At 46.0% G+C, this 288358-nt stretch overlaps 6 protein-coding genes and 1 long non-coding RNA gene across 28 annotated transcripts; 3 read left to right on the top strand and 4 right to left on the bottom strand.

The window, feature by feature from the left end:
- Positions 1 to 14866: 14866 nt before the first annotated feature.
- Positions 14867 to 55200, bottom strand: TMEM65 (transmembrane protein 65). Of its 3 annotated transcripts, none has more exons than XM_053661067.1 (8): positions 54394 to 55200; positions 39628 to 39708; positions 31455 to 31499; positions 28437 to 28504; positions 24138 to 24192; positions 22742 to 22784; positions 20901 to 21006; positions 14867 to 17932 (listed from the first exon to the last, which is right to left on the bottom strand). In XM_053661067.1, the coding sequence occupies exons 1-8, from the start codon at positions 54695 to 54697 to the stop codon at positions 17831 to 17833; spliced, it is 804 nt and encodes a 267-aa protein (XP_053517042.1). In that variant the 5' UTR covers positions 54698 to 55200; the 3' UTR covers positions 14867 to 17830. The 3 variants fall into 3 exon arrangements, with proteins under 3 accessions (XP_053517042.1, XP_053517043.1, XP_037022579.1); XM_053661068.1 differs by having other exon boundaries at positions 39628 to 39705; XM_037166684.2 differs by lacking the exon at positions 39628 to 39708 and having other exon boundaries at positions 54394 to 55197.
- Positions 55201 to 72932: 17732 nt separating this feature from the next.
- On the top strand, positions 72933 to 74738 carry TRMT12 (tRNA methyltransferase 12 homolog). The gene has a single exon (XM_037166743.2). The coding sequence runs from the start codon at positions 73043 to 73045 to the stop codon at positions 74360 to 74362; it is 1320 nt and encodes a 439-aa protein (XP_037022638.2). The 5' UTR covers positions 72933 to 73042; the 3' UTR covers positions 74363 to 74738.
- A 6774-nt stretch (positions 74739 to 81512) lies between these two features.
- On the top strand, positions 81513 to 93759 carry RNF139 (ring finger protein 139). The gene is made up of 2 exons (XM_037166424.2): positions 81513 to 82042; positions 91604 to 93759. Exons 1-2 carry the CDS (start codon positions 81862 to 81864, stop codon positions 93412 to 93414), a joined length of 1992 nt encoding a protein of 663 aa, XP_037022319.2. The 5' UTR covers positions 81513 to 81861; the 3' UTR covers positions 93415 to 93759.
- Positions 93760 to 93848: 89 nt separating this feature from the next.
- On the bottom strand, positions 93849 to 119407 carry TATDN1 (TatD DNase domain containing 1). Of its 8 annotated transcripts, none has more exons than XM_037166428.2 (13): positions 119352 to 119407; positions 113561 to 113626; positions 111674 to 111723; positions 108284 to 108347; positions 106674 to 106817; positions 106520 to 106562; positions 105183 to 105268; positions 105063 to 105103; positions 103072 to 103148; positions 98673 to 98743; positions 97555 to 97681; positions 95997 to 96077; positions 94296 to 94398 (listed from the first exon to the last, which is right to left on the bottom strand). In XM_037166428.2, the coding sequence occupies exons 1-12, from the start codon at positions 119371 to 119373 to the stop codon at positions 96044 to 96046; spliced, it is 825 nt and encodes a 274-aa protein (XP_037022323.2). In that variant the 5' UTR covers positions 119374 to 119407; the 3' UTR covers positions 94296 to 94398; positions 95997 to 96043. The 8 variants fall into 8 exon arrangements, 7 of the variants coding, with proteins under 7 accessions (XP_037022320.2, XP_037022323.2, XP_053517019.1 ...); XM_053661044.1 differs by lacking the exon at positions 95997 to 96077 and adding an exon at positions 95446 to 95524; XM_037166425.2 differs by lacking the exon at positions 95997 to 96077 and having other exon boundaries at positions 93849 to 94398.
- Positions 119408 to 119434: 27 nt separating this feature from the next.
- On the top strand, positions 119435 to 123843 carry NDUFB9 (NADH:ubiquinone oxidoreductase subunit B9). Its single transcript, XM_037166434.2, has 4 exons — positions 119435 to 119593; positions 120455 to 120647; positions 121404 to 121517; positions 123612 to 123843. The coding sequence occupies exons 1-4, from the start codon at positions 119493 to 119495 to the stop codon at positions 123741 to 123743; spliced, it is 540 nt and encodes a 179-aa protein (XP_037022329.2). The 5' UTR covers positions 119435 to 119492; the 3' UTR covers positions 123744 to 123843.
- Positions 123844 to 124641: 798 nt separating this feature from the next.
- Positions 124642 to 262441, bottom strand: MTSS1 (MTSS I-BAR domain containing 1). Of its 13 annotated transcripts, none has more exons than XM_037166422.2 (16): positions 261384 to 262441; positions 239444 to 239505; positions 235683 to 235756; positions 153092 to 153176; positions 151319 to 151410; positions 149983 to 150057; positions 146913 to 146924; positions 139517 to 139674; positions 138677 to 138784; positions 137416 to 137513; positions 134961 to 135171; positions 131852 to 131971; positions 130685 to 130879; positions 129398 to 129571; positions 128844 to 129006; positions 124642 to 127522 (listed from the first exon to the last, which is right to left on the bottom strand). In XM_037166422.2, the coding sequence occupies exons 1-16, from the start codon at positions 261453 to 261455 to the stop codon at positions 126822 to 126824; spliced, it is 2400 nt and encodes a 799-aa protein (XP_037022317.2). In that variant the 5' UTR covers positions 261456 to 262441; the 3' UTR covers positions 124642 to 126821. The 13 variants fall into 13 exon arrangements, with proteins under 13 accessions (XP_037022317.2, XP_037022311.2, XP_037022309.2 ...); XM_037166416.2 differs by lacking the exon at positions 131852 to 131971 and having other exon boundaries at positions 124642 to 127060; positions 127169 to 127522; positions 261384 to 262440; XM_037166414.2 differs by lacking the exon at positions 131852 to 131971 and having other exon boundaries at positions 129398 to 129520; positions 261384 to 262440.
- Positions 262442 to 268599: 6158 nt separating this feature from the next.
- LOC119064817 (uncharacterized) lies at positions 268600 to 273012 on the bottom strand. Its single transcript, XR_005085486.2, has 3 exons — positions 271471 to 273012; positions 269188 to 270224; positions 268600 to 268944 (listed from the first exon to the last, which is right to left on the bottom strand). It is a non-coding gene; the product is annotated as an uncharacterized LOC119064817 (long non-coding RNA).
- Positions 273013 to 288358: the final 15346 nt, after the last annotated feature.

Below are 288358 nucleotides of genomic sequence, written 5' to 3'. Positions count from 1 at the left end.
CACGTCCGCACTTCTCGACTGCCTTCCCCTATAAACCAAGTTCCTGGACAGTCCCACACTTGTCTGAGGAGTGGGGTGCACGGTAGGTTGGTACATGAAAGGGCACACCCCCGCCCCCCGGGGTGGGAATGGTGATGCCCATGGGGAAGTGGAGCCTCTCTACTGGACAGTGTTTGCAAGGCTCTGCCTGCTCCTGGCTCTTTGAGGGTTTTCTTTCTTCTGTTCTTCGGCCTCTCACCTTGGTTCCCATGGTCTTTCCCAAACCTTCAGGTGAACAAGTGCCTGCCAAGTGTCTGAACAAGTGGATTCCAAAGACTCCTGCCTGGTCCCTTAGGATCAGGTCTCGTCATTAGTTTCCTATCATCCCGGACTCCTTGGTTTCTCATCAAGAGGTAAGGGCTCACCCCCAACCTCCATAGGTGGGTCTTCCTGACCTAACTCCCGAACAGAAACCTGTCACCTGAGTTCTCAGGGGAACCTCGAGCTCGCTGCCCCCTTTCAGTCTCTTTCTGGCTCTTACAAGGCACTCCTCTTAGAGGACCTTTCACCCACACAGCCCCAACCCCGACCTCAGGACTACAAGTCACTCACCATAGACAGCGGGGCAGCTGAAGAGACTGGCTGATGCCCACATTTCTGCAAACACCCTCCACAGCCAAGAAACTTGGACAGTGGCCCTCACAGAGAAAGGGACGACCCTCACATTTAGGAATGAGGATGGAAAGCTGGAGTCCAAGGGTCTTTCCAATGACTATCTCAGCAAAAACAGTTGTTTGTGGAGCGCCTGTTCTGTACTGGCCATTCGGCATGGCGCTCTGAACGTTTATCTCTCCCATCTCCAGAACAGCAGGAGGTAGGCGTTATCATCCCCATTTCCAGAGGGAGCACGGAGGCTCTGCAGGGGTGAGCGGTGGACGGGCTCATGGTCAACAGCTGGTAGGGAAGTGGCTACACCAGGACTTGCAACCAGATCCATGGAGCCACACTGCCAGCACCTGCGTGAAATGTCACGGCAGCATGAATTCCAAGATTTCCACGACTCTGTAACCTCCCTGTGCTTGTTCTTTTGGTCTCTCTGCTGTGTCCCCATGTGATTAATTGAGGATGAAAAACCTTCAAACAAGAGGAGCCCAACGGCTAGTCCTTAGAGGCAACAAGAAGAGAAATCTTCCATGATCAATGAGACGGGAGTATGGGAAGGTAACATAAAAGGACGTGACTCTACAGCCTGTGGAAGGAGAGAAAGGGAGGGTCTGGGAGTCGGGCCAGGAGTAATTGCAACCAGGAGCTCAGTGGCAGAAAGACTCAGGCCAGCTCGCACCACGTTCCCAAAGACGTAAATAAATCTTTACGTAAAGAGGATCAAAGGCACACTGATCATTGAGGGTTCTGGCCGTTCTCGGACTTTGGCATGACACAGACGCAGAATTGTCCTTTTTCAGAAAAAGTGATACTCTTTGGATTTTGACAACAGCCTTTTTTTGTTTTTTTAACTCCCTGTGATTGTTTTTATCCTGGAAACACGTGGTTGGAGGCTGGGCCAAGGGAAACTGCACGCGGGTGACCCCAGGTGCTTTGGGTGCACATGTCCCCTCCCCATCCAGTCCACTTTTACTCAAAAGACCCCAGAGGATTTGGGGAGGCAGGTTTGACTCCTAATATTTCTGTCACTTGGGATGTTAAGCCATAACCCACCTCGCCCCCAGGTTAACTTTCGGTGCTACTGGTGCATGGAGGACCTGATGCTATCGAGTCGGCTTTGGTGGAATGTGTTCCCACCAGGGAAGAGCCTGTCTCCATGCTACCCCCGGCTGGGCCCCTTGGTCAGAGACAGCCAGTGCCTGGGCTCCAGGAAGGCACAGCTTCAAGCCACAGGCCTTTCCTGCACGTTCAGGGAGCCTTCTTTACCTGCCACTGTCCACGATGGCCTGACGACGGCCTCACTTCTCCCTTCACCACCCTCTCTCTCTCTCAGCATCTAATGCAATCGTCTGATTGTTTCAGAGGTCTATGTTCGACTCCTCTTGTAAATTCCTGGAGAAGAGCAGGGGGCTGTCTTATGGACAACTGAGCCCCCCACAGGCCAGGCCCAGGATCCGGCCCACAGTCGCCCTATCTTGGCCGGCTGTCTGGAATTTTTCTGCGTCCTCCAGTCCTGGCTGCAGTGTGACCTGCTCCTGGAATTCCTTTCTGTGACTTCTGTTTTCACTTAAAGTGTATGGACTCAAAAAACCAAAAAAGAAGAGAGAGACATACAAAGCCAAAGGAACAGTAGCCAAGCTCGGGAACCTAACCCTGGAATTAAGTCCTTGGGCGTCCCCTGTCCTGCACACAGTGATCTCATCGTGATTAAGGCAGCCAGTTAGTGGGTAGGTGCAGTTTGAAAGCAGTATCGTGTCTGCGGACACCGCGTTGGGAACAGCCACATAGCTATCAAGTCTCTTTAAAATGATTCCAACTTTCGCTTCCATCTGAGCCTCCCCTGTTCTTCTGTCTCACTCTGCATCTGGACCCAAAACTGAAGTCCACGGGAGAAGCAATTTGCCGGGTGGAATGAGGATGCGCTTTGGGGTCTGACAGGAATGGGTCTGAATCCCACCTCCATGTCTCAGAAGCTATGAGCTTTCTTGCAGGACTTCTGCCCCGACTGAGAGAGAGAATACATGTACACGTGTAGAGCACAGAGTAAGTGCTCTCTACATGGAAATGGCTTGATTCATATCATTGGGACCCTGGACACACCTCCCTGTCACAGCTGGTTCTGCCCTGAATGAACAGCCATCTCCGGTGTTGACATCCTATCCATCTTTTCAGTCCTAGATTAACTGACACCTCTTCCAGGAAGCAGTCCATGATTTCCAAGTCAAATAACACATGACACATGGAAATGTGACCACGTCCTTCCCCTACTCAAAGCCACTGGATGATTCTTCTTGTCTAGAGAACAAAACCTACTCTCTTTAGGGAGAACAACAGGCCCTTCATGATTTAACCTTTGGCCCCAATCCTTCTCCAAACTCTGCCTTCATTTTGCATTCCAGCCACACGCATCCACTGTGGTTTCCTGAATACAGCTAGTTCCCTCGTATTTACCTACTGCTGGCAGCTGTGCCATCAAAATCAGGCGGTTAAATCAACTTGCACTTGAATTTCTGGGACTCGAGGTATGCAAAACCTGGGGCCCAGTTGTAAAAGGGCTCTTTGCGTCTGCATCTTGCATATAGAGCACTCCCTGAGTTCATCTGAAGCCACCCACCCTTAGGACAACCATGGAAGGTGTGCTTGTGTCCCCATTCCCCAAGCCAACCTGTCCTGCCTGCCTGCCTGCCTGTCAGCAGCCTGGGCTCAGGACTCTGCCACTGCTCTGTCCGGGGTACTAGGTGAGAGCAGCCCCAGGCAGAAACACTCCTGTCCCAACCCTGAGAAATCACTTACCAGCTATGGGACCTTGGGCAGGTTTCTGAATCCCCATTTGTTTACCTGGGGGAGGGAAGTGGTAATAGCACCCCAAAATGTTATGGGGAGGAGTGCCTGGCATATAGCAGGTGCGCGATGTTTACTATTATTAGAATTTCTGGAAGCAACATGAAGTAGTTCCTCTGAATTACCACTGGGCCACAACAAGCGTTTGGGCTGGGTTGCATGCACTGTCTGAAGAGAATGACCCAACCACCCTGAATTTATCTATAGCTCAACACTAAAGGATTAAGGTCATATCCTCATTCTCATCCTTCCCTTCCAGAGGCCTTCCTGTGGAAATTAGTTTATAGAGTCTGGTAAGTCCCGTCTCCGGAGGAAGCCTCCTGTGTTCCGTGCTCCAGGGAACGTGTTCAATAATTCAGCCTCTGCAACTCTGACTCTTCAGGACTTACTGTATAATGTGTGGGTTACAATGTGAAGAGACCCAAGAACCTGGAGGCAGAGGACCTGGTTCTAGCCCTGGCCCAGCTGGTTACCAGCTGAGCTGTGTGATTTTGGCTAAGTCACTTAGCCTCTCTGAACCTCAGGTTGCTCTTCTGTTAATACATGGTGGCTAACTCACAGATGCAATGAGACAATAGATATTTTGTAAACTACAAAGTACGGCTCGGATCTAAGAATCTTGGGTTTGCTTCTTTTTCTCTGGGCCTATTGTACTACAGGTTAAAAATCTCTTATCCACAAGTCCAAAATGCAAACACTTCTGAAAACTGATGTTTTTGTAGCTCATTTGGCTACAATAATTGATCTGAACTGGTGTGAGTCTATTTAAAGACTATCCCACTTATGGTGGATATTCAGGTTTTACTGCAGAAATAATAATGTTTAATTGAGAGTGCTGCTCCAGTCACCTCTGGGGGTGAAAAGTAATGCACTAGATACTCTGAATTCCAGAACACATCTAGCCCCGAGCATTTCCACTGAGTAGTTACAAATTCATATTTTAGGTGTAGATCCTACGTTGTGGTCATGTATATACATACCGCTTTCCTGATTTGTGTGATATCCTTATCGTTTGCTTTATATATATTTTAACTGGCTCTGTTTTCTTACTTTTTCCAAGTCCACCTTTTTAAAAATACGTGGTAAAATAAGTCCTAATTATATCTGAAAAGTGTTAGTGACACCCCAAACCAGCCCACACATCACAGCGAACGGATGCACCTCGCACTCTCGGCAACAGTGATCTGGAGCCAGCGTGGCACGCTCGCTCTTAAACGGCCGAAAGACAGAGGAAAAGGGTGAGCACCATGAGGTTGTGGCTCATCTTTGAGCTTCTCAGTCGGTATAAATACTCAGCAGGTCAGTTCCATCAGGTGCTACCACACTCCTGCCATGAGCCCTGGTCCTGATCGCATCAGCCCTGAGGTTCTGTCGACAAAATACAAAACAGCCGGCGGAGATGGCAGGTGAATCTTAGCCTCCTAACAGCTTTCAAGTTGTAACTTCTTCACTGACCTGCCACCTGGTCCTCACCTCCACCCGTAGCACAGACAGTATCAGTAGAACTGAAAACCAGAATCCTGGGCCCGCCCAGGCCGACAGCTTTGCCCAAGATCTCACAGGTCACAGGCAGAGCAGAGAGCACAGTCGGGTGTCTGCTGCAGACACAATGGTTCCTGGTCTCGCTCTTGCTCACACCAAGGCACTGCTGGTGCTGTGTTTATTTCTACCTCCAGTTTATATGATGATATTCACAAAACTGCTGGGTTTTCATGTAACCAGCCCGCTCTCAGCCTGAAACAGCCCCTCAGGGCGCAGCTATTATTCTTGGCCAGTTTGTGAAAAGGCCCCACAGTGGCTGAACGGGTCTAATGTGATTTCAAGCATCTTCAGGATGGACCATCAATTATGGGCCTGTCTTGGCATCTGCTACAAAGTTAGGGGAACAGCAGTTTATGGAAATGGGCAGAGCCCAGAAGTCTGTTTCAAAGCCACATGACACCACAATTCAGTTTTTTGGTAAGTATCTTTTAAAAACCATGATTTCTGGAGGAATCCAGAATTTCCCAAATTATCTAAACAAGGAAAGAAAAATCTGAGTTCTTGCTCTTTCTTTTCACCAGAATCACTGATGTTCCCAGCTTTCCTCTTTTTTCCCCATGTGCAAGGTCATGAAAAAGAGGCTACGCTGGGGACCAGGAGGCCTGCGTCCAAGACACCAGCGAGACACCGACCTGCCACCTGCAGGCCACAGAGGGGCGCTCCAAGGCGCCGGCCTGCAGCGCAGGTGGGAACCAGACAGACGTGTTTTCACCCCGGCTCTCACCCTCGGACCCCCTATTTAAATTTCTCTGAGCCCCTCTTTTGTCATCCATAAAACCGATCTCAAAGACATTAATGAGAATTCAAGAACAAAATGGATCACCCGATCTCTGCCTGAGTGACTTTTTGTTTCCCCAGATGAAAAAAGTCCTCAAAGGGGACTGTTTTGCCGATGTAGACAAGGTGAAACAAAAAACAGCAGGAGCACTAAAAGGCATCAAAATCAACCTGTTCAAACACTGTTTTGAGCAGTGGGAAAAAACCATCTTGATGGGAGTATTGCGTCTAATGGAGAGTACTTTGCAGGTGACTGAAGTTTAAACATGTGAGAACGCATACACAATTTTTAATGAATAAACTCTGGGTTCTTTGGGTCACCCCTCCTGGGTGTGTATACACACCCTCTGCCTGGATGGGGGAGCACCAGGCCAGCTACACTGCCACTTTGGATTTGTACCCTAAGTTACTCTGACTTAAACTCTCAGCTGCAGCTGGTTTCCATGCGGTGTCTCAGAGGCCAGCCTGTGAGGAGTCAGTCTTGATCGGTTAGCCCTTTCTTTCCAGGGGAGTGATAAATAGAGAAGACTCTTTTTTTTTTTTTTTTCCCATTCGAGCTCTGAACTTTTTCAGAAACAGACAAATCGGCAGTTGAAGAAAACAGAGCAGCCATTCTGCTGAGAAAGCCGGGTGGACACCTGGTGAGGCGCAGCAACCCCGGCCTTCCTAACTCTGTCTCCAGAACGAGGCAGGGCAGCTCTCAAGCCACAGGCACCTTTTGTAAACCATGGGCCGTTCCTGGAGGCAGCAAAATGTTTTCTAATAAAAGTATCATGTGGCCAATTTCTCTGCACAGGCAGACCCTAAAGGGGACCCAGTAAATCACAAGTTCCCTTCAATCCAACCATCATGAGCAAAATATGTTAGTAGGTAGATACAATCCAGGGAAGGAGAGGAGCCAGATTGAGAAGCTAAAACTGCTAAAATAGATGCCCCATGAAGAAATAAGTGCTGTGATTTTTAAACATCTCCTCTCAACTGATTCTGAAGAATGCAGCCACCTGTAGTTAGTCCTTTCCCTTGAGAAAAGGTGTGTGTAGTTTTCCATTAAACTGAAGTCCACCTTCCACCTCCCCAGATGTTTAGTATTATTGTAACTCAGGATAACAGCTACCCCCACGGCAAAGCCGTCCCCCACGCAAGGTCTCATTCGACCCCAACACGAACCCGAGGGATGTTCCTCATAGTGTCTAGTACACATTTGGCAGATGAGCTAAGCGACTTGCCGAGGATCAAACAAACAGCTAGGAAACCGAAGATCTGAGACTTCCACTTAAATAATATTTCAATAAAACTACAAGGAGTTTCATAGGACCGTATCCAATTTTTACACAGAAAAATGCTGGGAAGCTCCACACTATTGCACTTCAGGGCAGGCGTTTGAGGGGCAGCATGGAACAAATAACTTCAAAATCATGTGTTTGATCCCAATTACCTTTTGGTGGCTTACCCTGCATCAAAGATGTGTCTGATGAACAGAAATTTCAATACTTAAAACACAAAATAAAATCACAGTATAAATGCCCAAAGAGAAAATGGAATGTTTTCACTTTCCAATGATTCCTCACTGGTGTTTTTCGCCCTCTTTTTCTCCCTCCTTCCCTTCTCTCTAAAAATAAGTAAATAAAATCTTTTGAAAAAAAATTCAACAGTTTATATTTTCTTTCAAATATTTAACCACCAAATGGAAGACAAGAGAGAGTCCTAAAAAGTACTACCTTCACTACAACCATTTACTGAGCACCACATTCCCAGCACCTTCTATATTCACCAGGCATTATAAATACATAATCTCAATTCTTAAAGCTCTGTAAGAGATGTCATTGTCTTAATCTTTCAAGTGGGGACAGTCTCAGAGAGATTGGGCCTCATGCATAAATGCCCACAGCTAGGACGGGACTGACTTAGAACTGCTGGATTCCAAAGGACAAACAGCATGAACACGGCTTCAGAAAAGCAAAGGACTTCGGCTGTGAAAGTAGGTCTTCCTGTGTGACCTCCTGCCGGTCTATTAGCAGCAACCGCCACCCTCAGGGGCTCAGAGGCTGAAGGTTAAAAGGAGCACTGACAACGAGTGAGTTTAAATCTGTGTACATTTAACAAGTTTACAGTTCTCCCAGCAAGCCTCCCGAAGTTCAAAATACTTATGCTAAAAACACACAGAGGGATAACCTGTAACATAAATTGTGATGAACACCAAGGACACGAAGGAGACATCACAGGAGACATCCGTGATGCAGAGACATCACAGAGGAGATGTGCCACCACGTGCTGATGGACCCACAGGGAGTCGTGGGAACGTGGAGAATGAAACTCATGAATTTAAACTGAGCTGATGTTCTGCTATATTTCATTTATGTTTTTCCTGAATTGAGGAAATTTACTGTTGTTATTTCAAACGTTACTTACATCTTCCTGCAAAGATTAACTAATATGAATATGTCAAAATGACTTTATCGCTTTATATGTTTAATTATGTAAGGAAAACTATAATTTTTGTATTACGAGACCTCAGCGGCATCATGGACCACGTGGGTCACTCGGAATCACATAGTTCCGAAGCCTGCAGAGCGCCCAAAGGTCGCCCACCTCTCTGGTACCCTCCAGAGAGGACACCCAATCTCACGATTCTGTTGACCAGCGTCCCTCACAACCTGGTTCATTACTGGACACCAAACACAACGGTAGGGGCGACAGCAGAAAACAGTTTTTCTTCTGAGCTGCGTTTTGAATTTCCAAATTTTGCAGAAAAAAACAAAAAAGATGCATTTTAAATTAGTTAAACTATTTATTAGTTGTCTGAGTGGGAAGAATATTGCAGGAAGATATAATTATAAAACCCGAATATAGCTGGCACGCAGCCTAGCGTTTTCAGCCTGTTTATAAAACATGCCAAATATCAGATGGCACGCAAGCAGTAATCTGTTAATAGCAGAGACCAAAACACAGGCTGCACTTTCCAGGAAAGACTACAGAGTCTGACTAGGCTTTGGCAGAGCTGTTCTACAACATGCTATTTCTCTTGAAATCTAACTGCTTAGAAATAGAAATTACTTGAAATAAGCGAGGACAGTTTATTTTAAGTACCTGAAGCATTGTTCTTCTGAGAACTTTCGCTTTCTACACCAGGGGATATAAATATGGAAAGCATAGTACCAACAACCAGAATATTCAGACTATGAAGATAACACCAAGAAAAAGGAGCTTCCCGTCAAGATGGCGACAGAGGCAGCCGTGGCCCGCCCGTCCACACAACCACATCAAAATTACAACTAAAATATAGAACCGCCACTATTCAGAACCATCAGAAATCGAGTTAAATGGAAGTCTGACAACTACGAGTTAAAGAAACCACATCCATCGAGAGTGGTAGGAGGGGCACACACATGGAAGGGGCAGGTCTCTCACATACGTGTGGCAAACACAAATTCGGGAAGAATATCTCAGAAGTGAGCAGGACCAGCCCCACGTCAGGCTCCCCAGCCCAGGCTTCCAGTGCCAGGGAGATATGCCCCCACAACTTCTGGCTGCCAAAACCAGCAGAGATTGAACTGGTGGAAGAAATTGCTGGAGCCCCAAGCAGTGGCTTTTAAAGAACCCACTCACAGACTCACCTACTCAGACTCCCTTGAGCTCCAGCGCCGGGGTAGCAGCTTGAAGGGCACCAATGGCATACTAGGACAGGCTGAAGTATCTGGCGTCAGGGAGAGCAGAGGACATGGCTTTTTTGCTGAGCCCTGCCCTGCAGAGCCATGGAACTGTCAGGTTGGGGTGATACTGAAGACTCCATCAACCTGGCTAACAGTCTGACCCACACTGGAGATCCTCAGAAACTCTGCCTCACCCAACTTACGGGCCCAGCCAAGTTGTGAACAGTGACCTTTCCACACGAACGGCTGCTTCACAACTTCTTAAATCCTATCAAGCAACAGCTGGCCTCAATGAATTCCAGGTGGGGCACTAGCAGCAGGCAGCTTAGATTCACAGATTGGCTTCACCTGGGACTCTCCCAGACCAGCACAAGTAGCGGCCAACTCAGACTGCTTTATAGCTCCGGAAGGCAAAACACAAGAGGGGTTGACCCTGGCCTGCACCACCCAGGAAACCCCAGGGCCAACGTACCCAGTGGACAGCTACAAACAACTTCAGAGCACCACCACCCTGCCCCTGCACAGTGATCCTCCACAGAGGGTGGAGGTTGGTGGTAAGTGGCCACAGCCAATCCCTGCAGCTGACTGGCCTGGGTAAATTCCTCCCACTAAACTGCCAACAGCAACCAAGGCTCAACTATAAGAGAAGAGTGTACTCGGCCCACATGAAGGGTGCACCTCAAATATCCAGCTTGGGTGACAGGGGAAGCTGTGCCACTGGACCCTGTAGGACACCTACTCCATTAGGCCACACTACCAAGACACAGAGTCAAAGCAGCTCTACCTAACATAGAAACAAACACAGGGAGGCTGCCAAAACGGGGAGACAAAGGAACATGGACCAAACGAAAAAACAAAACAAAACATAAAAACTCCATAAAAAGAACTAAACTAAATGGAGATAAGCAATATATCAGATGCAGAGTTCAAAACACTGATTATAAGTATGCTCAAGGAACTTAGTGAGGACCTCTGTAGCATAAAAAACATCTAGTCAGAAATGAAGGATTCACTAATGAAATAAACAATTTACAGAGAAACAGGAGTAGAGTAGATGAAGCCGAGAGTCAAATCAATGATTTGGAACATAAGGAAGCAAAAAACAACCCATCAGGACAAAAAGAAGAAAAAAGAATCCAAAAAAACAAGGGTAGTAAAACAGCCTCTGGGATGACCTCATTTGCATCACAGGGGTGCCAGAAGGAGAAGAGAAAGAACAAGAAATTGAAAATCTATTTGAAAAAATAATGAAAGGAAACTCCCCTACTTTGGGGAAGGAAATAGACATGCAAGTTCAGGAAGAACAGAGTCCCAATCAAGTTGGACCCAAAAAGGCCCACTCTAAGACATCATAATTAAAATGCCAAGGGTTAAAGATAAAGGAAGAATCTTACAAGCAGCAAGAGACAAGCAGAGAATTACCTACAAAGGAGTTCCCATAAGACTATCAGTTGATTTCTCAAAATAAACTTAACAGGCAAGAAGGGGCTGGAAAGAAGTATTCGAAGTCATGAAAAGCAAGGACCTACATCTAAGATTGCTCTATCCAGCAAAGCTATCATTTAGAATGAAAGGGCAGATAAAGTGCTTCCCAGATGATGTAAAACTAAAGGAATTCATCATCACCAAGCCATTATTTCTTGAAATATTAAAGGGACTTATTTAACAAAAAGATCCAAACTATGAACATTAAAATGACAACAAACTCACAACTATCAACAACTGAATCTAAAAATAAAAACAAAAACTTAACAAACAATAAGAACTGGAACAAAGTCATAAGTATGGGGATCATTTGGAGGGTTATCAGCAGGAAAGTGAAAGGGGGAGAAAGGGGGAAAAGGCGCAATGATCAAGAAGCATAATTGGGAGGAAGAAAATAGACTGGGGGATGTTAAGACTAGTATAGAAAAGGGAGAATCCAAAGAACTTATATGCATGACCCATGGACATGAACTAAGGGGGGGATTGCTGAAAGGAAGGGGTATACTGGGTGGAGGGGGCAAAGGCAAAAAACTGGGACAACTGTATCAGCATAATCAATAACATACACTTAAAAAAAATTTTTTTTAAATGCCCAAACCCTCCCCCAAGTTATCTACCCCCTCTCCGTAATGTAACCCTATAATATTTGAAGGAAGAAAAAGGGGCCTAAATTCAGAATCAGAAGAGTTGTATTTAATTAAAGGTCTGGTTACTTACACAGCATTGCAACTCTTCTCCTTTATAAAACTGGGAAATGTGTTGCCCTTACCTATTTTGCTATACCAATGCTATAATTATTAAGATATTCCAATGGCTCATCAATAGTTGTTATTTGCTTTTGTCTGCTTTGCTGTCACTGATTTTAGCAATGGTTTTATGGATCTGACTTCAAAGGCCAGGGCAACAGCAAAAATAAACAAACAGGCCTGCATCAAACTAAAAAGCTTCCTCACAGCAGAGGAAGCCATCAACAAAACAAAAAGGCAACCTACTGAATGGGGGGAAATAGCAAATCACATATCTGATAAGGGGTTAATATTCAAAGTATATAAATAACTCATGCAACTCAATAACAAAAAAAATCTAATTAAAAAGTGGGCAGAGGATCTAAATAGACATTTTCCCAAAGAACACGTACAGATGGCCAACAAGTACATGGAGAGACACTCTATATTACTAATAATCACGTAAATGCAAATGAAAACCACAATGAGACATCGCCTCACACCTGTCAGAATGCCTGTTATTACAAAGACAACAAATAACCAGTCTGCATGAGGATATGGAGAAAAGGGAACACGCATGTATGGTTGGTAGGAATAGAAATTGGTGCAGCCACTGTGGAAAACAGTACGGAGATTCCTCACATTTTAGAAATAGGACGGCCATATGATCCAACAGTTCCACTTCTGGGCATTATCCAAAGAAAATGAAAACACTCACTTGAAAGGTATACGCAACTGTATGTTCATTGCAGCATTGTTTATAGTAGTCAAGCTATGGAAACCATGTAAGTATCCATCTATGGATAAATGGATAAAGATTTGGTGTGTGTGTATGTATGCATATATTTGTACACACACACATATGTATATACAGTGGAATAGTACTCAGCCATAAAAAAGAATAGAAATCTAGCCATTCATGACAACACAGATGGAACTTCAGGGTATTATTAAGTTAAATAAGTCAGAGAAAAACTATATTGTTTGATTTCACTTATATGTGGAATCTAAAAAAACAACAAAGAACAAACAAAACAAAACCAATGTCATAGATACAGAAAACAGACTGAGGGTTGCCAGAGGGAAGTGGGTTTGGTACTGGGCAAAGTGGGTGAAGGGGATCAAGATGTATAAACTTCCAGTCACCAAATAAGTCATCGGGATGCAATGCACAGCTTGGTGACTATGGTCAATAATATTATATTGCAAAATTTAAAGATGCTAAGCAAACTCTAAAGTTCTCATCACAAGAGAAAACACTCTGTGACTCTGTAGGGTGACAGTCAGTAAACAGGCTTAGTGTGGTCACTTTGCATACAGACGTTGAGTCATCATGTTACACACCCGAAACTAGTATGTTCTATGTCAAGTATACCTCGGTAAAAAAGGAAAAAGTCTTAATTCTCATTAAAGTGCATAAGTTTTCTTTGACTCACTTACCCCTTAAATTCCATTTATGTCTAGCATCTGTGTATTTTATAAATTATAAAGCACAATATAAATGTGTAGCTTTCATATTTATAGCAAAAGCCAAGTCTCCATGGATTTCACTGTTCTCATAAAAATTCCTTTATCCTACAGTTCTAGAGAGTTCTCGTCTCCCTGCAAAAGTAGTTCCTTTGAGTTTACCTCTTCAGTCATCATCTCACACTTTATTCATTTAAACAAAATAAATCTGTCTTGTAGTTGTAGGGACATTATAAAATCCCTCAGATGCCTACTCTTTAATCTTTCTATGATTTAAAAAAATTGCTCAAATGATACCATGTGCTTCATATGGCACGCACGGTATCGTATGCGTGAGATCAGTAGACTCTCAGAGTCCTGAAACTTCAAAATCAAAAGTGAAATTAAGTTGTCCCTGTTTTAATTACTATTCCATTTCAAAAATCTTACAGGAGAAAAAAACTAATTTCAGTGTTACAACTCATATGCCAATAGCATTTATCATTTTGATGAAACGCGATCTGTTAATAAGGTTTCATTATGAGCACACAACAAACCCCCAATGATTTGCTGATGGTCAGTAGGTAATCGCCTACTGACTTTATGAATTCCAGGGTACCCCCCCATGCTTCTGGGTCATTTCCCTATACTGATGTCCATAAATATGCAGGGGAATTAGTCTTAATATTTAAATATTAACCTTTCAGCTTAATCCACAAAACATTAATAATACGAAAAACCCAAAAACATGGTCAATGCATTCCAAAGTGAAATATACTTCACATGTTGGATATTTTCTTACCATCACTTTCTAGAACCTAGCACGATGCCATCTATTTGCAGCATTGTTGATGCTCTCATAGCTTTCAGGGTTTCCCTGACCACTCTACATAAAAATAGCCCCCCGCCCCTACATATGACCACTGGTACTTTCTGTCTTCCTTGGGCATTTATAGCTATAGAACTTATCACCATCTGGCATAAAATACATTTAGTATATATTTGCTTTTCTGTATTCTCCTCCCCCACAGTATAAGCTTTATGAAGCAAGGGATGTTCTGGCTGTTCACTCGGTGCCTTGAACAGTTCCTAGCACACAGCATGCAACCAAAACACAGGATTTGTTAAAGGGACCTTGAGAGAGTAAGTACAATCCCCCCCTAGGTTACAGACGAGAAAGTGACTCCACAGACGGGCCGGTAAAAAGGAACCTACCAGAGAAGGGACACTACAAAGCCCATGCAACTCATGTCCCCATTGCACAGGCGTCAAGCACTTAGGCCTTGTACTTGGGCAGAGCTCGATTCCAGCCCACTCATTAGTGGTGGCCTGGTGGACAAATCAACCTCTTCATGTCTCAACTGACCCGGCAGGAAACAGGCATAATAACAGCACCAACTCATCGTTGTTATTAAAGTGATGAAATGTGCTAATGGGTGGAAAACATCACAGTACGTAGCAACTAACAGTGCTTAACAGAAGGGATCTAACACTGTATTTATCATCACCATCGCCATGTCACTCAGTCTCCATAGTCGATTTATTAATCTCTCCCAAGTAATATGTGGTCAAACTCGCTATCTAGTTTCTAAGACCATCCAGTAGCCTGGAAGCAGCAAATTAGAGAAACAAAGCAGTTTCCAGAAGTGAGAGCAGCAAAAAAAAATGGGAAAAATGAGAAATAAAATCCAGATTCCCAAGATACTGCATTAACACACAATACCCAGGTCCAAGAAAATGATGCTTAGCCACTAAGAAAAAGGTTACATTATATTTAATACACTCTTAAGACAGCAAGAAAATATAATTCTAAAATTAGAAAGATTTACTTTGAAATGGTTTGGGCAAACTTTTGTCGTAAAGATAAGTTTCCATTACCTTCAGAGCTCACCTTCTAGAGAAAAGGAGCAAAGTAAGTGAGGCATTATTATGTAGAAGGCTTGACTAGGACTGCTATAAATGCCCATGAGTGTAATTTACGCCAATCTTTCTACAGCTTTTTTTGCCACCCTCTTAAAGATAAATTATCTCCATATAGGATCATTCTTTTCTCATAACTGTAATGTTGTACCGCAAGTGTGGATTTCAGTGAGGTGACAATCGTCCCATTCCACTCCCTCAGGAATCTGCATCTACTAATCCTATGTCTTTCGGTGACACAATAACCAGAACTCTCAGAGATTAGGAAGAAAATCAAACCTCAAAATCAAAACCACATTCCAAATTTCTTAAAAGACTTTTTTGTTCAACTCTTTTGTAAAAACATTGGTCACCATTTAACATACAGTGGCAACAAAATGCACCCAATTTACATGCACCCAGAAGTCAATAAATCATAACACATGACGACATGGATTTTAAGTGAACAGTACTAAAAAGTAGCTCATGTTGCATTTAACCCCAGTTACAGTTCTCCCAGTAAGTAGATAGCTGATGTGAGAACAAGGATTCCAGTTTCAATCTGAAATAAGGTTCTCTGAGACAGATAAACTAATGACTCCATAAATTAATCATCTTAAAGGGACCCATTTTTCAGAAATCACTCTGTGCAAAGCACCATACTAATATAGAGCAAGATCCTGAAAAAAATGTTCATCTTAGGTTAAAGACAAAAGGGTCCCATTTTTTGAAAAGTAATTACCTAAATGATGCAAATTTTTATTGTGTCGTAAATTAAAATAGCTTTCAATAAGAAGATTTTATGTTACATGTTTGGGTACCTTAAGTAACTCTATAGATGTTCACTAAACTGAAAGATTTTGTAGAGCTGGGTTATTTTCAACTGAAAAATGAAAAAAAAAACCAAAACTCAAAGCCCTTTCTCAACTCGCAGGCAAGGTTTCTGGATATGGATTTAATTAATAAGAAAAAAATGTAAGCACCACAATAAAATGCTTTTTCAGGAAACAGAAAGGTCAAGTTAGGGACAAAAGCACAGAAATATAAATAAAAATTTTTAATAAGCATTCTAGTCCTCTCATCTGAAATAATAAAAACAAAATTTGGTGTGTGTATGGCATCCTGTTTAATAAGATACCAAGTTCTATAATTCTAATTTGATCAAATGAGACTGTCATGTATCTGTATATAAGAATAGTATATATTTATTGTCACATCACAGGATTCATTTTTTTCCTTCAAAAACCCATGCTTAAGGATAATACTAAATTATTTTGAAGGGCACCAAAGAGAATTGGTGACAAATTGCCTAGTGGGGAAAATCAGCTCCTCTGAAAAGGGCTCAAAGTCAACACATGCAAATAAAATTTTAAAGTAAGGTGGATGTAAATACCACCACCCTAAAAATTGCCTTTATTTTGCATCTATTTATCAACATAAATAATTTCAGCGGCCCAAGTAATAATTTTAATTTGTTTTTCTCCTCCATGATGTGTTTAGTTACTCTTACAAGTAAGAGTAATTTTGTAGCATGTGTAACAACTTTAAGTGTTCATAAAATCAAATTTTATGATTCCCACATGGTTATATTTAAGTCAGATATACAAGACTGAAATAAGTAGCTTCAGCCTAGAATGTGATTTAAATACCACAAAAGAAAAAAGACCAAAAAAAAAGAATTTCAACTCATCTAACTTTTGACAATTACACTATATATACCAAAAAGATATATATATGTATATATACACACATATGTATATATAATATTTAGTTTCACCTCAAAAGAAGTTATCCAGAAATAAAACTCTCTAAATAAGACACAACAACACCAGAATTATGAGTAGGAAGGACTCAGATTCACTCAATTCAGATAACAACACACTTTGGAGTGGGGGGAGGAATCCTTCCCAAACTATATAAATTATATCTCATTAACCTTACAAACATCCTTTCAACTTTACCTTTTATATTATAAACCTTTTTGACAGTTCCCATTTTCTATTTCTCTAAAAAAAATTTTTTTAGTCTCAATTTCCAAGTGTCATGCCAAACCCCTTAGCTCCCTATAATTCCACAATCATCATTAAAAAGACCCTAAAATAATATTTTTCTTCCTCTCAGGAGTTAAAAACCATAATACACTTAACATGCATGGTATTATGTAAGTAGGGAGACCACATAATTAATTGCTCACTCTGACTGACCTCTGGCACTTGAGACAGTAAGGTTAGAAAATTAAAATAAGTAATGAAAACTTAAAATATTTAAAGTCTACATCCATCTGGAATAGATGTGGGAATAAAAAATGATGACAAACTATATAACTGTGAATGTTTACTGTGAAACAGTACAAAATTGATGTTGCCAGAAAGAGAGTAAAAAATCTTCAACTGATATTAAACACCTTAAGTAATTTGGAGAAATCTTAAGGCTGAACTGTAGCTACACAGCACACAACGGAAAGTGCTTTCATGCGTGTACACGTTAAGTAACAAACAGGCACACCCCAATTCAGTACAGTACACCAACAACTGATACTTAGATGATATTTGGATAGACAAAGAAAGAGAAGAAAAAATAAAACACTGACTGCCATTGATGAAAAAGCATTTTGACAATTTACACAAAATGATACTGTTTTTTTTTAAAAAGATGTCCTAAGAAAACCAAACCACAATAAGTTAGTGTTTTCCACGATACATGCTAAAATTATTTGATCCCGTATCTATACACTGTTACTGTCTTAATTCCTAAATGTCGCGACAGCAGATTTAATAATTGAGGTACATTAGTTTACATCTTTTTATAGATACTGTAAGAGGGCTAGTTTTTCTTTTCCAGTTTTTCATCTTCTTCACCTACTCCGAAGAAAATCAAGGGGAACATTCCTAGAATGCAGCCAATAGTCACCCCAACGGCTTTGCCCTAAGGAAACAAAAGAAAACATTTTTTTAAAGTTATTTTAGCCCTGTAAGAGGAATCCTTGCTTAAGTATTTACTATAAACAATTACTATGTACTATAAAATTTAACTGCGACTGCATGTCATTTGATCATAGTAACTTAAATATAAAAAAAGTCCTGGCTGCTGTGACTCAGTGGACTGAGTGCCAGACTCTGCACTGAAAGGTCACTGGTTCTACTCCCAGTCAGGAGACATTCCTGGGTTGGGGGCCAGGTCCCCAGTTGGGGGCATGCGAGAGGCAAGCGATCGATGTCTCTCTCCTACATCAGTGTCTCTCTCCCTCTCCTTTTCTCTCCGTTCCCCTCTCTCTAAAAATAAAAATAAATAAATAAAGTCTTTTACAAAAAAGAATCTACGAAACAATTTTAGAACAAATGCTATTTAAAGTTCAACACAACCAGGAAATTTTTTTATCAAATGGCCATAAAAATAACATCAAAGAAATATTTAATTAGAAAACACTTATTAAAAATTGTACATATATTTTAATGTCAGAAGACAAGAAAAAAACCTCACCTTGATTCTTATTTTGACTTTAGATGATGTTGTTACTTATGTACACTTATAGAGATCACATTCTAGTTTAGATTCCTGACTTCCCCATATATATATGGGTCATTATATATATGTAAAATGACCACTGCTAATAGACTCCACTTCTTCCCACCCTGTTAGAACGTCTGCTACTATCGTCCATGAAAACCAAGGCTTTCTTCCCCCGCACTGGAGAAATGCCAGTCAATGAGCACCAACCCAGTTATCTCAACTGGCATAAAGAAATGGGACTTCCTTTTCTGCCTCCCTGATTCAGGACCTAACACACATTTTTCTACTGTTAAGAACAGTTACTCACATGTATGATTTTCAGATCTTACGATACCAGACCCTGTAGTTAACTGTAGTATACTGGAGTTAACTAAGGACGTAAGTACATCTGAGATACTGTTTTGCAAAAATAGTATTTCCAGAGTTTCAAACAACCAAATTACAAACGAGGTTTTGAAATGCAACATATGTCCATTAGAAGCTGCATGTGTGTTGTTGGCATATATTCCGTTATGTAGAACTTCAGAGTTAGTTCATGTCATAACTAGATGGCCGGTCACTAACCTCAACCACTACAACTTCAGCCTGTTCACCACCAAATGTCATGGTACCGAACAGAAGGTTTGATCCTAACATAAAACGAGCAGAGTCAACAACTAAGGAATATGCTTATGGAGTTTTATCAAAACACACACACACACACACACACACACACACACACACACACACACACAAATACATATATAAAAATAATAGCTTAATAACTGAAGTGCTTTTGTTATAGAAGAGGGGAAAGGGACCTACTTATAATATAGAAAGAAAACAGAATTATTGTTTATGTGAGAAGACCCCAGGAAAACAATCTCTTGGTCCCAACGGTGGCAGTAAAATGTTAAGCCCAATTACAAGAATGTTAGAACATCCTTACCCCTCAACACCTCTGCTGATGTTAGCTAGCTAGTTTATCGCTTCAGTGCATCTACAAATTGCAGGTATGGACACACACACACACTCCCATGTAATTTTTATACAGCAATAGATAGGTCTAAGGCAGAGCCTAAGAATTCGCACGTCTACTAAGCTCCCAGGTAATGCGGATCCCGCTGGTCGTGGCATCGCACGCAGAGAACCACTGCCCTCCACAATCACCTTCTCACACGGTTCTAACCATCACCGGCCTTTTCACTGAGGCCCGCAGAGACCCTCCTGTGTACCGCTGCAGTCTGTGTCTGTCCTAGCACCCTTCTACTCGGTTCGGCTTTCTTTTTTCTCTGATTCCCATAACACTGTGAACTTCTAATATACTAAATATCTTATCTGTCGGGGCTTTAAAATAGCTTCTCTCCCCTCAGGCTGCTAGAAAGTAAGAGGCACCAGAAAAAAAAACATTTTGTTTTATTAGCCAGTATATTCAAAACGCCTAGATCTGCACCCTGCATACAATAAGTAAACAACAAATATTTGTTGAATGAATGAATGAATGATAACATCATTCTCTCTATTTCAGACCTCTGTAACTCTCGACCTTTAATCCAAATGCCTACTAGGTGTCACCATTTGAGTGTCCTACTAGTATCTCAAATGCAACATGCCCAAAACAGAACTCATTCTCCTCGCCTACAAACATGTTCCCCCTCCTCTTCTTGACTTAATTGGTGGCACTGGGATCCACCTACTTCCCTTCCTTCCTATTTAGAACAGCACTCCATCACCTCGGTGTGAGGTTCAAGTTCCTTAGCATGATTTACACATCGACAGGAAAATGTCTCTCTTGTCTGATCCATTCTTGCTGCTCCCGTGCTGTGTTCTACTGCCGCTTCTACCCACAACCACTGCATGTTATACCCCAGCAACACCCAATTTCTTGTACCTCTCTGAACACACCCTGCTTTTATCATGATTTCTGCCTGCTGGTCAATACACTTGGAATCTCTTGTTCACCTAGTACATGTCTCACCAATAATAAAAAAAAAATTAGCTTAGATCTAATAATCACCAAGAAATCTCCTCACCAAAAGAAAATTCTCCCCACAAAGTGTTTATTATTTACTTGTGCTATTATTATATCTCGTGTAAAATTCTACTACTGTACCTGTCCCACTAAATTATAATTTGTTTAAATGTCTGGTTCTCTACCCAAACCATCCTCAAAGAGAACTATCGTTCATTATTCACTTTATGGCTAAGATATAACTAATACCTCAAGATTAAATGAAGTATACGAAGAAAATTTAAAAAATCAAGTACACCTACAAAAAACAAGTCAATAAAAATTACTTTTTCACTGAAAACTGCCAAGGCCTGGACAATTGAATAAATTTTTGTCTCAGAAGGGACTGAACTTGACCCGGCCACCCGAATGCACCACCACGTGGAGACTTACCAGGTGCGAACTAACTCGTGTTTGCCACATGTCGACTTGCTTTGGTGTGAGGTCAGGGATCGACAGGCCCAGCCTGGAAGCCAAAGCTTCGACGTAGCCTGCGAGTCTTCAAAATACACGAGGACAGAACACAGGTTGTTAAAGAGACACAAAAATATCCTCGGGCAGTAAAAAGCTAATTATTACAAAGAGAAACAAAATAATTTTATACCTGTAATTAACTGGCACCCTAGAAATGCTATAAACATTTTCATAAACTTTCATTTTTTTATTGTGCATAAATATATCCAGTTTAAAACTATTTTCATATTACTATATTTAGTACATAGGTAAATTAATTGACTTAGAGAAATTATTCTCTACTATTAATTTAAAAAGGCCAATCCAAGGTATAGAAAATTTTTTACAATGACAATTTATGCATTTAATCTAAATTCAAAGTAAAGCCTTTTAATTTATGGTATGAATTAATACTTATTATCAGAAAGCAAAAACTTCCAAAATTGATCAGATAGATGACAAAAATGGCCTAGAATTTTCAGGACAATCTCAAGCATTTATCAATTCCAAGTTACCATCACTTATTAGATACAATCTTACTTTATCTACTATAAAAAAGAAAAAATGCCAATGTCAGATACATTAAGTCTAAAAAAAACTGTGTATCTAAGAACCGATAAACTGTGATACGTGTTAATGATTTTTTTAAGGTAGAGAAGAAATAGGTCTCAAATATAAAGTCTTCCAACAAAATCTTTATCTATAAACAAAAAACAATTGTTTTATGAAGCAATCTAAAGCTAAATGGCCTTAAAATCTATTAAATTGATTCATTCTATTAAATGTAGAAAAAGCTATTGCAGCAGCTCCAGTAACATTATTAACTTCAAGTTGGAAACTGGGAAATGGAATGTTTGAGGAGTGATATCATTACAGATTTATCCCAGAAATTCTAGGAATATGAACGTTCCGCCTTGGCCCCGAAGCAAAGAAACTTGAGTTTTAACCTCAGCTTTGGCCCCAACCCCAGCTCACTTTCAAAGCTGCATTTGCCTGCATCTCAGGGCCGAGTAGACTTCTGTTGGCCCCAAGTCTAAATTTCAAAACTTCCCGCTCCAGTGAGCCAGGGAAGGAAAGAACAGAACCAAAGACTGAGTAAAAGAGAGTGTATTTATCACTATAATTAATGCCAATTTAGTCCAATTTATACTTCCCAGACTTCCCCAGGCTCAAGAAGCAGCCCAGGCCTTTTGACGCTTGGAAATGAGTATAAAAGTAGAAAGAAAGAACTGGGCTTTTCTAAGTAGAGTCCTCGGTTTGTTTCATCATTCTTGCCACATGAAGTAAAAAGACAAAAACTGGCCAGACACAGACATGTGTGCTTTGGCCATTGCTCCCTGGAAAAGTTTCTCTCTCTAGAAAACATTCCCAGCATCCTCACCTCTGGGCTGAAATAACGATAGGAGTTCCTACTATTAATCCTATCTCAGCCTTGGAAATGTATATAAAATACATACATATAAATACTTAACTCTGCTTGCATTGTGATCGTTTTAGAAAATATTTTGCTAATATCAGAATTGCTTGAGAAGATTATTAAACCCAAATGTCACGGCCCCATCCCCAGAAATACTAATTCCGTATGACTGGGCTGAGACCCAGGCATCTATATTTGGTGCCCGGCAAAGATTTAGTACTACTGATATAGAAATTTTAAAATTCAGTTCTAAAACACACACACAAATAAATGTTCCTTTTTTAGCCTCCTTAATTATAGGAGAATGAAGAAGAGAAAGACAGCAAGTACACACATGCACAAATGAAGAAATGAATGCACCTACCCAAGTCCAGCTAAATCTGACACAAGATTCCCCAAAGCAGCAGCTAAAAAAAGTGGAAAATGACAAGTGAATTGCTACATGGAAGTCATTAAAATCATTATAATACATTACTTTGTAACCAATAAATCACTTGTCTGGAAGCATCTCTCAAACTGAAACAACTGTCTGCTTTCAAAGTAACTCACTGGACAGCTCTCATCTCAAGAACTCAAAATAGAACACACTTCTGAGAGTACAGTGTTCTGCCTCCATCAAAGGAGTCGGGTTTTTTCCTGTCGTGGCAGCCGGTTTTCATTTTGGTTTCAATGTTAAAACAGGTACAATATTTTGTAGTTATGACTTTCAGACAATATTTGTTAAAGGGAATTCAGATATCTGGAAAACAGTAAAGCTATATGCACAGCTCTGAAATTCAAGAAAGCCAAGAAAAAAATGTCTCTTTCATTAACTCATTGGGTTCATATGCCCCACGCAATATGTACGACACAGAACCATCCCCAAATTCCACCATCGTGAACAGAGTGTTAACTGGGGGAAAAGATGAAGATAGAGCCAAAATAGATTTTCCATCATGTATTTAATTCCTTCTTTGATTTTCCTACCCAACTTGAAAATAATTAATAGAGGGGAAAAAAGGGTGGAAAGGTTTCAGGGTAACCAGTAATTAAAAGCAAAACTTTTTTTAAACGTAGTTATTACAGTAGATTATTGCTACCCATTAACTAACAAAGTTCCTAAAATTTCTCAGTGTTACATACACAAAATTAAGAATTAAATGAATAGGATTTAGGTGATAAACTAATAGACATTTTTTTATTTTATTTTATTTTTTTTTAAGATTTTATTTATTTATCTTTAGAGGGGAAGGGAAGGAGAGAGGGAGAGAAACATCAATGTATGGTTGCCTTTCGTGCGTCCCCTGCTGGGAACTGGCCTGCAGGGAACCTGCCTGCAACCCTGGCATGTGCCCTGACTGGGAATCGAACCGCGATTGTCTGGTTTGCAGGCCCGCGCTCAATCCACTGAGCTACACCAGCCAGGGCTTTAGACATTTTTTTAAAGATTTTATTTATTTTTAGAGAGAGGGGACAGGAAGGAGAAAGAGAGGGAGAGAAACACTGATGTGTGAGAGAAACACCTAGCCATTGGCTCTCCTCACACACGCCCCAGCTGGGGACCAGTTCACAAACCCAGGCATGTGCCCTGACCAGATTCTGACTGGCGAACTTTTGCTTTGCACAACAACACCCAACCGACTGAGCCACGCTGGCCAGGGCAAACTAGTTGACACTTTTATGAGTAAATTCATTCCAATAAATTATCCTCTTCTAAACCTAACCTACTAAAATGGCTTTTCAACACACAGTACAATAATAATATTACTATTATTAAATACCTGCCATAGTTGAAATTCCCAAAATAATTCCAATAGACATCTCAATATGGGTTCCCTGAGAAATGATCACAAAGAAATTAATCTCAAAATATTAAAGTTCTGATGATAAAGGAATAGTAAAGCATTAATAGAAATAGGTAAAATAGTCAAATGCATTACTGCAGCAAAATTATATAGAAAAATATGCAGAAACATGCACATATAACACAGTGGTTCATTTCATTATTAAGTATATGCATTCATGCAGAAATAACATAAATATTTTCTTTATTAAAATTAGCTTTCCAGAAAAATAAAAAATAGCAACACATACACAAAGCAATTTGTTGAGAATCTAGGGTTTATGTTTTCCTATCCCAGAGATGGCTGCTTTAAAGAACTTTCAGCACAAAGACGACACTCACCTAAATTTTAAATTCTGAATGCTACATCAATACTATTGTTACTTATGCTATAAATAATTAAAAAGACAGGCTAAACCAGTTTGTAGGAACCCAGAACATCATTAACTTCAAAAATTACCCTTAGAACAGTTCTTTAGTCTGTAAGTCAAGAGACAATCTGACTCATTAAGGAGTAACAAGACCATTACATACAATGAGCCACAGCACAAATGAGGCTCCGCTGTAGTTCCACTGCATTCACTTACTAAGAGAGTTTAAGACTTTCCACTTCGATCTCATTCCTCTACACACGGCAAAATACAGGTATTCCAGTGGGTAATTACACAGACTAAAGAAGAAATCCTAGGATCCACAGTGCCAGTTCAATTCTAATCCTTGGGCAATGCTTCCATAAATGGACTTAATTTTTTAAAGTTCTCCTGAATACTAATGCTTGAAGTGCTTTTAAAATCTGAATGATATTTGTGGAAGACAAAAAAAGAATGCCCTATCTGGTATGTAGAAATACTGCATTAATCAATTATTTGTCAAACTGAAGAGAAGCTGAGTTAAGCTTTCCTCAATTTTCTTTCCCCTAAGCCTTTTGGTTCCACCCCTTTAAGACCAATTCCTATAGACCTGATGCACCAAAGTCTCCAGGGTACTTAAAATTACAAGGTGGTAAAGGTACCTAAAGAAAGAGATTTCTGAATAAAAACAAAGATCGGGCACAAAGAATGAGGACGTGTATCTTCATAGAGGGACATAAAAATGAAACAACACTGGAGCTTTAATCCTGAAGAGAAGCACCTGACAGTTACAGTGCATGAAAAATAAATACAGCATCTTTTAACAGCCATGAGTCATTAGGAATGACCCAAGAAGAATCTGTGTGCAATATATGTGTTTACGAAAGTATTTAAGCGCTTAATCATTTAATTAAATTTAAAGAAGCTGAAGGTTCTTCTAAAAGCATAAAAAGCCTCATATAAAGTCAAAGTCAGTTTGAAGGCAACGGACAATCCCCTCCTTGACTTTTTTGCATAGTTCAATTAGATTTCATGTAACAGGTGAGTTAGAAGTTATAAACAAATCAAACACTATTTGTCTTAAAGTTATACCTGGTTTGTCACCTTAATACAATTAATCTACTCTAGAATTCTAACAAATTCTATCCTAATCAAATTGCAAGAAAAATAATCCCAAACCCCACTAAATTACAAAAAAAATCCCCATAGTATAAAAACATAATTAAAAAAAACTATAGAACCAAAAGCTTAGTATGAATAGCAGTTAACAATAAAGGTCAACTCTATCCCCAGCAGTTATATACAAATTTGTCTTTATTACTACAACTAGGGTAGCAGCAGCCCAGAGAGCACAGCTCAGAAAGAGGAAAATACCAAACGTCCACGTCATGATAGGGAAGCTGAGCCCAGTATACCTAACTCACTGTCTTACAACAGACACAGCTGTCCCCAGTGTGAGGGGCAATCAGTTTGGGTATTTGTTTTGAGTAAAAAAATTCCTGTAATAGTACTGATCACTTATTGCCCTTTTCATAGATGCTATAGTTACATTATTTGTGTATTTTAGTCTCAGCAGTGTAGTATAAAGCCTCTTTGGAAAATTTCTCTGTCCCTCGACTAGTTTGCAATTATTACAGGATAATATTTTTGCCATACCTATCACTCTCAATCAGGTATTGAAGCCAGCGATTTAAATATTTTAGTATTATATAAATGATAACCTGGTGATAAATCCCTGAAACTGGATTTCAGTGCAAACCAGAAAAACAAATATCACTAAATTGGAGTTGGCCAGCTGGGCCTGCAAAAATAGTCCACTCTCACACTAATAATGAGACTCACAGAGTAGCAAACAATAATGCAATAATTTGACTCTAGAATGTGGGTGTTTTGTTTTGTTGGAAGCTCTATTTAAACGCGAGCATCTGTTACTTTAGATATTTATTTTCGAGCAAATGATAGCACCATACTGTGAAGGTCTTATTTGGGATTTAAAAAGCTACCGTTTCCCTAATTCTGATCTCCCTTTAGAGTCTCCCTGAGCCCCTCTTTATGCAAAATGTATCATCGAAGCACTTCCCTGTAGCGAGGTCAGTCTTTCGGCATTTGAATATCTAAGCTCTGCCCTGCTGAGGTAAAAAAAAATAAATAAATAAAGATTTTTAAGATGGCAGCACGGAAGCTAGCAGCTGTTAGTAAAGAGAATCTACATTATTGAGTGAGTCAAATAAAATTAAAAGACATATTTGTCACAGACTCTAATTCAGACAATGTATTGAAGAAACACAAGTCTTGACTACAGCTTATAAATTCATCATAACAAAGTTTTCATTACAATTAGATCTGACTTACATGAACTATTTAAATCACCTAACCAATTCAGATTTTAGTAATTTCAGAGAAGACCATGTAATTCTAACTGGCTAAGTTTTCCACATTCACAGATACATAAATGGGCCAATTTGATTCTTACATACATATTAGGAAAACGTTGAAATCAGTCAAAACACTAGCCTTCTGAAATATTTTAGAGGCTTTTGCCAGACCACGCTGTGAAGGAATGATCCAAGGGGAGCTGAACGCCTTCAGCTTGGATGCATGTCACAGTGTTTTCCGTGACTGTGGGGGGGTGGGGTACCTTCCTGATGCGGGAACCCTGTCGGATTCCTGAGCCAGGTGAAGGCTGGACTTTCTGGACACCTGATTCCCATCAATCTGGACACAAATGAGACTATATACCAAAGAAAACCATTCTTCAATGAGCCAGTTTTAGATATTCTTTAAGCAAATATTATAATCTACACAATGTAAGTTATCCTTTTATCCCAATTTTGAAACCAAATACTCCATTTACCTCCACTTGTAGTAATACATGTGACCTCCAAAACCCAAAAAACGAACCAACCCCAAAACTCTACATCTCTCCTATGTATTTCCCCCATATTCAAGAATCCCAAAATCATTACTTTTTTTTTAAGGCTGAGCTCAGGTGAGCTTCACTAGCCCCCCCCCCCCGCCCCCCAGGATGGATTGGGGGCAGGAGGAGGTCCGGAAGTGGGGGAGAAAGGCGGGCCCAGCGACAGGAGGAGGGGCTAAGGCGAGCTTTGCTCCAGGACCGGGACTGAGGATCCGGGTCACACATAATGGCTAGAGTTCATAGACTTTCGTTAAAGTTAGGGTCAGTTAAAAGAACTGATAGAGCACTGGCTGGTTTCAACATAGGTGCATTTTAATCGTGGGCTTATTTCCGACTTTAGAATCTGAACCCAGTACTGGGGTCCACTAACAAAAGGTGTCATGTAACAGTAAAAAAGAGAAACCAGCCATCCCTGAGACTAAACACCACTTTTAAAGAACACCCTTACACTGAGCACAGAAAAGGAAAACTCGTTCCAACATTACAGCGAAGACACAAGAGGTGTATATTCACAGTGCTCTGAATTGAAATTTAGAACATCTTCTGGTTAAATGGATAGATAGACTATATAAAAATACCCTTTAGAACATTTTTGCATGGGAAAATTGAGCAAGGAACTAATCAAATAACATATGTGATATAAACTGCTGATACAATTAAAGAACATCAGAAAATTTTACATACTTTTTTTACTTAATAAGAATGCTGAAACTAGAACAGGATAATATAGACCATTGCAATATATGTATGTGTTTATTATTGTCCATGCTTTACCACAAAGTCTTAATGGATAATATATATGATGCTTTAAAATTAAGCTATAGTCTAATTAAGATAAAATATAGTAAAAAATGGCTTCATTATGATACTAACGAAAACTTCAGCTACAATATGCAAATTATTAGAAAAACTTAGAGCACATAAGTTTCTTTATTTACTCAAAATAGAAGGGGTGAGAGAAAGAACTTACTGCAACAATCATAATTGCATTATCCAAAAAGCCAAACCCTATGAAAGGTATCGCATTGTGGATGAATACTGAAAAACATCAAAAACAGAAAAACATATTTTAGGATTTCTACAATTTTAAAATGACAAAACAGACCGTATGATTAAAGCCTCCTGAACAGATCTGATAAGCTCTGGAATTTGCTCCCCACTCCCCACAGCCATAAGATCCTGCTCCTGCTGCAGTTTCGCTACTTGGGAGAAGCTATACTGAGGGAAAAAATAAATAAAAACACGTAACATGTAAAAACAATTGTGTTAGGCTTTTCTGTTTTTTATTGGCAACACACACAAATCACATATAGTTAATGGCAGAATAAGTAAATAAATATTATGAATACCATGTTAATTGATATTGACATCAATCTGTTTCTCTCTTATACTTAGACCCATATCATAAAATTCATCTCCACATTAGAAATAACAAAAAATTCCCTGAATCAAATTTCAGGGAAGCTATTTGGTCACTTTTGCTCACTAAAAATTTTTTTTAAACAAACATTAGAAAAATGTGATTATCTCATCTATATTTTAGGTGCCTATGTGCAAAGTCTTGTTTCCCCTCATGATGCACCAGTATCCCTGAATACTTTCACAAACTATAAACAAACAATATTGTATTGAAATCAAAACGTAACTTGGCCTCTTCCTACCAAAGGCACACCTTACCTCATCTGTCTTGTACATAACCTGAATAACCTGAGACAATAGAAGTGTAGCTAGGATGAATACCTATATAATTTTTATACACTTAAGTCTCATTCTATTCATGTTTGCATCTTCAGCATATTGCAGAATGCCTAGTGCATAGTAGATGCTCAATAAACATTAACTAAGTAGGTTGAGTACCACTAACCTGGAAAGGAAGGGAATTCCAGATTGAGAGAATTGAAGGCTGACTGTGAACAGATTAAAAGCTAGGGATAGTTAAAAGACTTTATTCTAATTAATCTATAAAACTGCCAAGGTATAGTGAGTAACAGTTCAACTAAGGAGGGTTTTTTTTTTTAAGTTAAACATCAAAGCTCTTAGTTTTATACTATATCCAAAATACAAAGTCCCATAAACCAACTGGTTATGTGTTCAGTTTCAGTGACTTTAGAGTTCTTTTTTTTTTATGCAGTAACACCCACAGATAGTATAATTAAAATATAATCCAGAAATTATGAAGGTTTGGTATTACTATAATGAGACAATCAGAAAAGGCTAATAAATAGTCTAGAATACCTACACAAAAAAAAACCCCTCTACCCACAATGACTATCAAAGACTAAGATCAAGGGAAATTAGTATATATCCTAGGTCATTTCAGATTTTTTCTTGTTATCAAGCAAGAATGTCTAAGATAAAAAGCACATCTTTTCATTATAAAAATTATTTTAAAACCTGTTAAAGATGATAAAAATCAAATTGCACATAATGAGTGGGATTTTTCTATTAAAGAGTCTAGTCTTATTTCTTTGAGTTTTTGTTTAAGTCTAGTTGCTTAACTACTAAACATTCAAAATTTTATAAGGAGCCAAAACATATACACAATCTCAATTTCCAAAAAATATGATACAAATTTGATAGGTCAAAAGAGGACAATGAAATTTTTTAAATTTACTGAATGAAACAACTTAGGGTGAAGAAAAAACTACTTAAATATATCTCTGGAGAGAAGCCTCCCAAATCATCTTCTCAACTGTCTTTTCAATATAAATACGACAAAGCAACCACAAATCTTTGGGATTACTTAACATGTTGGCATCTCTAAAACTGGCCAGTTACAAATATCTTAAAGTTATGTATTAAGGCTATTAAACTAAGATTAGATTAATTGCTATTAGTAAACACTTGGTCAATAACACCTAGGAAGGTTGCTATTCTAACTCTGAATTATAAAATATATCAAATTTTTATGTTCAGACCTAGATAAATGTGACCTATAAAAATTTATTTTCAACCCAAAGGAAAAATATACTTTTCAAAAGGTTAAATAAATGTACTGAATACTCCACTAGGCATCTGAGATACAAAGACGAATGAGACTTGTTTACCAGACCTCAGGACATTTATGATAACACATTCACATAAGCAGTTCATCTCAATATGACCAAAAATGATACTAGTAGTATACAGTGCTATGGATACAGAATATATGACTATAGGCTACTAGAATCAGGAAAGGTTACCTCAAGTCTTAATTCTTAAATTACTTTGGTATTTGGGGACAGTTACTTATTTCTAACATAAATTATATTCTATCTCTGAGAGAAAAAAAGCACTTTAAATATGTTTTTAAAAAACTGTACGTTTGCTCTCCAGTATGTAATGATCTTTCGATCTGTAATTTCTTCAATTTCCTTTGGGAAATACTATTCTATAACTCAGCAGTCACCAGCAAATCACATCTCATATTTAGCTTTAACTTCAAAACCTACTAAAGTTCACTGCACTAATAAATAATTCTCTTCCTCCGATGTCCCTATAACAAGCTCCCGAACTGTTTCACACTGCTCGGTGTCGGCCTTGGAACAAGTGTTCCTGTCACACAGGGCAAGGACGGCAGGCCAGCAGCATCTAAGGCCCTTCCGCCTGGTGGGTTCAGTGACCTCGACTTTCTCCACCAGAGAACAGTCCTACCAGCCTTGAGCCTAGGAATCCTAGCTGGGCAGTCACCCAACTTAAATCCAAGCTAAAGTAAGTATATCCTTTTTCCTGGAAATTAGGAAAATCTCTATGATACGTGTAATTGTATTTCGGGATGGTAAAATATTTAAACGATACTATATATGGGTAACAATATTAGAAATGCTGTATATTGTGGTAAGTCTTAAACCAAGTTTATAAAGTTTTTGCTCTGGCATAATAAATAAGATAACCCCTTCTATCTGGAAAGAATTAATTTATTGACTCTTTTGTACTATCATTGAGTGATAATAGTTATTCCAAGTCCAAAAGATAGATGCACAATACTTAACAATGACAGAACCATTACCATATCTCAGTTGTCCTGGGGTGGGTGGTGGAGCTTCCAATTTTTCTAAAGGGGAAAAAAAAGGGTGTAGGGAAAGAATTAGTTACTGTAGCATGATTTCTTTTTTCTATTACAATGAGGAAAACACCAGTAAATTACAAAGTTGGGAAATATCAGTTCATTCACAAATTATCGGTCAGTTAATGGGCCAACATTATTCATACAGAAAACATCTGGTACGGACTAAATACAAGGCTAGAGAAGAAAACTGAGTTCAGGCACAAGCCTGCCATTGAGTCTACAACCCTGAATAAATCATTTGCTTTTCAGAGTTTGTTTTTTTTAACTCCTTGCATCTGTATAATAAGCCTGTTTACATTAATTACAGTTTTAAAAACTTCAAAAATACAGCTACTATTCTTTAAGATGGCAACCCTAGATGACTTAAGAAATTTATATTTAAATGAACACTGATAGCAAAGGAAAAAAAGAATATTGAAACAGACAAATAATATTTTTGAAGCAATGTGATGCTTCAAATTGTGACGCACCATAATGATTGTGTTCTGTTCCTTAATGAATTTTTCTTGATAATATACTAAATATTTTGAGTTTTGAAACCTGTACTACTGGATCATACAGAACATTCTACACAATAAAATGAGCTAAAAACATAGGGTGTTATTCAACAAGTAACAATATACTATTTGTAATATGTCATATAAACACACAAAGTTTTCCCAACTACATATCAAATAAATATCTTCAAGTGCTATCATTAAATCTAAAAATTAATAATAATTACAAAAAAGCAACCCACCTAACCTCACAATAACAACCACGTCCCCACCTGTGTAAGTACAAGAGTGAGCTACGGTAAAACGGTAGAGAATCCTATGGTGCCCTCTTCCTCCATCTATAACCCCACAGCGCGATCGCTCTCCTCTAAAGATTTAATACAACCGGGTTTTCCAAGGAAGCATAATACAAACCAAGGATATGTTTTCTAAAATATTTATATATAAACTACGACAACATAAAAACTGAAGAATTTAGTTTTTTCAAAAAGCAAAAAGCAAATAAACTACCATTCATAAGCTATTTAAAAAACAGAGTTTGAATCATATTTGGGAAAGTTATTAAAAAAGCATGTAGTACCACAATGGCTTTACAATAAGGAACACACTAAAACCTAGAGTTAAACGATTATTGTATTACTCACAAAGTTCTAAGAGTACAAGTTTAAGTTTTGTTTTTCCTCTTTTATTAAAAAATAAAGATGAGCTAATCTTTGTAGAATTTTACATCTCATTAAAATACACCCTCCATTCTTTGACTGTCACTATTACCTCAAAATTTGCTTTGAGGGTATGCAAATAGTTTTCCAAGTTTTTAACAAGGATACAGTGTAGCACTGTGGTGCAGAGTTTTCAGGGGAGGTAAACACGCAGAAGTGGCTACAGACCAGAACCATCTGTCAACCGCATTACTCTCACCATCACTGCAGTTCTGACACCACCAGAAGTCCCTGTTAATTCACTGGAACATCCTGAAACATCTAAAAATTCAACAAGCAGTACCTTCCCAACAGAATGAGGATACAGTGTGCTTGCTTTCACTTCTTCAAACTCGTTACATATTAACCAAAATATTTCAGATACTTAATAACTCCTGAGGTTTAGGGCTGGGCAAATGTATAATGTGTTGCAGTAAAGAGAAACAAAGCAAATAACATATATAAGTTCCTAATCTTTCTTTCCAACCACCCAAAAAGGATTAAAGAATTAAAGGTAATGAAAAAGTAATTTTTTTTAAGAGAAAGAAACATAAAGGAGATAGAGCAGAAAGGAAAACCGATGGCACAGAGTTAAATGTAAAATCAAAGTACAGATTCTGTCTCCTGCTTCACAAAGAACAGAAGGAGTAAGAAGAGGAAATATGAAAGGAATATTTGCTAGAAAGTGGACATTTTATGTAAAATATAAGTTTTATGGAAAATATCTATCAAAATAATTTAAATGATAAAGTGATCATTTTGAATGTGAATGATCCTTTGAAGATATTTGAATTGATATTCAAATATACGGCTGATCTATGAATCATATACATGTGCAGGAACCCCCCCCCAAAATCCTAGCTAAGTATAAAATAACCAAAGATTTGAACTTCTGCCCAAGAGACAGTTTGCAGTCTGAACCTAACCATGAATTGCCTGCTAAAACAAATTTTAAAAATTCATACTTTAAAAAATAAAACAGAAGACAGAGTCTCTGTAACATAAAATTACTTCACAAAGAAACAGGAAAACATGACCCATTTTCAGGAAAAATAAAGGTAGACAATGACCAACCCAAAGTGATTCAGATGTTAGAAAGGATGAAGACTCAAAAGTAGCAATTAAACTTATACTCAAGATGTAAATGAAAATATGCTCAAATAGAAACTATAAAAAGGAATCAAATTAATTTTGAGAACTGAAAAATATATGATCTGAAACTTAAAATGAACTGATAAGGATTAAAATCAAAATGGCAGTGATAGAAGAAAAAGTTAGTGAACGTGATGATATGCCAGTAAAAATTTCCCCATCTGAAAAATACAAAGATTAGAAAATGAGGAACCAGAGTTTCAGGGACCTTTGGCTAAATGTCAAAAGATCAACACACGTATAACTGGAGTTCCAGAAGACAAGGAGAAAGGACCAAACTTTTTGAGTAATGGCTAAAAATTTCCCAAATTTGGTGGAAGACAGAACTTTCAAGAACTACAAGAAGTTCAGTGAACTAGTAAATATGAAGAAAACCAGTAATGTAAAAAAAAAAATCATTAAAGTCAGAAAAAAATGACACTTTAAATACAGGAAAACAATTATATGAAAATGCTGAAAGGAAAAAAACTGTCAGTCTAGTATTATATATTCAGAAACATTATTCTTCAAGAATGAAGGCAAAATACATCACAAATAAACTAAAACTATGAGGATGAGTTGCCAGGCAACCTGCAAAACAGGAAATGCAAAAGAAAGTTCTTCAAACTGAGGGGCGATAAGCAGGTAGAAAGTAGGAACTTCAGAGAAGAATGAAGAGCTTCAGAAGCGGTAAATATTGGTAAATGTAAAAAACATACTTTTTCCTAGTAATTTAAAAGATTTTATTTTATTGATTTTAGAGAGGGGGAAAAGAAGGAGAGAGAGAGGGAGAGAAACATGGATTGGTTGCCTCCTGTATGCACTCAACCAGGACCAAACCTGTAACCTAGGCATGTGTCCTGACTGGGAATTGAACCCATGACCTCTCAGTGCACAGGGCCATGTCCCAACCAAACGAGTCACACTGGCCAGGGCTTTCACCTAGTAATTCAAGTAAACCTGCCTGTTTATAGCAAAAACTTACAACTCGGCCTTGTGGCATTTATAACATATGCAGATGTAATACATGTGACATCAAAGAGGAAAGGGTAAAGAGGGTTACAAACGGACCAAGTGGTAATTTGGTTGCAATATTTCTACAACAATATCTGAAGTGGTACAACTGTAGCTCTTACTAGTTCAGAATGCAAATTTGTAATCCCAAGAATCACCACACAGACAAAATGCAATGAAAACATAGCTGAAAAGCTAAATAAATAACTTAAAGAGAATTCCAAAATGCATTGTCAAAAGAAACAGGAAATGAGAAAAGAAACAAAAAACAGGGACAAACAGAAACCAAATAGTAAAACAGTAAAACTGTATCTAATCATATCAATAATTACATCCAATGTTAATGAACCAAACACTCTAATTAAAAGGCAGAGATTGTCAAAATGTACAAAAAAGCAAGACCCAAATATATATCTGCAAGAATTACAGTTTAATAGGTTGAAAGTAAATGGGTGGTAAAGATATACTATATAAACAGGAAGCTTACAGAGGCTGGAATGGCTGTATTAGTATCAGATAAAGTGGACTTAAAGACAAAGAGTACTGTATTACCTGAACCAGGTTTAAATGATAAAAAAGTCAACTCATGAAAAAGCAAAAAAAACAAACCAACAATTTGTTTATACCTAACAACAAAATGCAAAATAAACATTTCCACAATCACACTTGGAAATATAAAAACTTCTCAGCAACTGACATAGAAGAAATATAAATGGAACACCTACAGTTTCTACAATTTAATTTCCATTATAAAACAAAATGTGTGTACAGTGATGATGCTAGAAGGCACAAATAAGGCCCTTGGAACATAGAGCAAGTTCTAGTATATTGTGTAATAGAAGCTACAGTTTGTCATTTTCATTGTTAAACATTCCACTAAATGTAGCCATACTTTACAAGTTTTCAAGTTATGAATACAAACTTGAAACAAACAAAAATCTGAAAAACAAAGTGTCTTGTTTTCTATTACACATTCATGACAATAATTCTAAACATTCCAACTTATTTTTTGTCTGTTACCATGGACGTAATCATCAATATAAGATCATAAACCAAGGGGAAAATTCAAAATCACTTATAATAGACTTAGTAAATTATAGCAACCTCACCCTGAATGACCGAACAGTTTATTGCATACACTATACCTTTAGTTATAAAAAACTAAATTACTTTTTAAGTGACCAATTATCTACTTTCTATTCTGTTGACCACCTAATAATATTTGCTGCAGGCCCTACCATAGCAGCTTCCCAAGAAAGTATATAGGTGTAGACCTGGGAACACAAATTACTATTTGGTCTAATAAGAGAGTTATAAAAAGGACAAAGATCAAACTACTGCATTTAAGCAATAATTTGGAGGCTATATTTCTGAACATTATAAATAACTATTTAGACTTTAAATAGAACCAAAGTTCTGATGGATGAGGTAAAATTTACAATAAATATATGAGGTCTGTCCAGAGAAAGTCCAGCCATTGTTAATATAACAAGAACAAGATAAAACCTGGCAGCCAAGGAGAGTGGACTGGAATGCGCATGTGTGAACAATGAGGACTTCACTGTACTAGTCAGTGGGGGCAGTAGACACTGTTGAATGAGCATGTGTACTGTGTGGCCGTCACATTCAAAATGACTGAGCGAGTAGAGCAACAAATCTGCATCAAATTTTGTGTGAAGCTTGAGCATTCCTCCATGGAAACTATTTGGATGACTCAGAAGGCAGCAGCTGTGGGCAGCTGGTGATTGGCAGCTTTATCACAGCAACATGCCTGCTCATGCATCACATGTCATGCAGTTTTTTTTGGCAAAACATCAAATCATCCAGGTGACTCAGACCCACTACAGCCCAGATATGGTGCCCTGTGATTTGTGGCTTTTCCCAAAAATAAAATCACCTTTAAAAGAAAAGAGATTTCAGACTGTCCATGAGATTCAGGAAAATACGACGGGGCAGCTTATGGTGATTGGGAGAATTGTGTGAATTGTGTGAGGTCCCAAGGTGCAGACTTTGAAGGGGACTGAGGCATTATCGTCCTATGTACAATGTTTCTTGTATCTTGTATCTTCTTCAAGAAACGTCTCTATTTTTCATATTACTTGGCTGAATGCTTTCTGGACAGACCTCATGTAACATTAAAAAATACAAACTTAAAGCGCAAACCATGCTGTATGAAAAATAATTTAAGCAAATCATATTAAATGCCAAAAAATCAAACATGCACCAAAATCAGTTTGTGAAGCTACAGAGCAATATTTTTTTTAAATAAATGAGTTAATATCTCTAAGAAATACAAAAACTAATACTCAACATTGAAAATGAAAATGCCCTATAAAAATAGCAAAGAACTTAACTTTTTAAAAATATATTCTATTTATTTATCTTTAGAGGGTAAGGGAAGGAGAAAGGGAGAGAAATATCAATGTATGGTTGCCTCTCATGAGTCCCTGCTGGGAACTGGCCTGCAACCCAGGCACGTGCCCTAAGTGGGAATCGAACCGCGATCATGTGGTTGGCAGGCCAGTACTCAATCCACTGAGCTACACCAGCCAGGGCAGAACTTAACTTTTTAACTTAGTAAATTTCAAACAACAGGTTTTGTCTTTTAAAATAAAGACTATAATTATAAAACAACTTTGAAATTTATTTTAAAACATGCTTTAAGACCCCAAAAAAGAAATTGAGTGTAATTTTGTAATTTTATTTAGCATTCAAGTTTCCTGCACATTATGTGGTAAAGGAATCTATAGAGATCACATAATACTGTCACCTCATTAACCTTCTGGGACACATGTCACACAACCTGGGGCTTCTCTGCAACCTAGACAGCTGTCCAGCTCACCTAAGGGCAACTACGCCATCCCCAGGCTGAGACGGGCCAGTGGCTTAACAGCTGAGAACAGAAGTTGCCCAGCAGTGATGATGAGGAAGGTGACAGTGCTCAATGAATCACCTTTATTAACCTCATTAGTACACTAACCTGTTAATTGTTTACCTCTGACTTAAGAAGAAGTGAACACTAGAGGCAAAATAATTTACTCATATTTCTCTTATAGCTATCATTTCATGGAGGGTTGGTTTTTTTTTTTTGATAATCAAACATACTATTGAATAGTGGTTGCTATTCTATGGCTAACTTGTGTACTTGGGACAATTATATATACTTCTTAATACAGAGGCAATATTCCTTCCTTTCCTTCACAACAAAGGAAGAGAAAAAAGTAATTACTATATACAACGTTATTCCTTTTTAAAAAAGACTAAGATTAAAATAACAGCACAACTTTTAAAAAACAGATCTTGTTACTCTAACTTATTAGGTATAGAGACAGTACTACAATGTATAAACCCTCAAGATCTCATTTGCATGGTACATAAAATGAATTTAGGTCCCTTCTAGCTCTACAATTCTGAGTCTACTGCCTAACTAGCAGGGTGTAAAAGTCAGGTGCGCCACCTAAACACACGTGAAGACACACTGCAGTGAGTAGAGCTGCAACTGAATCCCAAGTCTCAGAAGGCGATCACTGACAGGAAAGTCCTACTGGCAGTTTAGCCATTGCTCAGCAGCACCTTACCACCTAGTGAAAAAAAAAAATCTCTTTTTCCCTACACTATCCTAACAATGAGGGCTAGCTAAACAATCTTCAGAATAATTCAAAATTTAAACTTTATTCTTCAAAAGGCCTTTGCATTAAACTTTTAACTTCTACATGCACACTGTGGTTAAAATTTTTAATTTTAGAATTACATTAGAATTGGCAAAGTATACAGGGGTTTTTTGCAGACATGTACTCATATGTGAATATATACATACATGTATGTGTGTAGACACACACTATGCCTCTAGTTCTCTGAAGTTCTTACAGTTTGGTTTTTGCTCAACACTATACACAGGGGTTGGCAATAGTAGGTTTATAGTTATGAGTACACAAAACACAGCCTTTATTCTTGTATTATTATTTATTTAACTTGCATGTCTTCTTCGAACAAACCGTAAATCTTTTTCCCTCCCCATATAAAGCCTAAGAAAACTAAGTTGTATTTACCCTTTATCTTTTTAAAATTTCAATTGGTCCATAAAATAGTTCTGATTTCTTTTCATATACTGTGTCATGCTTCTTAGGCAATGTACCTATATTAAATAGTAATAAAAAATAAAATAGAAACAGAAAAATAGTTATTTTTATAACTAACCACCTACCTCCCTTCCTCCCTCTCTTCTCTCACTCAAGCTGTATGGAGAGTGAATCTAAAAAAAAATTTTTTTCATGAATGGCCTTAAAATGAAATTATATAAGACTTTCAAACTATTCAAGAATATATTCCTAAAATATATATTTTCCTGAAGTTCAGTTACTTAAAAACAGTTTCTCTTTACAATATATATTCTGAAGGTTTTCCTGTGTATTTTTTCCTACTCATTCATCCTACAGAAATTAATAATCTTTGTTGTTCTTATAAATACCTTGCCAGGGTCATTAAACACACTATTTAAATATAATGAAATAGAAATGATTTTGTCTTTTGTTAATGTCATACATTTAACCCTTCAATTAATTAAACATGCAATTATTATCCAGAGTCTAGGGTTAGACAGTAAAAAATATTCTGTAGACAATCTAAAACAATGATGCAGAAAAAAAACTATCATTATAACTAAAGCATGCTATTTCAAACCAGCAAGAAGTCCAAAGGTCTGTCGTATAGGTGCTGTGCTAGTTGCAACACACGTCTAACGAGCACTCGGCACTGTTGAGATTGCACTATTACCAAAACTACCCGGGACCTCTGCTGATGACGCCTTCTTCGCGGGCTTCACAATGGCAATCTCGGGTTTGGGATATCTGCCTGCTAAGAATATTTTAAAATCAAAATGTATTCAAGCGATGAAGTAAACGAAATTTGCATAGATAAGAAGTGTGTGAGAGACTTTGGAGTGAATCCTGCTAGAGTATAGGCAGTCCTCACTTCGCACAATAGCATGGGGTCCTTAACATGCCAATGCAAGCTGAAACCCCGCAAAATGGAGACGATCGCGATTGTTCTGTGACCTTTAAAATATTTTTTCCAAATATTAAAACTTCTTACAAGAAAAAAAAGTCCGGAACTATGTACGCTGACAGGTGTTAACCAGACTCACCACGGTGATCATTTTGCAATACATACAAATATCAAATTATTATCCTGTACATCTGAAACTCATATATGTCAGTTACAGTGCATTGAAAAATATTTAAAAACTCCTCGACCAACAGTTAGAAATATAAAGAAATTCTGAAATAGTAAAACTAATGTTTCTTTAGTATGCCATAATTTAAAATATTAGAAACACTGATGATTAAAGTTTTATTATTTCTTCATAAAAATTTATCAAAGGCAGCAGCTTCAGCAGTGCAGTGATCTCGGCACAGGACGTGAGTGAGACGGAGCAGGACTCTTTCCCGGGCCCGGTGAACTGCCACACTCCTTTCTGCGTCTGGATTGGCTTACACATTTTATCCTGTTTATCTTCAATGTCTTAAAGTATCTCCGAGAGTCCTTTAGTGTGAGGTTTGTGGCAGAGTCAACGCCTCTGGAACATCTTCATCCTTTTCATCCCCTTCCCAGGCTCCTCCGGCTGCCTAGCTGGTCTCTCAAACGGCAGCAGTTGGACATTGCCACGTATTGGAAAGTCTGCCTCAGCTGAAGGATGCTGCCCCGCCCAAAGCTCCGCCCCTGCCCCGGGCAATCCGCCTCTGTGAAATCGAGTCCGATAGCTCATTTCCACAGAGGTAGAGGCCCAGACCTCCAACCCAACTCAGGACAACACTGAAAGGTCATTCTGCCTCTAGAAACAGGGTCAGCTGAGGCTTCCACTGAGATTACATAACTTTACTCCCACCTCTGCCCAAACCTGCTTCCCTCCTTTCTGCCTAAGGTTAGGATTCCAACCTCACTTCCTCAACAAATGTCTTGCATGCTAATCGCTGTCCCAGAGACTGCTTCCCAAGGAACTTAACCCGTGACAGATATAACAGGGCATCGTGTTAGCACCATATTCTCAAAAGTCTGGAGGCCGGGGGTGGGCGTGGGGTAGTTCTTATTGTACTACACTTAAAACTTTTCTGTAAATTTTTGATTGTTTCAAAATTTAAAAAGTAATGTAAAGTTAAGTGGAAAAAGTACAGTTACACTAAAAAGTTCTCATTGTATAGCTATAAAATCAATGTTATCAATTAACAGTTTTTCTAATGTCTTTAAGAAGGCTCTTTGGGGAAAAAAAAATTGGGTAATGTTTTTTAAACCAGATCTTTCTCACACATAAACATGACATTCTGCCACGTCACCAAAAGACCACATCTTACATTATCATTCTCCTATCTGTTTGCCTGGCTCCTTTCACAATTCAAACATGCCTGAGCTTGTCGATGAGGTCTGTCCGGGAAAAGTCCAGCCACTGTTAATGTAACGAGAATTGTTTTTGTGACATTAGTGTAAGCTGGCAGCCAAGGAGAGTGGACTGGAATGTGCACGTGTGAACAATGACTTCACCGTACTAGTCAGTGGGCACGGTAGGTGCCATTGAGTGAGCATGTGTACTGTGTGGCCAACACATTCAAAATGACTGAGTGAGTAGAGCAATGAAGCTGCATCGAATTTTGCATTAAGCTTGAATATTCCTTTGCAGAAACTACTCGAATGATTCAGAAGGCTTTCAGAGACAATGCAATGAGTGCAGCACAAATAAACGTGTGGCACAAACACTTTAAAGATGGTCAAGAATCTGCTGAAAGCAGTCCGTGTTCTGGAAGCCTGCAACAAGCAGAACACCTGAGAATGGTGAATGTGTACGGCTGCAATCAACAAGGATCACCGACTGATGTGGGAGGAGCAGAAGCTGACCGGAGGATTCCAAAACTACTGTGTCCCTGATTTTGACACAGGAGCTTGGCATGAAACATGTTATAGCAAAACCCATTTTGTGGCTTCTGCTACCAGGGAAGAAGGAACATTGTGCTGCAGTTGCTAACAATCCAGAAACAAAGGCCCAGTCATCTCAGTAGAAGTCACCTGTTCTCCACACCTGAAGAAGACACGGCAAAGTCACAGCAAGACCAAGACCATGTTAACTGTGTTTTTCGGTTGGGAAGGTGTTGTACATCAAGGGTACACCCCTCCCAGCCAAACAATTAACAAGGAGTGCTACCTCAATATTCCTCGTCAGTTGAGGGGGTAATACGGCACAGACAGCTGCAGCTATGGGCAGCTTCATCACCCACCCATGAATTGCATCTCATGCACAATTTGTTGGGGGGGGACATCAAATCACCCAGGTGACTCAGCTCCCCTACCGCCCAGATTTGGCACCCTGTTACTTCTGGCTTTTTCCAAAACTAAAATCACTTTTGAAAGGAAAGAGATTTCAGACCATCAATGAGATTCAGGGAAATACAACAGGGCAGCTGACAGCAATTCTGACAAAGGATTTTGCAGAGTATTTTGAACAGTGGAAGGGACACTGGAAGAACCGTGTGAGGTCCCAAGGTGCAGACTTTGAAGGGGACCAAGGCGTCATTGACTATGGACAATGTGTCTTATATCTTGTGTCTTCTTCAGTAAGTGTCTCTATTTTTCATATTACACGGGTGGATATAGACCTTATATGTGACCTTACCTCTCTCCCACCTTAAGACCAAAAGAAAACCACCTTCTATAACCTTGCTACTCAGAAGAACACAGTCCCTGGATCTGAGGCATTCGAAACCACTAGAAACATCAGAAATGCGGTCTCTGGCCCTGTCTGACACCTACTGAAAGAGACCCTGCATTCCAGTAAGATAGATTCCCACATGGTTTTATATGTACTTTCAACTTTGGGAAGCGGAGTTTCCGCCGTGGGATGTGGAGAGCCACAAAGAGCACTGCTACCACCCTTACATGAAACCAAGTCAAACTAAATTCAAATTCAGGACCTATTTCTAACCCAACCCATAAGAGAACTGCAGTCACAGAGCAAACAGCTTGGCCTAAATCAAAAGAGAGGCAAGCACCTGAAGGACAGAGGGGACGTTAGCACTTGCTTTACTTGGGGTCAGTGCAACCAGACACCCTAAGAGGGTACAGCTAGGACAGCACGGGAACAGGTGAAGGCAGGGTGCAGGCTGGCGGGCCAGTGGGAAGGCACTAGTGTACACAGAAACTAGGGGAGTCTGCACTTTCTTGCAGATTCTTTCACCAGAGACCCCACCAGGCACAGAAGGTGGTAAAAGAGGAAATCTTAAGAAAACGTCCATTTGGTGCAGACCTTCAGGAGCAGGAAAGCGGTCGTGCAGAGGGCACGTGAAATTCTACCTGGATCCTTTTTTCAATCTCTCCTAAGAGTCAAAGGCTTTAATCTGTGAGAAGGTCAAAAACACTGTCAGGTAGGGTGACCAACTGTCCAGGTTGCCAGGGTCTATCTCAGTTTTAGCAATGAAAGTCCTATACCCTGGAAAAAAGTGTGACCCCGCAGCTCTTAGATACTGTAATTTGAAAAATGGAGTTTCAAATCATCTTCTTGATTCTGTAAGCTACTTACCAAAGAAAATAAAAAGGTCTTACCTGCTAAAGGGCCTGCATATTTCCTACACAATGCTGCTAAAAGGAGTGTGATATGCTTACCTGTGATATTTTATTTTTCTCCATGAACTAGAATTCTACACAGGACTGTCTGTAAAAAAAATGAATATACTAGTAACAAGTATTTTAAAGAAGTTCAGACTTCTAACCTGTGAGTAGAGAGATCATCTCAGTAGTACCCACAGTTCCCTTGAAGGGCTGAATCCTTCTTTATCGACACTCCCTCCTCAGCTGACACAGTTCTTATAAGACTGCTTCTGACAAAGACATCAGTCTCTTTTGTGTTATTAAATCCTATTCGCCTTCTTTTTCCCCACAGTCTTCCCCTTACTTGACTTATCTAAAGTATCAGATCATTTCTCCGTCTTCTTCACTTAGCTTCCGGAATACACCGTTCTTGTTATCCTTCCCGTGGAAAGGAAGTTTGTGGAGAGTCCTCCTCGGTCTCCTTCAAATTCTGGTTCTTCCTCTTCCCTTCCAATAAACGTTAGTGTTTCTGAGTTCTCTCCTGGACCTTCTTCTCCATCTACAGACAATTGTGGACACCCATATTTAACATCTTCAGCCTGAACTTCCCCTATGAGTTTCAGATTTATGTTATAAATACACACATGCACACGCCCCTAATTACTTGATATGTCCATTCACAAAGGTATCTTAAACTTGACATGTCCAAAATTAACTGTTTTAATTTCTGTCCGCAAAATTATTTTTCCCCAGACTTCTCCCTCAGTTAATAGGACCATCTTTTATTCAATCACTAGTCGGAAACCTAAGTCCTCACTTTCTACTTTCTTCCCCTTAATTACCTGCCTATTTCTAACCCACCAGCTAGTCCCATGAATTCACTCTCGAATAAACATCTGAATCCATCTCCTTTTCTCAGACTCCGCAGTGCCCTCGCCTCATCCACCACCACCCCCAGCCTAGACCACTGTGACAGCTTCCTAACTGGTCTCCCAGCTTACGCATTTGCACCCTTCATTAGGCCATTAGCAGCCAAAGTGCTCTTCACATTATTACATCTTGTGTTTAAACCCTAGAGTGGTTTTCCTAAAGTTTACTCAGAAAGACCCTGACTAACCTGGCGTCTGTCTACCCGCTCATATCATTCCGCGCTCCACTTTGCTCACTAAATGCCACCCACACTTGCTTTCTGTCCATTCCCACACCCTGCCAAGGCCCTCCTATCTCAGGGCCCCGGTATTTGCTTTTCCTTCTCAGAACGCTCTTCCTCCAGCATCCGAATGAATGGTTTCTCAGTCTTTCATTTCCAACTCAAATGTTACCTACACAAAGGCCTTCCCAGATCCTCTTATCTCAAGTAAGTGTCATTCTGCTCATTTTAACTGCAAAGACTACCTTTGATTATTTTATCTTTCCTTTGTCAAAAAAGGAAGCTTCATGAGAGTATAATGCCAAGTTAATTCTCTGATGTATGCCCAACAGGGTCCATTATGGTATAGAAAGAGTAATAAATATTTGTTAGGGAAACACATTTTCAAAGTTTGGAAAGCTTTTCTATGAAGAGTATGTTAGCTACCTTTTATGAAACTCATTAAAAAATCAGAAGAAAAATTAGAGTACAGGTTAGAAATTTACGATAGTTAAGAGTCCCAAATACTAGTTTTCTGACTTTTGCAAATTCCTCATACAACTTATAAACTTTTCTGCAACACAGATTTTACTTTGATGTCCCTTATTTTAAAGTAACAGTGCCATATTTGCTTTTGTATTGACTGTTTTATATTGAACAAACATACAAAAGATAGAATAAGATATGTGACTTTTATTGACTATTCGAGGTGTAACCTTTTTTTCCAGCATGTGCTAAAAAAAACCCTGGTAAAAATGTCCAGAAAGGTGTAATAATAAAAACATGGGTTTTAGAGTCAAACAAAGCTAAGCTAAAAAACTCTACTCTGCTGCCCTGGCTGGCTTGTGTGGCTCAGTGGTTGAGTGCTGGCCTGCAAACCAAAGTGTCCCTGGTTCGATTCCCAGTCAGGGCACATGCCTGGGTTGCGCACCGGGTCCCAGTGGGGGTGTGTGAGAGGAAACCTCACACTGATGTTTCTCCCCCTCTCTTTCTCTCTTCTCTAAATAAATAAACAAATAAATAAATAAAATCTTAAATAAAATCTTAAAAAAAACTTTACTCTGACACATGGGTTACAGGACCTTGGGCAAATTCCTCTTAGGCTCAGTTTCTTAATCTATGGAACAGAGGTCATTCCTCTTCTCTCCCAGTAAACAAAATAGTTACATAAAAACTCATTTAGTTCAATATGTTTGACACATACATAACAAATACTTAGTAACTGCTAAGTAATTGTAGTGAAGATGGTGTTAGCAGCAATAGTGGTAGCTGCAGAATGCCTTCTATAAGATATAAGAAAGAATCAGCCCTGGCAGGTGTGGCTCAGTGGACTGAGCACTGGCCTGCAAAGCAAAGGGTCACTGGTTCAATTCCCAGTCAGGGCATGTGCCTGGGTTGTGGGCCAGGTCCCCAGTAGGGGGCGTGCAAGAGACAACCACACACTGATGTTTCTCCCTCTCTCTTTCTCCTTCTGTTCCCCTCACTCTAAAAATAAAATTAAGTCTTTAAAAAATTAAAAATGGATAAATTTTAAAAATAGATAAATAAATAAAATATAAGAACCATCTTATAATAGAAATTCAAAAGTTGTGTTATAAAAATACCAGGCTGTTTTTTAAAGTACAAATGCTTTTAATAATACAGTGTACTAAGTAAGTACCCTAAAGCTCAGAAAGAAAATGGAAAATCTAAACTAAACCAGCTAAGAAAACCATTCTAATATAAAATTCCCAGAACTTTAAGATCCAAACACAGTAATACCTCAGTCAAATGACCCTTTGAACAGCCAAAATCCAGATATTAGCAAAAGTACTCACAGGATCTTCAATGTGGGTTCTGAAGAGTCACAGATCAATAACAATGTGATTAGCTAGCTGGAACGACAAAGGAGGGTGGTGGTCTATGACCTCGAAATGTGTATCAGGATTAAATCCCACTGAGAAGCATAGGGGATCAAAAACAAAAGGAGAATAAAATAAAAAGAACACCACTATGGAAGAGTGACAAAGAGCACACCGTAGAAATAACAACAGAGATGCGAAGAAGCAGACGTCCTTACACAGCAGAAAAGAGTTTACCACAACCACAAGAGATGAATGAGAACAGAGCAGAACAGTCTGAAGGCCCTGGGGGGAGGGGGAGGGGTACTCCAAGCCCAGCATATTTTACTATGACAGAGTCTAAAAAGCCTGCCAACTGAAACGGCACCGTGTTCCAGAGGCACGTGGCATGATGACTAGTATGTCTACAAACAGAAGGAGCCCCAAAGAAAATCACTGTATTAAAATACAGTATATAAGGACTCCGACATCTAGTAGAAACCAAATCATGCCCATTACACTTTTACAAAGGGAGAGAGAAACGCAGTACCTTCAAACACACTTCCACCAGAAGCTATCCAAGTAAAGGTTTCCAAGCTTAAGAGGATAACATCTTGTCACCTGTGAAGTCCTTTGTCTGGACAATCTCTCATTTACTGGATGGTTTTAGGTAATTACGTTACCATATTTTAACATCTAACATTTTGGTTCTCTTTCTTAAGACTATTTATTTGTAGAGAGAAGGGAAGAGAGGGAGAGAGACAGTGATCAGTTGCCTCTTGCAGGCCCCCATCTGGGAACCTGGCCCATAACACAGGCATGTGCCCTGACCTGGAATAAAACCAAGGATCTTTTACTTTGTGGGACAACGCCCAACTGAGCCACACAGGTCAGGGCTCTACCTTCTTGTTTTTAATGTGGTTGTTTTTACTAACTTAAAGCAGACCTAAATCTATGAGTCAAAGCAAAAGGAGAGTCCTATAAATCTACATAACAATTCATCTGACTTGAGAAAAATGCTAATAAAATCTTTACTCAAGGATTTAGTTTCTATTTGTTCCAATTACATTTACATTGACTTGCCAAAAAAAAGAAAAAGAAAAGAAAAGAAAACCAACCCACAACAAACAAAGAGACAAAAGTGTGGTTACACAAATTCATCACTATTTCCAGAAAAACTAAAACTGTTAATGGTTCCACATCAGGTCGTTCCCAATATTCAAGATCATCCATTAGCTTTAGATCTGGATGACCCTATTAAGTAGTTGCAAACTTTGTATTATTTCAATTTTCTTATCCATAAATTTGTTTATAAAAATCTGCTTGTCATGATGGCTGTAAAAAAGTTAGCAGTGACTACCAAAATGAACAACACTGAATTAGTGGTGAATTAAACACTACAGAATTGTTTAAATTATTTGAATCCATATTTTCTAAGTGTCTAACATTTAGAATTTAGTCAAGAACTCAGAAGTGAAGAGATATCAAAATCAAGGACAACGGTTTTCACACGGCTCATCTACTTGATAGAGCGGTGAGGAGTTTGACAGGGGGGTAAGGGGTTACTCCTCTGCCCTTATGCAGAGACAAGTAAATGGAAAATAAAGCAATGGGGAGAAGCAAAAGGAATATGCTGACAGGGAGGAGACGAGGCAAAAAATCGAAGAAGCAGCAGCCGACAGCCTTTCATAGAAAGGAATGGCTCTCAGCCAGGACAACTTTGCGACCCTCCTCCTCTTCCCCTTAGCCCGTATCTTCTTCATCGAACATCTGGCAATGTCTGGAAATAATTTTGTTTCCAGAACTGGGGGTAAGGTGGGTTGAAGGGTGCCGCTGTCACCTAGCAGGCAGAGGACAGGCATGCTGCTACATGTCCCCTGTGGGGGACAGTCCCCACAACAGAGTTACCTGGCCCCAAACGTCAAAAGTGCCGATGCTGAGAAATACTGATATGGAGGAAGGAACCTTCCTTTTAGATCTCAGTATATAAAAGGAATCACCATTCTAGCACTCAGCACCAGAACTAATGTTCAAATTTCTTAAAACAAACCAAAACCTAATAATGTTAGTGGTACATACGTTAATGGAGAAAGATGTAATACAAGATTTCTAACAGGTATGATTCATTTTTTTCAAATGTACTGATAGAAAGAACAAATTATAACTATGAGGTGTGGTCATCTACCTGAAAGACCTCCTCCTAACTTTCCTTCCCTTAAATCCAGACTGGCCTCAGTGACTTGCCCAACCAATAGCATGCAGCAGAAACGACATTCTGAGACTCCCAAAGCCAGGTCATAACAAGTCAGCTGGTACATTGAATAACGGTCCCCAAGTATGTCCACGTCCCAATCCTCCAACCTGTGAATACGTTACCTTATACAGCAAGGGAGATTTTTCAGGTATGATTAAATTATGGATTTTGAGAGCATAAGATTATTCAGGTAGGATATTATATATTATCCTAAATATTATCATGGGGGTCTTCATAAGTGGGGTTGGGGGGAAGGTCAATGAAGGAGATGGTGTGACAATCAAAAGCAGAGATTAGAGTGATGTGTCCAGGAACCACTAAGTGACAAAAGCTGAAAAAGACAAGGAACAGATTCTCCCATGGAGCCTCCAGTGGGACAGAACCTTACTGATGCTTTTCTTTTAGCTGCTTAAATCTCATTTTGGACTCCAAACCTCCAGAACACTGAGAGAATAAATTTGTGTTGTTTTAAACCACTAAATCTGTGGTAAATGGTTGTGACAGCAATACAAAACTAATAAAGCCATAAAGCTTCTATCTAGCCCCTTTGGAACATTTTCTCTGGGACTCTTGGTCTACCCTGGCTACCACAGCACCAAGGATTGTTATGCTGGTGAGGTCACACGTGCCTACTCTGGTCAACCACTCCAGCGGAGCCCAGCCTTCCAGCCATCTCTACCAAAGTGCCAGACGTGAGTGAAGCCATCTTGGACCCCGTGACCAGCCCATCTTCCAGCTGAAGTTTACAGAGTCACCTCCATAGAGACCACACAAAACTGATAAATCATCTAGCTGAGCCCTGACTATATTCCTGATCCACAAAATCAAGAGATACAATAGAATGGTTGTTTTAAATCACACATAGCTCCAGATAGTAAGTTATATGTAAGTGATTATTAAAGATTGTTAAACAGCATATACCCATTTTAAAATGCAAAAAAATCTTAATTCGTGATACCTGTTCTCTATTGGCAGTAATCCCTAGTAACAGGGGCCACTCCAATATGCCCAGTAATAAAGTATCCAGAATTAAGCTTGTTGAAATATACTGATATAATTAGTTTATTTCTACTCTGTTAAAATAACTGGTCATGGCAAAGCTTCATGGAACACATCTAGGCCCAAGATACAGCCGCTCTCAGCTTATCAGATATCTCTCGCTACTCCTGACTCGACTCGCCCTTCCCGACCTCATCCTGCCGCGTCTAGCTGGGGATACACTTCCCGTATTCCTTTGTTACTATTTCAACCAAGGCACTGAAGTATCTTTACTTACATATCTTAGTTTGCAGTAGGAAATGTTTTCCCTGCCCTCTTTCTTATCCTATTTGCGCAAAAGCCAAAATTATCTCCAATTCATCCCACAGGTTAACAGTTCATAGCTTAATGCAGTTGCTACTTTCTCACATAATCCTGAACGATCATAGGATGAGAAAAATGAAGATACTCTCCTGAAGAGTCCGATATGCCTAGGGGGTCAGAATTCCATGAAAAACCTTGTTTTTAAGCATTCTAGGTATCTACTTTTACGTCAGCTTCTTCTCTCCCAGCCTTTCACTTTGACAAAGGTCCCCTACGCTATATAGGAGTTTCAAAACAAAGCTCCCCATCCTACCTTGAATAATCACAAAAGGGGACAACTACGAGGTTATAGTTTAAAGTTATATGATGTGTCTATTAGGATGTCAGGTAAATGGTAAAAAGCAAACCTAAATGTATACAATGACCACTTATACAATGAAAAAGAAAAAAATGCAAACTGATTAAGATCCAACATTGACTTAAAAAACTGCTCCGTCTACATCAGTACATCTTATTTGTTATATGTAAAAATAATCCCACTTTTAAAATACATTAAGTACACATTTAACGTAAATATTACCTAGGAAGCTCCTATTTTTCAAATCAAATCTTTTATTGTGTCTCCTCAAAGGCCAACTCTTATTTCTCTATGTAACTCTCCAATAAACATTAATTACAACACCTTAAATAAGTATGGAAGTCAGCCCTTAAGATGCCCCCCCAATGACTTCCGCCTCCTGGTTTTACACCCTGTAGAGTAAGTAATGTACCAGGGCAAGAGAGACGGACTATCTCCTTTAAGATTGGGTAATTAAACAGTGTGCCTTCCAGCTTCGACTATGTCATCACTTGTTCTGGAAAGCCAAGTGCCAAATCTTGAGAACATTTAGGCGCAGCCCTGGGGAGAGGCCTGCATTGCAAGAAGATTGAGGCTTTCAGCCAAGAGCCATGTGAATGAGCCTGTCTTGGGAACGTATACCCAGCCCCAGTCAAGACTTCAAATGATGCGGCCCCAGCTAAAAGGTTCATTCCAACTTTGTGAGAGACCCTGAATCAGGAACATCTCACTAAGCTGTTCCAGGATTCCTGTTCCTCAGAAAGTATAAAACAATACATATTTGTTTTAAGCTGTTATGGCAATTTGTAATGCAGCAATGTATAACTAATACAATGAGCAATGCCACAGCACATCCTTCAAAAATCAAATTGCTATACATTTGGCCCTTCGTATCTGTGGGTTCTGCATCTGGGGATTCAACCAACCACACAGCAAAAATATCTAGGGAAAAAAAGTTACTTGTTGCTGACAATATAGTTAGGCCTGTGGTGTTTGCGCTTGTACTGAAGATGTGTAGACTTTTCGTTCTTGTCATTATTCCCTAAACAATACAGTATAAAAACTATTTACAAAGCATTTATATTAGATTAGATATTATAATTAATCTACAGAGAATTTAAAGTATCTAGGGATGGTGTGCATAGCTCATATGCAAATAGTATGCCATTTATATAAGGGACTTGAATGTCCACAGACTTTGGTATCCAGGGGTCCTGGAACCAGTTTTTAAAAACAGTTAGAAAATATAATTGCAAAAAGTGGGGGATTTTTTAACAGTTTGTTTAAAAACTCTTGGCTAAAATTAAAGACAACTGTAATGATGACTGCTTGCCAGCCCTACTTGTAAAAACAATGAACTAAAAATGTCCCATCAGGAGAATATGAACTGTTTCCGAAAAAAGATCAGGTTGAACAGGTAAGTTGGGAACACATCATTGACTTTTTAAAATTGGAGAGGAAATCATTTGTAAATTAAAAATCACATGATGAAACATCCCACAATGTAGGTAGGCCTTATCTATTATAAATGGATTCTAATGTTTTATCTTGTCACAGACCATATCACATGCCTACTGATGAACACATAAGAGAGATAAGGGCAAAAGTGCCCAATTTCAGCAGTAGACTCCACTGACATACCAAAGCATGAATGATTTTTTTCCTGTAATGTTTCCAATGAAAACATTCCATAAATTCCACCAAATCCAAAAGACTTCATTAGATCAATAAGCAACCTTCCCAAAAACACATAAGATTTCCTAAAATAAGAAAAAGACCTTTTATCAGAAGTTATTTCATTAGAAAATGCACTAAGTACACACATATAATATGAGTCAGGTATTTAAAATATTCAAAAAGCAACAATTAAAAAAAACAGGAACTTTTCATTCTTCTTGGAAAAGAAATGTTGATTTCAGCAATGGAATGAGTTGTATTCATTTGCAACATAATAAAACCCTCTTTACCTTAGTTAATGAATAAGGTAATTTATTAGTAAGAATTCTTGTTATCACCATAGTAACAACATGTGCTGATATTGAAAACAATAAGGAACACTAAGACTGTCCTAAAAATTAAAGCAGTAGCATCATTTAAATGTCATTTGAGTCAAAGGGCAATACTTTAGTCACCAACATTGGCAAAAATAGTTGATTTAAACTTTGAAGATCTTTAGTTTATAAACAGGAGATAAACACCTGACCACCACATTGCTTCCTATACCTTTGCCTGTTTATTTTGAACTAAGACAAATTACTAACTTCTCTCTCATATAACTACATACTTATTAAGTATAATTGATGCTAACTGATCTCCACTGACTAGTTTATAGGTCCTTTCTAGAGTACTTAAAACCATGTTAAATTCAAAAACAGTACCTTCATTGGAAAGTGTAGGTAGCATCTCTATTGTAATGTGTAATAGGTATGACATAAAATTTAACCATGAGTGCTTCTTCAAGAATTTTCATAAAGTTATATTAATAGGGCCCTCCAGTCTTGCAACAATGATAATGCAGCATTTCTGAGAAATTACTTAGAAAAAGTCAAATGTGTTTTCAAATAGTGTTGCCCACAGAGAAAGATTCCTAAAATTAATGCTTCAGCATTTGAGTGTCTATATTGTTTTTCAAGGAGCTCATTTTCAGAACTGAATATTTTAAAAACCACATTCTGAGTACACATAGCTTAGCACTCAAAACATGCTAGCACTCGATTAGAACTTCATATAACATGATTACACATTTAATAAATGAACTCATTGCAATGTCACAGTTTTCCTGTAAAAACACTGTGGGTAGATGATGTCTCGAATTATCAAATACTATAAATTGCTCCACAGTTCCCTGAACTGAGGGGAAAAAAAGTGGTTAAAAGGCACAACTAATAAGTTCCTGCAGTAGCAACAGTATAGGTAAGTCATGCTAATATGTGGTGGGTAATTCCTCCATCCTGCGCATAGGCCAAAGAAAAACTTTTAAGACCCTGTGGCAAATCAAATGCCATGTTCCAAATCGATGTGCTCTAAACTTGAGGAATCTATAGCATGGTACCTACAAACTTTAGGGGAGAAGTAGACTTTTAATTTTCCAAACACATCAGAATGTAATATAAAATGGTAACAATGTATTTTTTGTATTACCATATTTAAAAGGCAAAAATATTTTAAGACTGAATGATTTTATCCTTTGCTCCTTTCATCCTTTTGATTTCATGGATTTTTAGCTTTTTCAGCTGGACTCAAATTCTGACCTACCAGCATTCTGCACTGGTTTTAAAAATATCCCATTTTAACATGTTGGCTTAAAAATAGCTTTGCTTTCACCGCTCTAGATTACTTTTGAGCAGAAGTTTGCTTTTTCTTGTAGAGCCACAGTTTCCCAGAAAATAACCTTGTTTACTTCATTCTTTCAACTTCTGAGGAAACAACAAAAACTGGAGTTTAACTAGCCAAGCACCGAGCTTATATGGGGCTTACAAGTATGTATCTGCAGTTGCTGGTCTGATCCAGTCTTTCCATTTCCCAGGAAAATGTTTCCTTCAGCTGCTCAAATTAATACAACCAGATGTGTGCGCAAACAATCGGCGGAGAGCATCTCCGCCTAGGAAGCAACATTCCTTCTTAGGGGTGTCCATACGTCTTCGTTTCATAACCATTCAAGAAAGTTTCTTCCTGCCTCTCGGGTCTGCAGCACTTTCGGAGGACGCAGGCAGGCCACCTGCACAGCTGCACGTTCACGAGAAAGCATCGAGGACTTAGGGACAAGAGGGCTGGGGAGGGGAGGCACACAGCAAATCAAAACAGTATCAGTTGGCAACGAGGGCTGAGAGGCTCGGGCTTCTGAGGCTGGGGAAGAACCAGCAGCCAGCCTAGCGTTGGCCCTGGGTGCCTGGCTCGATCGGCGCCAGTCCTACCCGCCCCCCGAGACACTCAGGAGGCGTAAAGTTACCCCCTCGGACGTCCCAGGCACGGGGCCTGGCGGTCGAGGGGAGCTGGCGGGTGGGGCAGCCACCAGGGTCCTAGGCAGTGGGGCCCCGGGCGTTCCAGGGCTGCAAGGCGCCCCAGGGCAAGCGGGGCAGTGGAGGGCGCCAGGTCCCCAGGCTCACCGCTCGCACCCCCACCCCCTTACCTTGGGCGATGGCAATGGACTCGAAGCGGTGCAGCTCCTTGAGCAGGCAGCTCCTCTCGGTGGAGTGCAGGCTGTAGATGAAGTCGCGCGCGCCCTGCGCCGTGTTCAGCGCCTCTATGGGTTCCTTCTTGGGATGGGTGCCCAGCCCCCGGGAGCCGACGGGGGAGCGTCCGGGGACCGCGAATGCCAGCAGCCCCCGCCCGCAGCAGCACCAGGACGGCAGGCGAGGCGCGGCGGCGGCCGCCGGGCCCGGCCTCAGGCTGCCCCTGGTCCGGCTTCTCAGCAGCGGCAGCAGCCGGGACATGGCGGGTTGGGGCGCGGGGACCCCCGCTGCAGTCCGGGAGGGCGATCGCTGGCGAGGCTAAGGCTAGAGGGAGCCGGGCTCAGTCGACCCCGCCCCGATGTCCTCCAGATGAGCAGCCGAAGCGCCGGGAACCATGCACTGCCGGGCCCGCACCACGCTTGCCTCCTCTTCCGATCCCCGTTCCCTTCCAGAAGACTCGCTGCGCCTCGGGTCCCTCGGAAAAGAAAAACTTTGTCTAAGGCGGTCGGGCCGGGAGAGCTCCGAGAGGGCGGGCGGGCGCCTCCCAGCAGAGAGAAGCGGGGCGGGCGGGTTCGGCGCGGGCTTGGGGCTGTCAGTCTGCCTTTCCAGGGGGATGAGTCAGCCACGCGCCGCCCTCCTCCGGCGCCGCCCTTCTCGCCCGCCAGCTCTCCCACCCTCTCGCCAGCCCTAGTTCCCACTCCGAACAGCTTCTGCGCCCTCGAAGCGGCCAAGTTCTCAGGCCACAGCCACCGCCGCTACCCCTAGCGGCGGTGTAAGGGGGTGATGGGGCGGGGCAAAGGGAAGGGGCGGGGCAAGGGAGGGGTGGGGCCGCGCAGGCGCAGTCTGCTGGTACGCCCGCGGCGATCTCCATAGGCAGAGAGCGAGCGTGCCCACCCGCTCGGGTGCTAGAAGTGGAGGCAGAGAGGGCGCCACCGGGTTGTGCTGGCATCCGTCACCCTGAAGTCCAGCAGAGTAAATAGCGAGGAAGAGCTTTGAGCCCCTCGCCAACCTGGGTAGTGCAGCTGTCACCCGGCCTGCCTTAGCACCAGGCCTAAATCAGGGGCTCCTTCGGAACAATGCCCCAGTGTGCTCCACCCCTCTCCCGGCACGGGCCAGGTGGACACCGGCCAGGCGGCTCCGAACAGCTGCGCTACCGCTCCGAACCTCACGAGGTCACAGCACCCTATTCAGCTTTTGGAGACTGAAGCGCCCATGCTGTGCTCTTTGCAAAGTCAGCGCCCACCGTGGGCTAGGGCAGACACTTCTGTCTCTAAGGCACCCGCTCTGGAAGCTCTAGTAAGAGGGCGAGGCCAGTTCTGCCCCTTCGCGAGAAGGGTTTGAGACTGAGAGCTTGACCCGGAGACCATTCTTCCTTGTTCTGATGCCAACAGCTTGCAGATTGTTAATGCTGGAGCGTTGGAGGCAAGAATGTCACAAACCTTTTCTGAGTGCTTTGTCAAGGTTTGTGTTCTCTATGCCAAAACAAAGAATTTCGCTATCCCCCACTATTTCCAAATGTCCAGTTCCTAGGCATCTTCCAGGACCCCACCTCAAAGTCTTCTACTCCAAGCTTTCCTTTCTCTTCAACTGAAACTGTCTTAGAGAATACATCCACTTAGGGACTAAATCTGCTCAAGTGTGATCAAGGTCCAGATCCTTTCCTTATCGTATCTGCAGCTGCAGCCAACCCAAGCCCTTGCATGTAGTAGACATGCTATAAACATGTAAGTGCAATATATTAATGTGAGTAGAGGGAGGAATGTTGTCACTAAATCCCCCTGCTCTCAGTAGTTCTCAAAGTATGGTCCCCACACAGCAGAGCTTGTTAGAGCTGCAAAATCACATGCTCCACCCAGACCTCCTGAAGCAGAAACTGCGAGTTAGGCCCGGGCATGTGTGCTTCCGCAGGCCCTCCAGGCAATGGAGGGCGTGTGTGCACTTTTGATGCACACAAAAGTTAGGACAGACACGGAAAGCAGTTTTCTTGTTTAAATCTCAAGACCTCTGGTGTAGCGGGTGACAAAGATGCATTCTATGGAAACCAAGTTCTTGGAGTGTAGAGACAGTGTCTTGTCTTTCTTGTTTTTGAAACCCTCTTATAGCCCCCTATACCTTACCCCCCCAAAATTCTGACTCATTGGGTTAGGAGTGGGTCCTGGGAAGAAAGGTTTGGAAAACTCCTCACTAAAAATCGATCTCCAACAGTCTCTAGGACACCAGCTTTGTGTGTGGGCTCCAAAAAACAGATTGCTGAGAGTTTGGTAACTGGATCAGCCACTTCCTAGCTAGGTTTTAGTGGCAGATTATAACAGTGGTGGTCCCAGTGGATCATGCCTTATGGTATTCATTCCCTTATGTAGACCTGTCCCTCATTGACTGTGGCTTTGGCTATGTGACTTGCTTAAGCCAATTAGTGATATCACAAACCTGATAACTAGTTGTTTGTTGGGGCTTAGTGTAATGTGTTTGCTGTATGATTTATGAATATTCCACTCTGCTACAAAAAATAGGAGAAACTGAAATGTACACACAATTTGCTTATGAGATGTTACACATAAAATAAACATAGATTAAAAACAGTGGAAAATGAGAGTGCTACTTTAGATAGAAAGATAGGAACTGCAGAACACTTTTAGTATAAAAATTACCTGAGAAATCTTAAATCAGTCCTGAGTTAGGATCTTTTGGATCCTTTGCATCCCTGTACTTCAGCCATTCAATACTACTTTTTATCATTAGCTCTGTGGCACTTGATTTCTAATGAGTTAATCTACATGTTGGAAAGTGCCCATCTCTGGGAAAGATATAGTATCTCATGGAAGCAAGATAAAAAATGTAAGGGAGGAGCTTTCAACTTGAACTCAAAATTCCTGTCCTCAATTTCTTGCTCTGTGAAGCTCATATTTATCTGTCCACAAACACACTTGTAGACAACAAGACTGTGACTGTCCCACATCCAACATAAAAAGTGCACACGCACATAATACCCACATACGTACGTGAATGAATATAAACCTATATGACTCTTTCAGGGCAATATTTCATAACTGTTTTCCGCTTGCAGGCTTCCTATCATGTTTGAAGTTGGGGAGGGAGATTGACCAAGATAAATATAAACAATAGGGCTATGGAATGCCTTCTTTTCAAACTTGAAACTCAAATTTTTAGTGAGGCTTCCAAATATCTAGATGCGGTATATGTTTGTTTTTCCTAATTTGGATATAAGGAAACAGGGTCCTCTTTTCCTCTGTCTGGTTTCAGAGCTTTGTGTAAGTTTGGAACCGTGTAGATTTGGGGCGCAACAACATTAAGGAAATGGTTAAATCCATGCAAGCGTATGAGGTTGTTTATAGAAAATGTGTAAATGAAAACAGAAGAGGACAGAAACCTGGGAAACAGCATCATTTAAGGGAAAAGCAGTGGAAGAAGAAAGAACCCAGGAAAGGAGTTGAGATGATATGGCAAAAGGAAAAAAAAAAAAGCTATGGTCCCAGACACCAAAGGATGATTAAGTTTCTACAGTGAGTGGGCTAGAGTTTCAAATGGGGCGGCAAAGTGAAGCAAATTGAGAACAAGAATGCACTCATTAGAAGTGGTGGGTTGAACCCACGTAATTAAGACCACTTTGTAATAACAGTGCACTAAAAGGAAAGTCAGTGGATCTAAAAGGAACATAGCCTTGCTGGCAGAGTTAGTGGGGGACTGGATGACAGGAACACAGTAACACTCAATGGAAAGCAGGCGGAGGAGTAGTAGTAACCAGCTCTGTTAGAAAAAGGTGAAAACTAAGCTGGACCAAGCTGCAATGGGACAACCTAGAAGACAGAAAATTTATATAAGTGCCTCAAAAACGTATGGGAATTGGAGGTGCCAGGTACTTCTGAAGGTAGAAGTATAATTGAACTAAAAAAAAAAAAAAAAGACCTAGGTGAAAAATTTCAAGGGAGCAATTCTAAAGATCCTCTCCTACATCCAGTGTAGGGGGGAGATCACCACTTCCTTGCCCTGGCAGAAGGCTAGTTTACTAGTGGAGAGGCGCTAAGCTTGGGGGCACCAAGGGAAGCAAAAACAAAAGGACTGAGTCAATGCCATTTCTGACTCATGAATCGTAGGACTCGTCTCTAGGAGAGAAAAAGAACCCTCTCTGGTGTCTCTTCTTATAAGAGACCAATCCCATCATAAGGTCATGACTTCATCTAAACCTAATTACCTTCCCCAAACCCTGTCTCCAAAAACAGCACAATTGGGGTGGGAGGGACAAACATTCAGTCCACAGCAAGAGGGTGTGTGTGTGTGTGTGTGTGTGTGTGTGTGTGTGTAGCAAGGAAGTGGGAGTAAGAAAGCTGAATCATTATCTTTCAGAGTAAGCATGCCGAGTAGGGGTACAACAGGACAGAGCAGAACACTGTAAATGGGATAATCCGAGGAAGGTTTATTCCCAGGTGGACAATTTATAAAGGTGCAGGAGTAGGGGCACTACAAGAGGTGACCCAACACTTACTAGCAGTTGCAGTCACCGACCTTCGGCCCAAAGGGGTAAAAATGGAGTGCATGGGGACCACAATTTAGAATGAGGGTCAGGTAGAGTAGCCCTCCTCCAGAGAAGCAGTGACCTCCAGTGGAAAACACAGCCAGGTAGGGTCGATCAGCGAGGAGGGAACCACAGGGGGGTTCAAATACTGTGATGATCACTCTCTCCCTCCCCTTCCCTCCCCCTCTCCCATGTCCTCTTCAGGTTGTCCCCAAAACAAACTCAACTGAAAGCCAAAGGGACCATTCATAAACCCACTGATGTGTTCACACAGGTGAGTTTCTCTGAACAGAGGGCAAGGAAGGGGTTAGAGAGTAGATTCAAGGGACAAATGGAAAATGTCCAACACAATGAGAACACACACAAAAATGAAGAAACAATAGGCATAATCCTATTATGGACCCAGAAGAAGCTTCTAAAAGAGCTGACTATAATTGCCTTTCCGAAATAAAAATTGGAAATAGGGAGACGCGGGGTTGGAAACTGTTTTACATTATATACTTTGTGGAACTATTTGACTTTCATAACAAAATACAACTTTGATAAAAAATACTTTTCAAGTGCTCTTTGCATTTGCAATAAGAAAATCATTTGTAACCTTTGCCATGTGATTTCGGTTAAGTGCTGGGGAGCGGAGGGCAGATTACAGTGGGTTGGGAAGAGGAGCTAAAATGAGTGGGAGATGAAATCTAAAAGACAGCCAAATGTTACTCAAATGTTTAAAGCCACTTGGTTTAGATAAATCAGAAGTGTGCTTCATGTGAATTATGTAGTAATGAGCTCTGTATAGGACTGCTCTGGGCCCATGTGCATGCACAGTTTTGAGTTTTGGAACATCTTTTTGTGCTTTTAATTACTAAAATGGTTTCTAGCTATTATTTCTTAACCTGTCCCCAAAATATCACCTTGCTGCTGACACTCGTTCCTCTTGCTGAATTTCCTTTGTGTACCCCCCAAACTCAAACTCAAAGTTGGAACCCTCTTGGACCTCCTCTTTTACTTCCAACATGGGTTATGGCTTCTCAATTTCAACAGGACTTTTCAGTCCCTGCCCCCCACATCTTTTCCTTAACAATCGTCTGTTTGTTGTTGTTTTTATCTTGCTGGTACCTAGGACAGGGATGGCTGGTCTTATTATGATGACAGCTCCCTAAGGTTACTGCTATTTTTTGTCTTTTAAATAACAGTATTTCATAAAATCGAATATTGATTGGAAGAACTGTGGTTACCGGGGGTGGGCAGAGAGGAACAGGGAGTTGTTCGATGGTGTGAAGTTGCAGTTATACCTGTGAGTGAGTTCCAGAGGTCTGTTGTACAACATAGCACCTATAGCTAACCACCGGGTCTTATGTGCTTAAGGTTTGTTAAGGTAGATCTCATGTTAAGTGTTTTCACCAAAACAAAAACAAAAGGACACAAGAGAACTTTTGGAAGTGATGCATATTCATTACCCTGATTTTGGTGATGGTATCACAATTGTATATACATATGTCCAAACTTACCAAGTGATGTACATTATGTACAGTTTTTTTGTATGCCAAGTATATTTGTATATTTTGTATATAATTCAATAAAAAAGAACAAAATACTGACTGGCTACTTAATTTAATTTTATTTTTTTAATATATTTTAATTCATTATGCCATTACAGTTGTTCTATTTCCCCCTTCATTCCCCTCCACCCTGCACACCCCCTCCTCCACCATTCCCCCCCTTTAGTTTATGACCATGTGTCTCAAGTTCTTTAGATTCTATATTTCCCCTCCTATTCTTGCCCTTCCCCTATCTATTTTCTACCTACCATCTATGCTACTTATTTTCTGTACCTTCTCCCCCCTTCTCCTTCTCCCACTCCCCTGTTGCTAATCCTCCATGTGGTCTTCATTTCTATGGTTCTGCTCCTGATCTAGCTGTCCTCTTAGTTTGCTTTTGTTTTAGATGTGGTTCTTAATAACTGTGAGTCTGCTGTTCTTTCACTGTTCATCTTTTTTATCTTCTTTTTCTTAGGTAAGTCCCTTTAACATTTCATATAATAAGGGCTTGGTGATGATGAACTCCTTGAACTTGACCTTATCTGAGAAGCACTTTATCTGTCCTTCCATTCTAAATGAAAGCTTTGCTGGATAGAGCAATCTTGGTTGTAGGTCTTTGGATTTCATGACTTGGAATACTTCTTTCCAGCCCCTTCTTGCCTGTAAGGTCTCTTTTGAGAAATCCTCTGACAGTCTAAATGGGAACTCCTTTGTAGGTGACTGTCCCCTTATCTCTTGCTGCTTCTAGGATCCTCTCCTTCATTTTAATCTTGGCTAATGTAATTACGATGTGCCTTGGTGTGTTCCTTTCTTGGGTCCAACTTCTTTGGGACTCTCTGAGCTTCCTGGATTTCCTGGAAGTCTATTTCCTTTGCCAGATTGAGGAAGTTCTCCTTTATTATTTGTTCAAATAAGTTTTCCACTCGTGGCTGTTCCTCTTCCTCTTCTGGTGACCCTATAATTCAAGTGTTGGAACGTTTAAAGAGGTCCTGAAGGTTCCTAAGCCTCTCATTTTTTTGAATTCTTGTTTCTTCATCCTTTTCTGTTTGGTCATTTTTTCCCTCCTTCTGGTCCACTCCTTTGATTTGAGTCCCAGTTTCCTTTCCATTACTGTTTGTTTCCTGTGTATTTCCTTTCATTTCAATTAGTTTAGCCTTCATATGTTCCTCTAATTTGTGACTAAAATCAAGCAGTTCTGTGAGCATCCTGATCACAGTGTTTTGAACTGTGCATCTGAAAGTTTGGCTATTTTTTCATCGCTTAGATTTATCGGCTCTGGGGCTCTGAGTTGTTCTTGAGCCATGTTTTGATCTGTTTGTGCCTGTTACATATGAGGAGCAGAGCCTTAAGTGTTCACAAGGGTGGGGCTACCCAGGTCGCAGGTCTGTGACACTTATGTGGGGGCAGGGTCAGAGAGGGACAATGGTGGTTTCCTCTGCTGCTTCCTGCCACTGGGGCCTTCACAGTCTGTCTCACTACTAGCTCCTTCACCGGTTTATCTTCACTCGAATGTGTGACCATGATCAGCCCTCAGTGGGTCCACTCACTTCTCCACACCTGGGATCCGCCTACAGCTGCTGACACACCTGGGTCACGCGCCTGGGTAGGTCCAGCGGATCTTTCCTGCCTGACCCTGCTCTGCTGCTGGCTCTGCCCCTCCTACCAGTTTGGCTGAAGGGTTTGTTGTTGTCAGACTTCTGTGTAGTTCAATTTTCTGTGGTTTGGCTGCATTTTTGTTGCTAAAACTTTGTTGTTTTTAAACTTCGTTGTGCGAGAAGGTGCAGTGCTTCCACCTACAGCTCCATCTTGGCCAAAGTCTGGCTACTTAATTTTAAATTCAACAAATGGCCCTGGCTAGTGTGGCTCAGTGGCTGAGTGCTGGCCTGTGAACCAAGGGGTTTCGGGTTCAATACCCAGTCAGGGCACATTCCTGGGTTGCAGGATGGGTCCCTGGTGGGGGGCGTGCAAGAGGCAACCACACATTGATGGTTCTCTCCCTCTCTTCCTCCCTCCCTTCCCCTCTAAAAATAAATAAATAGAGTCTTTTGAAAAATTCAACAATGTATTGAGTGTGCATATGTACAGGATACTATGCTAGCTGCTAAGGGAAAACAAAGACAAATTAGGCAGGGAAGACTCCTTCAAGTTGCTTTTAAGTGAGACACCCTAAGAGCTAGAACACAAGGAGACAGTCCAGAAAAAAAAACTTGTATCTTCGTGGAAAGTGTCTCTAAGACCCACCTCAGGAACGAGAAGGCATTTGAGCTGGGGCCTAAAAAATGGAACAGATGAGACATGAGAGAAAATGAGGAGGTACCACCTCATGCCTGTTAAGATGGCAAGTACCAGAAAGACAAGACTAACGAGTGTTGGCTGGGTGTGGGGCACAGGGAACCCTTGTATGGTGCTGGAGGGAATGCAAAGGGGTGCAGCCATTATGGAAAGTAGTGTGAAGCTTCCTCAAAAAAATTAAAAATAAAACTACTGTATGATCAGTATCTCCAAGAAATGTCTGTATTCTCGTGTTTCTTACAGCATTATTCACAATAGCAAGATACGGAAATAGCCTAAGTGTTTGTCAACAGATAGTTGGATAAAGAAAATGTGGTACATTGTTAGAAAAATGTCATGGTGGACAAACCCATTTAAGCCATGTAAACAAAATTTAATCTAGCTTATTTCATGAATGTGAGCAAAACATTTCTCTCTCCATCACTTCCCAGGTGCTGTGAAGTTAAATGACTCAGTCTGCCCATCAATTTCATAGTAACAGCTAATCGTTTGGTATTCAGCACAGGGAGACTCTGTGCTGCGTACTTTCCACACTTGATCTCCTTTAATCTTCTTAGGCTTCCAAAGTAGCTTTGTTATCTCCAGCTTATAGATAAGAATAATAATGAGGATGATTATAGCCCAACATTTTCCTGGTACTGACCAACACCTTTAATATAGATTACGTCTCTTACTTTCATTGATAACCCTATCTTGTAGGAATGTTTTTAATCCTCACTTTTTAGCTGAAAAACTAGTGATTCAGTACAGACAGGGTAAGTGAGTTGTCCAAGCAATGATGAACAGGATTCACCCTCTGGTCCCCTGTGACTCTCGAGTTCAAGCTTTTCTTCTCTTTAAGGCCCAGCCAAGTTCAAGCACAGACCTGTTGACCTTAGAGCTGAGAGACAGTGAATTACTGTGACCTTGTCTCCGTGTGAGTTTCAAGGTTTCTCTTCATCCCCACAGCCATTGTGTTAGGCCTGGCCCATTGTCTCTGCTCTACACCACCATAGCCCACAATTTAGGGCCATCCAACCTGTGGCCCTCACGGCTATGAATGCAGCCCAACACAAAATCGTAAATTTACTTAAAACCTTTTTCTTTGCTTATCAGTTTTTGTTAGTATTTGTGTATTATTAACGTGTGGCCCCAAACAATTCTGCTTCTTCCACTGTGGCCCAGAGATGCCAAAAATTTGGACACCCCTGGTTAGCAGTTTCCCAGCTTCTCCTCCATCCTCATTCAAATCCATAATCCTTAAAGCAGAGAAAATGGTTATCTTAGAACATAAATCATATCATTTCATTGTCTTGCTTCACCCCTTACTCTCTCTGTTCTTATGGCTTATAACAGAATCCTAACTCCTCACTGAGTCCTACTAGCATTTATTCAACCTATCTAACCTCCATTCACATCTGAGGTTAGATGTGAATGGAGGACTTCCCACTGTGCTCCATTCTCATTTCCTTACATGCTACCCTTTGCTCTACGCTTCAGCCACAAACCTCCCTTATGATCCAGGGACATTCCCATTTTGTCACTGCTTCTGGGCGTTTGCCCCTGCCGTTCCTTCTGTAGCGCTCTGCTTCTTGACTCCCCCACGCCTCAGTCTCTCTCTCTCTCCCTCCCTCTCTCTCAAACACAGACACACACACACCCCTCATCACTCCTTTCATTACATGATTAATATCTAACATGTAATTAAATCACTAATTGCATGATATTCCCAGCAATGCCTAGTTCTCCTGAGGGCAAGAACTGTGTTTTTTTCAGCTTTGGGTCTCTGGTGCCTGCCAGTACTTAACAGGTGCACGGTAAATTCTTGTCAAGTGAATAAATAGTAAGAGGAAGTCTAAACAAATTGTAAAAGGACAATAAAAATAGCAAAGTTTACTTTTTTGTAACAGCTTATAGTTAGAACATTTGGAATCTAGCTGTGAGCTCATAGCAACCATCATGCTGGCTACAACTAAGGCATATTTGGGTTCCTGACAATTGGATGTTAATTCAAATGGCTGTGAAGGCTTCTCACACTTATGTTTCCCTTTATCCCATGGGTTTCTTTAACTGATAAATGTGATGGAAAAGAACGCAGGCCTCATGAAGATAGGAACATTCTCTATCTCTTTTACCACCGTATTCCTTGCACATATTACATGCTCATTCAATTTTTAAAAATGAATCAGTCAAGTTTAATAACAGTTCAAAGTAATCGTATCACTATCAACAAAGATCTTGAAAATCTCAAACTCAAATTTGCAATGTAAATATATATATGTGGTGTTTTATAAAAAGAAAAACACCACTGTAAGGGTCCTCAGAGAGGAACACAGGTAAGTCAACTTCCTTGTTGTTAAAAAGATTAGACTAAATGAACCCAAAGGTCTCATATAAGATTCTGATTCCAGGACTATGTGCGAGGCATTTGGCATAGCAGGTGTATGTGTTCGCTGACAAGTAATTGGGTTCATGTGATGCCGGTGCAACCGACACCCCAATTTAGTATTGACTTTTCCCAGAGCCTTAGCAAGGACTTTTCACTCATTGGTTTCCAAGCTTGACAACTGCACATTCCTGTTTCTAGACTGGTTTGTAGCTTAGGAGCAGTTTTTCAAAGAGTTTCAAAAGAAGCCTGTAAATTCTGGCTCCTCAAGTCCCGGCTTACAACGGCAAGGCCGATACCGGGTAGAAAGAACGCTGGTTCTGGAGCCAGAATTGTGACCAGTCCCCAGCTCCGCCTGCACTAACTGCACGGCCTTAGCTCTACATCACCTACCGCGTGCGAGATTTGTTTTTCGTATGTAAGTAAAACTATACCGTTCAAGTTCCAAAGATTCACGACTCTAAGAAAGTATAAAAGCTTACAAACACGCACGTGTTATTCTTGTGTTTTAAAATCCCCAGTGCTTCCCACTGTGCTCAACAGAAAACCCAGACCCCGTCGCTTCGTCTAAACCTCTTGTGCGGTCTGACTCCTGACTACTCCCCCGCCTGCTCTCAGCCCCTGCCACGCCTGGCTCACTGGCTGTCCAGCCAGGTCACTGCACTAGGATGGAGCACATACTATTCCTATCAGCTGGCCTGTTCTGCCCCCAGCCTCCCTAACAGTCATGGGTGGTGAGGGGACCCTCTCTGTCCCAGAGGAGTAGTGACAGGTCCTCAGGGCAGGTCTTCGTTTCTTTTGCTCAGCCCTAGTCTGCTTGCCTCACTATGCTCACAGAGCCTAAAAGTGTAGTTAGTGTCCACCTTGCAACCCCAAGAATGAAAGGGTCATTCTGAGGCTGAAAAGGGGCCTGGTTTACTGAGGATTTCTCTAAACAGCTACACCAGCCCTGGAGTTTTATATTAAATATATATCTATATCTATGTCTATATCTATATCTATATCTATATCTATCTATCTATCTATCTATCTATCTATCTATCTATATATATATATATATCTCCCACCCATTGTTGAGCTGCTGTTCATTGGGGTTTTCATTTCTTGCTGCCAAACACACTCGCGCCTCTGAATTAGTTATGTCAGTAAGGGCTGTCTAACAGAGATGAATGAAGAAAGACTGGTGGGGAATTCCAGGACCCTTGACAAGCCCTGGGCATTCAAACCCAAGAAATTTCCTCCAAAGCTTCCATTACCTTGGTGCTGGTTCTGCTGCCATCTAGTGGCAATGTTTTAGAACTAAAACGCTTTCTGGCCAGGAATTGTTTTTCCTGCAGCCCTTTCTTCTTCCATCTCTCGATTGATTCATTCACTTGTGTGTGTTCATTGTACTGTGTGTGGCAGTTCCTCATAAGTGCAATAAGGGAACACAATAATTATAAATGGGGGGAGTCCAGCTCCTTGCGCCCTGAAACTTGCACACTTGGCGGGGAGAGAGCCATTAACCAAATAAAAAAATGAAAAAACTATGACGGGAAAGAGCTACAAAAGAAGAATATGGTGCTACAAGAATCAGTGATATTTGACTCATTGGGGAAGTGAGTAGGAGGTTAGAGAAGCTTTTCCTGAAGACGCTGTGACTGGCCTGAGATCTCAGGGGTGAGCCGTTAGGGAGTTTTCTGGGCAATGAGGAAAGAAAGTCATGAAAGTGAGCTGCAGTGAGGGGAGGGATGTGTTCCGGGCAAGGGAGTAAGAGAATGCTACATGTTCGGATTAATACTTGATACTAGACATTCCAGTTTCTGAATTGAGTCTATGGTTGTGAATTATTGTGCCTGCAGAATTATTTTACCCTGAGAAGGGGCTGCAAAGATATCAGCTGACAGATATCTATAGAATACTCAACCTAACAATAGCAGAATATACACATCATAATTGAATAATCCAGTGTTGTCCACTGTCTTTGAATAATTCATATTATGATAGCTAGAACTCAAAATGTTGTAATACTTAAATTTATAAAAACTTCAAAATAGCAAGTTTTAATACAATAGCCTATATGAAAAGTTCTCACTTTATTAGTAGATACTATTACTGAATCTTTTTTATGTTTTCCAGTAAAATTACAATATAACTTATTTTATATGGTAATGATTGTGTTTTTACTTATTGATTTGTAGTGTTTGAAGTGTAAACAGTCAAATGAGTACTTGAAACTCATGGGTTGTAACCAGAAAGCATGTCCAGGTGAGCCCCACTGCCACTGGGCCATCCTTCCCTGCTTGGGCATAAGACAGACCATCTACCGGCTTCTCTGCTTTGACCCATTAATTATGCAGGGATAAGCTGTTTAATTTCTCATCCTTGGAATTCCCAGAGTTTCCTTGTAATTGATTCCTAATTTCCTTCCTCTGTGGTCAGAGAATATACTTTGTTTCAATCCTTTTAAATTTACCAAGGTTTGTTTTATGGCTAAGCATAAAGTCTGTCATGGATTTCTGAATGAATTTCAAGATAATAACCAGTGTATGACATTTTCTAGAACTGGCCAGTTTGTGAAATCTTAATTGTAGCTACTGCTAAAAATACCTAACACCAGTTGCTTAATGTGACTTTGACCTTGAAATATTTAAATACTGACAGTGTGTTTGGAAACCTCACTCCAATATTGACTAGTATGTTCTGAACAGCTTTGGGTAAAGAATTTATTGTTCCTGTTTATAACATTGCTCCCTTCCTTTTGAGTAAACTTTGGTATATAAATTCAAATAAAATTTATAACTGAGAAGGTGATTAAGACTAGAGTAAAGTGATAAGGTATTTTTTTCAGAAAGTATGCACATAAAATATTATTATCTGAATGGTTAGGTTGTACTTAATGACCCCCATATTTTGCCAGCGTCTGCACTAATCTTTTATTGTTAATTAGGTACCTTTGAAACCATTACCCTTTGGGTGTCTATAGGATATCAGGAAGGTGTGAATTGGGTGGGTAGGTTATTAAGGCCTCAAAGGTCAATGCATCATAAATCAGTAAGTACTTATCAAATGCCTACTTTTCTATCAATTCCTTGAAGGCAGGGGTCATGTATTTTTTCATTCCTACCATTTATGGATCACAGATTACCTGGAACATATAAAGTTCAGTGGCATGTCTTCAAAAATGTAAAAGCCAGATAAGCAAATCCCAAATTACAAACAGATTCATTTACAATGGTTTCACTTTTCATAACACAGTTTTCTATAGAAATATGTGTCTCCTTAGAAATATCTAACTAAATAAAAATGATAATAAAAGCATATTAATACTTATAAGCGAAGGTGGGACATCCACTTGGGAAGCTGTAAGAAAAGTTGGAGACAAGGGCACTGTCACTGGGGCAGAGAGAAGGGATGCTCTGGAGAACGATGCACCAGGTAAAATACATTAAAAATGGAGATGGCTTTGTTGTGAGCACTGGGGACAAGTGAGAGGCCTAAGCAAAAGAAAAGTCCCTGTTTGTGACATGAGCATCTAGGAGAGTGGCAGGGGCATTTCACAAGCTAAAGAGGAACAGGGAGAACACAAGCTTAGCACATCAATTAGTCTTCCAGGTGTCTGAATGACACTGGTACAGAAGGGAACCTAGAGGAAAAATAAAACATTGTAACAGAAGACTTCTCCCATCTCCCACTACAGATAAGCCTAAAGGGAGTTTCCGTTTGTTTGGGCCCTGGAAAATAACTTCCTCACGGCGCCATACATTTTCTAAAGATTTTTCTAACATATAAATAACATTTCTTCACCACATACAATTTATCACTAGAGAAAAAAAAGTACCAAAGAACATGGAATCACCTGTAATTATATCACCTACAGGAATTTACTGTGAATCAACGTTCCCATTTTTGAGCTGGTCCTAATAAACTTGATTAAATACATAAACAAAAATTTGCCACCACCTAGGGCACATACGTATATTTTGTAATTCAGTACTGCATAGGGAGTAACCTCCCATGTGATAACAATTTCTTATAATTATGATAACTGTATAATATTTCCATCTAAAGCATGTATCATAATTTATTTAACATTTCATATATAGCTTTAAATAAAAAAGCAAGAGTATTTTAGTCTATCAGTCTTAGTCTGAATTTCTGATCATCTCCGCGTTCATGGATTAGAGTACTCTTTGAATGGGTATGAACCTGCTCAAGTCTTTTGCTTCCTCAAAGTAGTCAGTCTCTTAATAGATAAATATTTGCCAAACAGTGACTTATGACTGGGAACTATACAAGATGCTGGGGATATGGCAGTAAATAGGGAAAGAACATCCCCTGTTTATGACAAGAGTATTTGCTACTGGAGAGACAGCTATTTAAGAGTAAAAAAGTAGCAAAAAGAAAACAGGAGGCAGGCCAAGATGGCGGCATAGGTGGAGACGCCGTGCTTCCTCGCACAACCAAGTTTAGAGACAACTAAATAATAGCAACAGAAAACACAGCCACAACACAGAAAATTGAACTTTTCGGAAGTCTGATAACAACAAATTCTTCAGCCTGACCGGTAAGAGGGGCGAAACCAGCAGCTGGCAGAGCAGGGTAGCACAGGAAAACTCGGTCAGACGGACTAAAGCGCGCGGAATCCAGGCGCAGGGTTGGACCTGGTGGGCAACTCAGCGACCGTGGGGAAACAGCGAGGGAGCAGGGCTGCGGGTTGACTGTGGTCACGCATTCGTTTGTGGATAGACAAGCGAGGGAGTGGGCGATTGGATGGGAGCCAGCAGCCCCAGTGGCAAGGGGCAGCGGAGGGCACCGCCATTTCCCTGCTCTGACCCCACCTCCACATACAGCGTCATAATCCAGCGACCTAAGTGGCCCTGCCCTGGTGAACAACCTAAGGCTCTGCTTGTCACCCAGCCGTGAGTAACAGCAGAGGGGGCCGCCATTTCTCCGCTCTGACCACGCCCCCACGTACAGAGTCACAACCCAGCGACCCGGGAGCCCAAGGCTCCGCTCCTCAGACTTAACGGGAGCAAACAGACCAAAAATGGCTCAAGATCTCAAAGCCCCAGAGCCTATAAATCTAAGTGATGAAGAAATAGCAAAACTCTCCGATGCACAGTTTAAAACATTGGTGATCAGGATCCTCACAGAACTGGTTGATTATAGCCACAAATTAGACAAACATATGAAGGCGAAACTAATTGAAATGAATGGAATTGCACAGGAAACCAATAGCGATGAAAAGGAAACTGGGACTCAAATCAATGGAGTGGACCAGAAGAAAGCAAATAATGGCCAAACAGAAAAGAGTCAAGAAGCAAGAATTCAAAAAAATGAGGAGAGTCTTAGGAACCTCCAGGACATCTTTAAACGCTCCAACATCCAAATTATAGGGTACCAGAAGGGGGAAAGGAACAGCCACCAGCGGAAAACTTATTTGAACAAATAATAAAGGAGAACTTCCCCAATCTGGCAAAGGAAATAGACTTCCAGGAAATCCAGGAAGCTCAGAGAGTCCCAAAGAAGTTGGACCCAAGAAGGAACACACCAAGGCACATCGTAATTACATTAACCAAGATGAAAATGAAGGAGAGAATCCTAGAAGCAGCAAGAGCTAAGGGAACAGTCACCTACAAAGGAGTTCCCATCAGACTGTCAGAGGATTTCTCAAAAGAGACCTTACAGGCAAGAAGGGGCTGGAAAGAGGTATTCCAAGTCATGAAATCCAAAGACCTACAACCAAGATTGCTCTATCCAGCAAAGCTTTCATTTAGAATGGAAGGACAGATAAAGTGCTTCTCAGATAAGATCAAATTCAAGGAGTTCATCATCATCAAGCCCTTATTATATGAAATGTTAAAGGGACTTATCTAAGAAAAAGAAGTTAAAAAAACATGAACAGTGAAAGGACAACAAACTCACAGTTATTAACAACCACACCTAAAACAAAAGCAAACTAAAAGGACAGCTAGATCAGGAGTGGAAACATAGAAATGAAGATCTCAAGGAGGGTTAGCAACAGGGGAGTGGGAGGAGGAGAAGGGGGGAGAAGGTACAGAAAATAAGTAGCGTAGACAGTAGATACAAAATAGATGGGAGGGCAAGAATTGTATGGGAAATATAGAATCTAAAGAACTTGAGACACATGGTCATAAACTAAAGGGGGGGTAATGGTGGGGACGGGGGGTAGGGTGGAGGGGAATGAAGGGGGGGAATAGAACAACTGTAACAGCATAATCAATAAAAAATAAATTTAAAAAAAGAGTAAAAAAGTAAATAGCAAGCGAGGGCTAAAGAAGAAACTAACAAAGCTTTAAAGAGACAGAACAGTGGAAGAAAGTGACACTTTCAGAGACAGTATGAAATAAAGGCCCCACAAAAAGATGACCGCAAGGCAAATCCCCAGCCGTTGACCATCTAGAGGAGGGCATTTCAGACAAAGGAACAGCGAGCACAAAGGTAAAAGCACTAGAAAGACTGGAAGCTGGAGTCCCAAGAGAATGTTTAGCCTGGGGAACATTTCCTCCTCAGGATGAGATTTAGGTCTCAGATCATGCACAGTCTGGTGGGCCAGGACAAGGAGCTTACTTGCTGAACAAAGGGCAGGCAGGAATTGTTTTTCAGTGGGAATTTATTTACCAATCCACATCCCTCACTGGTTGACAGATGATGGCGCGGGGGGGGGGGGGCATTAATTCCCCAGCATCTCTAGTCTACCCTGGACTTGGAATAAAATAATTCTGGTTAGCAGAGAAAGCCACAGGCCAAGGCTCCTAAATGCTTGCAGTTAGAAGCCACTGAGTGGCACATAGAGAGTGGTGGGCATCAAAGGTACATGGGGCACCCAGAGGGTTTTTAGCTCTGTCCTGGTCGATGTTTTCTCCATTTCTGAGCCTTTAACAAGAGAAAAACTGAAAACAAGAACAACTCTGATGGATAATGAATAGGAAAGAAGAGACAAGAAAGTGTTAGCCATAGCTCGTGCCTCCCATCCAGACATCTGCATTGGGGACTTCAATATTTAAGCGCCCTGGGTCCCAATGACCTAACCTGTAGAATGGTGCGAGGAAAGCCAAAAAGGCAGGGCTTCTTTACAATTCTTTTCAATTATTTTAAGTTATAGGCAGGGGAATTCCCCTTTGTCTTCCCTCATTAGAGATATCAAAGCATTTCAAGTGGTAAATATCTGCTGTCTGCCACTTTAACTCGTCGTTACATTGTATCTCTTGAGTATCTACTTTTCACTAGCCAGGGGTCAAAGTATTTTACATATCTCTAACCACTATAGCATTGATTTGAGAAGTGAACATGATTCCCATTTATAGATGAAGATTCTGGTTCTGAGAGGTGATATGATTTCTCTGAACTCAGACCCTTCTGACTTAAACCCTCGTTTCCTTTACTGCTGGACAGTGAGATAGTGACGACTATCTTTGCAATGAAAAGGAATAAAGAAGCAAGCTACATCATACTCTTCACTCAGCAAATAAGGCGGCTGCTGACGCTGACCTGAGAGAGCAGCATGTGGGACTCCGTCCCCCAAAGTCGGCCCATTATTCCAGCTTCACTTCCCCCTTTGGATTCGTGAGCAGCACTGAAGAGAGTGCACGAGGGTTCTGGAGGATACCCACTAATTTAAAGTGTTTAAGTGGGTAAAGCAACTAATGGGTCGTCACAATAAAGATGGCAGTACCGACTTCACCAAGGCAACGATGACGCAAATCGTCTACTGGAGCCTCAACAACACCTGGTTCCGGCCCGCAAGTTTGACGTCACTTCCGTTCCGGTTCATTGTCGTGCACGCCTCTTTTCCTGCTGTGGCTGTGAATGGACCCCGGGAGGTGAGTGGACTCTGAGCAGAGTGTTGCGGAGGGAATCCGGAGAAATGTGAGGCCACGAATATGGAAAGGGGAGGCGGGAAGCCCGTGGCTGTTGTCGCAGTTGTGACCGAGCCTCGGTTTACCCAGCGATACAGGGACTATCTGGAGAAGGAGAAACTCTTGGACACACAGCACCGCGTGGAAAAGATGCCGGATGGCACCGTGGCGCTACCCGTGCGGGGAGAGGCGCTCCCTGAGCAGCACCTGCAGGAGCTGAGGAATCGTGTGGCTCCAGGCAGCACCTGCACGCTAACGCAGCTCTTGGATCCTGCTCCTTCAAAGAAGGCCCAGGGTTGTTCACCCGCCCAAAGGCTGTGTCTTGAGGTGAGTCGCTGGGTAGAGGCTCGAGGAGTGACGTGGTCGGCTGAGTTGGAGGCTGATTTGCCTCGATCTTGGCAACGGCACGGTAACCTCTTGTTGCTGAGTGAGGACTGTTTCCAAGCCAAGCAGTGGAAAAATCTGGAACCAGAACTCTGGGAGATTGTTGCTTCGGCACTTGGCGTCCAGCGTTTGGCCAAACGGGGACGGGTATCACCCAATGGCACTCGAACTCCAACAGTGACATTGCTGCTGGGCGACGATGGCCGGGTTGAGCACGTGGATAATGGGATCCGATATAAATTTGACATAACCCAGTGCATGTTCTCCTTCGGAAACATCACTGAGAAGCTCCGAGTGGCATCGCTGCCCTGTGCTGGACAAGTGCTGGTGGATCTCTATGCAGGGATTGGTTATTTTACGTTGCCCTTCCTAGTTCATGCTGGTGCTGCCTTCGTCCATGCCTGTGAGTGGAACCCCCATGCTGTAGTCGCTCTGAGAAATAACCTTGAGATTAATGGAGTAGCAGATCGGTGCCAAATACACTTTGGGGATAATAGAAAATTGAAACTCTCAAACGTTGCAGACAGGGTGAACCTGGGGCTGATTCCCAGCTCTGAAGAAGGCTGGCCCATTGCCTGCCAAGTGCTAAGAAAGGACACTGGGGGCATTTTGCATATCCACCAAAATGTAGAATCTTTCCCCGGGAAGACTCGCCAGCCTGCTGGAATCAGTGAAATGGGGAAGGAGCACTGGCCTTATCCTCAGCAAATTATCATCAACCAATGGGAACATGAAGCTCCCAGGGATCCCAGGAGAAAAGTGCTGTCAGCGGCCATCAAACCAGAGTGGCACAGATGGGCAGAATCGGCAAAGACTCGCATCGTCACTCTTCTTCAGCAGGTGCACGGGGAACCGTGGAAAACACAAGTCTTGCACATCCAACCAGTGAAATCCTATGCTCCCCATGTGGATCACATAGTCCTGGATCTGGAATGCCGCCCCTGTCCTCTGGTTGGCTAGAGAAGGTAGATTCTGACCTACAAGCTCAATCTATGTGCGAGTGACCCTTAGTGCATCAGCTCAGGCCGGGTTCTCACCCCTCTTGTCTCTGGGCAATCTATTGGAATATTTTGTGGCCCTGAAAGCAGGCTCTAGACCAGTCCAAACCACTTCATTTGTCTTCCATCGATCACACTGAGAATGAGCTACATATTTGGGAGAAGCAATGTGGCTTACTGAAAAGAGGCCCATCTGCGCCATCAGTGAATTCCAATTCTGACCTCAGTTCTGTCTGACCTTGGGTACATGGTTTCAGTATTCTTCTGGCCTTGGATTTTCTTATTTGCATATGGAGGTTTCTTCGAACTGCCTTACATTTGAACTGCCTTTTTTTTTTTTAAACAAGTACTTGTACGTAAAGCATTGGTTATTTCAGAGTGAAAGGTGTTGCTCTTTCCAAAATCACTCTGGTTACAGTATGGGAAATTGACTGGAGGGTGGCCAGGATGGAAGTAGACCAGTGAGAAGGTTCCTGTGGTTGTCCAGGTGACAGTGGCTTGGACTAGGGTGGTGGCATTGGGAGGTGGATGGACTTAAGAAATAAAATCGATGGGACTAAGCAGTGGAGTCCATATCAAGGCATTAAAATGGTGCTGCTTTGTTATTACCACTGACAAAATATGGAGGGAAGGGGACAAAAAAATTACTCTAGTGTATTAACTCTATTTCCCTACTGTGGCATTCCTAAATGCCTGTGTTTTTGTGGGGGGTGGTGCATGTCTTAGCTACTGGATTTATTGTGGTAGAAAAAGGGATAATATGACTTTTATATTGTAGGGAACTAGATTTTCAGTCTTAAGCTTGTGCATTAGCTGCCAAGTGCTAGTTATTTTAAAAGTTCACATTAAAACCTCAGATTTTTAAAGGCTTCAGGCTCCCTTTTCATCTCCCTTCCCCGGCCGACAACATCAAAACCAGCTGGAGGAGCTGTAGGGAATGTGAGATGTTCTGTAGAGTTTTTCAGGCCTTACCTTATTCTTTGGCTGTCTGCCATCAGCACTGTTTACCCTTAGGATGACTAATGGTAGAGAATCTCTATTTACCTTTGGGATGACTAATGGTGGAGAATTGCTTCTCAGTGCTTTGTTTCCGTGCACTTTGAAGCCATCTGGGCTTGTTTGCCTGACAAGGGAAATACAGAAAAGTGTGTGGCTTTATCAGGGCTGTGATGGTTCCAAGCATTTGGCTGGCTGGGGATGGGCTGGGCTGCTTGTCCTTCCCGAGACAGTGGTGCTGAAGACGGGATTGGTGTTGTGTGTGTTATTCCACAAATATTAAGTGTCTACTATACACATGAGCTATAGGATATATTCATTAGACACTGTTCCAGCCTCTGCAGAGCTCACACCCTAGCAGCAGAAATAACACAAATACTCAGAGAACTGGAGTACAATGAAATAAGTGCCAGCGGTGATAGCATGTTGTAGGAGTGCAAAGGTGGGGAAGAAAAGTTCTGAGGAATGAATGGTGAAGTCTTTAGAGAGGCAGCACTTGAACTGGGGCTTAAAATCTGGGTAGAATTTTAGTAAGTGGAATCAGGGTAAAAAGATTCTAGTTGAAGAGAGTAACAGGCGCAGGAGTTTGAATGCTCCGAAAATGTTTGGAACATTGCCAGTAGGTCAGTTTGGAACAGAGGCAGCAATGAGAGATGTGTTGAAGGTGGGGGCTGCTGTGAGGATTAAAGAAGAGTAAGTGTCTTGTACACGGTAAGCCCCCAGGAAGTGTTGGCTGTCATGTGATCCCATCACAAAAGCAGCCTTTCTATGTTTGCCTTCGTCATCTCCTCTGGTACATACTGAGTTTGTTCTCACACGTGGCTTTCTTGCCTCTAAGTAAAAATGCCAAGCTGGGGCTTGAGCCAATGTGGGGAGGAAGGCAGGGGCAAACAGTGAGGAAGATGAGTCACAGAGCCACACGTCCAGGGGCTAAGGAGTTACCTTCCTGCCTTTAGCTATGGATGGGCAGCACCTGCATGAATTCATTCAACGTGATGTATGTATCGGCCCTGAGTGATCACTGGTGAAAGAAGATTGACATGGTTCTGAAATTTGGGGGGGCCAGTGATCTGCTTAAATGCCAAGATGCCTGCTTCACAGTAAAGAACAAATTCTTGCATCTTACTCATTTTATTAATATCCTGCCCCCAAAGAAACACAGTAAGCTCCTTAGTCTTTGTGGAAATTGACAGTTTGGGAATACTGCTCTGACTCATACCGGGTGACAGTTTTCAGTGGGATCCAGAGCATGCACAACTCTGTAGCAGGTGCAGCGTGCACTGTAGTCTTGTTAGATGGGCCGTTCATTCCAGGAGATTCTTTTGGGCAGCAGTATCTGCAATAAGCAGAGCAGCCATGAGAGTTAAGCTCCAATAGGGGAGTCGCAGGGTAGACTCCTAGGGTTCTGCAGCAAGGCCAGGTCATCTGCAGCAGAGAACATGTCATTCAAAAATGGTTCCTCGCATGCTAATGGGCCTTGAAGGAACTGAGCATCTCTTAAGACATCAAATGACCCTGTAACCACAGTGTGCAGTATGGGCTGGGTGTTGTCAGACCCACTAAGTCAGTCCATCGTAAGACGGAAGTGGGGCATCAGGAATTGATGGCAGTCAGGGCCAGAGGAAACAGGTGCACAGCCAGGTGGCCCAGACTCCCATGTCATACTTATCATTCTTGCACCAATGTCCTTTCTTCAGCTCACAATTTTGGCTGCTTGAGAGGCTCTTATGTCTGACGGAAGGAGGACAAAAAAGCCAGGGCTAAGTTCACTGATTGATTTTCTTGGAATATGGATTATTTATGTATATTTATGTATATTTTATGTATATTTATGTATACATAAATAACCACAGGTTATTTATGTATATTTTCAAAACAAAAATAATCTGCTGTTACCCTATGGCCCTACCCAGGAGTGGTCTTAAAAGGTAGCCGTGAGGGAAATCTTCCTGAAAGGTAGCATCTGGGGGAATATTCTGGTCATCGACTCTGTGTGGGAAGAGCAGTGGCCTGAAGTAAGACTGTACCTCCATGGCAAGTGGCAAAGAAGTTGGCTGGTTGAGCAGGGGCCCAGAACGGGAAAGACCGGGAGGTCAGAGACAAGGAAGCCTGGGGAAGAAGCAGTGGAGAACTCTGGGCTGGGGCACATGTGTAGAGAAACTTTGTATAGTGTAACAGTGCCTACCAGGGACAGTCTACCATGGAAGAAGCACTCAACAGCCATGCAAACAAAAGACTTGGCCAGTTAACTTCAGCAACTGTAATCAGCTACCCCAGTAGTGTCATGATGGGTTCATGAACAAAGTAGTCATGTTGAAGAGATGCAGGTTAGCAAGAGGAGAACAGCATAGCTTCCACTCATCTAGAGCCACTCCCTAAAGTTCAACCCTGAGCCTTTGATACAACACCATCCCTTAAGGAAACCAAGCTGATGTTTGGTAGCAAGTTAATTACATCGGGCTTCTAGGCGAGAAGGACAGTGATTCATCTTTACTAGAATATTTCCATCTCCAGGAATGAGCTTGCCTTTCCTGCCTGCAAGATGTTGGCCAGCACTACTATCCAAGGCTTTACAAGCGTTTGGTCCATTAGTATGTATCCTACATAATACTGCCTTTGACCTAGGGTACCCACTAGGGCAGTTTAGTGGGCAATGACCGCGGCATTCACTGGTCCTGTCACATACTTCACAACCTAGAAAGTGCTGGTCTGATGGAGGGATGGGAAAACCTTCTGAAACTAAATACCCCCACTAAGACGCCATATACTCTCTAAATCAATAGCCATTATATAGTTCATGTCCCTTACAGATAGAAAAGAGAGGTCTGGTAATGAAAGGGCCAATGAAAACTGACAGAAAATTCCAACTATTTTTTTACACATCCTATTATCGAAAGCCTTTTTTTTTAGAGCCACTAAAAGGCGTTTGAATCATTAAAGCCGAATGAACAGGTTGTTATTTTTGACCACAGGTTATTTATGTATATGAAGTGTGTTGTGCGTGCGTGCCCACTCACACCCATACTGTTCTGGATACACTCGGAAATATACACATGAGTCGTGCAACATTCAAATCAGCGTAGAAACCGAAGATTAACATTCAGTGAGTTGTAGTTTTTTCTTGGAAAGCTTATCTTCTATTTTAAAACTTCCTAAGCATCTAAAAGCTACCTCACTAATACAAATTTAGTTTCAAAGTAGAATTTTAAAGTACTTGCCACCATCTTAGTCAAACCTTCATTTTATGGACAGTGAGAGTAAGGTGTAGAAAGTTTAGTGTGCATGCTGCCGAAGGGCGTGCGAGATGTAGAAAGTTAAAAGAGACTTTCTTGAAGTCATAGGTGAGAAAAATAAGAGTGACTATGCCACCACTTCTGAAAGTTCTTGGCCCAAGATGGAATTTAGTTGGAATTAGAAATTCTTATAAAATTTGTGCATCAAACTAAGGTAGAAAACTGTTAAAACATTAAAAGGAACTGAAGCATTTGCACATGTTTAAAAGCTTTTTATTTAATATTTAGGACATACAACTTTTTAAGTAAAAATAGGAGTAAAGCCTGTAAACTTTTATTTTCCATTTTATATGGTCATAATAGAAACTTATGTTCTGTCTCCTTACTACACTTCTCTTAAATTAGTCCTTGTGGACCCTTTTCTCCATAATGGCCTCTCTTTTTGCTTTAAATTGCAATTAGGGCAGAATAAGAGGTAGCTTCAGCAGTTAATTTACATCTCTGAGGTTTCTCTGTAAGCCTTCATAGTTCTTTCTTTTTACCAAGTTTGCTTTCCTTTGGGAATTCTGTCAAAACTGCAAGGGTATTACCCTGATGTGCAGTTTAGGAAGATTAACCCCACAGAAGTAAACAGACAAGATTAGAAAAATGATGATCATATATTGCAATAAACAGGCAAGCTTTGGTAGGATCTTTGGTCAGGATACTGCCAGTGTCAATAGTAAGGAAACAGGTACAAGAGACTCAAGAAAAAAGAGGTAATATTTGAACACAGCTCAGCTATGGTTGAAAAAAGGAAAGAGTCAAAGACACCTGAAATTGTAAGCTCCAGGTAGCCTTGAGTTCAAATGCTGCGTTTGACTCTTAGGTAGCTTTGGACTTAGTGGCCACCTAACTTTTTGATCTTGATAACTAATCTAAGCCTCAGTTTTCTCTAAAACAGAAATAATAATACCCATCAAGCCCTGGCTCCATGTCCCTTGGTTGGTTGGAATGTCTTCCTGTAAACCAAAAGGTCGTGGGTTCAGTCTTGATCAGAGCACGTGCCTGGGTTGGAAGGAGGGGTTTGGTCCCCAGTCCGGGCACACATGGGAGGCAACACCCATCGGTGTTTTTCTCTCATTTGTTTCTCTCTTTAGCATCCTTCTCCTCTTCCTAAAATCAACAAGCATGTCCTCAGATGAGGATAAAATAAATAAAACCTGTCAAAATGAGGCTGATAGAAGAATTTAAATAAAATGTAAAACCCTTATCATAATGCCTAGTGTATAGTAAGCCCAGATGGCAGGGGATAACAATAGAAGGTGAAAAACGTGACACTGGAGTAAGGAGTTTGGGTGCGGGTTCAATCGTTCTACCACACGAACGGACATCTGGAGAAAGGAGTCTTGGAGTTTTATAATCCTCCCTTACGGAGAGTTCTTAACTCACAGAGGATAATCACCCATCCAGAGCCCTTATACAAAGTGGATTGCAGAGTACAGCTGAGCTAAGAAACACAAGTGAACCAGGTTCTTGCTTACTATTTTATCCCCGTCACTGAAATGGCAAGGTCTGCAGTGCAGACTCAGACCTAATTTATATTCTTATTTGCTGGCGAAGGAAGAGAAAGATAAGGATGGCCGGATTAGTGCACTAATTATATGGGTGGGCAAGAAAGGAGGGGGGAACTTTTCCTTTACCATCCTAGGTTCCAAGGCTGAGCCCCTGGTAATTAAACCGACAAGAGAGATTGACAAGAGAAAAAGTTTCACTAAGTCATGAGTTCCATCAACAGGGGATAAACTCACTGGTGAGTAACTGCAACGGGGCGGGGCTGGGGACGGTGAGGCTACAACCTGGGGTTTACAATCATTTTAAGAAAGAGCAATACATTTGTAGAGAAGTGACAAGACAAAGGAAAAGATATTTAGGCTTTTAGAAGGTAAATAAACGTGTAGAGGAAACTAGTGGAAGATGATTAGTAAGGTTATAGTGGGTGATTCAGAGTATGAGTTACAGGTGAAGGAGAGGGGGATACCTTTACAGATGCACATTTATGTGCTACTTTTCAGGCAAAAGTATTTGGAGGGTGGTGGAGGCAAGAAAGCTCTTGTGTATGTGTTGGGGGAAGGGGTTTAAACTCTCAATTGCCTTCAGCTCAGAATAATCCTCTATCAAAGTGGCATACTTTGGGGTGGCATGTTCTGATCCAATTACTAAAAAACATAATAAAAGTTTGGCCTTTTATGCCCTTGAGGAAAGGGATTGCCTCGGCATGATTACCTAAAAGAAGACTAGAAATCGGAGACGGATGTGGGTTCTTGCCCTTAAGTCACAGCAGCCTTTGATATCAGCAGAATGTGGCCCATGAGTGTCCTCACTTCTGTCCAATTTGAAAGGAGGTGGTTCGGGTGGTGTGCAGACGGATAAGGGGTATGTTTCCCTTGGTAGCGCCTTAGCCGGCCTACGGCATTTAGTCCAGGGCCACAATCGCCCGCCGCTCCCTAGAACGCGCACAGCTACGTCTCCTCGCAGATATTTTCCCGGAACGCCAGTGGTTGTCAGGCCTGGCCTCCTGCTGCGATGGGGTAGGTCTGGCGGGCGGCGCCCTTCGGCTTTCCTCGGCTCAAGCACCTTGGAACCACGTATGAGACGCTTAATGGGCTCCAATAAAACAAGTTCCCGCCCGTGACAACCCCCCCAACTGAGCCCACGTCAAAGCAAGCCAGGGGACCACCCAGAGACCGAAGCGCGAGGTTGTCCCAAAGCGCTTGCGCCATGGGGTGGCGCCAAAGTCTCGAAGGCAAGCGGAAACCATGGCGACGCTCTGAGAGGTTTGCTACGCCGTACGTGATGACGACATGAGGAGCGTCCCAGCTCCGGCTTATGACGCGACAGCGACGTTGTCTCTGCGATCTCGCGTGACCGCGAGCGCAGCCTCTCAGCTTTGCAACGGCGGCAGCAACGGCCGAGGCCCCCGGGCGAGGTCAAGATGGTGGCTCCGCGGGCGGGGGAAGCGGTGAAAGGAGGAGGAGCCGGCCCTTAGCCAGCCGAAAACACCGACACCCAGAGGCCTCCGGGAGCCGCCGCCTGCTCCAGCTCCAGACGCGAGTGGGCGGCGGGGCGGGCCGTGAGAGAGACACAGTAGGGGGGGCGGAGTCGGCCGCCTCGGCCCCGCCCCTGGCCGCCGTCCCAGGTCCTGCTCCGTGCGGCCCTCCAGGGCCCGCCCAGCCCCGGGTGGCAGCGGCTTATGGCGGCGGTGGGGCCCCCGCAGCAGCAGGTGCGGATGGCCCGTCAGCGGGTTTGGGCGGCGCTCGAAGTGGCGCTCCGCGTGCCCTGCCTCTACATCATCGACGCCATCTTCAACTCCTACTACGATTCCAGCCAAAGCCGGTTCTGCATCGGGATCCAGATCTTCCTCCGGCTTCTGGGTAAGGGCGAGGGGGTGGCCTGCACCCCGGCAAGGCTCTGCTGGCGGAGACGTGCCTTAGGGAGCGGGCAGCCGCGCTCAGACCGTGGGTTGTGTGTGTGTGTGTATGTCAGAGTGAGAAAGTATGAGATTATATGTGTATGTGAGTGACAGGATGTGTGAGAGTGGGAGTGATAGTGTGAGACTGCGAGAATGAGAGACTGAGGCCGCGTATGAGACTGAATGTGTGAGATGACTGTGTGCGAGAGCGTGTGGTTGCGAGCGGCTGTGTGTGTGTGTGTATTAGGGAGAACCAGGTTCGTCCCCCTGGGGCGTCCTTGCGGGCTGGGCGGAGGCGGGGGGGGGGGAGGATGTGACACCAGCCTCCGCGATGACCGCAGAGCCGCGGTCTCAGCGGGTCGGCCCCTGTTCCTTTCCTTTTTGCACCTGAGTGCAGGCGGGGAGGAAGCCTGGATGTGCCAGCTTGCGGCTCTGCCTGCCGCTTCTCTTGGGGAATGAGAGCTGGCTCACACGTCCCATGCGACAGCCTTGGAAAGACAGCCACTCTGCTCGTTCCTGTCTGTGTGTGACCTTGGTCCTGTCGTGCTAAGGCCTGGGCCTCAGTTTCCTTCTTTCCAAAATGCAGAGTATGCGCGCGTGGTCACTTCTGTATCCACGGGGTCCCCAAGATGGTGAAGTGTCTGCGGTAAATGACACCCCCAAAACGAGAGAGACAGGATTTCAAACGTCCAGGCCTTGAAACCATTACCCCAAATCTTAATAACGAAGGCGGTATTTATAACGAGTCCTACAATTTTCCATGAATGAAGTAGAGGTATTTAAAGAAAAAACGTGGCTAGAGTGATGAGTCTTTTCCAAAAGACTTCTGAAAATCAGTTTTTGTTGTATATGGAGTGTTGAAAGCATCTTGTGTTTCACTCCCCATCTTCGCTGGCATCACCAGAATGAGAAGCATTTATTGTAAAAGAATTTTTAAGTGATTGAAACTTGGCAAATTTTGTTGATGAAGTAGTAAAGTTTTTAATAGGCTAGTGCTTTGGAGTATTGCTGAGGGCCACTGACACCAAGGTCCTTACCAGGCCGTTGTGAATTAGTAGCCAACTGTTGCTGCTTAATTCTGACAAAAGAATCATGGTGATGTTTTGTTTGTAGCAGTAAATAGCACTGTTTTACATGTTTGGTACTTTATTTTTGCGAAGCATTTTTAGTAGTAGTATCTGACCTAATATTTAACCTTCAAAAATCTCTCAGAGGTGGGTGCTGTTATTCTCATTTTGCAAATGAGAAAACCGAGGGTCATAGAGGTTATGTTTTGCTTTTGATAGAGAACAAATATCTAGTGGTTGCCAGAGTCCAGGCTTAAAAATCTTCTGACATCAGTGGTGGTCCACTTTCCTGCCCAGTACAGCTTCAGTCCAGGTACAGCATGGTGTAGTGGTGACCACATGCTAGATCTGAAAACTGACAGATGTGTACGAGCTGTTCTTTAGCACAGGGCTGGCTTATCAGTAACCCTCCAGCTGCTCCACACCAGCCATTCCTACACACTGCTGTAAAAGTGTAGTGCCCTGCCCTGGCTGGTGTAGCTCTGGATTGAGCGTAGGCCTTTGAACTATAAAGGATTGCGGTTTGATTCCCAGTCAGGGCAGATGCCTGGGTTGTAGGCCAGTTCCCAGCAAGGGACGCATGAGAGGCAACCATACATTGATATTTCTCTCCCTCTCTCCTTCCCTTCCCCTCTAAAAAATAAATAAAATCTTAAAAAAAAAAGTGTAGTGCCCTCAGCTAGGGCAAAAATGGAGCTGTGTGATTTTTGTAATGTACGCGAGTATCAAACACCTGAAACTAATGTGTTGTGCTCCTAATATAGTATTATGTCATGGTATATAATACTGTGTCAGTTCTACTTCTATTAAAGAATTAGCTTTAATCTTTTATACTTAACATATTTTATTTAATTCTGACAGTTCTGAGTTCATGTTAAAATAAAATTAATAAGAATGGGGCTGTTGGCTGAACAAGCCACCTGACTACTCAGTAGGTGTGATTTTGATTTGGAACCTCACTTGAAACATCCTACCTACTGTATTTTGTTGCCTTGGACAAATCTTTCCAAATGTGTGGTCACAAAAATAATAAAGATCAGTCTTAATAATAATTGAAAAATAAAGAAGTAGGGGAGCTCTTGAGAGGGTATTGTATTCCCGTCAGAAGTCACTCATGTGCAGTGACCAGCTTGGGTCAATGGCTTGAGCGTCATCCCACAGAGTCGCTGGTTCAGTTCCTGGTCAGGGCACGTGCCTGGGTTGCAGGCTGAGTCCTGGGTTGTTGGGTTGGGGGCAGTGAGAGGTGTGGATTGATGTTTCTCTTTCTCCTCCCTTTCCCCTCTCTAAAAATCAATACAATCTTTTTTAAAGAAGAAATCATTCGTCATGATCATAAGTGAGACTGACAGACTGCACCCTGCCCCGCTCCCCCAAAACCAGAGAGAGAGCAGAAGAGAACGGACTGAAATGCAGTGGCCGTCAGAGTTGAGCTTCAGGCAGGGGAGCTTTAGGGACAAGGAGTATTTTCCTTAATTAAATAGGTTGTGCTTTAAGAACATTAAACAAAGTAATCTGGTATTTTTTTTATACTCTGTCAGTGCTTATTCTTAAGAAACATGTTTAATGATTTTAGAGAAGGAAGGGGTTGGAGAGAGGAACATGGACTGGTTATCCTCCACGTGCCCTGACCCGGAATCAAACAGGCCACCTTCTGGTCCAGGCCTACCGGACGATGTTCCTACCACCTGAGCCACACCAGCCAGGGCCTTATTGGTACCTTTTTGGTTTTTATTTTTTTAAGATTTTATTTATTTATTTTTAGAGGGAGGGAATAATAGGGAGAGAACCATCTTTGTGAGAGAGAAGTCAATACAGGGCTGACTGGGGACGGAACTGGCAACCCAGTTATATGCCTTGACCAGGAATTGAACCCATGACCTTTTGCTTTGTGGGATGATGCCACACTGGTCAGGGATCTGTACTTTTTTAAAGATGGATTTTTTTAAAAAGATCTTTACCCTTTTAAAGTAATCATAGCTCTCCCATAGGGTGTTCAGGACAATAAAAGAGATAGGATATAAACCCTTAGTACCTGGAACCTAGTAAGGGCTATTTAAGTGTTAGCTATAGTAAGCTTGCTAGCTTTTAAAAAAAATTCTTAATACTTCAATTAAAACCACACTGTTAACATATATTTTGGTCTTTTGAAGGCATCAGTGAAGTGTTGGTGCTATTTATTTGAAATTTTGCTCTCAAAATGTTCTCTGGATATTCTCAAAATATTCTCACCAAAAATACAAAAAATTTTCCAAATCTGTCACCTGTCTGTTCCTTATATTATGTATATAATTATTAACTTTCACATTTGTAAGTGGTAAAGTTTTAAAAAAAACTGGCTTTGGTGCTAAAAAATTCATCCTGAATGAAAGCAAGTGTCTTAAGCATTTTAAGGCCTATTCAGTGAGGCATCCTCTGTTTTTTAAAGTGTAAAAAATACCAAAGGATAGTTAAAATTAATTGTTCTACCTGGTTACTTTTAATTGTAGACCTTTTTATACTTTATATACTGTTGTATATAAATCTCAAAACTTGGCAGTCTGACCTGTTTCATTAACGTGGTACAAAAATGGGCATCTGCTGGCGTGGCTCAGTGGATTGAGTGTGGGCCTGTGAACCAAAGGGTCACTGGTTGGATTCCCAGTCGGGTTGTGGGCCAGGTCCCCAGTAGGGGACTCCTGAGAGGCAACCACACCTTAATGTGTCTCTTCCCTCCTTCCCTTCCCCCTCTCTAAAAATAAGTAAATAAAATCTAAAAACAAATGGGCATCTTGAAGAATACACTTCCCCTCCACTACAATAAAGTACTAACTGTCCTTTCGTTTGGTATTAAACTAATGTTAGAATTTCAACAGGTTAAAAAAAAAGCGCCTTGTTTATTTGGAGATCCAAAATAAAATCATATCACAATATATAGAATACTTAAGAATATTAAGCTATTCTTAGGAGGTGTTAAATGCTAAATGAAATGCAGTCCAGTGCAGCATAATGCTGAATTAGCAAATCTGAGTCCAAGGCAGAAAATGCAAGCATAGGAGTTTATATTAATAGCATTACTCATATAATGATAATTCATTGAAGTGGAAAATCCTTTTTAAGCATAAAATAAAATGCAGAAATTACAAGGAAAATTTTAACAAATGGAAAACTGTTACGACAAAACTCTTTTAAAAAATTCTTAAAAATAGCACCCTGGAATAAAAACATCTGCATCAGATGAGATTGTGAAAGTTTTACTCCGTCAATAAGAAAAACTTATACTTCCAGAGAAAAATGGGCCCAGGGTGTAAGTGGTTCACAATAAATGAAATGCAGATGGTCAGTCAGCCTCATTTATGATTAAACAAATACAGTCAAAACAAAACTATACTTCTTAGATTGGTGAAGAGTTCAAAGTCTGAATAGAAACTAGTTTGCCAAAGCTATGGGAAACAGTTCAAGTTACACAGTTTTGGTAGCTATCACTTCTGTGTAAAGTCACCTGGCACTATCAACTGAAATTCATCATATTCCTTTTGACACATTTCATTTCTAAGAATTTGACCTAAAGATATAATGTACAAAGACTGTGTGGGCAAGGATATTCACTGCAGCATTGTTGGTAATAACAAAACAACAAATTGTTAATGTCTATTAAAAGGGAATCTGTTTTTGTATTCAGTTTAGCCATACAATAAACTTGTTGAAAAGAATGAGATGTAGTTACAGTGCAATAGAAAGAACTCAGAAAACCAGTGATGTGAAGAAACACAGTGAAGCAGTTGTAATTACGACCACATAAGGACAGATAGGTGTTCTGAGCAGTAACACTATTGACATTTTGGACAAGTCATTCTTTTTTAGGGGTTTGGGTGGGGCTGTTCTGTGAATTGTAGAATTTGTGGGGGGGGGGTTTCCTCCTCCTCAAGGATGTTTTTATTGCTTTTAGAGAGGAAGGGAGAAACACCAATAGGTTGCCTCCTTCACAGGGACTGAATCTGAACCTAGGTATGTACCCTGACCAGGAATTGAACCCCGAACCTTCTGGGGTGCAGGATGATGCTCCAGCTAATTGAGTCACCTGACCAGGGCAAATTGTAGGGTTTCTAACAGCATCCTCGTCTGCTACTCATTAGACACCAGTAGCACCCCACTTCCCCCAGCTGAAATTGCCAGAAATGTTTCTAGATATTGCCAGGTGACTCCTGGTGGGGAGAAGGGGAATAAGGTCCTGGTTGAGAACCACTGGGATACACAAAATAGACCAGTAGCACAGAATAGAAGCCCAGAAATAGATTACCCACGTATATAGAGAAACTTGATGTGTTTCAGAGGTAAACTGCAGTATGTTGAGGTAAATACAGACTATTCGATTAGTGGGCATTCAGTTATCCACATAGAAAAAAATAAAAAGTGATACTGGATCCCTGCCTCGTGTCAATATATGAACAGTTCTAAGTAGATTAATGCCTAGATGTGAAAAGCATAACGTAAAATTTTTTAGGAGAAAATATGGGAGAACATTTTTTTAAGAAAAAAAATGGGAGAACATTTTTTTAACCTTAGAGTAAGGGAAAAGATCTTTTAAAATATATAAAAGCAAATCTGTAAAATATTGATAAATTCAATGATATTAAAATAAAAAACCTCTATTAATCAGAAAAAATGAAAAGACTAGCCACACACCTGTAGAAGATGTTTGCATTACAGATAACTGACAAAGAATTTGTAGTCACAATATTTTTTATATGTTTGATTCATTAAAGGAAACCAAGTCCATAAATGGGCAAAGAAACTGGCAATTCAAAGAAATATTAATGGTCAGTAATTTGGAAGATACCCTCTTTATAAGTAATCAAAAATGCAAATTTTAATAGATAAAAAGCAACAGGAAAACCCATTAAGTAGGATCCTCTTTAAGTAAAAAAGCAAAAAAGAATATGAATTTATGAATGTGTTTGTTTATACAAAGCTTGGTTTATTCTTCATTTACTATTAGTAGGGATTGACTTCAGAAATCATGTTCATATTTTTTAAAAATAAAAACATGCTTAAAATCTTAGTTTACAAGCAAGATTTTAGTTTTATCTTACCAAGATACTTAATATACCCTTTTTTAACCTAAAAAGTTAAAAGTTTGATAGGATAACTTCATGCTATAGTGTATCTAGTATGCCTACAGATGACCATTTAAGTATTTTACTTTGTCTTGCATTTAATTTGTTGGGGCTCCCTTGGAAGAAAGGTAGTCCTAACATTTATTTCTGAGCTCCATCTTTATTCTGTACAGCACTGAAATGTCCTTCCACAGCTTGCTTTAGATTATGTTTTAACGGCATCTAAGGTAGTAGGAGAGTTGTAAATACTATGCCATGTTTCCTTCTCACTTTAGTTCTAAATTTCCAGAGAAGGTTAGGGTCTGAATGGACTTTCCACATAAAAGAGTTAAACACTTTGTTGTGTAGTTTGTTAGGGGATGGTTTGTTTTTGTTTGCTTACTTTTGGTAATCCAATTGTAAAGGCCCTGATACAGCTTCAAAGCTCCTGAATTGATTGATACCTGTTTCTTTTCTTACCTCAGAAACTTCAGTGAAACTAATCACTGGAAAATTGGATCCCTGAGTTGTGATTTCAGTTAATCCTATTCTCCAGTGTCCTAAGATGGTTTTTCTTTATAAAGCATCAATTATATATAGCTTTGATCACTTATGCAGGTAACTCTAAAGTGCTAGTAAGAACCACTATCCCTGGGCTTAATTTTCCTAGGTCTGTAGTCCCTAAAGGCCAGGAGGAGGGGATGTTGAGACTTGTTATATGGGAAGTTGACTTTTTTTATTCTCCCTGTAAAATGAGAGTTGATTCTTTCTGCATTCCATATGAAAGAAAAACTTAAGAACCCCATGTACATGCAAACTTTGCATAAGAATTAAACAGTTTTATACTATTCTTGAAACGGTTGGTCGTTTAATCATACCATCTTGAGACTATGATTTTAGTCAAGAAATAGTATCAGGTTGTTACTTGCTAGGACACATTTGAACTTTGCAATTGTAGTCTCACTACATTATTTGTCTATTACAGCCCCCTTTTTTCTTCCCTTGTTATATTTGCATAAAGCAAAATGGCACTTTTTCTCCAGACATTTCTAAAACCCAAATCATTCATTCCTTCATTTGTGTGTCAAAGTAAGCTTGAAGGGGGCAAAGCTATTAGAATAAAAAGGACTGGTTATAAATTACAACAAAGTTCATAAATATTCATTCACAAATAAAAATTATCTTGCCACTTTGTGAATGGCAAGTTGATAAAAATAATTTACAGTCCCTGCTTGACTTTCTCCCTTTTAATTAGTATAAACTAGAATTGAAATTACTGTGATTTTATTTTGACTTGATTGTTTTGTTGCAGGAAAAATAGATTGCTTTCCTATGTAGAGAAAAGAAGATACTCTAATTCTACTAATAAAAAAGCTCATTTTCTATTGAAAGGGCCTACAGCTATCAGCTCTTTGGGAGATTATCAGTGACCAGCTTGCTCTGGAAATCAGATGGTTTTTATGCAGAAATTTATGTATCTTCTAGGTGACTGTGTCCTTTGTTCTCCTTTTCACAAATGACCTGCCAAATTGGCACAGGATGAATTTTAAGTTCATGGGCATAGTCATTTTTTAGAGGCACTAGCTTTTTTATGTGTAATGGATTATGAAATGCCTCCACAGTAATATTTTCTTTTTTGATTACATGCTGAAATAAGTGGATGGATGGTATTTAATGTGGTGTTTGTCACTTTTTCTGTATTCCAAAGATTTGGTTTCTTAGCTTTGTCTTATCTGTTTATAAATTTCAGTTTCCAAGTGGGCTGTATTTTGTAGTTGCCTTTAAAAACATAATCTAGAATTCAACAAGAAACATTTAGTTCCCCAATGAGTGGAAACATTGCATTTGTTTTCTGCAAAATATTTTGGGATCCATATATGTACAAGGTAGAATTCTTGCTTGCTATCAAGGACATGCTGGTAACTACAATAGCAGGTAGTTTATGAGTATTAGGTAATTCACCCAGGTTCTGCAGGTAGGCTGACAGAACAGTCACTATCAGAGAAAGTGAGTTTATAAGATGGATAGGATTTGGACAGTCAGGGACTTGGGAAGTTGGTGGGGCCATCATGCCAAGCAGAGAAAAGTATCAACACAGCTGCAGTTAGAGCACAGAAGAGTTGTGCTTGGGGAAAGAAGTCTGGAGCTTTGGTATGTGTCTTGACAGGAGTATTACTGTAACTGGATCCTTGTTTGCTAGGACAAGAAATGTAGATTTTGGCTTATAGTCATTTCAGAGCTGCTACAGTATTTTGAGCAGAAAAATGAAGAAAGTAATATTGGTGATGGCTTGTAGATGGATTTGGACAAGGTGAACTTTTAGAGACTAATAAATAGGTTGATGTCACTGAAAAAAGGGAGATAATAGATGTTAGTAGAATTTGGTGACTATTTGTCAAGTTTGAGGGTGCAGGGCTAGAAGGTGCTATTAAGAAAACAGTAATGGTACCTTTAACTGAAATTGGAAATCACAAGGAAGAGCCTTTGGAGGCAAGTTAGGTTTTAGAAATTTTGAGTCTTGCAATTGTAATGTAGCAGTGGTACTAGAGGGATATTTGGATGTCATTTGCATGTTGAAACCTTGGAAATTCATTATTAACCAAACTTAAAAATTTGTCAGAGCACAAAGAAAGATGGTACTAGATACAAATCAGAGCACACATTGGTTAAAGTTTGGATTAGGGAAGGGGAGGATTTATTATCACTTTAAAAATTTTTTTGTTTTCTGAATGTTACTTTTATAACTTGAAGAATAAAAAGGGCTATTTGAAGAAGATTGAATAATGTATAGGAAAAAGGGAACTAGGAGAACATTTCTGAAATGTGCAAGGAAAAATGTAGAGGAAAAAAAAGCAAAATTGAATTTGGACCCAGGGGAGAATGCTCAAGTTTAAGAAGCGGGAAAAATAAGAGCCAGCAGGAGTTCACTTTGTGGACAAGGAGGAATAAGGTATAAGTATAAAACTGAAAACTTAAGAAAAGAATTCCAAGATTTAATAGGAACAAATGTTTACCATTTTAGTTGTTTTTAATTCTAATGTTTCTGTAATGGAATTACTGACGTGTTCTTTAAAGATTTTAAAACTTGTTAAAATGTATGTATCACTCCAAACTTATCTTGACAGTAATTTGGTAACTGGTGCATGGGAATGTGGCACTACTTGAATTACTTTGGAAACTAGAATTCTAGTAAGATTTTAAGAAATAATGTTTTCCTGTCTTGTTGAACTTTTACAAAACTTTTTATGGCCGTTAAGCCTTGTCTTGAGGCTTAATGGTTATAATTTTGAAAATGTTCACATTTCCTAATTATAAGACTAACTCTTAAAGGGTAAACATTATTAAAAGTTTCATTCAAATGACCTTTTTTCTCTTTTTTTTTAGGTATATTTTTATCCAGTATTGTTCTGATATTGTCCCAGCGATCACTTTTCAAGTTTTACACGTACAGTGCAGCCTTTCTGTTAGCTGCAACTTCAGTGTTGGTAAATTATTATGCTTCTTTGCACATTGACTTCTATGGTGCCTACAACACATCAGCTTTTGGAATTGAGCTGCTTCCTCGGAAAGGGCCCTCACTATGGATGGCACTCATTGTTCTACAGCTAACACTTGGAATTGGATACGTCACGCTATTCCAAATTCATTCCATCTATTCACAATTAATTATTTTGGATCTCTTGGTTCCTGTAATAGGCTTAATCACAGAGCTGCCATTACCCATCCGAGAGAGATTAGTTTTTACTTCTTCTTTGATTCTTATATTAAACACAGTGCTTGTCTTGGCAATGAAACTTAAGTGGTTTTATTATTCTACACGGTATGTTTATCTTTTAGTAAGGCACATGTATCGAATTTATGGATTACAGTTACTAATGGAAGACACATGGAAGAGGATTCGTTTCCCAGATATACTGAGAGTATTTTGGCTAACAAGAATTACAGCTCAGGCTACAGTGTTAATGTACATTTTAAGGATGGCAAATGAAACTGATTCCTTCTTTATTTCTTGGGACGATTTCTGGGACCTCATTAGCAATCTTATCATTAGCGGATGTGATTCTACACTAACTGTCCTGGGCATGAGTGCTGTCATTTCCTCAGTAGCCCATTATTTGGGCCTTGGAATATTGGCCTTTATTGGATCAACAGAAGACGATGACAGGCGGCTTGGCTTTGTAGCACCTGTTTTATTTTTTATTTTGGCTCTTCAGACTGGTTTAAGTGGGCTGAGGCCAGAAGAGAGACTTATTCGCTTGAGTAGAAACATGTGCCTTTTGTTTACTGCAGTCCTGCATTTCATCCATGGAATGACAGACCCCGTACTGATGTCTCTCAGTGCCTCACACGTGTCATCTTTTCGTAGACATTTTCCTGTGCTCTTTGTCTCTGCTTGCCTATTTATTCTTCCTTTTTCACTCGGTCGTGTTCTTTGGCATCGTTACGAACTGAACACATGGTTGTTTGCAGTTACAGCATTTTGTGTGGAACTCTGCTTAAAAGTAATTGTTTCTCTCACTGTTTATACGCTATTTATGATTGACGGCTACTATAATGTCCTCTGGGAAAAGCTTGATGATTATGTCTACTATGTTCGTTCAACAGGCAATATTATTGAATTTATATTTGGAGTAGTAATGTTTGGAAATGGGGCTTATACTATGATATTTGAATCTGGAAGTAAAATTCGGGCTTTTATGATGTGTCTTCATGCATATTTTAACATCTACTTACAAGCAAAAAATGGCTGGAAGACATTTATGAATCGTAGGACTGCTGTTAAGAAAATTAATTCACTTCCTGAAGTAAAAGGGAGCAACTTACGAGGAATAGGTGATGTCTGTGCAATATGCTATCAAGAGTTTGCATCATCTGCTCGTGTCACACGGTGTAATCACTATTTTCATGCACTTTGCCTTCGGAAATGGCTGTACATTCAAGATACTTGTCCAATGTGCCATCAAAAAGTATACATCGAAGATATCAAGAATAATTCAGATATACCTAACAACAGTGGATTTATTGCACCCAATGAGAATCCAGAGGAAGCTGTAAGAGAGGCTGCTGCTGAGTCTGACAGGGAATTGAATGAGGATGACAGTACAGATTGTGACGATGATGTTCAAAGAGAAAGAAATGGAGTGATTCAGCACACAGATGCAGCAGCTGAAGAATTTAATGAGGACACTGACTGATTAAAATAGCATTTACTAATCATTGAGGTTGTTAAATTTCAGTTCATCCAAAATGGAGTTAATACGCTTCACATCAGTGTGTAACCAAGCACAAAAACAGTATCAGTGTTGAATCTGTGAATGGTTTTCCGTTTACTGTGATGTGCTACTGTAAATATACCTCTTTAATTACTTCTGGTCTCTTTGGTGACCTATTTAAATTTGTGTACATTATTGTACATAGAATAAAATGTTTTCACATTTTTATGACAAAATTTGAACAAATAGCTTTTTAATAGATGTAATGATAATATGGTGCGCCAACTGTGCCAAAGATTCCTCAATGAAAGTGTGTAATTCATCGAACTCTGGCCCCTAGTGTTTCTTTAAGATGGGTGGGAGAATGCAAATGCAAACCAGAGAAAACCACAAAATCAAGGAAAGAAAGTCATTTCATAAACTAAGGAGAAAGTAGTTTGCCAGAAGTGATCAAGACTTTGAAGTTTTAGTGTAGCGCTGTAGCTGAGCTGAATTTGAAAGTCCAGACTTGGAGACTGTGAGTTGAGAAACAGGCTTACATCAACTTGTATCTGGCATGAACCAGAACGTGTTTAATTTTAATGTAAAAATCAGTGTATCTGTTAGCCATTCTATGTTTGCAGCAATGATATAAAATTTGTCCTTTTGGACTTTTAAAAGAAATTATAAAATGAAACATTTGGTGGTGGTTATTCTTTGAAGCTAAGAAAAATCCTGATTTTATGGATAAAAATAAGGGGACGGTGTGCAGTGATATGTAATGCCTCTTTATGGACAACTTCCAGAGAATTCCTTTATTGAAACTTTCACTAAGTTTTACCATGCAATTTTACATACATGATGGAAAATGGAAGACATACCAATTACATGTCAGGAAAAAATAATTTAATGGTATTGTTATATAGTGTGTTGGCTAATTCCACTGGATCCTCATCTCTTACTGCTGACATGATCTCCAGTATTTGACTAAAACAAAACAAAACAAAAACAGTTTAAATTGCTATATACATGTTCTGTTTTAAAGATATTATTTTTCCACATAAAAGATGATACTGGTAGCTTTAATAAGCTTCAGCAGACATTAAAATTTTCAGCACTATCAGAAAGTGCTGGAAATTTTAACTGCTAGGATATTTAAAATAGGGTAATTAGATACAGATTTCTAGGGTAGTCTTGCATATAACTAGAGAAAAAAAAGTTGCATATTATAAAACCAGCCTATAATATGTGTACCACAATTATAGAATTAACCCAGTGGAAATGAGTCCTTAAAACAGAGTCATTACGTATTCACTACTGGGTCACAACGAGCTTTTAAAAAAAACTGAAAGAAAAAAAAAAGTACGCTATAGGGCAGTACTGTTTCATTTCTGTTTGGGTTGTATTTATATATGTACAGTACACGTGTAATATATCAAAGCCTGAAAGCCACTGCTTACAGAACTGGTTACTAAAGGATAGCAAGAAATTGCCGTCTGAGCACCAGCAGAATGACAGCCAAGGAACTTAGAAGTTATTTACTTGGAACAATATGTGTTATGGGGAGGCAGAGTCAGGTGGGGCTGGGCAGGCTCTCTCTTACTCCCCCAACCCCCACCCTGCACAATAGAAAGAGTAACCCAGATTGTTAATCTTTCAGTTTCTCTGTATAGAATGGTAATCATCAGTAATGTTTTCTAGCATTCTTATATATAAATAGAATTTTATACAAGAATTAGAAAGTTCTAAAGTCAAAACTAAACATTTAAGTAGTCTATCAGTTTCTTTATATAAAACACCTATAAGTATTAGAGGTGGAAATTAAAGATTAACTGGAACTTTTTATTCTATAAAAGTTAATACTAAAAGGCTTGCTTATTAATCTGTATACTAAATGAACTATGCTAATTTTTGTTATCTGACAAGATATGCTTAAAAGTAAATCTGTTAACATTTAAATTGACACTAAAGATCCAATTTTCTTCATAAACTACAGAATCTTCCTCAATTTCACTATCTGGACTCAGAACTTACATGTATAATATTGTGCAAAATCAATGATTCCTTGTACCCTTCTCCCTTGAGCAGTCCTCCACACTGATACCACTTACAGCTTAAAAAAAAAAAAAAAAAAAAGCTGCCATTTTCCTGCTTAAAATCCCTTCAGTCCCAATAAAATCCAAACTACTGAGGTTTGCATACAAGAGCCTTCTCGTTCTGGCCTCACTCTCCCATTCCAAACTTGATCACAACCTGTGCACCCTACTTTCGCCACACTAAACTCACTGTTCCCCAAGCGGAGCAGCCACGCCCTCCTGCAGTCTGCCTTTGTTCAGAGTGTTTGTGTAGTCTGGCATAACTCCCAGTCAGTAAACAGTTGAAATGTCACCTTCCTTCCCTTAGTTCTCTTACTTCCCTTCAAGGCAGGCCGTTGCTATGTCCTATAGTTCCAGTCACATATTCATACCTCTGTAACAGCACTACCATCTGAAATTATACTTTTCACATGCTCGTTTGTTCCAGAAGGAAGGGATTCTTGTCTGGCTCATTTCATGCCTTATCCAAAGTGTCTGGCACCTACTCACTGGTGGATGGATGAGGGCAGGGACTGTCTTGATTCTTCTATGAAGTCTCAGTAAAATGACATGGCAAGAGCTCCAAAATGCCTTTTGAGAAATTTATTTAGAAGGAAGATTTCTATACAAATAAACTGTCAATAGATGGAGGTAGATTAAAGATTAAAATGACTTTGTAAGTAGGAATTTCAACTTGCTAATGAGTTATTAAGACTATAGCATGTGTATTTTTGAAATATGGTTTAGACTTCAGTTTGCAGATGTTGATTTTTCCCAAGCTCTACCTACTCAGAACGAATATTCATACTGCAGTTGATACTCGAGCATTTTTAGTTCTTAACTGTCTACACTTAGAAACACCTTCACATCCTGTCTTGCAAATGTGGAGCTAAAGTCAACAGCTTGACATTAAGGCAGTATAGAAAATGTTGGCAACTACTTCCTCTCTAAGCTGGCTGCTGGATAAATACCAGTTTCTTGTCTCTAGTGTCCTCTTAAATGTCCAAAGAATTATTCAGAAACATTGTGTCCTGACTGAATTTGCAAGTCATACATTTCATAAAAATTACAATCGATTCTTTACGAAGCAGAATTTATATATATTCCTCATCCCTCAGTTTTAAAACATCGAGTTTTAAAGTCTTTGCCAACAACAGCACATTTAATAACAAAAAAAATCTTTCCAATATGTTTTTGTAGAGTAATTCACATTTCTGCCTGCTGACTTTAGATCTGGCTTGCTTCATACTCTTACCTGTTTAAAAATGATTGAAAAGCAGATGATGCAGATGGAAGGAATTACTACAGTTTAAAAGTAAAATTCAGTAGTAATTTATATGAATGTGTTATATATATATCCAATTGCCTAAATTGGTAAACCATACTAGACTGATATATTCGAGATTTAAATTATGGGTTTGTGCAAACAAAAGAAATTAGATGGTGTCCCCATTAAAGTGATGTAACAAACTTTTTCTGTGAGTTAAAATATGGTCTCCGGTTCCTTGACATCAGATGAGTAACAGGGTCCTCTCTTCATATGTGCTATACACTATCATTTTAAAAAGTGATTCTAAATTAGTTTTTTTAGGAAATAAATTCGACCCCCGTTTTTTAGTTGGAAAAGGAAACCCTCTTGTGTTCTTAGGTTTCCTCAGGTTGTCAAATCGTTTCAAGTGCAGATCCCAATCAGAAGGTCTGCTAAGACTGCATTTTTATAACCATCAACAGGGAAGCTGCAGGGGAACAGAACTTCAACCACTTAAGGGGTTTCCATATATGGAAAGCATTAAGATCTTTTCCCTCCTATGAAATGACAAATGACCAGAATTACATGAAGTTTTCACTGCAGCAATAAAAACCATTTGAGGTAGAGAGGATATGAACAGAGAGGCTGGAATACAACAGTTCAGGTGCAAATCCCTCCAAATCACTTCATTAAAATGGTGCTTGATCTGAACTTCATTTGGACTTCACCCAGTTTTCTACCCCTTGAGTTCATTTTGTTAGGTGCCATTTGGTGGTTGATACTAATGTTTTAAGAAGACCACAAAAACAAAATACTTACATTATATGGCAAGGTTCATTTCTGTCTTTCAAACAGTGTCCATTTTCCCATTTCTTTTTGGTGGGAAATGAAGTTTTTACATACTTTGAACCAGCATGTGTACTTTTGACTCCGCACCAAGGTGCATCTAGGGTTAGCAAATAGAAGTGTCTTCAGAAATGTAACTCTTTGAACTATTTTTTAAGTGAACATAACCAAATCCATATATAACCTCTAAAGTAAAAGTTGCATTCAGCTTCAAGTATGGCAAAAAGCAACAGAAAGAAATTTAAGAAAAGCACAATTAATAAAACTGAGAACTGTACAAACTCTTAAATGTTTTTGTAAGACTTGCTTTTATAGCCCCCACCCCTGGCTAACATTATTGCTGGTCTATGACATGCTTTAAAAAAAAAAAAGACCTACAGCTAAAAGAAATACAACTGACATGAAACATTTAGGTAAAACAAATTTCTATATAGCCTCTACTCATGAAACAGTGGCTTTGAATACTGGGATTATTCACTAACATATTTCCTTAATTAAGAATTACAATAGCTCACACATTCTATAAACACTGTACTTTTAATGAGCTCATTTAGTTTTCCTTAACCCCCAAGAAAATAAATCCGATTTGTTCTGAATGGCTCAGCCTTAAGTCCATGTGTATCAAGAGACCCTTGAGTTCCACGGTACAGATAAAAATTTTAGCTTCTAACTTTTTTTTATTTTAAAAGGCAATATTATTATCAAAAATTCTTAGACTGAACCAATTTGATTTGAATTTCTGTACTTTAAAAGTACTATAAAACTAGGCCAATGCAAATACGACATTGTGTAAAAAATAAAATCCTGAACAGTTTTTGAAACCCTGAGGTAGAATGCTTACTAAGACTCCTTGTTTAATAAAATATTCATAACTACAACCGTAGTTACTGACATCTTCTAAGTGCTTATTAGGCTTTGCCAAACTTTAAACATCACTTGTATAAGTATTTCCCCATCAACTGATAAAAACACCCAAAGGTTTTCTAAAGAGTGTAACTGTTGGGGCCATTTTAAAATAAAATACTTGTTCAATTTTCTTTAGCTCTTTTGGGGCATATTTTAATATGATAGAGTTCTAAAAACTAACTTACCAGTCTCAATCATTAATTTTTCAATAGGTATTGACTTCAAAACTTCCAAATTAGCCTCAGTTTTCAGTGAGCTTAAAAAAAGATATTAATGTATAAAAATAAAAGGTACATTTAATGAAGAATAACTTTGCATACTATAAATTTGTCTGAAACAGATCAGAAAACTATCTCGAAATCCCAAAATAAACTTTGGTTGGCTACAGAGGCAGTATACCATTGTATCTGTACATTCCTATTGTTAAACAGAAAGTTTAACCCAAGGCGGACAGTCTTTTTAAACAAGACTGTTAGGCCCTTGCTAGCAAGAAAAAGACCAGGTCCTGGTATGAAGTCCAACAGTGGGGAAAGGCAACGCAGCTGTCCTGGAGTAGCTGAGCATTTTTACAGTTGGGAGGGGCATGTAAGTTGTTTTCTTTGTCTATAGATAAGGGGTGGGAGGAGGTAAAGCAGAGCCAGCTCTGGGACAGGCTGAGTCTGCCAGGAAAAAAAAAAATCTCTGGTCCTGGGACTGACTGTGGGCAGCAGATTGGAAAGTTCCAGCAGAGGCTGCTGGGGTTCTATGGTGCCTGGCTAGTCTCTCTTTTTAGATAATCGTGGAAATAGCCATCAGGCAGTTAATCCAAAATTCCACCGGACAACATACAGGAATGTGAGCGTTGTTAGCTGACCTTGCAGTTGTTAACCTCCTCCTGTCTCTTCCTTCTACGCTCTGCCTGCTGTCCTTTCCTTCAGGACATCTCGGAACTGACTCCTTGATATCATCCTTCCAGAATCCAATTAAGATCTATTCCAACCAGATCTTGTCTTTAGTGGAGGCAAGAACTTTCTATGCATCTAAAACTTAACTTTTTAAGAAGAATTCACTTCCTTGGAGTAATTTACATAACTCAAGAGTGGAATAGTGTAAGCGCTCTCTTCCAGTTTCAGCTGTCTTCCAGAAATCTACAGAACATTTCTCTATTAGCAGAAATGTTTTTTGGTTTGTTTTTATAGGTTTTCCTTTTTGAGCGTCTGTAATTTTATTTTAGTAGGATTTTAGAATGGACAGGAGTGAAATGTTTGTGCAGTCTGCCCTAAGTACCAGCCTTAGTGTTCTCTAGAAAAAAAAAAGAAAGTTCTTATTTTCAGTCCATTTAATGTATTTTGTCTATATATTTTCTAAAATATATGGACATGCTCCATATTGAGGGGAAACAAGGTTTGCCACCCCAAAATATCCCTTTTGGGATATTATTTTAAGCTCATTACTTTCAAGAAAAACAGGAAAAACTTCTGACCCCCCCCCAACTGCCTAAGAATTTAGATAGAGGACCTGCTCCAGTGAGGGATGGATGGTCATAACTACAGTCTGAACTGTGATAGAGATGAACCTAATAAGCACAAGGCCCATTTGACCAATTTCCTCAGTGTCCCCATTGTTAAAGATGGCCCAACAAACAGTTGTTAACCAAACATTTGCTTTTCCTTTCCCTTTGAATTGCCTTCCTCCCCTTTGAAATCCCAACACACCCCCCCCCCCCCCCCCAGCTGAAGAGGGCAATATAAGCCTCAACTGCCTCTGGTCTCGTACTCTTCAGAACTCCCATATATACCTATGTAGTAAGTTTGAAGATTTTTTTCTGTTGTTGTTAGTCTCATGTTAATTTGATTTTACAATCCTGGCAATTTGTAAAAACTGATCTAAATACTAAAATAAATAGTATCAGAAGAAACATTTTTAATCGAAGCCAGTATACTTATTTAAAAGGTTTTCCATTTAAAGAAGAACAACTATGCTTCTATTTTTAACTTGAAATTTGTCCTTTTTCATAGGAAGGGAAAGTTAATAATTTAATTAGAAACCACAGATTTGTAACACAGTATAAATGACCATACTGGAGACTCAAATTAAGACTATAATAAATTAAGTTTCAAGACAACAGAAATATTGACTTTGATTAGACAAATGACTAATCCATTAATACTATGTTAATGTAGGGGAGGAAAGCTAAGCCTTTATAAACTCAAGATAGGTTAGAAACATTTGAAGCAGACTTACGGTTCAACAGGGTAGAAAATAAAAGGCCTTCTACCAACACCCCCCACCCCAAAAGCCATCCAAAATAACAAGGAAAAAAGAAACCAAAGAAACACCATTTTTGTTGAAATTAGGAGAGATTGCTAACCCCCTAATTAAAATACATAAAGTGGAAAATGATGGAAAATAGTAAATAGCCTGTATTTATCTGCTAAGCAACTTAAGTGCTATGTGCCTGCAGAAAGAGATACTGAAACAAGTAAACCAACTCACAGAAGAAAGTTCTAAGAACTGGAAAAACTAGGTAAAGGCTGGGAGGAGGCAGGGGACTGAAAAGGGGGGTTGTTGGAAGAGTCGGGGTAAAGAGAAGATGGGACTCCTAGATTACCCTCCGGTGAACTGGTGCAGAAACGATTCACACTTTGGTCCCCACCTGTGGGTGAGGGAGAAGGGAGGGAGAGAAGTACACAGTCTGGAAAATTTCCATCAGAGACTGGACTGGAGAAGACGCACAGCAGGACTGAGACATGGAAATGGACGTGGAGGCGGTGTGCACAGTGGGAGCCTCTGCAACCCCACCCTGCTTCAGCACACAGGCACATTTACAAATCTCCACCCTACTCTTCCTCAGGGATCAGAGCATCTTCTCCAAAGGAACTGAACCCACCTGGCAGATCTCAGCAAGGTGACATTGAGGGACCCCTGGTGAGAACGTCAGGTGGCCACCTGGCTGGCCTGCCAGTGAATGGGCTATCTCACCACTGAGATTCCAAACGACGTTTGTGTTTTCTTTTGTAACTTTTATTACGATGTACAGGGAAGAACTGCCTGACATTTAAAGAAAGCCTACATTGTCAGACTGACCAGAAAAAGGAACTCAGAGCTTTTTTTGGTATACTGAAAATAACTTTAAAGAACCATAATTCTTTAAAGAGATGAGAAGATGCTGCCGAAACATAATCAGATGGAAGTTTTCTTTTTTTTTTAAATCCACTATCCAAGCACACTTTCAAGAGGGAGGCAGAGAATATGTTCTTTCAAACACATGTTCCATCAAAACAAAATGAATACATAGGATAGAAAAAATAGTTCTATCACAGAAAAGATACCAGTCCAAGCAAGCAGAAAGATGGAAGGGTCTGGAAGGGATGAACTACTGGATTATCTAGTTAGGTTTCCTCACGTGGCAAAAGAGATAAAGGCACTTTAGAGTTGTTGGAAAGTGTGAGAAGGCTTAAACTTTTGAAGACAAATAAAAGTAAGGAAATTTACTCCAGAAGAGTCAAAAAGTGATACACCACATGGTTCACTCATCAATAATAAAACACTGAATGTGCACATAACCACAAATCTAAAATAACTACACCGAGAGGCCCATGGACGACAATGCAGGGGGGGAACAGTGCGGGATGAGAACTGAAATGCTCATCTACCTTCGAAGAATAGAAAAGGGAGATGAACTAGTAACTGCAATGCATATTATTTAGAAATAAGGTGATAAACAGCAATGTGGATGCCTCTGAAAAAGTTGACTTAGGAGAAGACATGCTAGAGAGACTGTGTTTAAAACCTCTTAGTACCACTGAACTTACTCATATATTCCTTTGCATATTGACCAATTAATCAGATAACTCAAAATATGGAAAGTACACCCAGGACATTTAGTATGTCTGAACTCTATAGCAGACAGGTAATTTCATGATTCTATTTCCTAAAATTTTAGTAAAAAGTAGTATCAGAAAAATAATTTTAAGGAAATGAAACACTAATGAGGGAAAGCAATCTGATACTATTTTGCAATCTATTTAATGAGCTACGCTGACATCCTGTAAACACGACACCGGTGGAGGCTCACCAGATTTGGAAGGAAACGAACCTGGACTGGGTCCATGAGGTTTTAGTTTTTGGTGCAGCAGCAGAAAGGCCCTCACACTTGGAATCACTACACTTTATAGCTGTTTCTTAGCTCCTCCAAGCCTCAGTCACTTGGCCTACAGAGATGATGATTATGTCATAGTATGACCTTTCCCCCATGGTTAGACACCGTGTGCTTGTATATGTGCTCGCACACACAATGCTGTGAACAGGTACGCTTGGGACAAAATACCCTGAAAATAAACTGCGGTGCCAGAGAAAGCTGCTGCTGAGCCCAACCCAACATGACGTTCCACCGCTGGGACACAAGGTGGTGGCTTTAAATGTTCAAGCTTAAACGTGGTAACAGTGCTATTCAATTTCTTACATAATTACTGAAATTCTCAGGCCAAGGTCCATGCAAAATAACTAATAAATTTTATATCATTATCAACAATTCACTGTAAGACAAGTTAAGGAATCTGTTTAATATAAAAGTTAAAAAAAAAACCGAAAACAGGAACCTACCAACCATTAAATCCTATATAGAGATCCAAGTCAATCAAAGCAGCTGCTGCTTCCTTGGTACCATCAAATGAATGCACCTACAGACATACAGGTATAATTTATGACTCTTCCTTTAAAATCCTAAATACAATTTATAAGCTTTTCTAAGCAAGAATATAGGTGTGTAGAGGTTCTGGAGCACAGATTTCGTATGTGGTGGCCCCCATAATTTTTCAAACCAGCGTTCACAATTACAGCCTGTTATCATCTCCAATGACACGAGGCAAGGATTAGCTGGCCACCTAAAATTTCTGTCTTTGTGGCTGCGGGGCTACCTCCCCACCAGCATCACTGCACGCACACGTTACAGTTACGTGTCTGGGAAGATGGACTGCCCTAGGGAACCACATTCTTAGGCAAAAGCATAAGAAAAAGTTAGAAATGCTATAAAACTACTTTAAAAATATTTTTAAGTATTCAGTTTTTCTGTTATAGGACACTGCTTACTTGAAATTACTTAAGAGGCAAATTTTAAGCCAGTTTATAAAGAGGTCATGAGAATGTTGCTAAAACAATGTAAATTGTTATACAGTCGATAATACCTGCTCAGTAGGGAAAAAAAAAATTGAGATGGTGGTTTTACCTTTCAAAGATGTAGGGGTTAAGGCTCAGTTTTCATAGTTTGGATGTACGTATGTGATTGAAGCCAGTAGGCAACAACAACCACACTCTACCTAACCAGTGAGAGCACATTAATACTGAGTCTAGAGTCTGAATACATGAAGGATAACATGTTTTTCAACAAATAAAACTCTTGCACAATGGTCCAAAAGGGTTTGTTTCCTTAGCATTTCCAGCTGACTAGAAACATTCTCCAATAATAGTGAAATAATTGTAAATGTGACTCCTCATAAACCATTTCAAAAAATTAGTTCTTATCTGGCAGTCCCTTTAATAAAAGTCAAACATTTAAGTTCGATTTGTTGTTGCTGTTAATTTTGTAACGATTAGAGAATTATCCAATAACTATTAGAGAATCAGCCAAATAAATTCTCATTTAGAAATAAAGCAAAGGGGCTGAGAGGCAGAGCCTGAAGGTTGTGGGTGCCACGAGCAGTACCAAGAGCGTCAATGAAAGCCTTTCTCAGTTCCCCCGCGCTGTCCCTAAAGGACAGTTAGCGTGTCCGTAAACTACAGCTGAAAGTGCGCACAGGAATGTTTAACACTCCAGAAACTGAAAAAGCATGCACATCACTAGTCCGTATGAAATGAAGCTACAAACTTGAGATAAATGTGACACTGTCAAAGCAATGCAATGTGGGTATGTAATTAGGGCACAGTACTAGTTCCTCTTTCCTTAATTGGCAAAGTACAGCTATGTGATTTCATATACCTGGATAACAGGTTTTTTGCTGTTTTTTTGTCTCATGAAATTTTGTATGAAAATTTATATATTTCAGCATTTTCTGAGGCAGACTCTCAAAGGAGTCCATGACCCCAAAATGATTAAAAATCACTGATATGGATAGATACTTGAATTCAGTGGTGGGCATAATATTTAAGGGAAATGTCTCAAGATGAATGATTGAAATGACCATATAGGAGAAGTGTTTAAAACAGAAGCAAATTACAAAACAGAGAATGAGTCTTCAAGAGTGGCAGTAGTCAATGAATACAGTTGACAAAAAATTAGGAAGGCAAATCTGAAATGAGTGTCAAATTATTTTCAAGTATTATTGAAACTAGTTTTATTTTGCCCAAATTTAAGAATGGCTGATAGAAGAGGCAGAGAAAAATGACCACACTGTTATAATAAAATGCATACATTAGGGGTTTCTTGTGAACAGAATTCTGTACTCATTGTTGTGCTTTGAACAAAGTAACAAATTTACATGTCCTTCATATAATGAGAGAAGAGTCTTAATAATTTTAATGCTGACACCTGAATCAGAGGCCAACCTTAATAACCAAGAAGCTTTTGTGCCGATTTTTAGAAACACTCCTATACTTACTACTCCACCTACACACCGATCTCTATTTCTCTTCATTATATCTGTGAATTAAAAACAGAACTTTTAGCAAATAGCTGGATTTCTGCAAAACAAATTCTAAATATTTTAGCCTTAACTCACCCAAAAATTCAGCATGTGAGTTTCGACAGTGAAGAAACATTGGTAATTTTGTCTGTTCTGACAATTCAAATTGTTTCTCAAAATATCTGCATAATGCATAAGATTTTCTTGTTAAAAATTTTGTTTTAGCACAAGAAAAATAACTGTCAAATGATCTTTTTTAGTTAAGGGGATTTCCCTAGAAATTACAGGACAGGAATAGCAAATTCAGACATTTCAAATACATCAGGCTTGGCCAAAGCTTTTACAACACACATCTTCTGGAAAGCGACACTTCGTTTTCTGAGATGACAAATTTTTTTCAGAAATGATTATAACTAATAGGTAATTTAGGTAGCACTTTACTACTGACTGCTAGAAGTTAAGAGATCTAAAGTTCAAGTTTAGAGGTATAGGGGATAGTCCCCCAAATAATTCCTTTTAACTGGCTTTCCAACCAAACCTCAGCAAGTGACATAGGCACCCTCCTATAAGCTGTGGGGTTCCTTCCTGCACAGGGTGTCTGTGGTGGCAGGTACACGGTTGGCCCCTGCTCTGAGAGCTGGCTGAGCACCACCAGCAGGGGTCAACTCATTCATGAGAAGCCAGGCAGAACTTCGCACTCTGTTTTCTATGTGCTGTTGTCTAAGAAATTACTGCCACTGAACAAAAAAGCAAGATTTCGTACAAACTAAATACAAGGACCTGTTACAGAGCACAGAAACAGAAATACTCCATTTTCCAGCAAAATGAAAATCACACAGTAGCCCTGAATATTTCAGAATACCTTTATGAAAAGGTTTTTTAAGTGCCACACACCATTTGATCCTCAAAACCACCCTAGTACAGCATAAGAGCCAGTGGTGGAGGTGGATAGGACCTTGTCCAAGATCACAACATGTACACAACGTGGCAAACCTGGAACCAGAACTTCGAGCTCCAACCAATGCCCAACTAGTAAAGTAAGTTTTTCTAGCTTTGGTGACTGATCCTGTCTCTCTCTGGTATCCTTTCCTCTTAAATTATATCCCCCCCAAATGAATCTGATTCACTTTAATGGAATGGTTCATAGAGGAATGCATTTACTAAGGCAATAAAAAGCAACAAAAAGTCTCTACTATAGAAAATGCATCCCTCATTTCTACCATTAAAATCTAATTAGATGGTTATTTAATTAGGGAACTATCCTTCCATCCCTTAGGAATTACATGCATGGAATTTGTTTCACTTAACTTTTGATATACAATGGGAAAAACAAAATCTTGATGCTTAATCTAACTTCATATTTGATAAAAGCAGTTTTTAAAAAACACTCTTAAGACTTTACAATAATTTCTAAAGTCAACAAATTTCCTTACTTGAGCTGGGTATCTTTGGGACAAAACTGTAGTCGGTCAAAATCTTCAAAAGACAAAAACAAACAAACAAAAAGAACCAATAATTACTCAGGACTTATACAGAGCAACTCAATTATTTTCAAAGTCATTCTAACTGGGCTAGATTGGCACTTACCAAGACCACACTCCCCTACTGCTACAACTTTCCCCTTGTTGTTTTCAGCAAGATTTAGCAATTCCACAAAGTAAAGATCAGGGTTATTCTTTTCAAAGTCACCACATCTTGTAGGATGACATCCAACTGTACTGAAAAACATATCTAGTACAAAATAATGTCCAAGGATTATTTTCAAATGATTGTTCATATTTATATTTCATATGCATAAGAGAACATTAATTTCACATGGTTTTCAACAATAGCCATAAACTATTCAAACTGCTAGAGCTGCACTAGGTTAAGCATGTAAGAATTTTTGGAATACTTTAACAAAGTAGGACATGAAGATGAAAAATCTGCCTTAACATATTCGTAAAAAGAATTTATGCAATTCTTGCCAAAGCTTGGTATTTACTGAGTCTTCTAGAAAGGAAAATGAAACAACTTCTTGTACAATTAAATGTCAATAGCTAATTTTATCTTTTATAGTCACCCTTCATGCGGCTCTGTTATTTCATGCATTTAATAGTTAAAGTGTATATTCCTTCCCCTTAAAAAGGATGACTTAAAGAGGTAGAAGAGGGAACTCATGTTTCTGATGAAAAGTAAAGCTCCCTTATTTGGAGCCCATACTGTTTGATAGTTTTAATTGTATGGAACACAAATGTGAAGTCAAAAAGGGCTTCTGAGTGGTTTAAGGCACTCCTTGTATCTGAACCCAGGAAAGAGGCTGGCGCCGCCCTGGGCTCCCATGCAGGTGTTTGCACACAAGGGAGGGAGAGCACCGAAAGCAGTGAAGACACCGGCCCAGAGAGGAGTGGGGGAGGGCCGCCGGCGGGGAGGTCTGAGAACTAAACACTGTCTGTCTGGGGGTAAAAAGCATGGAAGACAAACACTCTCATACACCTGAAAGCTCTGGGAAGGTGATTCCTTTTATGACTTGAATCACCAGGAAAAAAGTATCAGTGGATCCTGAAGCGAAGATTTCCATAAAGAAGGCCAGTACTGGGGGGGGGGGGGGGGGGGGAATAGAATGGTCTAATTTTTCAATGTCCAGCAAATGAAGCATGCCTCCACCCCTTAAAAAAGGTTAATAAAGAAAATGAATGCCAGATAAAGGAGGCATTTTATATAGTTAGGATTCCTTTGGAATTAGTTCCAAAAGTTAAAAGATTTTAAATAAATGCAGAATGTATGAACATAATGTAAGCATATTTGAGATTACATAGTATATTATTACTTGCATTGCTGGGACAGTGTTTGGTCTGCATAATAAATAATTTTTCTCAGCCTAAGTTTAAAAAAGAGCAAATAAAAAGCAACTCATATCTTAAACACATTACAACATACCCACAAATTCTACATCACAAATATTTGTGGTTAAATTATGTACCTGATGACCCGAATTCTCATTAACTGAAATCTTAAGTATGATGAATTTTTTCAAGCTCTGCTATGCCAGTGGGCATTCTGAATTTTTTCATCCTACTCATGTCCCATTGAAATCAGTCAGTTTTCCTGCTGTCTCTACCACCACAACTCATTGCATTGTACCTGAAGCAGTTCTCAGAAAGACTTCTTCAAAATAACTTAATTATTTGTTTTTGGTAAAAGTAATATGAGGATACCATTTGTTTGTGCCAAATGCAGTGCATCTTTACTGTCTTGCAGATTTCCACCTGTAATCATAAACTGAAACGGAAATAAATTAAGCCCACTTTAACAAGGTACCAGCAACAGCCCACAAACATGCCTTCCTGCTGCAGCTTTTTCCCAGAATGCTTCTCTCTCAGACGGTCATACCCCTACTCATCCTTTAAAATTCTGCTGAAAGATCACCTCCCATGTAAAGTGGTCCCTGTCTACCTCTCTCCAGTACATGCACAAGCACACAATACACAGAATCCATAACTCCTACCTATTGAAACGTATTAACATGTCTATCTTTCCTATCAGAGCATGAGCTCATTGAGGGCAGAGCACTGAGGGCAGAGATCAAGTTGTGAAACATTGGAAAAGACTGAGTAACTAATTAAAAACCTTCGATTTTAGAATTCTGTTCATCTAACTCAGTGATTCCATAGTGCTGATTAATTCAATAGCTCTCCCAAGTATCATCCCAGAACCCCCACGATGTATATGAGACTGAACCATTTTCGTAACAACACTAAGATGCTCTTTGCCTTTTTCACTCTCATTGTCACAAGTGAGCAAGGAGGTATTCCAGAGGCTACATAGTGTATAACCTCATGTCAGACTGCAGAAACGGATGTGCAATTCAGCGGTCTCCTAGTAAGCCAGGCATTAAAGAGATGTAAAAAAATGCAAAACAATTCCACTCATGTCACTAAATTTTTTTGGTTCTGAAAGTATATTTTTCATAAAAATGTTCTTTGTTACATAGTGGTATTATTTTAAAATGAATACAGTTATTAAAATTTTTTGTTTTAATTTCTCATATAGCACATTGCAACAGATAAACCCACATAAACGAAAGTTCTTTGGAATCCTCAATAATACTACAAAACACGAAAGGGTTTTGAGACCAAAAGTTTAAGAAACACTGCGTTAACATGTACAGATGAATTCTTTGTCGGGAAATGTATGGTTCTTGGCAAAGAAGCACACTTCTACAGAAACAGCATGACAGGCATTTAGAGCGCCATCTTTGCTAATTTGTTAAAAGGAAAATGCAACCGAAGAGCTATGTGTTGATGGTGACCTGAGGAAGTGCTGCTTAAGTGACGTTCTTCTAAAGAAGGCATTTAAGTACAAAGGTGTATTATTTTTATTTTGAAGATTTTAATTATGTATTTTTAGAGAGTGGGGAGGGCAAGGGAAGGAGAAAGAGAGAGAGAAACATCAATGTGTGGCTGCCTCTCTTGTGCCCCCTACTGGCCCGCAACCCAGGCATGTGCCCTGACTGGGAATTGATCCCATGACCCTTTGGTTCACAGTCCTGTGCTTAATCCACTGAGCCACACCTGCCAGGGCCAAAGATGTATTATTTTTAAAAGCATACTTCAAGACTCTCACTGAGCTTAAATGAAGAATTCATTCTAGGTACACACCTAAAGAATAAACATACAAAACATCGGAGGAAGTACAAATGACAGACATTTTCATAAAGCAACGTAAACTACTAATGTGACAGACACTGAATATCCAGTCAGGGGACGCAAAGCCATAATTAAATCCTCAACCACTTATATAACACAGGATATAAGATATTAACACAAATTTGGAAAACTTTACTGACTCTGCCTGATTATTTAATGCAAGACCACATTCAGTATTTCAATGATATAAAATAGCTTCTAATCAAGCCTGCCTTTTAATTTATCTAAAACTTCTCCTAATGATGAGAGAGGTTAGGGCAAGATTAGAGGACATAATAGCCTCTCCCAGTTTATAATATGACCATGATAAGATGGCAACTTCCATCATAAACATAACAAAGGTTTACTTTACGCCTGACACAATACCGAGTACTATGCGCTTAGGTTACTATTATCACTCTGTGGACGAAGAGAAAGCTGAAGTCCAGACAACAGACGAAGCAGCCCAGGTTACAAAGCTGTGAAGGATAAAGCTGAGAGTGGAAGCCACGAGTTTGTTATGTCCTGGCATTCCTAAGCCTGTGTGTGTGTGATCAGAAATGTTAAGATTAAACTATTCATGGCTGACACATAAAAATTCAGAAGCAGAAATGTACAGACAAAGCATTTCATAAAGTGAAAGGACCACACATTGAGAAATTAGTGTTGCAACTTTTACCTTATTACTTGTGAAGTTGCCTCTCCCATGCCCCCTACTGGGACCCTGACTGGGAATCGAACCAGCAGACCTTTGATTCGAAGGGCAGCACTCAGCCACTGAACCACACCAGTCAGGGCAGCAGTGTTGCTTTTTAAAACGGAAGTTATTCAACTTAGAAGCAGCAGCCACCAAGTGTGCTAATACCGCACTATGGAATTTAACCTCATTCTTGCATACATGGGTGGGCTAGCTTGCTATTTTTTTTAAATACTAACTTTTAAAAATACCTATTCAAAGAATTTGACAATGAGTGAATATTCATTTGTGAGAGCTCTCTAAAAAAGTAGCAGTAATTTTCCTGATATCGAATTACTAAAAAGTAAAAATATCCTCAGTTATTTGAAATGGTATAACCCATACTATCAAAACTAGACTTGGCGACAGGTACACCTTTGTTAATAAATGTTAAAGTATGTCATAAAATGTACTTGAAGCTGCCTCTTTAGAAGGCTGGTAAGTGAGATAGTTTAAAAAAAATTTAAAGACATTTTGCTGTTTATCACATTTTAAAAAAGATTTTATTTATTTATTTTAGAGAGATGGGGAAGGGAGGGAGAAAGAGAGGGAGTGAAACCTCAGTGTGTGGTTGCCTCTAGCACACCCCACACTGGGGACCTGGCCTGCAACCCAGGCGTGTGCCCTGACTGGGGATTGAACCTGCGATGCTTTGGTTTGTAAGCCTGCGCTCAATCCACAGCTATACCAGCCAGGGCCTATTCATCACATTTCTGATTGTATGGAAGAACTAACTACCCATGAGGTCTGTGTCAATTAAACTGTGGTGAACAGAATATGCTGATATATTTTATACCATTAACTTGCTAATATTACATATTAACAATCTATTACTCAAAACAAGTGTGGCCCTGGCCCAGGTGGTTGAAGTGTCATTTTGTGTACTGAAAGGCTGCCAGTTCAATTCCTGGTCAGGACACATATCTAGGCTACAAGTTCGATCCCCGGTTGGGGTACATTCAGGAGGCAACCAGTTGATGTGTCTCTTTGGCACTGATGTTTCTCTCTCTCTTAAAATCAATGGAAACATGTCCTTAAGTGAGGATTAAAAAAAAGAAGAAAAAAAGAAAAGCCGAGTGTGGCAAAGCCGAGTGTGGCACTGGCTCTTTCCCTTCTATGCTGTGGTATTTCAATGAAATTTAGTTTTCAAACAAATCTCAAGAGTATCAAAAACTAGATGTTACCTTTTTAACACCAATTTGGACAGCTCTCTGTATTACATCTTGTAAGTCATCTGTAAAAGTTGAACCCCAAAGAAAGTCCAGTAAGTAAATATCCATTTATCTATATAATCACATTTACTAATCAAATCAAATCAATACTATTTGATGAGCATTTATCCTATAATAATAATAGTGATAAACCTTTTAAAAAAAGAAAAAGAAACCTGTATAAGGCAAACTAGATAAAACTTTCCATTTGGTTGTATTTCTGTTCTGCTGGCCACAAGGAGGAAAGCGACAAAACTCAGAAGGTTCAAATTGAAGACAAATGCCTTCCTTACAATTTATGTCATTTGCCTTGAATTTTGAACTTGTTGGTAAATTTTTTAAATAAAAATAGTCATTAAAATTATTTTTACTATGGCTTTTCAGAGTATACCTGCAATGTCTCCCAAAATACAACACCTATTTTTAAATTTTAGTTAATGCTGATTTCTTAATTACCATTCCCATTGAGGAAGGTTAATTTTTTATTTTCTCTGACAGTGGGCTTTTTTTTTGCTTTTTTCCTATAATTTACTGTCAAATAACAAACTTTTTGGAGAGGTCAATAGTAATTATAAGCTTTGAGAGGCCCGAGGCAAGTGAACAGCACAATTAAACAGTTATATCATAAAAACTGATTTCTTAATTTCATATTTAAGCATCACAGTGAATGTGATTGGAATTCAATTACTATTCCAGAGTAGCTATAAAATTTGAGACAAAGAATATCAACTTGGAATGAATACTAAGTAGAACAGCCAGTCTTGCTAGTTATTGTAAATTAGAGTAATACTGATATTGATCACTATGAAACTTACTTCATAAACACACATATACAAACATTCATATACACAGAGTACGAAGCATGAAATCTAAGTGCTAAAAGGCAAGAAAAGCAGAATATAATTTATTCAGCATTCTAACTACTGTATAAGTAATGTCATTTAAATGTCTAAACGAAGCAGGAAAGCTAAGTTTTGAGGTAAGGGTTAGAGGAAAGCTAACACTTAGCTTATCTTCTTTCTAGTGACACCTAACATTTCCTATACTTAGTGTTTTCTCTTAGCATAGCCTAGAAGCACAGTAAGATTAACTTCTGACTCAGCTGTTGATATGTGCAATTCTCTATCATCCCAAACCACAAAACCAACTTTTCCTGTTTTCACTTACATTATAACAAATATAGTCATTTTCTGAAGCAATATTCACAGGCTAGTTTACTGGAGAAATTTTGCTTTCATAAATGTGCCGTCATCATTTCCTGCTTAGTCACCTAGCTCACATAATAAGCCTTTAAAATGAACCTGATGTGATCAACAGAAACCATTTTGCTTTTGGCCGAGTTTTCCATCAATCTTGGAGGCACTACTCTTCCCACCTGTACAGCAGGACTTGGCTGGGAAGGAGGAGAGGCAAGCCAGGGAGAGGTGGAACGCAGTGCACCGCCCCCTAAACCACATCGCTACTTAAGTCACCCAGCAGAATGTTTTAGGAAAACCAGACCTTATACTGATGTTCCACTGTACATGACCTTTAAATTATGTGCCTTACTGTTCAATTGCTGGAAAGATTAAACACCAACTAAGGTCTGGCTTTTGCACATATGGTTAAAGTTCTATGTTCCAAATTACAAACTTCTAGCTAAGGGCTTGATTAACACTTTGTTATAAGTGCTTTATAAGTGTTCGTTATCAAGGTTAATCAATGTAGCTTCATAGGTGTTTCACTTTGTTTACAATTTTATCCAAGATGCAGAAGTCCTTTAATACTTCAATTGTAAGAGTGGATCGTGCTTTTCTAGATCTCCTCGAGGCAGACAATTCATTTTCACAGAGAAACTATTAACCTTAATAGAACATTTACCTTGGTGCTTTTGAACCCCCCTATAAATTCCTCTGAACATAGGATCTGTCAAGTTGATACCAATATCTGTGGAAAGCAAAAATAAAATACGTGATGAATCATGAAGAGCCTCTATATGAAAGTTTCTCCTTAAATAAAAGCTCATTATGAAACTTTCCATCCCCACATGCATTCAAACAAAATCTGAGTGTCCACAGCCTATCCATCACTATGCCTGACACCTGTGATACAAAGACGAGGAAGAGAGAATTCCTGCTGTCAAGGACCTGCACTCTGGGAAGGCACACACATTAATGGACAATTAAGAAATATGAAAAGCAGGCACTGGTACTGTGGGACACAAGAGGAACACCCAACCTGGTCTGGTCGCTGGCCCAAAAGAGACTTCCAGAAAGAGGGGGTCCCTGAACTGAATCTTAAAGGCTGAGTCACGGTCACCCAGCAGAAGAGGGGAAATTGCAGCCAGAAGCAGCAGCAGGAGCAAGGCCTCAGTGGTGTGAAATGGCACAATGACTATGGAGAACTACAGGCCACTCTGGCTGCTGGAGAAAAGTGCAGGGAAGGAGCAAGCGGGAGAGGCCAGACTCTACTGTGTCACAGCCTCCTGTCTTTAAAATACCAGAGGCAACAAGAAGCACTGACAGCTTTTAAGGAGAGGAGTAAGATGTGCATTCTGGACATCTCCTTCCAGAGTCTTTGTGGAGGGCAAAATTTGAAGGGAGCAACTAGAGTCAGGATACCTCCTTTAGAAGTAGGCAAGAGCTCATATCTACAGTGAAGAGAACCTGGACTAGGATAATGCAAGTAAAGATGCAGAAAGAAGAATAAATCATTAATTTCCTCTAGTCATCAAATATCCACAGAGAACAACTCTGCCAAATCCTGTGATAAGGGGTGAGGGAACACAGAAATAAGTAAGACCCACCACGTGACCCGTGCCCTCCAGAAACTTCTAGTCTACATGGGAACTACAATATAATTTGTGATATAATAAGCAGACTGTAAGCAATGCAAGGCACAAAATGTTAATCTTCATTACTGTATCCCTAGAACCTAGCACAATGGTTTTGCAAAAATAAAATAAACGGAGCCACTTTAAAACAGTCAGCACTGCCACCTGGAGGAGCTGCCTTGCACATCTTACTTCTCAAATCTTTGGAATGTTTAAACTGGACAAAATAACCTTTGGGCTGGGCCAAACAACTGTTTACAAAGCTAACAGGAGAGCAGAAATCCTGGCACCTTTAGAAGTAGCACCACCTTGTGTAGCTAAATAACTTCGCTTACTGACCCAGCAGGAATTCCTTCCCTGGCTCATTAACACCAAAAGAAATTCCTTTCTTCTATTCTATCACCATCCCTTTCTCCCAAGTACTCCTTACCTTTACCCCATAACTGGAACACTTTCTAGGTTTTCTGCCTGTATCAGCAAAATAGTTTCTGCTTCCCAGAAGTTCAATTCTTTTTGGTCTCAAATGCATGCTTGTTGCCTCTCACCTTGGCTTTTCATTTTAGCACAGGAGCACAAAAAAGGGGAAGTAACAGTTTGGGCAGCATGATGAGAAAAGCCTATCACACAGAAAAGGTAATCTTGCAGCTAAAACGAATGGAAAGAGCGTTCTGTGTGCAGATGTGTGCAGGTACAAGACTGGAAGAAACTCTGAGCCTGTAGAGCACTGGTTCTCAATGAAGAGTGATTTTGCAGTCCCCTCTTCTTTTCACTTCCTCGTCCCCAACATTTAGCAATGTGCTGACCATGTATATTCATTTCAAGTTGTCACAACACAGGGAGTGCTACTATCATCTAGGCTTGAGGCCATGGATGCTGCTAAATAATCCTACCATGCAGTGACAAGATAGCCTCTTGCAACAGAGGTTTATCCAACCCACACTACCAAGGGCAGTCCTCCATAAATCCTGCTGTAACATATAAGAGAACAAGGGGAAGAACAAGACATGAAGCCAGAGTGTGATGGCCGTGGGCAATAAAAATGCCATCCTTATTTGAAATACACACCCTTCAGCTTTTAGCTCTAGGAAAATCTCCAAGTTTGTGGTGGGGGGTAGGGGGGTAGACCCTACATTATTTTTGCTGAGCTTCAGCTTCTTCTTACTATATTCTCACTCTGCTTCTGCCAAGCTGGCCCTCAGTGAGCTCTGCTGCTTCAACATTAAGACAGGCCTTGCAAGATGAACGAGAGTTTGGATAATTCAAGAGATGGTAGAGAGTATTCCAGGCATTTGAAACAAGAAAAAAACACAATGCAGAAAACTTCTAGGACATGCAACAGCATATCTGTGATGGAGGGTGGGAACTGAGTTCACAACAGGTACCTTTTAAAGGGCTGTTAACAGCCCTGGTGGTTTGACTCAGTTGGTAGGAGCATCATCCTATAAACCAATAAATCATGAGTTCAATTCCCAGAGTACATATGTAGGTTGCAGATTTGGTCCTGGGGATGTACGGGAGACGCAACCTATCTATATTTCTCTCCCTCCCTTTACCTTTCTCTAAAATCAATAAGTATATCTTCAGTGATTTAAAAAAAAAAGCTATTAACACACAAATTATCAAATACCATGAATACAAATTCAGCAGAATGGCCCAGATTACAAGAAATCAGTATCTACTTTCTTTCCATAGGGAAAGTAAATAAGATAGGGAAGGGGCAGACTGGGAAAGGAAACCCAGGGGAGAGAGGAGAGGACTTTCTGTCTGGAACAGGGGTGTCAAACTCATTTTCACCGGGGGCCACATCAGCCCCGTGGTTGCCTTCAAAGGGCCAAATGTAATTTCAACTCCTTAATAGTTAAGGAGTAGTTACATTTATACAGTCCTAAAATTATTTTGGCCCTTTGAAGGCAATCGCAAGGCTGATGTGGCCCCCAGTAAAAATGAGTTTGACACCTCTGCTATGGAATAATCTTTCACACGGGTCAGTTTAGTAATCCACCATGGGTTATTAGGAGCGCAGAATGGGTCTGCATCTCATGCCCATTTTCCCTTTGTGCAGCAAAGAAAGAATTTTTGCAAAGCAATCTTATCCTGGAAAATGAAGTGAAAAACAAATGCAACCCAAAAGCAAACCAATTTAACAAGTAAACTTTCTGATATTAATTTTAAAATTGAATGGAAGATTAGTTTAAAGCCTCAATTTGTGAAGCCTCCAAGTCTTTGTCTCAACCCTAACAGGAATGGATGCTAAATCCTTCCTCAAAGCTTACTCACCCTGAGAACAATTCCAGGGGATCCCACTTCTTACAACCTGCCACTCTCCCACTTAGGTCAGTCTTTTCAGGCCTTAGGCCACAATGTACTTCAAACATCTATATTCAGCCTTGGACCCACGCGAGCCCTGGGCTTTAGGATATCTTGCACAACCACCAGTTTCTTCCCTTTTCTGCAACAAACTCTTCTGACTGTAGCCCTAAACCCTTTTCTTTTTGACATACAGTTTGTTGAAAGTGTATTCCTCAGCTACTTATTAGAGCTGCTTTCTTTGCTTTGATGAATAGGCTCCAGCACTTACGTTTGCTGATTGTGTCGAGAAATGCCATCCCAAAATATGCAGCTCTGGCATGTGACTTTAAGCTGAATGCACTTGAGAAATAGCAAGCACAGGGGTCCGGAAAAAGGGAAACTACTTGTTATTGCAAAGGCATGTTTTATCAGGTATGTTATCCCATACACAAAAGACAACAGGTTCAGGTAAGGTGAGGACTGACCTTTGTTTAGGGAAAAATACTGCCTTAGGACATGACTACCCACCATGAACCACTGTTAGTTAGAAAGTTTTAATTTCCAACCATCCCCTGGTTAACAGGGGCCATCCCCTGGACCCTTTTCTTCCACAACTCAAAAAACAGTAAAGAAATACTGTATGAAAATCTATTTCTATCCAGCTCCAGCCAAAGATAATAAACAACTTGAAAAACTAATGAAATGAGAGACAGGAGTGAGAATGACCTGAGTTTTTTTTTTTTTTTTTAAAGGAAGGGCAATGATTTTCCTGGAAAATGATTACTTCTGATTTGGGGAACGGGGGGGGGGGGGGGGGCAATTGAAGGGTTCATATATTTGGTGGCATGTCACCTTACTTATACAGATCTTTTCGTATAAGAATTCATACATTTGAAGTTACAGACTTGTTTTTTTAACTGGCTGACTTTAAAAGCAATACCAGCTTTACTGTTAAAGGACGCTTCCAGTATTAGTGAGTTTTCTTTTTCAAAACAATATGAGAGTGAAAAGATGTTTGCAACCAAAAGAAAACCATATCTCTAAACAGATACTGTTCTGGGAGAAATGTGGTTCTTGCCAACGCAGTAAAGAATTACAGATCAGCAAGCCTATTCGCATGTAAGCCTGGTTTATTAATGATACATTCTCATGGAAGAGAACACGCCTTGCTGAGGTAGAAGTAAAAGGCACAGGTTCAGGGTGTAAAAGGCAAGGTGAGGACAGCAAGAGCATCAGGTCCTTTGTTCTCAGGACTTATGTAGTTGGTGCGATACAGGTGAAGAGGTTATGCTGATTGACGGGTAAAGGTGGTGCCAGTTTCCCCAGAGAAGACATGACCACCTAAACTTAGGTATGCGTGGTGGTTTGTTAGCCCAAATTCTTATCTTGCTCTAGACCACACTTGGTCATCTTGTAAAACAGATACATGACAGGAGGCAGTTAACTAAAGTTGGGGAGATTACCCAAAGTTATTTATAGGCTATTTCTGTAAGCACTAGGGACTCCCTCTTAAAACAGGCAGTGACCAGAGGTAGGGCAATTAACCAAAGTCACTTTATGAGCTTTTCTTTGGGCACTATGGATCCTTTCCCGCCTTCCAGGCCTTGGGATAAATACAGTTTCAAAGGCTTTCCCAGAGTGGAAACGATACAGAGGATTTCGAGGGCTCCTCTTCTCCCAAGCTAGCAAGGTGTTTCCTGTGATGTTGGAACACCTGGCAATATTATGGGACAGGCTCAGGACTGCTGAGTTAGTGGGTGAGACATGTCTCCTCTACTCCCTGCCTTGGTTTACTATCTAACCTACCTAACAATACCTGGCTGTCTGGGCTTGATGAGTCAAGTCATATCGCTGTCGCCTACAATGTAGGAACACAAAGGGTCAGGAAACAGCATTTTAAAATTGTTTTAGACTTGCTTTGCTTTTAGATATAACTCTACAGGAATTATAGGAAATAACTCCAGGAGTTAAAGTTTACAGGAAATACAGGACTTCAGAGAACAAGCTAGACACCACCACATAGCAAACAGACAAATCCACAAGACAACTAGCCAAGAAGCTCCACTGTCTACACAGTAAACTAAGCTCACCAAAAACACTGGACAACCGATCCTAGCTCTCACAACGTCCTCAGGTCTTCCTAGGTGCCTGGCAGTAACTATTCTTATCCCTCCGGTTCTCGTGGCCACGGAGAGGGTAAGTGGTGGGAGGTGCACGTGGGATAGAGGAGAATATAGTGACTGGCCTCTTGTTTGTTTTTAAGTAGTTTAGCTTTCTTTTTCCTTTTCACTGAACACTACGTTATAAGCAGCACAAATCAACCGTACCACTCGGGAACTCTCGCAAATAAGCACGCCTTGAAGCGAGCACCTCCGCAGAGAATCAGAACCTGACCCAGAATCTTCTGGGTCTCAGGCGCAGACGCCGCCGGCGGCCCCTTGGCCTGAGAGCCCCTGCAACCTCCAAAAACCTCTTCCTGGGCCTTCTGGCCCCGACGAGCAACTCCCGGGAGTAGACAAAAAAACCCTGGGGGCCGGAAAAACAACTTACCCACGAACTTGAAGGGACTCATGACTGCGGTGCTGCTCTTTCCCCAGCGGAAGCGGAAGTGGCGCCGACCGTCCCGCCTCCTAGCCGCCGGCTTTCCGTTTCCCGGGAGCCCCCGCGGCTGCTGAAGGTGAGCAGGCTGTCATGGCGTTTTCGGTGCCGGCGGCCTACTTGACCCACCAGCAGAAGGTGTTGAGACTTTATAAACGAGCGCTGCGCCACCTGGAGTCCTGGTGCATCTACAGGTGGGGAGCGGTGACCTAGGACGGGGGGATCTGACTCTGGGGACCCCCAAGGAGGCCGAGTTCCAGACGGACGGGGCGTCTCAAGGACGTAGGGAAGGGACTGGGAAGGCGGCCCTTCGCCCCACAGGGTCCGCCCATATACCCGGGTTCAAGTGCAGACCTCCTCGACCTGGGCTGCGAGACCTTGAAGAATTGCTACTTTGGCTCAGGCGTCAGTTTTCTAAGGATGCAGTGCCTAAGGGCTGCATGACGGTTCTAAGAAGTAAAGGCAAGTTCCTAAAACTGCAGTTGTCACGCCCGCAGTGCTTCCTGAGTAATAGCTGTCTTCATGACCTCGTTCCTGATATTAACAGTAGTAATATGTGCAGTATTTTCTCAGGTCTTCACAACAATTCTGGGAGTTAGGGACTGTTTAGCCTTACTTTACAGATGAGGAACTAGAGGCATAGAGAGAAACTTGCTCAGGGCATTGTAGCTGGTAAGTGGCCAAACCAGGATTAAAACTCAGGTGTCTAAGTCCAAAGAATCATCAGTCTCCCAGCTTCCCATCAGCTTTCTTCTTCTTAGCCTTATCCAGCCCATTTCACGACCTTCACCTCCTACAACTTCCCCTGCCACACAACTTCTTTCCTCTATCCCTCTGAGGCTAGTCTGAGAACATAGTATAAAACATAGATTTCTTTTTTTCCCATGACCTAGGTGAGATGACCACCCAGTTGGGTGAATGCCAGACCTCCACTCCTTTATCAGAACCCTAAACCCCATCCCAGGAAAAGAGCTTCTGGGAAAAACCTCAAACGGATGGAACAGGTCTGGACGAGTAGGCAACATTTCTAATCTCCAAAATCATTTCGGTTTAAGGGACAAATACCGGTACTTTGCATGTTTGATGAGGGCTCGGTTTGAAGAACATAAGAATGAAACGGATATGGTGAAGGCCACCCAGCTGCTGAGAGAGGCGGAGAAGGAATTCTGGCACAACCAGCATCCTCAGCCATACATCTTCCCGGACTCTCCTGGGGGTACCTCCTACGAGAGATACGAGTGTTACAAGGTAGGTGAGGTCCACACCAGCGGCTGCACTCTGAGAGGTGGACTTGGTGGCCCCGGTTGCAGTTACCCTTTAGGGACAGTGAGATTGCTTCCCTGACGGGTGCAGACACTTTTCTTCAGGTGTCAGTTTTCTCTCTCCCAGATGACATAAGACTTTTGTTTCTAAATTCAGTTTGCAGTATCTTTCTTGGCAAAGCAGGGTGCTAAAGTACTTGGTAAAACCCATTTTTGGACCTGAAGGTAAACCAACTTGGATTGGTGCTTATTATTTCCAAGAAATTCTAGGTGATAGTTCCAAAGAACATAAACCCACTCAATGTTTAGGGAAGAACTGAAATGATGGCCGTTTTTTCTGGCCTGACCTTGCTGGTTTTCAACCCCAGGCTGTTTCACTCTAAGCCGGGGTGTCCAGCCTTTTGGTGTCTCTGGGGCCACACAGTAAATACATTGTGACACATAATCACACAAGAAAAATCTCATAACGTTTTGAGCTAATTTATAATTTTGTGTTGGGCTGCGTTCACAGCCATCCCAGGCCGCAGGCAGCCTGCAGGCCGGGGGTGGGACTCCCTGCTCTAAGGCATTCTCTTTATGTTGGTGCCTGCTTGTCTTCTGCTCTTCATTGCCTGGTGTCAGAAACAGTCTGGGACTTGGCAGTAGTTATCACCATCACCTTGAGTTTTGTCTTGTGTAGGACCTATCAGTGGTGTGTAACTGTATCTTGTGTAATGATGTCGTGATTTTTCTCTCCTAACAGGTTCCTGAGTGGTGCTTAGATGACTGGCATCCTTCGGAGAAGGCAATGTATCCCGATTACTTTGCCAAGAGGGAGCAGTGGAAGAAACTGCGGAGGGAAAGCTGGGAGCGAGAGGTGAGTCTGCCCTGCATTTTACTGTATCGTTTAGCCACGTGGTCAACACCGGGGAGGGGCTCAAGTTTTGTTCCCCACTGAGGAGGTCCAGGGTCCAGGTATGACAATTACTCTGGCCCCTTGCCTTTCACACATACTTCATTTCTAAGTGAGTTAAATGTAACATTTACAACCATCTGCCAAATAGGTTATACTGTCTTGCCTGGTCTTTTGGGTTTTCTGGTCTCAAATTTTGCCTCCTCCCCCTCAGTCCTTTACCTGACCTTGCCGTTTTTACCTGAGCCCCGTTATCACTCACCCTCCCTCTCCACCATTCCTTGAACACTTTGCAGTCGTATGATGTCTGCTTTACATTTCCGACCTCAGTCCTGCTGTAGTGGGAAGGATAGATTGGAGAGGGTACAGTGAGGAGTGGAGAGGCCGATCTGAGGTTGCTGCAGTTCAGTCAAGGTTCTGACAGCCAGCACCCAGGTGGATATGGAGTGAAGCAGGTTCAGGGGATGGTTTGGAGGGGCATGGAGATTGATTGGATGGTTGGGGGGGAGGGGGGAGGGACCCTGAGAACTCAAGAATTTCTAGCTTTTCAGCTTTACCATCGAGTTTGGCAATGGTGTTGATTGATACAGAAGGTGGGGGAAGCAGGTGTCAGGACAATCAGGTGCTGTTTTAAGTGTGTTAAATTGAAGAATGTTAAATTTGAGAAGCCTGTGAGACATCAAAGTCAGATGTCAGTAGGTGATATTGGATAGAGGAATCTGGGCCTCAGTGGAGAGATTTGAGCTTGAAATAGAAATTTGAGCTGACTGTTGTTTTCAAAGCCACGGAAATGGATGAGAACCTTACGGGAGACTAGAGAGAGAACAGTTGCAGGCACTCCCACCTGTAGAGGTCAGGAAAAGGAGACTGCGGAGCATCCGGCAGGGGAGAAGGGCAGTCGTGGGGGTGGGAGTAATACAGTGTCCAGGAGAAGGTGTTTCAGGCCAAGTCATCTTTGCTGGAAGTTGCTAAAAGGTGGAACAGAGTCAGGACTGGAAATAATGTCTAAGGAGTTTGGATACAGGAAGGGCATCAGTGGGCTTGACTGGACGCTCCTCTGGAGAGCTTAATCATACTGACAGCAGTGAGCAGAAAGTGAGGAAAGGACAGGAGAGCTAATTCTTGGGAAGTTTTGCTGACAACAGTCCCCGGAGGCCAAGGGATTATTTATTTCCTAAGACAAGAAACAGTGGTGGTATATGCTGATTAGATGTGGGGGCGAGGGAGAAGCTGATGATGTCGAGGCATGGGATGGGCGGGGCAGGAAGTCTTTCAGAGGAGGCCTGGGGTCCCAGGCATGTACGGAGGCCTTGGCGTGAGCATTTGGAAACTGGAGGTGTGCTGACTGTCGGCGAGCGGCAGGTTCATACTGCAGGTGACCACTCCTGCGCTTCCTCCTCTCCACAGGAACCTTCCTGCTTTGCTGTTGTCCGTTCCACATTATCAAACAGCACATGTGCTGGAGGCTCAGGTTAACCATACCCCAGAAGTGATTCTTCTGGAAAACGGGTCTCTAGGTTTCCTCCGTTATTAGGACCATGATAATCTTAGAGATTCCTGGAACCGGGGGTAGCTGGGCAACATCAGGCAGAACCAAGCATGTTTTTACGTGATTTTGTGTTACTTCTTGTCCTGGTTGCTATGGGGGTGAGGCTTTAAAGTTAACATCCTTAATGTGTATGAAATTCAGATTTCATAGTGGTGCTTTTGGAGAACATGTAGCCAAGACACACACATTTTTATTGGGAGAGGGATACAGGTCGGGGTGGTAACAAGGGGAAATGGAACAGTAATTGTCATGGTTTTGGTTAATGAATAAAGTGGGATGGGGGGCTGTTTTCTTAGCTTTGCTGTTTTGCTAGCAGGAAAGGCATTGAGAATGCCTTTTCTGAGTTGAGGTGCGGGTAGAAAAGTAAAGCAGGCATGTGTAACAAACACTGCTTTCAGCAGCGAGGCTCAGAGAGTGTGCAGTGCGACGGACAACGGGAAGAAAGGCTCACTGCAGTGGACTGCACAGTGCAGCTCCTTTTCTAATCGTTCCTTCCTGACCCCTTCCAGGTTAAGCAGCTGCAGGAGGAAACCTCGGCCAGTGGTCCCAGCACTGAAGCTTTGCCTCCAGCCCGAAAGGAGGGTGATTTGCCCCCACTGTGGTGGCATATTGTGACCAGGCCCCGGGAGCGGCCCGCATAGAAAAAGACAGAGGAAGACAGCACCTCACTAGCCATGCCTGCAAGTGAAATAATTTATAGGCGAAAGACACACTTGCCCTAATAAAAGTAACAAGGTATGACTGATGTGTTCTTCTGTCTGAGGAGTAACATGCCACTGTGCCACTGTCTTACCAGGTGTGCATATAAAGGAAAGTATGGAAAATGCGGCCAGTCAGAGGAGTTCTTTTGTCCCCCATTAAGTTGTATAGATAGCACTTGCTTTCAGTAAGGGAAAGCTGTATAGCGGAAGCCAAACAAGGTTTACTGTGAAGATTCAGCTGAACACACTAGTTGAAGGCTTTATTTAACCCTTGTGTCTAGAAGGAACATGAAGCTGAGAAGAGAAGGTAGCTAATACTAGGACTTATAATACTGTCTTAGTTTTCTAAAGATTCTGTGATGGAATTTTAGTTTCGATTAAACGACAACTTTCTAAGAAGCACACATTCAGCAAATCAGCCTGGAGTTCATGGGGTCCTCTCAGAAGTGGAGGTTTGGTAAGTGGGGTTAAAGGGCCCGATCTGGGATGAAACTTTTTTGTGACAGTTATTTTAGTGGCAGTTTTCCAGCTTTGCTTCTTCTACCACAGCTGGGATTGTCTGTGGACTCAAAGGTAAGGGCTCAGCAGGATTCTACACATTTGAAGAAGTTTCTTTCAAAGGTAAGGCCATTCTAAAAACGGCCAACCAGACCCAGCTGCCTTTGGCTCTTGACAGCTCTTTGGAACTGCACTCAATAATCAGTTCAGGGACAGCTGTCCTTGGCTCCAAACCATCACAGAAAGAATGGTGTTTTCTAAGTAAGCTTAGTCAGTCTCAGTCCATTTTCTAACGTTTGATGAAGATCAGTGGATTTTAATAAGACTTGAAATACAGGACTCTTTCTAGTGGTTCTTTATTTATAGTGTAGACTGAAGCAATTGTTACAAGGTAGAAGGAAAACACATTACACAATTGTTATTTATACAAGTTTAGAACAAAAAACGGCACAGGGAGAGGTCAACTCTCAGTACAAACTAGCAACTAAACACCAATAATTTACCTTAGAAACGATTTCTTTATTTTTAGCTGTGACACTGCTTTTACAATATGCAAAAACACAAACAGGACTACCCAAGGTGTTTCGTCACATTCTTTCTACATTGAATTTGGCAACGTTTTATATTAAATTTCTTCAGATTATACTAACGTTTAAAAACTAAACAAGTGAAAAGCTGTACCAAGGTACAGTCACATCCATTTATCTCAAAGGTTTAAAATACCACTTTTATCTACTGTAATCACCTTGTTGTGATTTCTGCTTTTGCAAAAACCATCTCAAGCGTCATATGCACAATGCATCAGCTACTTTTAGTTGTCAAGATTGGTGGGCTAAACCACAGGCACTACTGTTGCTTACAGTCTGTAAAAGGAGCTTGTTTTTCAAAGGGGAAAAAAAGCTTAAATAGTTTCTAATAATCATGCCTTTGCTTTAAAGCCATAACATAAAATGTCCTTGAGCAATCACAGCAGTGTTACATGTTAATATATAGAACAGTGACTATACAGGTATGTTACTCTCACATCCAATGCAGTTATGTATTAAAGCATAAGATTATGTCATTGAAGATACAAACCAACAGAAATCTGCAGGGTCTGTGGGACCCACCTGGCTCCTACCTCCTGACAGCTTCCGTCAAAAGGGAGCACTTGCAACTGACCCAACTGCTAAGGCGTTCGCTTCCTTTTTCATGTTTGTATTCTCCAAACACGATCCCTCTGAATCTACAAATCCCTGTTGGCTTTAGGGGACAAGCATTATAACAAATTTAACTTTCACTTAAAGAAGAAGACATAAATCCATTCCAAAATACATTACCTAGAATACAAAAAAAAAAAGGGACAATCTAGTGGTCAGATTCTGAGTGACAATAAATAAATCCTCCTCTCTTCATTGTTTAGTATGAAGCCAATCAAGAAAAACAAGCCCCCGTTGGTAAACACATCGGCAAGTTGCTGGACTCTAAGCTGGTTACTCTTGTTAAATCCACTCAAGTTTTTTCAAAATATTTGGGCTTTCCAATGTGCCCAGCCTGCTGGGCACAGTTAAGTAAAAGGCATTTGCTATTATCTAAGAATTCCCTGCTATCGTGTGTAAGTGTTTTCACATTTTTGAAACTGCCTTACCCTCTTGGATGTACTGGATTCAATGAAAACAGGTGTAACAGACGAGTAACTAAGGGGGGGGGGTTCTATGTCTACCTGGTGGCAGCAGCATGCAGGGGACTGGGGGTGGGCGCTGTGTGCAGCCGAGAGGAATCGTGGGAGAAAGGACTTCCTTCAACACCCTACGGAAACAAACACTGCAGTCCAGTATGGCTTATTGGGATGCATTAACCATGAAGCTACTAGAAATTCAACCTACGAGGCTACTCTTAAATGTGACAGGATCGGCTATGTTGAAAGTGTGCCCCTCCCTGGCCCTCCCCCCAATCCCAACAGTCCACCGTCTCCAGATTCACTCCCCTCTGCATATTGCTCATCAACTCTTACTACTGCTTCGCTCCTTCAGAACAGAGTATATTTAAATGAAGAATTTACCCCTTACCATTTTGTTTGTACATTAAAATAACTTGAATTTGCTTCTAGGCCAGACTACTAACTACAGTGCATCTACAAAAGCTTGCAGGGGAAAAAGAAAAGAAAAAGCTACCCCTTTTTTCTGAAGTTAACTACTTCATGATTCCCCTGCCCTGCCCCTCCCCCCCGTTATGCATTTAAAATTTTACAAAGACTTGTAAAAAAGTTAAATGGAATTTGGCACCTTCAGAAAAATCAAAAGGGAAGCTGAGATTAAAATGTGCAGAAAGAAAATTGTCAATATTTACAAATTAAAAGATCAAGGTCGTGTCAGTTAAATGTTGCTTTTAATTCTTATCTAAAGGTGTCAAGTACGTTCAAAAGAGCTGTATTCTGAGTTGCCTACAAAATCTGTTTGATTATAGGTTGGAATGGATCAAGACAAATTAGGTTTTATTAACTCAACAGTTCATTCCCCACTGGCAGCATTTCCAATGCACCTAAGAGAAGCGAGGGGCTGAACGGTCGTTCGTCATGGTCTTCTTCAGCTTCACGCCCCTTCGGATGGCGTTCAGCATGTCTTCTCCTTGCGGGGTGTCTCTCGGGCTCAGGTCTGCGGGGTCGCTCTCTGGAGCCCGGCCCGGGGAGGCGGTGGCACTGGCAGGATCCCTTTCCTGGTCTTCAGCCTCGCTTTCCGGAATCGCCTGTCTGTGCTCCTCCAGGATGCTTGGCTTCGGGCCTGGAAGAGGAGGGTTGACGGAGGCTTGGCCACTCCACAGTGAGGAGGGGATGCTGGTGACACCCTGGGGGCCCTCAGCCACAGACGGTGACTCGGGACTGTGCTCACCCCGCTCCTCTGGCCCATCCAGGGGGGCTGGCAACACCCCAGGGAGGTCTGGTACGGTTGGGGTCTTCACAGGGATCACGGGCGTCTTGATGGGAATGGGACCGGCTCCAATGGTCCCCCGGCGGACAGAAGGCTTGGTGGAAGGGGTCCGTCGGATGGTTGCAACCCCTGGGGTGACCATAGCAGGTCCGAGGGTGGTGGGGAGGCCAGCAGTGGAGGCCGGGCGCTTGGCTTGGAACATCCGTCGGTAGGACTGGCTGATGTCACTGTTTCTTGGAATGGTGGAGGATTTGTCAAACTCCTGCTGGTCTGCCTCCTGGTCACCACTTACAGAGAAATAATCGTAATCTGAAACTGATGATAGGATTTGATTAGGAATCTTGAAGGCAGCAGGTTTTGCTTTCAGATTCTTTTGTGTTGGGTGGTCAAAAGGTCCGGGAGGCAAGGAGGCACAGTCTTGTCCCAAGCCTCCCCTGGGCTTCCGTGCTGTCCTCAGAAACTGGACATGGAACCTGCTAGGCAGGGACCTTCGTCTGGTCACTGATACAACCCGGGGCCCCAGCACAGTGCTGGACATGGGAGGCGCATTCCTCCACAGTACCGTGGAGGGGTGACAAATGTCAGGCTGCCAGGCTGAGGCTGAGCTACCCCCAAGCATCTCTGGGAGGAATGAGGGCGTGGAAAGAAATCCCACAAACCCTCCAGACCAGAATTCAGCGTGAGAAACGTAACCTCAACCAGACTACCTCAGACCCTACCAGCTCCCTTATAACAAGCTCCTTAGGTATGAGCTACTGGCAATGGATCCCTGAAAACAGGTACAAAGTAGGTTCCACCAATGGAGTGTGCTCACTTTTTCTCAAGAAGTGGTGTCACGTGGGAGGGAGAGGCTTACAGATGAGAGCAGGTTTCTGAATGACAGCACTACTAGCCCTGTGGACGGGATGAACTCCTTGCTGCAGGTGGGTAAGGGAGATGTGCTGGGCATTGGGGGCTGTTCGGCAGCACGCCTGGCCCCTACTGGAGGCCCGCGGCACCCCTCCAGTTGTGACAGCCCGAAACGTCTCCAGACACTGCCAAAGGTCCTCTGGGAAGCACATCCCTGTCTTAGAGGCTTTGGCCATTGAAAGGCAAATAGTCTTGGTCAGTTAACACAGACCTATTCTGGCTGCTGCTCTATTGCCATCCTGCTGGCCTGTGTGTTCCGTGGGGACGGGGTGAGAGGGTACGGTGGTTGATGGAGGATTTGGGTTATGAACTTGGGCTCCAGACTCTAACAGGCCTTAGGGGCCAACTCCAGCTCTACTCCTTATTAGTTGTGTGAATTTGAGCAACTTACAGAGACTCAGTTTCCATGTATATAAAATGGGGATAAAAATGCTTATTATATAAGTGGTTGTGAACATCAAATTGGAAAATAAAGTGCTAGAACACAAATGATGTTATTAACAGCAATCCGTCTGAGTTCAAATTGGGAACTACCTTGTACCCTGATGGTGAAAAACAAGTTGCAATAGTGCAGTCGTGTCCTTAGATGGCAGCTACCCGACAATGACAGATCAGCTCTCCAAAGCCATTCCAAGGTGACGGAGAGGGTGCTGAAGCCGGTCTGGTAGCCGGGGCTTCTGCCCCTTTCCCTCACCTGGCGCTCCGGGGCACCCCAGCGCCCTCATACCTTGGGAGGGAATGGTGTCCTCTGAGCAGCAGGGGGTGGTCGTCTGGGTGCTGTAGCCGCTGGAGCACTGCAGCGAGTCCCGGCTGCTCCTCTGGGTGTCCAGCTGGAGGCCCCGAGACAGGGCCAGGGCCAGCTCCTCACAAGCCTCCATCTCTTCCCCAGGCTGTAGGTTGGAGGAAAGAGACACAGAGAAGCCACCAGGGCCATGAGTCCCCTGTCGGATGTCCCCAGGGCCTTTCCACATACCGCTTTGCCTAGGAACCTGGATACTACTCCTAGTCTGCTCTGGGGAACACTAGGTGTATGCAGGCTCAGGGCTATGAACTTGCTCGGGTCCTACCCAGGCTCTAGAAAGTTCTACACGCCCTGATTCCCATACATGGCTTTTCCCCTGTGAGTCTTCCAAAAACTGGACAGCAGGGAGTGGCCGGGTGGGGGGGGGAGCCTCAAGTCCCTCCAGCCGCAAGGCTGACTCGGTCAGCATTTGGACACCAGCCAGGTCTGGGGCGGGGGGGGGGGGTTGTCCAACCAGCTACAGAGAAAAGGCGCGTCACCCTGGCAGCAGCTGACACCGTCATGCTCCGTGGTCTCTGAGCCTCCTCGGCAGCTGCAGGTGGGCCGCCTGCTGCGGCGGGTCCTCCTCCGCTGGGGTCTGGCTCCCGCTTCTCTTTGCGGCGCTGTAGGGTGTTCACCAGAGGCTGATCATAAGGTCCCGGCTTGGCCCAGTCCTGAGCAGAACGGCACGGTCAGATGCCAGGGCCTCGCTTCCACCAGGACGGCTGCGGACCCTGTGGACTGCGGCCCACACAAGGCAGCTGGTCCCCTTGGGGGAAGCTCAGGCTGGGACAGGTCGGCAGGCCCCTCTAGTCCCTCACCTGGCTCTAAAGGGAGTGGAAAACCCTTGGGGGACATTCCTGGTTACCTCCCTTTCCTCCTATCTGCCCACAGATTAAAAACCTTCGATAACCAGGCAGGGGCCTGTGGAGACTCTTAGTTAGTAGCTGACCCACTGTCTGGTGTCTGAAGGCCCCAGCCAGTGGAGGTGGAGTCCCCAGGGACCAGGCAGAACCCTCTCCTCCAAATGACTTAGCTGGAGCGGACTGGCCACCAGAGGGCACTAAAGGAACTGCAGCCACTATATCTGAGGCTGAGGCTCCACTTTCCAAAACCTGGGCCCCAGAGGGCACTTCAGGAAGTGTCCTCTGAGGTCCTCACATAGGAAGGGAAGGCCCCTGGGGTCAGTTGGAAGATTTTTGAGGAGTCTGAGGGTCCACACCACTTGTGAGGGACAAAGTTAAGACCTACTCAAAATGCCAGCAGCCTAGGGGCCTACTATTCAAACTAGGGACCTCCCCTCCAAATAAAGCTGAATATCCTGGGGTAGCAATTGGACAAGCTAGGAAATGACCCTGACCCAGTAAGGGCCTCAGGGGGAAAGTCTGGGGCACTTGGTGAGGAAGACAGTCCCTTTCCAGTCCCTGGTAATAGCAGTGACACCCACAGGTGACCAGCCACCTGGAGGGCAGAACTGGGACTTTGAACTTGGAATGAACTTCCCTGCAAGGTCCCACTTGTGCCTACTGTCTAACTGGGGTTAACCAATGTTTAGTACGGGAGGCTCTCCAATCTCAGCTCCTGGTGGAAATTTCTATCTCGAAGCTGCCTGCTGCTTTTTTGCTCTCCCGTGGGAATTTGGTTAGGGAGAGGTGTTATGGGGAAGAAGGCAGAATGTGAACGGAACGGGATAATCAGGGTGAGGAGATGGTGGGACAGAAGGGGGTGAGCACGGAGGCAATGAGAGGGGGGAGAGAGGAGGGGGGAGAGGGAGGAGAGACACAAACCTTCCAGCTAGGGATCTGAGATGACGGGAACATGCCGGGCCCAATGGTGTAATAATGAGCGTAGTCTGGAAGGTGGACAGAGGTGACCCGAGGGAGCAGGCGGGAGGCAGGCGGGCAATGAGGGAAAAGACTTGCCCCCACGGGCCCCACATGGGACTCACTTGATAAACTATAGTGAGAAAACCCATTAGACAACTGGAAACAAAACAAAAAAGGGGAAAAAGGAAAAAAATTAATATAACAGGACAAGTGTGGATGGCACTGACATTCAACAGAGGGGAAGACCTGAACAGTTATAAACAAACATTGGGCTCTCTGCTCATGGATGGTCCAGGATGCAGGAGACAGGAGCCGGTGCAAAGAACACACAACTGGTTTACTCGACACCAAGTAAGTACCGTATTTTGCTGTGTATAATGTGTACTTTTTTTGCCCAAGTTTTTGAGGGGAAAACAAGGGTGCATATTATACCTAGGTATAACGATCCCATACCGTGGGTATAATAATCCCGTGTATGATGTGCACCAAAATGTGGGTGTGCATTATACACGGCAAAATACGGTATTCATTAGAGGAAGCAGTTTATTTATAATCTGTCAATAGTTTGGAAACTGATCAGTGTCCTTCATCTATGACATTCTCAATGATTTCTGAGTATTTTTAACAAAACATCCTTTTAGGTGATAGTGATTTGCTCATCTCATTATGCAAACTTTAAAATTCTAAAGCATCTTCATCCAAAATCATCCCACTGTTCAGAATTCCAAATTGGGGTGAATAGGGGGCGGTTTGCAAACTCAAAGGTGGAAAAAGCACACAGTCTGACACAGCGAAATGTCACACCCAACAGTATGGTGACGAGGAGGTGGGGTGCTGGGGAGGAGAGACGGGTGAGAACACAACACCATTCTGGGAAGGAGCCTTCACATCTCCGAGTTCCCCATAGCCCTGCCTCTCCCTCTGGACGACCTTGTGACGACCTCACACTCATTGCTCAGGAGGCAGACACCCACTCAAGGAAAATGCCCTCAACCTCATCCCCCTCGTCCCCAAGCTCTTGGTGTAGACTTTGAGTTTCCTGGTTCCTGCGCCTGAGACACAAGCAGCAGGCAGGGGAGGGGGGCGGAGAGAAGTGGGACCGTGGCGGCTGGGACCCGGGTCGGTCACCTTCTCTGTGGAGGCCCAGGCGCCCATGGTGGAGCCTGAGCTGACCGAGGTGGGCGAGCTGCACTCGCTCACTGACTGGCAGGTTTCGGAGGCTTCCGAGGAGGCTGAGCTGGACGAGTTCTGCAGTGGGTGGGGGGACCAACAGAATCCAGACCACACACCAGTAAAAATTAAAAAAAAAATGGGGGCGGGGAGAGCACGCACAGAGAGACAAACAAACGTACACACAGAAAAGGGAAGGATGAGAGAAGCAGAGCGTTAGGGTTATTTTTCCCCAAAGCTGCACACAAGGAGGCTTTCCAGCCCTTGAAAAGAAGTGTGAGACCCAGCAAGGTTGGACCACCAGACTGCTAGCCCCCAGGACCCCGTTTGTGAGCATCTAGTCCTGTACTGGCCTACAGCGGGTGCTCCAAATCACTGAAGGGATGAGTGGCAACAGCCATGTTTTCCGTGTGAACTGGGCCCCCTGGAGCACTGGGCCCGCCCAGGTATTTGCTTTGTTTCTTTCCACTACCTCTGGCTCATCCCAGTCACTCACAGAAGCCCAGCCCCCTGGGGTCTGTAACTTCCCCAGGAGTATTCCTCTATTCACTGTCTAGGAGGCAGGGCTCGTGTTTCCCTCACCGTCCAGCCGCCAAAGGAAGAGAGGTTCCTGCAGAGGGACAGAGCGAGAGCTTCCTCATCCTGCAAGGGCAAGGGACCCAGAAGACGCCCCGCACAAGGCCAGCAGCCCTGCGGGGCTGAAGCTGCACTGTGGATGCCCCGGCTGCTCACAGGGCTCAGGGTCTGGTTAGCAGTCCAGGGTTGGAGTCTTAAGGTTTGGATTTAAGTCCTGTTTCTGCCACTTGTCTGTCAAGGAACTATGGGCTTGGTATCCCCAAACCTCGATTTTCCTCTTTAGAATGGAGATCAATAATATGTAACGATGAAGCTAAAATGAGATTGTGTGTGTGTGTGTGTGTGTCTGTACACAGCACTTCACCAAATGTACAGAAAGTTAAGTCATCACTCTAATTTCCCAGGACTGTTTATCTTGGTTCCTCTGACCCAACTATGTTCAACTTGAGAAAAGGACCGGCAAACCAGCCCAGGGCTGCAGGGCCGTGTTTCTGCTGATTTGTGCTCACTCTTTCTAAAGCACCCCTTGCTTTGGTAGAGTCAGCAGCTCCAGGAAAACACCGTCACCAGGAGCAGGGCCCACTCCTGGGCACACTCAGGGGAAGGCACAACCTGCTGGTGTCCCCTTTGTGCCACCCTCGATAAAGACGGCATGGCAGCTGTCAGGAGACTGCCTCCTCTGGCCTAAATCTGTACAATTTCCCTAAATTTCCTCTCTGCTTTCTAATTATAAGCAGCAGCAGTGCTTTTAAAAAATCATATTTTCCTATTAAATTTCGCAGCACCCTGAGCTAAGAATCTGAAGTTGCTGGCCAGGCATATCTGGGCGCCGGCTCTGAGAGTAAGTAAACCCCAGCCACCACCTTCCGCTTCCTACAGCGTTGCTGTAGGCAGAAATGCCCGCTTCGGCCTGACCCACGCACACACAGGCTTCGACAAGGAAGCAGAAGCACTCAGCCCCTTTCTTTTTAGAAATGGTTGTCAGTGCACAAGACTGGGTTAATTTGTCAGTTGATTAAAAAACACACAGCATTATGCTACACATTAGAATGGCCTTTGAGGAATTGCAGAATCCTGCTTCCCATCCCATCATTCACACTCTGCTCAGGAGACACACAGGTGTGGTTCAGCGCCGCACCTGGTGGGATGGGTGTGAGAAGGGGGTGGGGACACCTTCGGAGACCAAGCCGAAGCACCCCACTGGGCAAGCACATTAGAACTTAAAGCCGCAGACCTTGGCCCAGGCCGAGGTCCCCAGAGACCTAGACGGGCAGAGGCCATGGTCTCTGGGGACAGCTGAAGAAATGCCAGAGGGAGTGGGCGGGGCACCAAGAGCTCTGGTTCTCCGACAGCCTGGGTTCCCGCAACACCTCAGCTGCTTGCTCAATGCAAAGTGCTGCCCCTAACTCTCTCCCAGGCCCGCCTTGCAGCTGAGGTGCAGCAGAAAGGCTTCCGCACCAGGTGTCAGAAACCTCCTTCCAGGGCCACACAGCTGTGCAGCGCGGGCAGCCCACTGGCATCTCCCAGCCCCCACCTCCACAACACAGCAGGGACGGCGGGACGGGGTGGCTGCGGGGAGAGTGACACGGAGAACACGAGTGGGAGGGCCTGGGCCAGCGCCTGCTGCACCAGAGGGGCTCAGTGACTGTCGGGCAAACTGGACACTTGGATACACGAGACAAGCTGTGACTTTCTGTCCACAGGATCTTGGACCAAAGGCTGGGTATGGTTCAGTCTCACAATGTACAGGATGGGCTCAAAGCCACCACGCCTGGCAGATGGCACCACGGGGCACCCTGGACTTGGCGTTTCCCAGCATCTGTGCTGTTGAGCTTACTAAAGGCAAGGCCGACGCCGGCACTGGGGGAGCCAGGGCAGAGAGAGGAGCGGGGCAGGTGCCTCAGGTGCTGCCTGGCTCCCACCCTCTGTTCCAAGTGTACGGCCAGCTGGGCTGGGCGGGGCTAGGCCTAGCCCCACCCCCGCAATCCACTGTGGCTGAAGAGATTTAACACCTCCCCTCCCCCCAGGAGCAAAGTGCCAACAGAATAAGCTGTGATGATTCATTCTCATCCTCAACATAAACTGACAGGGGGAACCCAAGACTGCAAAGAAGGATCCGGAGGCAATGTCCCGTGACGGAATCTCAGAGAGAACCAGAGATGGGGAAGAGGTGGTCCCATTGTGCAAACGCCCATTAACTACACCATCATGCTGAGCCAGGCACTTCCTGGGATGCCAGAGAGTAGCCAAACCTCTTTGAGTCTATCTACTCACATGTGAGGACTCCCCAAACCCACATGGTGACTCAGCCTGCAAGCCTGACTGACAGCGTTTCTCCCTCTGGGGGGCGGGGGGGGGGGGAACACATCAAAAGACAAGAAAGGAAACCAGACTTTTCTCTTGTTGAGCCAAGATCCTCCCATGGATCCAGCCATTGCTGGTGTCCAGGCACCAGGCAAGACGGCTGCTCCCAGGCTAAGGGCACCCTTACCTGGTTGGGGGCCTCTGGTGGCATGGGGGACGGCGACTTGGACTGGAAGGCGTCCTGGGATATGAAGCCGGAGTCGTGGGAGGACACGCTGGACAGCCGCACGGGCGCCTGCTGGGCCAGGTTGGAGCTGCGGCAGCGGTAGTGCGAGCTGGGGGAGTGGGAGTGGGAGCCGCTGGACCGCGAGTCGCTGCTGTTCACGCTGTTCAGGCTGCTGTGGGGGCGAGCAGAGGGGGCGGGGCGGTGGTAAGAGGGAGGAGGGGACAGGAAACAAGGGGCAGAGAAGGGACAACAATATAATGGAATCAGCTCTCGGCCTCAGAGAAGCAGTGCAGGTCGTGAGGTGTGTTTCCAAAACGCCAGATCATTAAGCTAGTAAACAAAAGTTGTTGTTTTTCCTCCACATGATCCAAGGGTGAAAAACCAGCCACCAGGACTCAGCTCTCTGCCCACGTGATGAGGCATCTTTAGCACGGAGGCCTGTGATTCTGAAAAATCACATCCTGCCCAATTCTGCCATGCTGCTGACCACCAAAGCTAGGGGACCTGACGTCTGTGGCACGAGAAGAGACGGGGCTGATCTTGTCTGCCGTCTGCGGGCAGAAACCAGGGCCCTGCAGCAAAACCCATAAAGGCATCGGTGTGACCTGGACGGGATGTGCTGCTTTTGGGCTGGTTGGACCTGCTGGGTCCAGGAGGCCACGGTCACCCAGCCCAACATCGCTTTGCAGCGCAGGCACCAACGGACACCTCAAGAGGATTTCATCCTAGGTAGGCCTGGTTCAAGGCCACCGGAAAAGAGCAGCAGCAAATCAACTCGGCATGCCTGTGTCAGCATTTTATCAACAAGGCTGACGCTTTAATGAATGGCTTACCCTGATCATAGGTGTTTCTCTGTCAAAATACCCTCGGGCCTGGCGTTAACAGTGCCCCTGGGCAAGACGCAGGCAGTTCTCAGTGATTAAAGGCAATCCCTGCAAAGCTGTTAGCTTCCGAGAATAAACAGTAAACAGGATGTTGAAAAATCACACACACCCTCTGGGTGTCCTGTCCACATCCCTTTTCTAGTCATAAGAAACATGCTCCGCAGTCTGTACAGTAACTCAGATCACGAAAACCAGAAAACCGAACACAGTCCTGGTCCCAACCAGCAGAGCCGCCATTCGCAGGGCAGCTCTAGAAGCATCTGACGGGATGAAAGGTACAACCCGCCTGGGATTCCAAAGTCTGTGGCTTCTGCTCCTACCCGAGAGTCCCGTCGAGTTCCGCAAACTCTGACGGCTGAGGAGGTGGTCAAGGACTCTGTGCCTGTCTGCACTGGGATGGTGTATACTGGCGGAAATCACCGCTGCCGGGGAAAATTATCGTGATTCCTGCTCTCCTCTCCACTCGGTCAGACGAGAGCGCCTGGGGGCTGACCAGAAAGCCACGCACTCCCCGCCAGCCGCTCCCAGCTGCTGTGAGCGCACTGTGACTTCTGATGGAAACTAAAACTGTAAGGAGGGAAGGATCCTGATGCAGCTCTGCTTTGTTACAGGCGAGACACAGTTTTGTTAATTATCAAGCAGCAAACAGAAACTGTAGATTTGTCACCCAGAACACGCACAGACACAAAAGATGACGTGAAACCAACCAATACCTTCAGGTTGCAGAACAGCAGGAGGCAGCATCTGCTGAAGCCTGAACTTCCTGCTCAGTGTCTATTACGCAAGCTCAGATACGAAACAAAACACACCGGTGTGTACAGACATAACCACACAGAGATTGGGCAGATCCTGCCCGCTCCCTCCTCTCAATGCTAATGCACAGGAAGTGGAATTCACTTGGTTTTGAAACAGCAAAGAAGAAGAGCAGGTGGAATGTACCAAGAAAGGCAAGGGAGGCATGATTGAGCTTCCATCCTTCAAGAAGAGAACAGACTTTGTGATCAGCAAGCCAAGAACGGTTTTCGAACAGAAAACTGCTAAAAGACAGGTTTGCAGGTGGTGGAACTATTCCAGTTGGTTCTGTCTGTCTGTCCACAGCAGTACTAGTTACAAACAGTGGTAGTGGGGGCTAGTGAGTAACGGGGCAAGATTCCATTTACTTTGGAATCCTGCAGAAACCCTACACTCAAAACTTGGGGAAACTGAGGGCACAAGCCACCACAACTTCCTCTGGTTGTTCTGATAACAGTGAGATCCGCCTATACAAGAATAAAGAAATCAAACTCAAATTCACAACGTGGGAAAATCTCTACGACATACAACTGAAAGACAGGAAGCTGCGTCCACTCATGTAGGGCCGAACGGGGTTTTCCTCCTGATCCAAGACAAACCCAGAGACTAAAAAGTGAGACCAAAATCACGTGGAGTTCTTTCAGCCGACGACATCATCGCTTCCTGTTGAAAGTGAGCATTTCTAAGAGTCCAAGGCCGCTGTGCGGCTCCCGGAAGTGTGAGAAGTGCCCTTCGCTTACCTGCAGACACTTGACTTGCGGGACATGGTGGTGCTGGGGGAAGAAGGTGGCGTCTGGTACGACCAACTGTAATCAGAGCCTTTCAAGTCCAAAATCACCTGAGGGGACAGAGCCAGGAAGGTAAGTGAGGTGCTGAGAAAGGAAACATTATCTGTCAGATCTTAAAACCTGTAACATCAAAATTCTGCCATTACCATGGATACAGATTAAAGAAAAAATGTTGTTAGGGTTTTTTGCTTTTTGTTTTTTAGTTAAAGAACCACACTACTAATCCATTAATGTCATAATTCTTTCTCTGAGACAAGTAAAACTAGACTTAATTGGGAGGTGAGGGGCATGAAGAGAGAGAGGGAGATTCACGGTGACAGATAAACAGTTTACGAGAGTCATTTACACCCACGGCTAGAGTCCACAGGGTTTTTGTCTGATGGCACCACAAAGACAGTAATGGTTTCAGGACACTGATCTTGCATTTTAGCCATTTGATTGTCAGCGGTCACTTGTGCCCTGTTTGACAGGTCTGATACTGTACAACCTGACAGAATCAAGGCCAAACCGATTGTTTCACAGTTATTTCTACATCCGTCTCCCTCGCTTGAAAAGAACTACTTGAGTGTAAGGTCTACCTTTTGTGCACATAGTAGGTGCTCGATAAATGTCTACTTACTGAGTGAATGCCTGCATGCTGTGGGCTCGTAAGAGTGATTTCACAGAGTGGAAAATACAAGCTCTCCAACTTGTCTTCTGAGCTGGCTCGCCGAGGGGGCGATAAGAATTTTACGCAAAGGGCAAAGCCAACCTGCGATTCATCAGCTCTTCCCCCTGATATGTCTCTTCCCACTTGATACAACATTCATGTCACAGGAAGCAAATAATAAGCACAGAAAATGCCACCTGTTTGATAAGGGAGCACCTCGTGCGTTACTTAATTGGAATGGTTTGCCACGACAACCGAGACACACCAGGGTGGCATTCCCATGAGAGTGCATTTCTGGAGGGCAGGTGACCACAGTGGTTATGAGCACAGGCTCTGGAACTGACTGCCTGGTTCACACCTCAGCTCCACCACTAATTAGGTAGGCGAACCTGGTTCAGTGACTTTACCCAGTGCTCTCCATGAAGAGTAGCTGAGACAGTCTAGGTTCAGCAGCAGCTCTGCAATGGCTAGTGATGATCACCACAACAGGATAATGCCTCAGGGGACCCTCATGACCTTGAACTTCTTTGGTCTGCTCCCCTGAGTGCCAACCAACCCTCCTACCTGTTCACTTGAAGAGGGCAGTTTGTGAGGGTCCATGGTCAGGCTTTTCAGGTCTTCCGAGATGGTCTGAAGGTGAGTTATTTCCCCCAGCATTGAGATTTCCTCTTCCTGAGGGACAGCAATTCACAGCATGTTGTCATCATGAGCGACCCACTTCACTGTCCTGGTCCCTCCATTTTTATTACAGCCCCTGCCTAGCCTCTCGGACTTTTCTGAAGAGGGTCCCCCTGGGACTGGCACATCTCTGCTGAAGGCACTACCAGCCCTTTGTTTGAGAGCTGGGAAGGAAGGGGAGCTCCGCCATCACTGGAGTGGCCTGCATGCAGCAGACAGCGGTGAACCAGAGCCAAAGTGAGCCCATGGGCCTCCCTCACAGTGTCTGGGGCTGGCAGACCAGCTGCAGGGGGCAGGGGGTGTCTGCCTGTGTCTTCCCTCACAGGCCCTGCAGCCCGGCCCCCTCCATGGGGGGAGGGTCTTCTGTAAAGTCACTCAGCTTCAACGGTGACAGTCATAGGTATTTTGGTCTAGCAGAGCTTACAGATCTCTGTGACAGCACATGTGTGTTCAACAGAGGTCCCATGTCCTCTCCTTTCCTGTTTCTACTACAAACTTAACAGACGGTGATAACGTAGGAACACTTTCCCGTCAGTGCCACACCGGGGCCCTGGGCGTAGGCAAGATGATCCCTGGGAAGTTCTCTGATCGGGGGCCAGCTCACACTCCGGCACTTTGCTGGGGTTCCCTGCACACAGCAGATTCCCAATGACGCGATGATGGGTGGAGAAGGGGGATCTCCTCCCAGCTGACACTGAGCCCTTCTGGAACTTCCCACTAACTTACGATCACGGGGCGCAGCATAGAGATGAAGGTGCAGAACCGGCCGCGTTCTTCAATCAAAGCCTTCCGGACTGCCTGCTTTTCTGTTTCTTCCAACAAGAGATATTTATCATTGACATCTTGGAGAGCGCTGTCCAACTGAGGCTGGATGTCACCTCTCCCTGCAAACAGAACAAAGCCCCAAGTGTGGCTTGCTGAGATATCATCTCCTAGGACTGTGGCCCCTCTCCCCCCGGGTGCTGGAGGGGAAACCATCCATTTCCAGGACATAGAAAAGCGATTTGGTAATACCCAGAAAGGATGTAAGGTGGCTATTTTTCTAGGACTAGCCATTCCCAATTTGCAATGCTGCAAGGGCGCACTGGCTAATTCCTGGCACAGCAGATTCCCCAGGGGACCCCACAGCACCTTCTGCCAACAAGACCCCAGGACATGGCACCAGACAATATTCTCTCCTCTTGGAACATTCTGAAGAGGCTAAGGGATAAACAGGTGAGGGCCTGTGGATGTTTCCAAAATTGGGCACAAGCTGGCTTTGCTGGGTCCGCCTCAATCAAAGAGCCTCTGTCTGCACAGAAGAGCCTGTCCCTGAAGGCCAGGGTGGCAGGCACCAGCTCTCCTGGCTCCGGGGGCCCCTGGGACTTCCTGGCCGTCAGCCGAACTCCCCAGTGGAGAGTCCTGAACACTCTCCCAGTCTAACAAGCCCAGTAATAAAAAGACCTGGTGAAAAACTGAAGGGGGTGTCACTGCTGAGCGGGGCCCCTGTGCAGCCAGGTCCAAGATTCCCAGCAGGGAGGCAACACGGGGTGCTAACCTTTGAAACAGTTCCAGAGATTGGTTGGCAAACTGTCTTTAAGATCAAGTTTTATCAGAGCATGGCCACGCCCCATAATTTACATACTGACCACGCCCACACTTGCTACAACTGCAGGGTGGGGGCTCTGTGACAAAGACTTTACAATCTGAACCTTTAGGGGAAAAGCTTGCAGCTCTAGACGACAACTGTAGACAAACAGGCCCTATGTCGGGGGGGGGGGGGGAGAGGCCACTGTGATCTGACCTGTAGTGGGAACAAGAGGGTGACCCCCCGGGGGGGGGGGGGGGGACCAGCTCTTGCACTTCCACACTGGGCAGGCCCCAAGCAGGGGCTTCCCCTGTCGTCCAAACCAGAGAAAGGATTTCTGACTTTCTCATGGTGATGGAAGGAGATTTCACCAGGGCTGGTGAGCACATCGTATAACATACAGACGATGTAATAGAACTCTACGCCTGAAACCTATATACTTTTATCAACCAATGTCTCCCCCACAAAGTCAATAAAAAAGAAAAAGAGAAAGCTCCTCGGGGCAGGCTCTCAGACTCCCCAGCCCTCAGCACAACGCCATGCGTGCGTACAAGTGCTGAACAAACAACGCTGCACAAACACTCGATCGTTTTCAACACAGAATGTCGGCGATGGAGGTGGCCTTCGGGGTTATCCAAGTGCGCCTGCTGGTATTTCCGTGGAGGCGGGGCCTAGAGAAGGTCGTTCAGGGAACACAGAGTGAGCCGGTAGCCCAGGCAGCCCGATCCCTCTGTTGCTGGACTCAGTGCCCTCGGCCCACTGCCTCCAGTCCAGGAATGGATGTCACTACCCTCCTGGGAGGCTTCTGACCAGTCACCATGCGCCCCTCTGACGAATGACACAGAGCACCTTAAATGCAATGCATCACTGGGTTTGAAAAAACAAAAGGGTTGGGGAAACCTGCCTTGAGAGGAGGAAAATAGCCTGCATCTTCTCTCGTAAGTAGACGAGAAATCTGAATTTGGAGCTTCGAGAATGTCCCAACAGAAGAGGTCATTGGATTTTAAGTCATTTGTGAGGCAGTGGTTAGGCTCCGAGGGGGCACACAAAGGGAGACTCCCATGCCATCAGAAGCCACCCCTGGAAGTGCCTTCGCTGGCCCGTCAAGTGCAGCAAACATGGTGGTGGTGGGGGGGGGGGGGGGTGTGTGTGTGTGTGTGTGTGTGTGTGTGTGTGTGTGTGTGTGTGTGTGTGTGTGTGTGTGTGTGTGTCTCTCACGCATCACGGCAGCACCCACGCAGGGCGGGTGCAACCACGTGCAGTACTGAATCCCTATCCCACACTGCCATCGAGTAAGAATCTGCGGGTTGAGACGTTCCCACATACATTCAAGGTCACCCACTCACCCATCCCTCCACTTATCACCATCTACCTCACAGGGTAACCCCACCAGTTCCCGCAGCATCTCTGCCATTGCTTCAGTTTCTCCCACCAGGAGGCGGGGAGCCACCCACACACGACCTGGCCACCAAATCACAGGTTTCACTCGTTTGTAGTGGACAGGAAGCCTAGACAAGCATTCTCCACTCTCTCCAGGGCCTTGCTGGGGGGACTTGGGCTCCCTCTTGAGGACACACCCTGTCCCACAGACACAGCGCCAGGAGGAAAGCCTGGGTCGTCACCACCTGGTATTGTGAGGCTTGTGCACCTGACGCCACATACACCAAGTGTGGACATGACACAGGCCCTGCTCTTGTGCAACCGGCAGAGCAGTGTGGCCCAGCTCGGGCCCTCTGTGGGTCTCCCAGCCTCGTCGGTGACGTTCTCACCTACGGTGGCGGGCTGCGGACCAGTATGACACACTGAGCTTCAGTGGGGGAGGGCGGAGGGGAGCCGGGGGGGAGGGGGGAGTGGTGCACAACGCCTGACAAGAACAGCCTGGGTGCGCTCTGATTACAGCGGTGATTTCTCTCACTGTCAGGCTCTAACTACAAGAAGCTGGAAAAATGTGTATTTTACTTCCTGTCGCAAGTTACCAGGCGCATGCCTATGTGTAATTAATAACACTGACTTTCAAAAATATACTTGCATAGAAACGCAAAGTGACCAGAACCGAGTGCAGTCTAATCTCGTAAACATAAATTTAAATTATTCTGTAATTATAGCAAACTTATCTTAAATTTATATTGTGTCATAATTAAAGGGCTTTTCAAATTGTGGTATTCTAAAACAAGTATAATCTGTAAAGACTGCTATAATTACAGTTATAGGGAGTACATTTCCACTCAGGATAATCATAACCAAAAAGCACAATGCTTATTAAATTCACGAACACAACATATAATCATATTTATTTTAAAAACCGTGGAGGAAATCATTCCACGGCCCCGTTGGACACACTGGCTTTAAGACGCACTACTCTCTCCAGGCCGAAGAATACAGAGTTGTGCCACACAGGTGCCTGTTCACGTCCCTCCTGTGCGCGACGTCGTGAAGACAGCCGTCACCAACACCCCCACACACGTCCCCGGCTCTCCAGCTCCCACGTGACTCTACTGTCCTCCCATCTCCCCTCTGCTGTCGCCACTCTCACTGGGCCATCCTGCTCTCTCACCTGGATGGCTGCAAGGGCCCCTAATATGTCAGCTGATTGCATTTAGATCAGCAGCCCCGAATCGCTGTCAACATGCAAGGGTTATCACTGCTTGTCAATAGCTCCCTTTCTTTCCAGAAAAGTCCAATGCCCTTCACACGGCCTTCCCCGCAAGGCTTGCAAGGGTCCGCCAGTCTACGCACAGCCTCAAGCTGTTGGACCCCTCCTTCTCCTCCCCACCCTGCGAGCCCCGCCTTCAAGTTGCTCTCCCTCCTCCCCCCTGCACGGTCTGTTGCTCCTGCAGGTCTCCAACCTTCAGCTAAGCCCTCCTCGAACTCTCTCACTAGATCAGGATTCTGCCATTTGAGCTAGAAGCTCCCTATACGCATCCTCCATGACACTCCCGGTACTAATTTCGTCTTTATTTTTCTGCTGAGTGACGTCAGTCTCCCCTACCAATGAGAAGCCCCGCGCACGTTTCTGCCCAGCACCGAACCTTCTCACCCGGCACCGAACCTTCTCACCTGGCACCCCTGCGTGGACCCGGGTGCGCAGGGACCTGTGAGTGGACGTGGCACTGATGGAGTCGCTCCGTCCGTGTTTGCTCACTGGCCTGCAACCACGATGGCCTTCAACGGCCCAACACCATAAAACTGGCAAATTCCAGGACGGCCACACAGTCAACAGCAGGGAGGGGTGCCCTAAATGGGCTTTCCGGATAAAATTCCTGAGCAAAGAATTGCTCGTGACCTTTTTTGCAGTCACCTCCGCCTCGAGCACTTTCCCCCTCAGTCTCGGGCCTCACACTGGAGAATTCCGATGAGCGAAGGCCAGCAGGCGCCCTCTGCTCCCACGGGGGAACCACAGTTGCTCCTCTTTACGGAAAATGCTGCTGGGGTATCGTGGGCACGTGTCGCGGCTGAAGTAGCTCCCTTAAAGGAAAGGGCTTGGTTTTTTAATTGAGTTTTGTAAGGGAGAGTGGACAAAACTTTCTGGAATGAAGTGAAGATCCCAGTTCTTCCCACCATTTACACTTTTTTCCTTTAATATTTATGTATGTGCTCAAAGGAGCAATTAATGCCCCTTTGGACAGAGGGGCGACAGGCACTGAGGGAGGGAAAGCGGCTTTGCTCGGGGTCACCGTGCTGTCGATGGTGTGGCCAGAGCCCGGCAGTAGTTCTTTCTCCTCCACAAGCCCTGGGCTCACGGCAACCACAAACCCTGGGAGCGAGCTGGCAGGAGCTAAATGTTCTGCATCCGTCCATGACAACACGATTCAAAGGCCAGTCGGGCAGTGGGTGTGACCTGGAACCTCCGGGCCTTTTGCCCCACACCCTGCAGCCCCCACCTGAGCCTGGACCACGGGCGCCATTCTCAGGCTAACAGCTTCCCAGCAGAGGACAAACCCAAGACATGCTGGGTCAAGATCGTTTGGGATGCCAGAAAAACACCCCAAGTCATTTTCTTTCCCCTGCCAGATGTATGAGGAGCTGCGGGAATCTCACAAAATGACTCCCACCTGCCCCGAGATGATAGCATCGGTCACTCTAACACGCCCACTTTTTCACACCTCACAAATCAAGGTTGTGTCCTACGATCAACAGCGAGTCATCACAGTTTAATCAGCAGGGTTTTCTTTTTTTGTGGATTAGAAAATACCAGTGCATCTTACAATTGATGGCAACCTGAAGTCAGTGGGATGTGGGGTTTAAATACTGAAACACAGGTCATAAATACAGAAACAGACATGCAAGGCACGACTGGAGATTAGAATTTGGAGTGAAAAACTCCCTTTTCCAGCCCACAGGCAGTTCTCATCACGCCTCCATATACTCTGTCCCCTCTCTAATACCCTGCAGCCATTCTTAATCGATTCCCCAAACAACCAGAAATCAAAAGCGGGATCAAACTCGATTCCTGTTATTCCGTCGACATGCTGTGCCTCCGTCCCACTCATCTGTGAGACGTGACTAACAGCTAGTCCCCAGCTCGAATGGCAGTTGTGGGCCAAATGAACTCACTCGTACGAAGCGTTCAGCCCTGTGCCGAACACATGGTGAGCGCTGGGTAAGCGGCAGGTGTCACCAGTGGCCACATGACATCCCTGAAGTTGTCCTCACCCTGGGCGCCTCAGCAGGGGAGAGGGCACAGGCCCCGGTGGGTTTTTTTTTAAATGAGTATTCAGTTCGAGGTCCTCTTTGATGCATAGAAATTTGACAGATCCCATAATCTGTCACTCAAGGAAGGGGTTTCGCATCACGAAGATTTGTTGGCCCTGAGCAGTCAGCTGTTCTCCCAAGCAAAGAGCAGGGCGGGACAGCTCGGAGGCCAGCTGGAAGCCACCCTGTGCTGACCCGGGGGGTGCCACGCTGCGTCTCACACCCAGAAGCCTCACGTCACGGAGGAGACTCATCCTCTGCAGTCGAGGAAACCTTCTACCATCCTCCGCCCGGTCGCCGGGTCCAGAACCCGTGGCCCCTTCAACTCCTCCTTTCACTCAGTCTTCTCAACAGCTCACGAACCCGTTCACCTCTCCATCCCCGGGCCCTGGCCACCGGCATCTCTCGCCTGAAGAAAAGCCACTTGCTAATGAGCTATCCAGCAGGGCCCCAATCAAATCCAAATGTACACTGTCACAGCAGAATCTTCTAGAAGCCACGAAGTCTTCAAGGGCTTCAACACAGTCCTAAAAGCCAACTGTTTGATGTGACAGGAAGACCTTGATCAGGTCCCTACTCACCTGTGCCTAGTCCTGCACCTGGGGGAAGAGAAAAGCCGTGTGCACCTGTGTCGGGCCTGGAACTGCCCTCGGCCATGGGGCTGGGGACAGGAAAGAAGGGGGAGCAACTGCTTAAAAGGCAGGGGCATCTTCTGGGGATGACACAAATGCTCTGAGACCAGATGGTGGTGACGGCTGCACAACACCGTGAAGGCACTAAAAGCCAGTGACAAATACACTCCAAAATGGCGCATGGGATGTGCTATGACTTTGACCCTGATGAGCAAAAACAGGGGCCGTGTGACCTTCCTTCACAGACACACTGAACACTGCTCAAGCTGCGTCAAACACACAACACCGAGGGTCGGAAAGGACCGTCCCTTTCAAAGTTGGGGAGCGACTAACTAGCCCAATGTCACTGTGAGGGGACAGCTGTGTCCCCATGACAGTGGCCACCCTGGCCCCACCTGTGAGGGGTCACCTGTGTGGCTCAGGTTCCCTGTCGATGACAGGAGCCAATTCGAACGCCCCTGGGAGCTGCTCAGTGCAAACTCGCACAGGCGCTTGGGCACACCCAGGCGGGTCAGCCGCACGGCCCTCACAGGCCTCCCGAGACGGGGACAGCCAGGAGACACCAAGCGCAACTTGAGGGTTTAGTAGCAAAATCACCCACAGAGTGCGGTTCAACATTCAGTCCAGAAGAATCATCTTGATTACTGAACTTGAAGATCCAATACTTTTGAAGTGAATCATTTCACAAACTCTGCTGAAATAAGAAATACTTTGGTTTTGATTTTTTTTAATGAATTCTTGGTTTTGAAAAGAACTCTGGTTCTTTTAAAAAATTAAAAATACTTTGAAGCTTAATACAATCAAATCTGATTTTGGAATTATCTTGGGGGGGGTCATTTAGTGCAGCTGTACAGGTCTTATTTGTGATATAAACACAGACAGACATACATATTCTTAGGTATATTGTATGTATAAATATACTTATTTCCTGGGGAAAGCAGGGTTTAAACCACTCTGTATTTCTTCTTTCCATGAGTCAAATACTGGATTATGATGGCTCTCACAGTATCATGCTAACCCGTTAAAGCCCCAAACATTGAAGAAAGAGAGTGATTGAAGAAAGAAAGTGATTGAAGAAAGAAAGTGATTGAAACACACACACTAGGCACCATTGATTGTTCTGAGCTGGCGGGAACACTCGGGCCGCTGACACAGGTCTGGACAACCACAGAAAGCCCACGGCAGGGACCACAGCGTGACCAGCCACCAGAGATTCGCACGGCAGACTTACCGAGAGCTTCCACTGGCAGGGCACGCGCGGTGAGAAAGTGCAGGACACACAATTGGCACAAAAAGGAAAATAATAAAGTCAAACTGGTATTCGAGCAGCAGTCTTACCTTTCTCTCCCGGGTGACACTGTCCACGGCAGCCACGGAGCTGCGCAGGCGGGGATTTAACCCACCTCTCCCAAGAGCTGCACAGCCAAGATGGCTGGCTTCCGACTTGCTAAGTCTCTCCTTTTCATCTAAATCTTCCTAGTTAGGGATCATCACCCTCAAGCAACACAGTAGGGTTTGTTTGTTTTTTAAAAGAGATGAAGAATACATTCCCGAAAGAAGTCAATTTAGAAGCTTTACCAAGAAACCCCTTCAAGGGTAACACTGTAACTTGACGAGTAACTAGAAACACCTAGGATGTAAGTTTAACTGGGGCAGAAATGAAAAAAATAATGAAAGAATTTAAAGTTTTTGTATAAAAGTAAATAATATGCTAGTCTGGAACTCAGTGAGTCTGTTTAGTAAGTTTATAATATTAACTTTGCAGCCTCTGGTGGAAAATGATAGATTCGACTATTTAAATGTCAGTCCCGAGGGTTAAAGTATTAAAGTGCTCCAGGTCTCTCAAAGAAAGTCCCTGATAAAATTTTAGTCAATATAGATTGAAACAGAGGCTTCATCATAATGAATTTTTCAAATTTAAGTTAACAATAACATGGGAGTTAATGAGAAACGAGGCTGCCGACTTTGTCCAGGACAGTGGCAAACACAGGGAACAACAGAAAATCTGTTTCCCACGTCCAGCTCCTTCTTATTTCCTAAGACAGGTTATGGCCACTCCAGGAGCCTGAAGGCCTTCAGCAAATGAATTGAAAGCCTCAAATAACCCAATTTCTCCCGACCCTTAGCTTGCAGCAGTTCCAGCCCGTTTGCGGGCCATCCAGAGCAGTCCACCTCAAACAGGCACTCAGAATGCTGATTCTGGTTCCTTCCAGAAGGTTCCAGTCACCCCGGAAACACACAAATACGAACACTTGGTTAAAAAGAAACCAACAAAAAAAAAACGCACTTATATATTTTAGGGAAAAGGATTAAAAAAAATAGAGGAAAGACATTTAAAAAATGTTTTCTGGCATAAGCAGAAAGCCATCCAGAACATTCCAAGCAACTGACTTGGTGTATTAACCTCAGTTCCCCTTCACAGCGCCTGGTCTGGAGAGGACGAGGAGCCTGAGATCTCCAGGGTTGGCAGGGAAAAGGCGGACACTGGAGATCACAGCCTCCTGTTCTCTCCGCCTTCAGGGCCAAGTGCCCCGGGACACCTCACAACTCAACGCCAGTTATTCCCAAGCCTCAGGGCCAGAGCACCTCTTCCTGCTGCACAGCCCGGCACCCCCCACGTCCTGAGTCTTTGTATCTGGCGCCTGGGTGCGAAGCCTGACATCCTCTGCAGGCAGCCTGAGCCAGTGCTGGGCGAGTCGAGTCGCCAGAAACTGCCTCCTGTGCTGCACTGCCATCGGCCTGTCAGGCTTCCCCTGGAGGCCCCAATTTCACTAATTGGACGATGCCGGTGACTCTGAGTGGCAGAGGAGGACTGTTCTAGCCTCATGCAGAATTCAGATAAAAGGATTATCGCTAAAGCCAAGAATTTAAGGCCCCTGAAAAGAGAGGTCCAGAAGAACAATGGGAAACTAGCTACTTTTCCTGACCTCATCCTCTTCACCAAACTCCCAAACCTTTTCCAAGTGATAAACATCTTCCCTGCCAAACCCGTAATCTCTCTTCTCTCAAAGCTGCTGAGCCGTCGGTGAGGTGGAGACCAGCTCCCGACCTGGAGCAGCCTGCCCTCCCATGCAACCTCAGGCTCAGCGGGAGAGGGTGGAGGTATGACTTACAGACACCCACCTCCAGACCTGCTCAATAAAGTGCTCCTGGCCACAAGCCCTTTTACTCATCCAACGCTTGCTCCCAGGTGCCCTACTGGGCCAGAAGGTAATTTTGAGAGGCACCGAGGCCCTGAAAACCTATCTCAAAGCAACCACTGGGGCCAATATGAACAGGAAGTCTGACCACAGGTGACAGTTTTGCTGCCTTTGTCTTGAAATAACAGCTAAGAGGACACTGTTTAGAAATATCAAAACTTTGCCCTCACCTCTCTTCCACCAAACCATCCCATCTCGCCAAGTGCATTTTGTTAAAAAAAAAAACCCTCCTTGTTTAGGAAAAGGGACATTGGTTTTGGGGATTTCTATCTCAAAAGATCACTAACCCAAATAAATGCTAAACTCAACTCACAGAGCAGCCTGATGGGAGAAAGGGCATTTTATCAGTTGTGAAGCAGCAAAGTGAAAAACCTGCTGTCAAGAACTGGTCACCTTCTCAAGTTCAAGAGAGTCCCTGCATTTTAGGTCTTGGTAAAATGGTGCCAATGCTTGTAAAGTGGACGCAGCTAGCTCCTCCCCCCTAAACTCCCAGTCCTTGCAGAAGAGCAACGCCAGGTCGCAGATCTGACAGAGCTGCTGTGTGGATGACGACAGGCAGGGAGGGGGAGGGGGCCCCTTGCATAGGTCTGCTCTTCCTTCCGGAGCGCCCACCCTCGTGAACAGCAAGAAAAATCTCCCTATTAGCGATGATGCCTGGCTCCTGCGGAAGCCATTTCTAACACTCTCACAAGACTTAATAAAGGGTTTCGGAGATTATAGGCTGTGAAAGATGGAGAAAATGACATAATTTCTGTAATAATTACAATAGAACATTTGCATAAAGGCTTTTGTGCACCATCCCAAGGCTTCCAGGAAATTTATAGGTTTCATTATAACGTACAATAGGCATGACAACTGTCAGATCTTGGAGACAAAGGTGGGGGGAGGAAACAAGTCAAGTGCAACTTTGCGAGGGCCTCAAATAAATAGACAGTCTGCACTGAGAACTTGAACTCAGATGGAGTCTTTGTGCGCCTCTCTGCTCTCCAGGGCCCTCATACGTAAGGGGTCTGAATCGAGCCCTTTCTGCTTCCAAGACGAGTCAAGCACATGTTCTTTTCCCCAAAGTAACGCCATTAACCGCAGAATTCGTCGAGTTACCTTTTTTTGCTTTCTTCTGCAGTTTCAGCGTATCCGAGGACTTCTTTTTGATCTCCTGACGAGCTTTTTTATACTCTAGGAGGAAGCAGAATGTTGAATCATTTACCCTTTTGCTCCACAGAACATGTTTTTGGAACCGCCTTTACTTTCGTCACAGGAAGCAACAACTGGGACACAGAACAAACACGTGTTGTCCACACGACAAACTACGACAGGCGCCGCGATTTTCCCAACAGTGTTCACTCAGACCGGCTTCAAGGAAAGGCGGCATTTGGGAATATTTCACTAAAAATGAAAAAGTCACAATTTCTCAGCTCAAGTATTTGGACATATTTTCAATGTGCTCTACTTTCCGAAGGCCTAAATCTCCTGAAGAGGGCCCCACGTGGCAAGATGCTGGCCAGACCTTGCAGTTCAGGCAAGAGGACCTCAGACAGCGGCAGCAGAAATGAGACCGGGTGGGGTGGGGGTGGGGCGGGAATGGGGAGAGACCCAGCGGCCTCTCCTTCACATGAACACCAGGGCCAGACCTTGGAGGGCACCACGTCCAGCACAGCTCCACCCCTCTGTCCCATCAGTCCACACCCACTCCTAGATGTCCCCATTTCAGTGGCTGGTATCGCCATCACCCAGATGGGGACATCTAAAGTGACTGTCACTTCTCTCCTCTGCTGCCCTCATGTTCAAATGATTGCAAACTCGACCTGATTCCTCCCAGTTATTCCCTTCCCCGCCCTAAGCCCACAGGGCTCTCACTTAAATGCTCTTCAAATGGTCTGCTAGCCAACCCTTTCTTTCCAGGTTTCTGCCCTCAGATCCCCCCATCCGACACTTTCCTTCCCGAGAAGGCCCTGCAGGCCATGGAATCCCTGGAGCAACGTGTCCTGCCCCTTCCACACCACCAGTACCCCCCGCCTTTCGGCTCCGGGAAGACCAACAGGGGTGGTGTCTGTCTGGGCCACTCCATCCCCGGAGCCCCTGGCACCGTGAGGCACTGACACAGTCATTTCTGGGCAGGAGACCCAAGGTTAGCTTGTATCATGAAAGGTACAGTTTGCAACATGGGCCGCAACGCCTTAAGTATGAGTCTCCGGCAGTGAAGCCTGGCACTGCATTCACTCTTCACTCAGCTGCTCACAGCGGATGCCCCCGAACCAAGGCACCGGCACCGAGCCCTGCTGCAGGCCACTCTCTGCTCCGTATCCTCCGACACTGAGAGGCCTGCAGGGGAGGCAGGTGCAGAGCCGGCCCTGGGGACGCCAGAGAGCAGGCGGGGGGGGGGGGGGGGCTGAGACACGGGCCTCAGCATCTCCTGAATACGTCTCAGACGGCGTACCTTTTGCGTGGTCTTTATCCAATTGATTGGCCACCTTCTTCCATTCTTCCATCTGTTCTTGAAGTGGGTTTATCAGGCAGTCAATCAAAGCGCTTTTACCAAAAAGAGGAAGAAAAGGAGAAATTAAACAGATATAGTTGTGTTGTCAAGATTTACACTGGGTTGTCAAAACATACCAAAATCACGGTCTCTGAAGCAAGACAAGGTGGCGTACTAAGCACAAGCTCACATCCAAATCCCCGATGTTGCAACCACCTCATTTTCAGGATGCTTTTCAGGGACTGTTGAGAAAGGGTGCGTAACCGATGGAAGTGACCACGCCTCTCATTCCCATTCTAGTCAAAGCTTTTATTAGCAAGCAGTGTGGGGCCTCCTCCGGCTACAGGACAGGAGCACCTGGAGAGCTCTGAAAGGTGGAGAAGCGACCTGGGCCTCCCCCAACAGCTCGCGGAAACTTTGAGGGTGGGGCCCCCACATTTTTTTATTTTAAAAAGACCCACGTGATTCTAATGTACATTCAGGATTCCAGGTCATGAACGTAGACTAATCGTGGGCAGATTTGAGAAAGAGAAGCCAGACCTCCAGCCCCTGGATCAGGGGTGAAGGCATCTCCAGGTACACCCCTTCATTTTGTGCCTTCTCCCAAGCAGACCACGCACACCCGTGGAGGGGTGGCTCCCCACACGGAGGAATCACTCGAGCCAGGCAACCGAAGTCTCGTGTCACGTACCCCCGCCTGGCCTCATATGAGATTTCTTTAGTGTCTGGTGTGCAAGCTCTGTGAGAGCAGGATGTGGTCCCGTTCCCCACTCTGTACACCTAAGGCGGCACCTGGCACATAGTAGCTGCTCAATAAACAGTGGCAGATGAAGCGGCGTCTCTTCATCGCTGAAACAGGGTGAGGTGCCACAGGCCTGGCCTGAGAACAGACCAGGATGACGTGAGGAGGCACCGTGTGGTTTGGGGAGCACCGTTCAGGTATGGGAAGGAGGGAAAGTGGCTGGAGTTCGTCACCTGCTACACCACGCACTTTGTGCTATAAATGTGTGGACATTTCATTCATTTTTACAAAAACCCTTCAGAAATTGTTATCCCCATTTTACAAGGGCCGAGAGCCGGCTGAGCATGGGAGCCTAGGCGCCTCCTGCTACGTCCTGTCCCCTGTCGAGGTGGCCCCACCAGGAGGGTCAGAGGCATTTCCCGTTAGCAGCCACTCTCACAACTTGCTACCCACAAAGCGGAGCTGTGCAAACTGCTGAACTATGCGGATCCGCTTGGAAGAATGGCCGTTCTCATTCGAACACTGGTGACTCTAAATCCCCACACCAGTCACTACTGTTTCTCCCTGCAGACGAGAGGCTGACAGCACGCAGGGCTCCGAGCTCCCACTGTCCTCAGCAGTGAGTCCCAGAACCGTGGGGCAGGCCTCAGTCTCCATTGCCACAGCTCCTCTTCAGGAGACCCCTGCAGGGGGTGGGGCCCGGGGGTGGGGAGAGACACACAGGAGCACAGTGCAGACCCTCAAGGGAGTTGCAGGCTCCAAGAGGGCAGTGACCTAGACCTCTGGCTGTTCGCTGTGTCCTCAGAGACCAGATGCCCGACAAATACGTGATCCGTGAGTGAGCAGAGTGATGGCTGTGATGAGAGGTGGGTTGCAGAGATTCAAGCACTACGGGAAACCAGTGCCACTCACGGCGAGTTAGGCCGCATACCACCCCGTCTTAACCCGAATCAGCAACGGCGCGTGGCCTCCGGGGGCCCTGGGCTTCTCACCTGGAAAACTGCCTCAGCTTGGCTTCGATGCTTCTGTGGCGCATGCACATCCTGGTGAGGGCGGAGCCGATCTCCCTGGTGCCCCCTGAGAAAGCAACAGAGGAGACGCTGAGGATGGGAGACGAGGCAGAGTCATTGAAACACAGAGAAGAGAAGGAAGGGATTTCGGCACAAGTCAGGTTTCACCACGTTGTAAAACCGGAGCCACCGCCTTGCAGGCTGCTCACCATGCACGTCCGTGTGCTCACACACACACACACACACACACACACAGATAGTTATGTTTGATGTAATATTTATAAAACCACCAACGCAAAGGTTCCCTTTACTATATGCAATACCCTCTAATATTTTCTACTCTGTTTTTTTAAGATGCTGGTTGTGACCCAGAAATTGATTTCACAGCCCACTTCACACATTGGTGACCCACGGTTTGAAAAATACTTCCCAAGGAAGAGGCCAAAGTAGTGTCTGGTATTTAGGGGAAAGCTGTGGTTGTTTTTGCTCGTTGTTGCTCCTCTTCTGACAAAACAACACTCTTAGCATTCTTTAGAGCAGCTAATAAGTCCATGCCAACTAATTGTTTCAAGGCACGTACACATACCTCAGAGGCTGGCAAGGCTAAGGCAGGATGAAATAATAGGGTGTTTTTTCACGGGTTTGGGTTATGCCAGTGCAAGAGGTCTGTCCTCACACTCAGCAAACACTCAGCAAATGTCCAAGTAAACTGCAACGCAGTTTGACTTCCCCGAAATTCTTGCCAGACTTTTCCCTTCAGGCACACCCTGGTCTAAGATTACTCCTGAAGGCCCCTTCCTTCCCGCTCTTAGAAACAACGTTTGAATCAGCACTTACTCGGGCGTGGGGGAGGGAGGAGCAAACTGGCACTACAGATGGTAATCCTGCCCCACCAGGGGAAAGCACGATTAATTATAAATGTTAGGAAAACACTGGGGCTCATGAAATCGGGGGGGAAATGTCAAATAAAGCACTATTTTTAGCAGACGAGGCCTTCAAGGGAGAGCCGCAGGAATTTATGGCAGGTTTAACCAAGTCGCATTAACGGGAGAAGAATTCCCTCCCTTATTAGTGCTTGTGACATTATTATGGGTTACACGCCCCCTCCGCCTTCTAGAAAGGGCCAAGGTGCTGTTCGCGTTCCAACCATTTTCCATTTTATTCTGCCAAACTAACAGGTTTCCAGAACTGAAAAAAAAAACTAGGAATAATAGTGGTATTATATGTTAGCAGTTTTATATTTTATCTGAATCTGAAAAGAGCAACCTTCTGAGCAATTCTCTAAAACATGGTTTCTCAACCGTAGCTCTGCTGACGTAGGGGCCAGATGTTTTCTTGTGGGAGACAGTCCTGTGCATCATCGGATGATTAGCAGGCCCCTGGTCTCTAGCTACTAGGGGCCAGTAGCAGCCCCCCAATTGGGAATACCCCAAAATGTATTCCTTCGGGAATAAAAATAGTCCCCTACCAAGCTGAGAAGCCCTGCGGTAAATCAACCTGAACCAGAACTGAATGTCCCCCGAGGCTGTTTAAATGCCTAGAAGTCTGGAAATGGCACCTTCTCCCTCCAGGCACCTGCCCCCACTCTCAGGCCTTAGGTACCCACCTCGGCAGACGTTAACCCGGGGAAACCAGCAGAGGGCGCTGCTTTCACATGAGCTGCTGGCCCCTCTGGGCTCCCTTCAGGTTCTCCTAAGCTTTTATTGCTCATAAGCCAGGACAAGGAACACTTTCTCCCCCAGGGAAATATCTCCTATTTTTCCTAGACCTTCATTTGATTAAAAGTTAATAACCTGGCCGTGCAAGGAAACTGGCGCACTCATTCATTGCTGGTACGCTAGTTCTTTTCTGGAGGAAAATTGGGCAGCAGCATCCCCTCCTTGACCCAGCAGTTCTGCTCTGAGAAACCGAACGAAGGAGATAATCAAAGATGCGAGCAAACCCTGACCTATAGGGCTGGTCATCGAAACGTCGTTCGGACCAGTAAAAACTGGCAACAAAAGCCCGTTGGAGGGAGCAGGTTAAATAAAGCATGTAACACTGCCACAGGGTGGACGGAGCAGCACGCAGGCAGCTGAACACTACAGGGCCATGCGTGAGGTCGTGGGAAGGTGAGTCATTTGTACAGAGCTTGAGACGTGTGCTCTGGGGCACGCCCTTTGCACGCATGAACGGGTTCAATTCTCACAACCCTCCTAGTTGTGTGGGTATTGTCATCACTCCCATTGTACAGACAAGAAAGGTGCCTTCTGCAATGTGTTCAAGGTCACCCGCTAGCAAGCAGGATTCCCACCCAGGCTGCACCTCCAGAGTCTGTGCATCTCACCACTCAGCACCCAGCACTTGTCACAGGCAAAGGGAGAAGGGAAGGGGCGGAGCCGAGAGCCAGGAACATGTCACCAAACTTATGCATCTCACACCGGTATGGGTGTTCGAGTTTTACAGCCCTTCTCAAGTTATTGGTTCTCGAGCCTAAAACTATCCAACTGGCAGCAGGGGGCTTGAACCCCGATCCTTGCTAAGCTACTCCAACAGCTCCATGATGGACAGTTGCTGTGTGGGTCCCCCAAGCTTCAGTCTGCTTTTGACAGCATTCTGCAGTTGGAAAAGGTCACCTCGGAGCTCAGTTCCCGCATCCCATCCCTCTGCTCGTTACTTCTGTGACCTTCCCAGATACTTTCCATAGATGGTCACCAGTAATTCATCATCCCCAGGAAAGCCCACAGCTTCACAAAAACAGCTGCACTGTGGTGTGAGAGCAAGCAGTTTCCAAACATGCTGCGTGCGCTGCAGCCCGGGGCCTCTGCAGCCCAGGGCACTCGGAGAGGAGGAATCAAAGAACCAGAGTAAACTTCCCAACTGCAGTGTCTCTGTCCAGCTGGGCACGAGGGCAGGGGACGGCAGATGACATCCCCCCGCGCCCCCGAAGCCCAGCCCTTAGCATTACTGCTGATCTGAGCAACTGGGAGCACCCTAAAAATAGCTCTCTCTGCGATATGCTTAACGTCTTGTTCTTCCTGACCCTGGCTAAAACTTAAAAAAATAAATCAGCAGGTTTGAAAAGCTTTAGAGGAACCAGGCTTCAGCGGCTAAGACAGAGCAGACATCTGGAAGAGCTCTGATTTGACAGTGGGAACACTTGTGGAAATCCAACAGCTGGCGGAGACACGCTCAGCACTTTCTGAGTGAGGACCAGACTGTGCTTGTTCCCGTGCACCCAGCACCCAGCACCGGTGCCAAATGAAGGAACCAACATGATCACTGTAAGAGCAAATCACCAGGCTGGCTGTACCTGGAGGCAGGACCAGGAACTGGGTTTATCTTGTGTTCCATCCATAAATATTTGTGCCTCTTCTATGTGCACACTACAGAAGAGCCAAAATAAGTAAAAGATACATATGAGATTCTTACTACATTAGAAAAGGTCTATACTATACTGACTCCAGGTCAGCCTGGAGAAACAATGACGGGTTCATTTCATTACCCATCATTACCCCTGCTGCGATGACTTACCACTCCCCTCAGGGGCTTAAAGCAGCACACATTCATTATTTACCAGGCTAAAACCAAGGGGTTGGACAGGCTCCATTCTTCCGGGAAGCTCTAGGGTGGAATCTGTTTCCTGACCTTTTCCAGCTTCTAAAGGCCGCCCGCACTCCCTGGCTCCTGGCCCCTTCCGCGATCTTCCAGCCAGCAGTGCAGCCTCTTCTGACTCTGCTCCTCCTTCCACTTCTTATGACCATACGGGATGTACCAGGTTGATCTCCCCATCTCGAGGTCCTTAACTAAACCACACCTGCAAAGCTCCTTTGCCATGTGAGATACCACAGTCACAAGTCTCGGGAATGAGGACATGGACACCTTGGAGGACCATTATTCTGCCGACCAAAGATGAGTAAACGTTGCTACTTTGGAGAGGGCAGAGGGGCACAGCGGTCCCATCTCCAGGGTCCATTGGTCTTCAACGGTTAGTCTGGGCCAGTGACCGAATTCCATGCAGTGACAGTTCAGGGATAGGACAAAGATGGAGAGGACATTGTTGGAGAGGCCTTTGGGGTAAATGTCCCTGATCTCAGAGAGAGACCCCAGAGGATGTGAACCGGAAGCAGGCTGCCCAGATGCTACAGTCAGCCATTGTCACAGCCATGGGGACGCCTGCCTGAGAAAGAGGCTCACCCTGTGGACCAAAGGCAGACAGAGCCTGGGTCCCCAGGTGACCATGCTGGGCCGCCAAATTAACACTCCCACAGCCTGCTCATCCCCCTGGATCTGGGCTCCTGTTTTGCAAGAACATACATTTCCTTCTTTTGAAAGCTGCTCTGCTCTGGTTCTGTTTCTTGCCAGTTCAACAAGAAAGAAGGAGGAAGGAAGGGGGCAATGACCTCTCAGGCTTCCTCCTGGAACCAGGCGTCACTTTGTTTCTAAAATAAATTTAAGTCCACCCCCTGCTGCTGAGGGATGCACAAATACTTCATGGCAAGAATCTTGGTTCTGCTCAGTGTGGTGTATGGAAGCACTTTCTCCTACGTCAAAGGTTTACACACACACACACACACACACACGTAGCACGGTGTGGTGGCAATCTAAACTGGAGGTTCTGCAAAGGAGACAAGCAGTGTAGAGAAAGAAAGAAAGGTCCAGAGGCTGGACGACCAAAGTGTGCGTGCTGGGGCACAGGAAACTCGCAACTCACAAACTCACAACGGTCTGTATCGGGTTCCTAGGGCTGCGGTAACAAGTACTCCAAACCAATTGGCTGAAAACAACCAAAACTGTGTCATCTCACAGCTCTGGAGGCTGAAAGCGAGGGTGCGCGGGGCCTCCTCTGGAACCCTACATGAAGGGCCTTCCCTCGCCTTTTCTCAGCTCTGGGGGTTCCCGACAGTCCTGGGCTTGTGGCCCCATCACGCCGGGCTCTGCCTCCGTCTTCATGTGGCACCATCCCTGCGTGTCTGTCCTCACCTGAGACACGTGTGTCTGTGTCCAAATTTCTCCTTATAAAGGCACAGTCATACTCAACTAGGGACAACCCTAATGACCTCATCTTCACTAGACTATGTCTACAGAGACCGTGTGTCCAAATAAGGTCTCATTTACAGGAAGCAGGGGTTAGGATTTTAACATATCTTTTTGGGGGAACACAAGGCACCCTGGGATAGGATTAAAGTGATTTCAAAGACAGTGAGGAAGTGGTGCAGGGCCCACGAGGTATTCCTGTCCCCACTTTATAATTAGGGACGATAATACCTTGCTGAGGGCCACAGGGCTTGCAGGTGGCAGAGCTAAGACCCCAGCCCTGAGTTTATGGAAACCAAAAGGCTCTTCCCTCTATGATGAGCTGCAGATGTTCCCAACCAAGGACAAAGAGGCATATTAAAGTCACCAGCAAAATACCAACTGTTTAATGCCTCCTTGGGAGCCAGTGGGGGAGGGGAACAGTAAGGTGAGTAGAGCCACCGACCCTTCCCCCTGCAAAGTCTGACGAGGTCATATCCTGCAGACTGACACTTGCCACGGTGACTCTGCAGAAAGAGGCAGCACAGTGACGTCCAGCTAGTGGCACTGTCCCATCCCTCCATGCTGCCTCATTTGCAGGCGGCTCCCACATCCCCTCACACTGGGGACTAATGGACAGGCCCCTCACGGGGTCCCCACTGTGGCAGGTGGTGAGTGAGAACTGAAAAGAGGATCTGTCAGGCCGGCCTCCGTGGCGGAGGGGGGAGGGCCGGGGAACGTGGGGCTGCAGAAGTGCCTGGGCTGAAGCGCACCCTACAATAACCCACTGTGCCTCGCGGCAGCCCCTCTGAGGGCCGATGTTGGAAGGCTGACGAGGAGTCAGGCGGTCACTGGCCGCGAGCATGCTCTCTGAACCCCTGCAGGAGACGAGCGCAAAGGGACAGGGCAGTTCACCCACAGCAGGGGCTCCCGACCTCGGCACAGCTGACGTTTGGACCAGGTCACTCTCCGTCATGGGGGGCCGTCCCGAGTATGGTGGGGGGCTACGCTCTGGATGCCGGTAGCTCACCCCAAGTCGTGATGTCGTGATGACCAGAAATGTCTCCAGACACCATCAAAAGTCCTCTGGGTGGAAAACTGCCCTTTTTGAGAACCACTGGCCCAGGAGAAGCAGCATGTGGCCCCTAAGGAGGGACCTGGGAAAGCCACACCTGACACGCTCAGCTGTTAACAGCAGCAGGCCTGCGCACACATGTCTCAGCGCTACGAGAAGCTATGAAGCTTGCTGCTCAACCCCGGCTTCCTGAGCAGAGGTAACAGGCAATTCCTATTCACCTAATGGAGCCAATATTCCACCTGCCGTTAAAGAAACATTCATCTCAACACAAGTGAGTAACATTCCCCACAAAGTCACCAGGCCCTGCTCCCTCCCTACAGCCTTAGGGACACAGGAATGCAACCACGAGCAGCTCTTGCTCAAGTCCAAAATGTCGGACATATCCAAACAACTAGGAGAGGCAGCCCGAGAGGCCCTGGTCAGGCAGGGGCTCAGGCGCAGAGGGACCCCCATCTGTGTCTTCAGGAAGAGCCCGCTCATGGGGCCAGTGGGAGCCTGGAGGGGCGGGGGCAGTGGGACAAAGAAGCGACCCGTGGCTACTCAACAGTTCTCGTGACTTCTATGTGGACACCGGCCCCCAGTGCCCTGTCAGGGAGAGACACAGGTCGAAAGTGTCCCCGCAGACCTGTGACATGGGCACTAACCAAGAGCCACGCGAGCCCAGCCCCAGCGGGCGCCTTCTCCTCACCACGTGTGGGCGCACAGAACCGCTCACTGCGCCGCCTCGGCCACACATTTAAAGACCCGAGAGAGGCACCTGTGTGCAGTTCCCAGGCAGGCAACTCCAAAACCTATCGAATATGCCTGTAGGTCCTCCCATGATGTATTTTTATCAGGAATCTTTTCCAAAATGTATCTGTTTTATCCACACCAAATCTTACCTGTTGAGGTAAGCAACCTCCTTCCCCTCCCCACTGACCTGCAAGAGTCCCGGGGGCTCCTCAGCAGCTCTATCCCATCCTCCCTCCTCCCTGACATGTACGTGGGGTTGCGTGCACCCCAGGCGGCAGCTGCTCACCATGGCTGATCTGAAGTCTTGGCACAAGCTCCTCGCCACCTCCCGAATCAGCAGGAAGGTCAGAAATAGCAGCAGCAGAGTCAAAGGGTTACGAGCTTGGCTCTGAAATCAATGTGGACTCGAGGCTCAGCTCCCCCGTTTGCAGCTGTGTGGCCTTGAGTCTTACTTAGACTCAAATGTTAATGACTGTCCCCTAAACAAACGGGAAAGCTGACTGGTGTTTTATTCATTTTTGTTGCATACACCGCACTCAACATGCATCATCTATAATGTCTAGTTTGGGTTCCTGTGACACAACCTGAGCACTCTAGATTTTTTTTAAAGATTTTTTTTCTTATTTTTAGAGAGAGGATAAGGGAGAGACAGAGAGGGAAAGAAACATCCCTGTGCTAGAGATACACCGATCAGCTGCCTCTCTCACACCCTCAACTGGGTACTGGGCCTGCAACCCAGGCATGTGCCCTGACTGGGAACTGAACTGGCAACCTTTCGGTTTGCAGGGTGGCAGTCAATCCATTGAGCCACACTAGCCTGGGCTAGATTTTTTAATAATTGTCCCCAACCTTTTACAATTGCTTCATCCTACTTTGATGGCACTTTTTAAAATGTAACTGGCTTTTATTTTATCATTCTATACATTCTACCTATTTCGTAGAAAAGATCAATCTTGATTTTTCACACTCATATCCCAAAGGTTTACATACCTTGCAATTAACTAACTTTATGATGGGCCATACAACTGGCGTGTAAAGATGTGGGCGTACACACAGCTGACTCTAGAGGAAGCCTGCAACTCAGGTGGAAGAGGTGTGTGGATAGGCAGAGACACCTCCTGGCTGCGAACTCACTGCAGGCGAGGATCGATACGTTTGAGAGAAAAAATAAAGAGCACTGGTTCTATCGATGGTAGGGCTTCGATGGAGCCATAATCAGCCCAGTCCCACAGGAAAGCAGAGGCCAGAGCAATTAACTGAGGCCCGGCTGGGGCACCTGCCCACACCAATGCACTGGCCACCGCGTAACAGCCCACACTTCTCCCACACCTAACATCGCCCTTGTCTAAGGAGCAGGATAATGAGCACAAGGAAGGAAGGTTAATCTTAGGAAGGGCAGCTTCTCTCAAAGACAGAACTGTTCCTTCTCCCCACACATCTCGGGAAACCAAAGCCGAGGAGCATCCCGAGGGCCAGACCAGGGACAACGTGCTTGTACGTGAAGTTACGCGTCAACAGCGTGGTCGATGGAACTCAACGCAGCAGCACTGAGAGGTTCACGGTCAAGCTGCTGCAGCGAGCCTGGGTCGCCCGGTGCCCTGCACGTTCAAATAGCGCAAGCAGCCACCAGTGGTTAACCAGCTCTGAAAGGCACCCCCAGAGTTCTGGACTCGGTTGTCTACTTTTATACTGCAAAGCTCAGGACACTCGTGCCACCAACCTCCTCCAGCAAAGACCATAAAGGAAAGGCGTGGGGTACCTGATGTTGGGTGCCATCGGGGACCACTCAGGGTCATCTGCCACGGCCTGCAGCAGAAAGGGTGTCTCTCTCCTTGATCTCACGTCCCTGCCCTCCGAGAGCCCATCCGTCTCGAAATGTCAGGTGTCCTTTCACCTTGACGGTGGGCTGGAGGGCCGCCCTGGCACCACACAGCAGAAACCGCCTCAGCGTGCGTCAGCTGCCGCTCCGGCCGGGCCATCTGCTGCCTGCGATGCCTGCAGCCGGTACTCCACATGGCTAACATGCCACGCACATGCCAGCATCATGCTCGACCGGGAGGCCGACGCCCTACTTCTGCCATCTCCCTGGCATGTTTTGGGATGTTTTTATTTTACAATTTTAAGCGATGGTACATGGACTTCCAAAAGGAGAGTGAAAGTGTCTCAAGATGCCACCTGAACGGCAGCCTCAGTTCTAAATAAGAAAGGAGGGAGCTCAATTCTTAGACCTCAAAAAGCTTAACACGAATGCCCAAGCTAACAGATATTTGGTCCAAGGGGCCAAGTCCAAATGGCCACTAGGTGGACCACTGTAGCCAGACCGACAAAAGGACTGGTCACAGGATGGTGTGGGCACGCCGGGCAGGGGTGCCAGCTGGCCCTCCGATGGAGATGGGCACTCCCCTCAAGGCTCCATGAAGTGGACCCTCCAGGTGACCTCAGGCTGCATTCAATTACCTTCTTCCTCCTTTGGGAGAATGGCCTCAGCTGAGATGCTGGAGAAGAGACAGGACAGCATTCCCCTACTCCCCAGACACTGGGAAAACGAGACTGCCGGCTAACCGCTGTGCTCTGAGTGGAGGAGATGGCCCTCACTCAGCGTGCGTCTCATCTGAACTTGGAAGCGATGGCTTTCCGGGTGACCTTAGTGCGGGAAGGTGCCTAAGAAAACGCAGGAGGCCCCAAGCAGCAGTTGTTTGCTGGTTGGCGTCACAATTTTACCCTGAAGTAGCAGAGAGGCTCCTGATGACTTCTCAGGAGCCCCGCACTCGCTGCCACTTCTCCTGTTCAAGGAGAAGCATCCTTGCTCTTTGCTGCATTTGTGCAGCAGCTGGTTCCCGTCAGGGGCACTGTCATTGTCATTAAAGGTCAGAGAAGGCGCTCAGGATATTAAGAACTTCAAATTAACAAACCACATTTCTTCTGGCTTCATCAGCATTTTATTTTTGTCCTTGGGCCTGGAGAGGTGGACAACTGGGAGAGGGTGGCATCCTAGGACACCCTATGTTTGTTTAACTACGGAGAGGGGAGGGAGAGAGAAGTTCCTGGAATTACAGTTACCATGCAGAGATCATTTACCATCTCACACCTGCCACGCAACCTCGCTCCACTCAGTGGCCCACGCTTAAATCACTGAACAGCATCCAAATACCTATGTCAGCCTTGAAAATGGCTTCAATCTACCCGAACACTTTTGTATGTGCTATTTAGATCACCTACGTGTTCTTGCAACCAAAACACAGTTTAATTTCAAGGAAACTGGCAAATGAGGACTGTGAGTGGTATTTTAAGCAGTGGAAAGATCTGTCCCTTGGTCCTCATGGGGTTTTATAAGACAAAAAGAAAAGTTCAAAAAAAAAAAAAAAACCCCTTAAAGCCATTTTCAAAAATCACACAGGAAGCGTAACTTCCCTCCGCGGCAGTGCCACGCCCCAGGACCGCTTAGATTTTGCAGGAAGAAGAAAGCACATGGAGTTTCCTGCTCCCAAAACTGTGCTGTCGGCTGCTGCGTGTGGCTGAGGAGTGACAGGCGGTGCAGCGGGTGTTTACGGGGGCAGCTAATAGTGAGTGCTCAGCAAACGCTGGAGAAGGTCGGTCTGTTTCGGGAAGGCACCCCTGTGCCCACATGCGGGTGGGAAGACACTGCAAACTGTGATCAGCTGACAGTCTTTTGGCCAATCTCACACGCCCCAGCCTCTCCGACTTCACGACTTTTCAAAAAGCAGAGAAAAAAATTTAAAAACCCACACACAGTCCTAGCACCATCTGGTGGCTTCAGACCAGCAAGCACAGGATTCTGGCTGCACGGTCCTGGCAGCCACGCAGACCGATACTCCTCTTCCTTTGTTGCTGTTTTAAAAGCAAAGCGAGAAGAGTAATATGGGAACACAAAAACACGCTTGCACTCTGGGGAAACCATCGCGGGGGCAAGCGCATTCTGACGGCGATTTTCCCCGCCTTCGTTTCCGAAGGAACGGTGCCGGGTTGAAAAGCACTGTGGGGGTGTCACCCGGGAAATGCTGCTGGCTCTCCGGCCTCTGCCACCGTGAACGCCCACCTCTAGGGTCCTGCTCTGCTGGCATGGGTGCGGGAAGATGCTCCCTCGGGAGCCCGGCTGGAGTGGCTCGAGGTCGCCAACTCGTGCCAGCGAAGCAGATGTGGGCTGACATGCAGGGCCTCACGTCTCCGCAGCACAGGACAGTGAACTATCGGGCAGATAACACGCGCGCAGCCGCAGACTGGGGCGCTCTCTCCCAGGCAGCCTTCGGGGAAGGTTGGATAAGTCAGAAAGTGGCCTGACGAATACAGAAGCAGAACAGGGCAGTTCATGTCTTAGGGGTGGGAGTAAAAGGTGGGTGCACGTACCTCCCCCAAAGGGATGACACCCCAAAGTCCTCCGGCTCTGCTTCTGCTGGCGACCAGACCTCTTTGTGACAAAAGGTTTACCCTTAAATCCTAAAGTACCTAAATCAGGTTACCTTTGTGCGTTGCTGGCCTAAGAACTACTCTGTTCCTTTAAGGGGCTTCTGTGTATCCCTGAATCATGCCAGAAGGGTTGGCCTTACCATGTGTCAGGAAGCAATCTTGCTACTTTCCATATTATTTAGAATAGTTACCATTTGCTGAGGGCTCGCAATCAGGTACATGCAAGCCCACTACATTCAGATTTTTTAAATCCCATTGTATTTTTCATATAGGTATCATTACAGTGTAGGTATTATTACCCTCATTTTACAGATGAGGACAAGGCAGCTCAGAGAAGTTCAGTAACTTGTCCAAGGCCACACAGTAGAATCCGGGATTTGCCTCCAGGGCTGAGTTCATAATTACAGCGTCTAACCATTCTTAAGGACATCTCACTGTTGCCAGTCATGTACCGCGGTGGGCTGACAAGTGAGGGTCTCCTCTCCTCACCCCCATCTCTAACATCAGCCAGACCCCACCCGCACTGTCGCCGCTGCCTGGCTGCAATGGTGTCCGGGCTGGTTTCCATGCCCTGCCCTGGGACTGGGGGGATGTGGACCACCTCAGCACAGGTCACCTCCCGCCACCGTCCTTTGGCACGGGGTGCTGTTTATTCATGCAGAAGACCCTTCCCTACTTGCTGGCGGAATTTTTCCCATAATCACCCTTTCAGCTACTGACACATCCCAGGATGGGCCGCTGCCACAGTGTCTGAGGAACAGGCAGCCCCGCTTAGCCAGACCCAGATCTCTCCGAGCTCCAGAAACACTGTTGTCTCCTCCAACAGCACATAATGGGATGTGTGCACATTTTTTAACACAGTAGGTGCTCAACAAACCTCAGTTAGAGGAATGTGGCAGTTACACCAAACTTGCAGGCTTAGAACACTCGCTATTGCCGATTCTTAGCCCCTCTCCCTTCTCCTCCCTTTCCTTCATCCCTCCTGCACATGCCACCACCGCTGTGACAGGGGATTAATTTATCAAGAGAAGCTAAGACTTAAGATTCCGAAGGAAACACGGCACAGTTAGGCCAGGGCTCCTGGCGGCACTCAGGAGTGGACTCACAGAGCTCCACGTTGTAGCTGATTTTCTCGCTGAATTCATCTAAGTTGATGTGAACAAACTTATCAATGACATTATTCTCTTCTTCAATTCTCTCAATTTCTAACTCGAGTTACTGTACCTTCGCCAGTTTCTGAATGAATGTTTGGATGCTTTCTGATCTAAAAATAATGGAAACGCTAACCCTGAGTCAGCAAACAGGAAGCTGGTTCTAACGACCAGACAAAGTATTATAAATGAGGCTCAGGCAGGCAAGAAAGCAGCACCACAGCACAAGCAGAGTGTCCCCAAGCCCCTCCAAGCAGGGCCACCCCGTCCCCCACCCTCCACATGGTACGGCAAGGCTGTCACTGGTTTCAGTCCCTGGCTCCCCGTTGAGTTGGGTCCAGAAGTATCTCGGACCCCAAAACCATTTTCAGTATTTCTGGAAGTCCCTTTACTGCTCAGGCAAAATCAACCACACACAGTCCTTTTGTTCTGCCCTGGACTTGTATTAAATGCAGTGGAAATGACCCTGGACTAACAATTACTACATTTCTCTAAAGAAAAGGTGGGAGGAGGAGGGACTTCACTGTTACTTCAAACTGTAACTTGCTCAGTGAGTAAGATGTCCTGTAACGCTTGAGGGGGTGCTGGGGCGAAGACCAGCAGTGCTCGGTGGACTGAAGCTTCCCCCGCAGACCCCAGTCCGGCCCAGGTTCTACAGGACAGGACAGAGGCCAGCAGCCCGATGACCCTTCCAGGTTCAACTACACCGGCCTGTTAGATGCGATGCCCCTGAGAGCTGTACCAGGCGGTCGCGAGCGCACCCACGTGTTCTCTGTGCCCATACGTGCAGTCACTGCACTGGTGACCTTGTCCTGGGCAGGCCACCCAGTGGGCCGGGGTTCTTCACTGGACGGAGAACAACCACGCCCAAGTCACCCCTGAACTGCCAGATGCCTGACCCAGAATGAAGGCTCACTAGATATGTGCTGATAACGGAAATGGAAAAAGGGGGGAAAAGTTTAAAAAAAAACAGACAAACTCTTATTCTGAGGAACAGATACTCCTAATGTTTTAGCAGCTGAGACAAATCTGAGCTTGCAGAGGAAGGCGGTGACAGATTTCCTCCATCAGTGTGAGACTGCCTGGTGCATCCACTCTGCTCCGTGGGGTGAGAACACCGAGGGCCCCGAGGCTGCGAACTCTGGGCGGCCTACTTGGCTTGAGGTTCAAGGTCATGTAGGCAAAGAACATACTGTACCCCAAGTGGTAATCTAATAAAAAATACCTAGATCAATGCCTGGTGATTCTGCCAGCCTTCCAACTCAAACTATGCATCTGAGCACCTCCTAGGTGTAAGGCCTTATGTCATGAGTGGTTAGCAATTCTTCTTCCACGTACGAACACGCTCAAAAGAAAACAGAAAGGCAAAACAAAGAATAGTCTTTTGAGATGTGGGGCTGACACAGACCTCAAAAGTCCCCATAAGGACACAGCAGGGCCCATTAAAAACACTCGCAACATTCAGGACGCACTTTTCTGAAGATAATTACTGACGATCCCAGGCAGCATCAGGTCCCCCTGTAAGCTACGCCTTCGCTGGCACAGCTCTGTTGCCATGACGACAACCATCTGGCTGAAGTACCAGGGACCTACCCCGTGGTATCCTCAACAGTAAGCCCTGGGATTTCTCCTTTTTAAAGACTTTATTTATTTATTTTTAGAGAGGGGAAGGGAGGGAGAAAGAGGGGGAAACATTAGTGTGTGTTGCCTCTCACATACCCCCTACTGGGAACCAGGCCTGCACCCCAGGCATGTGCCCTGACTGGGAGTCTGGCGACCCTTTGGTTCACAGGCCAGCGCTCAATCCACTGAGCCACACCATCCACATCTATGCACTACAGAATCTACAAGCCAAATGAGGCCTTAGCGGTAACCGAATTGTAGAATGCCATCAGAATTTTTTTCTCTCCCACCCCTGCCGGGCAAAAGGGCTCCAGGGCCAGAGAACTTCCTCACTCTGTGCTCGGAGGAGGAGGGCAGGAGCGTCCTCTGCAGCCCTGGGAGTAAAGTGAGTGTCGGTTCAAGGAAGGCGGGAGTTCCCGTCTGGGGCACTTTCCCTAACGCGTTCACTCTGACGGTTTTGGCAACACTGCCATGAGCTCGATGAGGCTGAACGAACCAAAGACATGGCCATGGGACGCGGCACCTCCCAGGTCTTCAGTACAGAACTGACCTCTAATTCCAGACACTAAATGCCACCTGGAACTTCATGATTGTCACTATTTCACTGTTACTCTCCATGGAAAGAGCACTAAGGCCCCTGGTGGTATTTGGTGAACCACGTGGGGGGTTGCAGATGGCAGAAACATAACCGCATGCCTTGCGTCCACACGCTGTAGAACCAACGCACATGTGTATAAACACACACACACACACAAGCAAGCCCCCCTGGGACGTGCCTGCCTCGTTAGTCACGTCTGCCGAGCAGCACCTAGGACGGCTTCTCCCAGGGTCCTGGCCACCACGGGACCCTGAGATGAATGCACGCGGGTTCTTAGGTCCTAACTCCCAAGGGAAGACATTTGTCCAGTCCAGACCAGGCCTGGGAGGAGGCTGAGTCGGGGCATCGCAGGGCGAGAACCACGTGTTGTGAGAGCGAGTGCAAGCTTCGAGGACGGGGCACTCCTGAACCCCACCTACTGTCACATGTGCTGCCGTGAGGCATGGCCCAGACCCAGGCACCTGATCACAGGTGGTCCCACGGCAACAAGGCGCCCGGATGCTCTCCTGGGTGTTGTGTCATTCTGCCCCTCAGCCCCACGTCCCGGACGGCCTCTGGACGGCCCTTGCATCTTTCGATAGCCACTCTGGGCCAGGCTCCCTGACGCCACCATCCTGAAGCAAGGTCAGAGGCTCATTTCATATAAGAGTCAGAAAGTTGTAAGGGAATGTTTTTAAGACTCCAGTTCACTTAGTGCCTTACAATTTCCCCCACATAAGACTGTGAAAGGATGAAAATGACGGGCATGGCCGACACCACTCTCACTGGTCTCAGACCCCCAGGCAGGCTCATTCCCGCAGAAAGAGACTGGACGTGAAGACGGCCGCAACGAGCAGGCGTCTCCCCAGAATGCCGCCACGCAGCCCCCCAGGATTTCCACCAGTGTTCCCCGCAGGAACCCAGCACCCGTGTGGGGGGGACGCCACAAAGTACCCTGCTAGTCCTTCATCAGCAAACGTGCTGCAGCTTGAGGCAGGAATCGGCTCCTGCAGGAATCAGCATTAATTTGGTGTCCATCCCACAGAGGTGACATTGTATCACTCCAAACCAGCGGTGACAACTGAGGGAACACAGCTCAGAGCCGCTCCTGACCAGAAGGCAGGGGACGAACAGGCACAGCCCCATCCCAGAAGAAGGAGCCACCCTCCCCCACTGTGGGACCCTTAGCGGAGGTTCCAGCTGACTGCACATGGCCACAGGAAATGGTGTGGATGAGCGGCCATGGGGGGTAGGGAGAGGGGTGGCCCTGCGTCCAGATAACTGAGAAGACAACCCCGCCGCCCACGAGATGCTGGCTTATCTCAGGGGACAATTACCCAGCTATTACAAAGCTGAAACTGACCGTCCGGAGAGAAATGTAGGCATCAGGGGTTATCCGGTCCCAAGGAAGAAAACAGGAAAAACAATGACATCTGAATGACTTCAAGTTTGGAGAGAGAGGATGTGTGTGTGTGTGCATGAGAGAGACCGAGGGCCACAAGCGAGCCCTGGGCAGAGGCAATGCTAGGCCACCACATCAACACTGGGTCGCACCCAGGCTGCAGACAAGCACTCAAAGCAGATTGGTAGCCGATGGAAAGCATAAACCCAATTTTCTTATTATTTTCAAGTCCAATGAGACCCATCAAGCAGAGGAAGTAAACCCACGGCAGCCACCACCCAGATGCAGATGCCCTGCCGGACAGGCAGACAAATCCTTCATGCAGGCCACGCATCCAGTTTCACTGCTCAGAAAGCAGGGCTGGGTGCTAGTAGGGAAGGGAGCCCTGGGGGGCGTTCCTCCAGCCCCGAAGGCTGGCCTGATTCCGAACACAGAAATGGGCGTTAGCAGGCCACGCCGGTTACGCATCTGCACCCAGGCCCCGGCTACACCACCCCTCAGCCAGCTCAGGGTGACCCAGCTACCCTACACCACCTCTCAGGGTTCTGGCTGGACATCCCCGGTCACTGTCCAGCTCCCTCACCAACCAGTGGTGTAACCTTGGGCGGTATCCACTCTGAACCTCAGCTTCCTCCACTGACGGCACCTCCACTACAGAGCTATTGAGGATCAAGCGAGGTGATCCCCGTGGGCTGCTGAAGACCAGGTGCCACGCGCACGGGGTAGGCACTCAACAGACACTGTCACCATGCTCAGGACACCTAAACCCACAGCCACCGTTCCAGCCCTCTTCCCTGCCTCTGTGGGCGTGGCCTCACACCAGACTCTCAACTAAACCTGCTTTAGGGTTACACCCCACCTCATCCCCAGATGCATCTGCATTTTCTAGTAGTGCCTCACCTGTAGCAAAAACGTGTGCAATGATCAACTAGGAGGAGGGGTCCCTGCCTTCAAAGACAGCCACAGGAGGTCACTCCCACGGTCTGGGGCTGCCGTGCATGGCTGCACAGATCGTGCAGGGTGTGGCTCCAGTGCACGCCATTCCCTCTGGCAACTCGCCGTGGGCATCCTAAGTTCTGTTTTCTACCCCCATCAAATCCAGAACTCGATTGCAGGGGAATCTATCTGAGTCACAGCCCCGCCAGCTCTGCTGCCCCCTCTTCCTCTCATTTCGTCTGTTGGCAAACTTGAAAAGAGACTGATTCACTCTCAGGCAAGGAACAGCTCCTGCCGAGACAGCTGGAGGGGAGGGCTGGGTGATGGATGCTCTGCAACCAAAACCTTGTCTAAACGGAACCCAGGCCAATACTGATGGCCCACCACATTCAGTTTAAAAATCAAACAGTAAGCCCTGACCTGTGTGGCTCAGTTGGCTGGGCATCGTCTCGTGGGGCAAGGAGCTGCTGGTTCGATTATTGGCTGGAGCACGTGCCTGGGTTGCAGGTTCAGCCCCTGGTCAGGGCACATGCAGAAGCAGCTGATCAAGGTTTCTCTTTCTTCCTCCCTACCCCTCTCTCTAAAATAAACAAAATATTTTTAAAACATCCAAGATTAAATTCTCAGAATGAGGGTGTGACACCACATGCTCTCATTCCTGGGTGGGTAGGTAGATGGTAAATTTTATAGTGCGTGTATTTTCCCACAACAAAAAAAGAAAATTAAAACAACCTCAGTGACTCTCAATGGTCTCGTCACACCCTTGCTCCGGGGATGGTTCTGGAGGAGAAACTGAGGACAGAACACAAACATGACTCCTGCCCTGAGCAGGCCCAGCTTGAAGGCCTCAGGACAAGTCACACGCCATCACAGGACCAACCGCTGAGTCTCACACCCTACCCTGCTCAGCTCCCCAGACGCTGGCTGCTCGGGCCCTGGGGCCTTTGGCTTTCAGGGTCCTCCAGCATCGCTTTTCCACTTGTCACCGTCAGAGGGGACAGCACCGCTGACCCTCCCAGCTCTAGGCCACGTGTGCCTCCAACTGAGGCGGGAGTGCAGTGTCCTGTTTCCAAGTGCAGGGCACAGGTAAAGCAGACCAAACAGGAAGAGACTCGACCCAAGTGTGCCGAGGAACGTGTGGAGCTCTGCTGTGACCACGTGACTGTGTCAGAAGGCACCAGCCCAGGCTTGAGTGTACAACAGATTAAGATCCCCCACCATGAAGTGCAAGACCGAGTGGGGCTCGTCTGCACCAGGACCGGGAAGCTGGGGAGGTTACGTAAGGCCACTGGCCCTGCCACCTCCTCGGATGTCGATGATGCCGCTGCTGCAGGTGTGCTTGCCCCAGACAGGACGACGCCCCAGTCACATAGCTCTGTTCCGTGACACGGGCCCCCCACTACACCTGACATACTGCCTGTAGCTCGATGCCATGACTCAGTCCCCAAAAGTCGGGCAGGGACCAGGAGAGGCAACCACAAATCAAAACAGCCCTGCTGCCAGTCTCCAGCCTCCTACAGGAGTCGGACACACAAGCAAACAGGAGCCCTGCGTGTCACAGGTATTACCGTGGAGCAGGGGACACAAAAGGGAGAATGGGCGGGAGACAGATCCTGTGAGTCCTCCACCCCCAGGCCTCCAACAAATCCCCTCTCTGAGTCTGAAGTGACTGCTGCTGCTACAAAGCTTGACTGATAGGATCAGTGAGAGGAAACTCACCCCTTGAGCAATGAGGCACTTACTGCTGAAATTGTGATGGCTTTTTCATCTCCGATTCGGAGTTCCTTTGGAAAATAGGGACTGATTATTAAACCATCAGATTAGCTGGCAGAAACGCACACCTAGGAACTAACATTTTATCTGCCCTCGTGCCGGCAGCAAACCCTGACGTTTTTTCAATTAGGATTCTGTAAGCAGGGAGCCCACGGCTGGACATGCGCTCGGCTCGAGGAGCAAGGGCAGGCCGTCCCTCTCCTGCAGGCAGAGAGGGTCAGACCTGCAGTCCGTGCCTCATGCCGTCCCAGGATGCCCTCCCAGGATGCTGGTGGCCAATGACTTTCAGGCAGGCGGGCGTCTCCTCTCTGCCACAGGCAGAGGCTTGCTCCTTGCCGTGTGGGGTGGTGATGTGGGCACCAGGCAGCCCAGAGTCATCAGAAAGCCGGCAGCTGCCTCCACCAGGTGGGGACTCCATGCCTCTGTCTTCCATTTCCAAAGCAAGCATTCACTGAAGGGCCCCCTTCCAGGTCTAGAGCGGACATTTAGGCTCAGAGGCTAGGAATCTTTTGCCTTCGTTTTGCAGGCCAACCAATGATGAAAGACCTAAAACTCAGTTCTTCCATCCCTTACGAGTAAGGGAAGCAGGGCAGCGGGAGGGTCTTTGAAAAGTCACCTGGTACTTCAGAAGGAACCTCACCTACATCAGAGATTTGCGAAAGAATAATTTTTTTTAGGTAGTGAAACTCCAGGTTGATTGGAGATGTTTCCTGAAGAAAAGAGGCCCAGTTCTGGCTGCAGAGGTGGGTGCAGAAGGGGGTGCAGGGGCTCTGCACAGACTGTCCCCACCCCTGAGCACCCCCAGAGCTCACTGGTGGGTACACATCACTCAAGATCAGGGCATACTCTAGTTTAAGGGACCTCAGAGAGCCGAGGAAGTCAGTGGGCAAAGCTCCCCACGACATTTTACACTTGTTTGGGGCAGCCGTCTCGAACTAGGCACAATCTACACTGTGATTCTAATACTTAAAACAGCCTGAGGCGCGCGCGGTCACCTTCCCATCCCTCCCATCACCAAGGGGGAAAACGATGCAGAGAAAATGTAGTCACTGCAGGAGGCGGCCTGGCACTGTAGCCTCATCCCCCAACTCTTTTTGGAAGGGGGATTCTTTATGTGGGCTGTGCGTGTTTTCTGTCTTGTGTAAAGTATAATGTGAAAGTATTCCTTCCAGAGTACTACCTAAATACCTCTTACAGCAATACTGCCAAGTGCCTGTGAACAGAGAGGGCGAGTAACCTGCCACACGTCACACAGCTACCACGCAAGGGAGCTGGGCTTCAGACGGGCTGTGTGCTTCCAATGCCCACGCACCTTCCAGCAGGCCTTGCGGCTTCTCCGACCTAAATGTGCAGGCTGCTGCCCGGTCTCAGGGGACGCTGAGGCCTGGCCACCATCCTCTGTGGACTGATTTTCACAAGCAAATGGACTTCCCTCCCACAGCACACCCTCTGTTTTGCAACAGTGCTGGCCTTCACTCATGCAAAGAGGGTGCCGCCGTTGCATCACCCGCACTATCACCGGAGGGATTTCCAAAGGTGACACTGACAGGGCGGATTTTTGTCTCCGATCCACCGCTGATGACACTAATGCTTGGACAGCCATCGCAGCAGACCTGGTGGCCCTGCTGCTAAAACCAGGCTTGCATTTTAGGAACTGTGACTGGGCCGGAGGATGGCAAAGCAAGGCTGGAGCCCGAGGCCCTCCCCTTTCTTCCCTTTCCTTCCAATGAGCCGCCGGCCTTGGGGTTTCCTTCACGCGCCTCCCCAAACCGGCTCCGCGTGGGCCCTCTCGTCGGCAGGGCTGCAAACATGGGGTGAGAAGAACGGCCTCCCTGACGGAGGGAAAGAGAGAGAAGACAACAAATGGAAGAGGCACCGACTCACCAGCTGAAACGCGGTCTGAGGAGCAGCGGGAAGGGCACAGAAAGGGCGTGCGGTTTCAGACCACGCACGCGAGGGCTCTGCACACCCCCAAATCATCTGAGGCGACAGGTTTATATGGGGGGGGCGCGGACCGCTGGAAAGCGGAAGGACGCAGTGCTTTGCTCCAAGTGATCTACACAGATGTTTGCTCAGTTTCTCTCACATGTTCTTGTACACTGTCGGTGGGAGGGAACTGGCACTCACGGAGGAGGAGTTCGCCTGAATCTCACAGAGTCGACGGGTATTAAGGTCAACAGACAAAACAGCAGAGCTGCGAACGCTCTTTCAAACCGGTACCCGAGAGTCTCTGTGAGAAACAAAACCGACACCAACTGCCGACACTCACGCTCCAGGTGACAGGCGTCCTGGCAGCTCCCCAATGCTCTGTCCTCCCTTCCACTGGTCTCGTGGCTTCTGCACACGCTGTTCCCTCCTCGGGACACTGCCCTTCCTGCTGGCTTCTATGCACCCTCGTAACCCCGCTGGGGTGCCACCCAGGCTGAGCAGCACTCCCAGAGCTCAGCCTCCAAGGGGCCTCCTCCCCGCTGAGCCAGGCCCCCCGGCCCCCATGCTCTCCAGACGGTCACACTGTCCTGCCATGTTTGTCTCCTCCACGCAGGCGGGGCTCCTGTCTGCTGCCGCTCAGTGCCTGGCATGGGCGTCAGTCAGGAAAATTTGCTGAATGATGGAAAACTGGAAGAAATATATGGAAGGGTGGTGTGAGGGGAGTGTCATTAACGACAATGGGAATGCAAACAGTCACACAAAACAGACAATCTGTCTTTGCAGGCGTGAATAAAAACAGCTTCTGAAATCTCTAGCTGGCTAGATACACAAGGATCGCAGAAGTCAAGACTCGTGAATCTGGTCACGTGGCCCAGCTTCCATGCGAAGCAGGAAACACGCGTCGGCCTTGCACTGAGTCAAACACATCGCTGACGCTCCCTGTCCTGGCAGACGTCTCTCCCTCCAGAGACACCGGCTGCCTGCCTGTCTTCCACTGGAGAAGAACAGCACACCAACTGCAGCAGAGAGGTTTTCTTCCCACTGCCCCAACTCTCTCCCACGCGTCATCCCCAACAGAGAGATGCAAAAGAACTGGGGGGCTGGGGGTCCTGCCCAAAGCTGAGCACTTTTGTCCTTGGGGAAATGGAGTGTGGCCGCCTCCTGAAAGGACAGCATCCGCCCCTCCCCTTCTCGACAGGCGGTCGTAGAGGGCGTGGGACTAACTCTCAGTCCCGGGGTGTCTAGCAAGGCCTTGGCACACAGGGGACTCTCAGAATATTTCATCCTTGGGCTTTTACCAACAGAACCCAGTGTCAGCCTCATGCCCTCACTTTCCAGGCCTCAGCTCCTTCCCCCTGAGAGTTCCATCAGATGGAACAAGATGATGTACTTTTTAGAAGTCACAGTCAAAGCCATTTCTACTGCTAGAGTCATAAAGCGAGGGTCTGACCCTGGTGGGAGGGCAGTCACACCAGAGGCAACAGCAGCTACCTGGGCCTACAGCAACCACACGGTGGAGAAGGGAAGAAGCGTGAGAATTTTCAAATACTGCTCTTCCTCCTGCATGGCAAATCAGGTGCGTGGCAGAGCCACGGAAGGGCGCTCCCTCACCCAGCTGCGACGGCACAAAGGCAACTCCAACTTGAACACCCGGACAGGGAATTCGGTTCCTCCTACTGAGCACAACTGTGTAGCTGGAAGCCATCCTCACCCACATTCCAGCCCCTTCCCAGCATCCCTCTGGAGAATCAAGACAAGGGAAGGCCAAAAAAAAAAAGAGTATAGCGCCTCCTGATCACCTGGAATCCCTTTACCCATAAAAGAAACTTCTAACCAACTGTCTTCCTTCCTACACGGCCCTCTCTTCCCATTCCCCACCCACAAGGGAGAAAACAATGAGGCCACTGTGATCACCGTGACTCTGACCTTTAAATGTTTAACCAGGGACCTATTTCTTAAGAGCCAGATAAATAGGCAGGTGATTGGCTTTCAACATGAATCACAATATCCCCACAGAGAAATAATTCAATTAAATATTTAATGGCCTGTAGTTAGTTTGAGGCCCTGTTTAGGAGCGAGCCTTGTTAGCACAGCAGGCTGAGGTCTCCAGAGTGAAGAAGGGATCAGCGGCCCTGCCCCCACCCCCGTCCCCCCAGGAGGAAAAGGAGTTCAGGGGTGCTAGACCTGGAGCTGGAGAACCAAGCGCTGAGGCAGGAAGACGCTCATGACAGCGCTGGGGCTTTGTCTTCCCTATCACAATGGGGACACAGGCTGTGTCCTCTTACAGACCAGTCCTTGTCACATCTCCCAGAGAAATCCTCATTAACCCTTGGGGAGTCACAAAGGTCCGCAAGGGGGTTCTTGGCACTGAAGGGTAGGTTTCAGGGGTGGGTTAGGTTTTGTTCCTGTGGCTTTTAGTTGAGAAGCCCCTCCCAGGTTCCCAGAGAAGAAGGGGAGGAGGCCTAAGGCAAGGTCGGAGCCCCGACAGGCCCATCCCTGCAGGAGATTGGGAGCTGGTCAGTCGACCTGCCATTGTCAGTCCGTTCGGAAGCTGCAGTCCAGGCTTCCGAGGCAGCACCCAGTGGTATCTAATCCTGAGAACTGTTCCAGCTGGGGGGTTCCAACACGCTGCCGAGTGCGGTCACCCCACAGAGAACGGTCCGCCGCACCCCCCCCCATGCTGCCCTCTGAACGCACACGGACGCTGCCCTTCCTCACGAAGACACAGGGGACTGGCGCGCTCGACTTCCTGTTCGTGTGTGTGCATCTAACTTGTCCTGTTTCCCCAGACAGTTTCCGCTAAGATACGGACCCATCCCCACTGTGACCGCTGCAACATGTGACTAGGCTCAGTTCTGTGAACACCACATTTTCTTTATACAAAACATAAATAAATCTGGCACCCCAAAGAGGTGGGTGTCCCGACCCTCTCCCAAAACAACTCATCTGCACGGTGAACTTCTGCTGAATTAAGAAACTGGCCCCAAAGAGTGAAACTTATAAAATTAACCAACCCATTGAAGCATCTGATTTAAAACCAAACAAAAACTCAGAGCAGCTAAAACTCAGGAAGTGCCTTCTGAAATCAAATCACCAAGTCGCCCTTCCCTGGGAAGGCAGGAAGACCGCTTCCTCTCTCCTCCGGGTGAACTGGTCAGGGCTGCTTAAACCAGCTAAAAATGAAGTGGGACCCCCACTGGGACACGCCAGTCAGCACTCAAGCCCCCACTCAAGACCTGTCACTGTGCAAAGACGTGTACAGGACAGAAGAACACGTCAGGCCCTGCCCTCAAGGCTGGGATCCCCGAGTGGAAGAGCAGGGCCCGTGCGCATGGTATTTATTCGCCAGGTGCACACAAGGTCCAACCCACACTGCGTGCAGGTGGCAGGAGAGAGAGCACCATCTTTTCAAGCAAGGCGGGGCCATTACTGGAAGATTCTCCGCCCAGGTTGTAAAAGAAGGGACGGAGAGGGCATGGGCCACAGTGTAGAGAGAAAGTGACCCAAAGCAGCCCAGACTCAGGTGGCAATGTGACAAAGAAAGGGAAGAAGAAGGAATGGGTGCAGGAGAGCAGCAGGGAGCCGTGTCTCTTCAGCTTGAGAGCCCGAGAGGGATGAATGAGGCAGGACTGGGAACCAAAGGTCAGCCTGACATTGAACGAGGCAGGACTGGGAACCAAAGGTCAGCCTGACACTGAACGAGGCAGGACTAGGAACCACAGGTTAGTCTGGCGTTTGGTGCAGGTGACCTCGACCGGGGCACCATGAACAAGCATGGAAATCCAGAGGAGGCAGCTTGGCTTGGAGAGTCTCAGGTGGCATTGGCAGGAACAATATCCCTGAGTTGCAGAGGGACGTGGATGGTGCTGAAATAAATGTGTGTTCAGGTGAAGGCAGCCCAACGAGCAGACGGCTGGAGGACAAGGCTGGAAGCCGAGCCAAAGAGGTGGGTTTGCCCACAGCAGGGAGCAGGCATGGGCACGGGAATGAAGGCACCCCCCAAAGCCCTCCCCGACCCTCCACGTTACAAATGGCAGACGTCTGGCAAGTGCCTGGGAATGTCCTGACGCTCACTCAGTGCGCTCTACTTGTTTCATAGACAGATGCCGTGAGCCACGTGCCCATACTTCCCCCCTACGGGCCTCAGCAGCATGTGGCCCCCGATCTGTCAGGACCCTGATGTGTGGAGCTCAGACCCAAATATGCAAACCATGCCTTACTGGGGAAATGGTTTTCTGGACAGGGCTTCAGGCCTGGGGGCCAGGAGCACTAGCGGATGAGAAGGCGCCGTGCGTGAACGGCCTCGTCCTTGGGGGGCAGAATGAGGCTCCCGTGCTGGCTCTGCCTCCTGCTGGTGCCTGACCCTGGAAAGGGTTTTTCTGAGCCTCGGTGTGCTCACCTGTAGAAGGGGCCTCTCTTCCCACCTCAGAAGATTCTAGTTAAAAAACGTGATGAGAGGGATCACAGGACAACTCGCTACAGAATGCAAAGCCCTCCATGAGAACCAAGGCTTCTGGGCAAGTAGCAGACTCCTTCCAGTCCCTGCGCTGAACCTATCACAACAACTCTGAGTCCTTCTTACCGGCAGGAGCCCCGTTCGTCCATCCGGAGAAACGAGTGTATGGCTGAGGGCTGAAGGGTAACAGAAGCTGAGACAGGCACAGGCTTCCACGGCGGGGCTCGGCTGGCACAGACCATCTGCCGGCGAGGCACCTCTCCCTGAGGCAGCCCAGTGTTGGTGTGGGAGAGCAGCCCTCTCCCCCGCACACCCCCTCCCCATATATATAAAAACAGCATCTTTGAGTTCCTGGTGAAAGGGTTTCAGTGCTCCAGCTGCAGACTCGGCTACACAGCCTCTTTAAACATATCTCATTCCTTTTATTTCCTGATGAACAGGCTCCAGACGCTGCGGATGGGGGAGGCTACACATCCTCTTCGTGAGCAAACCCTCACACACAGCAGCGCGTCCCTCCAAGAAATCCAGATGGCAGACGGCAGGACTGTATCCGTGCCCCATCCTCACTGCCTCCCTGCGCCTCCCAGTTGGCTCACGGGGTCAACTCTGCACAGTGTGTGACTGCAGCTTAAGCATAAATGCACCTACTATGTGCAGAGCCTGATAATGACAGCAAGGGAAAGGCTGAAAGTGTGTGACACCAGGGCCAGGTCTGTGAAGCCCAGCACCATGCTGACGAGCAGGAGCAGGACAACGACCAGAGAGACCAGACAAAAGCAAGACCAGTCCTGGTCACGGGAGGTGGTTAGAAATGACCAGAGCTCAGCGAGGACAGGTCAGAGGGCCCCGGCAAGTTCTGTTGGGGGTACCGGGTTGCAAGTGTCTTCCCCTGGGCGTGACCCCAGCCTCTTCTCCAGGAGGCAGGAGAGAAAGCAAGCAAGGGCCGCACTGCCATGGTGATCGTCACAGGGATGGATGGACGCTGCCCTGGCGCTAAGAAAGGTCTCTAGAGGCATCTCCCGGCCACTGCGGCTGATGAGCCAGCAGTTTGCTCCCCGCCCTGCCCGGCCTGCACCCACGGGCTGGAAGGGAGCCTGTCAGAGGATATTGCTTCATCCGGAGTCCTCTGCACACTCCCAGTCACCAGGAAGCAGCTGCAGGGTCTGGGCCAACACTTGCACGGGGAGAAACTCCCGGAGTCTCGAAAGGCTGCCACCTGTTCTCCAAAGAGAAAGTGAGGCTGTGCTTATCCTCTCCCAGGCTGTGCTGGCACCTCTGACCTTGGTGTCTTCGCAGCGCCCTTGCGCTGTTCGAAGACCTGGAGCCATCCCACCTGTCTGAAACTGGATCAATCAAGTTATTTAGTTGGCACTCGAAGGCTGAGGGCTGGCTATCAGGGAGAAATCAGAGCTTCATCACTGTATCGGTAACACCTACTGAGCGCCACTGCGTGCATTAGATACTTGAACCTTCCCTTCTGCACGACCCCCCAAGACAGGTACCTCGACTTTATGAAGGAGGAAACTGAGGCTCACAGAGGTTACGTCATTTACCCACAGTGACAAAAGGAGAAGGTATTGGGGGCAGGAGTCAAAGCAGGACGCTCAACCCCCATTCTCAACTCCTCCTCCACAACACAGAGCCACAGCCAAGAGGGAGAGGGGACATGGGACAAGGACAACAGCGGAAGACATCAGGAAACATCCATGAAGAGCGAAGGCTGGGATCAGAGCCTGAGCAGCACCACGGGCCCCCCAGGCACCTGCGAGTGGGGTGTGATGCAAGGAGAGGCAGGCCAGGGCCAGGTGGGAGGGCGAACGGCCCCAGGTACCGGACCGCGGTGCCCAAACTGCCACAGGCAATAAACAGGGGCCCAGGGAAGACGAGCAGGGACGCAGTGCGAACTACACTTGGAAAGGGAACTGTGGCACTGCTGTTTCCTACGGACAGACCCTTCCCACGGCTAGAACACGCGTGACGATGGGAAGTACAGAACGGCACACTCGACGGAGCAGAAGTCAAGGCGTGGCAGGCGGACAGGACGTGCTTCCGTCACGATCTGCAGCTCTGAACCTCAAGGCGTCAGCCTAGCTGCTCCTGGTCTTCTCCCTCTCAGATCCTGTTCCCCAGGACACGGTGCCAATTATCTCTTCCAATTAAACCACTGCCGAGAGACATGAAGCCCAATGGCACAAACCAGCAGCAGGAAGCCCACCCACCCCCGGGCTGGCATTTGTGACCCTGATTAGCCGGAAGGCTCTGTCTCCCGCTCCCCACGGGGAACCCGCCTAAAGAACCGGAAGCTGCTGGCAAGCCCAGCAGGAGCCTCCACCTCCTTCCCCACAGGCTGGTCGGGGAAAGGGCAGGAAGAGACAGGTGGCAGAGCCCAGAAAGCCAAGGTCGCCCCCCTTCAAGTTCACTGTCCTGTGAGACAAGGTGTGTGGGACGCCGAAGTCAATGGCACCGACCCCGAAGGAGGTCCTTTCCCGCTGGTGAGAGTGCTATACAGAAAATCCAAGCCATGGGCATTTTATCAGCTAAGGGCTTCCACTGACTGAATGTCTATGATGGGCAAGAAACTGAGAAGCGCTTTACATAATTTCATTTCATTCTCTGAGTCAAGTCTTGTTACCCACCTACTCCCACTGGGAGGATGAGAGATTTGCCACAGGTGGTAAATCTAGGGTCACCCCCAATGGTGTCTAGCTCCAAAGTCCGTACCATAAGTGTCATTACACCATGGCACACTTGGACGGTAACATGCGTAGGTCTCATGTAACCCTAGGCTGTCAAAATGAAACTTTTACTCCCTAAGACCCTTGGGGCCAGGCGGGCAGTGAGCTGGTAACGAGAGCTCACTTCCCGGGCATTCACAGGCCAGGCCCAGGGCTGCGCTCTGGACGCACATTAAGTCATTCGAATTCTCCCGGTAACCCTGTCGTCACCCCCATTTTACAGTCAAGGAAACAGACTCAGGGAGATAGATCTGGGTATGTAGCTCTAAGGGAACTGACTCTGACCTCAAGATCTGGCTGCGTTTTGTGTAAGCCCCTCCTTAAAACAGACCCCAAGGGAAGCCCACGCATTGCCGGCGGCTCAGACAGCCAAAGGCCTCCGCCGTGTGGCTTCCTGCCCTGGTGGAGACTAAGCAGGCCCTGGCTCCTCCCCGGCACAGAGAGACACAGCCCTCACCTTGCCCGCGTCATGACAGGGTCCTTGCTCTCAGATGCCACGTGGCAAGGCCTCCCCCACACCCTGGAAAAATGAGGTGTCTCCCAGAGCAAATTATCCATGAAACTAAAACGCCCCCTTCTGAGCAGTCCCATCTTTCATCGTTGTCATTTTTACCTGTGATTATTTAAAACACATTACACACACCGGGCCTTCTGAAACACGGCCTCCTGCCCTGTGGGCATGAACTCGCCCTTGGAAGAACCGACTGGTGAGGAGGACAGGTATGGGAAGGCCACGCTCGCTGCTCCGGCACCTGCTCACGGAGTCGTGTCTGAGGCTTGCCCGAATACCTCATCTACGCCAAGAAATACGATCCCTCCTTTAACTGCTTAGAACTGGGAGATCGAACACCTTTAATAAATATCTGGGGGTGATGGCCAGGAAGAGACCACCTGCAAAGGTGAGCTGTTCACCCGTGGGGCCCAAAGAGGCCGCGGACCCCAAAGCCCCATTGGAACCGCATCCGAAGCTGTTGGCAAGTCAGCCACCAACAAAGTCCTCAACAACAGACATGTGGCACCGACGGCTGCCTCGCCACAGGCATACAGGTGACATGGGACTGGAGCAGGAACAGAGGGAAAGAATTAACAGAGTCTAAGAGGAGGAGAAAGGTCTGGGAGAAAAAGGAGACGAGAGAGGCCACTGTTATTCTACATTATTTTGATTTACGAAGACTACACACGTACGATCTCGATTCTCTCAGCAACTCTGCGGGAGGCAGCAGCAAACACGAAGTGCTGTCCCTGGTTCACAAACCCTGGAAGTGAGAGTCAAAGAAAGGAAGCCATGTCCCAGGTGGGGTGGATGCCTGCTACGCAGTGGGGCCTGCCGAGCGGCAGCAAGAGCTGGGGGCGCCCTCCGGACCTCCTGCACGTCGGTAGGACCCTGGGTGAGTCACGGGCAGCTTAAAGTTCAAGTTTGACAAGGACCGGTGTGCTCACGGATGTGGGGGTCAGAAAAATCTAGTTCTTACTCTGTATGTGGCCTGAAGGAAGCAGTGAAGCCCAAGAGGTCTGAATACTCTCATCTGTAAATTGGCACTTAGTGACACTTTAGGAAGCAAAATGTTGCACGTGGAGCATTTATCAAAAAACCTGGTGAAGGTGGGGAGGGAGTGGGGGAGGAGGGAGGGAGGATGGAGGGAGAGAGGAAGAAAGAGAAAGGAGAGAGAGAGAAAGGAAGAAAGAAAGGAAAAAAAGAAAAGAAAGAATTACCAGTTGACTCTGCTGTCGTCAACATTTAAAGCTAGAATGCAAGTCTCGGGCCCTGCCTCATTCCTGTCACCATTCTGGGGACCAATGGCCCCAGCACTCCAGGACCTGCTGGGTGTGTTGCAATGCTCGCCACCCCCCAGTGTGTTCTCAGATACGCGACTTAACAGCACATCATCACCAAGATAAAGCCACCAACCACACTCAGAGCCAAGACTCACATAATGACTAACGGAAAGGAAAATAATGACTAACGGAAGCACTTAAACATTTCACCAGCCAGCACCCCGGGGCTTCGCCCTTGAGCCTAAGGCACCTCATGCACTCGAGGTGCTGAAGTCAAAGACAAGGAAGCAGAAGGTCCCTGAGAACAGCACAGACCAAAAGTCACGACCTTGACCCAAGAATCTCCCCAGCAATACAAAATGTACTATCGTCCTCAGGGAGCAAACAGAGCTCACTGATTTCACAACAGGTGGGACCTGTCGGACATGTGTGACGTCAAGGCAGGGTCTCCACACCAGGGACCCAACACCTCTGCGAAGGTTGGATCGTGTCCCGGCCAGCCTGCCACTGGCCTTCCGCAGCTGTGCCTTCCCTCTGTGCCTCACCACGCACCTGGCCTCCAGGCCCGCTCAGCGGATTCCTGCCCCTCACACTCACCCCCAGGTCTACGACTGTCCTAAGATGCTCTGGCCCCGCCCTGTCCACTCTGTTCCCAAAGCCTCCATGCAGGTTCTTATCGTGAAAGCCCTCAGCTCTGCCAGCTTCCATCTGTCCACGTCTCACCCCACTGGGATCACTGCCTCAGTCAACCGCCGACAGCAGGTCCGACCCCACGGTGACCCTACAGTATAGCTTAGAGAATAAAACCCCGGCCCTCCAAAAGTGGCCGGCAGCAAAGCGGAGGCTCCCATCACTGCCCCCTCCGGTCTTCTGTGCAGCCACTGGGGCAGCAGGGATCTGGCGCTGGCTGGCGATGCAGCTCTCTGGTCTGGTTTCAATAGAAAGCAAACGGAAAAGGAGAGGTAAGTGGCAGAACTCTCCGTGCCGCTGTTTATCGGCACACGTGTAACCGCAAATAAGATGCATCCTGCTACCAACTGGAAACTTCTCCAGCTAAATAGCTGTGTTAGGAGCCAATGCTTTAACGAAGCGATTGTTGGTCAACGCCTTTTGACACCTCGTAGGTAAGAACAGTATCTAGAAATGGGTTTGTAAGTAATTGAAGAAAAGCAGTTTCGGGGACTACTTCAGAATCAAATGCTTTTTCTGATTATAAACAGAACTTTCACTCATTCTGGTCCTAGCACTTGGCTCCAATGCGTATTTCTAAAAGGAAAATTTAGGTCCACTCTCGGTGGGCAAAAATTAACACAATATAAGCTTTAAAAATAATGTTTGCTGATTCTAATCCGACGTTGTGTGACATTCAGCTGGTGTTCTAAAAGAGACTTCCCCAAAAGCTCTGAGTGGCCAGACTGATGGAGCAAGTGGAATGAGCTTCCAAAATTAATTAATACAATTACTTCTCTCACATGTTAGGCTGTGCTCCAGATCCCAAGTTTTATATAAAAGTATAAATCAGTCAAAATGACAAAACAGCAGTGACCTTCTCAAGGGAGCTTCCCTTGAAACCAGTAAGAAGGATGACATAAAAGTCCTTTCGTATCCATAGTTTCCATTACCCGTAGTCAACTGCCATCCAAAAACATTACATGGTAAACTTCAGAAACAAACAATTGGTCAGTTTTAAATCATATGCCGTTTCTGAACACTGTGATGAAATCTTGGGCTGCCCAGCTCCATCCTGCCTGGGACGTGAACTACCCCTTTTGATAGGGGAACTCGAGCTTTGCAGATTTTAGCTGTAGTTCTAGTAAACAGGCTTGAGTCACCAGTGCATGACCCCCCAGTCACAGACAGAGGTTATTGCAAGAACTGGAACCCATGGCCCATATGAGTCCAGGAGGTCAACGTGCAATTCAACCAATGTGCCACCGGCGGTCTGCAAGCAGATGTCCATGATGCGGATGAAGAAATGCGAGGAAAATTGCCAACAGACTGCAACTCTTGTCTGATCAACCTTTTTTCCAAACCTCTTACCTACTCTTTTCTCCTCCTCATAAAAAGGTTGGACTGAGATGAGATGTTAAGACAGATTTTAGGGTATATAACGCACGATCTTCTCAGATAACTGGCAACTGAATAACGTGCCCATAAAGATGCAACCCTTGTCTCTACCTACTGGTTCTGGCAGTGACGGGCAGCACAAACGCCGACTTTCCCGATTTCACTTTGTCCAGCGCATCCACTCTGTGCACGCTCCTCACCCACTAGTCACGTAGTAGCCGTCTCAGTCATTGTATGGAGTGTTGCGATCACACGCTTGTGTCTGATCAACCTTACGGGAGCCTAACGCTACGTCACAAAGCTCACATCGTTCACCTCGCTTTCCCCGTCACACAGGCACTGCGTCATCTCTGGTCATCACAAGAAGGTTGAGGACAGTGCAATGAGACACTTTTATTACAGTATATTGCTCTAATTATTCTATTGTTAGTTATTGTTGTTCATACCTCCCTGTATAAATTAAGCTGTATCTATAAGGTATGCACAAATAGAAAAAAACAGTATACATAGAGGTCAGTACTATCCACCAGATCAGGCATCCACGGGGGGAGTCTTGAAACAATACCCCCAAGGAGAAGGGGGGACTACGGTATAAACCCTACTTCAAATGAGATATAAAAAGTCCCAATTCCCCATGCCCCCCTTTGCTTTGCACTTTCCTTCATCATCCTCTCAAAGGACATCCGTTATTCAGAAACACAAAGAGGTGGCGATCTGTCACTAAGAACACACCCCTTACACCGCAGTGGTTAATGACACTTGGAAGATGCCAGTCACCAGCTGAACGGGATCAGCTGACGAGAGCAGCAAACCTTTCCATTTCCTGGATCCAAACCCCTTTTCTCGCTGTTGCTAAACAACCAGCAGACCTACTGTCCGTGTGCTTGGTATTCGAATCCTGGTCCCCGGACCCCCAGGAGCAGCATCGGCCTCTCCGGGCACCACCCCACACAAGACTCGCGGAATCGGAATCTGCATTTCACAAAGTCCCAGGTGGTCCCAGTGCGCACGTCTGAGAAGCCCAAGGGATGACTAAAAGACTGCAGGTGATTTTACAAGCCCTTAGTGAATTTTTTAACGTAATAACAATGTGACCTCCTCTGACTCCTTCCTCATCTCCTGGAAGGCATCACTGTGCCTTATCCTGGGGTTTCCTGAGAAAGCACCCGAGTGCGTCCCAGGAAGCCAGCAGCAGAAGAGGTGCTTCCCCCGCCTCTCTCACTTATTTACCCTACAAATGTCACTTCCCTCCTCTTTGTTTCTGCCCGTACTTCCTACAAGCAAACCTCCCTTGGGGGTTAAAAAAGATACAAGACGACTAAGAAAGAGCATTTGAGAGAAAAGGAACAGACACCTGCAGAGAACAGTCACAAAGGACAGGGCCACTCTTAGTGCCCTCGGAAAAGACTATGAGGTGAGGGCACGCACACAGAGTCCGTCGGTGTGGTCTCCCTTTCAGAGAGCGGGTGGGCTACACTCAGGCTGTGGCCCTTGACCTTTAAGATAATTTGGGACTTCTCTGCTCCAAAGCCCAGCTGTAAGTTGATATGTAAATAGGAATTAGTAATGCTTGGTGTTCCCAGCCAAATGCCTGAACACCTCAGTTCCCATAAAATCCCCCATGCTCTGCCCCTACCCCTCATCCAGAGCACTGAATATCCTTACTGCAACCAGCTCTCTGTGCTAAGTAGCAGCTTTCAGGTTACCCTTCTCTTGCCATACTTAGCGGCTTCGGGCTAAGGAGATGGTTCATCCCAGAGCTAGTAGAAGGGTGCTCAGCCATTGAGTGCGGGTGCACGGATGGATGCCTGGGGCTGCTGGGGAGGGTCTCAGACGCAACGCCCTATTTCAGGGTGAACTCCACTGATTTTATGGCTCCCTGATTTCTCCTTCATTAGAATGCTATCATGCGTTCCATCTGGTTGCTAAACACAATAATGAGAAAGGTTACATCATCTCAATATTCTCACCCAGGCCAAAAAATTGCCCTGTAACACACACCAAGTACCACCTGCAGGAGTCTCTGAGGAAGGCCAAGGGCACTCTAAGATTAAAGAGGTGACCACAGAGGTGGGGTCTCTGCCGGACTCCTAGGACTATGAGCATGAAGTCCAAAGCAGCCTCAGACCCAGAGCCTGGATTTAATTTCAGCTACTACCAGATCGCTTGCTTTCTTTTCTGTTAAATATGGTGGGAGACTCCCAACACTAGGACAATGTGACAAAGGTTATTATCTCGGGCAGCTTACATTCTAAGAGTTTTCCGTGGGGCAGCCCAGGTGACACAACTGATCTGACAGCTATGACACATTCAGCTTCAGGTGCCCGAGAGCCCTCCCCGCTTATTCAGCTGTGATCACCGAGGCCTCGTGACCCTCACCCACAAAATGCAACCAGCTGTCCACCGGATCTTGCCGACCAAGGGTCTCCAAGGTTTCAGAAAGTGCCAGCCCAAGAAAGGGTGCTGCTTCACCTCCCAGTGCACGGAGCTCTTTGCCCCAACTCGACCTTGCATGGTGACCACAGAGCTTCTTCAGCAGGGACTACGGTCAGCATTTGCTATAGGCAGGTAGCCAATGGCAAATGACTCTACTGACTTCATCATCCTTCAGGCCTTCCTTGCTCCCAGCATTTAAAATTCAAAAGTGTAAGACTCTGAACTAAGACGGGACTCTCCTTCAGCATCCATGGACATAACAAAAGAAGAAATGATGTTTTAAACCTCTGCCGTGTGCCCTGTGTCTTATATGTCTCCCTCCATCAGGCCCTGACCCCAAAAGATCAGAAACCCGTGACCCTGCTAAGGTCAAGGAGTGAGCAGCAGGCTCCAGAACTGCCCCCTGCAAAGCAAGTGCACTTGTTTGTAATTTTCTGAACACCTGTCCCACTCGCTCCGAAGAGTTCAGAGAAGATGGCTAGATTTTTTAACGAATTTATCTATCAATCCAATCGCTCCCAAGGATACAGTCTATGGAAGGGAACCGAGAAATGGCGTGGTAACTAGAGAAGGAATGGAATCAAGGGAGGTTTCAGAGGGTGACATTAAAGAATACGTACACTCACAGCGAGTCCTGAGTGAGGGGTGTGCCCGGTGAGACGCCTGAACAGACTAGGGTGGGGGGTGCAACCCAAGGCACTTTCTCCCACCGGAAGGGAAAGCAGAGCAAGAGGCTTTGATGGGGCCGGTGGAGGAGGACTTGGTACCAGAGGATGAGCACCGACCACCTGCAGAAATGCAGGAGGCTGGGGGTCAGGTCGCTCTCCCACACTTGGCCTTGGGCCAGCTGCTGTGTCATGCTGGGGCCTGCAGGAAACAGGCGGTCGTCGCCATTCACATCCTGGCCGGGCTGGAATTTCTGTGTCACACTTGGGCCTCACAGTCTTCAACCAAAGCAACCTTCTTCTGATGGGTCTTTTCCATGAAGGGGTGACCTGCCCTAGAAGTGAAAGGGCTGGTTTCATGGCTACATTTCAGATGTATGACCTCGCCCGTTGGCTGATTTCATCCGAACGTCTGTGGGACCCAGGTATACGAGTCGCTATGAGAAGATAAAGCCAATCGGTCTGAAGTTGCCCTCAGAGTCCATTCTCACAGGACACTTACACAGTGAGCTCAGTGACGGTGAAACTGGTCTGGGAGTTTACAGGAGGCAGACCGATTCCAGCTGGGAACAGGACGGCACAGCCCAACTGCACTGCACACTGTCAGAATCACCTGAGAATCTTCTCCTCTGGGGTCTCTTCTGTCTCAGCAAATTCTGTGATTCCCCTGTCTTTTTAGGGCAGACATACTGACTTTCTCTGTGGTACTGCCCTTAAAGCCAGAGAATGTAGCCTTTGACAATAAATCTAATCAAGATGTTAATCATAATTCTTTTAACTTATCAGAAAGACCCAAAGATATTTCAAATTTCATGATGATTACAAAACGTTTAGAGCTTGCACACTGCTTCCCAATTTGGGGGGTCTTCCTCTTCGACTAATGGAGAAGATGCAGATAAAAAGGTATCGCACACACGTGTCTGTGATCAAACCCACCACCCTGGACTGGCCCCACCTTAGAATTCAGCCATGCTGCTGAGTGGGGCATCAAAGGAAGCCCAAATCATCCAAAAATAACCTTGGAATGAGGAGAGTCCCATCTGAAACAGGAAAGAGGACCACACTCGGACATTCCACTCCAAAAGTTCCTTCCTGGGCAGAGGTCCAGGCGTGCCCTCCGGGGCACAGTCAGGAGACTGTGGGGTCTGTGCCAGGAGAAGCAGACACCTGCTCCCCTCACGTCCGCAGTGCAGGCCTGTCTCCCTGAGCTCCAGGAGGAGTGACAGGGCCACAGAGCTCATTACCGCCACTCAAGCATGAAGCCGGTATATCCCTGAAAGGCTTCCCTTCTAATAACCTAAGAGTTTAAAACGAACACCCGCCACAGACGTACACATCTCCTCCCACTGTGGTCAGGACCCAGGAGGGTGACAAGGACCCTGAGGCCACAAAACAATGGGTAGCAAAGGACGATGCTTTTGTTAATCACTACTAATTACAGCTATAATGTTACAAGCAAATACATGATAAAATCATTTTGGAAATACAGAAACCGTCCCCATGAAGTAGAAAACTGTCACTAACGGTGGTGGGAGGCCAGCTTGAATTCATCAAAAAGCTAAACCGGCAAGTATGAGCTATGCATTGTCACAACAAAAAGAAAAAGGACTTCCTGTTTCCAAATGCGAGTATACTGTAGGATCGAGCTGGGTTAAGAGGGCGTCGGCGAGTCCTGGGGCACCCGCTTTGTTTAATGAAGGTACCGAATTCTCACAACAGAAGTGCATAAACAGCTCCTCTAAACTGCTGTAAAAGCACAGACCTACCACTACACAGACAATCTTCCTGTGAGCATCAACATCCTTAGATCTCCTTTCTATACAGTGTGAGACTGTTATGGTCTAAATGTTCATAAACTTGGGAACTGGAAAGCTTAACCTACCAAGAGTTTTACTAAACTTCTTGCCCCAATAACTAATAATCATACCAGTAAATCAGATAAGCATTATAAAGACATACCAATATAATGAGCCTAGCACACGCAGATGACATTTAATGAGCATCTACGACATGAAACGGATATTGTTTACCAGCTGGACTCCCCCCGCTGTAGTGCTGGACAGTAGTAGTCATCCTGCTCTACAGATGAGGAAACGGAGTGGTTGCCCTTGGGGCTCACAGCTGATAGCTGGGTCAAGCTGGGGTAAGAACCCCCATCTCTTGACTGCACCCCCAGCCCACACACAGTTCTATCACCCCCACCAAGCAGCAGGAAGTGAGACCAGGAAATGCAGTCAAAATGCAGTCACTCCAGTTCTCTAGAAAGAATATCCTGTCTGACGTGATGGTTGTTTTCTTTAAAAGTCAGAGCTGGAGAGGACTCAATTTATACATACACACCCAAACCAACGGACTTTCACTGAAAGCATTCATTCTTCACTCTTACAATGAAGAGCCAAGGCCTTTTTGGAGTATGGCTCTACTGACTGGAGTTCCCTGGTCTTTCTAGTGGAAACCATGCCCCACAATGTCCAATTTCAGGTTCCTCCAAGGACAGTTTCACTGCTTGTAAAGAGAGGAATCCCCCTAGAGTTTAACCGCCAGCCTTTTTCTTTATTCTGATGCATCTCAACCACACATAAAACAACAGTGATTTTTTTAATGCTTTGTTTTTCAAGTCTTTCTAAAACACCTAATGTACTTTTCAGAAAAACAACTTATCTCTTCATACTCAAATGTCACCTGTTGCAAAAAGTAGTTCTGGAGAAAAAAGGACCTCATCAGTAAGTACAGCACTCATCTGGACAAAGCAGAAGAGGGCGAGGACAGGCTGGAGAAGTCTCCTGCCCCTGACTGGGGGACAGACAGCCACAGTCACTCTGGCCAGCAGGCCCACAGGAGGCTGGTTAAGAGAGTTTCTGTTACATACCCCTGTAAGCGACTTGGGGGGAAAGCACACAGTGTTTCCATCAGAAAGAGGAGCAGCATGGGAGTAGAATGAAAGGTGAGACCCAACACACATGAGTTCAGATACCCATGACCTTGGCAAGTCCCGGATCTCTCTGAACCTCAATTCCTGTAATGAATGGTTAAAACCATGTTCCTTATGTAGCAAAAGTTCACTACGAATATACAGAAAGCACTCAGTCCCGGCATCAGAAGACAACCGCTCAAGGAACCTGAGCTCCTTCCCTGCCTTCTGCACCTTCCTCCCACAGTGCCTGGCAACTCCTGTCCCAGTCAGAAGCCCTGAAGATGGATGGATAGACAGATGGACAGATGAACAACTGATCTGGTGGCAGAACTCAAAACCTACTTCAGTTTAGTACTGCTTGACTCAAATGGACCAAGTAAGTAAATCAAAAAGCTGTATCCTGAATCAGACTTTTCCCTACCCAGGGATGAGTGAATTCTGATTTTACCAACAAGCATGGACAGAACAAGAGTCAGGATAAAAGGAAAAAAGAAGAAGAGAAATAAGGAAATATTGGATCTAAATGTTAAACAGAAGAACCGCCTCCTTGGCGGATCAATCCACCAAGGGGCAGAGGCGCCAATGTAGAATGAGGCTACATTAGCGTGTGTGTGTTTTCTCCCCAAGGGGCAGAGGGATGGGTAGCTAGCTAAATCCAGCAAAACAGGTAGATGATTTACATAGTTTTCAATAAATATCAAGTCTCAAAAAGTTAAATGGTAAATGGTTCCAGAAAGGCAACCACATGGTTTGATTTCAAGTACTTAGCATTTCATAAAACGTACGGTTGCCTGGAAAGATGTCGAAACGCTGCAGTGAAGAAGGTGTGGACACGCGCTTCCAACGGGGGCAGTGACAGGAGGAGTGGGAGGGAAACGAAAGCCCTGAGCTCAGCACGACTTCTGATTTTTTAAATGAATCAACCCCAGAAGATAAGCTTTCACTTACGCTGCACATTTTGTTGTTGTTGTTTCCAAAAGCTCTAAGTGCTAAGAAAACCTCGGGAGGGGACACTGCACTCTGGGAAGAAAAACACCTCCCTTTGAAAGCAGAGCCCCCAGCCAGCTCACCTTCTCACACAGTCCAAGCTGATTTCCATCTCCCTCCAGGGGCCCAGCTACGCTTTGAAACTATTAGACCTCCAGGCAAATTCTCAGCTCCTAACAGAAGCATTAACTCACCCAGTGTGGAAATGTGAGTCTCTTAAGACAGACTCACTTTCCTCGTGCTGTTTCAGGAGAATATGAACACAGTCCAAGGCCTCAGTCTCTCTAAGCCTCGGTTTGCCCATCGGTGAAATGGGTTACAGTCGAGACCGTTTCCGGCAGCTGTTGTGAGAACTAAAGACATGTAACAGACTCCGTGTGCCCTGTACAGGGGGGACCCCTCAGTCCAAGGGAGCGGCTACCACGCTTCTGCTCCATATAATGATCAAAAAGAAAATTAAGGTGGTGGGGAGGGATCTTTGATCAGTAAAACTGGCAGAGCGAGAAAAAGAACACTGCTAACACCTAGTGGTAAGGAGACGCCACACGTTTCATAACTTCCCAGGTTATAGCTAATAACTGTTTCCAACATGTTACGAAAAGTCTGCCCCATTACACATACCTTCTTTAAATAAAGGAATTTATGCCCATGTTCTAGAAGTACCTCAAACGATATCGACATTTTCATACTATTTAGGTTTTACATACGTGTTATGTAATTTCTGTTTGCATACATCTGGATTTGGGGTCTTTGTGTAACAGGATTTTTTGGGCCTTTATCAGATATCAGAGTTTCTGTGTTTACCAGTTTCTATCCTCAATGAGCAGATTCTAATATACAAAGAAAGGTGTGTATGGGGGGGGGTGTTGATGTGATACCATCCTTCCTATCTCCATTATCCTGTATTAACTGATATCAAAAATACTAAGAGACAAACAATTTCTCTCGTCTTCATTCTGTGCAGCTGATTAGCTGTTGGAATGAAGCAATTCCAGCAACTTTTCTGAAACATGACTAAACAGTCACATATTTGATAACAACGCAGAATCGAAGCTTAAGGTTGTATATACTAAAGTCCGCTGTAAATAAAGTTTTATTGGAACACTGCCAAGCCCACCCTTTCTAGGGCCGCTTCCTCTCTACAACGGCAGAGTCAAGCAGGTGCAACGAAGACACCGTGGCTCTCAAAGTCTCAAATATTTACTCTGAGGCCTCTACGGAAAACGTTTGCCCTGTAAACCGCAGGAAGCATTTAAACCTCTAGGAGGTACGTGACATTATCAGCAGGAAGCAGCCCTTAACCTAAACAATGGTTTCATGTGATACAATGGACAGAGGGGACAGGGGCTCCGAGACGGGGTTGTGCTTCTCACCAGTTTTCACGACAACAGCACAGGCCTGGCAGGCCTCAGCTCCCCTGGCTACGCGGTGGGGGCATCCACACCCAAGGCTGTCGTGAGCATCAGACACAAAGGCATATTCAAAACCCCTAGAACCGAGCCTCATATTCCTCAACATGCCCTATTCATGCTAATGATCCACCATCTACCCTTCACCAGCCGTGGTTAGCTGAGTAAGAATTTAGTACAAAAATGAATCATCGGGACACTGAGCTTCAGTCATTAAGGCGCCTATCGCCATGATCTCGAAAGGATCCCGGCACTATAATCCAAAGAAAGGATGCAATGCTCTACTTTTGAGTCACGGAAAGTTAAGGCTCAGGATTATATGTTCTTGAGCCTGGGAAAAAATAGTGTGAGCTCTTTCAGGATGCAATCTTTCAATACCGAACTTAAGACCACCTCCTGAATATGGAAAAGACCCAGGGCTTAGTCACCCAGAGTATGACTTTGAACACTGCACACTTAACCTTACTAACAGATAGCAAGTGGTCAGGCCACCCACGCACCAGCCAGAGCTATAAAGAGACTGTGTTTAAAGGGCTGTGAATCTTACACTCCTGCTGCTTCATGCTGGTAGGCGGGGCGACTCCAGCCAGAGCACCCAGCAACATACAACAAACCAGACCATCAGAACAGGTGGTGCAGGGCAGGTGCCGGACATGATTAGATCCTGAGAATGTCCTAGGCCAGGGGTGGCCACGTCTCTCCACCCCCTCTACTGACTCCCATTTCCACCTCCTCCTCTTCTCCGACATTTGCGAACCAAAGCCATGCACAGCCTTCAGTCACCCCAAGCTTCTGCTGGACATTAATGCAGCACTTCCCTGCCCCAGGGCAACTGATCCTGAAAAGCGAATCCCCGAGGTGGGTGGGGCCGGGTTTGGTTATCAGTTTTACAGCTGGGGGAACTGAGGTTCGGTTGGGAAAGGAGGTGAGGCCTGGTGGGAAGGTCACAGCTATCTGACTACTAACCACTCTGTATCCATCCCCAGAGCCCGGCACGTGCTTGGTGGTTAACACAGGCACTCAGTTAACAACAGTTTAGGGCTTGCATCCGAATTGCAACTCCTCCATCCACTAGCCATTGACCTTGGGGATGTCAATTTACCCTTCTCTGCCCAAGTTCATCCATCCATAGAAATAACGGGAGCCTACCACATAGAGCTGTGGTGAGGCCTAAATGAGATAATACATGTAAAGTACTTAGAACAGTGTTTGCACAAAGTGTTTCTACACGCCCGCTACTATTAGTTGCTCACTTGCATCTGCCAGACTTAAAGCCAAATCTTTGGACTTTTTGCTCCTCATTGGCAGTCACTCCCCAAACATGCACACAGCAATTGTTAAAACTATAACCTGAGAAAGACCACCTCCTAGGATGTCAGTCTGAAAGCACCCAGCCACCAGAGGCTTTTTCAAAAGGACACCTGGCTTATGCTGATCACATGCCACAAAGCAAGCAGACAGCACCAACGGGTCACACCTGGGACTCGAGTCTGACATGTCCCTCCAAGAGCATTTCTCTCACACACTTTGCTGTTATATATTACACATAAAACCTATCGAATGGCTCCACCTGTCTCTGACTACCAAACACAGTCCCCACAGCCACTCTGCCACGGATGACCACAGCTGGGAACGTGTCACAGAACAAGCGTTTCTCTCGAGGTCTGCCCTCTACACAAAGGCTGCTGACAATTTCTGACTACAGAAGGGCCCTTCCCTGAAACCGCAGGCCAGATAAAGAACAATGGGAAGGCTTTCACAAGAAAAGCAGTTATTTCAACTGCTCTGGGACATAAGTCTCCAATGGGTGACACAGTCGCAGCTGACACCCAGCAGGAAAAAAACGCCCTCGCTCAGGAAGAACTTGCTAAATCACCCGAGGGGTTTCATGACAGGAACATGCAGGAGCATGGGTCACCCTGATTCCGGACCAGGGGACGCAGTGACTTCCTGTTTGCTGGCCGCACCCTTTTGAAATGATCTCTGAGCTGCTGCTGTCTTCCACTCTGTCCTTGAGGGAGAGCTTCTTGGTAGTTTTCTCCCAGAACCCCTTTCTTAGGGGGCAGGCGTGGGCCACTGTTTGTCACAGATTCCGGTTCTGTCCATTTTTTATTCCGTAAGGGATTTCCATTCCCCAACATCATAACGCAGTTCGGAGGTCAACTCCCAGGAGCCCTTTCCTGACCAATTTCACCCATTTCAACCACCTCAGGGGTCCCCTCTCCTCTTCCTCCCACCCCATCCACTCAGAACCACAAACTCCTTCATAATTAGGACCCAGAGAACATCTATTCCCTTCCTGGCCAGAACAGGTAGTTCTTCTATACATTAGCAATGTCTCAGAGGAATACGGTATGAGCCACGTGAGTAATTTTTAAGTTTCTAGGGGCCACATTAACATAAAAAGATACAGGATAAAGTAATTTTAATAATACACTTTCTTTAACCAACAGTTATTAACAGAATATTTAAATTTTTAACAAATTAAGCCTTTGAAATCCAGTGTGTATAAATCCATTCCAGGTCAGCTCAGTCACGTTTTAGGTGGAGAGATTTTAAACAGCCACATGTGGCCGGTGACTACAGCCGGGGGCGGGGGTTCTGTACCACTGAAGGCTGGCACTCTCCCAGCACAGCCGTGAGTGCCACGCACACAGGAAAAGCAGTTCCTTCCTACACTTCAACGTATTGGCTGGCAAAGGCGGCCACGGCTGAGAATCACAGGGTAAATGGAGAACACCCGGGATTTCCGTTAACTCATTGAAAGGAAGGGACTTGAGAGATTCCATGGTCTGGCTGGACAGATGAGGAGGCTGAGACCCAGAAGACTTACGCAAATGATCTGAAGTCACACAGATAAGTAGTGATAGGAGAAAGAGGCCTAAAATCTACATGTCCAGTCAAGGTTTCTTCAAACATTGAGCCTCTCTCTCTCTCTCTCTCTCTCTCTCTCTCTCTCTCTCACACACACACACACACACACACATGTGCACACACATCCATTGTATTTGGTTACCACCGCCTGCAGTCAATGCATAATTTAAGATCCAAACGGGTTTAGAAGGTAGCATGACCCTGCTTCCATCTAGTAAATTCCAAATTTCTGAGGTCTAGAAAATTCAAGAGTCTCACCAACTCAGTCCAATTGTAGGAAAATACACATTGAATTTCAAAGACTTAATATTTTTAAAAATTAAAACAGTTTCCATCACCATATATTTGATCCCCTTTACCCCCCCCCCCAAACCCCCTTCCCTTTGCAAGAAGATCTGACTTGGGGCGGTGGGTGCACAATGCAATACACAGATGACATATCGTAGAATTGTACACTTGAAATCTACATAATTTTATTAAGCAATGTCACCCCAATAAACTTATTTTTAAAAAACTGAAATGCCTTGTCAATAATTCAGTTCCCCGTCCCATCCCTGAGACGTAAGGAGCAGCACAAGAAAACAAAAAGGAGGGTGATCCCAGGCACACCAAAGCACGCCGGTTAATTGGGAGCAAAGTACAAAATGCACAGCATTCCCCCACCCTGAAGGCCTTTCGGACACACCCACCTCCTCCTCCCACCTCCTGTGAGCATGTCTTTCACAAATGGAGAGTCCACCGTAATAACTGAAGCCATCAAATAACTGAATAATTAGAAGCCCTCAAAGGTGCTTCTAAGTACCGACTGCAGTGCACACTGGCCTCACCGTGATCACCTGCATTCTGCGTGAGCTGTCTGTTTCAGGGTAACTCTCAAAAGGATTTGACTGATTCAGACCCAAAACATACTCAGTTCTCTGCCCAGACACACAGGGCTGGAATGCCTGGGGGTGGGGGAGGCAGTGGGGGAGGGGCTCAGAACGGTGGATCCCACGGGAACCCAAGGTCAGTTCCGCACCACCTGGAGGGCGGCCAGCAGTCCTCTGTGGAATGACAGCTGGTCAGGGACAGTCCAGAAAGGCAGCAGCTCACAGGTGAGCCTAGTACGGTGCACGGCTTAGTCTACCATCTCAAATGCTCCATATGCTGTGTTTCTGTCAGTATTTAGTCGTCCCAACGACGCTGGTCAAACATCAGGGGAAAGGATACCTGTGCTACCTTTAAAATACAAACAGGCCTCTTTAATATTTACTCTGCATAAAAGTACCCCTTTTAGGAAATGAGATGGCGTGTGACTTTCTGTGAGGACGCTGCGGCGGTCTGCCGTGCACTGAGCCACTAGCAGATACTTGCACTCAGAGAATGTTGAAAACTGAGAAAATCTTCACTCATGGTCCCAAGTGCCCATCAGGAGGCAGCTGGATGACTTGGCAGCAGGAAAGGGCACCTTTCTTACCACAGGCTCTCAGGCCCCGCAGCATCGTCGGGGGTCATTTACATTCCAGAGCTCCCACTGCTGGGTGGATGGTTCCGGAAATATCTTGCTGCTACCCCACGTGAGGGCAATGACCTACCAGTTAATGGAGGGGCCTGAACTCCACAGGAAGGACAGACTGGCCAGCAGCAGCCCTGTGGGCAGTTGCCAATAAAATCCCGAGGATGGAAATCTTTGCCAAATGGATTTCTAACCCATTTGTAAACGTTTGACCCTTCTCCCCAACCCAGCTTTTATTTTAAAGAAAGGCGTCACGAGCAAAGAAAAGACTCCCCGTTTTGAGAAGTATGGCGAGCCAGCGTTCCCGTCCACTCCTGCCGTCTCCGCCACCTTGCACGGAGACAATAATGGCGTCTGCAAATGGAAGGCACAGGGACGAATTATGTAGCAGAGAAGTTCTTCATCCCTCCCCATGGATCAGAAGAAATGACAAATTAAAACCGTGTGGAATTTTAGGAAATGCCAGTCTCATAAAGTAAAAAACTCAAAGGTTCATGTTAAACCACATGAAGTACATATATTCTTTGATGCCAAGTACACCAGAGGTCAAGGACATTTACCCGAACCCAGCTCAGTCACTGGGAGCAAGGTGACCTTGGCCAGCTGGGTACCCTTCTAGGTCTCAGTTGCCTTGCTAATAAAGGGGGTGCAAAATTCACATGACTGTTCTGCAGTGCGCACAAAGAGATGTATCTATCAGCCAATGTGAGAACAGCCATGGGCACTTCCCATCAACCCACTGAAGTATCATTTGCCTATTTCAGACAAGAACAACCTGAGGCCCCCAAAAGCTTTAGAAACTTGCTCAAGGCCACAATGTTAGAAAGTAAGAAGAGAACAGAGTGCTGGGCCTGAGCTTTCTGATGCTAAAACTTCTTCTAGTCTAACAACAAGGTTTAAAGATCCAATGAGGCCCTCAACCTTAGGACTCCATAGTAAAACCCCATCCCGGTGAAGTGCTCCTGCACCCTCCCCCTTTTATGCCTGGCCGTCCCGACAGCGGAGCCGCAGGGGGACTGGAAACTGAGGGAACCATGACAGAGGTGTGGGAACTGCAGCCAGTCCGAGGCTCTAATTGTCGACAGGGCTCAGCCCAGCCTCGGGGCCCGCCAGGCATACAAACTGAGTCCACTGACCCCTTCCTAGGGAAGTGTTTGTTCCAAAGTGACTGCAAATGATTGCAAAAGACAAAGTTAGATGCCAACTCTGTTGCAACAGCCAACTGGACAAAGAGAACAGCATTTCTGGGTATCCTAGGCTTTTGACATCTGCTAGCTGGCCCTGAAGGTCCATGAGATTTCTAAAAGTATACAGTCGGGGCCACCTTCCTCATCTCAGCAGAACTGGGAGGGGTTTCAACACAGGGAAGAGCAATCAGAGCCCGTGAAATCCCACAAATATTCATCGTTACACCGCGAGTGCTTTGCAAAAGTCAAAGATGAAGAATCAAGCTTTCTGCCTTTCTAGAATTTACCGCTGGGTTGCAAGAGGGACAGAGAGACTCCTACAACCACTCATCATACAGAGATGGCACATGCTATGACAATGATATACATAAAATATAATGCGACCACTAAAACCAAGGGACAGACTACTGACTGGGGAAGGAAGCAGGGCTGGAGGACTTTGAGGAAAGATTCGCATCTCAGCTGAGTTTTGAAGCATGAGAAAGAAATCAGAGGGAACACATTCAAAGAGGGAAAACATGGGCAAAAGCAAAAGTGAAGGAAATAGCCAGTTCTCCAACAAGTGAATGGCGTTTAAATAAATAAATGGGATGTTATAGGTTAGATTAGACTGAAAGAGACTTAAGCCCATGTCAGCCAAATATAAGTGATAGCATTTTATATTCTGATTCAAACAAACTAATGAAAAAGGCATTGAAGTCAATTGGGGAAAACTGAATTCCAACTAACGATATTAAGAAATTGCTGTTAACTTTGTTAGAAGTGATAACAGTATTGTGGTTACAGGGGTTTTTTTTAAGGCCTAATCTGTTAGTGGTTCCTGCATAAATGCCAACTGTACCGCCTGCATTTTGCTTGAAGATACTGGAGTGAAAAAAAGGAGGGGCGTGCATATCCGAGAATGAGAACAGCAGAAAGCGGATGGAAATGGTTGAGGGGGGTTGTTACAGTGTCCTGTCTCTTTTATATGTGTGTTTAAGCTTTTCCGGACCAAAGTTTTAAAAACAAAGCCGTAAGAATTAGAACAGAAAGATGTTTTTCCTTCTTTTCAGCATGCCATTAAGAGCGGCGTTAGCTTATCTACAACAACAGTCACACAGTCACAGCCGGACGGGGTATGAAGAGAGGCTCGTTCCCACTGTGCTGAGCAGAACGGAGCTCGCAGACACGAAAGCTCAGTGGCCACTTGGCCGATGGGTCCCCAGGTCAGTCACACGCCCACTGCGCATACATTATGGACAAGGCAGGTATGTGCAGCCGCTTCCAGTCCAGATTTAACTAGGGGACAGGAGTCTTCTGATGACACACGAGGCCCCCAGGTACCTACCTCCCTACACAAAGCATGAGACCCTCAGCTCTTAAACCCACCCCATAGGTGGGTTAGGACCTACCTGGTAATCACACTATTGATCCATCTGGAGTTGTCGAATTGAAAGCCTTATGAAATAAAGCCCCTTTCTATCTGCTATGGATTGTGTTCCCCCAAATTCATACACTGAAGCCCCGACCCCCAATGCGATGGTATTTGGGGGGGTAATCAGGTCATAAGGGTGGAGCCCTTGCAGATGGGATTAGTGCCCTTCTAAGAAGAGGCACTGAGAGATGGCATCGCTCTCCAGAATGTATGAACCCAGCAAGAAGGGAGCCACCTTCAGGAACAGAGCCTTAGCAAGGGCTGGAACTGAACAGCACCTTGATCGTGGACTTCCCAGCCCCCACAATGGTAAGACATAAGTTTCTGTTGTGTAAGCTGCCCAGTCTATGGCATTTTTGTCACAGCAGCCAAAACCAAGGCACCACCTTTGCCTCATTTCAAATAAATGTGAACAAGCCCCAGTTATTCTTAACTTTGTCATATATGATGCCAATAATCTACCGATTTAACAAGTAATTATTATTTAATAATTAAATAAGAGCAAATAATTTTACAAGAACTAGGTTAAGAATCTGATGTAGCCCTGGCTGGTGTAGCTCAGTGGATTGAGCACGGGCCTGTGAAGCAAAGGGTCGCTGGTTCAATTCCCAGTCAGAGCATATGCCTGGGTTGCAGGCCAGGTCCCCAGTAGGGGACACGTGAGAGGCAACCACACACTGATGTTTCTCTCCCACTCTTTCTCCTTCCCTTCCCCTCTCTCTAAAAATAAGTAAATATTTTTTAAAATATTTTTCTTTAAAAAAGGAAGCTGATGTAACTACAATTGTAGCTGACTGTAGATAAAATAGACAATCTGTCCTAAAAATTACCTTTCTGCCCTGTGTTTTGGTAGTAGGGTAACTTTAAATAAATAAAACCCAACGGTATCAACTACCACGCTGACTTACGAGCTCAGGCTCTGAATGCTACACTTTATCACATTTCCCCCTCGACTCCTGACCCATTCCAGCAACTCACATCTCAAGAATTCTTGTGTACACAGTGTGCCTTTCTCTGCTGAGATCAGGAGGGTCTCCCTTTAGATAAATCCAACAGCTTGGGTCAGAACAAATGGATCACAACACACGGATACCACTCTAGGCTTATTCCAGAAAAGCTTCCTAAAAATCACATGGGGCTGCTCAGCTCATTTCTCCAGAGATCATTTCTGAGGATCACGATCTGACTCCATTAGCAAAGAACCAGTCACTTAAACCATACTGTTCCCATTGGTCAAAGTTTAAAGTCCAGAGAAATTCTTTCTGAAGAAAAACAAACAAGGCGCAATTGTCGTAGCATCCAAGGGGACCATGTAAAAGTACCCGGTCATCTTCTGCGTCCTCTCCCTAAGCACCGTGCTGGGGCAACACCTGGGCTACTCCCCTCCCAGCTGGGGGCCCTCTCTGCCCTCTTTATGGACACCTCTCCCAGCCCCCCAACCACATTTTCCCAGTGATATGTCCTTCTAGACCAAGTCCCTGAAGGAAAGGACGGTGACTCACACATCTTCCAACCAGTAGCATCAGGCACCTCGCCTGGCTCATGACTGGCACTCAAATGCCTGCTGAGTCAACAAAGTAGATGGATGGATGAGTTCTGAGGAATTAGTGAAATATGCTTACACAGAAGAAGCAGGATGTACTAACATGCAGTGAAGACACTGAAGAAAGGAATGAATATTTATATAAAGAGTAACTAAATCAACTTCAGGCAGTGGGAGCTACCCATAACATGGAATTAAATGAGAATCCATATGAAATAAAACTAAATGGACATAAGGAGGTGCATGGATATATGTCCCTCCTGACTCTGACTCTTAACTGTTCAAACCGGACCTTGTGATCCATCTCCCATGGAACTTGAATAACAAAATCACAGAGTATTAGAAACAGTCTATTTTCACACAGCAAAGGTACCACCCCTACTCCCCCAAAATGTGGTAGGTGGTGGCCACTCTCACCAAGTAGCCTCAACACCACACAGCTGTTCCCAACGACATCCATGGACTTCAAGACAGTCTACACACGTACATTCCAGAAAGAATTCCGAAAAGCCCTGCTCTGGCTCTGAGCTCAGTTGTGGGTGAAAAGCCACATACCAGCCTAGAGTTAGGTTTCAAAAAAAGCACAAACAATCGTTTGAGGGATTGGAATAGGTTGTCCCACAGAAACACGAGCCCTAGAACAGAGCAGCATTTTAACCAAAAGAAAGTCAAGGGGACGGGGCAAGAAACCAGTGACATGAGTTTATAATTAGAAGGTGTATTTTGGTCTTTAGAAAGAAGTGCACACACACATCCTGAAATGGCGGGGCAAGTGGGAAAGATCAAGGCAATAAATCGGCAAAGCCTCCCCCACAGCGGCAGAGCTCACCACCCCGCTCCTCCGACTAAAATGAACTTCCTGGGCTGGAGCTCCACCCCCTCCCGCTTCCTGGGCTGAGATGCCTCCCACTGGAAACTAAAAACGAGGCTCTGGCTGAGTGAGGAAATGCAAGCAGTCGACATTCTATGAAGTGTGTACTAAGTGCAAACTATACGAATGGTTTTGAGTTTCTGCATGGTGCAGGTTCGTGCTAGCTCAGTACTGGAAATTCCAGAGCTCTTCCTTTTAGTTCTCCCTCCTGGGTTCTCCCCACAGTGATATTCTGGTTCTGCTCCATTAAGAAGCTTGTTTCTGAGTTCTCCCCTCACCTAGGGCAAAAGGATGCCTTAAAGGAGGAGCTGAACTCACGTACGTACACGCACGCACACACATGCACACACGCACAATTAATTTGGATCATACGCTCTACCCTCTCAATGTAGTCCCCCCTGGATCCCGAGGCCATTTGCAATCTACAGAGGCAAAGGCAGACAGGGAGAGAACAACAAGTGAAGAGCAAAACCCAGACCAGCGTCCAAGCAACCAGGCCAGGTGCCAGAGGGCAGGCGGATGAGTTTGGTCATTAGAAAGTTTATCACTTGTGGGGAGCATGGGGTGGGTGGGCTGAGATGGGAGTAAAAGACAGAAAACTGTACTTGAACAACAATTAAATAAATTAATTTAAAAAATAAACCAATGAGGGAAAGAAAAGAAAGTTTATCACTCAGAAGCTTCATCCTTGGAGGAAAGAGTTTCAGTAAGAAAAACTCACTAACATATCTATGTTTTAAAAATTAAAGGTGATCAGCTTTTCCCAAAATGAAGAGTAATGCAGGACAGTAAAAAAAAAAGAGAAAAAAAAGCCTAGGAGAACATCACCCATAAAACCCACTACCCAGGAACAACTTCTAAACTATAGATTTCCCTTTATTTCCTTCCTTTTTGTCCTGCAAACAGATGGATATTTGCGAGCAGCCCACACCTGCACAGCTGATTATTACAGAATCGAGACAAAGAGCAATCTTCAGCTCTGATGGTCTCAGGCTAATTCAGAAGGAATATGGCAGCTGAGAACATGCATGTGGGCATCACGTATGAAAACTGGGCAGGCCAATGGTCAGGTGGTGAGATCCCTGCAAAGCCACAGGTACAGACTCCCCTGGGGCAGAACACAAACCAGAGCCTTCCCAGCCCAGGTGAGGGGTGCAAGGCTTCCTCCCTGGGCCGGGGTTCACTAAGTATTTCTGAATAAATGATCAAAAGTACTATAGGCCAGGTACAGCAGGGGACAGCAAGAAACACAAAATTCAGTCTCTGTCACCAAGAAGCTTTTCCACCTAATGCAGTGGCTCTTGATCAAGAGTGCCCATCCCAATGACCTGGGGATAGAAGGCCTTTCTGAAGTGCTCAGAAGCTAACCCCCTGCCCCAGACCTTCTGAATCACCTCTGAACACAGGGTGTGGTAGTCGTACTTTTCAAAGAGCTCTCCCGTGATCCTGGCACACAGCTGAGAATATCTTCTACAGACAGTAAAATAAAACCATTGTCATAGTCACAAGTGTTGAGGGGTAAGCAGATGGAGAGAAGAGAAGCAGGTAATTTTTATTTGTAAGCATCGGTACTTCTCTCCCCGCCTCCAGCGTTCAGCACTATGCAGTAAGATAAAGGAGGCAGAGATTGAGGACGACTCCCTAAGGGTCCAAGTGATGGAGAGATGTGTCCTTGAGCCATTTCTGATCCAGGGGACAGCGCTCTTCTTCAGCCTGATGACAGCCCGGGTGTAGGGACCACGCCCCCACCCACACACCCCGACTCAGGGCCACTGTGTCAGGAGTTGCCTGGATGGTTCAGAAACAAGTGTCCTATGCTGACCTGCACACTGGTCTCTTCAGACAAGAAGCACCTGTAGCCAGAAATGCCCTTCCAGAACCAGCACGCTGAGCTGTGAGTTTTTCCTTAAACCACTTCGTGAAATTTCATACTAAGAGAACAACACTCGTGTCTGTTGAGAAAGTCATAGCCTCAGGTGCCCTTTGCTCAAGGCTTCCTGCAAAAGCCTTGACAAAGAGCTACAAGTAAAGCCAAGGATACTTGTCCCTTGGATGGAAGGGAAAGCCCCAGCATCCGGTGCTTATTGAACCATCACCTCCTCCCCAAAGCCTTGGAGAGCAGGGCAGGGGACTCAGAGGTCAGTAGGAAACCCAGGCTCACATGGGCGCAATCAGCCCCAAATCACCCGCCTGCCTGATCCCTGGCCCCATCAAAGTCAGGAGGAGGACGGCCCACTTCCTTTTCCCCCACACTCCTTAATGCAGCAATTTGTAATTCCTTCCCTTTCTGGGTTCCCCGCCTGTGTGATCTACTCTTCACCTCCATACAAAGGCTGTCTTCCTCTCCCTCCCCCTCCGAGGCCCCTCAGAGCATTACCTTTGCTACTTCGCCTTCATACATTCCAGTGCCCTTTTGTAAACAGCCTGCTGCCCATTTGATGCAAAGATAAATGACATGCGGTCCCACTCAAGGAGGGCAAAGACACACCAAACAGAAAATTATATTAGAAAACACAACAACAGAGATAAGCTAGGGCATCACAGGAACACAGAGGATGAGCAAGGTCAAGGAAGGCCTTCTCGGGAAGCAAGGAGAAGCTGATGATGGCCAAGTGGCATTTGCAAAGAAGAGACCGTGAGCCGAGCACAGAAGTAACCCCGCACCCGGGTAGGGGAAAGAAACCACAGAGCCTGAGTGTGACAAGCAGGTGAAGTACAGGTGACGGACCAGCAGCCAGAGGTCAAGGTCTACAGGGCCACACCCTCCGGAGTCCTCGGGGTGCCACCCACGGTTTAGCAAGGCTGTTCCCAGGAGTGGTCTCAGGACTGAGAACCACAGGCCTGACTTCAACCTGTCATCATGGGGCAACCAAGTCGACGGCTCTAATTAAGGTCTCCTGAGACACAGGCGTGGCCTCCCCCTCCGGCAAGGCCTGTCTGCAGATAAAGACTCCTCCGCCACAAACGCCAGGGGCCGGGTTCTCCAAGCAGCTTCCGCCGGCCTTTAATTTGGTAGCACCCAGGCGTTCCAGTCTGAACCCAACCATTTACAGTTACAAAACGGCTCTCTAATGGCCGGGAGTGTGCAGATCAGAGTTTGGTGGTACGTGAGATTAGAGGCCATGCTCTGAAATTGAACCCTGTCTTTCCCCAGGGGTTTGGATGACCACTGGGTTGTCTCATACCTAAAAGCACACACACTCACAACCCCACAGTAACATGGAATTACAGGCAACAAGGAGGTCTCCCTCGTCAGGACAGCCACCGGCCTGAAATCCACAAACTCTGCAGAGAGAGCTCTTTGCCCTGGCTTTGCTTACATCAAGTCATTAGTCCTTAAAGCCTCCGGGCCTGTTCCCTTCTCTGTGTAAACACCGCTGCACCAGCAGCCCCGTCATTAACGTGTCCTGAGTAATCACCGCATGTCCGGCGCTGTCACGAGGACCCTGTGACGTGGTGGCCATATTTCACTGATCTGAAGACCAACCCTAGACTCAATTCTATGGCCAATCTTTTCTGCCCCACATTTTAAAAAAAGTTTAACATTTACTGATTTGAGAGAAAGAGAGGAAGGAAGAGAGAGAGAGAAACATCAGTGTAAGAGAGGAACACAGACTGGTTGCCTCCATTACGTGCCCCAACTGAGGATCAAACGTGCAACCTAGGAATGTGCCCTGACTGGGACTTGAACCCCCAACCTTTCGGCGTACGAGATGATGCTCCAACCAACCGAGGCACGCGTGGCCAGGGCTTTCTCCCCATATTTTAACATCTCTGAAAAGCACATCATGGTTTCCCTGGCAGGATTTTTTCCCTTAGTGGTAAAAAAATCAAAGCTGCTGCTTAATTGACAGCATCTTGGGTTTGAGGAAATAATGTATTTTTGCCCCAGTGCAAATGTGTGTACCAGGTAATCTGCTGGGTGCCTTTCAGGGGCACTTACAGCATTTGGACGCATACATATCCGAGGAGCAGTGCGCCTTCCAACGCCAAAAAACCACAATTAGTCCTGCAGCCCCGAGACAGTCCTCTCTGGGATTCTCTAAAGATGCCTTTGCTCAGTTCAACAATCTGTTCAGTGGTTAACCCCACATTTCCTCTCAATTTATTCAATGAACACTGCCTTCCTCCCTCCTCCCGTCACTACGACCCCAGTTCATAAACTCCACCCTAAGTTCACTCACTCACTCTCTGTGTTGGGCTTTCGCGTTCTCTGTCTCCGTCCCCATTCCGCCTGACAGGCAGGGCTTCAGTGTGGAAAGATGGCAAGTCGGGGTGCACGGTGGCGAGGGGTGTGGCACAACGTGGATGTACTCAATGCCACTGAACTGTGTACACTTAACAATGGTTAGAATGGTCCATTTTATGTTGCATACGTTTTACCACCATCAAAAAATAATAGCCCTGCAAGGTAGGTGTGGCATCGTTTCAGACCAGTGAGAAAACGGAGCCTTGGAAAGGTCCCGTAATCAGCACACGTTCTGCTGCTAAGCTGCAGAACTCAGATCCCAGTGGCCAAAGCTTTCTTCCACCTCCACTGGCCAGGCCCAAAGCAGAGAGGGCGGCAGGCCAGTTCCCACAAAGCCGCGGAGTGGTCCAGGGAATGTCTCTACTCTCCCCGCTTGTGTTTTCTTACGGGCACAACAGTTCCGTGTGCCACGCCTTGTCAGGCCTGTTTTATTCTGGTCTTAAACCCGTGAATGTGTTCATGGAGAATGACGCTGTAGACGGGAGGTCTTGCCAGACCAGCTTGATCCGAAATACACAGAGCTGGGCTACCACGCCTCAGTTCCCAGCGAAGCAGGGACTCACTCTCTCTCTTCTCCATCCACAAGCCTCCCTTTTTCTTTCTTACCCCGGAGAGTCTGCCAATGGGTCCCCCACTCCGTATGTTCATGGCCAGCTAAAAGCTTCCATCTTGCTGCAGGATGGCAAACAGGCCTGCAAGGTCAACTTCACATACATCCTAACGCTCTTCAACAGCATGTCGGATTTGGCAATAAGGGGAAAAAATCAATACCTCTGCATGTGACCAGAAAATCGAAACTTAAAGATGCCTAAAACAGTTAAGTTGAAATCAAAATCACAATTGTATTTGGTCAACTATTCAAAGCGGACCACCCTGCTGAAAATAACTCCTCTCCCCAGAACTCAAATTCCATTCTTAGCTGTCGCTGGAGGATCACACCTGACACAAGCTTTCATCTAGCAAATCCTACATTATCAAGGTTTGACTCCCTTTGCTTCTGTGACATAAAAAGAACAACCTTTTGGTTCACATGGACCCTTTCCCACAGAGCTCTGTACCTTCTGCAATGGGCTGAATGTCACTGGTTCAAAGCTACTGAATGAACATAAGCCTCATGGTTTAGACAGGCATTGTTCTTGCATCTGCCTTTTAAACCCTGGTTGCAAAGACAGTTTACTGCAGCTGGATTTTATTTCGTTCCACTTGAAATGCTGAACAACAACAAAAAATGAACCTCTCAGTAAACACCAGCAGCAAAATAAGACCCGTACCACCTACACATGCCATGAGGGTATAAACCTCAGAGATCATGATAACATGGTACGATTAAGAAAGGTTTCATCCTCACAGTTTTAGATTCTATTTCCCCATAAATACTTATTCATTTTCTAATTAAACAAACAATTAGTAGAACGCACAGCCTGAAGAACTGCGTAGGCGTCCCCATCTTACTGCACTGGGACATGGTGACAAACAGCGCAAGCCACGGGGAGAATAAAACGCATTTGGCTCCTAACGTTTGCGGAAGCTGAGATAACCATACAAGACGGCTTTTATAATACAGCTTGCTCCCAACTTGAAATATATACGCTGTTAAGGCTACACATCCTAAATGGAAAAACAGTTCTTTTAGATCAAGCCCAGATTTCTTGGACCAGGGAGGAGAAAGAGCTGGCCAGGGAATACAGGCAAGGCAGCTTTATTTATGTTTTGTTTGTTTTAGAGGATGCTGCAGTCCTGCAAAAGGTCCCATCACAAATGAGTCGGAGACCATGAGCCACATATTTTTGTTTGATTTCACTAATGTTTGGCATTTCTGTTTACACATGTTCAGAGATACAAGGCAATAACCTTTATACGACTAGCTTGTGTGCCAAAAATCTGTTGGTTCCACTCCACTAAGCAAAGTTAATATTTGCTCTCCTTGATTTAGTCCTGGTAAAAGAAAACGGATAGTTATGACATCAGAGTCTCCCTGCACTACAGAAAGGCAGATGGTACAAGCATTGTGCTCTTGCTCTACTAATAGTATCCGAATATCATCGCCACAGAAGGATGTGTCTGCAGCACAGGCTGTTTTTAAATGCACTCATTGAAAATTCTTAGTCATTCATTCAACAAATCTTCACTGAGTGCCAGGTACTGTAGACGCCAAGGTACAGCAAGCTCTGCCCTCAGGGAGAGTACATGTTAGTGGAAAGGAAACAGATCGAAGAAGTCACACAAACAAGTAAGGATGTCACATAATTCCAAGTGCCATAGAACAAGGCATTGGGAGGGAGAGGGGACAGGGGAGAGACACAGGAAGGAGGATGTGGGTATTTTACCTGGGGGAAAAGACAGTCAGAGAAGGCCTTTCCGAGGTTACATGTGAGCTGAAACCACTTGGAAGTCTGGGAAGAACATTCCGGGCAAAGGGAAGTGCAGGCAGAGTCAGAGATCACGGGATGGAAAGGAATGTGCCTGCACTGCCGAGCTTAACAAGTCAGGGGGCCAAGTCGGGGTGCAGGGGGTTAGAGATCAGGCAGGGGCTCCCCATGCAGCACTGCAGGCCACGGTTAGGGACTTAGGATCAAGTTCTACCTGCACAAGAGTCTCAGAAGTCAGCAAGGAGCTACCACTTTAAATACAAGTGGACGGAGGAGCTTAGCAATCCTAATACACTTAGAATTTATCGTGTGAGAGGATAAAAATAAGGAAGTGGGCTTATGATAAGTAGCGTTTGTACGGTGCCCTAGGGCCCAGGAAGCCCTTCACCACGTCCTCTCATCTGGATGGTTGTGTCGGAGCGGTGAGCATCGGAGCTTAAGGACAAGCAGGAAAGAGAACCCCTCGCTCTTAATTACTGAGAAACAGTTCATCCCACCTCTACAGTGGTCAACAAAGAAAACTCCAGAGAGTGTGGATGAAAGGCAGCAGCTTTGGGGCTTTCTCCTCCTGCAGATCTAAACTCATGTCTTTACCACGGCCTGGAATGGAACCCGAGTGCCGGAGGTCGCCAGAAGGAGACACGCAGCTGCCACAGGCAGCACCAGACGCGAGCACCCTTCATTTCCACGGCAGCAGTTCGGGTCACACCTGCTGGATCGCTTGCCCGTGGGTGCTCTTCTGTTTCTTGTCCGAAGTACCTCCAAGTCCCTAGTGCTGCCAAACTTGTCGAAGTCTGAATGGCTGGGACCACCGTCCCTTCTGAACGCATCTCCCTGCTGAGTCCATCGTGCCAGGTTCGTCTTCCTTAGATACACACTTCTCTCCTCGCAGCACTTCTGGGCTCAAAACCCCTCCCGAGGCCCCTCCAGAATCACAGCCTTGCCTCTCTGACCTGTGCCAGCCTCTCTTCTCTCCTTGTTTCTGACCCACCTAGTCCCCATTCCAGAGTCAAGTGTGCACACGTCTCTCGCTAGTGCCAAGCTGGACGGTACCCCTCAGAGGTTGTCATTCTTCTTGTGAGGCTGTCCCTGCTCTTTCTACCCAAACTCACTCAGTGCCCCAGGGCCAGAAAACTCACATTTCTTTCATGAAGTCTTCCTTCCCTATTCTGCCCTCGTTGGCTGCTTCTCTTCTGAAAGTCCACCTGCTGGACTTTCAGAGAATATATGAAGCACAGCATATATTAAGAAGAAAGGTAAGTTTCAGAAGATGGCTGAAGTAGAGGCAGAATATTCTAAGACATTCCCATCTCCACGGGGTGGCTCAAACTAGAGAAGGCTTCATGGCAGGAACCAACCCTTCAAGGAGTCCCAATCCATTCACAAGTCTGAGAGGCTGAGGTATGGACACCTGACCTCACCTGGACAGCAGCTGTTGGAGGACAAACAGCAGACGACTCTGCTACGACCGCCGCCTCAGTGAAAAACACAGCATCCTGCCCCGAGAAACGCCTGCCGTGATCTACATCCACCTCCTCTGTAAACTTAGCTTAGGAAGAAGAGATCAGATCCTCCATCACAAACACGTCGTGCTCGGTAATATTTACATACGACAACAACGAGGCAGACAGAAGCCCGACACACACCAAGGGCACTGCCTGCACGCACAGCGCTAGTCTGGACGAGTTTTAAGGAAAGCAGGCAGCCACATCCACACAGTACCTTTAGGAACGTCAGCTGAAATACATACAAGCTGCATAATTTTCTCAAGGGGTGCTGCTTAAGGATGTGCTTCTTAGCATGTGCGGAGTGAAATAGTAAGATGCAGCCACACTCTAACGGACACAAAGATAGTACAAACCCATTCATATTAATTTTGTCCACTTATCAATATGGAGAAGGAAGAAGGGCATCATGGAGAAGTGTGGCCTTTCATTTAGTACGGAGGACAGAGAACCAAGCCGGCTTCTACTTCCTTTCCTCGGGAGGGGGAGGTACACCTCAGGAAGCAAATCCAAGCACTCGGCCCTGGACAAAGCAGTCAGGGTTTTTCCTTCAGGGTCTTCCAGAGCCGCAAAATTAAGTTACTGTATAGTTCTGCACTAGACTGGTGTGTTAGGTTATAAAGTGCACTGTGTTTTAAAGTAATACCGAAATACGTAGTTAACAGCACAGTGGAGACAAGGAAAGCCACGTAAAACGAAACACTAAGCCAAAGAAGAGACCACACATGTTTTCATAGTGCATGTTCCTAAGAAAATCACTCTCACTGGTACTGCACGTAAAACTGGTCACCAGCACATGCGTGACCCAGACACGGGCGTGCCAAACGAACCCAACACAAGGCCGAGATCCCACAACCCCGTATGAAAGTCCCTGAGGGACAGCGGATAAAAAGGGCCGCCCTGAGCCATCCACCCCCTGCGCTATTTCAGGCACCATGACCTCACCCGTTCCTTCTGAAGCAGCACAGATGGGCCGCATCCATCTGTGTTACCCGGGGAAGATAAGGAGACTCGGATCCGAAGCAGCGTATTTCTCTGGCCTCCGGTGAGGGTGTCGTGAAGGGGGCCAATGACATGTTAAGCAGCTGACATGTTAAGCTGCTTCTTCTCTTTCTCAAAGCCACAGAGCATTTCACAAACATTGCCACATTTCATAGAACCAAACTCCAGGTCCACCTGAAAAATGGCACGAGGTCAAGCGCTGGGAAAGTAGTTAAGCCTTCTCGGTTCGGTCACTGTCAACCAGAGAGAGAGCAGGTCCAGCCACTCGGACATGGGAAGGCTCATCCTCATCGACAGAGAAGGGAAAATGCCAACGATTCCAGCTGGATCACAGCTGAAGGCTGCATCTCATTAGCCAACTGCATCTCTGAAGCCCCACACCTTTCCAAGCAATTTAATGAACCAAAATGTGTAAGGGGCAGGCACACAATAAACTACGTTTATTAAACCTCTTAGGCACGGCACGTGTTATTAAAAATCTTAACGATCCTCTTATAATTTTTATGATTTCTATTTTAAAGGACTAAAAACAAGCTCAGAGAGGTAGAGAAATAATTAGGCAAAAAATACACAGCTAGAAAGAACCGGGGTGAAGACCAAGCTCTTGGTGGGTGCTCTCAAGAAAACTCTGCCTTTTATGGAGAGGCAGACCTGAAGTTCCTAGAGGAATACTGATCCTTCCATCCAATCCGTCAGCTTCTCCTGTCACCATGCCAACAAACAGCATATGGGAATAATGGAGATGTACGAAAGCCAGAAAAACCCAGGAGCAGTCTTAGAACTGCTCTAAAGACGCTTCCTAAAGACGCGACCTTGAGCAAGTTCCACTGCCCCCGAGCCCTGGGCTCCCCATGTGTAAAGGGATGTTTAGTTCTCCGTCCGTTTCAGGTTGGAGACCAAGCACATCAAGAGCTGATGACTCCTGGGAAATTGGCAAGTGCACCACACACGTAGCACTGAGGCAGGCTATGTGTGTACTTTTAAATTGAGGCGTGTATCATAATTAACACAAAATACAATTAACCATTTTAAAGTGAGCATTTCAGTGGTATTTAGTACACCTGCAATGCTTTATCTAGTTCCAAAATACTTCTATCTCTGCTAAACTCCCAAGGCCGGCCATTAAGCACTCACAGTCCCCATCCCCCACTCCCGGCAGCCCCTAGCAACCACGGATCTGCTTTCTGTCTCTGCAGATTTGCCTGTTCTGAACGTTTCAAGTAATCACAATCACGCAACATCGGTTTGTGCCTGACTTTCGTGGAGCACAATGTTTGTGGTTCATCCAAGTGGTAGCGGATACTAGTATTCCACTCCTTTTTATGACAACTAACATTCCGTCGTGTGCCGAGACCACAGTCAGTCTAATCCTTCACCCGGTGATGGATCCCTGGGCTGTTCCCACCGCTGGGCTATTGTGTATAGCGCTGTAATGAATTCGGCAGGCAGGTTATGGCTCCCAGAGGACTTTCACATTTGATTCTAACAAGTACGTGAGGTAGATCACGACCACGGGAAGGATAAGCTGCCTTCTTCATTAACTCATCAGACTCAAATCCCCCCTATTTTTTCAAATCAAGAAAACTGGCCAAGAAGTTCCAAGGCTAAGTCAGACAACAAAGACTTTGTGAAGAAAGGACTGAGAAGGTGTTTATTCCTAACATGACTTACTTTTATTTATTTATTTATTTATTTATTTATTTATTTATTTATTTATTTATTTATTTATTTTTAAAATGCGTCATTGATTTGAGAGACAGAGAGAGAGATGGGAGAGAGAGACGTCAATTGGTTGCCTCCCATTCACACTCCACCTGGGCACTGACCCCACAACCTAGGTACGTGCCCTGACCAGGAATCGAACCCACAACCTCTGGGTGAACAGGTCAACTCTCCTACAAACTGAGTCACAACAGCCAGGGCCCTGGTGTGATTTTTAAAAATCAGTCATAACTGAGAACATGTAACAGAACTTACACAACATTTATTCCTAACACACGTGGGCAATGTAAAGGCTGTAAGAAAATTCTCTCCAAAGGAAAGACCCTCCAGGAGCGTGGAGACGGCAATGAGCTAAGGAGAGACCAAAAGTCGAACGCCCCCCTTCAGGTTCAGGGCCTCTTCGCCATGTAACTCGCTCAACTCCGGGCCTTAGGCAAGGTGGGCAGCCTCGCAGACCGTCCACTGCGGTTGTACGGGTCGGGCCCAGTGGAAGAGCAACAGAGCAACAAGCTCCGGTCTCAACTTTGGCAATGCAGAGGCTAATACTGTCTTCATTAACACAGTCATTGTCCAAGACCACACTCCCCATCGAAACAGAGACCCAAGTCCCTGCAGGTGTTAACAGTCTTAAGTGATCAAGAAAATGAAAGCATCGGTTCCCTTGACTTCTTGTTTAATCTAAGGGTGCAGTATAAAGTGAACCCAGTCACAACAGGCCCCTGAAAGTGTGAAATGAGGCCTTGCTGCGTCAGGACAGGCAGGCGCTCTCTCCTGTGGACGTAAGAGTCAGCCAGACGAGTGTTCTCATAGTGACGCCAAGGAAAAAATGGATGATTCAAAATGTTAATGGTTCTCGGGGTGGAGAACCATCCTTTTCTCTGGCTGCTTCCATTATCACCAGTTGTCAATTTTTCCTTTAGTCTCCCCCAATCAAGATTCTCAACTCAGGGATCTACAAATCAGGAAGGGCAGGGTCGGGGTGGAAGAGTACTTTTTGCAAGACAGATTCATTTGAAACATTCTTAAAATTTAAGAGAAACCACGAGGGAAAACATATTTTCCACCTCACCTTCCCGACCCTTCTCCCTCCTCCCAGGCTACTTTGCTTAAATCAGGGACTGGCCACGTTTTTCTGTAAAGGGTTACGTTTTTCTGTAAAGGGCTACGTAGTAAACATTCCAGGCTGTGTAGGCCACTCTGTCTGTTACAGCCACTCACCTCTGTCTGCACAAAACCAGCCATAGACCAAACCTGAACAACGGGCTGGCTGTGTTCCAATAAAACTTAATAAATGGACTCAAGTTTGAACTTCACATTAACTTTCACATGTCATGAAATATTACTCTTCATTTTTTTCCAACTATTTAAAAACTATTCTTAGCCCCTGGACCAGCAGCGGGTTGGGTCAGGCACACAGGCTGCAGCTGACAACCGTGTTTCAGATCATTGATGCCAACTGTGGGGGGATGCAGTACATGCAGGGGTTTTTCCTTTCTTTATTATGGGGGAGGGAAGACCGGAGGTTGTATAAACAAGAACTGAACCAGGCAAGGGCAATGCTACAACAGTGTATTTCAGACAGAAAGCACCTACCTCTATCATATGAATTCCAAGCAAGTCTTCAAAACTCCTTTAATCACTTCTTGGCAGAAGACTACAAATTTTAAAGCATGTCTGCTTACCTCTAAAAGTTAAACGGGCCACTCCCTTTTCTTCAAAAGAGAAATACGAGAGTAGTTATTTATTTAAATGTTCTGAATCAGATGGGTAGGTACTCACTAGATGCCTCCCGTGAGTTCGTTCAGCACTGGTCACCCCGCAGGAGAGAAAGCAGCAGACCAAATGAATGTATCATTCTCCTTCAAGGTCTTTGATCCCCGAGAGCTTTCAGTCTGGAGGTGATGGAGTGGGGCCGAGGCCTCCTAACCATGATCCCCACTGATCCCCCTTTGATCCACCGCATGCATTTTGGAGGGGATTTTCGGCCAGCGGTTTGTGTGCATACTGTGGCAATAAAGCAAGCCGCATGGTCTCACAGGAACAATTCTAGACTTTAAAGTCTTCATTCTGCCATTTAGTTCCCTGACCCTGGGGGAACTGATTGACCTCTCCGAATCCTCTGTAAGGACAAGCCTAGAAACATCTTTCTCCGATGGTCCCAACACCGGGGTGCAGGGCCTGGCAGGCAGCAGTCCGTCCTATCGTTCCGCAGAGGCTCAGGGAGCTCCTGCAATGCCGGGGGCCCCAGAGACACAATGAAGAAGCATGACGCCTCCACCGCCACGGGACTTACAGACTCACGGCAACTTGTTGGCTCTTTTCATTAAAAACACACATACATGCCTTAAACTATAAAGTGTCACCTTCCTTTGCTTTCTCTACTTCCAGTGCCACTTCAACCTGGTACCAGCAGAGCTGGGATCTGAGAGACCTGATCCACAGAGCATGTCTGTCCTGCCCCTGCCATTTCTGCCCCAGAGAGTGACTTCGGGAGACCCTCAGCTTGTGAAGATTTAAAACATGCCTGATGGAGACTATTCTTAGGCAATCTATGGTCCAGGGCAAGTGCTCACTTATGGTTTTGCCCAGGCCAGGTTTGAATCCCACAGGTGGTACAGGGGACCAGAGCACACCATCCCCAAGTATGCTGCTTTAACACAGAAATATTTTAAACTGAAGGCATTTGAGAAACAGCAGGTGCAGGAAGGACTCTCTGGCCTCCCTGGCCTCCCTTTTCCACCTGAAGCAGGTCCTAATAAGGCCCTCAGGTGTGACGTATCCCCCCAGACCCAGAGGACAGGAGCATCCTTACCTCGGAAGCAAGAGCCATCTGGCTGAACGGGCCTTGCTACCTTTCCCCCAGTAACTTCCCCCAGCTCAACCCTGTATCTGCACGGCTTTCCGCTCTTTGCCAAGCCTGGTGTGAAAATGCTCAGGTTTACCATTTCTTAGGGTCTTCATTTCCTTAGCAAAGCTCCTGTGTCACATAAAACTGGTGTTATATAAATTTGTGCGCTTAGCTCTTGTTAATCTGACTTTTGTCATCCAAACTCACAGGGAGAAGAACCTAGCTGGAGAAACTAGAAGGGGAATAGAAAAGTTTCCCATCCCGTACAAAGGCGAGGCTGGCTTGTGAGGGCCAGTCCTTTAGCTGGGGAGGAAGCCAGGCCTAGCTCCTGCATCGCAAGTCCACTTCACTCTTGTCACTTAACAAAAGGTTTCATTTAACCTTGCAATGAGAGGTCGAGGTCACCACCCTCTCTGAACACATGCAGACCCTGAATGTTCACTGCACATGGCGGCGGCTGCTGAGAAAACCCACGCGGCTCTTTGCTGTCGCCCTCCGACACTCAGGGTCTCTGCTGCGGTTCCTGGCTCTGGCTGCACTCAGAACCCACCTGGGAGCCTTAGACAACCCCGGCGCCTGAGCCCCACTTCAGACTTGTGCCATCAGACCTTCCGAGAGCAACGCCCAAGAAGTACCAGAACTTTTTAAAGGTTCCTCAGAATCGCTGTCTGGGGAGATAAAGTGAGAGTCCATGAACCATGTTTAACCTGCAAACTTCTAAAATCAGAAGAGTTCATACAATGCCTAGATTCTGGTGGCATCTATGACTGTGCTGCCCAATATGGTAGCCATGAGTCACAGGTGGCTGTTTAAACGCAATGAATTCAGTTAAAATAAAATCGGAAATTCAGTTCCTCGGTCATGCAAGCCGCATTTCAAATGCCCAGCAGTCACTGGACAACACAGATGCGGAACATTTCCATCATCACGGAACATTCTACCAGACAGTACTATTCCTAAAAATCCAAACACCCAGGCTCACAGTCCAACAAGACGAACACTGGCCAAGGCACCATCCACCTGCTTTAGACAGAACACATGATATTCCACTGGCTCCTGACTCCATTCTTTTATTTATGTGACCTGCCCAGCTCCTTAGACGCCATGTCTAAACCCTGTCTAGCTCTTACACGTGCTAAAAAACTGACTCATCGGGGGCCTGATGAGACAGATCCAAATTCTTCACTCCTAAAGCCAAAGTACCTGGGCTGTGTTCCCTCTTCCTCCCTCCCTCAAGCCTTCCATCTCCCGCTGTCTCTGTTCTGCTACAGTGAGAGGTTTAACCAGTGTGACAACAGAGTCTTTCTGACAAAGGACCCGCTGGCTTTTGGAGTACATCTCTGCGTGACGAACACTGTCCTTTGAAAGATCAGGTTCATCGCTTACCCGCCAAAAAAGATCCAAGAAGACCTCAACTTCCAGAGAAATGGACCCTTTCTCCTTTGAGAGGTAGGGATGAATGCACATGTATTCTCTCCAACTCTGGACAGGTAGATTTTTTTGGCCTTATCAGGCCAAAATCTGTGCCCGATCTGCTTCAGAAGCCCTTCCCAGAGGCTGGCCTGCTCCACTAACTGTGGAACGTGCTCGGAGCATGTTGGCTGCACCCAGGAACCAACTGCCATTGAGTTACCATGGAAAACACGGATGCCGTGTAGAAACACACAGTATCGATGCCACATCCTGACGCGAGACCAACTTCAGAAAATGCCAATAGAAGATGTATAAACTGTGAGAATCTCAAAACTTCCCACACATTTGCAACAAGGTCAAGGACAAAGAGCTTGGAAAGCTGCCTAACTCCCTGATGCGAGAGAATTCATACAACACTTTGTACAGGATTTAACCAGGACTTAACCTAACGGTGACCCTCAGAGAGGGAAATAATCTCACGTATCCCAGTTTGGGGTTTAATTAAAATGCCCTCTAACCATTGCCAAGACATTCTCTGAACTTACGTCTTCCTTGTCCTCTCCAGAACTTTTGTTTTTAGGTATCTAGGGTGAGAGAAACAGTAAGTCGGACAGTTATATGTGTCTTTGGTCCTGGGAGATGCGCAGACAAAACTAGTCACATCAAAGCTTCCGCTTTCAGTGCATCAAGTGTGCAAGACAGAACGGCCCCCGGGAAGGGATTATTAAAAGTGGCGGCCTCTCTGCCGCTGGGTCAGACCCCCACATGGGGAGGGCTTCTTGCAAGGAGGACAACTCACTCTCTGGCTCAGGAACCAGCGGTTGAGGCAGGGTACCAGGCAAGGCCAAGAGTCAGGCAGCCCGGGCAGGGAGGGGGATGAATCACCTGAAGAAGACCTCTTTCCTCCAGGAATCAAACCTTAGGGGCCCCTGACTGTCAGGCCCTACCTCCCCTCTCAGGTAAAAGTGGTGAAGAAGGAAGGACCCAGAAGCTGAGCCACGGTGAAGGTGAGGAGGGGAATTATAACAAAAACCAGGTGACTTATACGTCACAATTAGGGCGCTTAGCTTCCAGACCCCAGTGTAACACCTCTATTGCTTTAATAGGAGATAACGTATATATTACACTAGTAGTATATTATTACAATCTTCTACTATATTCAACTCTCTGAAAGAACGCCCAGGAGCTGACCACCAATGCACTCTCAATGGAGAAATTCAACAGCACGTGACACGAGTTGTAGGACAGTCACCGGTGCCAGGTGCAGTGTTTGTACAGTTTAGAGGGGCACACCCCCTCAGCAAAAACAGCTGAGGCTGCCAGGGGGTGCTCAGGCTGCCCACACTGCCGCATGCCCCACCTGCTGGGTGTGGGTCCCTGATTTTACCCCCGTCTTTCCTCCCCTGGAGGGAGGCTCAGCCAGGTCAGAGACCCTCATGGTCAGGGTGGTGCTTTCTTTAGACCACAGGAAAGGAGCTCCTTAATCACAATTCAGCGAGTTAATCAGCTATTCAAGGCCCCCTGGGGATTAAGTGGCAGAGGAAGAGTAGAATGATCTCCTTCCCCCCAGTGGTGGAGCAGATTCCGCAGTCAGTTGGGAGCATAAATAAATAAACAAACAAACAAACATTACGCTCAACCTTCTCCCAGGTGAAAAGCTGGACTTTAGAAACCTTACTCAAATGTGTTAAAATAAGGAAGTCCACAGGGCAGTGGTGGCTTGCTTAAAAAAAAAAAAAATGAACTCAAAAGACAGATCCTCCATTCAGCACCACCAATCATGTTCCAGCAGAGAAACAGGGTCCCACATGCAGTTTATGACGAAGGAGCTATTTCAAGCATGAAAGGTTTTGCTTTTACAACCGTCTCAGTGTTGGTTGGTTGGTGGGAGCATATATAAGTTTGTTTTGTCAATTTTTAAAATATCCACAATAAAAATGTACCCATCCCCCAAATATTTCAACCTGGCCACCGTTTAGTTTAAATCGCCACTGCCTCTCCCAGAACCGCTTTCCATAAAGATTGATTACTCTCCTCTGTGCCTGCCAGCACAGTGCCGGGCACAGTCACAGGGACTGGTACGCAGCAGCTTCCCTCTTTTGTCGTAACAGCTAATATTTGAAAGCCACTATGGATCAGGCACAGAACTGTGCCCTCTACACACATTCCCCAAGGCTCTTCCCGCAACCTTACAACAGGTGCTAGGACTAAGTCCACTTTACAGAGGAGGAGATTAAGAGGCACAGAGGTTAGAGCAACTTGCTAAAGGTCAAGGGCAGACCAGGAATCCAGCCCAAATCCAAGGTTCTGAAGTAGCACGCTGCAGTCTCTCGACTCTAACTACAGGGTGGCTTCCGCACCAGAACCTGTTACCCTCGCTGCGTCTCACACTGTGATGAGATGGTCTCTGCAGGGCGGCAGCTGGGTGGGAGCAGGGCGGGAGGCTGAGTGTCAGCCTGTGTGCCCACTGCCTTCTCCAGCAGCCTCCCCCGCGCTGGGCTCCACCCGATTTGCTGACTGTCAGCTCCCCGGAAGGGACACGGGCATCAGGGCATCAGGGGCCCCCCAGCTCAAAGCCAGAACGAACGTGGTGACCCTTCAATTCTGTGCAGATAATCCCTCCACGGGTGCCAGAAGCAGCCGAGGCGGGAAAGGCCCTGTTCCAGGACAGGCATTTGCTTCGGAGGCTCAGAGAAGGGGGAGGGCTCATCCTCCATGCCTGGGGAACAAGACGATCGCATGGGGGTGGGAGGGGCGGCTGCGGTGGCCACCTGGTGAAGTGGCCAGTCTGGCCCTGGTGAGGTAGGGGGAAGCCTGGGGCCAGGAAAGCGGGGATTTGGCTGCCCAGGCCAGTGGCTAGCTGCAAGGCCGGCCCAGGGCAGCTGATGGCAACAGCGGCCCCTACTTCAAAGGGTGGGAACAAAGTAGAGAGTGGCAAAAACACAGGAGGGACACTCTCCTTAGGGTGCGTGTGCACACAGACAGCATGTGACTAGACAAGTCATACGAGATGGCACGGCACCCCAAATTTATACCAAACACAAAGGAAACACGGGGGCGGGGTGGCTGAAGCCATATCACATGTTCCCAAAGAAAATAAAAGCGGATGGGCTTTGAAATACAGATAAATGCTTTGTCTTGCCTTCCTAACACTGACAAGTGGCCATCCCAGCCCTTCCTTCTCCGACCTGTGACCTTTTCGGACCCTCCTGGCTCCTGTCCTGACGTTTTCCAAGTAGTGAGGCAACCGTGCCTTCAGCTGTCTAGCCCCGTTTCACTTACACATGGCTGAAGACCGACCTGTTCGTGGCTGATGTCACAGGGCTGCCACTGAGAGTAAGCCAAAAATAAATAAACTTACTTGCACCAAATCCCTTTGATTTAGAAAGGAAATGGTCTGAAATTTTTTAAACGAGTTTAAAAACGGAAGGGGAACAGTAACAGTAAATATCTCCATTCAAGGAAGTGTGAGCAGAAACCAAACCTTTCCAAGTACATGTGTACTACCGAATACCAGCACACACGCACGCAGGTCCTTGGGCTCTGCCCTCAGGAGGGACCCCCAGGAGGCTGGCTTCTCGGACAGCCTGGGAAGGAACGCGACAGGGCAGGCCCATCTTCAGAGCAGAAAGCCCCAGCCAGAGGCGGGACCTCGTCCTCCCTGGGTTTCAGCACAGAGGAACCAACGGCCGTGGCTGGGTCAGCCTGTGTGGCAGCAAACCCTGGAGGATCCGGGGCGAGCAAGAACAACGGAAACCAGTGTCTTGGTCCTCCAGGGGCTGAGCAGACAGACACCCTGGGGATAAAGACAATAGCACACATTGGTTCTAAGCTGCAAGGCCCTGGAACCAGAGCCCAGTTCACCCCCTGCAGGGGAGGTACCAGGAACTACCCTGTGGACACTGTGAGGCCACAATGAATCAGCCACCGGGCCCACTGAGGGCTGTAACTACTGACACCACTCGCATCTCCGTCACCAAACCAAGGGTGGACTTTGGTCCCCAGGAGAGCGAGAAGGTGGCCTAAGCCTGAGGAGGCTCAAGAATGATCATCTGAACAACTAGAGTTTTGTTTCTGTCGACAGCTGAACCCTTGAAAGACAAGAAATGATCCTTGGGTTTGCAGCCACGGCCAAAATGTTGAGACCACAAACGCATCACGAGGGTAGACAGAAATGGCTACAGTAAAAACAAAACCCTTTCTTTATGTTTTTCCAGAATAATGAACTGTAAGCTACTTTACATTCTTCTTAGCTTCTTTTCTTTAGGTTCTGATACCATTAAATACAATCTGTAAAAAGTCTTTGTTGAGCATCAGAATGAGACAGCTGGGATGCTAGCACGTGGAAATGTTCAATCTTGTCGTTTTACAAAAGGAATTCATATTCATAATTGATGATGCTTTTGTCCATGCCAGAAGGAAAATATAAAGGCTCGACTATGCTTAAGTAAATCCTACTCAAGCCAACTGCAATACAATTGTTATAAATTATAGAGTAACAGGGAAAAACAAGATTTTGTGACTTGTGACCATAAAGAAAAACACGAACAGGAAAGCCATATTTCAAGGAAGGAATCTGGTAAAAAACATTAATTTCTGAAAGGATGGTTTTACATCTTCTCTCTCCTCCATAAAAGAAATGGTGAGCAATCAAAAAATTGAACATCCTAAGAAAAGGTGTACATTTGACTATCATGAAACGTGTTTAAAAGATCCAACAACCCTTTGCCAGACAGACACCGCCAGGTCCCAAACACCATTACTGACCCAAATGTGCCCCAAACATAACCCGGATGAACAGATGAAGTACAGAATGAGCTTTGGTTTAAGAGGCATTTCTATGTATATATCGGTACAGAAGTAGAAACCCTTTGAGTACTAGTGAAACATTTCACAGAAATTTCCTTAAAGATAACTTTTCTCCTCATATGGCTATCGAAGAGATATACAAAGACAAATCAGCGTTGAAGGCTCATTTCATTCATTCAACAGCTTTATTTTTTTCATTGAGTGGCCAGGGGCACCACGATGAGTAAAACAGGAGATACTGCAGGGTGGTTGCCAAAGGCTGGCAGAGGGGGTCCGGGAGTTCCCCCCCCCTTCGGGGGAAAACAGGGACACAAATGGGTCTGGAGCGCAGGTGGAAGCTGAGGACAGGGAGGTGGGAGGAGCCAGGCCAGTGCCTAGAAATGACCAAAAAGCCACCAGTCCCAGCTGTGCACAGGGACCCCGACGGTCACGAGTTCCCGGATCCAGTGACCCTGTGTCACAGCTGTTTGGGGTTTCCACAGCCACAACCTCGTCTGAACTCCACGGTCACCCTGAAAAGCAGGTGTGGCAGACCCAGTATCATCTCAGAGACGTCAAAGCTGAGGTGTGCCCCACTGCACTGACCCACCCAGAGTGCAGACTGGGCTCCGCCTCCCGACCCAGCCCCCCACCCAGGCTCCGCCCCTCCTAGAGGGAGGCCAACTCCCTGGAGATGAAAAGTGCAACACTCCAGGGCTCAGTTGCAGCTCCTACTCCACTCACCTTCTGAAAAGGAGCTGTGCCTGTTTCCACACCGGGAAATGACCTCCCAGTGAAAATGGGAGCAGTTCTGCTTGGTCAGATGTGGACTTGGCGCCAAGATTTATACACACGAACTCAGAAGAGACAACGCTTGGACAGCCAAATTTCTAAAATTGTACCTTAGTCATGAATGATTTAAAACCTAGCTTAACCGAGGCAAGTAAGTTGTCCACAACGGCCTCAAAAAAGACACAGGCACAGCTCCATTAATCTGCCACCAGTTAGCTCAGTCTAACTCAGCAGTCCTCAACTGGGGCCAGCCTGCCCCTCCTTTGGCAAAATCTAGAGCTATCTTTGGTTTTCACGATGGGCTGGGGCAGAGAACAGGGATGTTGCTAAACACCGCACAACACCCAGGACAGCCCCTCCCGACAAAGAAGCATCCTGACCCAAACGCCCGGAGTGCTGAGGCTGAGAAACCCCAGTCTAAATCCTGTGTGCCTCTCCACCTGCAAGTGATCTCGGAGGTGGGAAGCAGGTGAGCGAGCCCAAAGGGTTGTCCACACGCACCCAGGCTCTACTGCTTCGCAGCCATGTGGCACTTGAACCAAGTCACTTCAAGTCGCCTCGCTGGTTTCGCTGGCTCCCTACCACAGCCCTCCAGGAGACAAAGCAGCTGAGGGGCTGAGCGCTCCGAAGGCAGAGGGCCCTCAGTAAGTCCTCAAGGCCAAGGTTAGACTAAGATCCCCGCCACGTGCGATAGGAAAAGGCTCCCAGGTATCTCACTGTTTCCAAACAACACGCACTCCCAGCACCAGCTTCAAACGAACGCATTCAGAAAAGCAAACACCAGAGCACGGACACGCCGTGAGCACCCCCCGTGCCAGTCCCCGACAGGGCCACCAGCACCCCCGGAGGTTGGGGTGCATTTACAAAGGCTTGGTATTTCCTTCAGCTCCGGTACAAGCAACACATCTTGCACTTCGAGGCAAGTGGCATTATCCAAATGGAGCATCATCGTCATAATCAGCATCTGCCTTTTAACAGGCACAGGTGGCGATCACGTTTCCATGGTGACTCGAGGGCTACAATTCAGGCAGATCCGTCCAGGCTCTGAGAGCCAGTTCTCCGGTGGCTCTGAGAGAGCAGGGTCCGGAAGTGCAGGCAGGTGGGCACCAAAGAGCAGCAGGTCTTTTGTCAGCAGTCAGGCCCTTCTGACAAACCAAAAGGACTGGAATCAGGGGAATAAAGCCGGTGTCGGCCTTGCACACACACGCTTCCCAAAGAGGAGACTACAGGTCAGCAGCACAGGACAAAAGTTCCGCTTTCACTGTCCCCTCCACTCTGCTTTTGTGCTGTACCAGGCACCTTGGCCACCTCTGGGTAAAAATACTGCCGGACTACAGACAACCACTATAAAAGGATGCATGTTAGAGGCCTTGTGTTATTTTAGCAGAAACGGTATTTTTTAGACGCGTAATCCCCTCATCTTTCCCTCTCTTTCCTTATTTCAAAGGGGGAAGAAGCAGCATTGTACTGAACTGTGAAATGCGCTCCAGTGCAGCTCTAAAGGAAAAGTCCCCCCCCATATGAGTTTCCATGGTAACCAGGGTCCCTGGGTCCTGGCACGCACAGCAGGAAATGCTGCAGATTTCCACAGCAGTGTCTTCCACTAGAAATAAGAGTCCCGTGGCAATTTTAATCATTTGGGAATCCAAAAACACTGTGTGCGTGTGTGGTGCCATGTGTGGGTGTGCAGGTAGAGATATATTCACAAAACGAAGCCAATGTAGATGAAAGAGCCTCATTATTCTCATAGATAAATATGCTTATGTCAAATATAACACATGATTCAAATATAAACAAAATGGCCCACCCACACACAGGGCCACAAGACAAGAACACCTTCCACAGAAAAAAAACTTAGAATGGAAGTGGAGAACTGCTTTGGGAAACCACGTAACCGAGGACTGTGTAAACAAACACACAAACACACCTCTTTACGGACACTAACCGACCCAGAGCACAGGGCAGAGATCTGTTGGCACAGCCCCCGTTGCTCCCTACTTGAATACCCTCACCATTACACCAGGACGCGCGCGAACAACCGGCTCACCATGCAGTTCGCAGGGGGACCCTGGGATTGACAGCCATGAGCTAGAACAGGCATCCCCGCTGCCCCCTCACTAGCTGGGTGGCCTTGGACACATGACTGCACCTTGCTGAGTCTCAGTGTGCCCCGTGAAGATAAAAAGGCGGCACTTGCCCTGGCTGGTGTAGCTCAGTGGATTGAGCGCAGGCCTGCGAACCACAGGATCGCGGTTCGATTCCCAGTCAGGGCACATGCCTGGGTTGCAGGCCAGTTCCCTAAAGGCCAGTTCCCAGCAGGGGACGCACAAAAGGCAACCATACGTTGATGTTTCTCTCCCTCTCTCCTTCCCCTCTAAAGATAAATAAATAAAATCTTTTTTAAAAAAAAGGCGGCACTAGATACTAGATGGTCTATTAAAACAAAAGCACCCATATTTTCTAAAAATGGAAAAACCAGAGAATTATGTTAAGAAAAAAAAAGACACAACAAAACAACTCCAGGTAATTCTCACTTAAGCTAACACATATATTTCTAAATGTAGAAAAATCAAGTTTCTTTCAAATGCACCAGGAGAATTACCTGTCAGCTTCTTGGTGATGGAAGACTCTGAGAATATTCTTTATTCCCTGATTTACTTCCCCATTTCACATTTTCCCTTCAGCAGAGTACAAGGGTACAGCGACAGTGAAATTGTTACTGCAACGCAGTTTCCGCATGTTGGGCATGTTTTCTGGCTGGGCCTTTCTCAGAGGGAGCGGCGAGGAGGCAGCTGTGTGATGAGGTGCAAGCTCATTCTAAAAAAATACTAGTTTGACAACTTTGACTGTCTTCAAGTTCACATTTACATTTTGTGCGGTTATTTTTATCTGAGGGGGCAAACCTAACCAAGTTCATGACTCTATGGCAAACGCTGTTTCCCAAGAAAGCACTGTAAGAAAAAAAAGTTTTGCCTCTTTGGTAAGAACTAGAATAATTTTATTCTTTCGTGAATGCTAATCAGTATTTGACCAGAGTGGCAGCGGGAGCGGGTGGAGGAGTACCAGTTATTAAGCCAAAATAAAAAGGAAAGGACGAGGACAGGAAGAGGGGAGAATGAATCCTCGGCGCTTGTGGACAAAATGCACGACAAATGGGGATGCTGAACGGACGAAGCACTGAGAGCATCGCTTCAGCACAGAAACCGCCTGACTCCCCAAGCAGCCGTGCTGCGCCCACACCAACCCAGGCGCCCGTAAAAACACACGAGCCCCCACGCCTGGACCGGCCACTGCCACCGCCACCACGACTGCATGATTCTCCAGCATCCACGAAGGCCGCGGGGCAGGGCAGACAACAGCAGACGTCCTAACTGAAGCATCGCCTGGAAAACGCACCTGGGCAAACTGGGTAACACCACTGACCGGAGCGGGAGCAGAAGCAAACACTCCTCTCCGGTCCGTGGTGGGCAAGCCACAACAGGGCACCTAGGGGCTTGGGCGGGCATCTGGGTACTCCCAGCTCTCTCTGGGATAGCGTTTTAAAGTTCTGGTGACATCCCGCTCTGGTCCCCCTTATGGAAAAGTGGGACTCGGGTTAGATCCTTTCAGGCCAACCCACAAGAACTGCCCTTTCGTGTGTCCTCTCGGGGAGACACAGTGACAAGCCAAACGCTGTCCAGGCAGGGCACTGGCCAACCACAGTGCGGCAGCCCCTCTCTGGCAACTGGGGCTGCCCAGCGAGCACAGAGCAGGGGAAACGGCACAGTTAGGCCTCGGTGCAGACATCAAGGAAAGGTCAACGGGATCCGAAAGGAGGGATCTTATTTCATCCTGAGTGATGCTCGGTTCGTGATTCCAATCTCCTGGAACACGTACACACAGGCTGTTAAATATGTTCGTACACTGATTAAACCTAAACACATACACACAACACACTGTTAGATCCTCATTAAAAGGATTACAGTTATAAAGCCCAATTAAGGACATAACGTGGCACTAAAGTCTTTCTTGACATTCATTCGCGGTTAAAGAATTTCTTACAATGGTAACTACCCAACAGCGAGGAGGGAAGCTGGCCTTGGGTGCCTCAGGACCCACCTCCTGGTCAACCGTGGGCCACTTTCTGTTGACAAGGCCATGGGCTCGGTGATAGGGACTGCCAATTTGGTCGTGTGAGCAAAGTATCTGACAGCAAACACTCATCGGATTCAGGAAAATGCCTTAAATGTACCTTGAATGGGACAAAAGGCTGACCGGTCTAAAGCTAAGTCTTCCTCACAAAACAATTTTCTCAAGCTTCTCCCCACTATCACTCCCACAAGGAGCCTTTTTGGAATTTTTCCCCCAACTACCCCTTTCCTTACATACTTTTTAAGTCCACAGATATATGTATGCCTGCTTTGGTATTGGATGCATTTCTGTGCCATATGTATTAAAGGGTAAGATCCCTCCCCTCGTCCGAAACCAATGTTTGCCCTCTTTGGAATAACAGCTTGTCCTTTGAGAAGGCATGAAAGGGACATGCTTTAGAAAGAGGGGGCACATTCATTCTTTGAAATCATGATTGCTGTTTCCATGTACCTCCCCACCTAACCCCTCCAACACCTGCCTAAACCCTCTACCACCCGCCGAGCAGGCGTCTCAGAAACAGCGCCTTTCGGCATTCCCAGAGCCCTAGGTACCCGAGGTCCCTCAGTAAAGCCTTCGGATAGAAAAAAGAATAAATGAGACGACTCATAAAATACTACATGTGCTGTTAAAGCAGAATAACCCTTCTTTGCAGAAGTCATTACCCTCCCTACACCTGTGCTGTGTAACACGGAAGCCATGAGGCATATGTAGCTGTTTGAATTAAAATGAGTTAACGTTAAGATTGAACCATTAGAAATTCAGCTCCTCGGTCACACCAGCCACATTTCAAGCGCTCAAGGACCCCGCATGTGGCGAGTGGCCACCCTATTAGATGGCAGAAGTGTGTGACATTTACCCATCACACAGAACGACCCTGGCCCAGCCCCAAAGCCCCACGAGGTCAGGACTGCATCGGGGCCTTTCGCCACAGCACACACAGGACCTGGTGGGGCCTGCAGGAAAAGGGGGAAAAAACAAATAAAAAAAATTGGGAGGATGATAATTTCATCTTGGCCCAGCCAATTTCCTACTTGTAACCAACTGCAAATGTTTTTATTTTTCATAGCTCTGTCCGTACATCCCACACCCGCCTTCAACACAGCAGTGAGAACTTCCAAAATGGGATTACCGACATGGCACAACTTGCTGAGGGCGTCCCAGCATCATTCATGTGAATCAAATCAACAGGCCAAGTTCAAAACCCCCAAAATGAATTCTAGAGATTCTAGGTCATGAGAAAAACAGCACACTGAGATTCGCGTTTTAAAATAAGAGAAAATACGGCTCCTAGTCCATCCACTCTGCAAGCAAGCTCGTAAGTGCTTCGGTTTATAAAGTTTTGCACAACTTGGTAACTGTGTCCTGAGCCTTGAAGGGGCACCAAGCTCTCAGAAATCAGAGCTAAGGTGTCGGCGCCCCTCCGTCAGCCACAAACAGGCTCTGAGTGAAGTTAGCCCTGGGCGGTTTTCCATAAAACTTCTCGGGGCTGCCGGAGATGCCTTAGGCTGCATTCCTTCTTCTCCTGTTACCTACAAAGCCTCAATTGGAATAAGACCATCAGAAAAATTAATACACTATCCTTCAGTCTCTCGAAACATTATGCTCAGCTCCTAAAGAAAACTTACAACTGAACTTACTTCTCAAACACTCCTAAGGTCTCTCTCTTCCCATAAGAATTCTCAAGACCATAACCAAAGTAACTAAGGGGCCCCAATTGGCCTGTGAGAGCAAGAGACCACTGTATAACCTATGGCCACATCCAGAGATCCACAGATAGAAGTTTTATGCTTTTTTATTTTTAATCTACTGAATGAATGTGTTCACATTTCTTTAAGGTCATATTCAAAGACTATTCGGTTCCAGGACTGTGGAGAAGAGCTTTTTAAAGACTTTTTTTTAATAATTAATTTTTTTTCCTCAGTTGTGGCTAAGGAGCTTCCTAGGTAGAAATAATAAGGCTCTGATTCCATGAAAGAGAATTCAGGGCTTGAACGTCCAGGTCAGTCCAGAGGTGAAGGGCCAGTGACATCTGAGCTAAACAACCTGGTTAAAGTAAAACTCAGGGGCAAACAAACCAGTCCAGCTGCCTCTTGGAAACAGCTTCCCAGCACCTCCTCCCCTAGAAGGGAAGGTTTCCTCTCTTTTCCCCTCTCCCCACCCCCCCCAGACACAGCAGGGTAGCACCTTGTACCACCTGCCAAGGTTCAAATTCTGAACTTCCAAACGGAATCTGGCCAAAGACTCCATCCCAGCAGCCTCTGGTCCCAGGAAATAACGGCCATGTGCCCACCTTGTCCACATCCTGCTAAATGCCAGCTACTTGGCATTTGGGTATGTGGGCACCTCAGAGAGGAGCGGGCACAGGTCCTGTCCTGGAGGTGCTCGCTGTCTAGTGGGGAAGATGGGGACAAAACAGCGAGGGGAGAAAAAGCCTGTGTCCCAGAGGCCCAGAGCCAGCTTCACCTTGGGAGAGACGGGGGGGGGCGGGAGGGGGTGGACTGGGAAGGTCATGCCAGGCCTGGGATGCACATGTGTGAGCGGGAAGAGATGAAAGGTGTTAAAGGCTTTCTGGGAACAGCGAGCACTTCTTTGTGGGTGGCACTGCCGGCCAGGGGCGGAGATGTCATTGGACAGGTGGGTTGTGGCAAGATCCTTACAAGAGGTCATAATCTCCTGGGAAGCTCATACAAATCTGAGATTTCCAGTCCCCCACCCACCCCATTATTCTGATTCCATAGATAGGAGGCAGGGCCTGGAAATCTGTAGTTAAAAAAAACTTCTTGAGTGATTATAACCCACACAGCCGTGTCTTAAGACCACAGCGTTTAACAAAGTCTGCACTAAAAACGTGTAACATATACCAAAAATATGTAACATATTTTTAAGGACCAGGACTGCTTTATCCAACATCAGCCATAGAGATTTCCTTCACTGACACCCAGAAGTGCAGCGACTGTGGATGACGGCACAGGTATGACCATGTGGACCTCGATGGCTGCGCCCGCCCTCCTCCTGCTCGTGTCTCTGGGGGGCCTTGTCACAGCTCAAACCAACCCAAGTACCCATGTGTGGTGTCCATTTTCACTTTCCTCTACTAACCCTCTCCCCCTCCACTATTCTCTGCTTACCTTAGCTTCCTCCACTCCCTGCGTCCGGAGCAAACTCTAAAGATCATACAGAAAAATTTCAGACTGCCTGCCTTCACTCACATTTGATGGCTTTTAATGGGTCAAATCAAGATTTAAAATCATATAATATTAGAGACGATCAAAAAAGTTTACTTGGGGTCCCATAGGGCTGGGGACCTATGTCCTGGAAAAACCCCTGTTGCAGGTGGAAAAAATTAAAGCTCAGAGAAGCAAAATAAAACCACTCGAGGTCATACAGCTGGCACAGCCAGAAGACAACACAGTCATCAGCAGCCAATCTAGTTATTACTCCAAGGTGCCACAGAGACTGTTTTATTAATCCACTCAGGAGCGGTAACTTCTAAGCAAATAAGAAGCTTGTACTGAACCCAGGAGCTCCTTACATAAGGAACAGTCATCTAACTGTTAAAGCCGGGGCTCGGGGCCAGACTCCAGCTTCTCCACTTACTAGCCACGTGACCTTGGTCAGCTTAGGTAAACTCTCCTGTCTGATTTCATCACCGAAAATGAGGACTGCGAGCACCTACCTCTTGGGGCTGTGGTTAAAATAAAAAGACTCAATACACGGAAAACACATAGGACAGAGTCCAGCCTGTGAATGGACTCAGTAAAGGCCAGCCATCATTCTCAAGATGAAAACCATGCCCACGTACAAAGGGCTTTGGACATGAAAGATGATCTAGTCGGCTGGCGATCTATTTCCTTCCTTCTTATAGCCTCCACTCCTTACTGTGATTTGGTGTATCATTATCTACATATCCCTGAGATGGGGAAGTTGAGCTTTTAAGTAATTACAGAGGCACACAGAGGCAGCCCAACCTGAGAGTCACCCAGCATCACGCTTTTCAAAGGCCCTCACTGCCCTCAGCAGTGACGCAGTGGCCACAAAGAGCCAGTGCTGAGTAGGGCAGGGCACGTCATCAGCCCAAGGCACCTGCCTTCACCGGAAGGGAGAGCCAGGCCCTGGTGTGCCAGGTGCCTGCAGGTATAGGGGTGCTGATCCCCAAGACGGGCCACCTCCACTGAGGAGGGCTGAGAAGCCTCCCCCCACCTTAGTGCATTTCCCTTTCTTTCTTTTCTAATGCAACCCAGACAATGGCATGCCAGTCAGTTCAAATATTTCTCAACTCCTACGAGAGCCTGTGTGCTGGTCCATCACAGACGAAAAGAAAATGGTGATTCTGCCCCAAAAGTCTGGCTTTCTAAGTATCCTGAGTGCCTAGACGCTAATTCTTTGTGGCCAACAACACAGAAAAAATTGTATTTTCATATTAAACACAAGTTAAAAAAATCAATACAAGATGCGGTACCATGTATTATGGTGCTCCATCATAGTTTAATTATTAACCTAAACACACACATTTACAAGAGCAACTTGTACTTGTCATGGAAAAAAAAAAAAAGAACAAAACTGAGTTTGGACACATTTCTGCATCCCATGTAACAATAGTTACATAAAGAAGAGAGTGATCTGCTCCTACAGTGACTAGCTTTAAAATTTGTTCCTCAATAAACTGTATTAAGTGCTGGTGTAAAATACTTGCTAAAAAGGACAAAGACCTTTTAGAGCCATTTCTTTGGGGAAACAAGATGGAATGCTAATATTTTGGACACCAGAGACTGGCCAGCTTGAAGTTCTGGACACTTGCCCAAATGAGATGCACTTAAGAATAGCTGCTACTCACTCCTCTCGTCACCTCCAGCGAGCGGGACTCGAAAGACACACCCACGGGCTCTAAGCAAAGGACACTGGACCTTCTGTACTGCAAACTGTATTAGACTCACAGCTGCTCCTGACCTTAAACCCAAATAGACGAGGTCTGTCCAGAGGTATCCAGCCATGTATCATGAAAAATGCAGAGATTTATCAAAAATGATACAAGATACAAGAAACCCTGCACACAGGACAGTGATGCCTCAGCCCCTTCGAAGTAGGCACCTTGGGACCTCACACAGTCCTCCTCCCAATGGGCATCAGCTGCCCCGTCGTATTTTCCTGAGTTTCATCAACAGTCTGAAATCTCTTCCCTTTCAAAGGTGATTGTAGTTTTGAGAAAAGCCAGAAGTCTCAGGATGCCAAATCTGGGCTGCAGGGGGGCTGTCGGCTGGGTGATTCTGACATTTTGCCAAAAAACTCTGCATGAGATGTGATGTGTGAGCGGGCACATTGTCGTGATGAAGCTGCCAATCACCAACTGTCCATAGCTGCCGCCTTCTGAATCATCCTAGTAGTTTTTGCAGAGGAATGTTCAAGCCTAACGCAAAATTTGCTGTAGATTCATTGTTCCACTCCCTCAGTCATACTGAATGCCTGGCCGCACAGTACACGTGCTCACTCAACTGTGTCTACAGCTCCCCACTGACTAGTGCGGTGGAGTCGTCATTGTTCACACATGCTCATTCCAGTCCACTCTCCTTGCCTGCCTGGTTACATCGATGTTGCACAAACCGTTCTCGTTATCTGAACAATGGCTGGACTTTCTCCGAACAGAACTTGTATATTTGCTGCTGATCAAACCAGCTTGAAGCATTTTCTACAGATCCAGTTTCCTTGGTTGATGCAGACATAGTCAATAACTGTAGCAGAGCTTGTAATAACAAATAAATGGAGATAATCCTAATACCCCCCCCCCAATAAAAGACTGATTACATGGTGCTACCTCCAGGGAAATTCCATCTGGCCACTAGAAGAAACGAGGCAGAGCTACAGGTGCCGTCGTAGAATACACCGTGCAGCAAAGCACAGAAACGATGCTTCTTACGGGCTACCTTCTGCACGAGCTCACACAGACAGGCCCTGTGTTAGACGTCATTCTGCAGACTGCTCTGCAGCGAGCTCCTTTCCTCCCAGATGTGTTCGTTCATGCACGCAGGAAAAAAATCTATACCAATGCCTGCAAAGGGTACTGGAAGGGTGAGTTTAATTTTATTCATTTTGTTACATGAATTTTTTAAATACAAGGATATGCTCTATATTTTTTCCATTTTTAAGTAAAAATTAACTTAGTAAAAATCACTTCTGATGCTTATTGAACATACAAGAAGTATGTGCATTTGAGTTTCTCTTGTCAGCACCATAAAATAGATGCCCTTTCCACCAAGCAGACACTTTTTAGGTCATGTGAGAGCCCTCACCCCCCACCCCACGATGCCACAGAAAGCTGTTTCCCCCCAGTGCACGGGGGTTCTTCTGGACATGGCCAGATGTGACGGATTCTGGAATCGTCTAAAAGGAGCAGGAATCAAATACTTTAAAAATCTACGAAAGCTGGGGTCTGGTCACTGTGACATTGTTTGTTTTCTGTCCAATACGTCACCACCAGGCTCTGCCCCTACCTCCATCACCGCCACAGGGAGGCTGTTCTGGTTCTTTTCCCACAAATCACTGCTCTGTTTTTCCTCCTGTTTCCCACCCAGAGCCACCCTGGGAGCAGCTCCTGCCAACACCCCGGCTCCCACTGCGGGAAATCATGGCTGATCGGAGGTCGTCTTTCTAGTCCATACTGTAGGCCCAGCCAATAACTGAACATTAAAATATCAAAACTTATATGAATCACAGCCTCAAAAATGCAATGCTAGATACCTAAATTCCTTAAAATAATAAAGCAACTTTTTTTTTTAAAAAGACACATTCAGATGACTATTCTAAAAAGACACTATAACTGACAAGTCCAACTCTGGACACTGGTGAAATGGAAGAAAAAATATTATAAAATAGACCCAGTAACACTAACAGCAGTGAAGACTGGCTTCGATGTTATGTTCTTCTTTATACTTGCATTTTCTATAGTTTCTACAGTGGAACATAATTTTCTTAAAGGGCTTAAAAATGACAATGGGTAAGACCAACATCAGGTGGGCAAAGCAGACAAAGGCACCACATTTTCCTAGGGAACCTTCTGGAACACCGTGGGCACCCTGGAGAGGAAGAGAAACATGAACTCCCCCAGGAGCCCTGCCCCATCTCCCTGAGTGGGTGGAGTCAACTGCTCACTTTTTCGTGTTCTCCCCACTCTGGTCTACCACTGTAATCAGAGCAAACACATGGTTTCTTCTACACGGAGAGTCTTGATTTCCACATCCACATCCCCCCATTCAAGGGCGAGCTGCTCCAGGACCAGGAGAGAAACTAGTGCATTTTCATGGCCCCATGACAGTGCCTGACAAACTTTGCAAGTTTGCTGAATGAATGAGAAGTGTGCTTGCTGCAGAGTCGCTCGAACATGTAACTGAGCCCCTAGGGTAAATGGGTGCCCGGTGAAAGCCCTGTCACCAGAGGTCCCATCACGTGCTTCTGAGAAGCCACACTCTCCTGGGAGTGGGAGCAACCCCCCGGCGCCCGTGTTTTTCAATGTTACCGTGACAATGACAAAAACAAGCACGGAGCTACCAGTGCACCAGCAGACCCTGAAAGATACGGCCACCCCGGAGGCAGGAGAGACTCTGCCTGGGAGTGAAAAGGAAAGCACACCTCCGGGAACGGGAGTTTCTACACGTTACGGCTGATGCTGCATTTCTGACAAGGCGGTGGACACTGGGCGGTTTTCTCGTCGTTATTTGTGTTGTGTGGGATTCAGTGGTCACTGAAACCATTAAAATACTTCAAAAGATTTTTTTCATTGATTTAACATACATACTCTGAGCATTTACTCTGTTGTAGGCACGATGTTTTGGGGGGGGTTCGGACATGAGGAAACCACTGATCTGCACCTCAGGGGCTTTGCAGTGAAATGTGGGAAACGGAGCCCAGAAAATGGCCTGTCCAAACATTCTCACTGCTTCCCGGCCCACGAGGGGGCCAGGACACCCTTAGGACAGCCCCTGTGAAAAGGGAAAAACAAACTGCCACCAAATGCACAGCTCAAGGCTCTGCAACCAGCATGTCATGGAAAGTGACACAAAAACACACCAAGCCACCTCATGCCTGGGGTGGTTCCTTTCCTTGATTTTTCATCCCTCTTCTCTTGGGCTTCATCATCTGGAGAACTCTGCAGCTTCCAATACGTGGAATCCCAGAGAGTTAAAAAAAAATCTGAAATACGAGTCAGCTGAGCTCCAATAACTTAGGCTCTCTCTTCTCACGAAGCCACCCCTAGAAAAAGGGCCCACATGCTGGATCCAGCTCAGGCTGGAAGCCACCCTGCCATCTGCTCACCACGTGTGTTGGTCGCCATGTCGGCCACTTTCTGAAAGGCGTCCAAGAAGGCAGCTGCCGCCACTACTGTTGTCCTGAAACACAAACAGATGACAAAGGCATGAGGAAAGTCTCACACTCACAACTTCATCACAGCCCAGGGGCTCCCAGCTCTGCTGAGGGCTGAACGTCATCTTCCACCCGACAGGGACAGGATGGGGACAAGCATTCACTTGGGGGACTCGCTGGTTTCTCAGGAACCATGTCTCCTCCTCCTGTTACGAGGACTCCGCCCCAACACGGTGCAGCTCACTCGGGTCTGGTCAACAGACGCAGGCAATCCCATTACACCTGGTTGTATACAATCACCCGTGCTTTGCTGTGTATAATGGGTACCCACATTCCTGTGTGCATTACACAGGGGATTATTATACCCATGGTATGTAATCATCAGGCCCATGTATATGCTCATCCTTATTTTTTCCCTCAAAAAATTGGGCAGAAAGCGTACATTACACATGGCAACATACAGTATTACCAAGTAAAGTTTCACAAAGGAGGTAAAGACAAATGTTTCTACCAGAAAGAGGAACATTAAAAAGTTTAAATGGTACCAGTAAAATGAATCTTAGAGTAGGAAAACAATCTATACATGGATTTGGAGAAGGAATCTTAACGAGAGATCATCTAGTTTCAATAACTCATTTTAGAGATGTGAACACTGAGACCACAACTGCAAGGGGACTTTCAAAATCGCCAGGTCCTGCCAGAGCAGGGACCAGTAGCCCCACACGACTCACTGTCCCACTCTGCCCCACAAGTCAAGGTCTGAGCTGTGTGACTTGTCCCCTAAATCCTCATCACGATGAAACTGAGATGCTGTTTTTGCACCCTTAGAATGCTATCTCAACTGCCTCTTCTGAATTCCTAAAAGCGGAGGACAAGGAGATACTCATTTGCTGGCCTAGGAATAATTCTGAACTCTTCACAAGCTCTTAAGCACCATGAGATGCCCAGAGCGCTCTGTGGTCGACTGGTTCCTGGGACTGTGATCGAGGCATCGTGCCGTGAAGAGGGGCACTGCTCCAGCTCCTGGGCGGGTGGTGGACGTCCCAAACTAGCAAGCCTGCCCCAGGACTGGCACAATGGACCTTGTAGCCTGATGTTAACTTCCAAGTATTTCACACATGAATCCAGTCTCTCCTGAGCATTGTTAAGAATGCAAAGTTGCTGAAAGATGAAAATAAAGATGATCAAGGAAAAGAGTTCAAAACAGAGGGAAAGGAAAGAAACAGCTTTCAAGTGTAAGCAACAGGGGCTTTGAAAGGAAAGGTTCCTGGGAGGTGCTGGGCGTGGCCCCTGGGAAGTCCCTTAGAGCTGAACTTCAAAACGAGGCCTGAATATTTTCCAGTAGAGCAAGAAAACATCCTGCTCAAATTATTTTTAAAATGACTTAAAAAAAACAAAACCAAAATAAAAAAAATAAATACGTTACACTGTGAAGCCCAGTTTGAGAAGACCTGGCACCAAGTGCAAACCCCGGAAAGGCTAGCTTTATCAAGCATCCTCACACGTGTTAATAAAGAGCTCATTCTGACTCACAATTACCCTCTGACACAACGGCCGGAATTATGCTCATTCAGGTCAATGCTGACCATCCACATTTAACGAGCCCGCTGCAGGGGTGCCTTGCACCAGGGCTCCACTGAAAAGGAGGCCCATGGTCAAGTGTGACGAATTAAGAGCTTTTAAACACTGCCTTCCAATAAGTCACATTTCACTGTCTGCTGTTGTCACAAGACATCTTAGCCCTCTCCAACGGGACGGAACAAACAGGCCACCGAGGGAAGCAGGAAGGGGTGAATCAGATGCTTCCAGACTCGCTGCCTCTCCTACAGCCTGACCTTCCTCCTTTCTGGAATGCAGAAGACCACACCCTGAAGGCCAGTTCCCCCCAACGCACCCCCGAGTGCCCTCGGCTGGGCACCAGTAAGTTGACAGAGTAAGGAAGTGCTCAGGAGGCCTAAATGTCGTTAAAAAAACATAAAATGTACCGTACTTTGGACCAATGGGGCTAAGACAACACTGCTCCGAGTCTCACTTTGTGTTGATACAAGTAATCCGTTCATTACCTTAAGCTCTGGCTTCTTCATTGTTCAAAAGGAGAGGGAATCTCTTCCTTGGTCAACATGAATGGAGCCAGATAAGAAAAAGTATGTGGTGTGGGGTCGGGGTGGCAGGTAAACTTAAACGTTTTGGTGTTTTACTACAGGCAGACAGACCCCTGCAGGGTGGGCACTGACCTAGTTGAAATAAATGACAACAGAGGCAGAGGCTGGGGTGCACATGTAACTAATAAACAAGGTGAAGGGCCGCATATTCCAAGTGCAGGGGTCTGGATCTGATTTCATGTAAAGTAATCCCAAGTTCTTAAGCAAAGAGATGGTAAAGGACTTGACCAGTGGAGAAGGAGCCACATTCCAGAGCCCCCTGTCCAGCAGGAGGCCCATGCACGGCTCTGGAAATCCCAGGCCACAGGAAGGCGCGGGGCTGGAAGGGAAAAGGCCCGCCACTCCTGAGCTCTGCTCCCCTCGTCTCCAGGGGCGCCATCGATGTCCAGTCCTACGGCCACAACTTTGAGCCATCATTCCACCGGTGTCTACAAGCAAAGGCCCAAGAGCATCAGGGTGTCCTTCCATCCTCTCTGTCATCTACAGAGCTCTGGATCCTAAAAAGTACTTACCTGCTTTGTTCTCTGAAAAATCACCCTCATACCTCCAAACCAAACTATGCCATTGCCCATACGCCACGAACAAGGGGCATGCAACTAACTGCTTCTGCAGATGTCCCACCCCTTGTGGGACACCCACAAAGTGCAAAAGTGTCCTTGCCTCCCACTGACTTACGAGCATGTAATTTTAACAAGAAGACGTAAAAATATTTTCTATTCCTTATCAAGTGATGTATGAAAAAGCACAAGACAGCCCCTTGGGGGCAGACAGCACTAAGTTGTATTTTTTTAAGCAGCTTTATAGAGGCATGATTTGTATACCATAAAAATTCATCCTTTTCAGGTGTATAATTCAACAGTCCTTAGTAAATTTAGAGTTCTGCAACCACCACCACGTTCGATTTTAGAACATTTCCATCACCCAAAGAGATGGCCCGTGCCCATCTGCAGCCGGCCTCCTGCCCACCCCAGCCCCAGGCAACGGCCCATCTCCATCTGCCTCTGCACATCTGCTTTTTCTAGACACTTCATGGAAATGAGATGCTACAATGGTCAGCACCAGGTTTTAAACTCTTTGTAAGGATGGACTCTGCAGCCAAACTCCCTAAACTCAAAGCCCTATTGTTTACTCGCTGTGTGACTTTGGATAAGTTATTTAGCTTATCTATGCCTCAGTTTCCTCACCAGTAAAATGGGGGTAAGAAACTGTACTCAGCTCCTGGGGTCAGAAGATTTCATTAAGTTAACACATGCCTGGTACACAGTGAGCGCTCTATAAATGGTACCCACACCGCTTTCCATATAATACCCCATTTCACTCTCAAAATTCCTGTGGAAGGAGGCAGAAAGGAATGAGTTTAATTTTATACATGGGACTCAGAGGCCAGGACATATGGCTACTAAGTGACGATGCTCAAATTAGAACTGACTACACGCTTCTATATCTGTGACACTTCCAAAATTAACCCCAGTCTGCATCTCGGGGCCATCCTATCCCATCCTTCGTCTGAGGCTGTTGCCATTTTCCCGGGGACGATGTTCTTCTACTTACCGAAGCTGGGACTGCAGTTTGCCCGCTTTGTTTATGAAATCTTCCCAAACTGGATAGCTCCCCTACAACAAAACAAAGCCGTCAATCAGTAGGTCGCTCTGCACTGTGAGAGACACCTATTAAGACAATAACCCAACATCCAATTCCAATGACGCAGGGACAGCCTGAATGCTCGCTTCCTCTGCAGCCTACGGTCCGTTGCCCGGTTACCTGTGCCGGCTCAGGAATGGGTGCAGCGTGGGCTCCGTCCCTGTAAACTCTCACACACTATAGATACCACCTGGAACAGGCGGGAAGAATCTAACACGCACGCTGATGCATCGCTTTCCGAGTCGATAAGTGGAGGTCCCAAATTTGATGTGCAGGACGGCTTGAGCCACCTGATCATGGCCCTGGCCTTTCTCCCTCTAATCCCAAAGGGCAGGGAAGAAGAACTCAGAGTGACTGGGGCTCCTGCCCAGGTGTCCATTGGGAAGCATTGTTAGACTCTCAAAATCTCAAGGCTGGGAAGTTACCTAAACGGAGCTGCTCCACTGATGGCTCGAACCCAGCATCTGCCTACAAGGTGGCAGCAGACGGTTCCCCAGCACAGTTTGGCTGACAATGAACTCAGCACCCTCCCACGGCGGCCGGTATCTGCCGCCCTGTCCCACACACATCCATGCGGTCCTGGTTCTAACCGTCTGGGCAACTTCGGAGTTCAGACATGAACTCTGCTTCCACATGGACGCCTTCTCAAAGAACTGAGGATAACCAGCACATTCACCCACAGCTTTCCTTCTTTCAGCAACCCCCAAGTTCAATTCCATTCCTACCCAGGGCCCTGCAATGCCCCATCGTGTCTCCCTACTCCTCCTCCACGCAGGGGCTCAGACGCGAACGCAAACCTGCAGGTGTGATTCCGCCAGGGCCAGACCAGGCGGGGCCTGAGGCCTCCCTGCACCCACTCATTCTGTTTACATGAAGATCAAGGAGCCAACAACCAAGAGGCGATGCAAAACAAACCCAGAGAAGCGGAAACCATGGTTACAGAAGGTTACAAACATGTTATGTTTGGCACCGAATCATTTAAATATAGAATGAAGACTAACCCCCTGGGGGCTGTGGTTGCAGGCGGAAGGTAGACGCTCAAACCTCGACAAGACAACAGCGTGGGCCGCCTCTTCATTTCTGCTGCTAAAGAACAGGATGGAGAAACTACATCATGAAGTCGATCATCTCATCTTTCAGAAGCCCAATCAAAATAGTCTAAAACTTCAACTGAGCTCAGATGTACCGTAATTTGTAGGACTATAAGATGCACTCCCCCCAAATTTGGGAGGAGGGGGGTGCGCCTTATAGTCCGAATGTAGCTTACTGGGCTCGCTTTCGGGGAGGAGGGCAGCAGCCGGGCCGGGGTCATGGGTTATTAAATACATTTTTTGCTTCAAAAATTTTTTTCCTATTTTCCTCCTCTAAAACCTAGGTGTATCTTACAGTCCTAAAAACACGGTAATAATTTCACCTTCCTCATGGTTTTGATAATCTTCTCTTACCCCTAGAGCAGCTTCTCACCCTTGCCACTGCTGTCATTTTGGGGCAGATTAGTCTTTTCTGTAGGGGCCGCCCTGTGCTTTATAAGGTGTTGAGCAGCACCCGTGACCCTTGTTCACTCGGTGCCAGTAACAGTCACAGATGCCACTGGTTATGACAACCAAAAATGTCTTCAGACATATCCAGATGTCCCTTTGGGAGCAGAATCATTCCTGGTTAAGAACCACTCACTGCTTTACGGGAATATCTGAGAACCTTATTTCTTTCGGTGCCGAAACAGCTCTTGAAAGTCTGGCGGTTTCTTTGGTATTACTTCAGTTTCAATTCTTCTGATAAATGAAAGTAAACTTAAATATATTTTTAATTTGAAAATATCATGTACGGCATGAACACCCTGTCATAAAAGTGCCTATGTAGATACATTTTTCTAGCTATCAAGTCTCTCTAAAAACGTGCAGAGACACATCTGGAAAACTGTCAACCAAGTATTAAAATGGATTATTTCTGGGAGTTAATGTTTGGACCCATGCGCTGCTTTCTTCCCTGTACTTTCCTCTCTGGCCGTCGCTTGGTTTTTGTTTTTAATAAGGTCGTGTATCACTTTAATAAAAACACTAAAAGTCGTTACATAAACAGAATTTAAGATCAAATTAGTGGCAGGTCCTGGCAACAGCAGCAGCATGAATGTACGGCCCCTCCAAACCCCAAGTGCTCTAGCACACAAGCTGCTGGGTCCCAGCCGCCAGCTCCGCAGAGGTGCCCGAGACCAGCCAGGCCCGCCGCTGCAGGCCTCTGGACTTACTCCTCCGGCCGCAGTGTGCCCCCCGGGGGACGCCGGGCTGCACAGGTCAGCGATCCCGTCTGACCGGCTCCTGGCGGAGGCCCTTTTGCCAGCCACACCCGAGCTACTGACACCAACCTCCACATGCAGATCTTGTCTCCACACTGTGAAGCCACAGAGCCTGCATCTTTGTGTCCTGGGGGCAGTTCTTCAACCCCAGAGCGTAACCTTATTTTAACTTAGGTTGAATGAAACCTCTGGATGGCTCAGGCTGCCATCATTCCAGGCCCATAAGACCTTGAGGGGAATTCCAATTTTGACACCTAAAAATGCGCCATATTCCTATCAAATCCAGGTATGAACACCCTGCTACACCTACATCCAAATAATGAAAGCGGTGAGGGCTGAGATCAGGTCCGCTGGCTGGCCAGGGGGGACCTCTGTCTAGACGGGCATTGGTCAGCATCCTTCAGAACACAAGGGCTCAACCGACCAACGACAGTCTCACCTGGCCTTTCCTTCTCCTTCTGATCCACAAGACAGGGTGAGAAGCTTTTTGAAAAGCCCGTGTTCAGACCCAGACCCGCTTCTAGCAAAGGCACCACCCCGCACATCCACACAAGGGGCGTGAGAGCTACCCCTGCTCTCCCAGCACCGACCACTCCCACCCAGGGGGTTGCTGAAGAAGTTCACTCAGAGGATCCGTGATATTTCTTAAGAAAAAGGCCAGGCACAGTCACTGAGAACATGACAGAACGTCGAGAGGCCTGCGCAGGAAGCACTGGGCCCTGAATTCCGGCCGGGGTCCTACCAGTAAATGGCTGGGTGAGGTCACTTCACCTCTCAGCACCTGTTCCTTAGAGTGATAAATACTAATGAAAAGTATTTTTTAGTATGGTATTCCATCACCATTATTGAACACTAACACCCCTGAACACTGAAAAAAAGTACAAAAGAATAAAGAACACAAAATCGGGCCCCAGGTGGGTAGTTCAGTTGGTTGGAAGGTCATCCCACACACCAAAAGGTGCAGGTTCAATTCCTGGTCAGGGCACATGCCTAGGTTGCGAGTTCAATCACCATTGGGGCACAAGTGAGAGGCAACCGGTCAATGTTTCTCTCTCTCTCTCTCTGTCTTCCTCTTTCTCTCTCTCCCTTTCTCTCTAAAAATCAATAATATACCCTTGGGTGAGGATTTAAACACACACACACACGCACACGCACACGCACACACATGCACATGCACGCATTCCAGAGTTGTCTCCTGGATTGCATCTTCACTCCCTGTTTGCAATGTGACATTGGGCAGGTTGCTCGACCTCTGCGTGGGGACCAGTCATGACTGCAGGGCTGGTGTGAGGAATAAATGAGGTCACGTATCAAAGTGCTCAGGATGGGCTCAGTACACACTGGAGAGCATTGGCCCAAGTGTTCCGCAGGCTGTCGGGGGAGAAGTGACAAACCCTCCAAGTCAGCCTGTCCATCCAGGCTGGAATCCCTCCTCCTCGCTCCCAAGGACAGAGCCAACTTGGCACAGGTGCACTGTGCGTCCCGCTGTAGGTGAGCCACAGCGACAGCCGCCACAGACAGAGGTGGCGGGTGTGCGGAGTCAGACACCGCCTCTGCCACTCCCAGGCAGACAGTGGGTAGAATGCTCCAACCCAAGATGATCGTGCCCCAAAACGACTGCTCAAACTACTCCAAAAGCTCCTTCCCTGCCCCCACTTGGAGCCTCACTTCAGTCTTTACCAAATTAGCAACCAAAGGAGGGTCCCCTCTCCAGTGGAGGGGCGCAGCACACAGCTCTCCGCCTACGACGGACGCCCACTCAGCCAGGAGCAGCCTGCCAAAAGCAGCCCTCTCCTGCCCTAATGATATTCGACAGTCTTTCAAAGTGTCAGGCCTACCTCTTTGAAGCAATCTATAATTTAATGGATTCTAAAAAAAAATCAACTTCTAAGAACAGAAGACAAAAACCTCCTTGTTTAAGAAAAAAATTAAGTGTGTAAATGTTATTAAAATGTGAAGGCAAGGTGATCTGCATTGCTCCAGATTTTTTTTTAAAGTTTCTTTCAAAGTTTCTACCCACCTGAAATCAGTTTTACTACAAAAATCCACAAGCTTGGAGGAAGACAGAAAGGAGGGAGAAGGGACTGGGAGAAAAAGTCACAGAGAAAACCAGGGGTTTTTCTGGACTCAGTAAAGGAAACCGTACTCAAGTTAGTCAAGACACTGCCTGCCCTGAGGGCCCTTACGAAAGCAATTCCACTACAGTCAGTCCTTCATCTTTCAACCTGCGCCCCCAGCCCACCGAGAAGTCCTAGGTCATCCTCTCCTGGGGCCGCATTTCTGGCTGAGTTCACATTTGAGGAACTCTCTAGAAAGGCAGTCCCAGAACTGTGAAAAAGTCTCAACACAGACCCCACTGAGAGGTTCGCCAGAGAACATCAGGGGTTCATAACTTTCTGGACAGACCCAAATCAAGGAAAATGAGACTCCCGCCGAGCGCCCGGGTTTAGCCAAGGCCAAAGTCACAGCCAAAGGGAAAAACAGACCCTCCTCCCTCCGGGACCATTGACTCTCTCTGTAGAGCAAAGCAGGCGAGCTTGGACCCCTCAGCAGCTGTTGAAAATAGAACTCAGACCACACTGGGTTCCTAGAGAAAGGAAAAGCTCTCTTTACCGAAACGGGAAGGGAAAGTGGGTTTGTTTCCAAGCACGTTGAGGACTCCCTAAATCAAGCAGCGTGACGGTCTCCATCTCCTACAAGGAGAGCGAGGTGGGCTTCCCAAAAGACAGGCTCTAACTCGCACCCCTACAGCCATGGGGCCCACGCGCCCCACACCCCACCCCCAGTGCCTGTCCTCTCTTCTAACCTCCACGGAGATCCAACAATCTTGAAAGCTTCTGCTCAGCTGTCACCACCCAGCTCAAGTGTCACCTCTGCCAGAGCGTTCTCGGACGCACCTGCTTCTCTCACATCATGCAATGCACGGCCTATGAGCCTGAGTCTCCCCCACTGAACTGTGGGCTCGAGGGCTAGGCAATGGGGGCCCTAACCCAAGTGGGCTCTGTCCACAGGACACCTCCAGAGTGGGGCATTCATGCTGGGAGATGCGGGAGATGGGTGGGGTGGACAAGGTGACCACGAGCAGCCTTCAAGGCCAAGGTCCAGAGTGTACCACAAATGGGGCAGCAGAGGAAGACTATATGGCCTTTGTTCAGATGGCGAGTGATAAAAATCCCAAACGAGCCAGGTGACAAGAGGACCTGGCTAAGAGGTCCCGCACCTGACCACAACCGGGTCCCTTGGGTAGTGGGGAGGAGAATGAAGTCATTTTCTTACTTCTGAGGAAAAGGCCCATCTAACTTTCAGCTCCTCAAGAGTCGGGCATGTGAGTCGGCTTCTGCAACCCCACCCAAGGTCGAGCCCTGGGCACACCCCTGGGCCTGCCTCCTCATCCTCCACTTCACCCACAGCCAGAAGGCTGAGCAGGCCCCTTGCCTTCCTGGGGGCACAGGACCGAGCCGGTGGCCTTCTGCAGAGCTTGGGATTCTGTTTTGTTTTGCTTTGTTTTGTTTGGATCAAAAAGAAGCCCCGGACGACATCCCACACACGGAGCAGAAGAATACACTGTGTAACTCATCGGCAGGGCTGGTTAACGTGCCCCATAAATAATGCAGGACCTGCTTCTCCCAGCCCAGCCCGCTGTGACAGCGGAGCCTCCGAGGACAGCTGAGGGAACCGGACACCCACACAGCCCCACAGGGAACACGGAGGGGCCGGGAGCTGGAGGGGACTCTCAGGAGGAGGAGAATTAGGCTCCGCTGAGAATAAACAGGGGCCAGTGGGAGGCAGGCTAGAGGGAATCCGGTTCCAGCTCAAAGTCGTTCGTCCTGTCCACGGCTCCCAGACGAAGGCCAGCTGCCCAGTCGTTGGGTACCCACCAGGACAGGTAACCTCTCAAGCTCCTCCTTCCACCCGGACAGGCGTCCTGTCACCACTGCCATCAAGCATCACCATTTTTCTAAGCAGTGGCTAGGTGCCAGGTACTTCTATCAGCATTTCTGAAACCTGGGGCTCTTGTAAAAAACGCAGGTTCTGATTCTCAGGGTCTGAGTGGAGGCCTGGATGTGGCGCGTTTCACTGGAGTGATGCAGTGGCCCGCAGGCCACACCCCAAGGAGCACAGCCTAACACACTTTTCTTACAAGCTCATGGCCACTCCCCAAGGCAGGGACTGCCATTATTTCACAGCCAAGGAAACTGAGGACCCCAGAGGCCACAGGCAGTGGGCAAGGCTGAGATGTGACCCCAAGATCTGCCCCACTTTGTGACCCAAACACTCCCCTGATCCTGGAAAACGCAAGCAGCAAGATGAAGAGCCCCAGCCTCCCAGTCCAGCCTCAGGGCTACAGCCACTCAGCGGACAGGCCGGGTCCAGCTTTCCACTGGGGTCCTGTAGGAGCCCAGGCAGCACAGAGTGTTGGGGCTGGGGTCCCTGAACGCATAGCCCCTGATCACAGCAATGCCCCAGGGGGCTATAGTGTCACCCAGGAATGGTCAGGATCCTCGACCAAGTGGAGAGGAAAACACAAAACAAAGAAAAGCCCTCCGTGCAGAAGAAGGTCTCCCAGGAACGCACTGGCAATGTTCACAGTGGCTGTCCTCAGTGCTGTGATTATGGGGAATATTATCACATCTTCAGGTTTTCTGGAGACCCTGGAACCAATCTGCTCCTGCCAGGAGATGGGACAGCCCGTCTGGGCATTTCTATCGGCTACTGCTGCCCCCAGGTCCCTTGGTGGGTCTGCAGGAGCCTCATCAGGATGAGCGTGCGACACGTAGCCATCGGCATCCTTCCTCTTCCTCCTCTGGGCACACCCCATGGTGAGCTCAGACTCTGGGGAAAGGAAAAAGCTACGCTTCGAGAGGAAGCGTCTGACCCAACAGAAGCGCCTCTGGACGCCTTGCTTCTTTCAGTGGGAGGCAGGAACTTGCAGCTTCCAGAAGTGGGTGTGCAAAATGAAGGACGGGGCCCGTGAATGCCTGTCACAGCTTTGTCCCCAAAACCACCCTTCCCCACCCCATCCTGCAAGATGAAGGACTCCCAAGATCCTCAGATAAAAGAGGCCCTGTGTAAGCCCATCCATCATAAAAGCCATTCCTGGGCTTTTATTCTCTGATTGGAGCTTGCCTAATCCACTAATTATCCCTGTCCATCAAGTGGATGACAGCCTTGGAGATAATCAATGGTTGCTTCCTTGCACGCCCACCCTCACCCACTCGCCCAAGCTCACCAGCAATAAATATGCCTATAAAAAAGAAGACTGAACCACAAAAGGTGCTCCCTCCATCCATCCACCCCCACGAACGGCTCCATCTGTAACTACGACACCCTAATTAAGACAAGGACATCGAGCTTTGTTCTTCCTCCTGGGTTATGAGTTTCCAGGCCTGAATGCCTGTTTTCTGACATATGGGTAGGTCTCCGATTGGAATAAAATGCTTAAAAAACGAACGAATATGTCAACCATATCTTCAATGTGGTATTTATGTTCTAAGTTTCCTACTAAGGAGGCTTCCCTTTGTCTATGCCCAGCCTTCCAATAAAAAGGTCCCTGGCCATGCAGACTTGCATAAACTTGAACTAGTTACGACGAAATAAAACCAAGCATTCAGTTCCTCACTCAAGTGCTCGACAGCCACACGTGGCTGGTGGCTCCGGTGCTGGGCGGCACAGATGGACGTTTCCCTCCCAGAGAAACGGGTGTGTGTGCGCCACGCTCTACGTGTCTTTGAAAATGAAATCCCTGTCCTGTTCCATTCTCCAAGTTCATCTTACCCCAGCCCCCGCCTCCGCTTCCACTTGTATTGCTGTGATAGTTCCTCTAGTATTTCCGAGACTCGTCTCACTAAGCACACCGTCTCGCTGGCGTGACAGGGCACAAAACCACCCAGGGAAGGGCAGGCGGCAGAGCGGCCATGAAACGGCCCCCTTTCTCCCTGGGAAACGAAGGCACAGAGCGCTTAAATAATTTCCCAGAGGTCAGGGAAGGGTTTGCCCTCACATCTAATTTACTTTGTGAACTGCTCCCTCAGTTTGCCCGGTTCTTTCGAAAATAAAATTGTTCCCCAGGTTCGCCAAAAACTTACTGCTTGTCCACAATGGGAAACTCGGGGACTCACTCACTAAGCACCGACACAGGGTCTGGCTGCCCTTACCCACGTGTAAGTGACGTTTGCGTCCAGTTTGGGCTCTCCGGGATAAAAAGCACCTATCCTCCAACCTTGCCCCAGCCCACAGGGTCCAAAGCTTCCGCTGCATTTGTTTATTCCTGTTTGTAAATGTCCACCAGGATAATGAACCTAAGCAAATTACTGGTGACCCGCACACCCTATAAAAATGTCAGGTGTTGTTACTATTAGTCTGCGTGGTCACACTCAGCCACTTCTCCCTGGAAGTGCCCTCTCTGACTTGCCTCCACCCACCTCCACAACTGCTTCTGCCTTTAGGGATCAGTTCTGCTTGGGGCTGATTTCTCCAGGACCCCGAGCAGATACAGAAGCACCCAGGACCTGGGAGGGGACCCTGAGTGTGCACGGCCTTACTGTCCTGTGCACACCTATGCACTCTGCCACCTTCCACCAGACAGAGCCTCCTCTGCACCCCCCAAATCCCACTCGGCTGCTGGAAATGACACACAAGTGGGCGTCACTAAAAAGGGCAATGACTGTGTATGTCCTTTCTGCAGTCGCTGCTCTGCTTCTGACGTCCTTCCACGGACTGTCCTTCTCCTCCCCTGGATAGTGGACCCCCGAGGGCAACCACGTTCCCGAGTCCAAAAGGACTGGCGGGGTCCAAGGCTTACGCGCCTGGCTCTAGAGTCGGCCTGGCCAACCTCGGCTCCCCCCACACTGACGCTCCTTAGTCAGCTGGCGCTGCCCTGCCCTGTCTCCTCCTGCAGATGATGCAGGTGGGAGTCCCCACCTCAAAGGATGATCATGAGAGGATGTGAAATAATCCAAGTGCTTAAAAGGGTGACTAGCATTCAATAAATGGTGGCGACGGCTATTTTAATGAGTCAACCTACAATGCCAGCCACCCTGACTCGGACATTTAATGAGCAGCTACTACGCACAGGCAACAAGTGGCCATAGAGAGACAAGGGAACGATGACATGTAAGCCGCCAATCCCAAAGCCTTCAGAGGGCACCCACCCAAATATGAAGTACGGGGAGGTGGGGCTGGTGCAAGCTTCCGGGAGTGGGGGTGATGCCTCCCCTCAGTATTACAGGATAAAGGAGACTATTCCTGGCCAATAAGAAGGAAACAAAGAAGGAAAGAAGGAAGCATTCCTGCAAAAGAAACAAAATTAGCAAAGAAAAGCAGGTAAAAAAAAAGTCACACAACATTTAGGCACAGGAGTCAGTCTGCCCACCTGAAACACATCCAGGTGGGTGTGATTTGCGAGTGGGGAGATCCCTCCTCCTCACTTCGGGAGCTGCAGGAGGCTCTTGGTCGCTCAGGGTGGCCCAAAAGCCACCGCTACTTCCACCTACTCCCAGTATAATGCCAGCACAACCTACCAGACACTCACGGGGAACGTCTGCCAGGTGTACAGGTACCTGAGCCCCACCCCAGCTCCACTGGGTCAGCACCTCCGGGGATGGGCCCAGGCATCTGCATCTCACACACTCCCCGGGGCACATTCGGGCTCTGCTCTCCACCATCACAGACGGCAAGCACTGAGGATCCCCACACTCCGCGAACACCACGTCCCTCGGGGGCTTGGAAGCCATGGCCTCGGCAACTTCTCGGTCCTAGTGGTCCTTGAGACGCAATCCCTGGTGATGAGTACCCACACGGGGAGCTGTGAGCTGACACACACACTTTCTGAAAGGTGCCAGGAATGGGTTCCAAAAGCCATGAAAAGCACAGGCTTTTGACCCAGGATAAATCAATCTTTCCGGAGAGACCGGACTACGGAAGTCGGGGGAGGGCTGTGAGTGTGGAAGTAGCACACAGCCGTTGTCCTTCCTGGTGCCATTCCAGCTGCCGGGGGTGGGATTTGGGGACGTGGAGGAGGCCCTGTTTGGTGGCAGAGCGCACCAACCGTGCCCGGCGCTGAGGCCACTGCTCCCAGGGGTAGATTTGACAAGCTGATCACACCGCCACTTCCTTGAACCCTAACAGGATGTAGCTACGAGGACATATTGGCTGCAGCACTGCTTACAATTCATCAAAATCCAGACACAGTCTAAACACAAACCAGCACGGAACTGGCTCCCACCTCAGGGCCTTTGCACATCTGGAACATTCTTCCTCTGATATCTACATACTTCATAAGCTATTGCTCTGTGAGGCCTTCCCTGACCACCCTATTTAAAAACAACAACAGGGTCCCTGCCCTATTTTTCCCTATTGCACATAATCCTTCTAATCAGCAAGAGACGTGACTGACTCGGTGCGTCTGTCCCCACTCCCATAGAATGTGGTCCAGGAGGGCAGGGATTTGCGTCCATTTTATTTGCCGTGGTATCCCCAGCACATAACTGAGAACCTGGCACACAGTGGGTCCTCAACACATGTCCAATAACTGAATTCACTACAGGCATACAGAACAATGCAACACCACGCAGCCACTGAAACTGACATGGCCTATAATTACACATATGGAAAGGCAGTATAGTGAAAAGCTAAGCGAAAAAAGAAATTTCTGGCACAGCGCAGGCTGTGTGAACCCTCATCGAAAATGTGTGCACATAACCCACTTTGTGACCAAGTGGTTAAGGGTGACTTTGATTTTTTCCTGAACTGAGGTTTCTCGGTTTGTCTTCCATTAACTTTCCATTACTTGCATAATCTGAGAAGTAATCCCTCATGAAATGCTCTCAAAACATTTGCTAATTTATTTTTAGGAAAAAGCTTCCTCCTCGGTGACTTAATTAGGGTGTCCCTAATTAAGGCCAGCCCGACATCATCAAAGAGGCCAGGCTCCAAGGGACCCCTGCCGCGGATCTACTTCTGGTTGTAAGAGGGCCTCAGGACCTCTGGAGCGGCCAGCCCCCCAGTGCTCCGATGCCAAAGGCTGGGCCATCAGCTAGCTGCTCCTGGCTCAGGTCCCTACTACTTGCTTCCTATTGGGGTGCCTCATCCAATTATTCAGGCCCAGATCACATCCTGCTGGAGAGCTGGCTTTGAAGGTTCAGTAAACAATCACTTCAAAACAAAGAGCGAGCATTAAACCAAACTCAAAGACTTCCTCCACCGCCTGCTGCAGCGGCTGGAGCCGGGCTCCGGCAAGCCAGGCCTCCCTGTGCCACCGTGGTCTGTCTCCCTGGGAACCAATCTCCAAGCGGGTCAGCTTCCTACTGCAAATGCCCCCCTTCCTGTTTAGCACTCAGTCACGTGGGTGCACAGCCAGTTACTGGGGTGACCCTGATGGAGGGGGTTTCTCCTGCCAAACAAACATGTGTCATGAGGCTGTTACCTTGGACAACCATGCCAGGTGCTTAGGTCCACACCCTGCCCACTCCCCACAGACTCCCCTCTGCCGACAAGTTAGAGGCACTTCTCGGGTGAGTTCATTGCCCGATAATTTCGTGTCATTGCTCAGATCAAACGCCTCTTCAAATACAGGAAGGCCCCTTGAGCTCCTTGAACCGAATCAGAGAAAAGCCTAGATTTTTTTTTAAGTTTTATCTGGTTCATCTGGAGTCCTAATGGTGTAGACAAAACAGTCGTCGAAGAGATCGATGAAATACACCCATTACGGAATCTGAAAATGAAATCCTAAAATACTATGTATGACATGGGAGACAGTCCAGCCTGCTGGATAACGGCACAGACTCTGGAGCGGGACTCCCCGGGTTCAAATCCCAGCTACACCTACCTGCTCCTGGCTTTACAAAGTGGGCAAAATGGCTTAACCTCCTTGCGCCTGAGTTTCCTCCTCTGTGAAATGGTAATGAAGCAGTAACTACCTCACCGGGCTGTTGGATGAAGAGTTTTCATTTGTAAAGCACTAGAATATTGTCTGGTTGTGTCATTTAAATGCTTGTGAAATAAGGAAAATAAAACTCAGTTCTCAGCCTGGTGTTACCGATACCAACAGCCCCCCATGACTCTGTCCTCTCCATACACGTGAGAACCAGAGGCCCTACCCAGGACCCCAGAAGATATTACTCTGACACTGGTCGTGGCGCCGACCGCACTGACCACTAATTCTTCGTCTGCCCCTCTTCTGGGCTACGCAACATGAGGGCCGGGACTGTGCGTGTCTTGTCCACAGTTGTATGTATCTCCACCACGTCATCGATTTGCTGAATACACGTCATTGTTTCCCTCAAATTAACTGAAGGCTCAAAAACCATTTCACTCTAGTCTCTACTGGAGATACAGGCTTCTTGTGTTTTCTCCGACACCTGAGTGCCGCTATCAGCAGGGTACCCCGCTGGGAATTACCAGGGTAGCTGAGACAGACCCACATGGCATTTTACTCAGCAACTACTTCATGCTAAGCTCTTTACACAGACTTTCTCATTTTTTCCTCAACAACTTTAAGAAGGGAGGTATTATCCCCCTCGTTTCACAGATAAGAAAAATCAAGGCTCAGGGAGGTTGAGCAACTTGCCCAGAGTCAGAGAAGTGGCAGAGCCAGAGGCCAAAGGTGAAGGGCAACCACTAAAGGCGGACTCCGCACAGAATGTGAAAAGTCCCTAAGGGTCGCTTATCAGGCTTGGTGAAAAGAAGAGGGACCAGAAATTATACAATTTCTGGCAGAGAGGGTCCTCCAAATAGGGCAGATAACGAGAATGCAGAGCGCAGGCTGTGACCTAAGACCCCAGGGACCCCAGGCCGGGGAGCACCGGGCCCAGAGCAGGCCACTCAGTCAGGGTCAAGCCAGCAGGGTCCCTGAGGGCCAGGCTAAGGCAGCTGGGCCACGTTCGGCAGAGAGGCAGTTAGGAAGAACCCAAATATGGCCCAGCCTGGAGAAGAAAGAGAAGTTTCAGTAGGAAGGTGCTAAGACAGAGCAGGCTACAGGCAGCGAGGTCATTTTTCCTGAGGGTCACTCCAGAAAAAGAAGAGGAATTTAAAGAAATGTAGACAGAAAATGCTGCCCCTTCCAAGCAACTCCTCTCTCCTTACCCTGGTGTAAACATCCCATAAAAAAAAAAAAAAACTTTTTTAAGCATTAAGTTAAACACCCTGGGGACTTCGGCCAGGGACCTAGCCCTCCCTCCCTTTCTACACTGACCGTGGGTTTGCAAACACAGAAACGCAAATCAGAGGCCTAGCAGAGCCAGATGAGGTTATAATGAACTCGGGAGCAATTTACTTAGCAAGAAAAAAACTCAACTTCTGCATTTCCTGCAACCTCACAGCAAGCAAGCTCTCACTACAGCTGGGTGAGGGGTGGGTGGGGGGTGAGGGATGGGTGGGGTGGCCTTTGCTCTCACAAGTGGTGGAGATGATGACTACACTGATTTGAGGAAGTCAGAATTCTTCACTCCTCACCCACAAGACAACAATAACACAGCTAACATTTGAGCCCCGCCATAGCATTAGCCCATTACCCCTTCCAGCAACAACCCCCTAAGGTAGGCCCGTCTTACGAGAACAGGAAAACGTGGCTCAGAGAGACCCAGTAACTTGTCTGCAGGGTTTAAAACCACATCTCCTTGACTCCAAGGTCAGCCGTAGTGCTATAATTTCCACACGAGGGGTTTCGGGGCAATGACGTGGCCAGAAGGGAGTAGAAAAGCCAGCACCAATTTTTATTTAGATGGCATGTTACAGATCCGCACCATCCAGTGTAGTGCCCACTAGCCACATAGGGCTACTTAAACAAAATGTAAAACTCAGTTTGTTGGTCACACTAGCCACACTTCAAGTGCTCAACAGTCACAGGCGACTACTGGCTGCCATATTCAACAATTTCCATAGCTGCAAAAAAATCGTGCTGGACAGGACCAGGACATATCAAGTAAAAACAGCCACGTAGGCTACAGGGGCTTTTCCTGCTATTTTTATATTTCGGTTCATTTCCTCTAGTGTCATCTCACCACGAATTTATCTTTATTTTCATTTGTGATTAACTACACACACCCTGAACCGCCAGAAAGACGAACAAGCAGGTCCTGGAGCAAACGAGGCCCGAAACACCGACAGAGGCAAAAAAAGGACAAAACCGAAGCCGCCCTACTTCCTCCGGCGCACGGGGAGAAGGCGGGGCTCGGTGGGGAAGAGGACGACGCCAGGAAACGTGGAAGGCAGCAGGAAAAGAGGGAGACCAAGTACGACACGGATCGACTCCATAAAAGGAACCACAGGCCCGCGTCCGCCAACATCACTCATTCGTGGGGTCGCCGGGAGTCAGAGCTGAGTCAAGGGCACCTAACACACATACCTAACACAAAACGTACCATCTCCGCCACTGAGTGTACAGTTCAGGGCTGTTAAGCATGTTCACATTGTTGTACAACCATCTAAAGATGCTTTTACTCGAGCCTGACAGCAGAATCACCTGGGGGTGCTTTTACAAATCCTAACGCCCAGGAAGGCACCCCAGGGGCACCGAATCAGAGCCTCTGGGGAACAGGGTCCAGGCATCAGTGCCTAATGGCTTCCAGGAACCCAATGCACCTGTCCCTGTAACCACGCCCATCATACCAAAAGGGGTGCACCTGCCCAGAACCAGTTCCTCCAGCCAGACCCACCTCTCCAGCCCCCTGGAGACACCTCCCTGTGGGGGATGGCGCGAAACAGGGTGCTGGGTAAAACCTGCCCTCCGCCTCCAGGAGGCCGCTGCGGCTGCACAGTTAATACTTCACTGCTGGCCAGGTTCTTTGACGGAAAGAAAGCAAATAAAAAGACACACAGCTCAAAAGGCACTCAACTGATTTTTTTTCACCCACTTAAACTAGACAGGAAAAGAAAAACCACTTAGAAACTATGACCAAGGCAGTATGTGCCAAGAGTCCGCAGAGGAAGGATTTTTTTTTTTTTTTTTTTTTGGCGATCTCATCAAGTTCTTCAAACACAGACACATAATGGCTCTACCAACTCAACCCAAACTGGAGGGCTACCGGGGACACATAATTAAACACAGAAAGCTCTTTTACAAGAGAGCTCCAGGGCTGGACACTAAATGAGTTCAAGGTAAGGAGTTCTCTTTGAGGAGCCATTTGAACTTTGGGTGAACTTATTCAATTCATATAATTAGGAGGGGCTGTCAGGCTTGCACAGTCACCCTGGCTCGGGGACTGATGTAGAAATGTGGCCCTCTGGCCTGTCACAGAGGCGTTCTGGGGACAAGGACGGGGACCCAGGGTGACTGCCGGAGCCAGGCCCAAAGAATTCTTTCCCCTCTGCAGACCCAGAGAAAGAGAAGGAAAGGAGAACGCCAGGTTATCTGCTAGAAAAGACTGGTAAGTAGAAGAAGGAAGGAAGCCACAACATGTCGATCTGCCATAAATTGAATGATTTCCACAAAAGTGAAAGCCATCTGGGAGCCGCCTGCCCCACTAGCAACCAGACGGCATCTCAGCTCAAGCTCACACTTCCAGGCTGGGTCTGGGCCAGAAGTACAGAGATAAGACCCTGCCTCTCCCTTGAGCCTCATGTAGGACTCAGGCAAGTGAAATGCTGTCTTCTAGAAATAAAGTCACACCCCTCTCTCTACCCTAGGTATGTTCTAAGGAGTTCCAGCTTTAGAATCAAATAAGCCGAGGTCCAAACACCAGTCTGCCTCACCATGACCTTCGACAAGTGACTGACGCCCTCTCCAAGCCTGTTTTCTTATCTGTAAAGTGGGATTGACAAGAGGATAACGTGAATCCAAAAATGCCAGGCACTTAGCACAAGGCCTAGCACAGTCCTTTCTGCCCCTGTTCACTACCTGCAGTGAACACTGAGCACCCACTCACCATGCACAGGTGCACACCAGAGCACCTTAGATTGGGAAGCAGCAGAGACGATGACACAGCCTCAGGCCAAGGCCCCTGTGAGGCTGAGGGGTGGGAACCATTTATAATGGCTGGGCTGCTCTGGAATCTACACTGGGTAGGTTTGAGTTCTGCTCTTCGGCGTTTGTGCGTGTGGGGGGCACATACTCAGATGAAACCTTCCGCAGCCTCTAGCAAATTCGAGGGAGCACATTGGCAATCAAATACAATGGGCTTCCTCGGTGCTCAGCCAATTAATTTACTCCATTTGTCTTTCTGGTTTGCTACTTAATAAGGCCCCATCAGCAGTGCAATCTGTGAATCTGAGTTAAACTGATTAAGGCATCAGGGAAGGGGCCCCAAACACTTCTTGTCTGATGTCGCACGCAGGCAGCTGAATCTGTCCTCTGGCTCTTGGGGAGAGGGATTTCTTTGTTTTTGCAGAGGTGATGATTTTAGGGGACAGTATCCCAAAGGCTGTTCTGAGAAATTATGGTGAACTTGAAATGATCTCATTTTTCCACACCCAGTTTTGAACATCTGAAGGTCTCGCTACAGAAGGAATCTTGCCAGCTCTCACCCATCTCTGTGAAAACGGGAAAAGCCTGGATGAAAATTATAGATGATAGATCCACAGTTCCAGCCTTTTCGCCCTCCAAGCATTTTAACAACCCCAAAGGAGCTAGCCAAATTGACAGATATCACTTAGCTTTTTCCTTTTCTCTACGCCCAAGGTGCAAAACAAGAGTTCAGAGGGCAAGAGGGCAGCAGCTGAGAAGACATAATATGCATGAGACATACAAGCACTAAAAACTGTTCAATGTTCACGGCAAATTAAAATTTAACTGGGAATTCTGTATCTTTACTTGCTGAAATCATAGTATGGAACGTGGTACTTGCAACTCTGCTGGTGCTTAATAAATACTGTATTATTTGGGGTACCTGCTCCTCGCATAAGAACAGAATGACAGCTCAGTGCAGGCAAAATTCAACTTCAGCTTACCGTCCATACACACCCTGACCTAGGACTGACCTTCCCGCTGCATTTGGGGCACTACTGTCTGTGGAATTTCAGAACACCAAGGAACTGGTTATAAACTACTTGGTTAAACATGATGTATGAGGGGATGTTCCCACAGAAACACTCAAAACCAAGATAAAGAAAAAAAGATTTCCTTCCAAATCTGGACCACGAGAGCTACACCTAAACAACCAAAAAGACTGATCTACACAGAAGAGGCCCTAAATCTCTGAACAGGCACCCGTTCTGGGCAGTTCCCTGCTGCGGGTTTTATGACATCTTTACTTCCAACTGAGGAAGCTGTAAAGCCCTGGACAAACACAGCCATTTGCTAAAAGAAAAGCCAACATGTGTACTTTACAAAGGCTTTGCTTGTCCTGCCTTTGTGAGCCGCCATTTATGGAGCAGCCCACCTCCCTCGGAGCACCTGGCTGCTGGCAGAGGCCTTGCCTGGGTTTTCGAAGAAAACCTTCTTCGCAATCTTCCCAAAGAAAACATTTTTGGTGAGGAGTCCTAGGAAGTCAGGACCCCCTCCAAGGGCAGGCCCTGGGGATCACCCGCTCCCGCAGGCCCAGCAACAGGCTTCCACAGAGCAGGCCCTCGATAAACACTGAGAAAGTAAGCATCTCTTCTGATAGGGACCCAAAGCAGAAGGGAGAGAAAAACAACTCTGAAATCGTTACCCAGCGCTGGACCCACTCCCCACATTCTTGATCCGAGGATAAGTGAGGGAAAATATCATGGCGTGCCTTTGAACCACAAAGAGTCTTCCATGGAATTCAAGAAGTAGCAGTTCTAATTTTAGGTAGAACTAAAGGAGAAAGGATACTGGTAACGAACAGAGGTGGGGGCAGCGTAGTCAAGCCAAACAAGGCCCCTATTCTGCCCAGCACAGGTGCTGGTAACAGGACACCGAGAGTGAGACCTCGGGTGGGGAATTCAAGGTGTGGTTGGGTATTTTTTTCACTCTCAGTCACATTATATAACCCAAACACACTCTCCGACCTGGTACAAAGTTCTCCCACATCAGGCCCAATTCCGCTCCCGGCATGCTGATTCTTGAGCAACAAGGCTAAGAAAAATATTTGATTTTAGCATCCAACTCTTTTTTTTTAACTAAGTTAATTATTAAAAGAAGAAAGACAGCCACAGGGTGAGCTGCCCCCAAGTTTGACCCTAGTCTCCAGGTCCTAAGAGCTCCCCCAGACATCCTTAAATCCTATGCTGGTTCAATTATTTAAATTTTTTTCAAAAATAATCAATTAAAAACCACGAAGATCAAATCAGTATGGTATGCACCTGAAAGTAATAAAGTTCTATGTCAATTATATCTCATTCAAAAAAGAAAAGCATCATCAGCTGTTTGCAACAGTTAGCCTGTCTTTTCCCAGGACTGGGATAGAAACTTCCAAAAGCTCCCAAGGCCCCCTTCCTGCGGCCAACATTCCCTGAACATCAGAAGTCAGTCACCTGACCTTCCACACACAGTCACTTCCAGCCCGCTGCCGCCCGAGACAGACAGGCGGTGGGCCCTTGCCTCCAGCCACATGAGTCTCCAGCCTCCCCTTTTTCCTTTGGGATCAGCTCACAGCAGACGACTTGATTTATGTGGATGGGCGGAAAGGCAGCCAGTAAGCGATTTTGCACACCACCATTCATTACTGACCACCACCACAGTGGGGTGGAAGGAAGGGGAAAAACACACGGTTTCCTCTGGTCAAGGAATCAATAAGTTATTTAACAGCTGCATCCCACTGGGAGAGAAGTGAGGGCTTCTTCTGCATCGCTCCCCCTGCAAAGGGTAAAACGCACATCCTGACAGTGGAGGACTTAACCAGATGAAGGGTCATCAGAAGAAAGCAGAAAGAAGCCTCTCCAGCTCGCCGATGTCTCCAGGTTCCTTGGTTTGGGAAGATGGATGGTGGTAGGCCTCGCCTGACTCCATTTCTCATGTGTGTGTGTTTTCCTTCAAACAGGAGAGTGACCCACTTCCTGTGCTGCTGTTCATTTTGGAGAATCAATCGGTCCGAAAAAAGAAGCCCCATTCCTTACCTTTACTCACCCCAGGCCAACATCACTTCCTAGCAAATAACCTAGAAATTTCCTCAAGGTGGCATTCCAAATGGGTTTCCGACATTTACACTTGTCCTTCAAAGCAAACAGAAAGGGAACCAGAGGCTTCATAAACCCATCAGGGACTTCAAAGAAGAGAAAAAGCAGATAAGCAGGTCATTAGAAAGTCAGCTGACTTCAGATATTAAAAACTGACCTTTATCGCTGGCAACTTCATGCATATGCATGCTATACATTGCTTATCCTCTGTGCCCAAATTTTAAAGCTCCCTTTTCAAATGTCACTATCACCTAATACATAAAGAAATCTTTTACTAAGAAAACTCTGAAAATATTTGGCAACTGTCTTATGAATAAAGAATCTTGGAAATCAGACACCCCCTCTTTTCCCTTATTTCTCTTCTCCCCAAACGTCTGAAATTCTGCAGACCCCCAGGCAGATTTTAGCCTTCCACTCCACCTTGCTTTTAAAATCTTTGACTGCCAAAACAAAACAAACAAAAACCTTTAAAACAAATGTCTTCCCACAGCACGTTGGACAAATGCTACTACATTGAAAGGGGAAGAACTCAGGAACCACAATCTATAGATCCAGCACTGAAGGGGCATTAAATGTTTATTTTTAACTGGAATCCTGCGGGGGGGGGGGGCGGCGGGAAAGCATGCCAACTTAGTACCCACGATCCCAAAGGTAACCTACTAGAGGGGGCCACAGTGCCGCAGGGTGGCCATGGGATGGCAGGTGGAAAGCAGAAGGGCCCACCCTCTAGTAGGTTACCTTTGGAAGGGCTTTGGGCTCAAACCAGTAAATGGGAAAAACCAAGCCTAGATTCTGGTTTGAGGAACAAAGAGAAAGAAAAAACTCCAGATGTGAAAACACTCTGAGACTGCAGTGGGCAGATCTATTAGGTCACTGGGTTCAACTTTACTGACTCATCTCAAATTCTTCCCCTAGTAATAAAAATAGACACTGTGCCTCAAACCAAATATTGTTTGATTATAAGGCATGGAGAATTTAAGTTAACCAGAAATACTCTTAAGAGTCCAAGGAGGCACCAATCTTTGTCTCAAAAGCGCACTTCAGTGGTGGATTAAAGGCAGAGGAAGGCAGGGGGCTGCCTTTGAACAGGGAATAATCTCTCTAATTCCAAGTGGCTGGATTAGAGGCATTCCTGGGCAAACAGGGTATCTTTGAAGATAATGCTACCTGAATGTCAATTTCTAACAAAAGGCACAGGCTCTGTAGAAGGATTTCGAAATAGACAAGACCAGGACAGAGGCACCTTGGAAAAGTTCACCCTGGGCAAGGTGGCAGTTGGTTCTAAAAGGGGGGAAGCAGCCCGTGACAGCTGAACATTCCTTCCCAAAGTCCATCTCCAAGGCCAAACCCTCTCCAAAGCTTACACTTCATCAGACAAAAGCTCCTCCCCGCACCCAAGCAGCGGCTGAAGAGGGGCTGTCCACACCCACTCGCTGCACAGCTTCCAAACCTGCCCACTCCTTTTGGAAGCTGAGCTTTTAATTAAACACCACCTCCCCGGATCTGTTGAGGCAAACTGAGGCTGGGCTAGAGCCAAAGAGAAGCTCCCTAAATATACATGAAAAAAAAAAAATCCTCCCACCGCCTCCAATTCCCACCTCCAGCCAGCTCGCAAGGCTGAATATATTTCCTCTGGATGAGTAACACGGGGCCCTGTCTATCTGTATGCACCAGAAAATTCACATCCAAGGATCAGGTTATCCTCAGTCCCACCCTTCGCAGGAAAAAGCCAGGGTGTTGTTCTCCGCCCCCAACACACGCGTGTGCGCGCGCACGCACGCACACACAAGCGCGCACACACACAATTTTCACAATCCTTCCAAGAAAAAACCTGAAATCTGTGTGTGGTGGGTACGTGGGGGAAAAGATATAGTTGTTTGTGGGGCCCCGATCTTGCCTTCAGGATCGGGGAGCCTCAGCTAGGGAAAGGAGGGGCGCCTACAAGGCTGCTCTGGGAACTTCTGCTCCGCGCCTCCGGGAAGGGCCGAGGGAAGGCATGCACACTCTCACCAGCTTTGGAACAGCCTAATTAATACCTAATTTGCTCAGATCCCCCCCAGGTGGATCTGAAAGCCAAGGAGGAGAAGGGAAGCTTCCCTCCCAGTCTCTCCGGCCAAGGGCTTCTTTCCGTGGCTGGGCACAGCCCCCACCACCGCGCGAGGGGCCCCCTCCCCGTACCCCGGGGAATCAGGTGTCAGCCCAGGCATCCAGCCTCCGCAGGTCGCAAAACACTCGGTCCAGCAATAGACAATGGAAAACTTGGAGCCGGGGCCCTGAACCCTCCAGGAAAACGAGGTGGGGTCGCTCCCTGGGCAATGAACGGGGAGAGGGCAGAGGGCATCAGACATCTCCATGGACGCCGCCCGCCCCGTGACCCAGCACAGCCCGAAACGGCGCCCCGGGTGAGCAGGTGACACCCGGGCCGCAGCGCTCCCGCAGGTGGCTACCGGCCACCGCGCAGACAAGGACTGGGCGGCTGGCCTGGGGCGGAGGGGAAGCAACGCGGCCAGGTCAGTGCGCGGCGGCCGGCGGCCGGCGACCTACCTTCATGTCGCTAATGATGGTCTGAAAGAGGCCTCCGAGCGCGCTGCATTCCTTCTCAATCACAGCCTCCATTTTCCCGGCGCCGGCAGGGACAGGGCACACACTCTGGGCCGCCTGGACTGTGCGCGGGACCGGGGCTCGCTCACCCCGGGAGGAATTTCACCCTCCGAACGACCCACCTCAGACTCGCAGCCTCTCCTGCAAAGAGGACTAAGTGCCCGAGCTCGACTGCTCTCTACTCAAAATAATAACAGTAATTTTAAAAGCCAAAACGCTCCGTAGGGTGATTCGCCTACATGCAGCGCTCAGCTCCTGGCCTTAAAAATGCCCGGAGAAGGCTGACAATCAGACCACCACTGGTGCCCACGACGGAAACGGCAAAGCCCATCTTGAAACACAGAAAACCGCCCGCTGACCGGGGGCCAGCGCCATTTAAAAATGCAAGGTTTTCTAAATTAAAAAAAAAAATGTTTTGGAAATTAAAAAAATCGCCCAACAGCGGAGCAGGTTCGCTCGCAGCGCCGGGATGGATCTGTTGCTCGCAGCCGCGGCCGCCGCCTCCTTTTCACTCCTGCGCTCCCGGCCCAGGCGCTCGGTCTGGCTCGGCTCCCGGCGACGTTCCGAGAGGCGCACGCGCGCTCGTGGTCGTGCGTCCGCCGCGGGCGCGCGGGGGGGGGGGAGCGCGCGGGCGGGGCTGGGAGCGCGTGCCCTGGAGGCGTGTAGGGCGCGGGCTCCAGGGAGGAGCAGGCGGGCGGGCGGTGCAGCGAGGATCCCAACACGGCTAGAGCTTCCTTTTCCGAGCACGCACCGGGCACCTTCCCCTTCCCTGGTCGCAGGTCGCAGCTCAGAGAGGGCGTGTCAGCATGGGGCTAGGCGAACGTCCACCCCACAATGGCTGCGAGAGCCCGGAATGGAGGTGCACCCGACTCTCCCCAGGGATCACGTTGGCCAGCTTAGCGCAGTGCCCAGCATATAATGAGCGCTCAGTAGGGAGAGAAAACTGCTGCTGCTGAAGCTGCTGCTGCTGAAGCTGCTGCTGCAACCTTCTCATAACAAGCCTGATCTGTGGTATCAGGACTGCAATGTCAAGTCACGACTGCAAACAGCCAAATATGTCATTTAAGGAGAGTTAGGGGCGTGTCCTGCAGCGGGATGCGGAGTTCAATGAAGTTGCAGGTGGCTGGAAAAGTGGATTGATTTGCCATTGCAAAATAAATGGCCTAAGAGCATTATTGCTGACTGCCCTTGGCTTGGACAGTTGTTTTTCCAGGCCCACTGAGGTCATTGGTGCTGGTACAACTGCAGAGAGCCCTGGAAAGAGAGCAAATGTGACCAAGTTGTATTGGGAGCTGGTGGCTCATTTTTGCAGCTCCACCGCAAGAGCCCTCATTTAGATCAACATCTAGAAGACAAGGAGAATGGGAGCCCAATGAGCAGCTTTTAAAAGGCCTTATAACATAAGCACCTAACTCGGAGCTGCTCTCTTGACTCTTGAGCTGACCATTTGAAGCACAATATACAACAAAAGGAAAATACAAAAGAAACCATAAGTAAAATGTTAGAGACTTGTGTCAGACTCAGTGACAAGAAAAGTTCTGTCTTTGAAAGACTGCATGAATCAAAGGGACCCATACAGCTGTATATCCCAGCTCAGAATATCATTCTCCCCTGGGCCACTCGGCCCAGCTCTTAACCACAAACCCCTTCTCCACCTCTCTCCCCAAAATCATAAGGAGGAGTGTCACTTCTAGAATTCACTGATGCTAGAGCCTATCCCCAAGGTCATTTGGATGCATAGGTCTCATCTTCACCTTGCCAATAACAGTGCCTGATGCGTAGTTCATTCTCAATCGTTATTATGACTATAATACTATAGACACTGTAGTGATCAAGACCACAGCTTTCGTGGTCAAAATAATCTAACAGTCTGGCCTTGGGTCACACTAACTGGGCCTCAGTTTCCTCCTTTGTACACGGTGATAAAGATAGCATCTACTTCAGAGGGCTGTCCTGAATTTCACCTAGATTAATATATGGAAAGCATTTATAGCAGTTACTGGCATACAGTAAATAACCACTCACTAAATTGTTCGCACAGAAAGATTCATTTCAGCACTGTTCACAATAGCCGAGAGGTGGGAGCAGCCGATGTTCATGATGGGCAAATGGGTAAAGAAACTGGTGTAGACATACAATGGGATGTTATTAGCCTTAAAGAGGAAGAAAATCCTGCAAGATGTGACAGCGTGGATGAACTTTGAGGACGTTGTGCTAAGTGAAATCAGCCAGTCACAGGGCTAATAATACATGACTCTACTTACATGAAGCACTTAATAAAAAGTCAAACTCAGAATCAGGGAGTAGAACAGTGGCTGCCAAGAGGCTGGGGGTGGGCGTTAATCAATGGGCATGAGGTCTTGATCATGTAAGATAAGCTCCAGAGATACGCTGAACAACATGTACTTACAACTGTACACTTTAAAATGTGTTAAGAGGGTAGATCTCATGTTGTGGTCTTACCACAATGAAATAAATTTTTAAAAAGAAAGAGGAGGAGGGGCCAGGTCACGGCTCGTTCCAGTCCTGGTCCCAGAGGGCGCCAACATCACCGAGGCCCTACTGTGTACAATGTAGGCATTTTATGTGCGTTATACCTAATTCTCACCACAACCTGAAGAAGGAGGTTGTCATTACTAGCTGTCGTTTTACTCCTGGGAAGTGGCAGGCAGGACTTCAACCTTGGTTTTCTGACTGTCGTGCCTGAGGACTCACTCCTCAGCCTCCAGCCCTCCTAGCTTAAGGGGTTCCTGACTTATGTGCCCCAAGGACACTGTGTTCCGCCTTCCGGCCACACATTTCCGGCCTAAATTCAAAGGCCCAAATACCCAACCTTAGCAGTGTTGGCAAAGCACACCACTCTTGTCTCCTTTTCCCTGGGGTCTCTACTGTCCTCAGTACGGAGAAGCAGACACCCGTCTGTCATGGGAAAGTGAAGCACCCCAAACCATCTTGAGAGGCAGCCTAAGAAAGTCCCACCAAGCAGGAAAGGCCCAGACGTGGGACGACACTTGGCATTTTTTAATAAGTCTGGGGTCAGGCTGGTGAACAGAGGGACTGCGAGCAGAAAACCTTCAGGATCAGATTTACACCCCTTTCCGTTCGTTCCTCCCCCATGTTTGGGCCTGCCTCTAACTTTCTCCTTGCTCTGAACACCCAGCACTCGCTGTGCAGACGTTGAGACCCGATTAACATGTAATTTCTCCCGGAAGTTTTTACTTTGTTTTGTTTTTGTTTTTAATAGCTCCTGGAAGGAGGAACCCAAAAGAATGAATCTCCACCAAAGGAATTTCAACCCCTGGGATCCTGGGAAGGAGAGAGGGGGGAAGGAATGACGTCTTCCTCAAGCAGGATGGCGGGTCAGGACGTCCCCCTGTAGCAGGCTACTTGGTCCCAGCAGGCAGCCACTGTTTCCCCCACAGTGCCTAACTGATGGCTTGTTCCCAGAATTGAAACGGATGTCGAATGCCTATCACGTAGTAGGGCTACACACGCGAGTTCCCTTCCTTGCTAGAAGTGATTCTCAGCCCTGGCTGCATTGAGGGCCTAGGCTGCTCCCCAAACTTGGTAACAATTGGAACCTCCTGGGGGAATCTTAAATCACCCCTGCCCACGCTCCCCTCCCCGGGAGGCTGATTTAGTCCGTCTGCACTGTGCCCTGGGCATCAAGACATTTTAAGGCTTTCCAGATGATTCCAATATGAAGCAATCTTAAGAATCCTAATCTAAGGAACTTTAAAAGAAGATATCTATGCCCACCTATTCAACCCCTAAACAATTCAAGTAGAATCTCTGGGGACCGGGACCCAGACTTTTAAAAAAATGTATCATATGTATTTTATTCCATCCTCGTATAAGGCTGTGGAGGGTGTGTGGGTGTGTGTATGTTCATGTTTTGTCATTATTTGCTTTACAAAAATGGGATCACACACACACACACAGTTTTCTGGATCTTGCTATTAACATTTCCTGTTAACACTTCTTGCTACCAATGATTCCTGTAAAAAAGCCCTCCAGATCAACTAATATTATTTGAACACATTCTTTTCTTCGCTTAATTTTGTAATTTGGACATAATGTCAGACATATGGAAACACTGCAAGCATAGGGCAGAGGTTTCTCATTTACCCGCTATTAGGTTCCCCAAATGTTAACCCATTATATTTTCTGCATGCTTAGGGTTGCCCTCAGAGCTCCTCAGGTGACTTTAATGTGAGGCCAGGTGGCTACGTGAGGCCCCCAGGGCTGCCATGAGGCTTCAGGTGCTGTTTGTGAAACTCCTGAGCCTAGTGAGGGGCTTGGCTTCAGCAGCAGCTGTGGGAAGGGGCTGAGCGGGTAGGTTCAAGGTCAGGCTGCCTAGGTCTGAATTCTGGCTCCTTCACTTCTCAGCGTTCTGTGCCTTAGTTTCTTCACCTGTAAAAATGGACGTTAGAATTGCTAACTCCAAATCTGTGTGCGGACTGGATGGGATTACTTAGCCTCGTACTTGGCCCACAGTACGGCTCAATATAGGTTAGCTCTTAGTACATATTGATCATCACCATGGCTCATCTATGAAACAAAATCGGTCTAAACTTGCTCTATAAGCAAAATTCCTTATGAGCCCAGAGGCACTCAATCTCTTAGAAAAACCGAGGAGTTGTCAGTAGATAAAGTATCACAAATCTAGAAACGGAATCCCCTTTTGAAAATGAAACTAGCAAGAATTAGCAGATAGTATCTGTCACAGGGACTTGCCATAAGAGATGTTTTTCAAGTGTTTGTGGACGGTGGCCTAGGATACGGCCAGGTATAACCTCAGAGTACAGAATGTGTCCCTGGGCCGTGAAACTAATAAAAGAAGCTATGTCCTCACGAACTGATTGGTTGCTATGCCAAGTGATGCTGGAACGGCAGGGCACAAGCCTGTGCCTGTGGAGGTCAGACAGCCTACCTGTGTGGGGCAGGCTAGGTGTAAGTTCATAGGTGGTGGCAGAACCATAGTGACCTGGAGAGCAAGTTCTCTAGCTGCTCCCCAGTCCAAGGCCAAGGGGAATGTGGGTCCTTAATAGCCACATGTTCCAATCTTTCCAGAGGAACTGAATCTTTGAATCTTGGTATAAAGTTTCCCCAGAACCAAAATATTTTTCATTTCTAAATGTTTCAAAACTCTGTGCACACAAGCTGCAAGCAGCCTGTGACCACGAGAGTCGAGTATGGGGCTTGGTTCACAGGGTAGATAATGAAGGAGAGAAAGAAGATGAAAGAATTTGTGTGTCTGGCACCCTGTCTGATGGGTCTAGGTCACGAGGAAAACGTGTCTGCTCTGTAGTGGGGTAGCGATGGTTCGGGTCAGTTCCCAAGATGTTTCCTGAGCACCTACTCCGTGCCAAACCACTCTTGACCACCAGGAGCATGGAATTTCCTTCTCCTTGTTTATGTGCTCCCAAGCTATCCGCTGACTACTAACTTAGCTTCCGCGTTACCTTGATACCGTGAAGGGCGCTCTGAGGGAAGCAGGTGTCCCCCTCGAACCCCCCTTGCAAACTAGAGAACAAGACAGTCCAGGATCTGATCTCATCTTCCTCTGGAATTCATCTCTTTCTGATCCACACAAGCACGATGAGAAAAAGGAACATTCTGTAAATAAGATGTGAGTTCTGGTTAGAGCAGCAATTGTGAAGCACTTGAAAAAGACCTAGCTATTGCTAATCAATCAGAGGTCTCTGAGTGCAACTAAAAATGGAAAATGTTACACAAACACAAAACCTGGCATTTTGTGATGTAAACACAATGAAAAGGGGACTTCCAGTGTCTGGAGAGAGGCAGATTCTATATCCTGAAACTCCCTCCTGCCACAGCCATGCAGACATGCTGGGTAAAATGTCATCAGAACCCTTTTAAATTCATCCAGAACTAGAAAGAAAGAAGGGAAATCCTTAGGGGCCAGAAACAAAGAGGAAGCTGAAAACCAGAAGAGAATGTGGGAAAGCCGATGCCCAAAGGGGAACTCCTAGGAAAAAGAGGCCCTGGGCCCACCTAAAGAGGGAAATGCACCTGAGAGCGCCACCCCCCCCCACCACCACCGCCCCGCCCCGTAGAGTCAGGACCCGAGATCACACACCTTCCAGGACTGGTGGAGCAGGAAGCAGTGTACCCACTAGAAGCGGTAGCTGACCCAAAAGCGTGATAGTCCTGGTCTGGGCTCTGGGTGGGTCTGCAGCACCCACGGAGAACTTGTAACCAGAGACCAGCACCACAGCCTTCCTTGTCTGGGGTGTGAATTTCCCTTACCTTGAATGGACCCCAAATGCCCAAGGTGAGGACCGATGTGAAAACTTGTCACTGGCCTGAAACAGTCCTGGGTAGCCTGGCAGAAGCAAATGAGGAATGGCTCTGAGGGGGGCAAACCCTCAGTCAGTTCCTCAGAAGTTTCCCACAGACAAAGGCCCCCGAAATGAGCTCACAATTTGCAAGTATACGTTGTACAAGAAACAGTCCACCCATGGTGTTCAAGCGTCAGCAGCCACAACTAACGTCTGGGTCTAATCCGCAAGAGCTAAAGCTAATCCAATCACCTGATAGGGATAGATACATTGCAATGATTAAAATACCAAAAAAGGACGCAAAAATGCAACATTGTGAAAGGAGGGAAAGCACTGGGAAAAAAGAATTTAATAGACAATAAACGGACTAGCAATGAAAAAATGTAGTCACTGAAATTACCACATATATTTGGACAGGTTAGGGAGCTGAATCGACCCAGAGGTGAAAAGAAAATTTTGATCACAAAGATCAGAAGAAAGCACGTAGAAATAAAGTAGAAAATAGGAAAAATAGGTTAGAAAACAAGGAGGCTATAATAAGAATAAAGCATACTGTTAGAGAATGGGGGAGGGGAGAGCAGCTATTCCAGGAGATAAGGGCAGAGAATTTTCCAGAGTTGGTGAAACACATAAATTCTCAGCTTTGAGGTAGCACAGCGTGTCCTGAACAAGAAAAAAAAAATCAATGAATATATGTTTTCATACTGAATTCTCATACCAAAAATTGTGTTTTTTTCTCAATTTTTAAACTTTTATCAATTTGATGCTTCCAACTATCACAAAATAAATGAACATAAAACATCTTTTTTGGTTAACTCCAATAAATTCCACTGAAGTGGAAATACACAGGAAAGATATATACATGTAGGCAGACATTCTGAATTCTGTTTTAGGTTAATGGTAATGAATGAAAGTTATAATTTGTACTATACACACATTTCCTCCAAAGCAGCCGAAATTTGCAGAAATTTGTTTTATTGTATTTCCTGGAGCATCCTGTGGGGAAGGTGCAGCAAAATCACTTGCTATCAGGACTTGCTGTCTGGACAAACAGACGTCTGCCGAAACTGGAGGAGGGTCTGCGATCCAGCGGTGTCACTGTGCTGGCCACACTTCCCTCTTCACATTTCTCTTTCAGGCTGTTTATCTGGAGTTTTGTGTCGGGAGGGTGGGAACAGGAAGCAGATGGCCCATTGCAACTGAAAATGGAGGAAATTTAAGACAGAAACTCTTCGCAAGGACATGGGCAAGGTCTGAGGAAACCAGGGGGACAGCCATGCAGTTCCGGGGGCCGAGATGGGAAGCCATCACCATCCTGAAGGACAAGGACGGGGGTGGGGCAGCTGAGCAGGGAGAGGTCTGCCTCGCAGGAGTTTTAGCCCTTAGTGGAGCTGGAACCAAACCCCAGCAGAACCCTGGCCGGACCAAGAGAGTTTGTTTACCTCCATTGTTCGTTCTCAAAAGTGTCCCAGTTTGGAGAATAAATTATTTGATCACTCACAGATGGAGCCTGTGGGTAAACAGCCCATAGGATCAGCTTCCTGGGGAACAAAGCGAAGTAAGACTGGAGAATGGATTTGGGGTGGGAAAAGTCAGGGAAAATATCCTGGACAATTATTTCCTACTCAATTGTAAGTGTTATTTTTTTTTAAAGCAGCTTTATTGAAATGTAATTTGCATACCATAGAATGCACCCTTTCGAAGCCTGCAATTCAGTGATTTCTAGCACATTCACAGAATTGTGCAACCATCACCGCAAGTAATTTTAGAGCATTTTCACGTTAGAACAGCAGCCCGCAAAACCGCTCCCCACCCATGAGTAGTCACCTCCCCCATTCTCGCCGGACCTCCCCGTGCTCAGACCTGAGTGACCACTGATCTACTTCCAGTGCGCATCAACTTGCCCATTCCGACATTTCACATAAATGGAGTCATACAACATGTGGACTTTTGTGTCTGCTTTCTTTCTCTTAGCAAAGCACTTTCAGGCATCGTCCATCTCATAGCACGTATCAGTACTCATCTGTGTTATAGCCTGTATCAGTACTTTGTTCTTTTTCATGGCTGAATCATTCTCCACTGTGCAAAAGCGCCACATTTTGTCTATTCATCCATCCATAGGCTTTGGAGCTGATTCCACTCTTTGGCTGCTGTGAACGAAGGTGCTGTGAACATTTGTGCGTGAGCTTCTACGTGGTCGTCTGTGGTCAAATCTTTTTTATGTGCCTTCAGTGGAATTGCCAGGTCATGTGGAAAGTCGATTTGTCACCTTTTGAGAAACTGTCGCACTGTTTTCCAGTAATTTTTCTTAAAATCCCATATAATTCACAGGGTTTTTCACAACACGGAGTAGCTCTGATGAAGTCTTCGTCAGTCCGCTCGTAGCAGTGACACCACCCATCTGGCTCAGGAGTTTTGGCTGCTTTGTCATCCCCAGCTGGTCACTGGTGGTGTAGTGCATCTCTGTCACCGGGCACGGCTGCCGGAGCAAACTGCTTCTTGATTAGAACCATAGCATGACTTTGGACATTTAAAAATCTCATTTTGGAACAACATCATTGTTTAGATGTTTCCAGCACCAACAGTCCCAGGTCAACAAAATTCTACTGTAGCCAAGTAACATTGTCTATACATTTGTCTCTAATAAGTTTGGCTAGCAGGAGTCTGTCATTCAGGGTCAGTTAACACTAGATTCATGGGCAAGGCTGAGATTCTGGACCTGAAAAGCTATATTCTGGTTTGTCTGGAAAGCAGAGTGTTAAATGTGGCACCAGAGTTAGATAGGCAACAGGGCTAGATACTGAGCACCTAAAATTTGGCATCTATAGTCTGCCTACTTTACATTTAAATCACTTAGGTGGCTTAAGGGCTTTCTCTCCCTGGCAACCCACAAGCATGCCTGCAATTTCAGGGGGTTTTACCAGGACAGATGCATGCTCCTTTCTCTTATGTCTTGAGCTTCTCTTTGAAATCAACAGCAGACACAGGGGCCTGGGAGACCTGTCTTTAATGGGGGCAATGTGCTAGGGTAGAATGGGTGTGGGTTTTGGAAGCCATGGGTGTAAGTTCAAACCCTAATATTTCCGTGAACAATTGCCTGATCTGCCCATGCCATCACTGGTAAAATGCTAACTATAAAGCTGACTTACAAATCTCAAGGGTTAGAGAGTATGTGGTCGCCAAGCCTAACCTATAACACGCACTTAAGGGGCTGTTCTTCTTAAGGTATTGCTGCCAATTTCCTCTTTTGATTTCAATAAGGAGGGGGCTGTTGGGGGTAACTGGGGTGAATTTAGGCCTCTGAGACAGAAGACATTTAATCAATTGTTTCAAAGCAGTTCTACCTGTTTACTTTTAATAATGGGTTTGTTTGTCTTTAATAACATGAATCAGACCCAGCCCTCCTTCTGTCTGAGGCTTGTGAGCAAACGGTGCTTGTGAGCAGGAGCTCAGTCACAATGTTTCTAGCCACCACTGGCCAGCAGCAGCAGGCAACAGGCGGAAACAGGTTCTGTGCAGGGAAACATTACTTTTGCAGAGGTTCATGACGTTTACCTGCAATCCTATCCCCCAGCTTCAAAGGTAATGGTAAGCATTACCCAGCTAATGAGCACAACACAGCCTGGCCACCTGTCCCCAGGGAAGGGACGATTCTACCTCGCAATCTCCCCAACCAATGCCCGATGGCCCTCTGGAGAGACGGGAAGAGAAAACAACGTCCCCACCTGGGCTTAAGTGGCTGTGTGACCCCAGGGGAGTCACAGATCCTCGCAGGACCTCACTGTCCTCATCTGTAAAACGAGAGGGTTGGTCTCTTCCGAAGGATGTTAAATGTGGCCTTGACGTGACTCCAGCTGACCTCCAGGCCTGAGGTTAGGCTGTCTCCGGATTCTCTGTCCACTTTAGATGTGGGGCGTGTGCACCTGCCTCTGCTGGTGTGTGTACATCTGTGTACAGCAAAACTCCGGAAAAAGAGAAGAGGGACGGGATGGGTGCAGCAGGCAGTGACTGGGGGCACCGCGCTCATTGAATGTAAGAAGACCCCTCAGGTGACGCTTACTTCTCCCCCTTGAAACCCGGGGTTAGGGTGCTGACCCTTCACACAGTCAAAAACCATTGTCTATCTCTCACTTCCCCAGTCCTTAACTACTAATAGCTTACTGTTGACCAGAGGCCTTCCTGAGAACATAGCAGTCAATGAATACATATTGTGTATGTTATACGTATTTATACAGCATCCTTAGAATAAAGCAAGCTAGAGATAAGAACATATTATTAAGAAACTCATAAGAAAGAGAAAATACATTTCTAGTACTGTACTCTATGTATCAACACTGTAAGTTAAAAAAAAATCAATCAGTGTCTAAGTGGAGCTTGGCAGTTTACACTCACGTTGTTCAAGGTCAACTGTACATATAAGTACAGATGGTGGGAGCCCTCCATCGCCAGACAAATCAGCACATACACTGCCCGTCAGCTGGTCCCAGCTGTCACGTGGACCCTTCATTTCCCCCAAACTTGTGTACACTCGTTTTACTCCTAAGCTATTTTAACCTGAACAGGTTGAGGAAGGAGGTCTATCCATCTCACTCCTCCCATAGACTTCTATTTTCCAAAAAGTTCAGGCGCAATCATGAAATGAAAAAATATTTCTACAAAGTGGTTCCCCACAATCTAAATTTTCCTGACAGGCAGCTTAACACTTCAAATGGCAAGTCATTTCCTCGTTGGTCCTAACTATTTATTTGAAATACTTTCATTACCCTGAGGTCTTTTGCCCTTGTTGAAGGGAGCTTTCTTCAGGATTTATAGGCAAGGCACCGTGTTCTGTTAAACATTCTCTCTCAGAGGAGCGGTTTAAACAGCCACACGCCGCCGTACTTCTTAGCCACTGCGTCTCAGTAACTATGATTATTATAGAAATTACATTCCGTATATTCTACATACATTTATATATGCCATGTGATAATATAATTTGTTTGTGGTTTAATATACATTATAATACATAATAATTTGAAAACTAGAGTATAAAAATTCAAATTTGGAAAAAGCAATCCTATCAGGGGACCCATTCATGAAAATGGAAAGATCCTTTATCAAGTAATCCCCCCCCAGGGGCTTTTAAATAGCAATCTCCGGCGTTTTGATTCAATCTGTAGCAATCCCATTTAGCGGCATTACTGGGCCACCTCATTGTGCAAGGGGAGGTAAACTGTGACGATAACCACTTGGCTCTCTCTTTTTCCCCACTTGCTACTCATTTGGCCATTAACCGGGGTCCTCCCCCCCCCACCCCCCCACCCCCACCTGCCGAGGCCATTTGATCTGTTGGGAGGAGCAGGGAGTTCGACCCGCTCCGCCAGCTGTGGTGTTTTCCAGAAGCAGATAATCCAAAGGGACAATGCAGTTATGACAGAAATGATTAATTGAATAACTCACTTGAAAATTGTGTGCCGCTTCAAAGACCTAATAGCTGATCAAGTAAGAGTCCATTTGGTAGCCCGGCGGAGAACATTGCCAGAGGGGAGAATTGTTTTTAGGAGAATCCCATCAATGGATTCTATAAAATACTGAATGCGTGATTCCAGGCAGTAACATTTCTATCATCCTGATAATATGCATTTACATTTGCATAGCCCGACTCAGTTTGTGAAGCATTTTCGCAAATCCTGTGGCCCAGACAGATGGACGTGGAAGGGCTAAGCTGGCCCTGTGCTCCAGAAGTGGGAGCAGGCCGGGAGTTCCTCGGCTTCCCCAGGGCACGTGGCTAGGAAGTGGTGGAATGGCAGCCGAACCGGGACTTCTAACTCAAAATCTCTCTCAAAAGTGCCCACACAGCCTCCTGGGAGCATCGCAGCCAAGACCACTTGGTTGAATTCTCCTTACCTAGGAGGGAGGGGTGCATTCACTGAATACTCAGCTCCACACCTGGAGATAATCTGGCTGTTGGGGTACAGATGTCCAAGCAAAACTTCTATGACAAAAAGTATTTGAGTCCCAGGATACAGGCCAGCATTATTTCCTATATTAAAGCATTGGATTCCCTTCTGTGGGTTGTGAAGACAGATTTTCTTTAATTTATTGCAAGGGGTCTGTACACCCTTAAGAACCACAGAGACTGAATATACAAACAGACAATGGCCAGGTCGTATTTTAAAACAACAAACAGAACTTTGACCTGCAGCCCGCCCAGGAAATGAACCCCTTCTCCACAGCAAACCCTGCAGGAAGCCGGCCTGCTGTCTTTAGTGACAATCCAGGAAGCTAAACAATAATTCAGTAAAAACAGGTGCCAAATGGCCAGGATTAATAACTAACAGCTTCCCTAATTTTTATCCCTGTTCTAATGTGGGACCAATCAAAGAAAGTCATTTCTAGCCGATAGGATGTCCTGTTTCTAGTTAGCCCACCTCCAGCTTCCTCCTGTCAACAGCCTCCAGTGAGGACCCACCGAAGCCCCTCCCTCCGTTCCTCCCTCCATAAAGCTTCCCTGCTCTGCTGCCTGACTTTGAGTCTCTGCCATGATGCAAGTGGCAGTAGCTGACTCCCTCCTATAGCAAGCTCAGCAGAAATAGCCTTTGCTTTTCTCATTCGGCGGGTCCTGACTTATTGCCACAGTACAAATCAGAGCTATAATGTGACTCATTCATACACATATCGCTCGCTTCAAATATTTGTAGCTGGTGTTGTGATGTGCAGAACACAAATTCATTTAGAATGCACAATGCCTATTATGTGGAATCTCTGAAATGTTGTTACATTAAAGAGAAGAAAGTGTATCTGTAAGTACTAGCTTGGAAAAATGCTAAGTGTAAAAACCAGCTGCAGAACGGGGTGCACAGGACCCCAATTTTAAGACATACGAATAAGAAGCAAAATGATTAATAAATACCCACAGTAAATCGGGCATCAGATTAAACAACAATGGTGATGACCGCAAAGTCTTCTGTTTTTCTGAACATCTTGTCCTCATAATAACACTACAATGTGTTATTAACCCTATTTAACAGGGAAAGGAATGGGGGTTAGGGGAAATCAAGTAAACTGTTCAAGTTCACAACACTATTGAACTTGTGGAATTAGGGTGTAAGCCCCTGGTCTGTTGGACTCCAGAGCTTGACTTTCATTCTGGCTGCCATTAGCTTCTAGAAACCCTAATTCTGCATGGCCGTCTTATAGGTGATACTAATGTTTGTGTTACCACGGCTCACTGGCTTTTATACTTTAGTTTGAGGACCAGAGTCCCACGGTAGTTGTGTTTTGAGTGAGTTTCCATCAGGCTGAGGAAAGCAGCTAGATCAGGACCCAGGAAGCTGTGTTCGAGTCCAGAGCCTGCCGCCAACCGCCCATCTAGCCCTTAGATTAGTTCCTCAAGGAAAGTGTTTCCCAAGATGCAGCTCTGCCCTTTTCCTTCCCAGTTTTTGGTGTGCTTGTCATTACTTGCTCAAGGCTCACCTTCTCTCCATTCTGGCCTGCAGTAATAGTGACAAACAGCAGCCACCACCACAACCAAAACACATGGAATGGCAGGCTCTGCTCTGAACACTTCGTGAGTACTGTCTCATTGAAGCCTCTCCCTGTGCACACAAGGGAGATGCTAGTAGCACCCCCTTTTTGCAGGTGGGGAAACGAAGGCATGGCAGCATCAAGTAACTTGTCCAAGGTCACGCAGCTGGTGTGGTGGCATCAGGACGATACACAAGTAGTTTGACTCTTGAACCTGGACTGCTCACTGCTCCAGTTCCACCTCCTGCAATGTCAACCGAATAAGGGAAGAGACCATGCATCTACCTCTATGCTTTGTACAGAGTACTGCCTAACAGGTACTTGCTAGAGTGAATGAATGAATGAATGAATGAATGAATGAATGAATGGCTTCTATCTAGTCTGCACAGAGCCTAATGCAACATCCCACACACATTGGATCGGTGTTCCTGATTGAATTTACCCTGCTTTCTCTCTAGTTATCATTAACAACCAGAGAGAAAGGTTTCCCTCTACACAAGTAGTCACTTGTTTACCCTGCTTCCATCAGATTTTTATTCTTATTTACCCGACGTCTAATGTGTCATTTGTTATAGTTGGATGCCCCGTAGGATGACAAGGACCATTTGTTTCAACAGGTGCTAGAAATGAGATCATTCACTTCTTTCCCACCCAGATCTCTATCCATAATTGGCTCCTTTTCCCTTTTGGGTATATTGTTTTTATTCCCCAGTAAGTGTCTCTGCCATGGATGCTTCCAAAGAGCCGTCACCTGCAGGTGCCCTTCCCTTCCCTCTCTCTGGAGCTCACGTCACGCACTTCTCCTTGACACCATTTACAGGTAGCGGTGCTAAGTTTACAGCCTCTCTACGAACCCAATTTGCACACACTGAAGGCTGCAGGATCCTGTTCGCTGTTGGCAGCTTTTTTTGGGTTGTTCATTTCCCAGGCATGGCGCTAATAGCTTTTTCAGACATCTCCAGGGATGTGGACTATTTTGCATTTGTAAGCCACCTTTATGGAAAAGGCCTCCAGGTCTGAAGTGTCCTGTGACCACTTACTCAGTCAGAGACACGTCAAGGCCATCCACGTTCATCAGAAAGAGAAAATGCCCAGCCAGTAAGTGTGACATTGAGAATGTCCTAGTGTCACTGATGCTCAGCGGGACTCTGGCATGGCTGAGATGATGTTGGAAAAAGAACAAGTGAGATTTTGGTTTGTTTGGTTCTTTTTACTGATTCTGGGGATTTTTCTGCTATCGCTTTAAAGCAGGGTGGGGGGATAAAAGGAAGTGCAATTGTGTAGGGACAGGCTCACAAAGGACAAAGGGAAGGAAGTGTTCAGTGTGAAGGCTGGAAGACTTTGGCCTTCCAAAGCGGGGTCAGGATCCACCCAAATCGTAAATTACCGTCCTACCGCACCTCAACCCTGATCATCAGGATAGCGGGCAGACAGAAGTTTCCAGACTGTAATTTGGACTCCTTCTCACTGCCAGCCTCCCTTTCACTATTTAATGCTCACAAGAGTGCTACAAGAAAGTTCCTATTGACCTCTTCGGTCCGTGGGGAAACTGACACTCAGGGAAATCACACGACTTGGCCAATATCTCACCCTTCAAATCCAACGATGCCTGATGCCAAAACCTTGTCTTCCCTCTATGACCCCTGTGTGCACCACCCACATGCTGGCAAATCGGGGACCATGACCATGAGGGCCTGTTACATTTCCTCTGTCCTTATCGGATATTAGGCTTTTTGTTATTTCGGGAATTCTCCTGGCTATGTTCCCTTGGTGTCCAGTGGTAAGACCCCATTCAAACAATGGGAAACAGTGCATTCTCTTGCAGGAAACTGAATCCTTCATGAGAGGTGATCTTTGTGGTGAAGGATACCCCAAAGATTAAGTGGTTGACCGCCGCCCCTCTAAAAGGAAAGTCCCCCGTGGGGAGGAAGAAAGGCAGCAGGAGGAACAGACTGGAGACTTGAGTCATCCTGGGTGCTAACCCACAGAAAAGCCTGCGGAGGCCTCGGTGTTTGTACGTCTCCTTGACTCCCCACCCACCCGGCAGAGTGAACTTCCTCCGCGTGCTCCCTCAGACCCCGGGCATTCCTTCCACTAGTCAAATATTTGTTGGCTGTGTCTACGCACTGGCGCATGGTTACGATTAGGCTCTACTGCATGTCATAACACAAACACACATGGCAGCTTAGATACAGCAGAAGCTTATCTGGTCCTCACTATAAGTCTGCATGTTGGCCATGCAGGGCAGGTACCGTGGCCCCTGGTGCCAGCAAGGACTCAGGCTCCTATCTTCCTGCTCTCTCCTCCTACCTGGTAGCCTCTTCCCCAAAACCACAGCATGGTGCCAGATGGCTGCTTGGGCCCTTCATGGGATGGAAGAAGAAGGAAAAGCAGAGGGGGAGAAAAGGGCCCTTTGCAAACAAATCAGCTCCTTTTAAACAGCCTTCCAAGAAATCCCAATATTTCTTCCACCTCCTTCTCATTGGCTAGAATCTACTCACGTGTCTACGGCTGGCTGCAGGGCTGCCTGGGAGTACAGATGTATCTGGGGGATTGCTGAACAGCCACCTGCCCAGCTAACCATGAGGACCTCCTGTGAAAGAAAGGATATGATGATACTCTGGGGATCAGCAAACTACGGTCTACAGCCAAAGCTGGCCCATTGTCTGATTTTGTGAATGGAGTTTCATTGGAACACAGCCGCACATTTATTTACATATTTCCCATGGCTGTTTTGTACTACAACATGAGAGTTAATTAAGCGGTTGTGATGAGACATGGCCTGTGAAGCCTAAAATATTTACTGCCTCACCCCTTACAGAAAGTTTGTTGACTCTTGAATACCCAACAGCCAAGCACTGGGTATACAGACGTGGGTTCTGTCCACAGGCAGCTTGAGGTCTAGTGAAAGAGACAGCCAAACACATGACAGATTACGACATGGCATGATGAGTGGGAAAGCAGAATTCTGTTCACGGTGCTATGGGGCCATCTAAAATGAGCTGTAGAGATGGAGGTCAGACAAGCTCTCTAGATGAGCTAGACAATGAGAAGCTTCAACAGAGAGAGAGAGAGGACTTCCAAGCAGAGGGGGAAGATGCACAAAGACTTCAGGAGCGAGATGCCCATCATTACTCATCCATCCCTTGGTGCACCATAGCTGCCCATGAGCCTGTTTCCTCCAAAGATCATGCATTTTCACCTCCCCGCTGCCTGTCCCCCTGCACCGCATCAGTGGCCCCAGTGCCTGTATCTTACAGGGCCCTCCAAATGCTTGTCACTTAGCTGTTTACATCAGTGTCACCTGTGATTCTGTTATGCCTCTTCCTGGGGGCCCTGGCCCACTGAACCAGAACTGAAAATGGGTGTGGGTTGGGTGGAGGCACACAGCTCTCCTGCAAGTCTGGCGATCACTAGCTGCGAGCAAGGTCTTTTGGTGACAGTCCCAGCCCCACCCCTTCCTGCCTTGTATAAGCCTGGACAAACAGTTGAACTTTTCTGGGCTTTGCTCTGTTTTATTCCTAACAATGACAATGGCATCATCAGCTGCTGCAGCTCAGGGTCCTCAGCTGTGGTGCTGATGACATTTTGGACTGGATGATTCTTTGCCATGAGGGACTATCCTGTGCATCACAGGGTTTTTAGCAGTGACCATGACCTTTACACGCTAAATGCCAGCAAGCACCCCTGGCATGTGACAACCAAAACCATCTCCAGACATTGACAACATCATCCCTCTTTGAAAGCCGATGAGCTAGTGTAAGGGTTAGATGAGAGAATGTGTATACAGTACCCGTGAGTAGTTAGCAAGTCTGATTAGAACTATACCGTTATTGTCATGAGTGCTCACAAAACGTTAGTTAAAAAAATTGTCTTGGATAAAAAAAGAAAATATCACTTGAAAGAATGAATACATAGCACAGAAGAAAAACAAAAATCTCGCAGAGACGACTCCTGGTTTTAGGCCGGTGAGCGCAGGACAGAGCTTCTCGGCCGTGACTGACACGGTTTTCTGTCGGGCCCACCTGTCACAGAGCTGCGTCATCTTAGGAATGTTGGCTGGGAGGCATTTTCAAGTGAGCTGTCAGGGACATCTGCTGTTTTGTGGCCTATTTCCGCACTGCCTGATTTAGTTTAGGGGGGAGAATAGCCACCCCCCACTTTCAGCCATGTGCCTGGTGTGAAGCTGACCTTTGCCTTGGCTCCAGTGGTGCATCATGGGACTAAAGCCCAATCACCTGGGAAGTCCAGGTCTCCTGGCCACAGTGCCTGGTCCAGGAAGGGAACAGGACTCAGGCCCCAGGGCTTTGCTTGGACAAGTCTGAAGGTGGGATTTCCATTTCCCCACTGGCCTCGAACGTGAGAGGTCCTAAGGTCTAGACTGCAACCGGGAAGGGAGGTTGTACCTGAGAAGAAGGCCCACCCACGAAGGAGGGCAGAAGTGAGCAGTGAGATGGAGAGAAACTGAGTTCCGAGATTGCGTCTGAAGTCTGTGTTCAGCTGTGTCTGTGGCCCAGTTTATTCACTAACTGTTCATATTCTGGAGCTAATAAACTCTATCTTTGCTTGCTGGCATGGACTAGTTTTTCTCTCCTTGAAACCAGCCACCCCCTTCCCCACCTGATACTTGATCTTGATTACATTAAGAGTAAAACACTTTATGTATGTGTATCTTTGGAATGCTTTGGGTGACAAACAATAGAAAGCCCAACTTCAAATGGCTCATTCTTGAACACACCCAGGAGCGTGTGAGCCTCACGCCCAGGCTCCAGCTCCATTTCTCTGCAGCTCTCTGGGCCTGGCTGCCCTCATGGTGTCAGCTCTGCCTTTGGCCTGGAGTCCATGGTGGCTCCAGGCCTCATGGACGTGTGTCACCCAGAGAGAGAGGGGAAGAACAGTCTTAGCGCGAAACCAGCAAACAGAAGTTCTGAGCCTCACTGTGGTTAGACTGACTCAGATCATGTGCTCGGCCTAAACCCAGGCAAAGGAGGGGACCTCCCTGGTGCGCAGCCAGGACACAAGGCTAGACCCAGGGGTTGGAGCAGTGCCACGCAGAGCTCAGAGCTGCTACCCAGTAGCAAGAAGCACGAGTGCTGGGAGGCCTGAGCACTACTCATTTGAAAACAAGAAAATTGGATTCAATGTCTACTAAAATGTCACCTTTTAGCGACATCTTGCAGTTTCTTCCATTGACTATCAGCCTTGCTTCTTCTGGGCTCTTTCAGGGTTCACTGGCTGATAGAGTAGCAATTATGTCCTTGCTATTAGCATTGTCTGCCTAAAATCTATTTTCCTTACTAGCAAATGTGAACAGAGATCAAATTTCCCATCTTCTCTTTCCACAGTGTAGCCACATGTCAGTGCCACCTGCCATTTTAAACAGTGGCCCGCAGGCTACAAGAAGCAAGCTCAGCGGGGTAACTGGAAGCTCATGAAGGGAAACATGTAACTCACACAAATGCCAACAGGCTCGCTCTCTCAATTTTTTGTCTTGGCTATACACTTGGACTTCATTTTATTGAGAGTTCCATAAAGAACATGCCAGTAGTGATCTTCACGACCCTGGAGGGCTCCCTTCCGAATCCGAGACATGGCCGATCCTCGGGCCAGCAATGGAAGCCCGTTGTTTGTGAGAACGAGTTGTTTGATTTGCAACACAACTAGCCTATCTGCAGTAATCGGCCCATGAACTTCAGGCCAGATCTTGAAAGATTAGACCCCAAATGAGGGAGAGGTGTATTAACTAAGCACTGACTGCTTTCTTTGAGCACGAGGTGCTGTGTTCTGCTGTTCTGTTTTTTAACCCAATTACATGTGTACCCACGAAGCAAGGAAGGACAAGGGGTTCCGAGGGCATCCTGCCAAAAAAAGTCTGGAATCTGTGACTTGTTGTTCCATGACTGAAGTTTGAATCCCTCCTCCAAACTTACTGGCTGTATGGCCCCAAACTAGTTACTTAACCTGTATAGACCTCAGTTTCTTCATCTGTGGCATGGGAATAATAGTATTACCGACCTTGTAGAGTTAACAAAAAAAAGAAATAATGTCTGTAAAAATGGTTAGCACAGACCTAACTCATGGGACGTACTCAGCAACACTAGCTGTTAGCGTGATGGCTGTTTCTATCCCGGGGGGTGTGAGCTCGGGCCACTCAGACACATCTGCCAAGGCCGCAGCGTTTTCATTCGTGAGTTCAGGGCAAGAGTCTCTCCTTTACGAGGCTGTTGAGTAGAGCACATAGTAGGTGTTGACTAAATATTAGCTCCAGCTCATTTCTACCCATGTCCAACCCAATGTGGAAGAGGAGGGTGGATGCTCTTCTCTCCCCCAGCCCCACCCAAGGGAGGAAGAGGCATCTGAGAACTTAAAGGTTTGCTTTATAAACAAGCAGGAATCTAGGGCAAAGAAAACCCTGCCTAGGTGTACAGCGGCGTTATGACTGAGACCTGATAGTCACAGAGCAAGCAGTCCAGCCTCCACGGGTCCTGTTTCAACCACCGTTGACCACACTGGGCTTGCAGACAAACCTGCAGACGGCGAGGCTGAAGATTCAGTTGGAACAGGAGGAAATGTATGTGGGTGGCTGCAAAACGTTGAGTCATAGCAGTGAAACGCGATGCTAGCCAAGGCAGGGAACCCCTGCTGCATTTTTGCATTTTTGTCAATTGTTTCCCTGCCTGCTTCCAGTTACCTTAGTGGGTTTGGTTTCCCTGCGTAGCCGGCCACCCTTCGAGCTGCATTTGGCACTTTGGGAAGCTACTGATGAGCCCGAAAAAGATTCCCAGCCTGAAATACCCCTGTGGTCTCCAGAGAATCATTTACAATTAGTGGGGATGTTTGGGGATGTGAGGGGTCTATTTTCTATCATGTTATTCATTTCTGCCTCCCAAGCCTCCCAGTACAGTGCCTGACTTAGAGCTGGGGCTTAGCAGGAGTTTGCAGAGTGAGTGAGGGGAGAAGGAAGTCACCCACTAAATAGATCATTGAAGTCCCAGCAAATTCTGACCGAAGGGCTTTACAGCCTATCGATGACTGAGAGTTTCCAGGCTGGCTAGAGCCTTGCTTTGGCACTCACTGACATAAACATTGACGGTTAGTGAGTCGACCACAAGGAAAGCTGCTAGGGCCAGTTGGTCCTAATTTTCAGTTAGGACAAAGGACAGTGTCAATCCAGGTAGCACGACCATGTCCCTGTGAGCTTGTATATGACTGGTGAGTGTCCAGGGCCAGTCAATTCAGCGTGGGGACCGGAGCACAAAGCCACTGCTGCCGAGCCCCTCTGCAAGGTCATTGCATTCAGGTCAGGGATCATGACATACTCCCTGGCCTCGCTGTCACCTCACACGCAGCTGATTCTGCCTGCTGCAGCATAGTGGGACACAGGCTCAGAGAAGGTGGGACCCAGAAGGAGCACGTGGAAGTTTATCCACTAGGTCTGCTGACTATGCACATCAGAATTACCCAGGAGACTGATTCATCTCACACATGAGGAAGATGAAGCCCACAGAAGCAAGGTGACTTCCCCAAGATCACACAGCTAGTTTGCAGCACAAGATGATTCTACTAGAGCATCATGACAGCTGTAGTCTGACTTCTACATCATCTTGGACTGTTGTTACCTCTGTTCTCCTACTTGGTCCTCTCGACCGCTCTTAAAATAAACAAATAGAATTATTTGTTTTCACGTTCGATAGAAATGAAGCTTTTATTTATATCTCTGTGTCGACAGCCATGACCTTGCCAAGAAATGCACCACTGGCCTCCGTAGCACATTAGTGCAAATTCGTAGACAGGCACCCTTTCTCGCATGGCGGGCCTGACCCAGGAGACCCGAGTGCCTGCTGGACTTCAGCGCCTCCCCTTTCTCGGTCAAATGGCTTTCCGCAGCTTCCAGCCCGCACAGCTCTACGAGGCAGCCCTGCTCTCAAGAATGAGGAACTCATCTCGTACTTTGGTTCGCACTCCCACTGTCTGGCACAGAGTTGGGCTCACGAGTGTTAGAGAAAGGTGACTGGCCTGCTCCAGGTGACCCGGTGGACCTTTAGCAGCCTCCCATTCTAGGCGCAATCAGGCAGGAGAAGCAAACTTTGACCTGGTGTACTGTCTCTACGCCAGCTCTTGGGAAACTGGCCAGTGTCATTCTGTTCCCCAAGGAGTACGTGGCAGTGGCCCCCAAAAACCAATTTTCAAAGTCAAGGCCCTGAGATGTGAGCCCTGGAAAGTGTACTTGGAAATGGCATGATATCCATCTCTTCGGGAATTCAGATCCCAGCCTCTGTGTTTGGCAGAAGTCAAATAAGAGCTGTCAGACGCGGAGCCTGGCCTCCCCGATTCTAGTCCTGCCTCCACCGCCGTGAGAGGTGTGAACGGCGAAGAGGCTTCCTGGGCAGCCCCACCTGCCCCATAATCACGATGGTGACACTTTGGCCTAGTAATAAAGGGCCAGCCCTTAGCCTTTTTATTACACTGCTCAACCCAGTGTCCCGTTCCATTGTTATCACGGTGAGGTGGCTACTGCCCCTCAGGCTGCCCCTGAGGGCGACCTTTCCATTACCCAGGGATGGAACATTCTCCGCTATGTTTAGTGAGCTCTTCTCAGGGGCCAGGACCTGGGTTCAGGGCTCAGGGCTTTCCTGGGTCCTCTCACTTTATCCCCACCATTGCCCTGTGAAGTAGATATCACTATGCCTGTTTCACAGATGAGGAAACTGAGAGTCAGAGCAGTTCAGCGGCCTGCTCAAGGTCACACAGCTGGTAAGTGGTGAAGCCAGGTCTCAGACTCACACCCCAGGGTGTCAGACCACCAAGCCTATGTTGCTGATGCTTAAACTCCCCTTAGTTTTGTTTGATGTCCACCTTACTAGGTGCTGGCCACAAAGACCTGAGGAGAAAGCTGTTCTTTTGGGCACAGGTTTGCTCTGCTACATTTATCGAGTGTTTGCAGTGTGCTCAGCACCAAGCTAAGCAGCTTTCATGGATTTACATGCATTTTCTTGTTTAATCCTCAAAGCGAACCTGTGAGTGCCATTAGCCCACTTTCCTTGTGAGAAGGTCAAGTACTCACCCTGGGAAACGGTGGGATTCCAACTCCAGGACTACGTGACTCTCAAGCTTATTCTCATCCAAAAGCCTGGTGTTTCTGGAAGGGTGGTCCCAAGTTGGTGGTGCACGTGGAAAAGCAGGCTCCCGGTCAGCACAACTCGGGACCGGAGTCCCAGGCAGTGGGGCCAGGACACCGACTTCCCTGCCACGTGCCCCACGAGGCGCTTACAAACATCTGTGTTTACACACTCACTTCTGAAGTGCTGGGGACACGGGCCTGTTCACTTCTGAAAATTCATGGAGTGAGACATTTCTGATTGATCCCTTTTCTCTATCTCTGTTGTAGTTGAATGACAGGTTTACTTTAAAAAATCCCATCCAGGTAATAAAAATGGCGAGGGGATTAAAAGGAACAAATTGGTAGTTACAAAGCAGCCATGGGGATGTCAAGTACAGTGCAGGGAGTGCAGTCAGTAATATTGTAATAACTACCTATGGTGCCGGGTGGGCAGTTAATTTACCAGAAGTGCTGTACCCCTAACACTAGCACAGAAAAGAGCTGAATGCAAACTGTAATCAAAAAATGAAATTGAACAAAATCCCCTCCCGTACAGGACAGAGAGTCTTTTTACTCTGAGCGCTTTTTCTACCTTTGCTCGTCTGTCTCACACACCATCACACTGTTATATTTCCAACCTGAATTCACATGGGAACCCCCAGCGCACTGGGCCTGAAAAATCAGGCTAGGAGGATGTCCCAGAATCACCCCTTCCCCGCCTAACGCAATCACGCAAAGGTCGCCGGCAGTTCTCATTTTCTTCTCTCCAGATAATTCCTCCAAAATAGATCCCCCCAGTGCCTCACTCTGTACACTTCCACCAGGTTCTTTCAACCCTGAAACCCAGATCAGGACAAGGCGGTCCCTTGAGGTCCTGCCCATGGCTGAGCTTTCAAGTTCCCGCCCACCGGGCCATGGGGGTGGTCCCGGGGACTTTGCTCTCCAGGCTTATTCCTCCCCCCCACCCCATGACTCACTTGTTGACTAAACCCGTCAAACCCTTGGTGAGGGCTTTTCTCCTCTTCTGACTACCTTTTCTTCTTCTGGAACCGCAGCAGTGCCCCACATTAGAAATGTCCCTACTCATCAACCTTCATTTATTGCTCCACAGATTCTCTCATTCCCTCACTTAGTTGCATCTATTTAGAAAGCACCCGCATGCACCAGGAACTCTGCTGGGGGTGAGAATTCAGAAAATGAACAGGATGCAAAGTGCTCGCAGAGTGCAAAGTGCATTTCCAGGTCACTTTTGGCAAATACGTGGCAAAGGTTTGGTGCTGCTTCTTTGAATAATAATAACGTTGTTGATGAGGATGCTAAGAGGAAGACGGGGGAGGAGACAGTGTTTTCTGAGCCCTTTCTCCATGGCAGGCCCTCTAACGACCATTTAGCTGTGCCACTTGATTCCCCTCCACAGCCCCAGGAGGTAGGCGCTATTAGTGTCTTCACAGAGGACGAAACAGTAATTTTCTCACAGTCACACAGTTTGTGGGGGCTGAGCCCTGGAGGGGATCCGAAGTCTGACCCCAAAGACAGGCCTCTTCAATATTCTCACTGAGCCTGCAAAGTCATCAGAGGAGAAGTATCAGAAGTGCAAAGATACGGACTGAAGGAGAGAGGACAAAAGACAGATGTGCTACAGGAGCCTGGTGAGGACATAAGTTTGTTGTCGTTGGTTCCGGACGAAGAGAACCTGAAATGCATACTGACTGTGGAAGTGTGGCCCTAACTGTCCTGTCTAAAAGACCGCGTTTCCCCAAATCATAGGGTTATGGATGTGGTGCAATTCAAACCTCATTAGATGCCAAATCCCTTTACAAGCTTGTCACCCAGTGCTCCAGTCTGTCTGGAATATGTCCAGGGACGGGGACCTCACTACCTTGTAAAATAGCTAACTCCATTTATTACAAACCCGTGTAATGGATATCTTGGTTTTGCCGGCATCGCTTCCATCGTGTCTGACAATAGCCTGCCAAATTTCTTGTGGGCAACTGCCTACACCCACTGCAAGTCATTCTGCTAGGGCCTGTCAGTCAGTGAGGGGGTGGGTATGTGACCCCAAGTTATGCCACTCAGACTGTGGCTCACCAGAATCTGAGTCTGGTACCCAGAGACACCAAGATAGAAAACTGACAGAACCAAGTCACAGCAAAGAGAGATGACCCATGAGGGCCTCAAGCAGCTCGGGGACTCCTTGCCTTCCTCAGCCTTCCCCTCAATTCTGTGAGCACACGCATCCTTCCATTAAACCCTCCTTTGGCTTCTTCTGCTTATTAGCCATAAGTGAAATGTGATGCTTGCAACCAAAATACCTTGGCTGATAAAATCCACCTGTGTTTTCTTTCTGTTCTATTGCATTATTCAATTTGCTTCTTCATTATAAATGTATTTCACGCACATGGTTTAAAAACATTTTCAAATGGTACACAAGGGTAATTTTAAATGGTACGTCCCCCTCCCTGGAGGCAACAACTGCTAATAGTGCCGTGTGTTCCTTCTAGAAACTTTTGTGTGCTTTATTAATAGCTCTTACTATTTTTCCTTAAACTGAATGGAAATCTGTCAGCCTGCAGGTTCTATTCATTTACGCGGGTTCTGGATTCTGGGAACCATTACACAGGTTGTACTGGCAGCCTTTCGAGTAGTTGACAGTTGTCATACCATGTGCCCTAAATCTCCTCTCCTAGAACCCGTCACTTTCAGTTCCTTAAGCCATTACCCTGGCCTTTTCCTCTGACTACACACCAATTTGCTGTATCTCCCCAGAGCTGGGACGCCCGGGATTGAGCGCATTATTCTGTGATGACTGGACTGAACGCAATTCCTGTATGGAGTGAAGCTGGAATTCAAACCAAGACCATAGTCTTAAGCACTATATTGTGTAGCTATTAAGATTTCATCAAGGGTGTGTCCTCAGATCCCAGAAAGAAGCAGATGGCACACTCTATAGGAGTTATTGAAGGGAATTAAACAAGGGATCAGTTCAAGTGTGTGGGCAGAATTTAGGGAAACCAGGGAAGGGTAGTGAAGCCCTGGGGCTATTGTAGCAGGGAGCCGTGGCCACCCTTGGGTCTCAGGGGCTCCAAGGAAGAAGAGTTTCCTGAATTGGAGAGAGGGACTGTGCCCCCTGGCAAAGGAATCTAGACTAGGCCCACCCAAAGTCTGGAAGTGAGGGAAAAGGGTAATGAGTAACCCAACCTTTCTGTTTTCTTATTCCCCTCCCATCTCCTGCTAAAGTCACCCAATGTTCAAGCCCAACCTTAATCTGAGGGCCCAGGAACCCACTGATGCCATCCGTAAGGGTCAGCCTCCTGGGGCACAGAGCAGAATGGAGAGGGTGGAGAGCAGATCTGTAAGGGGAAATGAGTAATATCTAAAGAAGTGAACTGTAATTCCCTTTCCTTTGGGAAGTTTGTTTTGGCTCCTACCCAAGTCAGGATAAAACATTTTGAACTCCCAGAATAGATGTCCCTTGTCCCTCCATTTATTACGAAGTTCCTTGTTTTCTCTTTGAGGTGGGTGTGTTTATGTGATGTCTCTCTTGCTCCCTACCAGACTGAGTCCTCTGAAGGCACAGTCCCTCTCATGCTATCTTTAGGCCACTCTTCTCCCCCAGCCTTCAAGTACAGCTTGGCACTCTGCAGACCTTCAGAATCATCGGCTGAATTTGCTGAGTGCTTGCATAACACAGAGAAGTTTCTCTGAACAGGGGACGTTTGCTCAGAAGGTGTTTATTGTGTTATGTTACTAGATTTGCATTGTGTGCTTCCTGCTTCGTAAATTTTGGTAGCATTGCAAGCCAGTAGTTCCAAGTACTTAACTAGAGGTTAAGTACCCAACTCCGTTTTTAAAAATACTCCAGGGTCTCTGTCTCTAAGAGCTTCCATACTCTTCATTTACTTCCTAAGGTCAGAGGTTGCACTACCTTTACACTTGGTGCCTCAATTCTTCTTCAGTAAAACTAGAAACATTAGGGAACAGATTGCATAGGAAGTGATGGCGAAAGC

Source organism: Artibeus jamaicensis, unplaced genomic scaffold (assembly GCF_021234435.1).
Source record: "Artibeus jamaicensis isolate MK-2021 breed Jamaican fruit bat unplaced genomic scaffold, CSHL_Jam_final scaffold_916, whole genome shotgun sequence".
NCBI lineage: Eukaryota > Metazoa > Chordata > Mammalia > Chiroptera > Phyllostomidae > Artibeus > Artibeus jamaicensis.
This window is presented reverse-complemented; position numbering and strand designations above follow the sequence as displayed.

What these genes read in the sequence shown, in the direction of transcription:
- TMEM65 (XM_053661067.1), bottom strand. Translation starts at nt 54,697, where the DNA reads ATGTCCCGGCTGCTGCCGCTGCTGAGAAGCCGGACCAGGGGCAGCCTG. An exon ending in GGGAATTTCAACTATGGCAG is followed by an intron (nt 22,785 to 24,137) that starts GTATTTAATAAT and finishes CACTTTTTTTAG; the next exon opens with CTGCTGCTTTGGGGAATCTT. An exon ending in TCAGATTTAGCTGGACTTGG is followed by an intron (nt 21,007 to 22,741) that starts GTAGGTGCATTC and finishes TGTATTTTGAAG; the next exon opens with ACTCGCAGGCTACGTCGAAG.
- TRMT12 (XM_037166743.2), top strand. Translation starts at nt 73,043, where the DNA reads ATGGAAAGGGGAGGCGGGAAGCCCGTGGCTGTTGTCGCAGTTGTGACC.
- RNF139 (XM_037166424.2), top strand. Translation starts at nt 81,862, where the DNA reads ATGGCGGCGGTGGGGCCCCCGCAGCAGCAGGTGCGGATGGCCCGTCAG. An exon ending in GATCTTCCTCCGGCTTCTGG is followed by an intron (nt 82,043 to 91,603) that starts GTAAGGGCGAGG and finishes CTTTTTTTTTAG; the next exon opens with GTATATTTTTATCCAGTATT.
- TATDN1 (XM_053661044.1), bottom strand. Translation starts at nt 119,373, where the DNA reads ATGAGTCCCTTCAAGTTCGTGG. An exon ending in AAAATTAATGATTGAGACTG is followed by an intron (nt 97,682 to 98,672) that starts GTAAGTTAGTTT and finishes TGCTAACCCTAG; the next exon opens with ATGCACCTTGGTGCGGAGTC. An exon ending in AATGAACCTTGCCATATAAT is followed by an intron (nt 95,525 to 97,554) that starts GTAAGTATTTTG and finishes TTTTTTTTTAAG; the next exon opens with CTGTAAGTGGTATCAGTGTG.
- NDUFB9 (XM_037166434.2), top strand. Translation starts at nt 119,493, where the DNA reads ATGGCGTTTTCGGTGCCGGCGGCCTACTTGACCCACCAGCAGAAGGTG. An exon ending in GAGTCCTGGTGCATCTACAG is followed by an intron (nt 119,594 to 120,454) that starts GTGGGGAGCGGT and finishes TTTCGGTTTAAG; the next exon opens with GGACAAATACCGGTACTTTG. An exon ending in AGAGATACGAGTGTTACAAG is followed by an intron (nt 120,648 to 121,403) that starts GTAGGTGAGGTC and finishes CTCTCCTAACAG; the next exon opens with GTTCCTGAGTGGTGCTTAGA.
- MTSS1 (XM_037166422.2), bottom strand. Translation starts at nt 261,455, where the DNA reads ATGGAGGCTGTGATTGAGAAGGAATGCAGCGCGCTCGGAGGCCTCTTT. An exon ending in CCATCATTAGCGACATGAAG is followed by an intron (nt 239,506 to 261,383) that starts GTAGGTCGCCGG and finishes GTTTTGTTGTAG; the next exon opens with GGGAGCTATCCAGTTTGGGA. An exon ending in CTCAGATCCCTAGCTGGAAG is followed by an intron (nt 129,572 to 130,684) that starts GTTTGTGTCTCT and finishes CGTTCTGCTCAG; the next exon opens with GACTGGGCCAAGCCGGGACC.